The sequence below is a fragment of the Anopheles funestus genome, chromosome 2RL (assembly GCF_943734845.2).
Source record: "Anopheles funestus chromosome 2RL, idAnoFuneDA-416_04, whole genome shotgun sequence".
Classification (NCBI taxonomy): Eukaryota; Metazoa; Arthropoda; class Insecta; order Diptera; family Culicidae; genus Anopheles; species Anopheles funestus.
Genome location: NC_064598.1, coordinates 61,336,129 through 61,582,020, shown reverse-complemented (window position 1 = coordinate 61,582,020; position 245,892 = coordinate 61,336,129). Strand labels below are relative to the sequence as shown.

Below are 245,892 nucleotides of genomic sequence, written 5' to 3'. Positions count from 1 at the left end.
ACATGAGTTCATACAGGACCTCATATAGGTTTCTTGTTTTTTGATTAATGCTTTTTTTGTTTTTGTAGCTGATCTCAACTGCACTGTTCATTTGATCGTTTACTTTTTAATCTGATCACGTGATTTTGTTTACCCGGTTCGCGTTGTAAGGTCTTTATTACTTCGCACGTAACCCTGTCGCTAAACGCTTAGCGATTGTCGCGTTTGCGACCACAATTGAAATACATTTTTTGCGACACGCCTTATAAAAAAATGCGAAATGTGGCCATATCACATTAAGCAGTTTTGAACGAATTTCGGGATAAAATTATTTTGGAGGAAATTTTAAGATTTCATTGATTGTTATCATTGATGGAGATAGAAAAAATGCATTTTAGGTTTAGTTCAGACACAAACCACCTGGTGGCGCTCAGTATTTGTGTTTTGGGCGTTTTTTTACGAGTTTCCTTCAGTTGTTGTTGTTAACGATGCAAATGTAACAATTTGTGAAGTTGTGTAACGTTCCATCTCTTGAAACAAAACAAAAAATAGAATAAAGCATGTTCTTCAATTCATGCGAAACCGCTTTCTTCTCACTTTTTTAATGCTTTACTTTACTCTGAATAAATTCCAGGCCTTTATTGCAAGTTAAACGTTTGTCACTATGAACATGTTGATAGATATCCTTGTACCTAGCTAATTGACGCCATCTTGACACTTCAATGAAAATTCTTAGAATGAGCTGCTTAATTTTTATGCATCTTTATACACATGTAAGAACAGCATTAGGTTTGACAGCCCTGTAAGGCTATCCGTGACAGGAAAAGCAGTATAAAAGGAGCGGCGATTAAAATATAAGTTAGTCGTATTGTGAATTTTGAAACGAAATATTCTTAAACATAAATACTCCATTTCCCCCCTTTTTCATACACGAGAACTAATGCAACATGCATACCATGCCAGAGATGCTTGAGATGGTGGATTACCTTCGATTACCTGTTCGAGATACAAATTACAGCTCATACTTCTATCAGAATCACGTCTGATATGGAACTCCTTCAAATATTATTAAACAAAATAAGCAGAGGAAACCACACTGGAAACTCACATATAATATAAATACAGTACAATTTAAGAAAATATCAAGAATCATACATCAAGGAAACCAGGCATCACCGGGCCCATGCGATAAACGGCGCCAGCCCACACGGGCGGACCAGGTTCAAATCCCATCCGGACCGTCCCCCGGTGCAAGGACTGACTATCCGGCTACGTGGTAAAATAAGTCTAGTAAGCCAGAAATGGCCGGCGTGACCTGCAAGGTCATTAAAGCCAAGAAGAGAGAGAGACATCAAGGAAAGGCGAAGCAAAAGTAAATAAATAAATATTTTCTTATCAAACCGCTGTATCAAAATCAATGGCTTATGGGGACGCCCAGTACTTTACATATGCCCTCTGTTCCCAAAAAATAAAAATAATTTTAAAAAACTATCATAAAAATCACGTTTGCAAACTTTCGTACTATATCTCTTCACCACATGATAACATACAATTACATGTTACTTGGCGAGTGCATTGAAGTTCTCCGCTAGCATAGTCCAGGTCATGCCCTCATATCTGTAAAGGACGTACCGGACGTATCAGTGTGCAATATATCGTCCATTTCGTGTACCTGTTTGTGGAGCATAGTAGGCATGGTTCCATGCAACAATCCATCTCCGGATTTGTTATCCGGAGTCATGATCCAAGATAGCAGAACTCCTCTACCACGTCGAGATCATTGCCGTCAACTGATGCTCTGCTTCCGAGTCGGGCTCTATCACGGTCAGAGACTCCGGCAAGCAGGTATTTTGACTTCGTCGCATTGATCCTGAATCCAATCCTATTGGCCTCGCGTTTCAGTCGGGTGTACGACTCGCACATCGCCGCAGATGTACGTCCGGTGACGTGAAGATTCAACCGGGTTGCTCTGCACCGCGTCCGTAGTGGCCTTCAACGGTCGTACCAGTTTCCCAGGGAATTCGTACTGCTGCATGGTGTTCCATAGTCCGGTCCGATCTATGGTATTGTAGGCCGCCTTGAAATGTCTGGGATCTGGATTAAAATGTGGTGATTTTAAACACTAGATGTTACATTATGTTTACATGCTTTGTACATAAATACAAACATTAGTATATATAATAGTTAAACTCATGTTTGTTATAATACTCGATAATTGCAATCCACTCCCTTCGGTTCTCTTCCGCCGCGTAATCTACACTAAATATAAGCTTTAAATTTAACTAAATATAAATTCAAACATATTGTAGTACAAAAAAAAATCAAACTTATTGATCTAATTGAGAAGTGAACATTTTATAAGGAAAGAAAGACATTTTTTGGGCGTTCTGGTGGTGGAGATGATTGGGCTGGGCCGTTTTCTACGCGCCAGAACTGGGGATCTAATTCCATCTGGAACCAATCCCCGTACGCATGACTGACTATCCTGCTAAGAGTAAATAATGGCAAGAAAAGTTATTAATGGCAGGCCAAAACCTGTTGAGGTTTTTTTTCCAATCGTGTTATTTTGCAATGTTTTAATTATATGTAAACCCACAGTCATGCATTAAAAGTAATAGGATATTTTATAATTTCCGAACGTATTCCATGGTGGACAAAAATCACGTGTGGTTATGGGCATGATACCCTAATCAGGAAGTGTATTCAGCAAAACAAACAATCAACAACTCAATAAAAAAAACTATTTTTAAACTTATCTCATCGCATAATAGCATGGTGTAAAATATGTTACCCTTGTTTGTTCGCGAGATAGAAACACTTATATGCGAATAAGCAAAAACCAACATTTCGGCTACTGTTATGTTGTTTGTTCAGTGGATCTGTAAATCTTTTTCTTTACAACATAAGCAATTAGATAACGTCAACGTTTGTCACGGTGTGCAGAAAGGTTGTAAAGACATTCTGCTACTAAAACGAAAGAAATAACCGCTACCTACATGCTTTTCAACCTGGCTCACGTGCCAAATGTGTGAGGTTCTTGTCATCTGGAAATTTTCATGAGATAAAATTTAAAAAAAATTACTAGACACCGGTTCAAATGAATAGCAATTGACGTCATTAATTTTATGAAAAGATCATCAGGATGTAGATAAAAAGTTTGGAATTGTTATGTAGAATGTACATCATCTGAAAGACAAATGACAATAATTTAAGATAAGATTTATCTGAAAAGATCCCAACATGAAAAGAATAGAGAGACGAATGTAGTCCTAGGGACTCAAACTCTATAATCAAAATAATAATAGTAAAATGAAAAGAATAAATATAAATTTTCCGATTATAACCGTCTTTCCGTTGCGGTAAGTATAAGACATTCATTAAAGAAGGTAATGTGCAGGATTAGCAGCAATGATTATATTTTATATCCATTTCGAGTAGATATCCTAGTAAGAAATAGCGACACAAAAAAAAAAACTGTCACACGCACACAGTACTGTTGAAGGTGATAAGCGCATTTGCTGGATTCAGTTGGAACTAATCCCAGAGCAGTCTTCCCATGAACGAAGACGACGACCACCGTTGGAAATGGCGGAGCTTGAGTCAGCAACGCCGGAGTGATAAGACAGATCAGATGGCAAACATTGCACGGAAACTTCTCAAACGAACGTTTGTCTGCGTGTGTCAACGGTACACAATAGAACTGCTCGGGCGAATCTCAATCTTCTTGCCACATATTCGACCACAGATACAGGGATCTCAGTTGTGACTTGTTTGACGTAGAACAGCGTAGCTTCTGGTCGTTGTCATTTGTGGCAACGGCCGGAAGATGAGCAACTGGCGAGCGCTTTGGATTTGATAGTATTGGATCACGGCTCGACGTAAGGCCAGTATGTATGATTGGAAGATTACCTGGAGCATCGCTTAACTGGAAGGCTGTATGCTTCAAGTATAATCTCAGTCCCCAACGTGGATATTCAGTACGTTCACGGTCGTGATCGCGAGTGGTTCGCTGAGGACGATCAATTTTTAAGGTACGCGTTATACTGTTTTGGTGTAGTGGTGGTTTAGTGGTGTCTACAGGAGTTAGGAAAGAAGTGATCATGTGACTAACTCTACTATTTCTGATTTCTCAAGCATACTAAATCAAATAATAAACATTCGACTTTCTCATTGAACTATGAATCGTTGTTACAAATGTTAACTGTGTTTGCTACAAACGATCAGCCTCTAGTGTATAGTGAATTCATCGATGTAGTTACATTAATGATAGCATGGAATTCAGTACCACACGGCCATGCCTTGCCATTGAAATTTAGTGTCACAAAAACATGCACAACGGCGAATGGGATTTGATTGAAAAATTGCTCTCGTAAGCTTGTTGGTCTGGCATGTAAGAAAGCGCATGTTGAAGGTTTATGTTTCGTTAGTATGAGTGTAGGGCAAACCTGGAAAATCTTGTGTTCCAATAGATTTAGGACGCGAAAAGTTCAAATAACTCCCCACGATCCAATAACCAACGGAGAACTTTCTCTCAAAGATAAACGATAAAAAAAAAAACGGTTGGCCTTACCGACTGGTAAGCGTGTGCAAGGCTAATTGAATTGAGCCATTGAAATTAGGGTTAATATAGCTCCCGAACTTCTCCGCTGCTCGACATTTGCTAGTAACCCATGTTACTCCAGCCAACCGCCAGCCCACATTATGATGCAAATTCAAGAGCATCTAGATGCAAACGTACCACACCGTACCGGCCTAATTATATCCGTCCTTTAAGTCGCTTTTGTGGTCCCGGCTGCCACTCTACGAGCAGCGACGAACGGAGACCTGGTGACGGCGATGATGGTGACGGATACTGTCGCTATCAACTCGTGAAGGTATCGGCCCGACAGTGTGGATGGATTCTGTGGTTAGCCGTAGTAAAGTGATACTAACACACCGCGTTCAATTACCAGAACGTGATGCGCTCGTGGACCCCGGACAGTGCTCGAGATAAGGTGGTGTATGATGGTGTACGTACGAAGTGGTAAATGAGGCGTGCATATCAAACTATCTGCGCGCATAAGACGTTAGCTTCATCGAAGATGGTTGACCATGTGATCAGATCGGATATTATGGATTAAAGAAGCTGATACGCGTGTACGGAACATCAGCTGATCCGTTCAAATTTGATGTTTCTCACTATCGATGTACACGGGATTATGCCGAAACAGAGAAACTACATTTTAATGACAGTTTTTTGTGTTTTCTAGCGACTGTACAGTTTGTGCTATTGTTTATTGCCCGAAATCCATACAGGGTATAGTGTCGAGCGGCCATTTTGTTCAGTGTTCGTCGATTCGAAGCCGCCATAAATGGCAGCCGAAGAGAATGGTACCAATGCCATCAACACCGTTGTCGGGCCGGATGATGATCCGATGCGTGATCCGACGCGCTGGGAGAAGTTCTGCCAGCGTCATGGCATTAACCCGAACCTGATCATGCTGAAGATTACACTGTTTGTCATGTATGGTGGTAAGTTGCTGTTTGATAATATTTTAAAATAAAATGTACAAAATAATAACCAAATAGGGGAAAAGAGTGTTTATCAAATAAGAGCAATTGGTTGCAATTGGGCAATAGTAAACCAAAAATTTCCGATATGACCTTAGAGATCGTTAAACCAAGGTTCAGAAGAAGATTTCTCAATGACGATACGAATGAGTGGTGCGCAGTTGGTGATACGTAGCGCTATGGGCGCAGTTTCCGTCAGGAGTCTCGCCGGCTGGGGATAGCCTGTAGCATACTCCCCAGTTCCGGTCTTCTAAGAGCCTCGCGACAAGAGTAGCGTAAACATTTCCTGGTTAATCCAAAAATGTTCGACGTTGACAACTAAAAAAGCAACAGCATAATCTTAGTGCTACATGTCATACAGTAAACTAACATTTAGCCCCGGGCTTTCAGGGAACTTCATCCGTCAATGATACGTATAACAAGATTTTTTATATAGATGTTTTTCTGGCACAGGTACTCCCTACACAAGATATTCCAGAATTCTAGAACAATTACAATTACGGTTATATGTAAATTAAACGTAAACTGGGGATATTCAGTCTATTTTGTTCAATTATCTCTCTCTTGTTGGCTTTGACGACCTCTAAGGTCACGCCGGCCATTTCTAGCTTATTAGACTTATTTTTACCACGTAGCCGGATAGTCAGTCCTTGCTACGGGGGGACGGTCATAGTGCATCAATTTTATGCTGAAACAAGTCTCGTGTACACTCATGTACAAGTAAGTACTAATCAACAGGATAAGTTCTTATCAGGGTAGCAAGTAAGGGCAGGCATGGTTTGGCACATCGTTGTACAAATTGGTAGGAAATTTGATAAAGCTAATTAACACAAAGTTTTCAAGTTCAAGTTGTAAAATTGGAGCCGTTTCTGGATTCTTGCATAGTTAAACTGTGTGGAGGTGAATGTGGAATTTTCAATGTTTCGCTAAGGGCGTCGAAATAAAAATCGCCCGCAAACATGCGATTGAATTGAATCGAATCGAATAACACTTGTATACATAGAGAGATATACTACTCCAAGTATATTACCTTACTTACTTACGTTGGTCTTGATCTACTACAGAAGTACTTTAAACCGCTTACAGTCGTCATCCAATCCATTATCCCGGCCTTTACGTTGGACTCATCCACGCCATTTCTATGTGGGCTTAACACGCTGCCTCAGTCTATGTGGACGATCTAAAAATATTTTTCAGGCTGGGTCGTTTGAAAGAGATGACTAGCCCACTAGAGCCTTCCGAGTCTGACTCCTTGTACGATAGTGTTTACCTTATTCCGTGTATATTCGGGCGTTTTACGTAATATACTATTAACCAAGAGAAAGATCTTAAATTCGGATGGAGTTTTGTTATTCTGTTAATTTTTGACGAATCATTGCAACTCTCTGCTAAATAACTATTTATATAGACACATTATTGTAAAACATACTAGTAACTAAACTAGTAACTTATCGTAGTTTTTTTACGTTTTCAAAAACATTGAATATAAATTTTAACAATACATAAACTACAATTTGAACTACAACGGCAGAAATGAAATAAACAAAATAAATGCCTCAATAAATAATGCAGAGAAAATATTGTTTTCAATATCCAATAGAACATTCTCACTGTTACCAAGAAAAAGGTAATTTTAAAATCCTCGAATCGGCATTCCGTAACCAAGGCCAACAAAGCGGAAGAGTAAGAGTATGCCAATTTTTCGCTTCAGTTTCACGAGTACTGCAATAATCAACTCGACAGACAAGTTGCAACTGCACCCGGACTTTATGCCATGTTTCGGTCTCAATGTTTTCGGTTGGGTGAAAGTCTCTTCGATTGCTTCAGCTGCCATGTATTGATAGTCAAATTTATCAACCATTTTTTTTCACCCTTTTGCACCCTGGAATTGTACTCTCAACGAGTCTCGTTGAGCCAGCTGACCTCTTGTTTCGCAGCAAAGACACCCCATTGTATCTGGAGGTCCGGTGTGTCAGCATGGTACGTTTGCAATGGGGCGGTTGAAAAATTTGTACACGATGCACCGAAAGTGGAACTTTTGCACGAAAGACGATGACCGGCGGATCGTTATTGGAGCGACCGCTGATATGGATGCAACCAGTCGTCCAGGTTAGAGAACGAACCAACCGGGTCGAAAGTCATCGAATTTACATGATACTCACTGGTACTGTGGTCATGCTTGAAACTTCTTTCCTGGTAAGATCGTACTGACCAGCATGGGGAGAAGAAGAAGCTTGGAAGGAAGTGGGAGTGCAGGAGGGTATAAATACAAAATGATGTTTCAAAAACCTATTTCTATTCATAACGTTTTCGTTTCAATTTCAAACCATACGATAGCAAGCAGCAGGATCAAGGTGGGTCGGTCGGTGTGCATTAGTGGATGTGTGTAAATGTAGAAATGTCACTGTTAAAATGCATCTGCTATTCCTAATGTTGAGTGGGTGCATTCCAGAACGATGACGAATGGACATAGGGAGCACGGTTAGTATCGGGTAGACCAACTCTCAGGAGAGCCATTGAGTGATGCTGGGAATGCTGCGGGCCCTTCAACCCAACTCAACCATCGTGTTGATTGGGTAGCACAGGCTGAATCTAGCGGGTGGAGCCAAACGGAGGTTTGGGCAAAACGTGCCACATGAGGTGGCGTTTGTTACGCGATGACTGGAAGCGTTTGCGGAGAGGAGCGATGAAACAGAAATGAAATTGAATTATGAACTTTGCTGTTTCGCAGTGTGTAGCTACATATGTTCAGTTCGACCAGCACGACTCGGAGTGAACGGAGCCGTAGAGTTGGTACTGGGGAGCGATACTACCAGCGAAGCACATGATATAGAGGGGAAGGAGGTGATCGGTAGATCGGTGCAACGGGTGGTACTGTGTCTCGAATATAACAGCCCCTTCTACAAGCACCACCATTATCGTCATCTGCTGGGAGCTGAAAGTGGAGTCAGTTTCAGAACTAGTTTCATTCATTTTCCTCGTAAGCTTCAGAAAAGCTTACCTAACGGGTGCGACTCTTCAAATAAATGACACACCACTTGCTGAACATAAAAACCGTTTACAAGGGGTTGAGAGTGTCATAAATTAATTTGCTTGACTTATTTTTACATTGTCGCTTTATGGTGCCATCCTTCCTTCCGCCACCGTACTGTTTAGTTGTTGTTTGGTGTTTGATTAGAGCTATCAAAACACTTTGTTCGCACGAGAGAAGGGTTCGCACCAGAAGACAACCGATTTGATAATGCTATGGATTGAGAATGTAATTTCTTTTTTGTTTTAACTTCATAATATTTGTCTTTTAATATTTAGGGGTTTGAAATTATATTTACCAACTTACTTACTAGGTGCTGTAACTATTTAACCGTCTTGATTTGCAGCAACGAAACAACAACGAATGGAATCTTTTTCCATTCTCACGCACTGTTTCGTCCCGTATCCTTCTCAAGAAAGGACCAGTTGGAACTGCAACGCTTAAGCTGCTTGGTTCAAAAGTTCAAACTATGTTCCGATTGTTTTGTTTAAACATTACTACGTTCGTTCTGGAACCCCCATCTATAGCATCATTATTACGATCTTTCAATGTTTTTGTTGCATACTTGTCGAACTAATATATTTTTTAAATATAATTTTCATACTATTCAAATAAAACTAAATACACAAAACTTTTGTAGCGAAACTTCGCATCAATCAACTGACTAACCGTTTTTTGTTGTTGTTTTTTTTCTTGTTTTCAATTCTACAAACTTTACTCCTTTCTCTTAGCCACCTCGTCACTGCTTCCGTATCTGACCATTCACATGCAAAGCACCGGCCTGACGGTTGAGGAAATCGCAATCATCTACTTGGCGCTACCGTTCACAACGTTCCTAAGTCCACCGATCACGGGTAAGCATTTCGTGAAAAGTTCTCGCCGAGCATTCTCATCTGGGCATCTTCAGTGCGTTGTGTTTTCGCCGCGCGCTTGTTGAACTTTCCATTGCCGGCCCAGCATCTTATCAAACGGTTCACGGGTTGATAACGAACAATTGTGCATGCTCTGCTTCAGGCACGGAGGAAGGTTGTAAGTGTGGGTGCTGGAAAACCACCAACCGTTAGAATAAATTTATATTTTACCGATAACACAAATGTGCGCAAAAGGGGAAAAAGGGACCGAAAAGGGTGAGAAGCCACGATTGCAGCTGCTTATATGCCCCCGGGTGAATGAGGTACGATTTTCATATTTTTAACGTTCGTTTCATGATGATCCGTTTGTGTGAAAGTAAAAATTGCGAAAAATTTGTACCGATGAAAAAAGTTTCGTGTTTTCGAACATGATGGAAACAGAAGAACGAATTAATGAAAGACCCAGAAACAGAAGACAGTACACCAGGTCAGGATCGATAAAATAAATTAAATAAAAGGGATAGACACGGAATAGTAAGTGGTATGCATGCAGCGGCGGGCGGTTTGGCAAATCCGTGGCCCAAGACTGTTTGATCTTGAGACAAGCATCTTGCGACTCGACTTGTGTTACAGTGCGTGTGTATGTACATGTATGTGGGTGTGTGTGTGTGTGTATGAATGTGTATAAATTTGGAGAGTACGAGCAGAGCAAAATTTTCATCGGTGCCGAAGTGCTTAAGTGCGTGAAATCAGCCAGAAAGCTTTACAAATTGAAACCTGGCATCATTAGCCTGAACAAGATGGGCGGATGACGATGATACTGGATGATGATGGAAAATGGTAACAAAAACGATGAGTAGATGGGAAGCCCAAATATCGATACCGCTGTTGCCATGCAGAATTTTGTGTAGTAGTTTCACTGGTTTCGCGCTCCACGGTACCATGCTAAAAGTTAAAAGGCTACATGTGGCATGGAAAGGGCGTTAAGGGTGGAAGTAAAATTAATTATGTTTTTGTATAACATAAATTAATCAATCTCACTAACAGCATGTTAATTTAAGCGAATACTAATAGGGGGAAAATAGCAAGGCATACTATTAATTGAAACGTAAGCATCTGCTACTGATAATGCTCCCACCGTACGGGAGACAGAGCGTCCCGTTTTGTGCTCGGCACTGCGGTATTCTGTTTTATATGGTTGATAATTGCATTGTAATTTGGCATCGATTTGCCATCAACCTGAATTGTGTGTAGTATATTTTCGCTATTATATGTGGTAGTGTATACCAAACAAGATCTTTTCCATAAATCCCAATAATGGATATTGTCTAGTGCATAAACAACAACTATCAATATTATGACACTAATTTATGGTTTAGAACCATATAAATGAAAAGAACATCCAAAGCTTTTGTACATGATTTGCATGCCTTTAAGGTGTAATTTATTTGAAGCGTTATTTTATAACTTAAACTTTAGGCTAAAATTGTTTACCTAATCCATTGGTATAACAGGGTACTGATAATAGGGTAAGAACATTTTATTCACACCATATTGTAAAAGTTCAAGCGAATTTGTAGTTTTGATCGGGTGTTTGTTTATTCGGGTTGGTGAACAATTTATTAGTTTGACTGTTAAATGTTATGCTTTACACGAACTGGCAACGATTCGTCGTCTATCACACCCCATCACAAAACGAACATTGCACATCATGTCTAACGGTAACAGTTTTGATTCATGGCAGGATTCCTGGTGGATAAGTTCGGACGGTACAAACCAGTTGTCATCATGAGTTTGCTTTTAAATGCATTATTCCACCATTCGCTGTTGCTGATCCCTCAGCAGGAAATACCTGGCAAGGTACCGGAAGCGTACGTAATGAGACATCCCGGCACGGGAAATGTAGAGGTGAGTGTTACAACACATGCATAATTCAATTACACTGCAGCAGGGTGTTGATTTCGTGAAACTGTCCGGTATGCTAGAGTTCCCCCGGTACCAGTAACGTTTGACGATCGAAACCAGACATGGACGCGGGTTTCTCACCAATCCAAAACATGACTCAATTTTGCCATGGATGAAGTTTTCTAACAACATTTGTAACACCTGCAGCAACGATGCGAAAAAATTGTGACCTGATTTTTAGCTTCATAGAGAGTACCAGACGAAGTTTTTGACCAAATGTGCTGTATTGTAAAAGCTGTTAAAATAATAACCTCTATGTGTGCACGATGTTTCATTTTTAATCTCTATTTTTGTCATTTTAAGCACAATAATACAAAAGAGATTGAAAACTAGATAAATAAATCACAACTTAACTCGTTGATCATTGATTTCTTTAAAATATTTCAAGGTTTGGTGGTCACCATGTCCTAGCCGAGAGTGCCCCGAAGAGGAGGAAATCGATATTGTTGTAGACCAATGTCTGGACCATTGCCTGCTTCAGGAGCAAAACCCGAAGATTGAACTTGCACCGCCACCGACCGATCTGCCACTCGTAGTTACACCGATAGGGGACGAACCGAATGATCCGAAGGATGATCTTGATCTGTACGTGTGGAATAAGGGCAAGGGCAATAAGAACAAAACAGCGGACGTACTTAGCACTAGCAGTAGTTCCAGTACTACCGAGCTGTACCAAGATAGTAGGTTTAATGGCAGGTTTGTATTGTCAGAGTTTTGATATCTGAAGGGCAAGTTTCTCGATTCCCAGAGTCATTACTTAAGGAGCTTCCGGAAGAGTCAGAGGAAAGCGAAGAAGGTTGGGTTGTGGCGGGTAGTGGCGATTCCGCATTCATCGTGCTCGACATGCATCCCGATCTGGGTGAACCAATCGAGCAGCTGGGCATGGAAATCGAACATGATGACAACGCAACGGTGACCGATTTTAAAACCCGTTTCGGTGTAGCACTGCTCTGGAAGCAAGGTGTCAATGTAACTGCGCTCGAGGAGGAGGATCTGCGCTGCGGTGGGCTCGTGATGACGTCCAACATGACCCTCAACAGCAATATCAAACTATCGGAATGGGCAGCTGATTGTATGGTGCAGCGGTGTCGTTTCCGCCGTAACGGGCCAGACATCTGCCCGCCGGACTACAAGGAAAGTGACGACAAGATCTTCTGGATTTACTTCTTGCTCCGATTCCTGGCAACGACGATGCTGTCGGCGGGTGTTACTATCATGGACCCGATCGCACTGACCATGATCGAGAAGTATGGTGGAGACTTTGGACGCGAGCGTTTGTTCTCCAGTATCGGCATGGCTATCTTCTCTCCAATTACCGGCGTGTTGATCGATCTGTTTTCGAAGGATTTGGGCTACACCGATTATTCGGCGGCGTTCTACACGTATGACATTTTGCTGATAATCTCCTCAGTAACGGTATTCCTGATGCCGCTCGGAGAGAAACTGCCGGCCGATAATGTTTTTAAGGATTTGCTGAATCTGCTCAAGCTGAAGCACGTGATCATCTTTATTTGGTTCCTGTTTTTATTGGGCAACTTTTGGGGCTTCATTGAAAGCTTCCTGTTCTTGTACCTTAAGGAGCTTGGAGCTCCTAACTATTTGTTGGGTAAGTTGGTGTATGAGTAGTAGTAATTCAAAATTACTCGGGATCTTCTAACAGTTTCCAATGTTTCTTTATCCCAATAGGTATCACTATTACCGTGGGTACAGTGAGCAGCATTCCCTTCCTTTACGGTGCTGGACGCATTACGAAAATAGTTGGTCACGTGAACTTGATCGTGATAGCTTTCATCGCACATGCTTGCCGTCTAGTGGGCTATTCATTCATTGAGTAAGAATTAGTTTGCGTTGGAATTGCGAGCAAGTAAATAACGGCAATTGGGTGGTATTAACTGTTTGCAGGAATGCTTGGTGGTGTTTTCCGTTCGAAGCGATGGAAGCGCTATCCTGTCACTTGATGTGGGTCGCTGCTGCAACTTACTGCGCTTTGCTAGCTCCCAAGAGTCTGCTGGCCACACTGATCGGTGTGCTGGGAATGGCTCACTTTAGCCTGGGACGTGGCAGTGGGTCTTTCTTCGGCGGTTTTCTGATCAGTGAGGTGGGCACTCGCGAAGCATTCCGCTACATGGGTTTGGTGGCCGTGGCCGGAGGGCTTGCCTACAAGTTTATACATTCCATATGGCTTCGAAAATACGACAATCTCGTGAGTACCAGTGGCTCAATCGCCGACTATCAAGGATATGGCTAATTTCTGTTTATTCTATCGCTTTGGCAGGATGCCGATGAAGAAGCAGCAGAAAAGGGCGAAGCGGAAAAGCTTTACAACGACGGTGGCGACGAGCCGAAGACGAAAGATCAAGGCACCTCGATGTCACAGGAACGGCTATCGCTCATGATAAAGTACAATCAGATAGGCAGCCTCACGTCCTTGCCGCGTGGCTCAAGGGTAAGTAGCGGTATTTGCCAGTAACGTATCTTAATTGGAATTGTTTGGTGACGTGCGCACGGGTAAGTGTTTACGTGCTCGCATACTTACGCGAACCTGATGAACTTGAGCCGAACATAGTTGGTTTTTGGAAAGGACGACACATTCATTCACTGATGTCGTTAGGAAGTACATTACACTTTTTAACCATTCAGACAAAAGAGGCGGCTGTTTCATCAAAAGGGATTTGGCGCTGTGCGATACAGCTTGATTTAGAGAAGGAACGTACAACAGCAGCAGGTGTCTTTGGGCGTGGGAGGTTTGATTTCCCTTGATATGCCCATCGTTTTTTTTCTTGAGGTTCTTTTTGTGTGCTGCGCGGATACCGTAGCGAGGCGTGTTGTATCCGCTGTGGATGAGCAAAACTGAGCGATGCGAGTTATTATTATCAAAACACCTCTTATCGTTGTTTACCTTTGCCGGTACGGAACGATGCTGGCGCGGTTGTATAAGGAACATTAATGTTTCGTGTTATTTTTTTTTATGTGTTTTATCTTTCTGTATACACGTTTCCATCAGTTGGGCATACTGCTTTCCGATGGTACGTTGTCTTTACTCGCCCATGTGACCCATGTCATCTGGCAGATTTTCTGGAGCGTCGTGATGTACGGAAAATAAAAATGCTCGAATATATAACTCACTCACATGGAACACGTTGGGCGTACACTGATAAAGGCCGTTGCTGGTAACATTCGTTTCAGTTCCAGGGGGTGCTCATGTTTGTAAATTATTTTAGCTTTTTTTTAAAGGAAAGATTGCTTGTTTTGCTTTTGGCAGTTGCGGACAGGTTCGTACGTGGCATGTTGTTTCAATGAAGAAGGACACATTTGTTAAGAACAGAACGAAAAACAAACTTTGAGATAACAAGCTGAGTGACAATGATGGCCCGGTTCTTTCTTTTTGAAGATGTCACCCGACGAGTTGGTGAGAAAAGTGATTGTGAAGTTATTTGCTGATTTGCTGATTAAAATTAAGAGTTAAAGATAATGGAGTTCGGCTTATGTTTAATCTATGTGTCTCCAAACGATTCAAACGTATCATGCGAATCACGAAACGTTGCTCGATTGAATGATATGAGATGCTTCATGCAAAGAACCATCGGCATTCCATTTTGTTCGTGCAACAAGGGAAATGTTAAGCGATATACTTACATGCATTATTGCTTAGCGAAACAAACCGTCCTCCTCGGGCAATAAAATAAGCAACGTACATGTAGCGTTTGATTCGATTGTCTGCTCGCAATTCCAGGGTGACGTAAACGATGTCTTTGCCAAGCGTCGCAGCAGCTACAACATTGAGTTCGTGCGCGCCCAAAAGGGTGGAGGCAGCGCTTCGAAGGTTTGTTTCACCGCCATCCCAGAACCGTGGCCAGGATTGTCGTTATCGTAAAAAGCGATTGATAATTGTTATCCGTTTTTTCCATGTACACGTGTGCTACCTTCGCTGCAGGTCGATCTACTGAAGTCGGCGGTCGACATCAACCACAAGGCATCCCATCCACATTTGCGCAAGGAAGGCAAAGCGTCCGATCAGTCACTCAACTCGAAACGTGCCGACAGTGCGCCACGTTTGAATCAATCGAAGAACATTTCCCAACCTACGCTGAGTGCGGTCGTGGATGAGGTAAGTAAAACTGAACTGTGGCTTTAGTTGGTGGAAAACAAAGCCAGAGAAGAAAAAAAAACCTTTAGGAAACTCCCAGACATAATCCATTCCGAATTTGATGGTGAACGTTGCTACTTTACGGAATATTATGAAATTGTCTAAGTGTACGAAACACTAGCAACCCGGTACGGGGAAGGGACGGTGGGCATCAACAATTTGGTCTGTTTCACTGACGATGTACGACTGTGTTAATGGTTTAGGATTTGCCGTCGTCTGTGCTGTCGCGTCACAGGAAGAAACATCATCAGAGCGGCATTTTGGTGGTGAAGGCCTGCAGCCAGGATGGTGATTTGGACCTGCGTAATTATTTGCGGGTAATTCTGTTAACCGTACCAACACGACTGTGGTTTGCATGATGCATGATGTTTGCATGTTGGGCTAGGAAATGTTAGTCGGTTCGTTGGGCATCAAGCTTAATCGAGATTAAATTGCCCAATTCCAACGTAAATCATGCGTGAAAACAAATTCGAAATGTTAGTGCATCATTGGGTGTAGTTTGTTGAATTGTTTACGGTATTATAAATTTTTTTGTATGTAAGGCTCAATTAGTTTACAATGAATGTGATATGTTATTGTATTTATTTAAATATTGCATTTGCATTATTGTATTACTTTGTACTATTATTTTACAACATGAAAAATGTACCAAGAACAGATTCATTAATTTCCATTTACATTGCAGGAAACCGAACAACGTGATTCGATCACTGAGGGCGAGGAAGAGAACTACAAGTTGGAGCTGAGTAAGAAAGCTTCTCGTGGGCATGTGCTCAATGACATTCCTGAGCGAACGGTGGAAGCCACAGATGCTGCCGGAATCGCAGCACCAGTGACCCCAGTCGTGGAGAGCACGGAACCAATCAACGCTGCCACACCAAGCATATCGGAGGATCACACAAAAAACAATGCCTCTTGATAAACAGGATGGATGTAGTAATGAGCTAGTAGTAGACGCATTAGTATTGTACTCTTGTACGAGATACAATACGCTGCAGAGCTGCCTTTCGCTACGATTGCAAAAGATTGCTTTGTTGCATCTTTTGTTGTCCATGTGTCCGCCGTTGATTGCGTTGCAGTGAACATCCCAATTAGTACTGTTTTGCGCGTTTCTCGGCCAGACTATGAAATAATTGGCGCAAATTAGCGCTCGCCGTAAGTACAAGCTGTAAAAGTAAATAAACTGGTTTGATTCCGTATAAAAAGATGTTGATGAATTGTATGTTAAACAATAATCTAAATAAATGTAACGTTAGGTTAATTTGTTCAACAACAAATAACTGCTGTTTTAAGTAAGTTGAAAGGTAAGCTGGTGTTTTATATGAAATGAAATATTGTATTAAATACTACATTGATTTAAATAGCGCATTGTTTATCAAACTGAAAACTAGCAGATTTTTTATAACTATTGTAGTACCCTGATTTTTTCATGGAAAATAGGCAACTATTAAAATTGAACTTGAGTTTTCGTATATTCTGATGAATTTTTGACGAAAGATTAAGAAAAATTAAGACCGCATACAAAGGATGGTACTTGTCGCAACTAATTTCAGTAATTAACAGAAATGGTTTGCATCATTGAATTTTTATGTAAATTTTCCCATGTAAAATCGACATCAAACAACAACCAAAAGCGAAACATGTTATCGAAATGTAACACAACAATAAGGAGTGTCTTAATGACGGATCCAGTATAGATAAATAATAGAAAATTCTGAGCATTTTCTACGTCACATTTTTTTCTTACATAATGCAGGATTCTTGCATTACATAGGATTATTTCTTAATGCCAATTCTATTATCTTAATCTTACACATTAACGTATCTTTATCAAACTACTAAAAGATTGACACGTGTTCTAAGCTTCTCTTTGTTCTATTTTTGTTGAAAAATTTGATATAATGCTTGCATTATTCAAAACATAAGTATCAGGGTGGTTCTGTAAGTAAGTTTTTGAAAAGTGTTGAAAAAGTAATTATCCCATTGAATCATTATCAGCATCACAATTGTAAAATTATTAAAAAAATACAAAAAATGCAATGAAGAATTCAAATTTAATGCTTTTGAAATGAAATTGTTTAGTAAACCTATTTGAAAAGTAGTTATAGGAAAAAAGTTATAGGAAAAATATCATCATAACAGGAGAAACAATAAATCAGGATGTATTTGCTTGTGTTTCTACTCAAGCTTCATGGTTATTTTCATCTTATCGTCGTGATGAAATGGGTATGTATAGCTACAAAAATTCAATGCTTTCAAAAATATTTTCTTTCAGCGATGAGCGAAGCTCAAGCTCAAAGTTTGGATTGAAAAGTGAGTCAAAAATATAAACTTGTGTACTCACCCCATGTTGATGCAAAATTTGTATTACAATTACTACTACAACGTTGCACACGTACACTGGCGGATAAATTTTATAACAATTTTCTTGTTTATTTTGTCACTGTCTTGTGTATTACTCATGCAATTAGAAGGTAAAGGTTGCTGGAGCATCGTCCACCACCCATCGCCTGTCGGTTGGTTGGTTTTATGTACGAATAAAATACTTGTCATGTACCTCTACATTATGCTATCGTCTGGCGCACCTTTGCGCTCATATTTTTTTTTTGCATGCTTTGCGATCTCTAACCTCACCTTAAACAGTTATTGGATGCAGTGTTTTGCACGAAAACGGAACGTAAAACATTATTACAAACAGCATTATGGTCACAGGTTGCAGATTTGGCAAAAAGGACGAGTTTTGATGTGCAACGAACTAGAAGCATATTGTTGAGCTTGATTTTGCTACCTCAATTGCTGTGTCCTGTGTCCATTGCTTCTTGCTCGGCGCGACACCCTGTGCGTGTCTCAAGTACCGAACCATTGAATATTTTATTAGCTAGCTTAAAAACCATCACCCACTCCGTACGGCTTCTGCTTCATCTTTGATTTTAAATCTGTTGCGCTTTTCTTATCGTTTTGCTCTTATCGCTCTGACAGTTTTATCAAGTGTTCTACAGAATAGTGACTGGAAGCTGGAATGGAGCACAAGCGTCCTTTTAAGCAATTAATTTACAATAGGAAAGCTAACAAATTAACAGTACTGCTACCACGTAAACACTTCAGTTCGAAAGAGTAATATTTTCCATTTTATTTAAGGAAAAGGTAGAAATTTAACAAATAAAACACCTGCTGTTTTTGATGCCATCTTAACAACATCATTAGTACTGACTTAATGGAATATAATATATGTAGTAGAATATAACTATCACGCTTATTATCATTTTGGAACGAAATCAAATAATGGAACCAATTTCCATTTCCTTAACTATAAACAAATACTTCCAGCTAATACGTACACTTACACTTTACCCCTCGCGTGTGTTGTTTCAATTGACAGCAGATCGAACTAAGGCTCGATGTACAACGAACACATCCAGCAGCATTGTATCGATTTCAAAACATCAGCTTCGCTCAAATACACTCATGCAGTAGAATGGACATAAAGCTTAATAAAATCAAAAACTTGCTCCAGCGGACGACTGCAATTTATCATTCATGGAGGGATTGTATGTATTTTTTAATACACACACACACACATACGCACACATACATACATACAACAGGTTGACATGGTTGTTGCAGTGTTTGCTTCCCTTGTAAGAAGCGTCGAAAACCAATGAAGCCATTTTGTGTTTGCATACACGTGGTTACTTAAAATGTGTCAATAGTGCATAAACCGCAACACACTTACATTCGAAGCATACACCTTGGCTACATTCAATATAGTCGGATGATATGTATGTATGTGTGGGTGTATGTGAGCATGTTGCTGCTGAGCCGATTCGCGTTAAGCTTTAAGATCCAACGCTTCAACCCAGGGTCAAACCGCGCAAACATACGTGGAGCAGCATTGGTAGGAAGGAGAGTTTCATTTTGTTGTCCATAAATTATTGCACACATGGTGGTACGCGTTTCCTTTCGTATTAGTACATTAGTTTGGCAATTTTGTTCCGTTGGCTTTGCTATGCGTGTGTCCTATGTGTGCGCGTGTTGTCTGTCTATTATCTACGATAAGATGTACATTTGATTAAATCTTCTATGCATGTTAGTCATGGAACGCAATGGATACTTAAAATACTGTTCCCAAACACTAGCATCTCGATGTAGGATACGCTTCTTTTGTTCTGCGAAGAACAACGTCGTTCCGTTTTCTTTTATGTTTTGTTCGCCTACGTTAAAAGCTCTATAAAGGAAGCTATGTTGTGACATGATTGAAGATTCGAAAAGGTTGTAAATTGTTTAGTGTTCTATTTCACTAGCTGGGAGAAAGCACCGGAGAGGACTGGCAAGTAGGGTATATGTTTGTTGCAATACGAGTAGCATTTACCAAAAGCACCTGTAACTGATTCATTACACATGTGGTCTTCTACCAATCATTGTTTGGGTTTTTTTGTTTGTTTGTTTTTCTACAATGCAAAGGAAACAATATCTATAAAGGCAGGTATGAATAGAATCATCGTTTCTTTATGTTCTTTCGCTAAACAATATGACCACCATGTGTTTGTTTTTTTTTTGTTCTACAACAAATCGGCTGCGACATTGTGTTTGTAGTTGATTAACCATCCAAATGAATTAAAGTTCGAATAAATGCACACAAACGTAAAAACGCAAACGCAACCCGGTCTACTGCGCTACTAGTTGCATCTCTATATAAATATGTTTCTGAACCAGCCTCAGCGTACCGTTCCATTGTTGCAGTGGGTTGCCCTCTATTTCTAGGTTGGGGTTCAGTGTTTTTTTTCAGCTTGCTCGCTTGGAAGAGTTCAGTTGTATGGTTTGTTTTGTAATAAAGTTTGAAATTTGTAAGTAATTTTATCATTCTCTTGATGTATGTTATTAGTTCGTGTTTTTTTCACTCATTGTCAAGTAACTGGTATTTTAGCTAAGATTTTGGTAGCTTGAGAAAAAGTCGTATTTATGTTTTTTTTTTTGTTTTGTTTTGCTGTGGTATTAAGATATCAATGAATTTTGCTTAGTTTTTGTTAGCCCTTTTGTCTATGCTTTCTCTTTTTCGAAATTATTACATGCTGGATAAAGTATCTCCATCAGCGTGCATTCTCACATATCGCTCTTGCGCTAAATTAACTTTCTTACTCTAATATATGCATCAAATGTTGCTACTTCGTTCAATGAGATTCAAAATATATTGGCACATTTTGTCCACCACACCACAGGACCGCACATTGCGGCGGTACGGACACATCGACGACGAACGTGTAAAGTAACATTTAGGTAACGATTAAACACAAACATTGCTGACGAACGAACAAATGTTACAATACCTATCGTTCTAAAATCTTTTTAAAACTCACATCTTCTTTGCATTTGCAAAAAAAAAACCATTGCCTGTCCGGTAATTTGTTTTTGCACTTTACCTGATACCTAGATGCATTTGTATCCTGTTTTTGTCCATTACAAAGAAAGATTACGGAAAGAAACGTTCCCGGAACGATCGTTCTGCAAACCTTCCCTTCAGCTTGTATTACGCGCTCTTAAATGCAATGATTTTTTCCCTTTTTTTGTGTCACTTTGCTTTCGAAGAATAGTTCCGTTTCGTGCTTCACTCACTTGTGACCTTTATTTTTGCAAACGCAAGAATGTTATCCTTCTTACCCATCTGCTGTGTTCAGTGCGCATCGATAGAAAAGAGGAAAATCCTCTGCAAAAAGGTTTTCTGCCGAAATACCCATCGCTAAAGAAGGTGCGTGAAAAGGAGGCTTCTTCGCTTGAAAGGATACTTCACCAAAGTCCGAGATGGTCCTCTGTCCTCAACATAAAATGCTAACCGGACCGAACGGATAGCAGCACTGGATGGCCTTTGGAGACACACGAAAGTTATTGGTTCGATGGCAAATCGACTATTCTCAAAGGAAACGGTAGACAAGTGCTGGTGAAATGTAGTTGTTTTACTTTACCCCCGTTCCGTCAAGATCATGTATTCGACAAAGTGACTTTTGCGTCGACCCCGACGTTCGGAGAAATTCCCTCGACTTATTCAGCATCAATTTATGTGCGGATGGTTATCGAAATTTATCTCACCAAATGCACAGTAGCCGTCCTTTTAGCTCTGTTTGCAATTTTTATTCTTATTTAAGCAATAGGTTTTGCGATACGGATCTTTAATTTCCGACCCTTTTGTAGTGATCATTTACGCGATGCAACGCGATAGTACATTAAAATTGCATCGTTCTGTTTCGCCTTTTGGAAGGTCTTACTGAGTAAACGCATAATCGAACATAATCATGAGCTTTCAACACATTTTTGCAGAAGTTTTTGCCGTCTTGCAATGGTATAAGGGAGAAAATTAGCAGCGATCATCACGTAACAAACACCAGCAATACAGTGGGATGGTAACATACAAGTGCCGTTCAAACAATGTAATTTTGCACTCACATATTTTTACGTTCGGGTAGCTATCGTAACACTAGTTCACATACGTTTACATGTCTCGTTGAAAAAGGCTTCCTAACATGCGGGCGGGGATCTTTGGAGGGAGTTTCATCAGTGATTTAATTAATTTTTAATGTTGTTTTTTTTCTTTTGTTCCAACAAACGTACGAGCGACTCACAATCTTATTTTGTCACGCTCACGCTACTAACGGAAACATTGTCATATCATATTGTACTTGAAAAATGCAGAACAAGAAACGGAACAAATAAGGTATCAATTACTTCCCCGTCAACTCGCTATTCATACTTACACAACTTCAATTGGCCATTATGGTGTCGGGTGCGAATGAGATTGTATGAGCAGGATCAAAGTGAATGCCTTTCGCATTCGTTAGTGTTGCTCAGCCAACCATCGTTTTCCCATCTGCAGCATCAGCAGCGGTTGCACCAACTCTCGCACCATATTACAAACCCCTCTATCTGACACGCATACACCTAGCAGGTGAACTCACCCAACACCCTCAACATCCCTCCAGCCGTTGAGAGGGAGGACGACATTTTTCCACCCGTTTCGCTCCTCATCATTACTGTATCAACGGAGCGTTCTGCGAGTCACCAAAGTCCACCGTGTAGTACATATCGTTCTCCAAATTCATCGGCAATGGTTTGTTGATTATCCGCTCCGGCTGGAGACCGGCGTATGAGTTGGGCAGCTGGTGTGCGTAATTGTAGTTCGGGTTTGTGTGGCTCTGGTGGTGGTGCGGTTGCTGCTGATGGCCTTTACCGCTGAGCCAGTGGCGATTGTTGCTGGCAGGCTTCGCACGGCGTCCAAACACGGGAATGAGCTGACGGTGCTTCGAGGCGAAATGTCGGTAGCTCTGGTGCACCTTGCAGTGACATGCGGTTACCTGGTGAGGAATGAAGGGAAAAGGTGTGAACCTGATTATATTTGTTCGCTGATAAGAGCGAGAACCATAAGCGAATGGAATGAATGTACGTTTTATTCTATTTGTGGATTGTTAAGATGTAACGCAAGTACATACTACTTGGTTTTAAAAAGTTGGTACGGAAAGTGGTGGCAATAGAATAAATATTTATGGTTTCAAATTTGAGTGCTAATTTTAATTAGCTTTTTTTAATTAAATCTAGAAAAATATGCAATGCGTTTATTTATTTTGCAAACAACTGATACAATGATTTTACAGTTTTACAACTTCAAATACAAGTTTTACAAGAAAAAACAATTCAATTAGTAATACAATTTAATGTGCGTTTTGCCTTGAATGTTGTAGTAAAAATATATAGCAAACGTCTTTCGCTAAAAATAAACTCCACTTCCTTTTCAAAAAGCCATCTTTCTACGTGTTTGTAACTCGTTAACATTGCGGTCACATTGAGTACCTTCATCAGAAACATCATTTATGATGGATCGAAATTTAAACCTTGCGAAACAAGGAACGTCAAACCTCACCTACAGCACATACTCAACTCAATATCAACGCACTTTGTTACAAACCATCATAATTTTCATTTCCCCCGAGAGAGACCGAAATGGAATTTAGGCCGGGTTGGGAAAACAAGTTTTTTCTCTCTGCTTGTTGCACGACGCTTGTTGTGGGCGGCTGCTTTGTAGCAAAGTTATTGACTTTTATCAGCAATCGATAGCTCGATAACTAATGAGCGATGGTGCTCGCGGAGTTCATGTTTGCGGTGCGCGTTCCAATGAGTAATAAATTGCTGTTTCCCACCACCGTGTGTCTGGTAGCAAATGGCAAAAATGCGATTGATGGAACGTGTCTCGAGGCGTTACGAACTGCCAACATTTGCCTCGCGCAGGAATGGGAACGGAGAATGACAACGAAGCAAAGGAAAACAGACAAAATAAAACCACACTTCCTAACGGAACAAAATAAAACCCGTGAGACAGACCAACCCGTGCTCGATACTTACCACGATGGCCACTATCAAAATGGCGGTAGCCAGCGTCCCGGCCGCAATGTACGCATTGTGTAGCTCGATGGCACTGTTGTGCTTGCCGGTATGTGCTACAACACCGTCGTCCCCGTACATCGTGCTGCCGCTAATGGCACGCAGTCCGTTCTGATTGGCCAGCGTATCGGACAGCATCTCGCTCGAGCTTACCATTGTATCGATGACGAAGTTTTCTGTGCGGAGGTTAAAGCGAACGTAATGATATCATAACACCCGTGAGATTAGGAAAGTTTTCTGCCCGTACGAGGCAAGGATGTGCGGATGCTACGATCCCGAAGAATTGCTACAGCCTTCGGGAAGGATTTGGAAAAAATCGACTCGAGAACTGAACGGGTCACTCGCAGAGCGCTCCGGCATACGAAGTGGCAACTGTTTAATTTCGCTCGGTGAAAGTTTCTTGAAAAATGGTTAACTTGCTTTCGGGGCGTAATCCACCAGGATAGCACTCCAATTTGTACGCTTCCCTATGAGAATTCACCTTCGATCCGGTGTGGGAAATGGGCAGAATATATTGTGAAAATCAATACACTATGGAGCATTGAAGTAACTGGCTACGGGTGCGTGTTTAAGTTGTTGTATTTGTTTTTTCGCTTGTTAAAAGATTATAAAAATGCAAATGCTGTCGAAAAACTGCCACTTGTCTACTTAAGACAATCTAGCAAACTTCATTAAAATGTAAGCACTTCTCATTCAATTGTTCAATTCTCGATCGATTGGCATCGTTTTTTTTAAAAAGGGATAATTTGCATTCACCGTGGAGCGTTGGCTCTTACCTTCACACATTTTGCCGGTAAATCCTGGACGACAGGCACAGTAGAACGATTCTTCCGTTGTCCAGCAGGTGCCACCATTGGCACAAGGGTTCACGTTGCACAGCTGTTGTAGATGGAACGAGTAAAAACGAGTATGTAAAAGGTTCGAAGTCAAATACGTGAGTGTGGCCGTGTGAGTTTTGTATCTCTATGCATACGGTTCAGCGGAATGACAGTGGCTTCCAATCTGGTCCCATATTTAATGGCCTGACAAAGGGTTTCGATCATCTGGTTTGCATTTTCTATGACCCTTCAAAAAGTGTATCCTGTATCCTCCCACCGTTCTGTTGATTGTCGGCAAAAGCCTGGGGGAAAATTCTCGGGTCCACTTAAAGTGGATATATGTTGAACTCATTGGATAGTAGGAAAAGATGGAATCGATAGATATCGTTCTCAAGGGTTTTGCTTGGTTGATTCCGGTTTCTGTTACATCCCTACCGTATGGTACGGTGATCGTTTCTCTGCATTTAACGCACCACTTGGTGCGTAGAGAATGACCATCATTAACTCGGGTGTGTTTTTAATCTGTTTGTGTCACATGTCTTATAGTATACTCAGGATTGTCCAATGTACTGCTTTCAAACTGATAACCCAGCATTGAGATACTATCGTTAATTTATAACATGGAATATGTCGAGAACATAGGGATTTCGTAAACACGTCCTGGTGAATGAAACAAGTATTTAATTATAGAACAAATATGTATATGCATCAATTAGATCATTCCATGTACTAAACCGACTTTACCACCAAAAGACTTGACCCAGAGAAAATGACAGTGTAATCTCCAAATATTTGCTAAAATTTAAGTCCACGGTGAATAGTTTGGATGTGCAAAGTGATATAAATTATCTAGTAAATCGATTCACCATTCAACAACTTTAAAATTAAATTTAGTATTATCAAGCTAATTCAGGAATGAAATGTCAGGGGTAGCAAAGAAATGGCCTGGTGGTTTAGTGGTAATGTCGTCTATTTTCACACGATACGACTGATACTAGAATTGAATCCGAACAGTACCTCTTAGCAAAAGCTATCCATTTACGTGCTAAAAATAAGTGTAATAAGATAGTATTCAGCACCCACGTGGTAATGCGTCGTTAGGCGACGAAGAAGTGAACTGAATTGCGTTATGCGTAGATAATTATTTCGTCTTGGTAACTACATTTTCATATTTTCGATAAATATATGCATTAGGATATCCGATCGTGCTATATTTTTAGTAAATATAAAAGTTATATAATTTATATATTAATGCGTAAAAATGTTATTATTTTTGCAATGCGATGTTATAGAAATATATTTAATATATTTTGAATGGATAAAAAATTAACAGTAGTTTTAGAATTAATTTTTTAAATATTTTTTTACACCAAAATCTATCTATGTTAATTACGTATATTTGAATAGAGAGAAGTTGTAATTTGTTACATTTGTTTGCTCTTTTAATTTAAAGTTATTTTTACCTCTGTCATGATCTCTTGTAAAGCCCATCACGATTTTTTATGCCTGATTCCATTGACTTAAAACCCACAAAACCCGACATAATGAAATGTTGACACACTTCGTTGCTACAGCAAAGCAAAAAAGTACACACATCTGTTGTCGTGGAGCAAAATAAATAAAAAAACAAGAATCCTTTTTAAATCCATGTTCTAACAATAAGAACAAAACCTCCACGCGTTTGATTTGTGTGTGCTCAGCATGTAAAGGGGGAACTTTAAGCTCCCACTGTGTTGCCAGCCGCATCAGTGGGATGAAAAAACTGAAACCGATTGAAAAACCATCAAACTTGAACAGTGCCGCACCGGAACTGGCGGATACATGTAGTCCGGATGCCTGGTGAGAAAGGCTTAAAAGAAAGAAAGAGCGAGATATTAATTGGTTCGACACCGATGGCAAACAATGTGTCAAACCAACTGAAAAAGCTGATTTCAATTCAGAAGAGCTTTAACGGTGATATACTATGGCAAACAGCACTCGGTTCATGTTTTCACAATCGGTTGCACTTTTTTGGTTTATTCATTCTTTTTTTATGTATTTGCGCTTTGAATGATCGGGTTTCACTTTGATCGGGATCGTAGAATGTAAAAGCCATGTTAATATATGTTTTCTCTGCCCGTTTGAATTGTGGGAATTTGCAAAATGAAATGTAGCACGTAATCGATGTAACTGGCAGTGGAGCAGAAGTACAAAGTATTATAATTCCGCAGGTTAGTTAACCTGGCAATACCATTTCCATGAAGATTACATTCGCTGCACGAAATGCGATCGGTGCAATAAATCATTCGTTGATGAAGATGGATTCATCAAATGTTGATTTGTATCACGTATCATGAAGATGAAAAACGTATGTGCTGAATTGTAATGCACAGTTCAAAGAAGCCAATCAAACAAATTGAATGGAACTTTCATGATAGCGTTATTTCCAACTCATTTTATACGGCTTTGGTTTAGCAAAATATGCAACGCAAACAAGATATTGCTCGCGGTGGAAACCAAACCGTGGCAAACTACTGTAACAATTAGTGACGGTCTTTTGCATAAACGATCGAGCACATGCAGTGTTAGGTTATTTTATGTGCTAATGCTTACAACGCACCATTTGTTTTGATTAACATCCCGGCCCATTGGAAGGAAAATCAAATTAGTACCATAATCTTATAATTTGCTTCAATAAAGTACAACACATTGATCCTTTCGAAACTTACTCATCCATACAGTGGAAAGGCCACCGCCACACACTGCCCGGCAAGCGGACGGAAATGGAAACATTCGCGAAAGAGAGAAAAACGATCAACCCCTGTCAGACGCAATCTAAATTCCTTCCAAGATGTTTTCATTCCTGCGTCGTTATATGGAGCGATGGTGAGAAAAAGAAAAAGCGATTGCCCAGATGGAGAAAAATTTCTTTCCATTTGTTTTCTGTTTATGTTATTCATTTTCCCTCCGACTTTGCTGTGTGCTTCTGCTGTGTGGCAGGAAAAAAAATAACCCGATAGGAAAGGAGTAGCTTACAAATAAGTTAAGGAAGCAACGAAAAAAAAACAACGTATTGAACATCTCGTAATTCCTGTTCTTTTTTCTCTATGTGTTAGTTCCAGTTTCCTACGTCGCACGGTGAAAGCGACAACCGGTGGGAGAAAAAAGAAACGGAATTTCACCATCCGGAAGGCCACAACAGCACATAGCATCGACAAGTTTATCGAATCGAAGAAAATACGACATCAAGTCATAGTACCTGACAGGCGTCGCCTAGCACAAAAAAAGCAGATGATACTGATGACGATGTCGAAGTGGATGACGATGATGACGTTGGTGAGCAAAGTGACAGTTCGGGAAGGGTTTTTGGCATGACAATCGACACTGGAATGCTATGCGGTACGGAACACTGGCGAAACGGAACGAAACCGTCCGAGAACGATGAAAGAACGGCGAGACTAAAGCTTTTGCGATGCATACAAATATGAAAGTTATATCTGATTTATTCGATGCCGAAGTATGTTAGCATCGGCAAACTGTGAGTTGTTTATCGTACGAGCAGTACGAGGCTTTCGGGTATGTCGAACATGCTTCGGCCACGAGCGAGAGGCGAATACGGAAAGAGGACACAACGTGGGACACGCTACCACTTTCGCAAGCGCAAAATCAATACAGATTAAATCTCCTCCGGGAGTGCTGAAGCGAAGAAAAATATCGCATCACAGGGTCGTGCAAAGTGGTAAACAGTGCTATGTTGGTTGCCGTGCTGTATGCAAGAATTTGTATTGCAACGATCCTCACGAAGCACGTGGAACGTAGCAACCAAATCCCTTGACAAGGGTATATTACATTTTTATTTTGTCTCCCAGTTTCCTCTGTAGATGTATCGCAGCATACACTCGAATGGCCATCGAACCGATTTGATGGAGATGAAACAAGATTCCACAGTTTCGGCATGCAAATGATGCCGCATAAAAATCGCATGTATGACCGAACACGAGCACACATCTCACCTGCCCTGAGATCAAGAGCATTAGAAGGTGAACTGGAATGTTCAAAAGGTTCTTGTTGAAGGTACAATAGACTCACTCGTAGTGAACTGGTTTCTACAGATCTATCAAATGTTTGTGTTGCATTGAAATGGTTAGCGATTTTTTGTGATATATTTTTCAAGAGAATTGCTCAACTTATGAAATATGAAATAAATTCCACGAGTTATTCTAGAATTACTATAAAGTACTTTATGAGAAAATTCACTGATGCATAGATACAACGAAGATATAACTTATCTACGCCCCTTAAAATCTCAGGCGAATCTGCGCTTGTCTCGCACATAAAATACGGCGTGAATAAAGCTATTTTTCCATCTGTCTGTGAAGTCCATACGAAAAATATATGTTTATGTAGTACGCGCTAAGAATTTCAACTCCCATTACCGCACATACACAGGCAAAAATGCGACTGAGCGAGCATGTAGGAAAATTCATTAAATATTTACATCACTGCTTTGCACGCTTTTCATCTTCAATCTTACAGCACAAAATCCTTGCTTGTGTTACTAAATGTCATTCAATGCCCTCATATGCCTCAAATCGTGTATTCACAGATTATTTAATCAACATATTGTGATGGATATTCACCACAAAGCTCGGTTTACAAAGACTTCAATTTCCAAGGTCTTTCTTGCTAGTGTGCGCGAAGGTGAAAGATGAGCACTGTCACACAATTCAGTAGCTGTATTAACTTTAAAATTAACACCATCATAAATTATTTGTCGTTCATCGTTTTATGAGCAAAACACATTCCTTTCATTGAAACGATTGAAATTCTAGCCATGTCGCTTGATCCAGTCCTACCGTGTGCAAAAGGGCACACTTTTGAAGTGGGTTTTACCAAGGAAAAGGTTGATTTTCCGCCTGTTTCTCTGGGGTTATCAAAAAGCAATAGCGAAACACAGGAGGTGAAACATAGGGTTTTATTTTTCTCTTTCGATCAAAATGATCCCGAAAGCAAGAAAAACATTCACAACCTCAAAGTCCAACCTTTCACAAACGAAGCGGTGTAAGAAAGCGTAGGATCTAGGAAAAAAAGTTGCGTATTCTAGAAGACGAGATGAATTGAAACACACGACAAATGGGAAAGCTTCTGGTCGTTCGGAAGAAAGGTTTTAGCCGTTCCCTGGCTGAGAAGTATACCCGGTACGGGGTGTTGGTGAACGAAAAAAAAACGGTACGGAACAAGCTTCCACAGAAGAATAACAGGCCTCGGAAAATCTTTTTTGTGTGATGCTGGTTTACGACACAAAGAGAACAATATATCTCACGGATAGGCGAAATATTTTCTCCCATTTAGGACGAAAAGTTGAGTCGCCGGGTAATACCGGTGGCCCGGCTGGTTGGGCTAAATGGATGCTGAAAATGGATGGCTGGTAAGTTTCGTTGCGCGACCGAATCGGGACGTGAAGGTGACGGATGAGAAAGTCCAAACAATCGAACCAAACCGGCAGGACAGGACCACCGACCAACTACAACAACACGAAACGGTTTTATCACAAAAAACACGGAAACGCAACGGAGCGCCTGGAGGTGGTGGTCAGAACCAGAACAAGCAAGAGCAGGCAGAAAAACAACGCCGTGTGCAGGAGCAGGAAGAAAAAGCCAGTCAAATAACGAAAATAAGTGATTCCCATTTCCAGGTCCCTGGGTAAGCTGATTTATGTTTTAATCCTTTTTTCCGTTTCTACGCCCCTACAGCCTTGGGTTGGGTTTGGTAGAAGCTTCGGGAAATGAAAATGCCATCGATGGGTTCAGGGCGGCAATAGTGAAGACACGAACAAAAAAAAAGGTGAAAACGAATAACCGAGATGAGGCGCGATGGAAGGCACAAAAAAGCGGACCCGATGAAAATGGCCACAGCGGTTGACTGCCGCACGGATAAGTCATCCGCACTCATTCAATGATTTGATTTGTAGCACGGTCGGTTGACGGCTTGGGTACGCCTGGCCGGTTTGCGGATTGAACCTTTGATTCTCGTCCATTCCATTCTGACCATGAGTCGAACGAGCGGTGAACTAGTGTTTTACTTCGCTGGCAGTTTTCGACTGAATCAATAGAAGCTTTGCGGTTACACCTGCAACCAGAAAGGTTGATGAAAAGAGATTCTAAGCACAGATGCAGCACAGTTTGTTCGAGCATCTGTATACCATATAACGTTCACAAACAAGAAATAAAAACGTTTCCACAGCTACACGTGCACGGATACGCTTGATGCAGCGGATTAAATTAACAACAAAGTCATTTAAGTTTAAATGGAGGCGCCCAGCCGTTCACTCTTTAAAGCTCGGCTGCCCGCGAATCTGTGCGGCGTTGAAGTCATGAATTTTAATTAGTTTTCAGTTGATTTCGTATGAAGATATAGGATCATAATTATGCTACCCACTACTTCTACCGACATACTGCGGAACCCATCAACATTCCCCTCAACCCGGAGAATGTTGTTCCAAGAAATGTAGTGATGCAATCGGCACCGAACCATGAACAGCGGACGCAAAAGTTGGTGCAAAAAGAAAAAAACAGCAAAATGGCGCCACCAGTACGATGTAAATGCAAGCGACTGCAAGCGGTGCACTGTTCCGATCTCGTAATAGCGGATAACACGCCACATAAATCAAACTAAATGACAAGATAATAGAGTGTAGAAGGAAATTTGATGAAAGAGACGAACATAGATGAAACCGGAACATTCGAGCATTACTGGTCCACTATTTGGCTAATGTGAAGCTATAGTAGAAATTTCTGGGAAATTCCCCAAACTTGCTCGAAAGTTTTCTCCATTCAGCGACGGTATCCGGAAACCTATCTTTGCCATAGGATATCCCAAGATGTTGCATCAACAAATGGAATACTTTGCCCGTCGGGAAAAGTTGTTGCATCACATGCGGAGGAACTTTATGGGTTTTTATTTTTCGCATGTTGCATTAAAAAATCGACTCCATTACAGTAGTTGACGATGAAAGCAATTGTTGAAATTGATATGAGTTTAAGGAAAAGAAATCCTAGCGTACATTATTACATTTTTAATACATTCTTTAAATAAGATTTACAATCAACACATTTAAAAGTTTAATAAAAACCGTTTCAACAAATTTTTGAAGATATTTCAAATTTTCAACTGTTACCGACACTCAACTGACGACTAACAAATGTACAGAGAAAAAAATAAAAAAGTATTTCTAACGCGAACCAGATATTCTTTACACAACTTAGTAATATTTGTGTTAAGTTTTAATTTTTAAATAAACTTCTCTTTGTTCAATGGGAAAATAGTGAAAATTGTTCGGAAATCGCTTAAAAAATCAAACGTATACCATTTTGGAAAAAATTAAAATTTTCAAAATCCGCACTTACGAGTACTTATTTATGTATCATCTATAAGAATGATCTCAAATTTTGTAGTTGTTTTGTCACAACAGTCCAATGAAAGTCCAGTAAAAATGTCAATTCTTTGTTTTTTTATATTCTTTTAACTTACTCCGATACGAATAAACATTCAAATGAACACGTTAGGCATTCAATAAATGAACATATTTTTCTTAAAAACCCTGAAAATTCCCTTTTTTAGTTTCTGAGAGTATACATATTCCTCCTGTACCTGTACGTGTGGACCTCTAGGAAATGTTGCAGCCCAATTAGCAGATTTGGAACTTAATTCCACATTCTTGAGTCATGTATGCAATTCCCCAGAAATCTAATATCTCATCTGATGAAATATTTGGTCAAATATTATTACCTCAATGGATTTGAGAAACACATTAAAATCTTACTAATCATCCTACCTGAAAAGCTGACGGAAATGTCGAGCGCTGAACCTTAGCAATAATTCAACATCATTTATACATACCGTTCGTGGAACTTGATTGCAATCCGGACCGTTCCGTCCGCCAGGACATTCGCAGGTGAAATCATCGCCATGGTCGATGCATCGATGGCCATCCGGGCAAGGATCGTTGGCACAAAAATCAACCTGCAAATAATGAGTACATCATTAGTGTTGTAAATCGAACGTGAAGGTTTTACAAAGCATTGGAAAGACATTTCTATCGAGCCCGGTGACAACATTTGTCGATTTCAGGTTGCCCTTGGCAGAGCGAGGAACAATTAAAATCTTCTGCACAATTAATTCTGGCCGTCATCGGTTGGTTGGTATAATTTAAAATAAGTTTCACAGTACGGAGCAGTTGCTTTCCACTTTTATCGCTACCGGAAAACGTGCAACACATGGCAACCCATAACGGTGCACTCGGTAAATGATTGCTGCTCATTTTCATTCCAGCTAAATCTGTGCAGCTCAACACGGCACTCGCTATGTTCCGGTGTGTCGATAGACGGTTAGATTTGTGCAGAACACTACAGTCGACAGCGATCGGTGTCAAGCTTACCTTAATATGACATCGTTTGCCCGTGTAGCCTCGGGTACATTTGCACGAGAATCCACCGATATTGTCGATGCATTGGCCGCCATTGATGCATGGATTGGACTCACATTCGTTGTATTCAAAGTTGCACAGCTCTCCGGAGAATCCTGCCAAGGTGGAAGAAATCGTGTGTCAGCAAGGAAGGTTAACAGTGCATACGGTACAAGCTACGAATGAAAAGGGCTCATAACGTTAATGTGCCATGCAAATGAATAATTGGTACGGCTCCGGGGCTCTGGTGTAGACGAGTTTCTTTGATTGGGTAAGCGAACTTAAGTGTTTTTGAATCGTTCGCCTTCTATTAATGTGAGGTTGTTCATACAGCATCATCGCTCATGGTACATTTCGAACGATGTACGCATTTTTGCAAATTCGATGCTGTATTATTATTAGAAAATTTCTCATTCACAATTCATTAACTAACATGAGTTGAAGTTCGAAATTGATTTTCACAACTTAAAAGCTCTCCTAATTAGAATTCTCAACCATACTCTAACTCCAATCTTCCCGATGAACGTGTTTCCTTGCATAATTGTAAATAATTTACACGCTTTTAGCCGCGAACCTTTAATAATTCACTATACATTTGCTTCAATTATCACTCGTTCATGATTGCACCGTGTGCATTTTTTTAGATGCAGATTACATGCGAAGATCGATTTTCTTATCACGAGATAGAAATTAAATTGCACATACTTATTCGTGTGCACGAGTTCAGGATTTACTTCCACGACACCACCAAGATCGAAGCTTAAAATGATGTTCGAACCGTTGCCGTACCAGATTTCTCGGAGATTGCAGCGCACGGAGCTTATATTGCGAAACGGTGCAGAACCATAATTTCACGTCAATAACATCAATTTATTTTCCATCACAAGCAAATTGAATTATTTTCCCCACAGACTTCCATTTCTGTGGGTAGCCGCGGACAACTATCGGGTGCCGACGTATTTGTGAGTATACGGTGAGCACTATCACCGCCTGCGGCACTTCACTCTGGGACGACTGTTGAGAACGTTGACTTTCCATTTTCCCGGTCCCTTGTGGGCTTTTCCTACGGCGAGTTAGGAAAAACTATGTTTTGATATAATGCCATCCCACCGACGCCGTATGCTTGTGCATCTTTTTTAACCATTATTTTATCCTGCCAAATGTCAGAGTGGTTGGAACGTGGAGTCTTCTATATTTTCGGTAGCCAATCTGTTATATACTCTACGAAAAAATGCATGATGGCATGCTTCTATTACAGAAGCGACCACTACTGGATCTGTTATGCGAAACATTGAAATAATGTTAACGCCAAACCATCCCAAACAGGGACATTGTTTGAGAGTGTTACGTTACACGTAGATAAGCTTACATACCTGGTTGACAGAAGCAACGGAAACCATCCTCCTGATCGACACAGATACCATGCACACAGGGTGACGATTCGCATTCGTTCAAGTTGTGCTGGCACAGAGGCCCTGTATAGCCGGAAGTACAATCACATCTAAGGAAGAGACATGAGCCAACGAATAGCTGATTAGTGTGGTGCACGTTCCTGATATGACGTTATGCTAATTGGGTTGAAGGCTTTCGATGATGTATTTGCACATTGGGACATGGCATACTAACCTGAAATGTGTCGAATTTCCAACACAGGTACCACCGTTCAGGCATTGCGATGGATTGCATGGATCCGACTCGAATTGACAGTTTTTACCTGTGTAGCCTGTAGGAAAGAAACATCGGAAAAGTTAAAAAAGAGGCCATTGAAACACGATTTAAAAACCACAGCCGAACAAAAATGGGTTGGAAATGAAAAACATTTGCAAAACAAGAGAGTGTTTAGAGAGAGAGAGAGAGAGAGAGAGAGATAGAGAGAGAGAGAGAGAGAAAGAGAGAAAGAGCGAGAGATGTTATAAACCTATTCCAGTTATACGAGCTGACCTATTGACTTCTGGACTTCACCTTAACAGGCTGCAAATGTAAATACACACATCAAAATTGGACTGTTCGAATACATCCATCAAACGGTGTATGCAGTTCAGAATGGATGTTGAGGAATTGTGTCTGCTGTCGTATGACGACGTGAAGGACCGTAGCAAACGGAATATAGTATCATGGGTCGTAAAATATTCAAATGGGACCCACATAAAAACCGAAACAATTCTAACAGCCGCAAACCTCAAAAGCAGTCAAAGCACCTCGAAAAAAAAAGCGCGTCCCGGGTTCAATATTTTATCGATACGCGCTGTTCAGGTCAGGTTGACTCTTTCGATTCGGTGATGTATCGTCGTCAGGATTCGGGAAAGAGAACACACAACAACACAACAAAAAACATGAACGAAAGCAATTCGACCCTTTATCACCTCTTCCTCCCCTTTCAAACGTAGTTATTCGTCCACACCAATAGAAAGCAAAGGAAAGTGGGGAAAAATCGCCCCAATGCTGGAAGCAAAGCAAACGCAAATGCAAATAAAACGCGCAGCGATATAAATTTTTATGTGATCCTGATTTTCGTCTCGTTTCTCGCGGCACAGAACGGAAATAAAATAGAAAAAAAATACCAAAACAAAACAAACATAACAAGAAACTCATTGGCAGCAACAACAGCAGCTGAGTTAACGGCACACAGTCTAGGGTGCGATCAGGATTTGTTTGCAATTGCGAAACGCCAAACACCGGCACATAAAGAGCGGGATTAGGCATTAAGCTTGTTTTACTTTTATTTATGCACACATTTGTTTGTTTGTTGTTGCCCTGCGTAGTTGCATTGTTCGTCGCGAGAACACGCGTCGCGTTGCGCCTAAAGGAAGGAGAGCTTTTACGAAATCGTTTTTCGAAAAATAGTGTTCGCCTTTTGATGTACGGATGGTGGCGCGATAATGCTGCACGCTAACCCGATGCAAATTGAGATTGTTATTGTGCGGTGATTGTGGCAATAAATGTTTCGCGCAAGTGTGGTCATGCATCGGTCATGATCGTTTGGCCGAAAGACCACGGGTGAGCAGATCGATTTGGGGATGTTTTATTTGAACAATGGGGCTACCATTTTAGTGGCCCACCAGTCATTCCAAGCTATCGTCGCAAGGATGTACGTGACTTGATGCGCTGTTGTGAATATAGGCACAATCGGTACGATTTGCACACGATGGTGAAATTTTTGTATGCAACAATAGTTGCAGTTAAATATTGTTCATTAGCATAATTTGTTTGTTTTCAATAGAATCAGTTGGTGATATATTTTATTGTTATTTGCTATCTGAGCCCCCAAACCTAGCTTTGCTTCTAAAATTATGTTTTATAACGAAATGTTTAGTCTTCTCTTATTCAATGCTTCCTTAATAACGCTTGACATTTATTGTTGAAAAATTCAGTATGAAAATGCAATAAATTTTGTATAATAGATTATCGAAAAACATTTAATTCACGATCCGTGTCGATAAGAAACCTTCTCAAAGGTTCTAGCTGTAGTAACACTTCATTTGTGGTTTAACACATTAGTGAAAGCGCGGTGAAGTAACTAAGTGGATGTAAACTCCTGCTTTGTTTCTGTTGTTGGTCCGTGCACCAAACTTTAAATCAGCGTTCTTGACTTCCCTTCAATTGTCGGTGGTGGTTTCAGATAGATCACAATTACAGGATACAAGATTTAAGTTCTTTTTCTTTTCTTTAAGCTTAAAAAGGACTGGCATTTCTGGGTTTCCTTTACACGATTAACCCGTAGCAAGATAGTGAGTCCCTGCTCGTGTCCTGTCGTGTGGAACCGGCGTCGTTTATCACATGCAGTCGCTCATTCTCTACAAGTGTGAGTTATTACAAGAATGTTAAATATTAAATTAATGCCAAAATAGTAAAACCATACTATTTAATAGAATAATAAAAGATGAATTTAAAAACATACATCATGTAGCCTCTCTTATAGTAAATGTTATTCATTGGATTGTGGCTTTATTGTTACCAAAAGCTAGCAGAAATACATTTTAAAAAATTCTCAAATAACTGAAACTTCACCACTTACCGTACGGGCAGAGACACTGATAAGCGTTGCCTTCGTGTCCTTGTGACAAATCGACGCAAATTCCGTTGTTCGTGCAGGGTGATGGGCTGCAGGCATCAATCTCCTCACAATGTGTGCCGGCAAATCCGCTGCAGCATTGGCATTCGTATCCCTCCTTCAAGCGCAATAGCAGCAAACAATTGGGGCGGATGAAAAACGACACACACACAGGAGGAAAAAACACAGAGAAAAGTCAAAGTGTGAGAAATCAATAGAAAATGCAACAATGGAACGTTATTTTCCTGTTTCCCGCATCGCCCGAACACTCGAATGGAAAGAATTTTGCAAAACGATGATGCTACAACGGATGAAACCATGCAACGTGCTGACGCCCCCGATCTGCATTATCGCCCTCCGTCAAAGCATTTCCATCAACGGCCACAGCAGCATCAGCAATGGCATTATCATCATCATTACCATGACAAATGCGGTAACATCTCGCTGGCATAGACTTGGGGATAGCGTCCGGCACTCGATGGGCGAGTTGGTAAGGACTCGGTGAACGCGCACAGTGGCTCAGCGACGGGCATAAAATGTGCTTAATGCTTTACCATCCTCCGCATCGGGTACGACAATCCTCCATTAATGAGGTCACTATTTCATTTCGGCCCATCCGGAACGACGTACACAGGCGGTGCTGCGCATTCGGGCGTCATCGGTTTCCGGTCATGGTCAACGGGCATAATAAACGTTGATGAGCTGCTGGATTGATTCGAACTCACGCTAATGCCACATTTGTGTGTTAGTGTGTGTGTGTTTTTTTTGTTACGCGAGAGAATTTGTCGTCGGATGATGGCCAGTATGTGAACCATTTTGGAATGGTATTTTTTCCTTATTTCGCGAAATAATCATTGCAAACTGGAAGATGCTGCCCATTCGAGAATGACAAGTGACATCAGCACATTAACTTACCATGGAATTGTTCGAGTAGCATACACCCTTTCCGGAGCAGTCAGCATTTTCGCCACAATTGTCGGACTTCACGGTCACCTTCAGACGGACACACTGTTGGCCCCACTGCTCGGAGACGACTGAAAAGGAAGAAAGGAACAGCCGTTGTAATGGTCACCGATTGGCGTAGTTTGACAATGCTTTGAACCAAAACCAACTCGACGCAGTTAAAGCTGAAGGGTTCGGTTAGGGTTCACCCCGTGATTATGAGCTCGTCTGAAATGACAATGCCTTTTCATGCTGGCAGAGTTTATCGATTGGAAATATTGTCCGGAAGGAAATATTGAGTTGCAACAAATGCAATGATTATAATTGTAAATTCTAACCATTCCTACCAATAGGCGAATCAGTAAAATTTTCATGTTGTTTACAGATTTTAGGTAGACTATAAATTTGAATATTCATATACTAATATATCCCAGACCCGAAAAAACTTGTAGAGTCGACTTCTTTGCTCGTAATGTGTATAGCTTTTCATGCGAAGAAACTCAAAACAAAATTGTTAAACGCAGTGTTTTCAGTGTATTTTATGCACATTAAATTTTTAATCTAAGCTATTTTTTTCGTAATAATTCCGTTTCTTAAGGACAGTTTTAAATTTTATTTTTTACATCAAATTTGTTTTTAAAGTTCATAAGCACAATAAATATGATAATTAAGAATGTTTCTTCTGTTTTGATTTCCACCTAATGATCCGTAAAACTAGGTTGGAAAGTATCGACAAACAAGGGACAAAAAGTTTTATCTGTTACCGAAGGTCTTACGACGCAGCCCAGTTACTTCTTCACACTACGTAATGATGATTCTATTATCAAATTAACGATATTCATTCGTGTCACGTAAGCTACCTTTGCTGTTGTCGAAGCCCAAAATGTGTTCGAACAAGATAAAAATACCGTTGCTGAGCCCATGCTTCAGGCTAATCGGTTTTTCCCGGCTAACGGACACCGATGTTTCACTGCTTATTTTCTGCTTCCGAAGCAAAATGGCTGTATCGGAACATCTCCAAGTGCCGGATACCGACCAAGTACGCCGACAAGTTTTCGTTACGGAAACGATCCCGGTAACCTTTCGAGACCTTTCCGCTTCTAGCGGACACCCAAGAAAAACCGCCATCATTCTCCGAATCAGACGGGTATGGTGAAGAGAGTGGGAAGACCAAAAAAAAAGGGAACGTAACGACTCCAAATCGTTGAAAGTGAGTCCGGATTGGCCTGCGGTATCGCACCCGCAAAGGGTCCAACTAATGAGACGCACACCCCAAAATCGGCACCCGTTTGCTGGAAGGCGCGAAAGAAACATGAGATAGATCTTACTTACCAATTAGTAGATTAATTCCCTCCGTCAGATCCTTGTCGTAAAGGGTGACCAGCTTCTTGCCGTCGGCCACCAGCGGTGTGATGTCGAGCAGGACGCCTTCGGTAATGTCGCAGTTCTCGTGCCCGAGCCGGGTAACTTGATAAACGGCAGTGGTCGTGTGATGGGCGCTGATTTTAATTAAAAAGGTGGACAGAAACAGTGGCATGAAAAAATGAAAACGGGAAACGGCCAGTGGCGGTACGGTAAGGCAATGATCGTGGTGGGAAAAGGGAAAAGAAAAATGATGATTTATTTCGTGTGCAACGCGCTGGAAAATGGTAAGATGCTACGGCCTTGTACGACGAGTCGTACCGACCGGATACATTACGGGCTTCCGGTGAGGGATGTGAAAATGAGCGTAACCACTTGCAATAAATGACGCTTATAGTTAAAGCGCGGAGGAGACGCAGAGGGAAGTTGGGTATCGGTTTTAAAACTGGTATGGCTATCGGATTACCTCGTGTGCACAATGCTCGGAACACTTAAAACTGGGACCGAAAACCCCTGCAGCTCAGTTACGATGAGCATTTGTTCATCGGTTGCTCACGGTGGATGGATTGCTAGGCCAAACTTATCACGTACGACCACAGTGGCAAAAGCTGACGAGATGAAAGCCATCGAGCTGGTGGCTATATATGCACTCAATTTTTTCGGAACTAATTTCGTCATCCTCCATTTAATATGCGCTCCAAAAAGGTACGTGGTAATGCTTTAGAGGCATTTGCCTGGAAATACGATTGCTGAGCTTAATTTTGATGTGGTGCGTAGTTTTTGCGATGCTTCCAGATAATTAACTCGAGGTATGTAATGAAATCTGGCCGCGTTCACTACTGAAAACAGGTAGTGAAACGCAAGCACCTTGAGAAGCGCTGTGGAGCGATCGTTGTATAAATAGCTACAATTTCGGGCTGCTTCAGCTAGAGTTATTAATGTAATCAACGCAAATCCAGGATCCAGCAGCATAAGGCGTTGGCCGGTGCCATCTAATACCGTTTGCCCAAAACGGATGACCCTGTAAGACTATAATATTTGGCAATAAGTCAACCGTCAAGGCGTGCTTTGGTTGAGTTATTGCCTCCTTGCGATAGCTATTTCCCTTCTTCAGCGTTGGGATAGGACTTAAAGCAAGCTCTCTGTGGAATGGCACGAACATCCGAACGCAGCGCACAAACGAGGAAAATGACAGAACTCACCGAATCGGTTTGATAATTTTAAACAATATTTCCCTTGTGGATGATGTTTGACATTTACGACTAGCAACAAGAAATACATTTTCAGCGTTTACACGCTTCTACGAAGGATGGACGGGAGTTATGGCATTGGGCAAGTGGACGATTCGTGGATAAACTCACCCTTCCGTAGATTTGTTGTAATTCGAGGGAATCAAATGATGATCGTCTATTTCAACGATGAGCACATCGCCCGACTGAATATCGGCTGTTCCCTCCCAGGAGATGGTGGTCGGAGTGCAGCTAGAACCCGCGGAGCAATCTTCAGGTGTCTGGAAATAGGCAGGAGTACAAAGAAGGTAGTTGAGTTAATAGAAACGCCCAGTGCCCGGGATCAAAAGTGCCGTTGGGATGATTTGCTTGTTTTTTATGTTGGCTTTAATGTTATTTCATTTAGCATTATTATACAATCATATCATTAAAAGCACCTGGCTTGTTTCATATCATTTACGTAGGTGCGTTTTGGTGTCTTACGGAGGATCTATTTCATGTTTGTTAAGCAAATTAAACTACGCCAAAAAAAACACAAGAAATCTGATAACTGGTAAACAAGAATATGATCGTTTTTGATGATATTTTTCGACAACAGAGACACGTTGCTGTCCTTACACGACGAAGATATGTTGCTTCGTTATCTGCAAAAGCATAACTTTCTGTCTGCGAACAAATAGCCCACATTCCTTCTCCTTCTTACGCTTTTGGGGGTCCGCTTTGGGTCGGTAGAATATCCCGAACCGTTGGAATGTTGCAGAAGAATGTTGACGGATTTGCTCCACGGAGAAGAATCAAAGAATAAGTTGCAGGAATGGCTTAGCTGTCAGTTTTCTTTTCGATCTATTTATCAATCGTACATCCTTAACAGCAGCCTCACTAATGCTGATGGCTTGGATTTACTTCCAAGAAGGAAATGCGCCATTTCGAGCTATAAAGCCATCATCCACAGGGATGTGCGTAAGCTGGACATTTGCCACCCCGTACATCCCTGCTGGAGAATAAGTTTACCATTGCGCGTGCCAAAACTGACGTACCCTTCCGCCATCGTGGGTATCGCAGACGTCAAAAACATTGCTCTCACGTACGCGCTTACAGGCAGTTCTTACCAAATCTATCAACTTTGTGACAGCTTAATGGATATCGTAGTCCAGTGCGGTGAGCGGCAAACGATCGTCAGAACAATACATATCTCTCCTGGGTTTCACGCGTGGGCTGGGTTTGGTTTTGTTTTCCCTTTTCACAATATAACAGGCTTAACGGTGCTTAAAAATTAACCAAAAGTAACGAACGAAAAGGTTATGTCGGAATGGTACAATTCTCGAAGGGTTTGTAACTCAGCTATGGTAGAGCTTTAATCGCACTTATTAGCGTATCATGTATGACATGCATGATAAATACCGATTGTGCAAGTGCAACACAGGGGACCGTCAACCGGCCGCGTAGCTCATGCATATGCCATATCATTAAAACCGTGTCGATTGGCGACCGGCGGTCGTAATTCTTCCGCGAGCAGGACACATTTGTTCAGCAATATGGGTGGATGAATTGTGGGATTTGGAAGCGATAAATTAACAGCGCAGATTTGCATACAAATTGAAATATTATCACTAGCACAAAATAGGGTTTGACCGTGCGTCGATGGTGGCAAACTCAGCGAACCGTATCGCCCAACGTACGGGACGATAATCGGGCTTGCCTTGGTCGACGGTGGAAACATAGAGATGTGGTGCGGATGTAGGTGCAAGAGAGTTTCATTATGCTGTGACTTCTTGAAACGAGCAGCATACGGTAAACCTCAGCAGATGTACTCCTCGGCGGAAGTGTTTGGGCGAAGATGTGTAGTGCAAGCAACCATAAATTCGTTGCCCTCGGAACATCGATGGCTGTCATTAAGTCAATGATGATGAATGGACTATCATTTAGCATTAGCCGTACTGGTGCATTCCGTCACGCGGACAAGAAAGTGCAGGACAGCGGTGGATCTGCCAGAAATGCCAATCAAAGCCATTGGTGAGGCATAGATACTTCACAAATAGCAATCATATCGAATAGTAGCTCTAATTACCATCATCAAGCACTTTCCGTGCGGTGAGATGATTCAAAGTTTACATTTATCGACGCACGGCTGGGAGAAGTATTGGCAATCAAAAGCAGCAAAAAAATGCATATTCTTTCTGAATTTTTTACGGTAGCTTCGCTTCAAATTTTTCAGAATCTACTTGAAAAGATCAAACATTTAGCATAAAAATAAATTCACCACCGGAAAGAAACTGAATGAATGAATCGGTCAACATAACCAATGAAAAAAATCGGAGAAAGAATAAAACAAAAAAAGACGAAGCATGAACAAAACCCCGGGTAAAACCAAGCGGGTTGAAACAAACTTACGTTCACTTTAATTTATTCCTACCCAAAAACGAAAACTAGCTATCAGAAAATAGAATTGAAAAACTTTCAACCCCTTGCCCTGGTACGGTGCGAAACTGATGCTCCATCTCGAAACGGTTCCCTGGAAAAAAATGGATGTTTTATCTTCTGCTTCTGTGCCTCTCGCATTCAAACGCATCGCAAAAAAGAGATAACTTGGAAGGGTGAAAAAAAGAAGTTTCCAGTGAATAACGCTCGATAAATAGACAGTGCAGTATTGCAGCTGCAGCAATGCAAAAATCGTCAGAATCCTTTGAATGTTCTGGAACGATGACGCGGTAACGTTTCTGCCAACCTTTTACTTCGTACTTGTTAACGCTCCATTCGGTAGGGAAATAAGCTTTCGTACGTTTCGTTTCAAGTGGAGAACATTATAAATAGTATATCTATAGCAATCAACACTAGCAAAATTAATGCCATTTGTTTTAATAGCTTATTTTTTCGTTTTACGATGGTTTTCAAACGACATCAGAACGACGCGAAACAACAAATCATGCATCATGTTGAGAGTTTTGATTAGTTTTTTTTCCAAAAAAAATAAAGAGCCCATAATTTATAATACGATTTTGTACATTTTTTTATCCTCACGATCCAATATTCCAAACATATCAAGGTACCATTATTTATCGTTACAAAAGCCCAGTCGGGCAGCTGCTGTTGTACAGGTCATTTCTCTAATGAAATATGGATAAAGTCATCCCATAGTCCCCTCACAGCGGGCTACTAATAAAACGGGTTAGCAAACAAAGGGGGGAAAAACTGTAGCAACATAAACATCAACTTTCCGACCGATGGGTACTTTCGTATTAATTAATTTATTAGGTAGAAATTTCGACGGTTTCTGCATTTCCTCTACGGGCTCGTTCGATGGGAAGCACGAACGCGGAAAAAAGGATGTACTTTTTAGCGGTTTCCCGATCGTGGTTTCTTGGTGCGCCTTAATTAAACCTTAGTTTGTTCGCGCTTTTCAGGTTTTCTGCACATTTATCGTAAGAAAACAGGCAGAGGTGAAATTCATATTATCTCATTTATAACTACTCAACTGTAGGACGGAAAGGCACAAATATGTGGTTTAATATAAGAAAAAATGAAACTGGTACACCAACACGAAAGAATACACCCCCGGCGTTTTAAGTCAGAAACGATGTTAACATGAGTTTATTCATCAATATTTTTGCTTTAGAGCGTGTTGCATTAAAAGGAATGATGTGGTGATTTTTAAAGTTATGTTATCCGGATCACAAGCGTCATTGTTGCCTGAGCATGACTTACATTGCTTTCGTTTGTTTTTTATATGCGTTGAAGGAGAAGAATGGAAATGAATGGCCTTTTATTTTCATAAGAATTACAAACATGATCTTTGATAATATATTCAATTTCGCGTAGTATTTTTTTGTAAATTGTCAAACGTAAGCAGCTTGTATCAATAATCGAAAAAAGGTCACTGTTTTGAAATAACTAAATTGGATAACTAAATAAAATTGGATATCATGTCATTAAAAAACAATAAACATTCTGTAATATTTCATCAATCTACACGGAACAGATTTTATTTGCATTTTTCGGGAGAAAAGGCGCAATTCAACAGAAAATTTTAAATTTATTGTGTCATGATGACCGCTGTATAATTTAAAGCGTTATACAGTCATTGGGTTGGGTGTTATATAGTATCATTCCATTTCTTTATAATAAACACCCACTTGAAACGCTCATGGTCTAGTTGCGTGGGCAAACTGACCTATGAAATAGTTCACATGATTCAAACAGAAATACCATCGCATAGAAACGAATCGAAAATAGTTCAACATATTAATTTTCACTTGAAAAGCTATACAAATAAAAAAAATGTTGGAATTCGTCGAAACCTCACAAAATTCCGTTCAAATTGCTATGCAAACATACTATTTTTAAGGTCATTAATCAGTCAATAATTGACACCGCAAGAGAAACGATATATTCACAAATTTAAAAGTGTTTACGTTTTACAAATATTTATAGGTACTCCAAATATCTTAAATGTATCTTTTTTTTCTTAAATTTTATATATTTTACTCAACGTAAATACTGAAGTAGTTGAAACAATACAAAACAGCAATAATACTATAACTTCTGCTGAGAAACATTATTTTACCGTACTGTGTGTGATAAATTTATTTCATGCTGTTTGGCTGAATATTTCATCTCATCCTGTGATGGTATGGCAGATGAAACATCACGTTTTTCATGAGTATCCTATTGCTAACCGCAGTGACCTTGTACGGGCCCATCTCGCGCACTGAGATTAACTGCATGATTGCAGCAAGGCAAAAGAGGTAATTACGAAACATTACGCCGGCGGGTAAATGCACAACGAAAGCTGCTACCGTATTCCGCATTCCTTTTTCGCACTTTGTTACACCTGGAGCATGGAAGAACGCATTTAAACGAGGTAAACCCTTTTGACATTAGCTTCTATTTTTCATCCACGGTCGGCAGCAATTTACTTGCCATCTTTCCTTCCTTGCTGTGGCCATGTCGAGAAGGAAAAAGGTTATTTCTCATCGGTTGAGTTAACAACAACAGGAAGGCAACACTGTGTCGTATGTTACATTTCCAGTAGGCTCATTCCGTACGCCTGTGACATACGATTCGCATTGTGAAACAATTGTGATAAGCTGCGTTGTAACAATACCTACAAAGTGTTAAAGTACTTTAGCGAAGTTACGACCATAAAAAGCAGGGAATATTAATATGCAAAAGTAAAATGTTACTATTTTTTTAAATATATACTTTATAAATAAATTTTCAACAGTTTTAATCTACAGAAACGAGATGTTATCGATTGAGACTATTTAAACTGTACCGCATTGTATTCTATACCCAGTGCCACTTTGCCAATTCAATGTGAATGTGACTTTAAAAAATGGTTTCACGGCGCGATTGTTTTTACCTTCGGCCGCCCATAGTGCCGCCGGAACATGTCGCTAGCGCTGCCGCTGGCATGAAAAGACACATCGTAAATGGCGCATTCAAAATGGTGTATTCCGGCTGTTGTTGACAAGTGAACGGAAGATAAAGCAAATGGTGTATGGTACGTTTTTATTATACGCGTGTTGAGAGGCACATTATGCGGTAGGGATAAGATTTCCTCTGTCCCATCTGAGTTCTTTCAGGTCGTTTCATCGGCAGTTGTCGACAGTGGCTTCGCGTCACTTATGTTCAGCATTGTTTTCAGATTTAACATGTCATGGCTTTTATGCTATCGTGTTTGTCAAGACGAAAATTCACGTAGCTAGGTGGGGTATGTATTAATCACATGTACGTTATCGAATATTCACAACCATATGAAAGGAATACAATGAAGGACAATTATATTTTCCTTCAAATAATATTTTACAATTAATATTTAAAAAAAAATTAGTCTATTTTTTAATATTTAGCATATTTTAAAACTCTGAAAGAACTATTAAAAAATCACCAAACGGCATCACGGTGAAAGCGACCTTCTCAATCATACCGCAGCATTGTGTGGCACAGCCACCCAACCATAAAAAATATACCAAATAATCCGTCGATTCGTTCGTCGCATAAAAACTGCACTGTAAAGATAAAGCGAACGAACGCAAGCAAAATGAAACTAAATCAACAAAGCGAAAAACACAACCGCCATAAAGGAAGCGATAACAAAATTAATTCAATTAGTTTTCCTTTTTCCGGTGCCATGGCTGGGTACATGTTGTGAAAGGGTGTGCTTTTTATTCGACTACGATTGGATTCCGGTTGGCTTATTGGGTGAATAAAATTCCTTCGACTGTACGGACTGGACGATGTTTTGGGAAATTCCCCTTCTCCAGTAGAGTAGAGCTTTCTGTCCATGCGAACCAAATGAATCAACTTGAAGAGCCGTGCTTGAATTCGTTCCGGTTGTTGCAAAATTTGACTTTAAATTTCTTCTTTCTGTGCTGTATTGTATGGCAGATAAGTGCCTCTATTTATACACTTTTTTGCAATCTTGTGTCTTTGTTAGATGGTATTAGTAGGATGGTAGATGCATATTATAAGAAACATAATTTTTCTAATCTAGTATTTTCCATAAAAAATAAAAGGTTAAATGATCATTTAGAATGCATTTTAGTACCTTTTAAATTAAACAATATATACCAATATCTAGTGTGCTGTATAGAAATTTTGTTTCATCTGTAATTTAATGTTCAATTGTCGTTGAAATAAACGTTGAACAGTGGAGTGAATTATACCCTGCTAGACAAGCAGCCTGTGTGACAAAACTTTTCAGCAGTAATTAAAAGCATCCATGAACTTAAATTACCCATAAGCTACTCACCATGGCCGGTAGCTGCAGTTCGTGCGTTTCGTTACCACGCCAAACGCTGGAATCGGGTGCGATGCTTTGAATTTCACAATCGAGCGTATTAATTTTCTCGTGCAAACGGGACAGAGCCGCAGATGGCTTCGACATCAGGCGCTCGTTGGTCGCCGCACTCGTCGATGCTTGCACAAGCTCATCGATTCTGCTGGATGCGGCAGACGTCACACTGACACGGTTGGCATCATTACTGCCTGCTTCCGATGTCAAAACTGGAGACGATGTCGCTGTCGCAGTCACCGTGTGCGAGGTTGTCGTAGCAGCGGCAGCTGATGCAACCACTGCCACTGTTGTAGTTGTCGTGCTCGTCGCTGAAGCGCGGTTAGGTTTCGCCAGCTTTGCCGTAGCAGCAATGATCGCCGATGCCGCAGAACCGAGCGACTTTATCTTTCGCTGTTGCGAATCCTCTGTGACACTGGCGGTACTGGATTTGCTGACCTTCGCTCCAATTGGGACCGTTTCCTCGTTAAGCACGAAGTTAGTCTTTAAGGTATGTTGCTTGATATCACCCTTAGCTCCAGTTACATCTGCCCCGGCGGACGTAGCTGGTTGCGCTCTGGACGATTTCCTGGAAGAGGCTGCCAAAATGGCCTGAGCTGGTTTGGACATTGTTTTTGCGGTTATAATATCCTTCTCCGATAGGATGGCCGCCGTTGCTTTGGACTTTGCAACCGTTTGCGTTCTGTTCGGTACCAGCGCCTGATGATGCAGTTCGCTGTACAGTTCCTTGCTGTTGTAGAACTTTGTAGTCGAGAACTCGGGCTTATCCTTTTTGCTTCCGTCGGCAGAATCGGACACACCACCCGGGCCATTGTTGTCCGTGTTAAATTTGGTGGCGGCAAAGTCAATCTTCTTCAACGGAGCATTTTTGCCAAGCTGGGCTAGCTTTGTAGCCGTCGACGGGTCATTCTTTTTGACACGTCGAGGTATGAACAGGTTACCGTAGCCATTTTTGACGATATCACTGCCACTGACAGGGACACCGATCTCTTCGTCGTTTGGTTGCTGCTCGGTACCGGCCACCGTTGACGATGGCACAGATGAAGACGGAGGAGGGGAAGTTTGGGCAGAATCTTGCTGCGAGGACGAAAACGTCACCGATGAGATGGCAATTGTGATTACTTCGTCGTCTTTTCGACCATCCATTGCATCGCGATACTCCTCTTCATCATCGCCGCCCGCGGTACCTTCGAATGCCCGGAAGCCCTTGAAGTTTTCTTCGATACGACTAATCACCTCGTCATTCTCTTCTAGCTTTTCCGTTATATTGTCTATGGTCGGTTTGCTGCTACGCTCGTCGCTTGCCGATGTTTCCGACGTGTCATCGATTAGTTCGATCTCTATCTTCGTGGTAGAAATGTCTGAACCATCCTGACCGGTCGCATTGTTTACTGGGCCGATGCTGCTACTGCTACTGCTGCTGGCGCTTGTCACCGTGCCAACATTGGAAGGCCGTTCCATTCCATCGCCCAAAAGTTGTTCCTGGAATTGTCCAGCTTTCTCATCTCGCTCGGTCGTCGTCAGTACGGGTAACACGTCCGAGGGCTTCATTATGGTTGACTCGAACAACCTTTCGCCATCCTCGTTTCGCAAGATAGATTTCTCCCTCAGCCGTTTTTCCATCTCGGCACCTAACTGCTGGTGCGCCTGCTCCGTTTTAAAGTCCTCCAGTTTCGAAGGGTAAAAATCGTCAATGTTGATCTTGCTTGGATAGACAGATTTATGTAAAGGTAGCTGGCGATTCCCTTGCGAACCCATCGTATCCGTCATTAGCATATTTTCGTTATCGTTTTCGCGCAGACCGTTGTCGAACTCGTCCGTCGTTATTTCGGCTATCTTAATTCGATAAAGGCCGTTTTTCAAGTTCCGTTCAACATGTATCTCATTGGAGAAGGCATCTTCTTGCGCGTCCTCGGGAAACTCGTATGCGCCACCAGCAGCTCCGTTGCTCATCACCTGCGTATTGATCGTAACGGTTGATTGACCGTTTGTTGTAGTGGATATGGCGCTACCATCCACATTTTCCGGACCGTTTACCTTCCTCGAGCCATCGGTAGAAACGGCGCTAGTAGACAAAGAGGCCGATGATACGGTAGTGTCTACCAGATCTGCGCCATCCTCATTAGAAGCAGGGTTTTTGTTAGTAACATTTTCCTGGGCCTGTGTTGCATTAGACAGGTCGGTTTGATCATCACTTGCCCGCTCCGTACCGGTGGCCACCTCTACCGTAAATAATCGAATGCCAAAGCTAATCACCGGCGTCTCGCTCTCTGGTTCGAGGTCAGATGCTTTCTTATCGTCACCATCGCTCTCCGGAGTGCCATCAGAAACCGTACTCGTGATACTCTCTAGCGGCTTTGGTGCATCCGTGAGAACTTCTGTTGTTGCCATTGTTTCCGGCGACAGGGTTCCTGTGGCGCTAACCGAAAGCGAACCCTCGCCAGTGGGTGTTTGACCACTAGAGACAATTGTGCTCGACGCCATTAGTGGCGCTTCCGATGGTGTTGGTGACGGAAATGATGCTGACGGCACCTTTGAGGGCGTCGAAGACGATGCCATAGATTGCGCCGGTTCGTCCACAGGCACGTTTACTGATGCCGGTGACGATAACAGAGTAGCTGACGATGATGAAGATGATGATGACACTTCCGTTTGACTGTCTTCGACAGCAGGCTGCGTGAACGAAGACACGGTTTCGACTAGCGCCATTTCTGTCGGTTCTTCGGAAGAGAGGCCGGAAGAAACGGTAGTCAACAATGCTTCAACATCCTTCCCTGTTGCAGCTTGGTCAGGGGTTGGACCTGCTGTGACACCAAGTGCCAGGAGTGTCAGGCACAGGGCAATTGCACGTTGATTCATCTTGCAGGGCTTCAGATCTGGTGGGACTGCGAAAGTGCTATGTGCCGGTCTGTGTTTGATGCTCCTAACCGGTAATGTTTGTTGGGGTTGATTTTTACCCTTCAGGTGACACTTCAGAGTACTGGTTGAGGATGCACTGAATCATTCGGTGATTTGATAGCTTTCAAACCTCAAGTAAGGCTGAAAAGATAAACAAAGAAAAGAGTTATAGTTTTGTCGTCAAGTTATAATTGCAATATTCAAACATAAGTTGATCGATTTCAAAACAAGTTTCCGTTAAATTTTTACCTATACCCTATTGTGTAAGGAAAATTATAAAATATTTTCATTTAAAAAAATATCAAGATTCATTTTTTGCTGCAGCAAAAAGGAATGTTACATTTTATTGATTGCTAATAAAAAAAAGCTTTATACTTTTGCATTGTTTTGTTAGAGTTATGAAATGATATAATGATTTTACATTTATGTTTTATATCAACCTGAAATAGGTTTACAAAAATACATTCACCAATAAATATTTTTCGATATAAATACACTGTGTACATATCACATAAAAGTTGACGTTTTTAAATGTATGGTTTTCCCTCCATTTAATCCTTTACGTAATATGTGCTGCACAGCTTTGCATCAACCCACTATTGCCTACAGTAAACCATACCACGAGAAGCATTGTTCCCAGCACGACGATTGCTGTGAGAAGAATTTGTGTACATTTGTATTTGTTTCATCCGCTTGTTCACTCTCCTGTAAACATCTGCAGAATCATCTTGTTTCGTACACACAACTGGAAAAGGCAAATGCATGCGTTCCTCGGCTTCGGAATGGCCGATTCTATGAAAGGTTATTTACACAAGAATCGTCCTTCACAGCCAAACTTGTGACTGTTTATATATGAGCTACTGGGCCAGCAGCACAAAATTTGCTTATCGGAAGATGCACAAACATCATTGAAATAAGAACCGAAGGTCTGAAGCAAATATGTCTGCCCGTATCTTTTAGCACCTTATATGCGTAGCAAGCTTAAAACAATAAATAAATTGTTTATTGGACTACAGCATCAATTACTTTGTCAAACATTATTTCAGAAAAAATGTTTTTGAACCATAATATAGGACTGAATAAATCATAAGCAAATAATTAAAGGCGCCAAATAATGGAGGCGCCCAGCACTTTGTAAAGCTTATAATCTTTCGTCTAATTTTAGTAATTTATTGAAACGTTATATTTAACAGTCCCTAAATGCAACCATATTTAAGTTTATAAAGCTCTGTTTCCATAATATTTCGAATGTGGAACGATATCTAAATATAATTTCATACACATTGCTACATATGTTGCACGTATGATGGAGACGCCCAATCCTTCACTTGTGAAGTAAGTTTGTGAAATTTCAAAAAAGTTGAAAATTCGTGCAAAATTTTCGTGTTAGAGATCTAAACAGCTTTAATGTTTTAAACTAGTTTGTTGAACTTTCTAAACTGCAAACGAAATAGCATGCGAGCTAGAGAGTGCTGAGCTAGTCAATGTCAACAATAATTGTTTTGCAATAAAGGAAAACAATATGGTAGGACAAAATGGATAGTTTTGGGAGATCGTGTATGTTTACTGTTTGTGTTTGTCTTCCGTACAGCCCATTTTTCACCATTTGTGAGATTATATGGAACTTTCTCCCTATTTTCAGGAATGGTGCAGGTACTAGAGCTCGAACGATTCTGCTCAAATATTGCCTTTAGAAAACAAACTTTGGTCGATGCGGGTGGGATTAGCTGCTCTTGATAGAATGAGTTCAGACATATAGGTCGAACATAAAAAACAAATCGTATTAAAAACCCGACCAACCAAACCCATTGCAGGAAAATGCTCATATAAATGTTGTCATACTTTTGTTCTGCGCCATATGGCTTTTGTCAATTATACGCTTAGTTACAAATATGCCCATGTGTATTCGTGCATACTCAGCTCAAAGCAAGTTAGCGCTGTGTATATTTATGTATGAAAAAATTCCCATCACTACATTGACAGATGACCTTGTTTCCTGACAGCAATCAAGATTAATGTGATGCTATTACAAAATGCATTTAGCCATATCCGTTTTACTGTCAGATTTGCAGACATACCATACCAAACTAAACGAACCGAATTGAGCGATTATTTACCTGTACGTTGGTGCTTGGAATGTTAATAACTTTTGCCACGTGTGTACGTAAATCGAGTGGTCCACATATGAAACTGTGCAATGATAGCCACAAACATGATGCACGATTCCGCTGGGTTGCTGGGAAAAAAATATGTACTGGCTATGACCGAGTGTTTCGTAATGGTAAAGATTTTTTTTATCTCACGTTACCGTTCGGTTTTATTGCAGTTTTATGGACCATAGTATCGCAATTAATTTAAGCTTCTATTGACCCAATCTAGGAAGCTACCGTGCGGAACAAACATCCGATAGACATGACCACATCTTTCGGTTCACTTTATTTTAGCTTCAAGCACCACACCGAACATAACCTATGCATGGGATGGGGCCAGTAAACCAGGCTTTATGCATTAGTCGGTAAGCCAATATCGACCTCGCGGCTTGGTAACACCTATATCACCAACGATGTAGTGGTTCATGTTCCTCTTAGACAACCGATTGCCAAAAGTGATTCAACGCTACCGGTAGTTAATTATAGTTTACCAATAATGACAGTCATCCACATTATGGTCGCAGATGTGACGGAAAAATCAATTTAAACAATATCAATAGAGCTGGCTGATTCGAACCAGGAGCAAATGGTACTGTGCAGTGAAGTTCACTGCTGCTAAAATGAATGCGCTCTGCAACCATTAACCAGAGAGTCAATCCGAAGAAAGGTGTACCACTAATCTTGTTTGCTTTGGTAACCACAAACCATCCTACGGTTGGTACCATCCCAGCTCTCTTCCTTGGGTCATCTCTTAGATGTTAGATTTAAATTTTCGTAACCTTATTTACCTTTGGTCAATGAAGGAGCGTACATCAGCAACACGCCAGGTTTATAGCAGCAGCACTGCGAAGGTAATTCATCAGACCAACGTTTGCACCACTGTGTTCTTGTCTAGTCATGTTCAACACGGTTTGCCGACCCGAGTGAAGCTTTGCCTAATCGACATATGCTCTAGGAAAGACAGTAATCTATCTAGCATTAAATCTTGCTGCGAGCAATAATGAAAAACGGTATCCAAAAAGATATGGATTACTCTGCAGTGTCTGCTCCTCTATTTCAAAAGATGAGAATGAATTAATGTTAAATTTGTCGGGTAAATACGGGACCATGAAAACAATGCAGACCGTATGTCTTGTGAACTAGTTCGTTACAGTTTAATAATGTTCTGTACTTAGCCATCGATTTATTAAAAATGTCAAAAATTAACAGTTTTTGAATCTGGTTTTCAATACTAGTGAGTTTTAATTCTTATCCATCACAGGTGCTGTACATTTCAATCAACTATCGGATAAACCCGATAAACATTACAATTATTGAGCTTGCAATAAACATTTTCTTTTTTTTTGTTGTGTTACTTCAATCTTCAAGATATAAAATACTATTTCTCATTGACTTTTATTTACATGTCAAGTTAAAAAGTCAGACGGTGGATAGCGATGATAAGCGGCAAAAATGAAAAAAAAAATTATTTGTATGGAAAACTCAATTTGTTCCATAATCCATAGCAATCAAGCAATGCTTGTTCGTTAATTACATAAAACATCTCTGTGCCGCTCTAAAATACAAACAGCACGTCTAGAAATGCTGTAATTACAAACTGCTGATCAACAGTATGCAATGTCTGTGGTAAGAAAAACGTTCCCAGTACTTTATGCGATCGTTTGCTAAGAAAAGTTCTAACCGGAAAGCAATCTGTCGCATAATTTACGCATTTTCCTCCACTTGTTCGCTTGATCGTGGTGAAACCGTTGACCAGCAGCAGGGAAACGTATGTCCTGCAGAAACCAAACGCAAAGCCAGGGGTAAGCGTTCTAGAAACAATCAAAGAAATAATTACGATTACGAAAGTTAGTTTTCCTCCGATCCGCACACACCAGCCGGTATTGGCCCTATCGTTTTGGCCACAGATTGATTCGTTCAAGAGCGAATGTTATTAGGAATGAGATTATGCGATTATGCTGTGCCACGATTCGCGTGCGAACGCGCTCCTGCCAAAAGCAGAACGCTGTGTTAGCAAACGTGAACAGGGACATTTGGTAGGGCGTTGGGAACATGGGCAAGGTTGTGGGGATAGCCGCGAAACAAATTACGAGCTGCACCGTGTGCGTGAGACTCGAGCGTTCGAGACTCAACGTAGGATTAAATTAAGCTTGTCCCTTTTCGCCATAAACATGATTGAGACACGATAGACATAATTTACTGCTAACAAAATAAAACGAATAAATAACAGCAACTGTGTTCGTAATACCAGCACGACTATGCCAACCGGCAGCGTAACTTGCGTTGTTGTGTCTCTTTTCGCACCATTTCTAGTGGGATCAGTACGGTGCTTAAAGTACACTCAAACTAGTGTAGGGGATAAAGCTACTAAAAGCATTATCCCTCACTCCTTTTTCTCCAACCCATCGTCAGTTTACAATCAAAACTTTGATAAAATATGAACGAAACTATCTCTTTTGCGGATCGTACTGCTCGACGCTTACCAACACACCGACACTTGCTGACATCCCGGCACAATAGCGCACAGTGCAAACAGTGCAGAAAATCGACCCCGAATTCCTCTCAAATGCGTTCGGAACCATTTTCTATGTTTTGTTTCCGCCCTAGTTCCGCCCCGGGTTCTCTTCTTAATACGTTTCGCACCATGCATTCACGGAATACAGCAATATGAAGTAATTGTTCGGTAAACACTTTTCCACTAGAATACTCCAACTTTAAAAGCTTTTACCCAGGAAGCACGTTTTACTTCTTCAATTAGAAAGGCTTATGCAGGAAAGCAGAGTGAGCTGGTCGAAAGAAAACTAATAAAATAAAAGATTTTCTTTGCGGCGCCGTTTTGATAAAGTATGGCAAATAGACAAATCAAATAGCATAAATGAAAGACCAATAGGGCTATATGTCTTATGGTTCACCTGTAATTGTTGAAAGGAAAGTCTGTATATTGATGAAAAAGGAAATACATAAACATAAAGCAAAATTTATGTATGAGAAACAATACAGTTTTCTTAGGTGGTAATTATTAGTATGCATGTGACTTGAATAAAAAATAATATTTGTTTATTTGATTATTGATGTTTGTGACAAAAATTTTTCAATTAGGTATTAATGAATGCTTTTCTCTCTTTTCACGTATATCCCGTTGGGGAAAACAATAGTTTTCCCAAATTACCTATTAAAATAGCGGCCAGGGGTTTCGTTTTACATTGTAATAAGAAAAGCTACTAATTTTGTGATTGGAAAGTATTGGTAACATCTTCACAGCAAGCAGAAAGCTATCATTGGCAGAATAATTTGTAAAACGTTTTGCAATTTTATGTAAATCAAACGTTATACGTATATTCCCTCACCAACCGTTTTGCACGCGATCCTTTTTATAAAAATATACAAATCGAACAATAATGTATTTCCTTTCTCCTCGAACCTCCGTTAAGATATAACAGATATAACACAAAAAATAGCATCAGCGGACAAAAACAAACCTTCGACAAAAAATAGCACAATTTTTCCCCTCGAGAAAAGCGTGCAGTTTAGGCTGAAGCAGTTTTCCTTGCCGAGTGAAAATGTGAAAACAAACCTCCGGCACCGTGGAGTCGGTCCCATCTGGGAACCGCTCTGTGACTTGACACTGTCCGGGCAAACGGAAGAAAAGAAGTTAATTGATCTCGCCGCTTGGCGCTGGATTACTTTTTTATCATTCTTTCTTTCTCGTTTTTGGTGTATGTGATTGTGTATCTGGGTAAGGTAAGCATGAGGAAAACCAGCACGAGGGGAGTGACATTTTTTTTCCTCCCCTATTTACATCAGGCTCGTACACTTTACCTCATTTCAAGGCGATTCTGAGATCTCATCAGCAACGATAGCCTTGTCATGGGCTGAATTTTTCCCATTTGCTCGTCGATGAGACTTTCCTCAAGATGCCGGCGAAAGAAAAGAAAGAATGCCCTCAACAGCGAAAGCAGCAGCAACACCAACGATCGAAAGGCGGCCTGCCTGATTGCTTTGGGTTAAGTATGCCCCGGCGAGGTGCGACACAGCACAAAAATGGAAATGAAAGCAACAGCAGAGGGCAAACACTGAAAAGGGACAGCGACAGCGACAGCAAATCGACGCCTTTTATGCTGTATGCATAGGCACAGGCCGCTGTAAGACATCTGTAAGCTCGTCGCAAGCCAGCTAGTGGTAGTGGCGTGTAGTGAGAGAATGTTTTATGAAGATGAAGAGTTTGTTTACACCGTCCTTTTGTCTGATGGAACACGTTTCGGATTTCTAGGGTAGCGGTCCTTCTGTTTCTGCCACGTTTCACTGTTGCACGCGCGTTGGGCGCTTTCGGTGCCAACGGGTGGTGATGCGGTGGCTCCGTTGGGTATGCTCACCTTTCGCCTTACAGTCAGTGGTGTGTGAAATTCTAGCTATTTTCCAGACTTTCTTTTCTTCGTTTGTGTGATACCGGCACATTTTAACTTCCATCAAGTACTCGCTTTACCATGCCGAGGCACATAATGGAGAATTTTTCCTTCTGTCAGTGTCTTCATACCGACCGAGTACAAAGGTCAGGCTGACAAGTGCTGCATTTGTTTCCATTATGAGCACGATTATAAGCACGATCAGGTACCTATTTTCTTGTCCTCTAAATGTTTTTTTTTTGCTATTTTCGAAAATGATAATTCAGGGAAAAAAATCGGCAGATAAAACAATCCGATTTCTGCAGATCTGCACTACCATTAGTGAAATTAACATACCTTGATGAGCTCAGATTGTTATGCTTCACTCTCAATCAATTAAAATCACATAAATCATTTTCTTGCATGCTTGTCACGTGGCATGATATACATGATCATCTACATCAGTGTCTTGGACTGCAATTTGTGTTGCAGCTTATTTTGTATTGATTATGTAGAAACATCTATTCTTATCACGAGTGAAAGTATACTTTTGTTATTATTATTAGGCGCAATATAATATTTATTTTCATTATGCCGCGATTTGCTTCGTGCAAAGAATTTTTTGTTGAACATTAGTGAACAATACTATTCTTTGATATGTATGTTCATTTTAAAATTTGTTAAAAATACGAATAATATTAATAAACCTGGAGTATTTAACAGAATCATAAAATAAATAAGAATAAAAACAATACTCTCCTCGAAAAAATAGTACTCGAAAACCTGACAATTATTATACAAATTGATTTAACAATTTTATTGATTGAATGTTAAAATGAAGTGTGTTCTCTCGAGCATATGATCCTGGTCACGGCACCAAATGTTCGCGCAAGCAGAGTAAAAAATACAGTTTTGGACATATGAAAAAGACATATTTCAGCGCATCATTAAATATTATTTTTAAAGTCTTTAAGACTGCAACATGTAAAGTTTATCTATAATCAATTAGAGCAATTAGATTAGATTCAACAAAAAGGACAAAGATACACAAATAAGGATATTGCATTCATAAAATATTTTAAGATTCATGTTAATATTAAAATGAAAATGATATACGACACCAAATGTATCGTTACTTAAAGCGGTAAGATTCGAGAGAAGGAAACAAAACATATTTTGACTTGTGGATTAAATATTCTCATACTACGCTGGGTAAGCTCATTATAATGTGCATCTACATAACAGCAAACAAATACAAATTGTACATCATTTCGATGCTGCAGTAAAATCATTTTTTTCCCGAGCGAACAATCAACTTGTGTGTTGTGTGTTAGTGTGCTTCCAGAAGATGTCTATTCCCTCCGGCTGAAACAGTGGAAAACAAATCGACATAAAGCACTACTCTTCCTTTCACATCACACGTCTACCGACAGAGAAAGTTGCGTTCTTTTTCAGGGGATGAATGTTTAGCACTTTTTTTCAGAGAGAGAGAGAGAGCTCGAAAATAAATATCACCAAACTCCAAAAATTTACCACCCCTAAAGCTATCTGGAAGCAAACTTGACAAAAAGTTCTATTTTTGTTTTTTGGGACCACCACCACAATCCCGTCGACAAAGTCAACTAGTGGCTTATGCTTCCCCAGCCAGTTCCTTGCGCAACGACTGCAAAATTTAGATCTCAATCTAATGATTATTGTTGAAATTTGTTCCATGTCTGCATCTGAATGTTTTTGCAGAGCGCTGATTGTTTTGCTTTTGTTTCTTTTTGGTTTTCGTTTTGCCTTTTCTATTGGATTTTGTTTTGATGTACAAAATTTAATTAAGCGCTTTGTGTGCACAATGGAAACAAACAACCTACAAACGAGCATATAAAAATGTACACCTACCTTCAATGGATAAACTGCTTCCTTTGTACAAAACAAAACCGTCCAATTGTGCTGTTTTATTAGGTACCGTTGTTTACTCCACAATCAATGGCTATACAGCCAGAAAGCACCGAAAGCTCTGGGCTCCTGGTCGTGTGTATGTATGTGTGTGTGTGTGTTTGTGGTCAATGTTTGAACAGCAATAAATTACAGCAATTATCAATGTTCCTCCATCTATTATTCCGCAACCGGAGAAAGGAATTGAGTTTTTGTTATGCACTTCCACTTTTTTTTACACCTGTTTCATTTTGATTTCAACACAATTTTTGCTTCACCCACACACTTACGATATCACTATCGCTCACACGGGGTGCCGTGCCGATGCACACAGCCACTGAAAGGAAGATATAATTCTTTATTGCTGTTCACAAAACAAAAAACGCCATTTTGCTTTCTGCCTTGCGTAGGTTTAAAGGATTTTTGGGTATTCGCATACATTTTTTCTACGCGACAACTTTTGTCCCGTACAGTTTCTGGCTCTAGTTGAAACCTCGCTTTAGTTAATATCCTTAAGCACAAACCACCTACGAACACATCGTAAAGTACATTCCCACATGCACATAACCCCAACCTACACACACATACACATACAAACGCAATGGCCCTTTTACTTATAGAAATGCGACATAAATCATGCAAAGCGTGTCCGTGTCCTCCGTTTGCCGTCTCAATTCAGTGCGACGTTCAATTGTTTTCCGGCACAGATTTTTATGACCCCCCGAGCTACCAGGATGTGGATACCAGTGCCAGGAAACCCCGTTCAAGATTTCCGCCCAACTAATGCACGTGATGTAATATTTTGTTCCCGTTCTGTGAATACGTACATATATATCGTTTCCTCGACGTCGTTGTAAGCATAAATTGGCAGCAAGAAATTGTGTTCCGCTTCGCTGCGCTACATGGCGCAACGAATAAAAGGTTTCACCTTCGGCCCTTAGTATACATATATCCATCTCAACACTCTACATCCCACATGCTGCTGTGCCAATAGCAGCGATACTAAAGCGCGAGAGGCAACATGCAAATGATAACAATAATAATAAAATGGCCAACGGCAATAAAAACCTGGCAGCCGCAGAAAACGATAGCCATAAATTGTTACACCATACCCACACACACACACGCATAGGGGATGAGGGTGGCACACATATATCCATACGTTGGCCAAGGTGAAGGTGATGCTAGTTCCTCTCACTACGTCTCTCTACTTCACACGGAAGCTTCCGGAAGAAGCCATTCTTCCTCGTTCCACATTTCCCCTTGAACACATTTCCGCCGACTAGCTTTATCGCTGTGCTAAGTGATATCGGCGCACTTTCAAATGCGTGTCATGCCGAAAGGCGATGATGGGTATAATTTAGGGATTTATCTTGTGCCAACCGTATTTTGCGCGGTGTACACGGGGCGCCAGGTACGATGTTTGCCATCCACTTGCTTGCGTGCCTAAGAGCGACCGGCTGTTCTCCACCAATTATGCGCAAGCTTGAAATGAACGGCCAGGAGAAAATTCGATACTATTAAGCATCTACAACCAGCGTTACTGTGCTTTAATTACTGTTTTCAACTAGCGCACGGCACGGGGATGGAAGGCAATTGGAAACAATTCGACAGAAGAAGAAAAAAACAAACGATTCGGGCGAGCGTGTCATAATTATGCTCCCGTACTAATGGCTACACAGATACATGAGACGCTTTTACGGTAATGGCTTCAGATCAAGATACGAAATGCTCATTTAAATATAAAAGCATTTCTATTAAATGGGAGATGGTTTTATCTTCAACCGTAAACTGTTTTCCCACTTGCACCATCCGACCGCCGCATCCAGGCGAATTTTGCTAAATTTTGAAATAAAATTTATTGTCTTCCTTTCATGGTTTTTTGCAAATCCATACCGCAATGGCGTATTCTTTCAAACATCAATAAAGCACGCTTTTTATTACTACAACCCACAATTACTTAGCCGATTTCATAAAAAAGTCGCTGAGAATTTTCATCTCTTTGTTAAACCCAATCCAAATCTTACTATTTAGGTTATGGTCCAGCTTTATAAGGGTTTTGTAGGTTTTGTTGCAAAAATCAATAATTAGATCACACCCAGCAGCGATCGAAAAATGCGTCACTAAATTTCACAATTTTACGCTCATCGCTGATAGTTCATTGGGTTCATTGTTGTGGGTTTTTGTGCGTGGATGCATTTATTTCCAATTTACCACCACAAATGACACCTAACAACAAATCAATGGTAAATCGGAAACCGCAACCCATTAGGTATTGGCGTTAGGCATCATAAAATCAACGAACGATAATCAGCGAACAATATTTAATGTCAGCTATAAATACTCTAAACCATAATCGAGGTAAGTCAATCAGGATTCAGATTTTATGACCCTCCTCTCTCTCCCCTTTCTATTATCATTACAATTCCCAAATGAAAAGGCAATAAAAAAAATCGGATGCCACAACAACGTCGAATCTAATCGCGCCAACAACATAACTGCATATCATTTATTTTCTTTACGTTAAATGTCGTACTTTGGAGGAATGTGATTATTATTTCGCATTTAATATGCGTAGCAATCGTTCTCGGTACACAATAAAGCTCGCGGTTTGCCAAATCGTTGATTTTAAACTCTTGTCAAACCGAATGATTGTTAGACTTCATTGTTGAAGCAATCTTCCTTTCCCCTTATTAGTTTGAAGCGCGCAATATCGCTAAACGGAAAGTTTCGCTCGAAACCAACAAACGTTTCAGCCCAGTTCTGCATAATGTATTCCGAACCATCGGCTTTTCAGCCAGGTGTGGCAGCTTCTTGTTGTGAAATGTTTGGAAGAAAAACTTTGTCTTTGTAGCCACCTTAACGATCGAGCCGTTTTCCCCCTAACGCGATGCCGCAGCTCGCCATGCCGTAGAAAATTACCGGAAAAATCTTGTACCTATGTCGCTCCCACCTTGCAGCACCTTCAACCTGTGACATTTCGCCCGTAAGGCTCTAGCCCCAAATGAGCATTGTGCAAAAAGAGTTTCGGAATTCTTGCCCCAAATATGTACACCCCGGCCCCCAACCCCGGTCGCGTTTGCTGGAGGGATTGAATGCTTTTGGAAAGGCAGTTGAGTAGAACGACCACCGAAAAGCTTAGCAAAAAGGTAAAATCTCAGCCACCGCTCGCGCCAGGATATGGAAAATATCTTTTGGGATTCTTTGACTCCGGCAGAGTATGCTTTGCGGCGGCAACAGCAGCAGCTACGGCAGCCTGTCCTGTACATCCCTTCCATATCAAAGTCTGATCCTTTTGTAGCCATTTTGAGAAAGGTTTCGTTTCCGTTTGGAGCCAGGATACTTTTTTTTGCGGGTGACGCTTGTTTGAAGGGACACTACTAGATTTGCCTGTGGTCGGTTTGTACGTGTACTGGTTTCCGTTGTTGTTTTGTTTTGTTTTTTTTGTGATACCAAAAAAAGTATTGTCCAATCTGGTTGGCTAGCACCCACAGTAAGTTGTATTTCATTTTCCGCTACCGTATCACATCGACTGATTGACCACACAGCCAAACAATAACCATTCAATACAACCCGTTGTTGGTTGGGACCCGAAGGAAGTCGAAGGTTTTTCATAATATCCGTTTGCTAACACGTTCCTTTACACAATACGCACACAACAGTATAGCAACATTCGATAGCTTGTCCACTGCACCTGGGTGTCGGCATTTTTTCCCTTTATCTTCTCATCACATCAGTCAAGGATTCTATGATAACGTGGGTATAAAAAAAACTGCCACTGATACACAGCAACAAACACACGCTGCCAACACAACACACCCATGCATAAGCGTCGAAAGCAGCACACACACTCACACCACCTTCAATCCTGTTCAAACACATGTGACGTTTGCGGAGGAAGGGAGACAATGTTTTCTTGGTTATGTCTTGTACGGTTTTATCTCATTTCCAAACCCCAATTTACATCTGCCCAACCGAATTTCCACTGACGGAGACACTGACACACCATCGGAACAGCATCAATACGAGCACTATTGCACAGTCAAGGCAAGCAAAGGACACCTCCCCAACGCGCGTTGTACGATGGAAATGGATCGATGGAATGAATGTTTTGGGATGGCCGCAAGGATACGGTTCCAGAACTCGCTCACGGTACTCCGTGTTATTTCTTTTCCTGCTGAAGGTCGCTGAAGCGTAAATGATCCACCGAGAAAGGACAACAAAAAAGTAATGGCCAACCTCATCGCTGTGTACCGCACCACATCGATGATTGATTAGCTCCCGGTTTTGGTGCGGGTTATGCCCTTGCAAAGCTTACACCTCACTCGACTAACCGCTTAACTACACAGAATCTTTTTTCTTCTGTTTCCTTAATTTCACCTTTCTTTTTTGTTTTATTTTTATTTTATTCGCCTTTACCTCACACGCCCTTGAGCACACTGTAGCGATGTTGGGTTTTCAAGTCGGAATAGCTTGATGTGTTTTTTTTCTCTTTTAAGAATAGCTTCCTTTCTTTCTAAACGTCAACGCTCTGGCACTCCCGATGAAGCAGTTTTCTCCAACCATCCGTATGGTGTGAAAAGCTGTACCGAACTGAGCGCTGGAATCATTCGTCTCCATCGATGGCTCCAAAAACATCATCCACTGTTCTATCTCGGGGAAGGAAGCTGGTGTCTCTTTTTTCTAGAACATCACCGACACGCCGCTCATACCATCGCTGGCACAGTTTGCTCATACGAGAGGAAAATGGGAGCCCTTAAAACCGAAACAACCGCTCCGGGAGACCATGATGGAATGTTACGGGTTCTTCTCCTGTCGTGGCCTCGACTGCGTAGCATATTTTTTGCTACGAAACAAACAACAAACTCCACTGGCAGCACTGCTCCACAGTTGTGTCACCCCTTTGGCAGCTACTATGGCGACCGTGCTGGAAGTTTAACGCCTACCAAGCCTGCCTGTCTGAGAGTGAGGCATAATGCATGGTTTTAGCGTACATTCGGATCCTGCCGGAGAGAGAGAGAGAGCGAGAGAGACCATCCTCCGTGAAGCTGCGGATGGAAAACACAGCTACCAAGGATGGAGAACATTCTCATTTTCCGAGCACAAATACACATACACACGAGCAACCAAAACCATCTCGCTACACCATTTTCACTCACATTTTAGGGGGGTTGCGTTTTTCTCTTGCTCTACATGCACACACACTGCCAGAGAACTGTCATCTCTGAGCGCTATGGAGCAAAGCATGCGCATCGATGTGCACGCACGCTGTTATTCAAAACGTTATTATCCGAGCAAAGCTCTCCGTCAAGGAGGCGCTGGCGAAATGAAAGTTTTGCAACTTTTGCTTGCTAAATGAACAACGACGCCAGTATCCGGCGATGGAATGGTGTCAAGATGTGTTGCAAACAAAGTTTTCCATCCGGTTACAGTTGCTGCCGTACCCCGTTCACATTTCGCGCTGTCCTCACTACGCCGGATGAGAGACTCTCGAGGGTAAAGGAGTCGTTTTAGTTCATTTGTACGGCTATAACTATCTTAGCACCGTGAACTTTCAATGAATGGGACCATGTCTCGGTTGCTACCACTTTCAACCGTATCCGTGTGAAGACTTTTTTGCGCATCAATTTATGCATGCTATAATTTTCAGATGTTCTACATTTTTGAACAGTTTTGTTTTTACGTTACCAGTTAAAAATTTAGTTTTATTTTAAATTTACTTTACGAACGTTTCGACAGAATTATTGTAGTTGTAAAATATCACAACCCTCATAAATTAACCACCTGATACAGGTAGCTTCCACATCGAACACATGCTTAATTTATTCATTGGTCTACCTCTTACCTAAATCACGCTTTATATCACGCTTATGTTATCGCAGACAGTCGATGACAAAAATAACGGTACAATTGGCTACAAATGTCTCCCGTCTAACATTAACTTTTACGACTGGTACTCCCAATAGTTTTGTGCTAGAGTTACCCAAAAAAAAACACAAAGCATAGCCAATAGACAACAGAGTAAAAAAAAGAGACTCTTTTCCAAAAATACACAAACCAACCTGCTGCTGCACATCGCAACACTAAAACGGAGGCGCAATGCCACAGAGAATCATAAATTACATGTGCAACATTTGTTCCTGACAATTGAAATTAAAACTTTCCAAAAAAACAACAAACCGGCAAAACCATTCATGACTCCCCCCGGTACGATGATCCCCAGAAACCGTAAAGGACATGCCGCAAAAAAGCATACATACCATGCCGGAAATTACTGCTGGCTGGCCAGTCTGAACCTGGGAGATGGGTGAAACTTTTGGTCCTACTTCTACCCCCTCTACCACGCCTCCTCCATTCCGAAATACATCCGTATTGATAATGCGTAGGTACTTCCGTGGGGATACATGTTAACATGTACACTAATATCCACTCCGGACTACCCGTACTAGTGCCGCGTAGCCAGTGGATTTTCAGAGCAGTGATTGTAACATTTTCGCTCCTCTATCAAACGGTGTTGGACCCACATCGTCGGATCGTTTTCATGTCTGTGAGTGTGTGTGTGGTGTGTGTGCGAGCTCACATTCGGTTAAATAGTTTCCGAGTGAGTAGAAATTTAAATTTAATTAAAAAGATATTAACGCTTCCGAACTTTGCGTCCACTTTGCCAACCCCTCAGACACACCGTTCAGACATGGTTGTTGTTCGCACGTGTTATATCCTTGAGAGAGTTTTGAATCGTAGCAAAACCTTTTTAAATCGTCTGATGAGGCTGCATGATGCGGCTGAACGTTCGGAACGAGAGAACTTCTAGCTTCCACGGAGGTACATCTTTCACTCAACTCAACCACAAGTGCCATTTGCATGGAGCAGGGATCTTAAAAGACAATTTAGTTGAGCAGCAGCATGAGTGTACCCGGATAGAGCGGGACCCAGACGAACGAACAGGAGGACTGTGGAAAGGAAAATTACTACGCTAGGTAAACAATATTATGGGATTACGACGTGCTGGATTTAGGTGTTGAGTGGATAGCTGCGAAAGGGAACGGTAATTTGTAGACGATCTGGTCAGGAACGTATGTTAGTTCTATGGACATCGTCTAAGTTCATTACGGATGAAAGCCTTCACGTCTAGTCGTATCTAAGCTCCAACGTATCGATTCGAATTTGTCAGAATCTTGATTGTTTCTACGAACACACCAACTAAGCTATTAAAGTTGATAAAATATGTTCCACTAAAATAGAATTCATTCACTCAACCATAATTGAAATAAATATGTTGAAGGTTTTTGAAGGTTTGTTCTAAAACTATATTTATAACCAGGCATTTAAAAATAAAATAGCTTACGTTATGTTAGTACCGTTTCATCATCTATCATCTCTTTAATAGAAGCTCATTTCTTGTCACATATCAATCTTACTTCGATAAGCTGTCAATATTGAAAATCTGTTTGCCTTGGACTGTAATAGGCGACGGACATATATATATTAAGCCGCTTTGAGCTCTTGTTAGCACTATTGTCTTGGCTCACGAAAGACCACTGGCGCTTTTATTTATTTATCAATCAATCAATAATTGCATGGCCTTCAATGCCATTTCAGTAAATACTTAAAACTATGTATCTATCATAGTTAGCTGTCCGTCTTGTAGCTTAACAAGCTGCCCTATGGGTTGGGTAAGTTCTAACCCAAGAGCCTTCTTGGAGATTTAGTTTTTTTCTGTGAAAGATCGTACGTTTCTTTAGAATTATAGAAAAGCAAATATTTACGCAATCAAGTATTAGTAATTACACAAGACTATTGTAGTAGGTGTGTTAACATTCAGTTTATGTAATACTTCCTTCATGTTCGATTTCGTTGAAGGATAATTTGGCAACGAATACTCAGTTGGAACTGATAGAAGTTTATTCTGGTTTGTCTAACTTATGTATTTACGCAATGAATCTGCAGTACTAAAGATGCTTGCTGAATAAAACCCCCTAAGATAAAAGTAACAGAAGCCGCATTATTCAGTACCTGCTGAGATACATTCCACCGAAAAATGTTGAAGCAATTAATGAACTTGTGAAGTTGGCCATTAGTTTGAGCATTTAAAACAATTGTACCACAGAGCTTCTAAAGGAACACATGCGACAGTGTTAATGTTTTGGAAGCTTGAGCTTGAAAACATTCATTCCGATTCGCTTTATTAACTTTATTAAATAAATTAATTTTAGTGATTTAAGATAGCTTCAAACGAACTCAGTAATTCAGACAAAAGGAGACTCAAACCGACAATTTAATCAATGTTAGTCTCAGTGGGCTTGTACAAAGGAATACCTTGGTCACATTCTAGAAAACATTCCTCATTTTTTCCACGGGTCTCATTGAATCTCGAAGCTGACAATTTTCGTTAATTAATAAATGCAGTTGGCTGCAGAACTCTTTTTCAGTATATTCTTCAAAGCATTCTGGATTACCTAAGCCGTTTGTGTGAGTTCCAGAATTCCTGACGTACTACAGTTCTGTTAGGCTGTTATTTATTCAGCCACTATTCTATTGATGCTATACTTTCATGAATCGTAGTTTTGTTCATTTAACTTCTCTATTTGAAATTTCAGGCGCATTGTACCTGTGCTCATATTCTTTGGTAAAGTATAGTGTGCAGAAATATGTTGTTCATGTACAGGTTGATAAACAAATGATCGTATTTTTCCGTGTATAAGCACCCATAAAATGCACCCTCAATGCTAGGCATTTATTTTAAGAAAAAAAAACTTGTAGTAAAATTCAAGTATAAAGAAAAGTTATTTGTAAGCACAAAAAATAATAAATTTTGACCGGTTCTGCACTGAAAAATTGGTGATATCTGTTTAATAGATGTCCTTCTGATTTTTAATAACCAATCCAATTCCAATTAGGATCTCTTAAGCACGGGGAAACACGATACCTGCACTTTGAATGTGCATTATTTAGGTGTGGAACGAATTATTTAACTTTTTTTTTGCTTGGTTAGAACGACCTGGCCGTATCAAGACTTATTTTACCACGTAGCAGGATAGTCAGTCCATGCTACGAGGGGACGGGCCGGATGGGATTTGCACTCGGTCCTGCCATGTGGACGGGCGCCGTTTATCACATGTACCACCGGGCCGCCAATAATTATTTAACTTCAATGAAATATAAAATCATTTTCATTCTATGAAAAAAAAAACCTAAACCAACGACCAAAAACCTGGAACTGGAAGTCTAGGAATACTTTTAAAAAACCCTAATCTGTAGGCACATATTTCATTTTCTTCGTTCTTTCTGAGAATAAACTTCAAAAAATTCATGATTTGATCTCGTTAAATCATTTTGTTAATGCAGCACAAACAAATATGTGAACTTTTCTTAAAACATGCTAAGTTGTGTAGTATTAACAATCATTTAATGCTATTTTCCTTATCACATATAGAAGGACACCACTAGCTAACAAATTGACGTAAATTTCAAAGGTAAATTAATAAACATTCACAATCACTCCACACACAATTACTTGTTGGTCAACTTACGCTTTAATGGGAAACCGCAACTTTTATTATAATATTTTGTAACGTGGTAATTAATCAAACAGTTTGCATAATCTCTCTTATGGCACACGCTAAACACACAACTAGCACAAGGCAAAGTGGCACTTTCCGTTTGCCGGTCGGTGATCGTATGCGGTGAACTAAAAGTTATCAAATGAGAACAACTCCCCCCACCCATTGGCACGGAAGACCTACAGCAAAAGCAAAATTAACACACCTGAAGCCAGGATCAACCATCGGTACGGGTTTCTCACTAGGACGTGAAATTAATAAATTTAATAAACTTTTCCACAGCTTCGGGCCGTTTCGTGTCCGTGGGCTAGCTACAGCAAAACACACAAGGTGACCAACTGGTCCATTGCACAAGTTTTTTTTTTATTTCCCCGTGTACTTGACCCCGTACGCCGATAGTCCCGTGCTTGGGTTCGTCTCGCCGTCGCAGTACATGCAGCTGGGCAAAGACAGGTAACCCGATATAGTCGAATGGCTTCGAAGACGTGAGTGCTACAAACAATGTTTCGTCCTTTTGGTCCATCCCTGCTTCGCTACATCAACACCAAAACTACACCGACAAGTACGAGGTCATCAGACTCCCAAATCACCCTGTCGCCTAGGAAAAGGTCCCACGAACTTAATAATGATAATTAAAACTGCTTCTCGGATCAAGATAGTGGCCATCGGTGAACAAAGAGAGAGCAAGAGAGAAACAGAGAAAAGAAAAATGCACCTTTTCAAATAACGAAAAATAATCAGATTTCGGTACTTTTTCGTGCGGCACTAAGTGGGCGCTTATTTATAACGCCTGAGAGCCTGAGACCCATTCAACGCGATGGGTGTGAATCTCTTCACTATCTGCTTCATTCCAGTTCGAACAGTTTTTTTTATTCAATGGACCGAGGCGTATAGCTTCTGATGAAGGTGGATAGTTTCGCTGAGATAAAATTTGTTGCCACCGGACGTTATAGAGAAGCCTTAGACCAAGCTCAAAACTAGTAGGTGTAGAAGCATTTCGTTCGATCATTTATGACCAACATTTTATGTTGGTGGTCTATGCATGAACAGTACAGTTCAATAGAAGTTGCTCTTTAACAGATTAAAATAAATTTTTCAGTTCTGATTTCATTATTTATAGCTAGGATCACTTGAAGCATATTTGATAAACAATACTTATACGGTTTCAAATATTTTGTACACATCAGACACCAATTCATAGCATTCGGTCACATTTTTCCCCAAACCTGGTGGTCCGAAGGTGTGATATGAGTAATGTTGCATAATTTATCGAGCATGAATTTTACAACGAGCTCGATTGTTGAGGTCTGGCTCAGTAAAACCACTGCAATATCATTCTCATCAACCATTAGCCCCGAGAAGGTAATTGCATTAAATCGCAGTGTTATTAATTTATTCATGTCATTTATTTCAATCGCTTCGGTCCGGAAAGTGGGCAATAGAATGGGTTCGATGAATATGTTTGCAAAATAAACCGGCAAACCGGAGTAGACCAAACATTTGCATAGTGGATTTTGTTATTTAACTTTCCATGCATTTATTGCTTGTGTCGCAGACAACACATTACGCTGAAGCTTATGGTGGTTGGGAAAGATACAAAAATATGTACAAACAAGTTGGTTCTAGCGTCACTAACATGGTATATCCAGCAGCAAATTACTCGAGTGCCCTAGTCGTAGCGTAAATAAAGTTCACGCTCTGACAAAATTAAGGATCGTAATAGATGCAAATGAAATCAAGCTCGCTGCTTCAACCCCGGTAGCCAGGTTGCGCGGATAAGCAACGCAATAAAAAAAGAGAAATACATATGGCTAGTCGATTAATCAAAATTTAATTTGCAAAACCCCCACAAACAAGCGCAACACATGTACGAAAGTGCATTGCGCCGTTGAACTCGGATGGTTGGAGGGTGCGAAAAAAAAACAGCCCATCTACCGAAAAACAAGGCACGGTTTTGAATAATTGACACATTCTGTCGTGTTCTTGTATGGGAATTTTTCCTCGTTGCAGCTTTCGCACCGTTCGTGAGCATGGTTGATTAAGCATGTGACAGGATATTGCAAGGCATGAGCCGTGCTGAAGAATTGCAGTATCCTCATAACATGGACATAGATAGAATTTAAAGTGCGAAAAATGATATACATGAAAAATGGCAGCCACAAGGTAGTTTTTAGTGTTTTTTTAATTCCACAGTACTGGTATTCAACCAGTGTAGGAAAAAATTCGGTGCAGTCTACAAAAGTGAAAAAAGGCAGATTGAATAAATGTGTTAAAAGAAAAAAAGATAATTGACTGATTTTTGCATGTAAAGCAACAATACAAATCAAACTGTCGGGTGATAAATATTTTTCGTTCTTCACGGAAAGATAACCACTATCGATTCTTTATTTTCGTTCGGATGATGTATTAATTTCCCATTGTATTTAAAGCAAGACATTTTTTTAGCAAACCTTTTTAGGAAGAGTTAACTTTTTTTCTGGAGAATACATTCCATAGAAAATATATCCAAATCTAACATTTCACCAAACTTGTTGTTATCTTGTCAATAATATGCAAAATTATGATAATAATTAAAATTTCCACAACAGATCTGATTTCATGGGGCCCGATGGTGCACGTGATAAACGGCGCCGGCCCAAACGGCAGGACTGGGGTTCAAATCAAATCCGGACCGTGTCCCCATAGCATGGGTTGATTATCCTGCTACGTGTTAAAAAAAGTCTTGATACGACCAGGCCGTTCTAACCGCGCAAGAAAAAGATCTAATTTCATTCAAAACAGATTGATACAGAATTACCAATTACCTTAGATTTCGACATTCTCAAGCGTTAACGTTCGAAAGTGATTTGTTCTTAATTTCACCTTATATTACATACAAATGTACAACTGGTGAATTTTCATTTTGATTTTCGCGTTTTTTTGTTGATGATCATTGCGTACTTCGTCGTTTATACGCCTGTTTATGTCGCTACCTTTTCTTTCTTTGTCTATTTAAATGCATTTAAAACCATATATGTAATATTTGAGTTAATCCTAGTAACATAAAGACTTATACCTAATACTGATCTATATTTTAACTAATATTTTAACAAACAATTGCGAATGCAAATTTATTTTTATTTTTTCCAGATTAGCACCCTAATCAAATGCACGAAGCATTAGGCGTCTCCACGGTAATTAATCTTTTTATTGTAGTTTTTAACCGTACAGTTGTGTAATTTCGCTACTCATTTAGATGCACTTGAGTATGTTTTTCACTGTACCTAACAAATTTCAGCATTTTTTAAATGTGATAGATGTTTTTCACATGACAGTACTAGTACGTAATCCCATCGTGACCGTTCCTCCTGGATGTCTTGTGCTAGGTAAATAAAGTTAAGGGAAGCCAGAAACGGCAGATCAATAACTTGTCAGGTGATAGTGACTGATAATCTATGTAAAAAGTCGCTTTTGAGAACTGCAAAATTGATTAAAATCGCGCTTTAAAATAAAAGTAGAGCTAATACGAAAATTTGAAGGAACTCATGTTTCGCTCGATGCCCAGGATGTCCAGGAAACCGTTTCCAGGAAACTAGGACTAGAGCTGAACTCCTCCATCCACAGCTGCTTCCGATCTCCGACAGATTCGACTTCACCTGATCCAGAAAACGAGCTCGCTGTGCTCCTCTACGCCTCGTGCCGTACGGGTCGAGCATGACGAGCACCTTCATGGTGGTGTATGAGTCTGGCATCCTCATAGTTCGGTCTGATCTATGGTATCGTAGACGGCCTTAGAACCAATGAACAAGTGATACGTAGGGATCTGGTGCTCTCGACTCTTTTGGAGGATCTGCCGTAGAGTAAAGACTTGGTCGGTGGTCGATTTACTTTCAAAAAAATCCAGCTCGGTAGCTTCCGACGAAATCTGTGGCAAGGAGCGCAATTCTGCAGTAGAGTATTCCAGACAGGATCTTAGAGGCAGCATTCAAAACTGTGATGGCTCGGAAGTTGTCATAGTCTAGCCTGTCGTAATTTTTGTACAATGTGTGAATGACACCCAGTTTCCATTCGTCCGGTAGTTTTCCCTGGTCCCAAATCCTTACGATTAGCCGATGCATACTCGCGGCAAGCCTCTCCATGCCCATCTTGAACAGCGCTGCCACCAGACCATCGCTGCCAGATGACTTGTTGCAGTTCAGCTGTTTGATGGCACTGATGACTTCGTCCAAGGATGGCGTGGGAGCTTCGTCATCATCATGCTGGCTGTCGTAGTACTGCTATCGTCTGCTTCCTGCGCTTGGTACGGTATCTCATGCATCTGCTCCATGCAGGTGTAATAGCTTTTCCACCTGTCGATCACCTCTCGCTCGTCCGACAAGATATCTCCCTCCTCGTTGCGCCACACATCGATCATGGGAGTAAAACCGCCTCGTGCCGCATTCAACATCGTTTAGACATATCGTTTAGGCATATGGGTACGCGCTGCGTTCTTCTCGGATGATGCAGTGGCCAATAGTTCGATCAGTCGTGCTGCTGATGGCTTGCTCCATCATACGCCAATGGTCACTGAGGGACATCGCTTCGAAGGGGTTGTTCTCTGGGAATGCTTCTCCAAGCGCGGTCGCGAAGTCCCTGGCCACATCAGCTTGCCTCAATCGATCTATGTCGAGCCTATCTATCGAGCCCTACCATAACCAGGAAATGGTCTGAGTCGACATTTGTTCCCCTATATGTACGAATGTCTATAATATCCAAGAGGTGTCGTACTTCCTTTCCAACTACGTATAGAAGATCTTCTTATCGTCATCGGTGCTTCTAAATTGCGGACTATGCACATTAATAATGCTCAGGATGAAGAACCTTTCACGAACCCTGATTGGCCATCATCCGATCACTTGCTTTCACATCACTTCTATGACCAGGAATGCTGCACCAAGTTCATGCTTTTCTCCACCACTCTGGTAGATTATGCATTCACTACGGTAGGAGCGTCCAGTAACCCATTTCCAACGCATCTTGGCCCGAGTGTCCAATCGTTGTGTTTATTCAGTAGCGTATGTCGGTATCAAGCTCAGATTTTTATAGAGATATGTTACCGTTCTGTACGCCGTTTACGTATTGAGTCAGAGTATGGAGGTATGGAGTGCCTCAATTCTCTCTCAAGAGGCATCGTATCCGTACCCATATCAGTGCGGTATTGCTAGATACACTAACAACAGAACTGAACTGAATGAAACGGATGAAAGACTCTACCGTAAATTAATAAAACATGAAATGAATACAATATTTAATTAAAACAATGAAGAATTCGTAATGCAAAATCTAGTATCTAATCCATGTATTGGAAAATTATTTGCTTAATAGATATTAGAATCATTAAGAGGTGTAATCATAAAAATATTACATACACTGTAGCTTTGTTATTAGTGCTTTCTCACTCGCTCTGACGGTTCTGCTAGGCCATGCAAATGAATCATTAAGATGAACCTTTTACGCTACAGAATGAACTCCAAGTGTCTAGCTGTACGGCATGTTTTACAAAATGGCAATTACATATTATGTTTAGGCAACCATTTAAATGCTACAATGATATTTTTTGTATATGTAGTATTGTAATTAAATCGACGCACAATAATGTCGATGTAAATCATCATCAACAAACTACACTGCTAAAAAGTATTGATTTTGTTACGTTGTTTGATCAGATGACCGAGTATTGCTTTTTAATTCAATTATATCTATTGTTTTTTGTTTAAATTAATAACCAAAATATTTAATCTAACATATTTTATTCGTAATTAGTTGTACCACAAAATATATGTTGAAAATATGATTGTATAAATATAAAAATAAAAACAGGAACAAGAATGATTGATGTACTCTTTACTGTGCGTTTAAAAATCCATTTGATTGTATCCCATGTTTCTAATTTTTTTAATTTTATTATCTTTTTGTGACACTCAACTCAACATTTTCACACCGATTGTTTTTAAAAACGATGAGTTGACTTTCATTTTATTTAACACTCAATTTGTGCTACAATCGATCGCCAAATTTCACACGCGGCACAGCTTTGCAACCATTTTTGACGTCATTACCTTTGCAAATAATCACGATCAAAAGCGCCGATCAGTAGAATAAGCTTGTGCTATCACATCTACTATGATCATGTTTTTACTACAATGATGTACACAACATAAGCAAGTACTGTACTTCGTCTGAAGTTAGAATAGTGAATTTAGCAGATGCATTTTTATAGTTTAATTTGAAATAAATAGAACGATTATCGAACCTACTCATATTGTATCAACAGTGCAAAAATCAATCGATCAGTTTTAGAGAAGAATGATAAATGCCTGCTAACAATATTCACATTATCGACTCTCAATAAAAAAGAATACAATAAAATTTAAAAAAAAAAAACAAATTATTTACTATATTGCCGTACAAATGTTTGATATATTATTTTGTTTGGATTTTACGTTTCAGAAAATAAAATATAATTTAATAAGCATCATAGCAAAACCTGCATAGAATTATTATTCTATATGCGTTGTTTTAAAAGAATATGAATTGATCTTAAAATATGTTTGGAATGCTCCACGGCTTCGAATTTCAATCAAGAATTACAATCGAATTACAATTAGGCAAAGCAGATAACAATTTTTGTTTTATTCGTATGGCGAATGTAGTATTATTGTGTAACAATTATAAATTTCAATAAAGTCATAAGTCTGTAGGACCATTGATAGTAGCAAATAAGGTGTAGAAAAGCTTAGGTACATAGAAAAAAAACTTCTTTTTTCTTCAACATTTCCTCTCTTTTTTCACCTTATTGGTCTGTGCTTTTCCTATTCCATTGCATTCGGTTTGTCATACACTGTAAGGTCTGCTGCTTTGTAGTGGTGAAGCCTTCATACGATCATCGCTTTCGCTTGAACACTTGCGATCGCGCACGTCGACGTATTTCGATTTGAACAAATGACTCAAGGCAAAACTGGCGCTTGGTTTGTTCCGTGAATATCTTTACGCTCGCGCTTGCACGATCTTTGCTGCGGCCTTTGTGCAAACTGGTACAAATTTTCCTCGATAAAAGGTGCATTTAAAGATTGTGTAAATTGTGCGCGATAAATGCGATTTTAAAATTAGTTTTACTGTGTGCTGACGAAAGTTTAAACTATTTTCAACATATTTGTGGGTTGTGCTGTGTACTGTACTTGTGGATCGAATAACGATCGCAAAGAAAGTGTTTTGCAAAATTGCAAGAAAGGCAGTGATATACTATTTTATATTCTTAAGAAGTTTTTTTTTGTGCTAATCGAAAACATTCCTGAGCAGCGCCGAAAATTGCGCTTTGAGCGCATGATGGAAAAATTTCCCAATTTTTCGGAGAAGCGGAAAATCTCGAACACGTCCCATTTACACATACACTGGCTGTGGCTAAATTTAGACGCTCTGTACGAGTTTTCACATAAGTAATACGAATAAGCTGGTCTAGGCATATGATTTTGGTAAACGTGTGACTAGTGCAGGTATAGCGCTCTGTTTACGCATGTATGAAATGTTTAAAATTCGTGTAAAGGGTAATAAAAAAAAACATAATAATTTTTTAACACCTTCAAGTGACTCTTAGTCCAGTGTGAACGATTCGTCATATGGAAGCAGGTTTACAGATCAGAGAAAAAACCCCCGTTGGCACAGCCATGTGTTCAGAAGCGAAACCAAAAACACAAAAACACTTCCACCAATCATCAACAAACAGAGGAAAAAATCGTTCAGCGTATAGTGAATTTGAATTTAATCCCACCAGTACAACATCTGCACCCAGTGGCTCCACAAACATGTGTACACGGTGGAGCAAAATAAAACATCAACAACCGTTATCGTTCCACCAGAAAGTACGGAGCGGTCGTTAGATCTTCTCTTCTCGGTGTGTGTTCGTTCAACTAACTGTTTAGCCCGAGATGCACAACGCAGTGAAATTCTTCCCTAGGCCTTTCTTTGGCCCATCCCGTTCCATCGTTGCAGTATATTTACTTCTTCGGTGTGGCAGAAGACATGCACCATTGTGATGTGGCCTAGAAACGTTTGTACACGCACCGATACCTCACTCCCACACCGATATTTCAACCGTCGATGACGTCGAACTTTGTCAGCTGGTCGATGAGCTAAACACTGTTAATGACCTCGACGTTTTGACTGGTTTTGGAAGACATTGTGCATACCACGAGACGATGCATCCAACGGAATGCATCACGAGCCATTCATTGTGCTTAGTGACACATTTGCAAGTTGCAGTAGCGTTTGTTGCTTAATATGCGTGATAAATTACAATAGTTATGGTATTTTACACGATTCATTAATATTTATTCCTCCTTTGCACACTTACTATTTTGAAAAATTGAGCATATTACCAGGAGTTTAGCGATTGTTTATTTCAGTTTTAGCTGACGAGTATTTTACATTGAATTCATACTACAAACTTACAAACAATCTGTTGCATTTACAATGTTATCCAATTTAAGATGTTAAGAAATGACAATTGTTATCAGTATTTTTTGTTGAATTTACAGTTACATCATTTATAGCAAACATCGTTGAACACTCCCCAAGCGAGTCCAACATCGACGTAAAAGATGGTTTCATTAACAATTGTTATCATACCTGTTCGATATCAGTATCGAACCTACTTATCAATTGGAACTTCTGTGGCACGTTAGGTCTGGTAAAGTTCCCCGTCCATATGCACTCCACTGGGCACAGCAGCGAGAATGCTTAGTAGCAACCGTGCTGTGAAAAAGAAGAAAAAAAAAACATCTTAATTGCACATACACAGGCCGCGTGTGGATGAGCCCGCTGGACACTGTCGGTTGAAGTATTTTTTTTGCACCCTCTTGGTAATTTGCTAATGATCACCGAACGTGACTAGCGTTGAACGGGCCAACCGTGCAAAGGTGCAATGGTAATAATTCCGAAGCTCGATACCCTGGATAGATTCCCCGTTAATCGCTATCGCATCGCGGTTGAGCGTAAAAGAAAACTCAAACAAAACAAACAGAAAAAAACACCGAAAAGACTAAAAACAAACTATTAACGGTTAGTGATTAAATCGCAACGCGAACGCTTTCGTAACCACTTCGTAACACACCTTGCGATCAGTTCGTTCGGAAGTGAGTGTTGCTGGCGAACGGGGATCGCGATGACGTTAGCTTTCATGTGTCCTGGCCGAGCTGGCTGGTCATTGAGAACTTCGAGGCTCACCAACGTGAACCCACCAACCCGCCAACCCCTCCTATCCGTAGTGCTACCCTCAAACAACACGCAAACACAACCCTCAATGACGCGGTGATAAGATAAACGGGGTGCGCTGATAAACGACGATCTTGTGCTGTACGGTGCTACTAAAGCTCGTTCTACCTATTCTCATTTATGCCAGGTTTGTTGCAGTACTGTTGAAAGTGGACGGTGTAGTCGTCATATGCGTTTCTAGTGGCTTGTGTTTCAGGTGCAATCGTACTGTAAAGGTGACCGCGGTTAGGGGTCGACTAGGTGACGAGCCGGTACTGTGTGCTTCATACTCGTGCTTGTCTTTCGTCAGTGTCCAAAACACGACCAGCAAACAACGAATATAGCTCCCAAAAGGAAGTGAAAAATTTGGACACTCCACAAACAAAAAAAAACGTTATGCGCATGACATCATCCGTATCCGCACAGTGTCAGTGAGTTCGAACGTGCGTCTTCCAGAATGACCAATCTTGCCCGGCATCAACCACAGCAGGGTAACGGGTTTGGATCCGGTAGCTCCATCCACGACTATCCAGAGCATCTGAATCCATTCTACGAGGATGAAAATCACAAACGATTACGCTTCTTGGAACGTAAATCCCATCGGCGCGGTAGCCTGTCCAGTTTGCGCGATGGCATCCGCGAGTGGTGGTAAGTGCTGTATGCGGCAGTTCATTGTGGGCGAGTAATGGCGTTGAGTTCCAATGGGACTATTGCCACTGTGGCATCCTCTAATTAGCTTATTTATTGTCGCTCCATGAGAATGGTAATTCGGCGTTGGTTATGGAACAAAACGTTCCAACTTACTAGACGACATTCGCTCGCGTAGAACGAGACGTCACACACCTACGTACCGTATCGTCTCGTCCTCTCGTTCGTTCTGTGTCATTTTTGCCGGTTATCTGAATTACATCACCACGACCTACGAAAAGACACTCGAACGCAAATGGTAAAGTGACAGAAATGTGTGTTTTTGTAACTCTGTCAGCGGATATGGAATCGGTTTGCTTAAAACACTGAATGATCGTTATTTTCCGCCAAACGCTACTATTAGTAGTAGCGCCCTCTAACGGATTCGTACTTTCCACTGATTTTCTTCACAGTCTTCTGGCGCAGTCTTTGATGCATATTGATTTTGACTTCTCTAGCACTGTGAAACATTCGAGATGAGCTCTGCAGATGATAATTGGTGTTGATATGCTTACGTACAAACTTCCGCTAGAGTTGCTAAAACAATCGACACCAGTGTCACCTGAGCAGAAGCTAACATAGGTGTGGTATACATCTTTTGCCTACCAATTTGCACGTCGCTTGTTGTGTTGCGCGAGTCAAGTGTTGGGAATAATCTTTTTTACGAAATATAACCCCAACTATGTGCTAAAATACTGAACCGGCTTCTAAGGGGTAGGGGTTCTCCCGGCATATTAATTAATTTCTAGCCTGTCAGCGTACACCAGAGTTCCACGGAACACAATTGAATCATTATGCATCAATTGAAACGCCTGCACAAGATGAAACTGAGTCGAAAGTACACAATTATGCATAAACAATATAGACCTCACTTTTATGCTTAGGTCTCAGATCTATTCTCAATGATCAACTACCGATCTTATGTAGGTTGTGTAGACATTTACATACAAATAACGCCAACATTGTCTTCCCTCTATGGGTCTATGTAATGGGAGCAGCCTAACCCCACCCATATGCAGTTCTTAAGAGAAGATTGAGATCACCGGGGGAGAGATCACTTCTAAATTTAGCATTTCCTGAACCCGGGCTCATTTTTGCACTCTGTCTCAAGTGGCATCAAAATCTTAACTTTTAAATTATTATTTCGAACGCCTCCATACATATGCACACCACAACATTGTGTTTGTTGAAGTAGGGTATATCAAGAATGTTTGGTATCACCCATTCCGTTTTTCGAAGACAAGAAGTAAAATGTTGAGCAAAGTTTTCTATCTACATAACTGGTAATTTTTTGTCATAATATCCATGCAGCACTGTTGCGGCACAGAACTTTTATTATTTCAATCAGGAATATAATTTAAGTAAATTTCAAATTTCGCTACACTCGAACGTTCACTTTACCAATCGACTTCGATGCAATGAGGACACATAAATCAACATTCGCATTTATGCACTGTACCGTCGGCACTTCCTCGGTCGGGTTTATTAAGTGCCATTGAATGCTACTTTGCATAACCCTTGTCCATGTCCATTGTCGCATGACTTATTGATGATGATCCAACACTTTAGGCCTACTTTCATGTAGAATACAACAAAAGTAGTACACATTTTAAATATATAAACAGAGGAAGAAAATTCCTTACATCGCAGATAATTGTAGGTCACTTTCAAAGTATCCCACATTACTGTTTCATTGTGTGATAATTAAACAAACTTTCGGTTCAGTTAGCCTCTCGATCACTTAGATCCGTAGTGTCGGATCTGTCTCTCCATCCCCCCCCTTCGAACCATTATACCTCTTTCGGCACTGGTATGTGTGGCGTTTTGCACTAATTGAAATGCGACCTCCATTCGGTTAACTTCGTATGACCGCACGTCATGGCGAGACAGAACCGCGTCAAGTTCACTTCATCTTACAATGCGGCATGTAAGAGGTTTGAAGGTCTATAGCGACAGGAACGTAGGGCACACAGAATATAGAAACAAGAGAACATTTTAATTGAACCGCATGCTGGACTGACCGACTAATTGAGATCGTTAGAGCCGTTTCGGTCCGGTGGTTGATGGTTTAAGGTTCAATAAGTAACGTAGACAATCGACCGTTTAACAAAATCTATCAAGACATCATCATTTCGTCCGATAAGAAAGTGTTCCACGTCTACAGCCGTCCCCAATCGATCCTCCTAATGCTTACATGCGATTTTAATCTTCATTTACAGGCAATATTCATCAATTCGTTTCGGAAAGAAACGTTCTTCGACGCTAGGGATTAATAAAACTTCTGAAAGCCCTCCACCATTGAGAAGGGATACGTTCGACGATGACTCCTTCGCCGGTACCAGTGGGTATCGCAACACTGTGAATGCCTCAGGTTATGGAACGGCACGCGAAAGCCAATCCTACACCACGACACCTCTGTTCGTACGGCACACGCGTTACCGCAGCTCTTTACAAGACCATCCAAAGGTACGCGATCACTGTGTATGTAGCTGTAGACATCAACATGCATTTGCTGCATTGTCAGGCACAACGTTCGCTTTGTTGATTTAACAATAATAATACTGATAACTTTAATTTCATCTGACTCTCCGCCACTCGTCCACACAGGACAGCAACAACGATGAAATTGGATTTATGAGGAACGATCGCTACCGCAGTACAATTCAAAATGGGTTCGCTACGTACAACACCGGGATGGTTACGTCTACACCGAGAAAAAAGCAAGCTCCACCCAAACCGTACGGGTAAGAAGCGTTTAGAAATTCGTTTCGCAAATGGAAGAAATATAGGTAAATCATATCTCTACAGCACAACACCACGTGTGCCGCGACAGGAGTACAACAATGTCAATCCTTTCGATGTGGATTTGGAACCGGAAGGGGACACTTTGTCTACGGTAAGCGTGGACAGTAGTTACAGTAGCACCCTACGATCACGCACATCTGGAACAAGAACTCGTACCAAACGACGAGCACCTCCACCTCCACCGGTGGCTGTCGTAAGTATACATATATAACTCCTTATAGTTGAAACAATTTGTCTTAAAAAATGATTTATTTTTGTGTAGGCACCTGCAAACCGTATCGTTTCTACGCCTGAGGAACCATCTGTAGAAGATGTCCAAAACGAAGATCTACGCAATCTTACTGCCGAAATTGAAAGCTTCGTGCGTATTTCATCAGTAAACGGGGATGCTTCTGCTAAGGATACATCTGCTGTGCGACCAGATACAAATGTAGAAACGACAGTGCAACACTCGCATGATGTCAATAATAACAACGCCCAAGCTGAGATTCCTACAACAGTTTCAACAATAGAGCGTGAAATTGTGGCAGAAACCCGTAATACAGGGACTATCACCAAGGAATCAGTGGAGGTTCAGAAGCTAACGAACATAGAACAGGCAACTATACCGAAAGAAAGCAATAATGTAGTGGTTGAAAAAACGAAACCTACAGTAGTACATTCGGATACAATGATTACCGTAGATACTACAATCGTAACTGTTCCTATCGAAACAAGTCCGACACCTTCACCGAGGAAAAAGGTTGAAAAAACGCAACCGGAGGTACGCCAGGAACCTGTTTCTTCCAAAGCTGATGTCGATTTCGAAAATTTGGCTCTACCAGAAACTCCAGTTCCGACACGAAGATCAAATCGTGAAAATCGTGAGAAGTACATTACTCAAGATGTTAGCACTATAAGCAAGTTGACCAACGAAAAGCCAACAGTACCGAAACCGCTTCCAACAGCTACTTCGGAGGCAGATGATGAGGGACCAACAACAACGATTATTGTGGATAATTTGCAGTACAAGCACAAGGTTGCTCCAATCCATACTGAAATTAGCAGCAAAATTGAAACCGCACGTATGAAAATCAGTGAATCGACCGGCAACATAACGACGATTGCGAATGAAAACAATACCAACGAAAGGCGTCGTTCGGTTCGAGATATTATAGAGTCAATCAATAAGAGTCAGAGTATGCTCAAGGTGAACCACGAACAGTCTAGCAATAGTCTCCATGAGACACAATCGACCGACAGCATGGTGCGGAATATACGTGAGCTTAACGAACGCGAAAAGGAGATCCAGAACCTGTTGCAGGATATTGATGCACGCTACGGTCCAAGTAATGTTTCATCCGGTGACGCAACCGCTACAACCAGCGAACATGTAATGCCGGGTGTCCGCGGATCGTACTATGATAACCTAACCGATGACAATATAAACGACAATCTGGACGAAAAAAACAACATGTACGCCGCGTCGGGCTTTAGGATTAAGAAAAGTCCTACCAAAACGGTAATCATTGCGGAAGGTGATGATCCACAGTTTCAGGATTGCATCAATTGGAATCCACTACCAAAACCTAGACGTAGCCATATTTTGGTGGAAAACGGAGCAGATACTGAGCAATCCGTAACGGTTCCTAATGCACCTTCCTAGTGTGCCTAGCTATTTATTATCCGTTTTACCGATGCTTTACTTTAGTGAGGAGAACGCCTGATCGTACCTCAGTGCTTTGCTGATTGTACTTTAGTGACGAAAGTAGAATAAAATTCATGTTGCTTCATTATTTATAAATTATATAAAAACACATAGAGCACATTATTTGCTAACAAACTATGAGAAAAACGGTAATTTTATAATACAAATAGATTCATTTCTTTTAATTTACTTTATCATCAATTAGTGTAACATAGAAACAAATCTACACATGAGTGTACTTAAAAATTTCTTTCTTTACAAAATAGAGAGTTTTTCAAAAATGGACATAAATTTTATTTACGCTACGATATAGTATGCAAATTTGGAAAAAGGACACTTATATTTCGAAAAATAGGACCATTGATTAAATAACTTATAATGCCAATACAATTGTATTTATAAATGGGAGTTGTAAATTGCATTATAGTTCAAATCGAACAACACAAAAAATATGTTGAAAAGTACAACAAGAATTCGTTGCTGATATACTACCAATGTATAGAGTCTAATGATTGCCAGTAATTTATAAATCAACAAAATTATAGGTCCCACAAGAAAAAAAAATGCCAAAAGTCTTCGAACAAAATTACATGTTCAAAGTGTAGTGTTCGTCCGAAGCATATTATGATTCCGTGTTTGGTTTGTAATTTTTCAATTCCGTTTCTAGATATTTACAAAACCGACTCAGATTTGTACGTACCGTAGAAACAGCAGGAAACCGGTCGCCGAGTTGACGCTTGTCTCGCTTCAATTTCTCCCTCATGATGCGATCCAGCTGTTTGCACTTCGCTATCATGCCAAGCCCATGCATTATCGAGTGCCAATCGTTGTCCGCGAAAATGTCCATCATTGAATCGACTGCCTCCGACAATACCCAAACATCCGCTTCGTTGGCGCAAATGTTTAGCACGAAATCGACGATCACCTTCACATGCGACTCCGGTAACAGGCAACCCAAAATGCCCAACATTCGCAGCCAGTTTGCACGTATCTCTATATCTTCACATTCGGTCACCCCGTTCAACATAAGCTGCAAATCATTCTCGGTCATTTGCTGGAACAGTTCCGGGCTCTTACGTAGGTGTTCCAGTGCGGCTCGCATCAAGGATGTCGATGCTTCCAGTAGCTTCCCGTTGCGCTGTCCCTGAAATACTTGCTGGCCTAAATCGATCCAAACATTGTAAACGGCAGCCGGTCCACCGAGATCATCCGTAGAAATGTTGTTGCACAGATTGTGAAGGCACAACATGGCCGAAATCCGCAGTGCATCCAGCTTCTTCAAGGTGCTCGGTTCCGACTCGATCAGCAATTGATACACATTCTCGGCCACCGGTTGCGCTTTCTGCCATAGCTTTTCAACCAACGCAAGTGACTTGATGGCTTCCAAAACTTCCACAGATATTTTGTCGGTATTTTCGATGCTTTCATTCAATCCATTCGTGTCGTAATCGTATACGCTCTCTGCATCAGAGCCATCAGAGTTATCGTGGTCGTTGTTTTCGCTCTGCCAGTCATCTTCCGAAGAACAAATGTTGGTCAATATTTCGGCCACTATTCGTTGCGCTTGCAGCAATCGACCCACGTCGCGTACTTCCAGCTCTCCCTCGGAAGGCAAATCAGCCTTGCGACGCCGCTGATGGGACTGGGCTTCCGTTTCATCGTCGAAAACAACGTCATCGGTTACTTCTAAATCAACCAGATCTTTCTGTTGCTCGAAGGGTAACATGCTAGTCAAATTACCCAGCGCCGAACGATGATTCGTTTCAAGTGTTTTGGAAACACAAATCAAAACTTTACTCGTATGACTGCTCAACAGCACAGGAACATTTCCGATAATGCCGGCAGCCAGGGCACGTAGCATTATTGTTGCATTATCTACTACCTGAATCGTAAGCAGCGATATTAGTTCCGAGCCATGGTTTGCGAGTACACGCCACGATGAGGCATTTTCTTCCGAAACCACCAGTAGACACTGCGCTACTGCAATCGCTATAGAGAATCGAAAAAATCAGTGTAATGAATGAATCTAAAAACGATTGTACTCTGCCATGTAATACTTACCAATCTCTTGCCCATACACGTTATAATCCAGGAAAGTTACAAAGTTTTCCAACAACTGGGATTGATTGAACACATTCAACGCGTCGGAAGTACTTTCACACAAATTCCACAGCAGGTTAACTGCATGCAGAAACGTGTCCGAATGTTCATCCATTTGATTCTGCATATTCTTATCGAATGTGGGAGTCCACTGTCCATTGCTTGGGAAGCGAATAAGCAAGGCCAATAGCGGCGTCAACACATCTTGATCGACCATGAATTCGCATAACTCCACACTGATTACTGACAGATTCCGTAATGCGCCGGCAGTGGCATGGCGCACGCTCTGGTCCGGATCCACCAAAAGAGATGCAGCTATCCGAATCACATTGTACCGTACCAGTTCACCTATGTTGGCCTCTCCCTGGCAGATGGTGGCTAACGATTGAAGACCACAGATTTTTTCCTCGACAACGGCTGATTCCAACTGCTCCACGATGGCTTCTACAGGCGTGCCGGATTTTGCGCTTTCGGCAAGTCCTTGTTCAATCAACTGGTTCACGTTCATTAATCCGGTGGGATTGGTATTATTTCGATGCAATTTCAATTTCTTGGCTTTCCCCATTTTGCACAAACTATGTAGAAACAGGGAATCAAAGGTAAAGTGCCGGACCAACACGCGCAACGAAATCACGAAAACAATCACACGTGCATGCGTCAAATGTCAAACTAGCAGCAGTGTTGCCAGCGGAGGGCCAATATGAAATTCACACTGGTCGCTATAAGCATAATATTTGGACATTTTTTGCCGTACAGTCGACACGTGCTTTTGCACGTTTTGTTTGAAATGGTGTATTTGGCCGCTGGGGCTTTACAGTCATTTTCAGTTAATCTCAATATTGTGCAGAGAAATAATCAAAGATGGAGCCATGAAAGGGAAATCTGAAAACTATATGGTGCGATGCGTATGAAATTTCGAAAGACAGTACGGAACCTATTCATTTATATTTAATTTATAAGAAAAGATATAAAATAGAGGTCAACTTTTTCCTAGAGTCGGCTCTCATTCTGTGCACTAAATAGTAAGTTAGCTGAAACAATTTTTTTAAGCAAGTGTTCAAGACCTTACTAGAGTTTGCTTTACTTTTAAATCTACACATGCGCACTTTTTCCTTTAAGGACAACACGGGATTCTACATTAAATTGATTCATTTTTACAAATTCACACTTTCTTCGACGAACACAAAGAGATTTCTTTCAAGCACAATTTGTTTTCCTGCAAATTATACATATATCTAGAATTGATATTGCTGCTCATATTGATTGCTCAAATTGATTCAATGTGATTTCCCAACTGAGAAATTTTTCACGAAAAGACGAAGAGTTCGAGCTCAAGATCCGATCATACAAGATGTGAAAACTCTCACAACCCATTTATCGCTAAACGTGCGTACAAATGCTGCGTTAACTTACACGGTTCCTGTCTGATCGATCGAATTCAGGAAATTGTTTCATGCGTCGCTATGTCCTGTAGAATGATTATCGCTGAAAACTGAATGCCGGATTGTGTTTCTGCAAAGTACTTCTGTTGTGTGATATGCGTTTATTTGTATTGTGTGTTTCGTCAGTTTCACCACTAGAGAAACAACTCGTAAAAGCTGTACTATTGCATTCACCCTTTTATTAACATTATGATATATTCAACAACATCTCGTGGTAGTGCATGGATTACATGCAACTACATTTAAACCTTTCAATAACAAATAACAGTGTTTACCCTAGCTCGCGCGCATGCAATGAGTCATAATCTTACGATCAGCGATCCATGCATGTATACGAATTTTGCACTTTGATCTTGAGGGAACTACATGTTTTATTATGTTAACTTATCGACTTTCTTGATTGATAGCGCATGATGGACGCCTTATAATAGATATACTTCTCTTGCTGCTGCCATGCAGCTTTTCTAGCTCAAACGCATATTCAACAATACTATAAACGCCAGGTGTTGTTTTGTACATACAGGCTCATTAGGTGCTGGGCAACGAGCGCTGACAAAAAGGTGACAAATTTTTCAAGTGACAAAAACAGCTTGTCAACTGCGAAAAATAGTTTTTGCCGTGGCCGTGCACACATTTGTACACTTTGACAAAACATAGCAACCCATGATCGACAAAATCTACATCATCTTCAACGTACACGAAAATTCAACGCATTGTAAGCAGTTTTACAGTAATTTTGGCTTTAAATTAATTGATTAAGATGGTCTGTGTCCTTGCAGGGATGAAATACAGTTAATTCAACAAAAGAGAACACCGCAATGGTCAGCTATTCACGATATACTATCTTTAAAGCGCGCTTGTTTACGTTTTAAGCGAACGTCAAATTTTTGTCAACTTTTTGTCACCATTCTTGTCAACCTTTTTCGTGGATTTTCTACAAAATAAAATTTTGTCAAAAGCTCAACAAAGTGACAAAAGCTCCGTTTTGACAAATTTTTCACCTTTTTGTCAGCTCTCGTTGCCAGGCACCTATTTAAAAACACACGTTTTCGCTTAGAATTGCAGCACTTCATGCACTTCATACCTTTTTGGGGAAAGCAAAGGGTGTTTTTTTTTGCACAGGTGAAATTATATCCTAAATTTTCTGACGCATATGATTGTAAATAGTAAATTCCTTTATGGCTTTTCAAGCTGTTCATCGTTCCTTTTTCTCTAAATCGTTCATCTTGCGTACAAAAACTCTTCAGCAGATTGATAGTATAGATAATTGATATAAATATTGCTTTTGATTTGCCTCATTCTACGTATTTTTGTTTTTGCAATTTGTTTTATGACAAAAAATAAGATCTCCACGACAAACGATCGTTATCCATTTCACTGGCGAAAAGGTAAGAGACCTAAATCGAGGACTTCCTGTGGCTGCTCTACGTTTATCATTTTGCCCACACTGTTTGCGTCGGGCGAATGAATCTAATTTAAAACATGATTACCATAAGCGAACCTCGAACGGTGCGTTGACGCGCTTCGCACTACTTGGGTCGGTCACAGATCGACCTGGTTCGAATCATTTACACATTTATGCTGATGTTTCGAAGTGTTTCTACGAAATTCAAACATTCACACTGGCCAAATTTGAATCTTTTTTAGTAGCTATCGACCTCACGTAGCTGACGGTTGCCAAGCTCCAGCGGTGGACGGAAATTGTTAATGACCTTGCCGTATTCGAACTGCTTGTTGAGCGTTTCATCACATGGACACTCTTCAGCGGCATCGTAGCAGCGCATTTCGCGGAACAGCTCCAGCTGTTCGTGCGAAACTTCGATCGGTTCCTTAAACAGAATCCAGGTAACGGACTCCGAGCACGGAGGTGTAGTCAGAGATCCCAAGTAGGTCCAGTAGGCTTTGCCCTCCGGTAGCAAACGGGCCGGATCAAGTGGCTTGTTGAGTGTAACCTGAGAGAGATATAAGCAAAATTGTGAAATGTTTCATTATAGTGTTGAAAGGTTTAACATGGATAAAAAAATAAAAAGAAATGACGAATTATTATGCGATTATTTTCAGTATCTTATACAAACTACATTATTGTTGAATATCGATTTTCATACATAAACGGAAATGTCTCAAGTCAAGTGAGCCAAGACAAACGGAAAATAGATTTGTATTATGAAACCATTCTTGTGACAAGACAAGATTCGCCAATTTTTTTCTTTCGTTAAAGCTGTATCAAAGCGAAAATATGAAAAATTATTCATAAATTAATGTTTTTACAAAAACACTTGCGTATTCCAATAGTTTATGCACTAAAATGCAACAAAAATATACCACGTGCTCCGAAATTGGCACATTTCCGTGAACAGATCACAAACTTGACTGTCATAATACAAATCTTCCGTTTTTGACAACTTGTCTTTACAATTTGTGTATGATAATTGAGGCTTATATTTTATTTATAATGTAAAAAATTAAACAGTCACTCTGAAGCTAACCTACACAAATATCAATACATTTTTTCACTAATCCGTCTGGAACATTCCGTGTTCCAACCAGATCCAACCAGACAATACCTTGATCAAGTGATCCCCACCGCCACCAATGATTCATTCAACTTCCCCACACGCTGCAGACGTGTTGACGCTGGAAGATCTCGTCTCATTTAAACTGATCGCGACGAGTTCATGGACAGTCATTCGCGGTGAGCAAATTATGTGAAGCACAAATTGAACTTCAGCTAGCGAGTTGGTGCTATTGTACAGTGCACTTTTTTGCTGCACTAATCCCCGCCTCGGGCAATGGTAGAGATCAGAAACACTCTCGTTTCCCGCCTCAAGGTTACCGACACGGGACAGAATTAATGGAATCACGGCCCTAGATGGAGATATGCATGAAGTTACAGTATGAATCAGAACGGTTGTTAACGTCAATGTCGGACATGTAGCTTCAATGGTGAATTTATAACAGTCAGTCGATTGCATATGATCGCGATATGATCGACTGCATTGAAAAGTTTATTGCATTCAAGCAAAGCTGTTACGATTTGCACGTTTTAATTGACTTATATGGTAGAATAATCTAAATTGTACATTCACGAAATTTCCGTACAATTCAATATTTGTCTCTTCATTATCACTTTAACAGCACTTAATCCGCTTAATTCATAACCATTCATCCGTCACTGGCACATATCCGGATACAGGCAGATGCAACGTTCCTATTTTTCCCTCCCCGATGAACAATACAGTCTTAACCTTGCCCCAATGCAGAAGAACTGTTGATCAACACTTGAACAAACATGGATGAAGTTTACTATCCGTGTTGTAAATAGCTTGATTGTCCTGAGCCACTCTCGAGACGTTGCGCGTCAGTGTACGTAGATTGCTCCACCACTTGACCTATCTTACAAGACACGACTAGACATCCCCCGGCTTGGCACCTGAGTTCGACCAAGATCCCATAAACGATGTATGTGTTGCTCCACATACTCCGCTAGCTTCGACCAGCCGGGCAAACATGCTTGCCCAACGATGACCTATGAAGGAGAAAAGCGGAAAACATAACCTGTCCATCATCCAATAAGCAGCGAGCGAGTACAATCGCTCGTTGTTTACTGAGCTCTTGTCACTTATCGCACGTGAAGCTACTAACACCCTTTCGGGGTGGCTGGTGTAAGAATGCGTGTCAATGTTTGTACGGTGTTGGGTCACTGCACGACGATTAAATGACGAAGTGCATCGTTCTTAGTTTAATTGAACCAGTAGTCCCATTGTCGCAGCGAACGAACGGATACACTTCGCTGTAGATTGTTTCTGTAAACAAACAAGTGGAAACAATTTGACTAAAACATTTCAACCCCAGTGGCCTGGGACCATACGCTCGCGCGAATGGAACGCTAGCCGGATGCAGTCTGATTGCTGCACGGTTGGATTACATTTGCTAGAATTGTATCACGTAACAACACCTTTAATGTAATGTGAATATTTTATCCCCAAAACCCCACCACCCACCAGTGTTGGTCAATGGGTGTGCATTGTGTCTGGCTCTGCACAGGGGCATGTATTGAGATTCTACAAACAGTCGCATATCCGACGTGCGATACTTACGCGATCGCCCTTGTGAGTGATGAACGGAAGCAAACGAGCGATGATATCCAGCTCCGGATGCGGCTTGCCAACCTGTAAATGCATAAAAAGATAGTCTATTAGTTCAATGTTGTGGCATTTGTATTTTTTTTTATTATTTTTGCTTAGCATTTCTGTTCTACACTGTGCTGAATTGCGTTTCATCTTAATTGTAATCTGACGCGTACGGTGACATTCCTTCCTAGGCGTGGCGTGGTTGCAAAATATGAAAGGTAATGCAGATTTTTTAAACTTTTTATAACTTTGAATTTTTTTACTTTCATTATAATGTAAAAAATCAACATATCAAGTTTTGCAAAAATTGTCATGATTGTTATCATATTTAAATTAAACGAAAAAAGAAGCACAGAGCAGAAAAAGAATTAACTGAGTATCAGGTTAAATTAAGTCCATTTTTTTAAATTACAATACATGTCATATAGGCTACATCGTCTAACACAGTAACAATATCGTATATAGTATGATAGTATACAATCGAATAGTGTATGTCAGAGGGATAAGCTTAAAATCTATAAGATATCATATCTTATAAAGTAAAAATTAAATGAAAGCCAAAGTTATTATTGAAATCAAAATTGAAATCATCTTATACTAAAATTAAGCATAATTCTATGAAGGAGCAAGGAGCAAATAGATCAATTCAAATAAGTCAATTAAAATATGAGAACAAATCTTACTAGCTCTTTTGGATTACAAATTTCCTACATAGTTTTTAGATTGATATACTTTCGGTAATATTGCGAAAAAGCTGATAATTTTTGCCGGTCATAAAGTTTTGAATGACAAAACATTGCACACTTTTTTTAATGTATTATATAGCTGTGAATCAAACATGAAGAAGCCACTCTTAACATCATCATCATTTTATCATTGTCAAAGAATTACCGTACAAATGACCCTTATAACATCCCCTGGTCCGCCTATAGTGATCTTCTATGCAAATACTCTGCCGATGTACGTACCAAGATCAGGCAAAGATAACTACGCAAGATAGATCTCGATCGTAGACAAGGTGAGATATAATCACCGTACAAAGTTTCTCTCATTTTCTTGGACACGCAACACAATTTGTGTTAAGGGCACATTACTTGCCACGTCCGAAGGGTTAATTTCAGTCATGCCAATTATTGAATGAATGAAAAGAATGAAAACATTACTAGGCGCCTGGAAAAACTGGTATGCATTAAAAATAGCCGACATCGATGACCTGCAATCCGTACTGGACACAAAGAAAAAGAGATTTGGTGTTCTAAACAAGAACCGCACGAGCAATTTGCATTAAAGAAATCGATACTCAGTTGCTGCATGTAGGTACAATGTTACCTAACTACTGAAACCCACAAGTACAAATTGGATTAGCTCGCTTCGTAACTACACTGAACAGCAATCTTATTCGTTGAGGTAACACAAGCCAACGTAAAGGAATATTTCTTTATTTTATAGCAATAGTAAAGCAATAGGACAAATTTTCAACATACCTTCAAAAAGACTCCCAACACTGCCAAACCATCGGGATGGCCAGCAGCCTCTCCGAAGCTCTTGTACTTGCTCTGGTTCCAATGGACCAGGTGCAGCTCACCGGCAAACGATTCTCCATCAACCGTATGTTCCGATCCGCGCGAGTCTGAACATCCCCAGTGACAATGGAACTGTTCCAGAATGAACTGTTCCTTCTGGAGCGGTCCACCGGTAAGCAGTGAGCCCTTACCGTTCACATCCACACGCCAGCAGTATCCAGGATTGACCAGGCTACGCGTGTTCTCTGGCACATACGTCCATCGCAGCGCATTCTCCTGCAGATCGCCCGAGTTTTGGGTTTTGGAGGTAACGATATCGACCGGTGACTGACGTTGCCCACGGGCCTGCGGGAACATTTCCGGCCATTTCTGTGGTCCTGTGTGGGTTAGGCAAGAGAAGAAGACAAAACGTGTAAACAATTTGTGTAATAACTCTAATGGTGTAGCGTATGCGCAACAGGAGTAAAGTGTTGATTAATTTTGGTTCGTTTATTTATTGACGAAGTCATTCATCATGTTTATGGACGGTTTAATTCCCCAACAATGATGCCCAAGTGTCCAACGAATTGAGTATGCCTTAATAGAAAGCGATAAGAACGAAGCAAACAAAGTACTTGTTGTAATGATAATGCCCACCATTCGTGTGCCTTAATTCGTGTGTGTAATCACAAACGGATGTCTTTTTTTCTGACATCCCGCCCAATCACTTAGTGGCTGCCACATCGTTAAACAATATTGTTTTCAATCTAAATAATTGCTTTTACTACAATCCAATCAGCTGCGCTAATTGCTAGAGCTAAAGTTCTGGTGCAGCAGATATTTGTTTTAACAAAACAATGCTAAGCTAATTAACTTTATTGACTGTAATGCAGCATAAACACTTGAGCACGATTTTGCTTACAATTCCTGGAATAGGATTTTCAAAACTTAGCGCTGAAGGCCTATTTGAATGTCCTGCATAACCCAGCATTTTACCGATAAACAATTAGGTGCAACCGATCACGATGCAACTGGAGAAGCAGAAAATTGCTGACCGACCAACGCACCATTCTCCCTTGCATCGTGACCGATTGCTCACCGAATGTAACGAAAAGAAGAACGGATAAGATGACAACTGAATGGCCGTATGCTTGTGGGGACACTTTATGCCTGTTGTAGCTACTGGAAGCTGTATCTTGGAGGGTTTTTATTTTTCTTCACACTGCTGAAACGACCACTTGATTGGCCTTAATTCGAGCCGGATTTAATGCTCTCGTGCTTTGTTCTACAGAGTGGCAAAATGCCACTTAGCAACGTTCTGCTACTAACGGAAATCTTTACCATACTGACTTTACCATGATTGACGCAATAAAGGATGATAAGAGCATGGAATAATAATTTGCCACTTTTATAGCATGCATTTATTTTCCGCTTTGGTTCACAGTAATGCGCTATGTTAAGTGAAATATGTGCACCAACCCATTTCTGACGATACTTCCTATCTTCATTCTACTGTCACTATGTCTCATTTAATTATTCTATTATTTTTAGGTATTTATTTGCGCAATCATAACGTTCATTCAATAATATTTAACGTTCGCATTTTGTGATGAAAGCTGACGATAACTATGTTTTGATCGTCCGTCACTGAACGATGTGATTAATCTTTCCACACCGTTTGAGACGCGATATTGAGGTTTCCTGTGATCAATGAAGCCAAGAGAGAAAAAAATCGCGATCTGCTCGCTTCGCTAGAAGCTGACGTCAATCAAATATTGTGAAGTCAAACGGTTCATTTGATCTGTGTGAGCCACTTACAACTGCCATACCATTATTGTCGAAGCGATCTCTACTGACTCAAGACAAACATTATTGGACGTACCAAAAAAAAAAAAACAAGACATCACGTTAAGTTAGTTTCGCCATTGCAAGTGTTCGTGACAGTGCAGATTAAATCGAATTTAACCAATTTATTTGACGCGCTGGATAATAACGGAAGACACGCTACCTTTGGCAAAGAGTAGAAAACCAGTACAATATTCTCATTGATAGTTTAATTTAAATTGATGTCTAACTAATTTAGTTTATTTTACTTCTTGTGACAATTACTTATTGATGCCGATAACGAGACTAGTCATACTATTCGAGTTAACATTAACATTATATAAAGTTAAGAAAAAATAATCTTGCTTAAGGTAAGAAAAACAAACAAAAAGTACTACAACATACAAATTAAAAATGATGACATCAACTAATATGGCATCATCCGAGCAGTAAGGCGCCTTCAAGAAATATTAATTGCCAGGTAGCAGTAAAGTTCTCAAGATGTCAGATTAATTGTAATGGGCTAAGACCACTTACAGCAAATGAAGTCGTCTTAGGATAAACAATCTTAAACTTTACAGCATTTTAATTCGCTTTCAATTGCGCTGCATCTTCCATAATCCATATAGTTTTGAAATTATTAATTCGACACTTGAAACGAACACTCTATAGCGTGAGCACACTTTTTTGCAAATCTGCGGCACGCTCCGGACGTTGTATTTCGAGATTTCTCAACAACTTTGAGTTGTCTAGTCTTTTGTTGTTGTTGTAAGCTCCCTCACTCCACATGCTATATAATATTCTTATCACGTGTATTCGCGCAGTGCATTGTAAATGTCACAAGACCGCTTAATCAGTCGCGACAACCCCGTGAGTAATGGCCGTACAATTTTCAACCCGTGGGCGATAGTGTTTGAGGATTGTTAAAACCGTTCCGTTCGGTGCCGAGTCTACCTAATAATTTTCATTTACCAAGCACATCATATATCACACGGAGATGGACACTGTAATTTTGTGGGACAGTCATGGGCACAGGGACGGGTAGGGGAAAAAAGGTTTACAGCACAAGCAAACTACAAATGCGTCACGGGTTTATCATTTGGGAGCTATTTGGATGATTACCATCATTCGCGTCGAGCAATCGAGAAGCATTGTTATGATGTTACAACAACAAAATAACTTGCTTGCACCATTGAGTTAGACGGGAGTAAACACTTTAAATGTGTCGGATAATTTTGAAACAAACACATCGCGATATAATGATTTTGGCGAGGATAATGATTGTGTTTTTACCATTTTATTTTATTTTAAAACAGCGTTTTTTACTGCTAAACTATTAAAAAAAGTTGCACAATGGGAACAAAAACATACGAAGCCTAATTTAATTCGTTTGTCTCATGTGTGATCATTATTTCAAGCTGGAATAGTTCGCTTTATAACTCTATAAAACTTGCCTCACTGAAACAAACCAATGCGTCAACCAATGATAAGGTCTGAAACAGGCATAACGAACTATGTGCAGAAATACATGACCTTTTGCTCTATTGCTAACATTGTACCGACACCGACAAAGCCTAACGCCGCTCGTACGCTACCGCGATCTTTCGATATTAGACGTCGTCGCTGGCCGTCAAAAGTTAGCTTCCCCCAACGACGCAACTAGCCAACAGCACGTGCTGCAAAGTGTGGTACAAACCCGCAACGAGCTGGTGCGTATGGAAGGGGAAAACACACAGATACATTGGGGGATTCGATCGAGAACAGAAAAGCACCGCCCGTCTCTAAATGGCAAGTGCTGTGCCTGGTGGACCATGGAATTTCTTATCACGTGACTAAGCGCGACAAACCGGTCGGTTGGTCGCGCTGCACGATGGAAAGCTGCGAACGTTTGCAGAAATCGGCGATGGGGGCTTTACGGGCGCGGAATTTACGCGAACCGGTTTTAGTCACTTTTTTTGCAGCAGTAACGCTGTCGTTCGTTTCCATGGCAGTGACTTTACAGTATCCCTTGCCCGGTACGAGATCCTACCGAGAAGCGAACTGACATCGATCTTTTTTGTTTATATTTTCTTCAGTCGCTCGTACCGGTTCAGGCAGGGTTGAAGATCGTAAACACACACACACACATCTTCATATCCGGCTAACGGCGGATCTGCAGCATCCCAGCTATAAGGGTGTAAGGATGATCTTATATCGATCCGTTAACACCAACACGACCGAAAGCTGCTAAAGGGAGCTCACCAGAAAATATCCGTTGTGTGGCGTTAATTGAAGCAATTAGAAAGTTTAAAACTGCGCACTGATTGATTGAGTCAGCTGCCGATCGGAGTCTCGAACGCGCCAAGATGAGCATTTGAAGAAAGTTTTCCGCTCGAAGCAGCTACTTAATTGAAGCCCTAAGCTAGGTAAAGATAAGGTTAAGGGAATTCGCAAAAATAAGCACACCGTTCGATAGTCTTTTATTTAAAAAGAAAAGAGTGGTATATTTTTAAAAACAATTTTTAAGCAGTTCACAATTCGAAGTTTTACATCGAAATGCTCAAATTCGATGACATCATCACGACAGCTTAATGCATAACCATAGCTGTAGCGGGTAATTCCTACTACCTGTCCAAAAAACAACGAAGTTGATTCTTCAAACGTAAAGCAGTAAAGGCGAAAGTTTGAAGTAATGCCTGACCAGCTATAATAATAAAGATGTTTCACCATATACACTGTTTATGTTCTCATCATCATGTGCCTGAAAAAAATATTTTAAAGAAACAATAAGGAACAAAGGAACAGTTTTCTTTCCAAATCAGGAGTTTTTAGGGTCCCCAAAAGATGGAAATAGATGTAACTTATTTCAATTTTTATCATAAAAATTATCCTCGCCTTCGGCCTCAATTATGATTCATTAAATCATATAAAAAATGCGTTTATACACAGTTATAATATACAGGACCAGGTGTAAGTTGTAAGAGTATGCAAATTTTACGCATTGTTTTAAAATTGCTTTTGATATGCACTTACTACACGCATCCTCAACCCCATATTAATCGATCGTATCTCAGTGGGAACGATTTATTGCTATTGTTTTCAAAGAACTAAAACACCAACCAACAATAACCTTCAAACCGTTTTAGTCGGACGCTGATGATCGAGAACATTCCGCCCAAATCATCAACGCATCATCGACCGAACCGCGTGATAGCAAAAACCAAAAAAAAGCATCACTCCAATGCTATCACAACACCCAATGTCGAAACGTTCGATTGTCTTCGTTTTCGCAATCGCTACAAAATTCAGCTTCCAAGCGCATGATCACTGAGCAAGGAACGCGTTCGCAACACGCTTGAACCAATTATACCAATCAACATCCGGGCGGTTGAAACGAGTTCTCTGCTAGCCCTGGTTGGGTGGAACGATTGAGAAAGATTTAAATTGTTTGATGTCAAATTGACAGTTTTGTTTGTGTTCAATTGTATGCAGTTTTTAGATTGCGTTATCAATTCAATTATGTCCAGCAGCATTCATTGTCTATATTTTGGATTTTTATTTCCATGTCGTATCGCATTAACATACACACATGTTATCTCTCATTGCACATCCATTTTCAAAATATGACCCAAAAAATCTTCAAATGCATCTTGAAAGTTGACAGTTCAATCGTATTACATTAAATTGAAAAAAATGTTAGTTAGAGGTTCGTATGACTTTAAAAACAAGAGTAAGGTTCCTATTTAAACAAACTATAGGCATTTATTTTAATTAACATTTTACAGCTTGTGTCACTAAAAAATAAAAAATACACTATTTTCTGTGATAGTTATTTTTACTCTACTCGCTATAGTTACTCAGTGCGTCAATGGACGTTTCGAAAAACATAACACAAACCAAGCATTAAAACTTACACTTCAACCGTGTCACACCGAACTCCGAACTTATCAAACGATGTTCGTACATATTTCGGCCAAAAGCCTTGTACACTTCCGCTAGACAAAAACATTACGACCATTGGCGTAAGCCTCGCACGCTTCTTCTTTCCAGAAAATTGGGAAGCATTGTTTATAACGTCGCTGATAACAAATGCGTGATTGATTTAATGACCCTGATGATAACTTGCTTGATAACTGTGCCATCATGCCATCGAGGGAATTTCGCGCGCGATTTCTACTATCGATTTTGGCAATGAGCGACAACGACATTTGATCTCCGATATCGATGCATCGTGCGAGAGCAATAATCGAGTCGATCTATAGATCTATAATCGAGGATGAAAAGCACTGTTGTTCCTTTAAGATCTTCCCCATCATAAATAATTCTTTAATATTTAAATGCAGTTCCTTCACTGACTTGACTTACCATTCATTTGTGTATATCCCCATGTTACGGACATCTTGACAAATTTTTGATCAATTTACCTACTCTTCTATATAAACACCGCGGGAATCGCCACACCGTAACAACAAACTCGTAACAACTACTCTGTGCTTGAACGCTGATAACTAACAAACTCTCTGACTGGCTCTCTTTCGTTTTACGAAACAATTGTGCACACAAACACAATTATGCGTTCCAATAGCACTTCTCCAACAAACTACCTTCTGCTATCCGCTGTTATCAACAATGCTCACAACAGTGTTCAGCACAGTACGCGTACTCGATCGTGCGTATCGACCGCAGAGCCACGCACAGATTTCACTGACTTAACGAAAAACCGGACAACATCAACAAATTCCAGCTGACACGAATACTTTCCGTCCACTGTCAGTAACCAACAAGTGAAACCAACGGGATCGATCGACGACTGTTTATAATGTAACGACGCACCACACAACCTGCTCGTTCAATTGGCACTTGCGGAATGAATTTTTCAATCAACGACCACGACGACGAGAGCCACTATTCATCTGGAGAAGGCGCTCCAGTGCGTCACTCATATATATGCACGGCCAGAAGTAAAGCGAACCGCACCACTACACCGAGCCCTGGAAGACGCACGTTGCATCTCTCGTGTGGTGGGCCACGGCTCATGGCTGCAACGAATGCGGAAAATTAATGAAAACTCACGCAACGAACGTTCCATGGTTCGCTCTCTCCTTCTCTCTGTTCTCCTTCTTCGATCGCTAGCGTTGTTGATCACGTGCGATCACTGGAAGTTTTCTTTTGAGGGTGTTAGTATTTGCATTACTGCAGTTCTTATTTTCACAACCAAATGCAACTGTTGTACAGTGTTCTATTGCCACCTGGTAATTATTGTCACCGTTTGTGCTGACGACTGTGGACGGTAATTGAAAAACACATTTGCCGTAATCTTAGTTGCAACAATGAAGGAATCTTACAAAGCAGCTGAAAACAGTAATTACCTTTCAAATTCTGTACTTTCCTTTCTGTACAACCGATTGCATGAAAATCCAAAAACCCTGGACAATAATCATCCATCGTAGTATGAAACATTACTAAAAACCATGTTATTATATAATGTTTTTATCCGTTTTTTTAAAAGCATAAATCTCCATACTTTTAGTTTTGACGATTAATCTACACTTTACGAGTCGATACATATGTTGAAAGAAATTAACATAATCGTAATCAACACCATTTTTACGCGGTGGCAGATTTTACGACCCATTTGTTTCGCATTCGCCGAACGTAAACATTCAAGTTCAACCTATAAAGAAGACGTTAAATTGGCCATAAAATTAGCCGATTAAGATACTGCCGAAACTCGTCGGGCGATGTTCAAAAAGGAATAAATACGTCAATTAAAACAAGATAACGGATAATTTACAAAAGCCTTTTTGTGATTTTTTTTCATAGTTAAATAAGCATGTGAATCTAACAAATAAAAAATGATTAAAGTTTCTAGAAGTTTCTGTAGAAAAACAAATAGTCATCTGAGCAACGTTCTCAAGAGTAGATCAATGTTCTAGAGCATACTTACAATTAATGTATAAGCACTTTTGCAGTCCATATTTCAATTACAAAACCTTGTAATATAACGTATGGCTATTCGTCCGAAGATAAGCTGCTGATAACGATATCAACGACAACGTGTTGCTGGCGCACGGCCATACATAAATCCCTGTAATCCTTCAATCACTTGAAACAATTCAAAAACAATAATTTCTATTTATCATTGATTGTACAAGACTGTACTGGTCATGTGATAATTTGAAAGTAAACGTTATCTATTTGTTACATTTTCAATCTAGGGTTATTTGTAGCCATGCTGTACTAACACAAAATTTCACAATCTTGACATACGTCCTGACCGTTCTAACGTAAATTGAACAAAAGATTTCACAATGGTTATCAACCCTCTAAAGCTTTTGATTACTATGCGACGATTAATGTCCCATTTCGCTTAATCCACTAACCCACTTTAATCGTTCCAAGTGATTACGATTACGCATAATAATCATAAATTTAATGAAATGGAACTTTTACGCTGTTTTATGGCTCTTTAATCAAATCTTTATCAAGATGTACGCCATTGGAATGGTCTTGATAACATTTTAAGGGTATGCTCGAAGCGACTGCAACACCTGAAATGTTTATTGCAGGAGCTACGATATTGAACAGTTTCTTGCAAAGATAGTCAGACAACGAATTAAGTGTAACGCTAATGATTGTATCTTTCTAAGCTTGATTTTAAATAATTGACATTAATTTGTAATTGATAATATTTCATGGTAACTAACAATGCAAAATACTGCTTCTTTTTATGTTGCACGACAACCTCAAGGCAGGTCTTGGGCTGCCAATTCTTGCTTTCCTTGACTTATTATACCCTCAGCATGATATTCAATGCCGATCCCCTTTCCTGTCCTGTAAAGATTAACGCCATTTGTATTTACACCACCAAGCCGAATATGATTAATACCTTTTATTTCCAAAACTTTACTGCAATTTTATAATATTATAAAATATCCAAACAAATAAAATTTATTCAAAAATGGAAAAGGCATACTAAAACTTTTTCTATTGTTTGCACGTTATCTAGTTCAACCTTATTTTTATCAGCAAGAACTGGCAGTTTATATTTACAACGTTATCTCGGGACGTGTTTATTATTCAGCTCGTCAAACAGTTTCCATCGTTTGACATATTATTTGGTAGAAAACATGTTTGCAACACACTTCAACGATGCTCGAAAGATAATTTGGACCACCCAAGAAAATACATTTATCACTGAGAATATGCATTTGGAAGACAACTTACCTACTCGAACGATAACAGAAATGAAGATATCGCAAAACCAAACATCGTTTCCGATACTTGACGCTTAATGTTAATCAAATGTGTTACCTTTTCTGCTCACTCTCATTGTTATATTTACCGATATGATACTTGTGACTGTTGATAGTAATAATGGACGATTGATTGACTGGCTTCTCATTATCATATGCGTTCTAATTCTTTTTTAACAATTGAATACTGTCTGACACTTTCAATGCTTCTATTTCGAACAAGATGTCATACAAAATAAATACAACAGAATGTAACAATATGGTGATTCGAAGATGATAATGTTGTATTGATTTTTTTATTCTAAAAGTATTAATACAGTCTAGGAAAAGGAATAAAAATACAATTATAACTTTATTTTGGGTAACTAAAATTTCAACTTTTCATAACTCTGCTATGTAAAATATAGTGTAAAATGTTACCTCTCCAGACTCTCCAGAGCGTCCGATCTTATACAACGAAAAACGTAGACTGTATAGAAATCGGATCTATTTCCCACTTTTAATCGGTTAAGGGAAATAAATTAATCAAGTAGACGCAAGAGGTACGATCGCTATAACCTACTCATTGAGTCAAGAAGATGAGATAAAACGTCTTCATTTATCAATGTTTAAGTACCTTAACTTCTACTTCTGGCTATTTGCGATTAGATACTAAATATATGACGTAGAAGGACATCCCTTGCCGCAAGCTAAACAAATAATGACATAAGTCAGGCACGTTTCATCCTATGGCTAAAGGGGGGATTTGAAGGCATTGTTTATAACGTCACTGATAACAGGTGCGTGATTGATTTAATGACCCTTTGCTTGATAACTGTGCCATCATGCCGTCGAGGGCATTTCGCACGCGGTTTCCACTACCGATTCCAGCAACAGCCAGATCTAGCAGATAGTGGTACATCGCACGAGATCTCTAATCGAAAGCGTTTTGCAGTGTCAGAGAAGATTAATCGTCGATTGTAAAAGCGTCCTTCCACTGTGGATCGCCCGGGATCTCCTACGTAAACCCACAGAACTAATCTATTGATCACATACTTATTATTCCATGTCTTCTTAATATCTAATTACAGCTTCCACGACACTTACCATTCGTTTGTGTATATCCCCACGAGACAGACATGTCGACGAGCTTTGATCGGTTTCCTTGAACAACAGCAACAGCAGCAACGCGGGAATCGCCACACCGTAACAACAAACTGCTTTCAACGAAACAACAAACACCTTCTCTGTGCTTGAACGCTGATAACTAACAAACTCTCTTACTGGCTCTCTTTCGTTCGACGAAACAATTGTGCACACAAATACAATTATGCGTTCCAATAGCACTTCTCCAACAAACTACCTTCTGCTATCCGCTGTTATCAACAATGCTCACAACAGTGTTCAGCACAGTACGCGTACTCGATCGTGCGTATCGACCGCAGAGCCACGCACAGATTTCACTGACTTAACGAAAAACCGGACAACATCAACAAATTCCAGCTGACACGAATACTTTCCGTCCACTGTCAGTAACCAACAAGTGAAACCAACGGGTTTGATCGACGACTGTTTATAATGTAACGACGCACCACACAACCTGCTCGTTCAATTGGCACTTGCGGAATGAATTTTTCAATGAACGACCACGACGACGAGAGCCACTATTCATCTGGAGAAGGCGCTCCAGTGCGTCACTCATATATATGCACGGCCAGAAGTAAAGCGAACCGCACCACTACAGCGAGCCCTGGAAGACGCACGTTGCATCTCTCGTGTGGTGGGCCACGGCTCATGGCTGCAACGAATGCGGAAAATTAATGAAAACTCACGCAACGAACGTTCCATGGTTCGCTCTTTCCTTATCTCTGTTCTTCTCCTTTCCTTTACGCTCGTTGCGACTAGCGATCTTTGTTGATCAAGTGCGTTTATTGGAATGTTTCTGTTGAGTGTATTGGTGTAGTAAAACTGCATTTCTTGCTGTCACTACCAAACAGCTTATGTTGTGCAGCGCTCTTTAGTCACCTGGTAGTTATTTCAGATATGAAAGAAACCCAAATCTTTTTAAACTTTCTACCAACTGGATAGTGATCACTTCTGACAATAAAAATTGCTACTCATGTTTCAAAGATATGAGTGAAGCTATTTTTCTGATATTATTAATTTAACGACAATCAAAATATCTATTCATTTTTTTTCTATGCCATAGAAAAAATAAGCTACATTTTTTTCTTCAAAACTGATGCATGGAGATTAGTTTATTATTTTGAATTTGTTGAACTTGTACTTCTTGTGTTAAAAAAAAACTATTAAATAGCATGTTGTTTTGTTCTCATACCTGTAGTTCATTTGCTATGGTTTGGTTGCTAACAAGAGAGAACTAATGGAGAGTAAAACATTTGTTTTAAATAATAAACATTTATAACGTCGTCTCTTAGCGTCAACTCAAACGTTTTATCTTTGACTTAAATCTAAGGTGCTTTTGTCCATATTAACGGTACGATGATTATAACACAAAACAGCCATAAATACATCGCTTCGAAAACATATTTGATTGATTTGATATTGAAAGAATTATTATTTTTATCTACGCTTCAAAGATTGTAGCCCTACAGGGACAAAGATAGAGATGGCAATTAGGCACATTGAATGAGTTATCTGCCAAATGGTTGTTGGTTGTGGGCTACTCTATTTTTCTGAAAACTTATCAGAATACTCATTGAGTGAACAACTTGCTAGAGCAGCACCAACCATAAACAACTATGACGAACAATGTTTGTCTTTCAGTTACGTTTGATCTATCGTCGGCCGTGACTGGTTCGATCTGATTAGTACCTGTAGGCAAAAGAATCCATCCGTATGTTGTTATCATTTACAACTGTACTGTTTCATTCCTAAATTTACACATTCACCAAAACATCAGTAAGATTTGTTTATCATTAGTTTCTAAGTGAATTATCATGTTTTGGGTGCGCTTAAATATCTTAACCAAACACAAATATCACGCTTTCGACTGATTGTAACTTCCTGCGAGGTGTTGTGAAGAAGCTACCTTCTTTGGCTGATTGGAAGGCAATCACGAATTATATAATCTTTGCATACGTAACATTGTAAAACATTTAAATTATATTACTTATAATAGAAGAAAGATGTGCTTTAAAAAATGTTTCAAGAACATTAAATAAAAAATGGGTTGATTCTCAAAAGAAAAAAAAAACATTTTCAGCGGTTTATAGATATTTTTATTTGTAAATGCGTTCGTTTGAAGCGATGAACAATAAAAAAAAAATAGTTTAAATTTCGTTGAACTGTAAGTATGTATATTAGAACAATATTTTAACATGTTTTTACAATTCTATTGCTTTAAAGCTACAATTACAGTCCTTCTTCGGACAGGTTTCCTCGAGTTCTGAAGCTACCTGATAAATCCAAATAATCCTGATCAACCCACTGATCATCATTTGGAAGTTCCTCCGGCTTCAAGTTCCATGTGCCGGTCAACGGTGTAATATTTTTATCCAGAGAAAGATAATTTAATATTGCAATATTAAGGAAATGAGTGTCCAGCGGCAGCGCATTCCCTGCTACTGGTATGTCGTCGGTGATGGTCCAAATAGATATTTTCGATGTTTTGAAGTTCTGAAAGTGTAAAAAAACCAAAAGTAATCAAATCAAATATCTATTGCACATTTTGCAACAACTCACCTCTGGCAAACAGTGATGCTGTTGACAATAATATTTCGTTCCCATTTCCTCATGACACAAGGTTCCATCGGGAAAGTATGAATCTACACCTAAATCATTCAGATCGAATCTTGGCGCATAATATGCGTCGTTGTCGGCCCGCTTGCAGTAAATTGCACAGCTCATCCACAATCGCTTTGAATCGTACGGACCCTGAATCCCACGACCTTCAGGATCCAGTCGAGGAAGCAATTGGCTGAAGTCTCGGCATCGTCGACTGGCATAGAACTGAACCGGTTCGCGGTTCACATGGCAAAGCTTTCCATCGTCACAAATCGTAATATCCAGGGCGACACCTTCGCAACCTTGATCGGTATTGACTGGTGCAGGATTATCACAGCGGCGCGTTCGTCGCTTATATCCCTTCGAATGTTCCAAACAGCCGGAAACACACTCTTCGTCCTTCCATTCGCTCCAACCGCCTGGAACAATGTAGGATGGTTTCTTCTTCTGCTTTATGCATGTGCCTCCTTCACACCACTAACAGGAAGATTATAATAATGAAAATGAAATGGGAAACCATGAGAGGAGTGCTGGAAAATGTTACATTAATTTGTATATTTATCAGAAAAAAATAATTATTTTCATTGTAGGTTTACTTTTTACACCTACAAAACATGCATCTCTCATGGGCTGGCGGTCCAAACGGAAACAAAAAAAATATGCATCTTATAATAAATGTATGTACATTTTACATAGTTGAAGCCAAAATGAGAGTAAATGAGGTAACGAACCCTGCTTCATAAAAATCATCCTAAAAGTATGCAATGTGCCATACATGTGGAATATACAGATCATTTCATTTGTGGGCCAAATGGTTCCCGCTTCAAAAGCTGCGGGGCCACGACAGTTGAGGATTCCCTCAGAACTCAAAACCTCAGGAACTCATGAGTGATTTTGAGGGATTTGCGTTTTGAGGAAAACCTGGCCGATCTACAAAAACCTCAAAACCTTTTTGAGACTTTTTTTGAGGAATCGTTTTGACAGTTCCGATGCCTCAGCTGTTCAGAATGTAAACAAAACATTTTTTTGTTTGCGGTTTTTTCCAATGAAAGTACACTTTTCGTGTGCCATTGTTAATGCAAATACCTACTGAAGAACTAAAATTAACATTCATTATAATTTAACACCGTATTTGTGTTTTTATTTTTTTTTGTTTTTTGCGACGGTAAATTGTTCATTTGTTGCACAGTGTGTGACACAATTTATGTATACGTTTTAATTTAAAAACTAAACTTTTTATGCGAAAGACTACCCTTGAATCTCGTTCTTTTGATTGATAAAATGTTTAAATACTTTCTTTTCCATAAAACAACTTTTTATTGACCATATTTTCCATTGGATTGATCAAAATACACCTTCGAACAAAGATTACAATTACATGAAATACGTAGCATTTGTCAAACACTGTTTGTTGTCGCTGACGAAAAGAGAGGCAGCATGAGTGATTGTTTGTGTGACCAAATTTGAGGAAAACCTCAAACGGCCACGGCAACATTGATTTTGAGACGCTTTTTGAGGGAATTGAGTGACTGAGGAAGTTTGAGGGAAAGTCTCAACTGTCGTGGCCCCGCAGCTAAATAGTTGTATTTCAATCGTTTATGGTATTTAAAAAACTTAATCATAAAAAAATAGAAATATTACCTTATTTTCCCCGCAATCGGTGCCCTCTAGTGCTGGACCAGCAAAATAAAATCCAGTTCGATGAGGAGTGCGACACCGCAGGTTTTGACAAATGGCTGGCAATTCAGAAGACGCAAGAATGGCATCCTTATCGCTAAATAAAACACATCACTGTAAATTCTACGCTATTGCAATGCAACATGAAACTTACGTTAGAAGCACCTCACACTGTTTTTTAGCTGTCCAAGCCTGCCCTGGGTGATCGTAGTACTTCGTGGTATCATACTCTGTGACTGCTTTCGAGTCCGTTTCGAACAGACAAGTAGCCCAACTGGAAACGTAAAACATATTTTTTAAAGTATTTTCAAAGTTCTACTTGTTTGTATTAATGTTTTTTTTGTAATACTTCAGTTGTGAGATCACATCGGCGCTACACGTAGACCACGTGGTTTCTCCTTGTGTTCCTCTTGAGGGAGACATTACAAATCCATCCTTTGGGCATCGATTTCCTACGGAGTCATGATGCATTCCTAAACTAAACGTTAACCGACATGATTATTATTTCTATCACAACTGTACTATCTCGCCTTCTTACTTGTGGCCGATCTCGTGAGCCGCAATAAAAATGGATGTAAAGCCTGATGAAGGATATGGCTTGCCGAACACATTTCTAGCACCGAACTCAGCAATGACGCATGCGTACTCACTTAAACACACTCCACCGACCGTTGCTAGGCCCATGGTTCCTCCATTACGGCGACCGTTTTCAATCGCGTAAAAATCCAACCCCGACAGGTACAAAGCCATATCCCATCGGCCCCGATTTAAGCTGTCCTGATAGGAACAGAAAGAATCTAGCAACAAATTTCGTTCCCCATTGTAGTGCGGCATAGCAGAGGGCTGGGTGCGCATTAGCTCAAGATACACTAACGCAATATCGATCCCTTGTCCAAGGGACGGATGATGGTACAGGGCTTGAATTCCGTTGATGTACGCTAGTAGAAAATCTCGTAACGCTGCATCGTTGTAATTGAAGTAAGGAGCAAATGTTTTATACGCTGCTTCATCAAAAAATACAGCCAGCTCCACCAAAGGTTTGCCACTTCTTGTCGGAGCACTTCGATTGCGACCATCTCTGGCATCCAGTTCTTCCAGCTCGGATGAGGAATAGTTCATTTGTCCAAGTGTGTCACCAAGCAGATGAATTTCGGAGTGTGTACGACGGCGTATGAGCTCATACGATACGTCGGAGGAAGTTGTTGGCAACTGAAGTGCTTTGATCAAATGTGGTTTTTGTAAAGTTGATGACAGTTGCAAGGATAGTAACTGGTGATCCAAAGGAAGAATTTCTAGTGGTCCAGTCGTGTGAAATAGTATACCCGTCTGAAACAAATGTAGTACTTGGAATTACAATTACAACCATAACGAGATATTGATATAGAACAAAAGAAAACTAATTGAACAGAAACATAATTTTGAATTACAAATAGTATTGAATTCCTCATTATCAGTGTAGTCCTAATTTCCACATAATCCACATTTCCACATAACCACAATTTCACATAACGAGCATATGGCAACCCTTTCTTAAATTCGTTGTCATAATAAAAACATTAAACAAACTATGCCTTGATAGGAAACAATGACCTTGTGACTCTGTTCTGTTAATGACCTTGTGATTCTGGCCAATAGTTAACGATTGATTAAATACCAATCCTAACGAAACAGATGGATGTCTCATCTTCTCAAGAATTGATGGAATTACTGATAGCAAGAGAAAAATATTCTTAATTAATCAAAAACGTTTTGAAGGTGTCGAATGCTAGCAAACATCACCTGAACGAGTGAATGACGTATATGAGAAAATTCATTACAGCGATCAAAAATAATTAAACACTACACATACACTCCATAAAACTACATTTGCATAACATTTTCATGAAGTCATATAGATAAACAGGTTATATGAACATCGTATGAGCGTTACTTTTTACTGGAACAGATTTTACTTTCCATACAAAATTGTTTGTAAGAGTACTTCCCGCATGACGAGTGTTTTTTTCAACGTATTCTAAAACAAATATCGTTCTATCGTATATCGGTTGACTGTATATCACAAGCCTATTGTTTTAAAAAAACACTTCTAAAGCGTATTATGCTGTGTACATACAAATCGATCGTCACCACTGGTCGAAAAGGCAGCCGTGAAGTTTTCATCATTATGCACAAAATGCTCGCCGATCTCCGATGCATTCCTGTTCAGCACCTTCGTGACACGTTCCTGTGCCGTTGTGTACACAGTCGTCGGAGTAGTTAGCACGTTGTTCGGTCTTAGGTGTAGCACAATCGGTTCATTCCGAAAGGAGAAACTTAAGTTGAAATCTTTCACTTCCACTACACCATCTGGGCGATGCACCTCAAGATTCACCACTTCATAATAAGGCCAATCACTTTCACTCTCACTGCCAAAATATTTTATTCGTTCCGCGCTTGAAAGTCCATCCTCGAACAGCTGTTTCATTTGTTGATCGAGCGTTTGTGCGGCGATCACGCTTATGATCAGAACGGCAACAATTCCAGTAATCCACTGTGTTCGCAACATGTTGTGCGTGTTTTACCAGCTTACGATCACTTCACAACCACGTCACAGCAAAATACCGAACCGTGTGCTACCGGCACCGAAATCCAACTACAGGAGAAATTCTGTCCTTCCAAAGGTTTTAAATGGATTTCGGGGGGAATTTGGCATTCTGCACGAGTGACGCAGTTATACGACTATCGTTCCAACTCCCGCAGTCAAGATGGCGAATGAGATCAGTGGCACAGATGCACGGTGCGGAATCGGACAGGAACAACAACGCGACAAACCACACGCACTGCTGCTCCGCAACCTGCAGTAAAACGGATGTGGTTCGTGGTAAGAGGACGAAGACGCGGGGAAAGGTGACTGCAATTGCGAGTACCGTGGATGTGGATGTTTGTCGAAGAGGTATTCAAATTCAGCTCGCGATGCGGGTATCAAGCAGCGGGTGCACGTTGGCGTGAGTAGTCGGGAAGTTCTGGAGTCGTTGCGCAGCTTCGATTTATCGTAATTGCATCCATTTGTATGACACGCGCTTTCGTGCGCCGGCTAAAGGTGTGCGGCGTGTCAAGTGCAGTGTGTTTTTGATCCATGGCTTTTTCCGGCGCCTGGATCCTTGACCTGGCAATTATCTAATTAGAAGAAGATAACAGAACTAAAGCGACAGTCGAATTGTCGCGTACCATACTGGTTAAATATGTTTGCATCATTTTGTTACAGTTATTCTTAATTTATGTTGCATTCCATCATGAACGATCATGGTTGATTTTGCTATTTGATCGAAGCCTGTCGAAGGGGACCATATTAATTACATCATTTGTAGAAATTCGTATGATCTACACAGAGGTGCAACCTACATAAAAGTTGGAACCAAAGTGAATAATAAATATAATGGCGATTTTGTTATCATTACATCTAAAGTGAAAAATTAAGCTTGGTTTTAGTTCTTTTTTATGGCCGGATGTTCTGCTGTTTCTGTTCTGTTCAAATAGTTGTTTGTGTATTTCTATTGTAGATTATTCGTCATCGAAGCATATTTGTAGATTGTTTTATACGGATTTTTAAATTTGATAAAAGTCAATTTTGCATAATTTTTTTCATACTCCTGTGATAACTAAACGCATATTTATAACTCATTGGTAGGATCCTTATCGAACACAGGACGAGCTTTTAGCTTTGAATACCGCATCGCAGCAATATTTTTTATATCACAGATCTTAATTTACTTGATACGGCCAGGCCGTTTTTAAGAAGTAAAAAAAAAAATCTTAATTTAGGCAGATTTCAGTATTTCTCATGAACTATGTTTTATCCCATCCTCGGTATCGTGTTCTTTATATACAACATATGATATTTTCGTTTCTCTCAAGATTTCAACCGTAAACATGGAGACCTACAGAACGCTTCCCATTGTAATCAATTACTCTTCAGCGATCTTGAAAGATGAAAGATCTCCGAGATGCGTTGTTAGGGAAAAGGGAAAGTGTTTAGCAAACAGCTCGACAGTAATTAAAACTGAGTAACGGTTTCCCGCGTAATAAAGCGGATCTGATCTTAATCTTTCGTTTCAGTCCTATCGCCTCTTTGTCTGAAGCGTCCACTGAAGGGTACATCGAGTTCGCGAACGAACGATTCGCTCAATAGTTGTATTATTATTTTCTTTCATTTCTTCATCATCCCAAGACAATCCAGTCGCACCCATTTTTTGCATTCGAATGCATTAACTTCTTTGTTTGACGGATATTCGCAACGAATGGATTTCTTTGCCGGAGAATCACCCTCCAGTCCAACAGCAGAACAGCAACAGAACTGACTGTTCTCCCAACCATGCTTCGCACCATGTAGCTTCCTTTACTATGCGTCACGATCATCCCTCTCATATGTTTAATAGAACTGCATCCGGCAGAATGAACAACCGTGCCCTCGCGACATACGATCGCGGCTAGCATATTTTTTGACTTCTGTTTCATTCCAAGACATAAACAAAACTCAACTGCCGCTTAATAGCGCGCTGCGTACACCACTAACACGATCATCATCGACACACCGGAACGTACGTTTTTGTCGGTAGGATTTGGAAACTCCTCCTCACTGGAAGCCGCCCGCTGGCTGTAGAAGATATAAATAAATGTGTGACAAATGTATGTTTATGGTTAATTGAAGCATGCCACTCTGAGGCTCACGGTCTCAGAAGCAGAGAACATAACGACCGTGAGCAGCTATCTCGCATTTCTTCGTCCTTCTTCTGTCTGCTCTCATGTTCTTGCCGCGAAACGAAGAAGATCAGCGCGCCCGACAGATCGAAGCTTCTTAACATCGCGCTCTTTATGACGCTTCTTGTGCTTTATGGTGTACGACTGAACGCCTTGGGTAAACAGTGCCTTTGCTTGTTGCTTAGTTTCAATTCAAATGTGCTTGCGTGCGGTTCAATCACACGATCCTTGTTTACTGGTAGGGATCACATCGTATCAAATCGCGTTTAATAAGTGGTAGAAATCATGGATGACGATTACACGTCCGTTGAAGATTATCTTAGCAATGAAGTGTACTTAACGCATACAAACGATTACGAAGATCACCTGAGCAACAAATCATATTCGGAAGTAATCGGTCAAGATCCTGTCGAGCTGATATTTCTATACGTCTTCAATACAGTGATCGTAGCGTCGGGAATTGTTCTTAATCTCGTGCTCATAAAAGGAATTGTCGGCGCCAAATCTAGTGGTAAGCGCGAGTGATCATGAAGCATAAATAAACAACATATGCTGATTACACAGCTTAATCACCATTACCCGTTCAATGTCTTCATTTAGGGGCGCTCTTGTTTGTACTGCAGATAGCACTTGTCGATGTGTTGACTCTACTCGTAAGCAACTGGGAAATGTACTACAAACTTCGACGGACGTGGATTTTTTCGACCGAACATTGCACACTATATAGTGGCCTCGAATCGTTCACCAGTGTTGCGATCGTTTACTTTATCGTTGGACTTAATTTCCACTCGATCTCTTCGTATAATCTGGCAGTGGACTTGGCGAAAAATGCACTGACCACCCAGGACGCCGAAAGTGCGACCGAATCCCTGACGGAGGAAAACAGTTACGAGGTGGCTACTGACACAATCTCCCAGAAACGATCCTTAACGATCGACTATCGGTACAAGAAACGGCGTATCTGTGTACGGTTTCCGATTCTTCTCGTGTGGTTCATAGCAGCATCCGAATCATTACCACTGTTTCTGTTTGCCGATATCACTGCGATCACACCGACGAGTGGTGCCGGACAGCAGCCCAAGCAGTACTGCACGGAACTGACAAGCAGTATGGTTAATCACAACATCGTTAGCTTCATGGTCATCGTCATTCGCATCATCTTACCGACCGTTGCATTAGTGATAACACTTATTCAAGCGGTGATCAAGTTTTACAGAGGCAAACATTTCACTCAACCAGACGAGATTGAGGAAAATGTGGCATTTTCGCTTAAAGTATCTATCTTTCTTTCTCTTTCCTATGCCATATTTTCTATTCAACGATTGTTCGGATCTGTACTGCAGGAAATGTTGTTGCAGCCTAATATCGTTCCTAAGTATCCGGTTTTTAGTCCATTCGTTGGGATTTCGCTAACAGTTCTTCACTATTCGGCTTCGTTCATTCGACCGTTAGTGATAATAGTAATGTGTAAGCAAAAGAACAATAATGTCGATATCATTTTTACTTGCCATACAAGATCAGGGCAGGATGGAACGGATTAAAAGTGGAATGGGCTTTTCTACACTTTCAGATACAGGTAGATTTCCCGAAGACAATTAAGATAGCCATTTGCTAAGTATAACAGGCTTAGAGGACTTAGATTTAACTATATGGTTTACGAGTTTAAATGATAAACTTGAAGCCATTTGTGGATTGATTTCAAGTTGAATTGGAATGTGTTGATCGACAACTGAACAGGCAAAGTATTGATATCGAATGACGCCTTATGCTTGTGTAATTCATTTCTTTAATCATGCAGTCTACAGTATCTAGTCAAATAGACGTTTAACAAGAAAGACAAATGTAATAACAATAAAAAAAATATAAACATATTGAGAAACAATCGTCGAATTCTTAAATTAGCGATTTGGATTATTTAATAAAAATATCCGAATGTAACGTAGAGTGCAAAATGTTTTGATTTGTTGAGAGTATTATTATTATGGTTGAGAGCAACCATGTCAAAAGATTAAAACCGTTAATGCTTTTAGATTAAAAAAGGTAAAGGAAAAAATCAAAATAAAACGAAAGTTAGTAACGAAACGTATTTCCATTAGAACATGCATTACACTACAAATCATTATCAAAATTATGTTATCTATCTTTCTAGTATTCATCCGCAGATATTTTCAAGAGCTAAGACACAAATCAGTCCAACGAATCAATTTTTAAATTTATTGCAACAAGCATACGCGTAACTCGAATTTTCGCGTAGATCGAATAATGTTTAACTCTTCGTTTATATTTCTTATCAAGGAATCGAGCATTTGTATGCAATTACGAAGCACATACAACATTATTAAATAATGTTTTTGCAGCACAATTTTTCCCAAATTAACATTACCTTAATTCTGCATAAAAATTAAAAAAATATTTTCGAGTTGAACCGGTTTGATTTGTCGCTTGGGTATTCAAAATAACTGCTCGAATCTTTGCCCCGATTGGCGGTTTTTTCTACATTCAGCAGCTGTCATATGCTGGAACTGTCAAAATAGCTCCCATCAAAACGAAAAAAAACAACAATTAGAAAGCTTTCGTAAAATGTACATTTGTTTAAGATATTTTAACTTGAGTTAAACGAAAAACAAGTTAACAAGTGTGTTTGTTCGGTTTCCCAATGCCTTGAGGAAGTGTAAGGAAACACAGTGCAGTGAAGGTGTGTGAAAGTGTTTTGTTTGTGTGACGAAAAATATTTACCGTAGAAGAACTCGCAAGACTACAAAATGAATGAAGAAACTTTAAAAGAGATGGTGAATGCCGAAATTCCCCCATCAAAAGACATTCTGGATTGGTTTCTGCAATATTTTAAGGTAGGTGCCTCATAATTTTCGCTGCTTATTGATAAAATTTGTAAGGAATTCGCGCATAGCTTCTTCTTCTTCTTCTTTTAGCGAGAAAGATTGTATCCTCCTATGTTAATTTAGACTTTTGTCTTAATTCCCATAATCAGAGGCTTACTTTCTCTGTAAAGACGTCGACTAACTAGAGTCATATGTCTTTTACGGTTCGGGTTTGTTCCAATCCGTGTTATGTCGCTTGCTGTACTGTGTGGTACATGTGCACTCGTTTATGATTATTTGTTTATTTCTTGGAACCGATAGGGTTTTTCAGTAAGCTTTCCGAGAAGTCCTGGTTGTTCACTTTCGTTTCCTCGCGGTTTCACCTTTACAATACACCATGATGGTTTGTATAGTCGCAATATGCGCATTTAGCCAAAACGGCCTCTATAAGCTATAGCTGATAGATTTCGGGGAAATCCCCTTTTATGTGTTGTCACTTGGACTAGTCCGCAAGGGATTGGTGGTCGAGCGTGTTACCACTTCAAGAGTAGGAACACAACTGATTCGCGCATAGCAAAAAACGTAAACAAACGATGTTTTGACGTTGGAAAACGCATGCGTTATTTTGTGCCAGAAACATAATATTTTACAGTGTGTGCTGTTAAAACATGTTTGTATGGAAAAGTAAGTATATTTTCGTGCAGACATCCAATATTTGATTGCTTACTTTGAGTCATAAAGACTAATTTTCTCGGAAATATTTGTAATTTAATTTGGAAGGCATATTGCTCTCAAATTTTTCCGATACCTATACCAATTTTAAATATTAATCAAGTTTCATTGCAATGCTTGCTGAACTGAACATTCGGTTGCGGGAAAAAAGTTTCACTGATTTCAATGATTCAATCCAAGTCCAACGCAATAAAAAAATATAGTTTTGTTGAACATGTTCCTTATAAAAGTTTATACTATATACTATCGGTCAAAAAGTTATTTCAAATATTTTATCTAACCTTTGAATAAAAATATATACTGTGCTATTCTTAACTATTGTAAAAATTGAGAGAAAAAACAAAATTTTCCCGAAGAAAATCATCTACAACGTCAAGCCGCTTGCAAGCATGCTTCTACTGCATTCGACGGCTAAAACGTTTTGAGTGCATTTCACCAGACAGCCGCCTAACCGGCGACGAATTATTGTTTTAACATTGTTTGATAGCCACAGCTTGAAAGCGTGAGCGCATTCGTACTCAACAATCCGTACACGGGCGGCTCCGTGTGAGAAAAGTGCCCAAGTTTTCAATGCTCCATCCGGCACTCGTTGCTATGCTCGCGGAAGAGCAGATGCTCCGGATAGCTTTTTTGCTGCGATTCGGCCAAATGCTGGATGGTTGCAACGAAGGAGAAATGATAACCATCAGTGTGCCCGCGTTTCGCCCATGCAGCCATGGCAGTTCCCGGTGCTCTGGAGCGCTTTTGCTTTTATTATGCACACAGCCCGGCGATCGTGTCTGCCGATTGCAAGGACGCATGTGCAATGGCGCGCATGGCCGGCGTTTTGTCTGTCCGCTGTTAGTTGTGTGCAGGCTGCACAGACAAAGCGCGATGGAGATGCAACCGAAAACACCACCAACACCAGCAAATGCTGCACCAGCACAACGAAGCACAGTCTGGGCCGGGCCAGCCAGAATCTCGATACCCAGACGGCGATGGTAACGTTTCCGCACCGACATCGTCATCACCATCATCATCATCATCGTCATCGTGCTCTGGGGGTGCCTCCGCTCGATTTGCAAAACCTCGACCCCACGACGACAACTGGTTCTGGCGAAATGGCACAACGACGAAGGTCGGTAGTGTTTTTTCGCTGCGATGCAGCATCGATGATAGCACCGACGCTGATCATCCCCAAACGATGCAAGATGAAAGCGTTTGGCGGTGCATAAATCCATAGGTGGAGGATTCGCTTTTGCTTATTTTTCGTTCGATGACGGTTTTTCGTACATTTGTTAGTTCACCTGCGGACGATCGGGACGAAGGCAGAATGCAAAACCGATTACCGGTCCACGGATCGATTGGTTGATCCTTTGTCAAATAGACGCATGCATTCTTTCCTTAGTATTCTTGCACCGATATGCATCGGAGGGCATTAAACGGACGGACATCATAATAAAAACGTGCATCTAACGTCGGTGCAGTCCGAACGGTTGTGAGAAATATGAGCAAAAGAAGAAAAAAAACTCCACGAATTTGTCTGCTTCGGCGAGGCGCGGTTTCCGATGTGGCGAATGGCGAGAACCGGAACGATGAAATATCCCGCACGGAACGAGACACACTAGCAGGGTGGTCGCACTGTTCGTTGCTGCCGGGAGACGTGACGTGATGCACATGCATTTTGTATCGTCATCCGTTTGCGCGCGTAGGTACGGGTTCGGCTTTAGCTGCAGACGGTCGACAACGGCTGAAGGCCATCGCTTGTGTGCTGGAAACTGAAACAATCAACAATGTTTATAGGTTAGACTGCACTGGCCCGCTTTGCAAACTTGCAATAGTTGCACCGTGCATCAGTTGAGTAAGACTGAAACGCGTACTGCACTTATTGTGCTTACGGTTTGCAAACGCTTCCGCGGAAATAATCAAATGAACTGTCGCTACTGCAATTGTCCCGTCCCAGTTCTATACATCACTACAGATAATCACATTTTAGGGCACAACTTTGTTCCTGGTGAAACTTCATCATAAAGCATCAATCATCTGAAATGCTATTAGTTTGCTGTACGGAAAGTAACTGGAAAATCCTTGAGACACCCTCGCACTCGCCTACACTGCCGTTTACATGGTAGACGCGCGGGACCTTGAGCCGTACCCGGGAGAAGTGAATTTCACTTTTGCCGATAGGTCTCTCCCTGTACCGTCATGCTCTTTTGCTTCGGCTTTAAATTTCCCCGGTACCGCGACCGTGGGTTCAACATCACAAACCTTCCGGTCAGCAAAATTTTATGTGAGTCACATCGACCGAAGCACCGGAATCGTGGTGAACGCCATCATCATCAGAACGCAATCCAACCATTGACACATACCGGGCAACCGGAAGTGATTTATCGATCATCAGCAAACGTTGTTTGTTTCGGGCGGTTGTAGCGTTCCAGTACCATCGTTCACTCACTGGTATGGGCCAAGCGACACTTGCATTACCCTGCTGCACATTACGCATTATGCATGCAAAAATGCAAAACAATCTTCTTTGCTTCTGTTGCGACGCTAAGAGGGAATTAATACTTTACCGTGGTATTGGCCGCTCGACTCTCGCCGGAAACCGACTGCAACGAGAATGTTGTCTTCCATGAAGGTGATTTCGATTGGTTATGGTCGGCTGAACAAAGTATAGTGCAGACAGGATGGACCGTAGTACACAGCGAATGGGAAGAAGAAATGGGTCGGGAGACACCAGCGGAAGACGACGGGCACTAGCGTTCTTTAGGGCTCGCCGGGGGTTGCCCTGGATGGAAAATTACTATACCATCTCCGATCCCCGATGGCGCTGCTTGGCCGTAAAGCAATAATGCTTTCCATGAAGCAACCGAGTGATGGCCAAAGTCCTTGAAATAAATTAACGTTTCACCAATTCGTTCCGTTGCATCGTGTGCATCGTGCACCGTGCCTACGATGCATCCCAACCGTCCACTGTATTATGGTTTAATGCTTTAGTGCACCTCGCAAATCATGTACAGTGGTATTGATGGGTTACATCAGTTACATGTGATATGTTAAATAGCTCAACAAATCTGTACAAGCCAAAAAGCATGTTCTTTTTTACATTCTCCTCGCTACATAAAAAAATCATACTTGGGGCGGTTGAATGTTCAGCTGTGTTATGGCTGTCGGACAGCTTAATCGTTTTGTTAACGTAAGAGATTGTATAATTTTTTGTAACTATTTGAGGTTTTTTGTTTGTTTGTATTTTCTTCGTCATAATTTCACAATAAAATCTGACTTTTGTTTTGTGTTTTCGCTCCAAAATTGTGTTTAAAAGATCAGCGCTTATATCTAAATGGTGTGGGTTTTTCATTTCGGTAAACAACATCGGGGTGCCATTTTCTATTTCGCTGTTTATTTCGATTGAAATTTCCGATATGAAAATCAAGGCTGCTTTTGGTGTGCTGACGTACGGCAAATCACCGTTTCCCCTTACGTTATGTAGAAAACCAAAAATGAAAAATACCCTCAGTATCATAACTTTGCTGCTAAATATTCTCTGCAGTAATTAACAACCGTTGACGACGATATTGTGACGCAGTTTTCAAACGACGATTCGATCCAACCATTCCAACTCCTGTTTGCTAACTGTTATGTTACAGTCGCAGCAGCTGCGGCACGGTTTGCCTGCGGCTAAATATAAGGATATTCGCGAAAGCCACCCTCGCAAACGTTCCCCACATTTGCTGGATATTGCTATATTTTGTCCACCAAATAGCACTGAACAACCATCAGCCTAATGCTATCTCTCTCTTTCTTTATCTTGTTTTCTCTCTCTCTCTCTCTCTCTCTCTCTCTCTCTCTGTCTGTCTCTCTTTCTCTCTCTCTTCATGCAAGCGTGATATGGTATGCGTTCACTTTCTACCCTTATCGAAATTGCTGTTGCTTAAAACCGTTGTCAAATCATCCGGCCAGGAGCAGGAAAGGAAAGGTTATTCACCTCGTATCCAGGCCCAAAAGTTCTTTCCTCCATCCCTCACCACCTGCACAGAACAGTCGTATTCAGCTCCACCAACCGTGTGGGCACCCCAAAAATTTGGTGTCTGCTTTCGTAGAAGTTTTATCGGAAAATTTCCACCCCATGTTCGCTGACTCAGTGCGTCTGCTTGCTTTTGCCGGGTTTGCTATTAGCTGGCCAAGAAAGCACCCTCGTTCGGTGCTCATACTACCACTGTTTATGGCGCCCATTTTGGACGAGGTTTTCCGAGGGTTTCCACTCAATAAGCCACCCCTAATCGAATGGCGGAGGAGACGACGAACCTTAACAACAGCGGCCACACCACAACTACACTGTTACACGTTTACTAGGCCTAGGCGGTAGTTGAACGCAGGAGGAAAAATTGTACATAAGTGTGTATGTTACGTATACTACTTTGATTTTCCCTACCATGTTGTGTCGTGCCAGTCATTTCCGGCCAGTCAGCGGAAGATCCCAAAAGGGGACGCAACGGAAAGACTAAAACTGTAATATAGGAGGCTTGTTCGGCCAGAAAATCGTAGAACGACGGTACGAGTGCCGGATCGTTTCGCGTTTTGCGTTTGTGCGAGGGCTTTTCTTCTGTCTCACCTTCGTTACGCCATTTTCATTCATCAAAATTTAGAAACGCAAGCGTGCAAACACCCACCACGCATAGGTTAGGTGTCCTTTGCATGTGGTTTCCCCATGAAGCGGAGGAAAAACGTTTTCGCTTCAACTTTTACCCATCAACCCATGTACCGTGCCGGCAAACAGCGATGTTCCTGTACGACACGGTGACACATTGGGCTCCCCAGTTGTTTCGGAAACAGTGCTTATTGCTTTTGCTAAACCTCACGGTATGACTCATTGGAGGCGTACATGATGTCGGTACACAGGACCAAGAGGAGGTACGAGACCGATGGGAAGGGAAAATATATTTCACCATGTTTAGAAGCACTATCCGAGGTTGTTGGGTGGTGGTGGGACCTGGGTATCCGGGTTTGATCCTTTTCCATCCCGACCCGAACGAAATTGTGGTTGTGTGCCTTATTGAAGAATCCTGTGAAATTTGTGTTTTTATTTTCATGAAACCCTGCCATCCATCACGGTTCGTATCGGACGATTTGCCCACCCACTGCTTCATTCGTCCGCAACGGTGTTAATGTATTGCTCTCGTTGTCCGAGGATTAAACTGATGGTGCCAACTAACCGTACCGGGTGAAAATCTGTGAACGGAGGCTTACGGAAATGCTTCAGACAGCCGGATAAATGGGCACAGTATGATTAAAATCAGGCGGCTTTCATCCCACGGTTATTGCTTTTCTGTTGTCTTTCCGTTGTTTTTTTTTTCCTACATATTAATCAATTCTGTATGTGTGGTAACGCTGGATGGAAGGTGACGCACCTGAAATACGAGAGGTTTGTCTTACAGCTGGAGGATATTTTTGGAACGTTTCCATCCGGTACGGTAGAAGTTTGCCTAAAGCCATCGTTTTGGTTTCAAAAATGTAGATGAGTGTTAATGATGTTTGTTTAGTGTATTAAAAGAGCTTTTGCTTACAGTAACAGGATGATGATCATAAAACCAGTGTCAACATGTGCTATCAAGGCATGGTGCTATTATGCTTGAAAGTTTACACATTTTTAAGTTGATGGTGATTTTTACACTATGTCGCCATTAACTCAAGTTCAGTTATTCTGTAAGATAAAGCAATCTCCGTTAATGGAACTATATTTTTTTATTTTACTGTTAAACAAGCAGACCTCATCTTGATTGAAATTGTTACTTCTTACACAAAATAGAAAAAAAAAATTATATATTGTAAAAGATGGGACGATCTGTCACACAACAGTACCACACCGGTACCAAATCCCATTTAGACCGGTCTCCTTTCAGCTACAACAAGCTAAACAAAAGTCAAATTCGACAATTGCACAAATTATTCTTTGAAAAATGTTTGAATAATAATTTTATTTATTGATTTTATCAGCGTCGCTACTGCTGATGGTCATATGATTAATAATTTATAATAATCTTTTTTTTTTCTTCAAATCTGTTAAGAGCAATTTGCATATAATTGTGGTGAAATTTAACAACATGCTTTGTGTGAAAGGTTTAGTTAAGCGTGTAATCCAATTTTTCATTAGTAAATCATGTCTGTTTTGATAACTAGCATCATTCCCTGACTAACAGTACGGGGTGCTGCCATGTTCATGGTGCAAGCAAAACAGCAAACATTTCATCTCCACTGAACTCATTGTCCAAGTTTATCCGTAGATAGGTTCAAAGTACCACTAAACTAAAGGGAACCCATTTCAGTCTCTTGACTGATCCGGGCTGAGGTCACAAGCAAGCCTTGTTTTACGCCGGCCTGAGGTCACGCAATGGTCATTTGAGCTGGGGAGCGGCAACTAACTAATGCGAATGCAAAAGGCGACGTCCATCACCATCAGCTCGCAGACGACGGTACGATCAACCGCACTGCACTGTCTCCGCGACATCAACACCCAACAGCACGCCACCACAAAAAAAACACTGTGCTTGCAAACTGCAGTAAAATCTAAAGCAAACCTCGGAAACATAAAATTGAGCAAGAGTAAATTGGGTGTAGAATCCAGCGGGTGGGTTGAAGTGGGGAAGGAAGGAAGAAGCACAGAACAGTGCCATGCTACTGCTAATCAACGGAAGTGGCCCGTCAGTCGCTTCGTTTCGCGTTATTCTGCGCGGGGTCCCTGACTCGCCGGCAACGCCAAAAGACGCATTTCCAAGAACTGGCAAGATTAATGTGTGCCGCTTACAATTTTTGCCCACAGGATGGCAAACTGGGGAGAAGAAGAAGATGCCGCCGTAACATGTTCACCCCCCCCCCCCTTCCCAGCCGGGGGCTATGCGAAACATGTGGCAGGACGACGAGCTCCGTGCGGCAATGTTGCCCATTTTGCAATATTCTGCAGTGGCGTTACGATCGTTGTTCGTTCGCCCATTCGCATCGTTCGGCTCTTCGACGAAATCGCACATCAAATGTTTCTCGTGCGATGCATGCACCGTTCTGCGCGAAGGAAGTGGAAGTAAACAGTGAGAAACAGCCAGACTACACACAGTCAACGCCGTGTGTAAGTGCAATGTACCCACAGAGGACGGTATGCCGCTTCGATGAAGTGCGACCGATCGAACGACGAACGATCCCGGCTCGCGCTTCTAGATCTGGACTGTTGATGCTGCCCGCTACTACTAGTGGAACACGTTCAAAGCTTAAGAATTATATGTCACATTTTGATTTGGAGTTCTCTTAACGCGTCTCACAATATGAGCGGACTCATACTGACAATGCTTATCATTCGGTCTAATACAAGTTAAGGCGAAACACAAATTTAAGATATGTCAATTATCTTATTTGATGTTGATGGGGAACTTATATCTTTATGGATGTGCTTTGCCTTACAGTATTTCTGTATATGTGGATCTGCTTTTCATGAATATTTTCTGATGAAACAAGCGATTTACTCGTGGTTCTGTCTATGAAGACGTAAGACACCCCTGTCGAGATTTGGACCCAACCTGAGCATGTTTTTAAAACGTCCGCTACCTTTCCTTTTTAGCCTGTTGTAGCCTAGGCTCTGTGGTGTATGTGATAAAAGGCACCGGTTCCACACGACAGGACCGGGTATCAAATCCAATCCAAACCGTCTCCCCGTAGCAAGGACTGACTACCTGGCCACGTGGTAAAAACAAGTCTTGATACGACCTGGCCATACTTAAGAAGGAAAAAGTAAAGAATACTTCAGGTCATATTTAAGCACAATTAAATTGTAAAAAGCGCATTCAAATTCTTCAAATTGAAGTAAGGAATAACGTATAAACATTGATTTTACTACAGTTAGTTTATATGACTAACAACCGAATCCACGTTTTGTGTGTGTTTATCAATCCTAACCCATTCACCATACTCCAACAATTTGCACCAGCTCTGTGACGAAGGATTCCGTTCACGATCAGTCGAAAGACTTAGAAGGGGGGATAAAAGTATTTTGCGATCCTGTTGTGCTGTTGCTACGCGCTCAACATTTCCGATTGCAGCTAAAAAGCATATGAATAACAAAAATAACCACCAGGGTAGCGTTCAGGGCAGCACACATATCGATTCAACTCTTTCCTTTATTTTTGAGTTACATGCTTGTCGGCTGTTGCACGGCGAAAGAAAAACAAAGAAAACGCACGCTAGAACCGGTTTAGCAGACTGTGGTACGCCTGGAATTCCTTCGTTTCCCAAGATGTCTGTGCCTGGGAGGATCGTTTCGCGGCTGCGGTACACACCGATGGAGACGACGGTGGTAAACACGTAAAAGGATAAAATCTCTGTACCATGAATGGAACTCGTGGGAGTGCAATGGCACTTGGTTGAGGCATTGGCCAAGAAACAAAGAACACTAATGATGACAACGACGACAATCCTTGCCGATCGCGATTTTCAAACAGGCTGAATGTAAGCCATCCATGAACATATCGCGAATGTCGTTGTGCTAGTGTAAATCTACCAAGGCTCGAACGTGCATCAGAGGTTCCACTTGGTGTGTGTACGATTTTCTTACGCTTTGCCTCTGGCTCTTTCAAGTTCAAATTGCACTGCGTTTGCTGTGGGCTTTGAACCGACCAATTTCAGAACGAAAGATCCATTGGTGTGCAATCCTGTGCGCTTGACCTTCTACAGGAAAGGATCATCTACCTAAAGTCTTTGTTCGCCTACCTGCAAAAGACAGCCGGTAATCTGTTTCGACATCACCTTTCCTGTTCGATACTGGATGTTCGGAAATATTTAACATATTTCGTATATGATTTTTAAGTACCTGTGATTAGACACTACCGAACTAATCCGCTTGAAATGTGACGAGTTTTTGAGTACAAAGCTATTTGATATCTTACAAAAAATCAAATCTCGAATGCTACATGAAAATAGAACAAAAATTCTTTTAATTTACTTGAATCGCATCGTTATCTGTAGATATACCGATAGGAAATCAATGTTTAAAGGCAGACCTAATTTATCGATAAAGATCGTGTTTTGTGTTCATTTTTCTTACGTCCTCGCTATATGTCAATCTCTAATTGTCTGTCAGTTTGGAGCGATATGAATGTCATAGAGGTATGACATTTTAATGATTTTTAATGTGTTTTTAACTCCCCCTTTTTTGTTTCACATCGACCGTTCCACACGTTTGAACCTATTGACAATGTGTAATATCAGCTGATAAATAGTTCAATGAAATCGATCAATGTTATTTGTAAAACAAAATAATAATAATTTTATGGTCCTTTGAAAATAAAACTATTTTGCTAATCTTTTACTAAACCTTCTGTTTGGTATAATGCATTTTTTGTAACAATTGTGGCATCTCCACAATTTGCACAGAGTAAGGGAACATGATTCTCTACGCTTTATTCGCCATGGTTTATGCATCAGTATTATTTAGTAATCCGTTCCACTTCTCTGAAGTTTGGTTCCGATTTTTAGTAAGACAAGAGCATAGAATCGAAAACCATCCTAGGTTGATGAATTTTCAGAGTCTTCAAGCCATCTTTTACAAGTCATGGAAGAATGTGTTTAACGTTTGGTTTATATTATTTTGTTCTTTCACTTCATCCCTTCGTGGCACGTACATTAATGGGTTGAAGTCCTGTTTGCATGTGTGTGTGTGTGTGCATCTAAATATTTTTAGGCCCTACCTCAAAGAACTTTTAACCCATTCTCATTTACCTGTTTATCGTTTTTATGAGATGCTACCATCATCCAGCCAGCCTTCCGAGAGTACGGTTTTAAATTCTAAATAATACATTTATACGTTCCGCAGCACACTTTTACCTCCCTTAAGCTCTTGTTGAGGAGTATTTTGCGGACACCAGCAGCCAGTAAAACACAGGAAATATGATCCTTTTCATCGGTCGACCGAAGCGGTGAACTGTCAACTCATGGCTTTTTTGGAGAAAATATACGTAAAAAATAAACCCTAACCGGTCGTCGCTCTTTTTGATCACCTTATCGCTTGTTCGTCCTGAAGCGTTAAGCGTGAAACATAGCACAGGACCGGACAACCTCTTGATCCTTCGGCAAAAACTGGAGAATATATGAGTGAGAGAAGAAAAAAATACCATTGGAAAGATATTCCAAAACCCAACGACGTTCTGGGTATTGGTGCAGTTCTCTACCTGTTCCATGTTATACCAATTTCTGGGTGGCCATAAATATCCTGCACCCTAATTAGACCAATAAATCCTTTGCTAGTGACCTGCGGATTGCTAATGTATTGTTCAGTTTTACCGTTTTTGGGTCGTCCAAAACGGTTGACAGGTTTTCCCTACCATTTTTTGAGCTTCAATGATGAAATCTTGTCACGAATTTAAAATGTACCACACAAATGTAAACAGGAGCACACATGGTGCAACTGTATTTACGAATGTCGTCGCCAAAAAAGTTGCTATTAAAATCATCAATTAATAACACAACAATTGCAAGAAACCTGTCTTTTTTTATTTAATCAGTGTGTTATCCCTAAATAGTTAAATATTATTATGTGCTTGTTTGTCTAAAGTTTCATTCAGTTTTCAGCAACTAAAAATTATTGCGATCACTACATATGGAACTCAACGCTGCAGCTCGCTTTACAGATGGTGCCGTTTTGTTCACATTGTTCCATTTCGGTTGATAATTTTGGCCTTCCTTTTTGTACCGCTGCTGTCTGCAACAAAGGATTGTGGATGCATTCTGGGCAAAGCCTTGTTTCGCCTGCATTTGAGGTCGTTAAAATTGTGCTTTTTCCTCTGTTTTTATGCTGGGTTTTTTTGTTTTGTGTTGTGGATTAGTGTGTGCATGACCAAAATTAACCAAATCTCGAAGGCAGTTGAGATCCTTTGGATCTTATGGCGCGGACCGAACACACCATCGATCGATCGCGCCCTGATCGGTACGCGTGGAGGATCTGGAGGCGGCACGAACACACTCCGTCTCGGGCAGCAGATGGTTCGCATTTTGAGATTGGATATTGCGGGCTTGCTGTAGATGGCCCTTCTCAAAAAAATAAATGAACCACTATAACGAGTGGCGATGGTGGTATCATTTAACATTTGCTTTTTATGTATTTCTTTCTTAACTGCATTATTATTTTTGCTGCTCTCTATCATCCACTCGGTTTCGGGACCGCTGGAGTTTGCCCACTTCTTGGAAGTGATATTTGCTCTGGTTCGCTCCTGTCTATCAAAATACCTGCTACAAAACCTTCGAACCAAAAAATAAAAACCCAAAATGTTCATCTCCTCCAGACAAAGGCCGGGCACATTGTTTCGCCTTGCTCGGCTTAGGTTTCAACTTCCAAATCGGTTTTTTGTTGTTTTGTTTTCGGTTTGTCTCGTTCCTCAATCCATCGAAGGATACGGCTTCATTTCGTTCGCTGCACCGATGACGATGGATTGTTCAGCTCTGAAACCAAGTCTCTTTTCCTGTGTTTGTGTGCCGGTGTGTGATTGATACATCCTTTTTTCCTTGCACGCGGGAGAACGTTTTGTTGGCTTTAAGTGTTTCAGCGTTGAAAAATGTACCTGTATCTGCCACCTGATTGAAGTTTGATAAATATCCGCTATAAAGTTTCGCTAAAGGATACTTTCGAACAATACAAAATGTGTCGTATTTCCTTTATCGAAGCACCGTTGTTGTAAGAATCATATTTATGCTATCATACAGCGACAATCTTTCAAATTTAGAATAATTTTTCCATTCCTAACTCAAAGTAACGATCAGAGTATAGATGGGGTAATACACAGCTAAAATCCAAAAATAAAGTACTGTTGGCTGAAATCGCCTTCCAGCTTCCATTGGATGTAATATTCCACCCCTGGAAATATTCCACCCTTGGAAAGAGAGCTGAGTTGAATAAAAGTTCAGGGACATTAAATGTTCGCGCCGTGACTTTACGAATGGCATGGGGTATTGTTCTTTGGATTGTCGGGCGTGCAGGAGGTTTGGGCGTTCTCTGGTTTGGGTTGTGTGTGTGAGTGTTTTTTTTTATCCTCCCATGCGTAGACGCACATAATGGGCGCAGGATCAAAGTTGAATAAAAAGGGTCCTATGTGATCCGTCAACGTCATACGCTAGAACGAGAACTTTCGAATGTGCAATAAAGATAGTATTCAAAGGGGGGAATACTCACAAGTCGGTTTATCTGCTAGTGCCAACCATACCGTGTACGAAACGTTTGATTGATAAGTTTGTAGCATACAATGGTGAGGATCATAGTATATAGAAAGCTTTATCTCCATTTACCAAAGAAAAGGATTAAAGAGCAAAATTATGTGAAACGAAGATAGAAGCCATAGCCAATTTTTAAATGTCATATGTAAATGATCATGTCTTAGTTTGTAAAAGTTATTTAATACATATAGTAATACATATAGTGGGCGGCCCGGTGGTGCATGTGATAAACGGCGCCAGTCCACACGGCCGGACCGGGTTCAAATCCCATCCGGACCGTCCCCCCGTAGCAAGGACTGACTATCCGGCTACATGGTAAAATAAGTCTAGTAAGCCAGAAATGGCCGGCGTGACCTGTAATGTAAGGTCGTTAAGCCAAGAAGAAGAAGAAGAAGTGAAAAATCACAATGCTTAATTATGTTCATTTCACAATTTACGGTAACTATTCGACCAAAAGAAGTTATTTAAAAATATAAGATAATTTGTTTATTTTAACTAATTTAAAAATAAACCTGAACTTGGTAAGTAAAAGTTAAAGTTTTTTACTTTGTAAGAAAAAGATGCAATCCTTCTTTTCCTTTAAAAAATATAGATAACTATTTGTATTGGATTTGCATTTACATTTAGAAATTAATTTAAGTTTCACACTCCTTTTTCTAACTGAGTTTTCAGTGACACAACAATAATTGATTTAATTTAAACTTTTAACGTAAATTCAACATGCTAGCATTTTAGTGACTTATCAATTCGTATCGCTTAACAAACGCACCCCTTTTTGAAAAGAGAGGTGACCGATCATTATGCTGTTTGTGCACCCTCTAGATTCCCTTCCGATTGCGCAAGAACTAGAACGCACATACACGATTGGGACACACTACGCGTACAGGGCCAGTGAAGCCGAGGGGAAAAGCGTTTGTCGCCGCACGCAGCATAAAAGCGAATGCAAACGGCAGATGTGCACTTGAGGCCAGGCAAAACAGGCCGCAAGCATAAAAACCACGATACGATGGCAGCAGCAGCAGTCAGATACACCAGAATGGCACACTCGTTTGCCGTTGTTGATCGGCAATGTTCGAGGTGCACACCCATACATCGATGAATGCGTGGCTCACTGTATTGGCGTTGGGCAGGGTGAACATAGACCGTCGCCAAAAATCCAGCCTCGCGCATCCAGCCTGTTCCCGTTCCTCCCTATCTGAATCACTCTCTTTCGCTCCTGCTTCCATGTTTCCTACTGCTATTATCATGTTTTTTTTTCATTTAATAATTCTGAATGAAGCAGGAGGGTGCCCGGTATAGGGTCATATGTTTCTGCCCCCGGTACAAAGCGGAACGGTCCTGTGGACACACATTTGCGTTAGATTATGCGGTGGCCATCAATCATATGCGTATTTTGCGTTGGGCTGTAAACGCATGCGATAATGTGAAACTTCATGCTGAAATGGAACGCGTTCCTCCCTGCAGTCGACTAATTTTTGGACTCGAGGACAAGCAGCAGCAGGAGAAACACAATTGATATTGGATGTCTACTGGATGGGCGACAGCACTCGACACTGTTGAAGGATTTACGTGTCATTAACGCTTGGCATCAATTGGTGCCATTTTTTTGTGTTCTTCTCATTGGACTGCACGAACCATTTACGCCACTGGCACAGCAGGCAAAAAATGTTGCTTTAGGCAGTGAAGACTTCCCATATGTAAAGCAGCTGATGAAGTTGTACATTTGCATGTATACGCATACAGTATTGTATTGGATCGATCTGCCAATCTGTACTTCGTAAACAATTGTCCCTTTTTTGGTGCTGTTTCTGTTCTATTTAATCATGTATTACCGGCTTTAATGTTTTTTTTCATCCTCTAACACATGTAACTAAAAAATGTAATATTCACTTTTCCATTCGAGACGTGTGCGCCCCTATTAAATGGAGTACAACATAGTATGTGCCATATCGCTACCTAGAGGAATTAATGGGATAATTTAAATTCTAACGAATTGACGTAAAAGCTGTTGCTGACTCGGTTAGACAGCGCACCAACAAGCCGGTAGGGATAATACGCACTACATTCCTGAAAGTTCATTGTCTCTCCAGGTGGTGAACAATTTCGCTTATCCTTCAGGTCGTGATGGTATGGTGGCCAGTCATGTGTTGTTTTCTCATATGTGTGTTGCCTTTTTTTTGTTTTTAGTTTAGCATGTAATTTCGTGTTCGTTTTTTTTTTATTTTTTGGATTTGCTTTTTATTATCCAACGCTCTTGGACGGTCTTTGCACCCGCAAGATGACTAACCAGCAAGTCCATTCTCGCAGTCGCCTGCTCGCACCGTATGTCCAATCGGCGACTGTTGATGCGGACTGCTGTTCTATTGATACACCGAGTTTTGCGGTTCGCTACCGCATTTCCATTCCTTTGCTCAATGGTCTTTCAAGTCTTTCGTGTTTGCCGTACCATGATGGTGGTGTAACTGTTGGTTTCGTTTGCTTCTGCTTTCATTTCTGCTTATCCAGAGCTGTTCGGTTGCTGTTGTTGGTTTTTTTTGTTTCTACCGGTAAAACAAATGTGGATTGAAGAGTCACTGGCATAAGCGCATTAAGTGTTGAAATCATAATTAATTTTGCATTAAAATTTTAACGAGATCAAATCGGTCAATCAATGCATCAATATCTAAGCCGTGGTCTATTATAGATGTTTTTTTTATACCAGTGTTACGGTTGGCATTGAACCCCGAATGCTCACAGCCGTTTGGGCTGGCTTACCCTTTACGTTTACCACCGTATTTCGCTGTTCGTTCATGTATCTTACACATGCTATATTCCGGTGGATTATCAATGCTTAAGAGCCGTGGTGGTGATGATGTTTGAAACCGCGAGAACAACTACCGACCACAAGACAACGCCGCGTTCGGCGAACGAAGATATGAAGCAGAAACAGAACCAAAGCTGTTCGCGCCACCAGCAGCTACGACCAACGACCGCAATGAAGAGCGTAAAATTACGAAGATGTATTGCGGCCAAAAGGCTCAACAGCATCGGTATGGTGCGGGAGTACAAGTGCGCAACCAAGAGCCCCCTTGGTGGAGAAGACTGGCCCTGGAATGGTGGGAGTCTGGCTGCTTTTTTTATTACCTTTGTACAGGAAAAGAAGAGCTGGAAGATCGATGAGCTTTCCCAGGGTCAAGAGTCGATGGTTGGCATGGGCGATGGAATGTTTTCATTGCGTCAAAATGGATTTCGAAAAACACCCAGCATACCCGTGTGCACAAGAGGGGAATTCACTTTGCGGAAGCCATCCGAAGCTTAATCTCTTTTTGCAAATTCCATTATGATGGTTTGGATTCTGTATATTGTCAAAACACAAACAAAACACAACACAACACTGTATATTGACAAAACACGATTTATCTTATCATTTAATTGTCAAAACGTAGCGTTTCTTTCTTCAATCAAAATCACAATTCGTTTTGAATGGAAAATGTTATAAAACTTTTAGAATTCTCTTTTTTTTGTTTTCTTAAAAACTTTTACGCATTAATAATATTTTCTTTCAATTCAAGCCCATTTCAATTTCAAGCCCATTCTTGTACACCAAATGGCATACAAATTATCCAGTCACATTTTAGCAGCAAAATCGTAATGGTTGAAACTATTCTACCAAATGTATCTTTGCGTATTGAAGCTATTATGGTAGTGTGCGGTTTTGCTGTCTGTCCACCGCGCCTGCCTGTTCGTTGTCGTCGTCTGTCTGACTTTTCGCGATACCCCCTTTATGTTGTGCCGGCCGGTATGTGGATTGCTTTTGTTGTCTGTAACGGAAGTAGCGCATGCAGACACAAACAAAAACGCTCCTAAATCTGCGCACATTAAAGCATCGGCATCGCGGTAAAATGAGCAAAACAAAACAGTGAAACATACACAACCTAAATGCCGGTGTCTAATGCCTACGTAAGACATTCTGAAGCGTTATGTTTTATTTAACTAATTGAGACCAAGAAGTCAATGGCGAGATGGTGAGTATGGCACGATCTTTAGCATGGAAACTCATTTTCATTGTATTGCTAATTGGAATCAACAACAAAATATTAAACACTCTCTTTTTCATAAAAATAAACCTAAATGTATGAACCAAAATCAAAAGTCGTGCAAATAATTAACAAATCTCAAATAATTTGGAGAATTTCCATACAAATTTTACAATCACCCGTAATCGTTTGGTGTGATGCAGCCGAGGGCGTGTCTGTGGGTTCGAGTGTCAGCAAACTGCTACCATCTCCTGACAGTGACTCACATCAGTGCAGTGCGAACCCGGTAGATGGATATTTGGGGGACTACAGCATCTCGTCCCGGAAACCGGAGACCATGTGGTCGCCATACCCACGGCATCTGCGACAAAAACACACACACTCACTCACTTACTGTCTCGCGTCGAGCGTAGACGGTTGCGTCGAACAAAGAGCTCGAAACGTTGACGCTCTGCCTCATGCATCTCGGTGTGGATATCTATCTGAATGAACTTTTTTCGTGGGGGGAGATGGGGAGGGAGTGGGAGACAGCAAGCCGATGCTCTGTCCGCCAGGCAACCAGGACTTATTGCAAGCCAGCCAGCCAGACGACGGCTCGATGGATGGATTGTAGCGATCAAATGCACGAAGGTACGACGCGAGAAAGAGAGATGTGTATGGACGAGTTGTATTATTTTGCTGCTGCTGTACCAAAGCCAAAATGGGAATGACCAGAATTTGTTTGTTGTTGCAGACAGAACAGCCAAAACCATGGGCCAGACGATAACAAATGTACGTCCGATCGATCGAACGATGAAAGAGTTATGTTACGCAGTCAATATTTATACAGGAAATAGTGAACATTTGCTCAGCACTTGCTTCATCTTACTGCGGAAATAACACTTTACATGTGCACATAATACGGTTAATACGGTTTTATAACTTTCGTCGACTGCTTTTAAATGGATTTCCTCTCCTAGTCAGCTGGTAGTCTCTTAAAAGACCCTTTATTAGGTGTATGGTTGAGCATTTAAAAACAAAGCTTACGTTTCCATGGAGTAGAATGGCTTGAACCGAACGATTCCTATCCATATGCTATTATGTTAGGGACAATACGAGCGACAATATGTGCATTCATGTTTCCCCCTTGCTGAAAGATCACGCATTTTATACCACTCTCTTTCTTTCTCTCTTGAGCTGTATGCTATTTTTGTTCCGTTTTCCCTCCGCACGCATGTAGATACAAAACAAACCTACAGGAAAACATTTTTCCTTCCTTGGCGACGCCTCGGCATACGACAGTGGCACAGAGTGTGTCTAGAGTTTTCCATTGCTTCTAATTTGTTCCCGGTTGCTGTGTATAACCGCGTGGTCCCAGACCAGACCAGAGCGGGGTACACATAGCTAAGGAAAATTGGAAAACCTTACCGGGAAACCGGGAGCTAACCTTCAATCGGCCGGACGGCCGCTTCTGCAAACCCCGGGTGAAACCAAAACAGGAACAACGCACACATACCACTATCGTGGTGAAATTCATTTTATGGTAGTTTGGATGTGTGCGTTGTGATGTTCGCTCTCCCTTTCGTATAAAGGCGGCATATGTCGGTCTGCCTGCGACCGGGGGATGAAATAAGAGAATTCTTCAATTTTGCTCCTGTGCTGATCAAATTCACCACCATTGAAACGCATTCACACAAACATACAGGACAGGGAGTGTTTCATAAAACGATCCTTGCCACTGTTCACGGACGCTTGTATTGTGAAGCATTAGCACAATGGCAAAACGCAATAGAGTGAAGGAAATAAAACATAGAGCAAAACTTTTACGTGCAACGGAACATGGTAGAAATGAAAACATCGATTAAACAATTATGCATCGTCGCTTGTTTTACCGTAGCAAGAGTTTTTTTTTTATCGAGCGGAAAGTATGCCGGATGCAGTTTGAAAAAAAAAAACGGAACCCATCTTTGCTGACACTGTATCACAGACGGCGAAGTGAACCAAAGGGAAGCGCCCTGAAAATAGTTTAACCACACAGCGAAATAGCAATAGAACATAAACTGGTGTAGGTTCATAGAATGTCTAACTACAAACACATTGAAATGGAAGATTCTTTTCCAAACGAATTTCACAAAACAATTTAAACACACACACACACACCGGCATACGTTTTTACACCCTCGTCCGGCCGTGCTATGGTTTGCTAAAGAAAATTGGAAGCACTGATGAGCACTAGAGAGGAAAAGTAAAGTGGAAGCAAATGAAAACGACAACCAAAATGAAGAACCTGGCCGTAAAAGTGTAGAAGAGTGGAAAGGGAAACGCTAACGCAACTGGAACGATCATAATACACACGGTAACGAGAAAGAATCAAAACACTTAAGAACAGGATGAGAAAATCGAAGAAGACACACCGAAGTAAACAAAGAACGTACAAAACGGCAATGGAGAAAAAGAAAATCCAAAACGTTATAACGTTAGCAGGCAATAGCGAACGAAAGAGAAAGATAAAACATATTTCGTTCGAAGGCGAAAGCAGGCGAAAATGGTGTAAGGAAAAAAAACAGGACTGCGCAAGATGCAGAGCCCGCTGAAGAAGTAATAAAGCAAGCAAGAAATGGTTTGTCGTGCGCAACGCAATAACCTTAGTGCCTCGATTCAGAGCACCACAGGTGTGTACGCAGGCGGGAGGAGAGTTATCCGAGGGAGACAGGTACAGAAGAACGCATTTCCACTGCACGATTCTAGCACTACCACCAGCGCGTGAAGTTCGACAATAACAAGGGAATTCTCTTATGGTACTATGCCTGGTACTATTACTTGGTTGCATGCTGCAGTAATTCTTCGGTGCAGTATGGTTTAGAAGTGCAGGTTCTATTGGCTTGCATCATTGAAATTTGTCCCTTATCACATAGTACATCTTAGCGCGAGCGTTTGTTCTGCCGCAAAGATCGTTTTATTGACACAAGTTGTACCATGCAGAGGGTAACTTTTTCGCATCATTGGGATGCTTAATTTGTCCATAAAAAAAAACAACAAACGAACCAGCTCGCAAACAAACACGCACTCGCCTCTATTCGCTCCATCGCTAAGCCAGCATCAAACAACTTGGAAACACGTTGCAGCATGCAGCATAAGAGGAAAAGACACACGCAAACATAACTTCCTCTACTCGACGGTATTGCTGCTGTGTGTAAAGAAAAGTAGTGCACGGTTTGTTTTTGTTTAGATCTAGAAGTTTCATTTTCTTTGTTTTCATTTTTCATCTGCATGTTGCCCTCCTTTCCGTGGTGTACGTGAGGCACCGTTCCGAGAACAGTGCAATGCACAAGAACAGTTCTATTTTCTACCATCATTCTAGCACTCCCAGGTCCGTACCGAAATGAAGCAATCTCTATAGGGGGTGCGAATTCAAAACGTTACAAATGTGATGAACTTCGAAATCGGAATCATAACATGCGTTAAGAGTAGTGCAATCGTACTCATTAGTTAGATGAACATTATGACCATTCTATATAGATTAGTTTCAGTAATTGCTTAAAAGATAATAACTGATTGCAGATACATTGAATGTTAGTTGACATGTTGAAATAATTTTTAGATATTATTGATAACTTATTTTATTCAGCTGAAATCCACAATAAAACTAATGTTTCATCCAAGAACCAAACACGATAAATAAATTGCTAAAGGTATCATAAAATCATTAAAAACCGATTGGAAGTTATCCACGACTTTTAAACTTTCTAAAATTTAAAAAACAAAGCTTTTTTAGCCTATATGCTTTATTTGTTATATTATTATATAATATTGTTACATAATTACTATTTAATTACCTTATTGTGCTGTCGTAATAGTATAATTTATCTTCTTGCTTTCAAATCGGTATCTACTCAATTTGTGTCTTATTTCTACTGTTCCTTCTTATGAATCTAACACCCAGGTTTCATAGGCCTTCATCTTCACCCTACAATGTATACTTCCTGATACCGTTACAGCTTCCAGGACAGAATGTATTTATAACTCGAGAAAGGACATTTAAATGTGTATCCTAATTTGATTTTCTTACATACACTTGAGCGTCGTGTCGATCCTATAACGGTTGCTTGACGAAAAGGAGCGATATGATCGATGATGTTGCCTGAAAAGGATACGCTAGCAATGCGTCTCTCTCGGGCTTCTTCACTTATTTCTTCCTCTGTTGATTTCCTGTCCCAACGTAACGTTTTTTTCTGTTTTTCGTTTTCATTTACCATCATCAAACACTTGAAACTGTTCGCCCTGGGTGAGTGACGCGGCCGTATCCTTATCGGGTACCTCTTCCTAAAGCGGGTTTTTCCCGTTGCAGAGTCGGTTGTGCTTGCCGTTGAATTCTTCGTATTCGTAATTCACATCCTGGCAGGGGCACTGTCGCAAACACGCACACTAGTGCACAAGTTTCCGGGACGATTTCGGAACGACGGGAGTCCATTTTGCCTGAATCCTTCCTTGTCTGGTGTCAGGTAATGCCGTTTGGTGTGTGTTGTTTTTATTTCTACTTGTCGATTGGTCTATGTTTGTATTGAATGTTTACAGCTCAGCAAAGTATAAGATGGACGATAAATACCGTTCGAATTTGTTTGTTATCCCAACGTCGGCGATGCATAGTTTGAATTTTTTTCTGCCGCATTAATATTTGTGAAATAAGGAGAAATCAATAATGAAAAGCAAAACAGTTTATTAGAATAATTATAATAATTAAAATCTACCAAACTGTTCCTGGAATGAATTATTGCGCAAATACTGGTGTTTAAGAATAAGAATAAAGAAATGTAAATAGTTGCAAATAGCTCATCATTGATATTTCTCATTGATTTTATAGATGTTTATGATAGTAAGCGTATTTTAGAATTATAAAAATATATTATTTCTCCAAGGTATTGTATATAAACATTATATCACTGCATTCTGTGATGATTCATCCAAAGGAGCTTTTACCAATCTTATCCAATGTTTTATCAACATCGTTCGACATGTGAATCGCATTAAAACACGTTAATGTTATTGCCTCTTATCAAGAGATTAATTCTAACCGTATCCAATATGTCACCGTGTCGCTTGATGGTAGAAGCTGTACTAAAAGCTCCCTGCTTTGGACCGACTTCATGTCCGTTGGTGTGCTGTCGGTGCCCAGATATCGTCCCAACGCCAGAAAGATGGCATCCGTACGTGCAACAAACGTGCATCTTGGTGGTGCTAAAGAACAATTCGCTCACTCGTTCGCGAGCTTGAACTCTCTGTCAAGTTCCTTCTGCCCTCAAGGCGAACTGTTCCGGGTGCCGGGTGCCAGGTTGTGGACGATTGAAGTTCACTGAACCCGAGCCCCGGTCCGAAGAAGCAAGCATCCATTCGAAAGGCGACCAGCAACAGCAGCAGCAATTCCCGACCATTCTGTGGAGGGTTTTCCCTGCAACATCACGGCGCAACGGTGTACCACATGATGCTGCGCGCCCCCGGGAAGAATCCAAGGATTGAGGGAGAACAGATGGTATGGGGGTGGTGTGTTTTTGCCATGCGAATTGTTCTTTGTCTGGACGCACTAACACATGCTTCGGTCGGTCTCTCTGTCTCTGGTATTCCTACGGGTCGTTCGGTTCTTCCCCAGATCGTCGTCATCGTCGTCGTCGTCTTTCTCGACTTGTTCGTTGTGGGGTTCGATTCGTTTCATCCCCCATTTATACTGCCATTTTGCTCTACCCAACCATCAGCGCCAGCATCCAGACCGCTTCCTGGAAGCGAACAGAACGCGCGATCCTTGTGGCATGAACGTTTTTAGAAGTCTTACCGAGCTACACCATTCTCGTACCGCTTTACCATGACGGTGGTTCAGTTTGAGAACTGGCAAAAAAAATCCTCCATATCGAGCAAACGTGAGGAAAAATGTACCAAATGAAACCTTCGATGGAGAATTTACGGGGTGAATAAGTGGTGGTTGATGGAGAATATTCTTCGGCGAAAATCGTGATTCGTTCAAATGGAATACTGCTTTGGTTCCAAGAGGAAAGAGCCCGGTCAGAATGATGAAGTCGACTGACGGAGACAGAAAGGCCAGAGGTGGAGGTCCGGCGGCTGTCTGTTGCGTGAAAGGAATGTCTTCCCGGTCCAGACCTCGAAATGTCGATATCAACTGGTTGAAAATGGCCACAGTTGTACCGCATCCTCCACCATGCATTTGAAGGATGTAGAGTACAAGTTGATGGTCAATATAGGGTCGTCTATTTGCCACGGATCCTAAGCTAAATTGAATCCCCAAAAACACACACATAGAACTGAATTGCAATAATATCTAAAAGCTTCTGATGGTGATCATTTTGTCCTTCCTATTTGTAGCAAGGAGAATAATTCCATTTTCCCTCTATTCGTTCTCTCCTCAGCCATCGCTAATCGGTGGAGACAAAGCAAACAGTAAGGTTTGTGGAGTTGCCTCGTCCCTCCACCGGCAGTGACTGGTATAATGTGACACCACATACAAAAGCAGCTTATTTTTCCATTTGTCTTAATGAATTAGCTGAGCTCGTTTGGAGACTTCGGTCATCATTCGTTCCTTGTTGTAGCGATTTCCTTTGCGTAGAGAAATTGTTTTGAAAGAACTCATGGTAATGCTATGGCAGCAGTTCATCATTGACACGTTAGTTGCCGACAAAATGAAGCCACATCATTTTTATTAATTCGGATTTGTTACGAAAAAAATAGCATGCTCAGCAATAATGATATTGCTTGAATAAAATATTAAAATTTCTTCCTTTACGTTCCTTTAGCATTAATGAGAGCATTTAGTGTAATGAACAGTTTCCACTAACTGCTCTGATTAATGCTTAGTTAAAAGAAAAGTATAATTTTAAAATAAAAAAATATATTTCAAAACAAATTGTAAACTAAAATATAATCGAACAATTATTTTAGTATCTAATTAGCGTTTAAAGTTCTCTTAAGATCTAACCACAAATCATCAATGGATGGCAGAACGAGAGTTTTTTTTAATAATCTACAAAACCTTCACTCTCTGTTCCCGCACAATGATTTCATTTTCGAACGTTGATCTGTCGCACAACAGATGTTGCCAATGCTTTTGTGTATCGTTAATGCTGATGGTTAAGCATCGAACTACGCGATGAGAAGCCAGTTTTGAATTGGAACTGTTTTTGGGCTTTTGGTTTTTTTTCTTTATTTGTTCGATTAGCTTGCAGCTACGATCGAACTGGACCCGATGTTTAATATTCCTTTCCACGAACGAACGTACGATGCTGCCACAGGACACGCAGATGGCGGTATGGCGCACATCAACGTTGCTTTGACTTATGAAAGATGTTGCCTTCTCGATGCGACAGCAAATAACAACAGCAGCAGCAGCAGAGGCAGCTGAATTTATATCGACAGCCTCACGGCTGCTTTTGTGGCCAGGCGAGAAAGCGGTGGCAAAAAGGAATGAACGTTTTTAATGATACCATCCCAAAAATACATTCCGTGTCAAACTCACTCACTTAGACTAGCGCGCACACACACGTGCCCACCCCGACACACTCTGCCCAATAATAATAACAACACGTGCCCAAGATGGCACCGACAGATGCTGCGCTCAAGGATGTGGTAGGATCTACGGTTGAACCACCGACCAGAAACACCACAGCAGCGACCAAAACTGACTTCGAGGGCTGCTGGTGATGAAGCTGGATATCATCAAGCGCGAAGAGTATTGATGGCAAGAGATGGTACCACCATTTGCTATCCATTCACTGTATGGTTTGAGAGTAAATTTTATCATAACGATAAAAAACACATATCTGCGTCAAGGCAAGTGCGGAATGTTTTGTACAATTTTTGGCACCTTGATCGAACCGTACGCATCAATGTTGATGCAAGATCACTGTAAGGCCAAACATTAGGCGCTGGATGAAAGTTGTGCTAAGATCCTAGGATGATAGGATATAATGGATGGGTAGTTTTGGAGGCTTGAAATGCTTGTTCTGCCGAAATATAGTTCTGCAAATAACTTGTAATTACATTTCCCCTCTTCCACTCATCCATTATTGAACTGGTACAATTTATAGAATAATCCTGGAAAATGTCTTGATGAAAATAGAAAGTCTGTTTTTGTGATGTAAGAATGCCAAATTCTTACCATAGGTCTGTCTGTGTCTCGTCAAATGCTGGAAGTATCCGTTTTCCGCTGCGAAATGGAAAATAATGCTGAAAATAAACGCGACTAAATGAGTAACTGACGTTTAATTAATGAAATTGAATTGCTTATCTTGTCGCTGTCTGGCATTTCGTAGCTGTCCAGCTGCAAGCAACTGGTTCTATCCCTGGCTGTTGGTGTGCTACCATTTGGAACTCAGTAATGCTGGGAATGTGAATATCGTTTAAAGGCTGTCAAGGTTTTTTAATCATGTAACACGGAATAAATTGAACCAAACAACTCGATTTGCGTTTGCATTTTATTCCTATAACTGTCAGGTACAATTATTTGCGCTAAGTATCTTTGTAGGATCTCGTGACAGTTAAGTGATTTTATTATTGAACGGTTGAGACGTTTAAAACACCCGTCTTGCAGCATATCAGGTGATCTGCTGAGGAGGTTTTTTTTGTTAACATTCGTCCAGTTTTCTTTGTTTTGCAAAATGTATTAAATCAACTTCAATTTCACGTTTGTCTAAATCGGTTGAGAGTTGCTAGAATTGCTGACCACACTTGAATTGGTAGCATGTTACGTTATGTTTCTTACTTGTATGATAACAGAATGAAGAAAAAAATAATAAGGAAATTGATAGCGGAACAAGTCTGCCGATATGCGACGCATTTTGGACGCGTTGATATGCGTTGTTTAGCGACAGTTTCTGTGTGTTTTTGTTGCTAAGATATCGTGACGTATGTTTCGAGCGATGGAAGATTTGAAAGTTTGACTGTTGGTTTCCGAACCCGAAGATGTGTGGGAGTTGACCACAGACCACCCGGTGTATTGGACCCCAGATGATACTAGCCAGTCAACGTAAAATATTTTCCATACATTAGGAGTGGTGTATGGGAGTAAATAGCAAAAGAACGAAAAGAGTCATTCTTTCCTTTGTGTGTGTGTGTGTGTGTTTTTTTTTTTTTTGAATATTTGGAATGGCAGCTGACGGTTTAAGGGGTTGGTTTGTCAGTTGCCTACGTTTTTGTTCGCTCCCTTACTGATGTATCGAAGTTAAAAAATAACTTATGTATGTATAATGTCGTACACATGCACATTCACGCACACATTCAAAGTATGGCGCACATACAATCAAAGATTCACCTTCGAAGGCAGATCTGCTATCGCCATTAGGCTATTGTAAGCGCTCCAGGTTACGGAAGGGTGCAAAAATTCGTCCTGTTCGAAAAACTAGGCACCCTGCCCATGGTAGGGATTTTATAGGGAAAATTGAAGGGGATGTAGCTTGATCCTTCGCCCAAGGGTTGGTTCGTGGTATTGGTGTCGGATCCTGAGCGACACCGGCAGACGAGAGGAGTAGCGCATAATCCATTCGGAATGAATAATGTATTCCCCCAAACCAATAGCGCGACCTGGGGTTTTGAGCATGGTTGACCGTTGTTTTGCTCGTGGTAGTAGTTGTTGCCATGGCGGTTTGGAAAAGTACGCGTGTATTTGTGCGTGGTATGGCTACCAAGATTTTCCCTTTTGCCGGTTTGTTGAATGTTCTTTCTTTTTGCCTTTTTTTCAACTCATTGATCCTTGATTTTCAACACAGCCCCACGCACGGATTCAGGTGAATATTTCTTACGCCGCCTAACGCCACTGTATCAAAGACGTTTCATTGAGTTTCGAATAACGTATCTCGGCAAAAACGGCACAGGAACGAAAGAGATAACAATAAGCGGCTTCGATGCCGAACGAATTGTGTTATGTTTTGTTTTTGTTTTTCTTTTTTGTTTTGTTTATTTGTGGGGGCGAAAAGAATGGAGAAAAAAAGGAGATATGGTTCCCCGGAAGAGAATGAATGAAGAATTATCAAGGGTGGAACGTCAGAATTGTAGGAACATGTTCGGGTGAAGGAAGAGTGAAAAACGGGGCAGTTCATTTTCATTAGTGTTATTAATCGTTAAAAACTATGAATCGAATTAAAATATTGAAATAACAGAATAGGTTCATTGATAGAACACTTCTCAACAATTTATTTTCCATTCGTGGCGTATTTAAATGCTATATTATTAATAAAAACTCTTTTCTAATAATAAGTAACATAAGCGATCTTGAAATGTTTTCAACGTATTCAACACACCCCGCCGGCGTGGGGATGCATCGCGGCGTTGGGATGGTAAGAAAAAGGTTTGAGCGGAGGAAACCAGACGAGCCAGAAGTATTTTATTTCGGAAATTCTTTGTTTAACTGCGTCTGCTGGAAATGTTTTTGAACCCTAGCTATCATACACGAGCATTGGTGTTGGTGATACAAACGTACACGCACACATCCGACTGTTCTGCTCAGTAAACACAGTACGGGCTATAAACAAACAAAATCAGCACAAACACACCAACAGCATCTAGTGCGCATGCCCACGAACGTACGAGCGAACGAACGAACGAACGATGGCGCTAACAAACACAGCTGCCCCCTTCGCGTTGTTCAAGGGATGCCGGCTTGGGATGCGCGTGAACAACGTTGTTGGACGAGTTGGAAGGAGAAAAAAAATCAAAAGAAATTGTTTGTCCTGCATGCATGCTTCATGCGGTTACGATCGAAAAGGTGATAAACGAAAGCATTGCGTAGAATGTTTCTTGCATTACATTTGCATTAAACGTAAAATGAAAAGTTAACAAAAGCCACATTCCAAGAACACGCTGCAACCGCGTTCGGTTTGATGCTAAACCGGACGTATAAACTCACCGAAGCGGCTATTGCGTTTGGTAGTGTTGGAGCCCGTGTGTGCCCGAGCGTACCAGTGTGCGTGAGATGGAAAATGCGTAAAGAATCGTGCTTAAGGCTTATTTACACCTTTCCGATGGCGAAGGGAGAGAAAGAAGCATTTCGTTTTTTTTTTGTTTTTTTTTTTACAAAGGAAAAAATGTCTGCATTGAAACGATTATCGATGCACGATCAAACGCATCATTTTCGTATATCACATTTAGCAAAGCCCGTGTTCACTTATTTGATATATTAAAAATACAAATGATGAAAGCGCACGTTCAACGCAAGTGTAACCGAACCTTCAGCCGTCTGGGAGAGCGACAATGCGAGCGCGTACCACGTTCGGCTGTGTTGGTGATGATCCGAAACCGTCGAAGGTTTGAGCGCGTTTCTCAGAAACTCCGGTTCCAGACGGTTGTCCACATTTCAACACCGTCACTCAGTTTTGAGAGCCCGTCGAGTTAAGAGCAAGAGTGAGTTTTCGCTGCGTGCGTGTGCGGTTCAAGGAAACAAGCCCAGCTAGGAAGCGCTTGCTGAGCATGTTTCTTTCTAATATTTTTTTTGTTGGAGGACTTTACTATTGCAAATAATTTTGGGCCTGCCGCTGCTTATCCTCGATATCGTTTTCCGTGGGCAATATTGTGTTAAATTTGCTGTTGATGACGTTATCGTTCCGGGTTAGAGCGTGTGCAAAAAGGTGTAGTTTAGCAAGAAAAAGTTGCGTATGAACAAGGACGATAGTGTGAATTGGTGAACAAAGTGGAAGGACACAAATGCATGTGTGATAACGTACGCAAGTATTAGTTGCTCCCGGGGAAAGGAGATCGGACCCCAGTGGCCGTCGTGTGAACTTTATCATTTTGTTGAAAAAAAAGCGTGCTAATGCAAAAGACCATAGTGTGGGGACCGTTTATTGTATCGAAACACCACCATCATGCTCCTTGCCCACGGATATTGACGATTGTCGGCGTTTGATTAAAGTGCAGGACACCACATTGGATTTACTTTTCTGCGTGTCTATAATCATTCGTTTCAGACCCAAAAGTGCAAAAGCCTGTGAAGACCTTAAAATCACTACCACAAAGCTATGGTCAAGCCATATGTTTCGAGCACCATTTTTCAATCTGCTTCTGCATGATCGGCAAAACACACACTCTTCTCCATTGCAGTACGTACGCGCTTTGGCGATGAAAACAAAGAGACACTGTTTGCCGCATCGTCCGCTGCTACTCTGAAATATCCTTGAAAAAGAGCGCAACAGGAAGCGAACAGAGTGGGAAATTTGAAGCGCAGCCGCTTGGTTTTTTGTAGCATTTGTTGCTGGAAAAACTGCCAACGCTAGAGAGAGAGAGAGAGAGAAAACGAGAGAAGGAGAGAAAGATGTGTGCCGATATAAATTTCCGCCCTATGATTTGCAGTGCAAGACGCAATTTTCTTGAAGCATTGTGTTCCAGTTTATAAATGGATACGAATATACCCTTGCTCAGAATGTTTTACCTTTGATATCGAAAACGTTCAGTTGTATGCTATTGCACTATAATATAAAATTGTGTTGAGCTTTGATTAAACATTTTAAAAGCATATTCAACGTTAACGTATTATGTGAAAAACATTGTATGTTTATCAGTGTGGAATAAGAAATAAGAAAAATACATCCGTAGTAATTAGTGATTCACAAGCTCCCCACAGTGTTTATTAAGAGACAATTAAAAAGATTTTTCAACTGTTTCAACTTACTCTGAATTGCAAATAAGAAAATTATTCCTCAGGACTTTTTTAAGTGTTACTCGCGATGGATTTTGTGGCGTTAATTGTGAATATTATTGAAAAGAACATTTCATAATTCTGTTCAGTGCGTTTTCACTTTTGTAATTTTGGTTTAACTTGGAAAGTTGTTGTTTTGCTTATTCATTTTTTTTTCATGCAAATGGCAAAATCATCCAAGTAAATTACTAACTATCGTGTTAACGTGTACGATCTTCATTTTTTTAGAGTATTCATAAGAAATAAACGACAAACAAACAGCTATGACTTAATACAATTGCTTTGAATGTGACAAACAAGCAGTGGTAACAGAACGTGCAAGTTATTGTGATAAAGTGCGATAAAAGTAATTGCTTGATTGCTGACCAATTGTGTTTGTGTGTGTGTATCTATGTGTGCGCAAAGCATTAAGAAAAGGAAAAGTTAACGTGACGGCATAATAATTGAAATCCTGTGGCAAAGAAAGTGAGATCCACAGCGAGAAGCAGGAATCATTACGCAGCATCACTTCACGCATCGAATCTCAAATTCAGCACAGGAAAAGGGGAAACAAAAATCGACACACACTTAACTTATACCTTCCTAGAAGCGCCCACCCAAAAAAACCGCAAGCCGAAAACAACTCCCGATCGTTGTCAAGGTGATATGTATGGTGCTGGATGATTTGCTGACGCGTGTTTATGTGCTTGTATGTTGTACGTGCGTGAATCTAAGTGGTGCGTTGGTGTTACGCTGGTTATCTATTCGCAAGGAACAATTTTGTAGATGCTGCAAGAAGCAACAACACTTGTTGGCTTGAATTACCCTTGCTGTTTCCTTTAAAGTGTAGATTGTGTATCTGTGTTTGTGTGCTATTGTGTGTCCTGTGAGTGGAGTTGCGTGTGTGTGCAAATTGCATTTGGAGGCACAAAGGTGGATAAAATTGATAGAGTAAAATCAAACAACGCACAATTTCCGGCATTTTGATGATGGATGTGTAAGTGCGAGAAAGGTAACACTTTCCAGAGAGCGGATACGGTCAGGCGAAAATTTTAGTGCGACAGTGACAAAACCACACGACGTACAAGAAAACTCCCCAAGCAGTGTTAAACCAGTTAACGATAAGCAGTGTGAAGATCTAATGATCGTTGCAAAATGGCCACTTCACCCACACCATCATTAGACTCCTTACCGGGTGCATCAAATTCGATCGGTTCATTTGGCGAACCGGCGGATTATTTGTCCGACTCTCCGCTAACCACGCTGAGTGGTGGCTCGGGAACGACGGGATCCTCCCCACCGGCCAGTGATTCTGCAATCTGTGACGATTTCGCGACCTCGTCCAGCCTTGAGTCCGCCCAATCGAACAACGGTTCGTCTGAGTCGCTGTTTCCGCGCTGCACCGGCTGCAAAAGCAAGCAATCGGATGCGGTGGCCAAATGCATGGACTGCGATAACTTCCTGTGCGCCAACTGCGTCACTGCACATCAGTTCATGCACTGCTTCGACGGTCACTCGGTTTATCGGATTACAGGCGTGGGCAGCGTTGCCGGCGGTGGTGGGAACACGTTCGGTTCGATCGGTTCCCTCGCTAACGGAACAATGGCAGCCAACACGGTTACTACGACTGCCCCAGCCACACCGACGCTGGGCGGTTTGCTCGGTGGTTGCTTTGAATTGCCCAGCCCGCTAACCAGCAGCATTCTGGGCGGTGGATCCGGTGGTGCAGCGAAAATGCTACAGGTCGGAAGCTTCGACACGACTCATCCGCGACTCAGCACGCTCAATCTGACTATCAAGGACGATGCCAGCAGTCTGGTGAAATCAATCATGAACAACGTGATAACACCACCAACATCGAACGGTACCGGTGCGCCATGCAGTGGCAACGGTAACAACAACAACAGCAGCAGTAACAGCAGCACCAGCAGTAGTAGCAGCAGCAGCACAACCAGCAGCAACGGTGGCAATGGCAACAGTCTGCTGAATCAGGTCAACAGTCAGCTGTCGGGCGTAATGCAACAGTCCACCGGGTTGGGATCGGATCTGTTACTATCGAATGGACTCGGTGGTGGTGGTGGTCTTGGTAGTTTGCTAAGCAATGGCAATGTTGGAACCGGCCTAGGAGTGGGCGGAGGTGGGCTGCTGGGTGGAACCAACAAACCGAACTATTTCTGCAAACGGCACCCGAGCGAACTGCTCAAGTTCTTCTGCCGCACGTGCAGCGTACCGGTGTGCAAGGACTGTATGCTGGACCATCCGAATGGTTTGCACGAGTGTGAGCACAACAGTGACACTACGCCGAAGCAGATCGAAAGTTTGCTCCACACCGTATCGGAAGTACGCGCCAAAGCTCAGGACTTACGCTCACTGATCAAGAACGTGGAACACATCAATCAGCGCATCCAGGTGCAGTACCACAAGGCACAGAATGAGATTGAGGACACGCATCAGTTCTACCGCTCGATGGTAGACGAGCGTAAGGCTGAGCTGCAAAAGGAGCTGGAGAACTTTTACAACGCGAAAACTGTTTCGCAGTCGGAGCTGCTGAACCGTAGCCAGGACCATGTCGACAAGATGTTGCAGAGCTGCGAATTCGTCGAACGGCTGACAAAGTGTGCCGGCCCATCGGAAACGATCATGCTGCGCAAGTTTATGGAGAACAAGCTGATGCTCTTTCCGGCCATCACACACGATCTGCAGGCATCGTACGAGCTAGAGTTCGTGTCCAATTACCAGGCGATACAGATTGGGGTCCGCAACACCTACGGCTACATCCGTTCGAATGTGGATCTGAGCGTTGTGACGACAAAGCAACCACCCATAGCGCGCCCCACTTCCACCACGAATGGTGGGTCTCTCCTTGGCGGCACTGGTAATCGCAGTGTCAGCCCGTCAAACAGTAGCACTGGTAGCATGAACTTGTTGTCGCATCACCATATCAGGGGTGGTGACAGTATCATGAATGGTGGTAACGGTGGTGGAGCACCCCATCTGCTTGATCATCACTCGCATCAGCGCCATCAGCAGCATCAGCAGCATCAGCAACAGCATCAGCAGCGCTCGTACGGCAGTTCGTTGGTGAACGGGGGTGGACACGGTGTCAACGGTGGATTATCGACATCACCACTGAGCGGTGCCGGTATGGTTAACGGTTTGTCAACGGCTTTCGACACCGCGAACCTGATCACTAAACGGTTCAACAGCGCCAACAGTCTTGGCCCGTTCGTCGGCGAACCATCAATCGGTCAGCCCATTGGTAATGCTTACGAGAAGTGGAGTAACGGTGGTACGACGGATCTGTTCAACAACCTTGCTGACCAGTACACGATCCCACTGAACCCCATTGGTGGAGGCGGTGGTGGTGGCGGTGGTGGAGGTGGCGGTGGTAACGGTAGCTCTGGTGCTGGTGGACAGGGCGACCCTTCCGCGGCGATGATCGACCTGACGGCGAAGCTGATGTCAAGCTCAATGTTCCCACCGAAGAGTCAAATTAAGCGTCAAAAGATGATCTACCACTGCAAGTTCGGAGAGTTCGGTGTAATGGAGGGCCAGTTCACGGAACCGAGCGGTGTGGCAGTAAACGCACAGAACGACATCATCGTTGCGGACACGAACAATCATCGGATACAGATCTTCGATAAGGAGGGACGCTTCAAGTTCCAGTTCGGCGAATGTGGCAAGCGGGACGGCCAGTTGCTCTATCCGAATCGGGTGGCCGTCGTGCGCAATTCCGGCGACATCATCGTAACCGAACGTTCGCCCACGCACCAAATCCAGATCTATAACCAGTACGGTCAGTTTGTGCGCAAGTTCGGTGCCAACATCCTGCAGCATCCGCGCGGTGTCACTGTGGACAGCAAGGGCCGCATCGTGGTCGTCGAGTGCAAGGTGATGCGCGTGATCATCTTCGACCAGTCCGGCAATGTACTGCAGAAGTTCGGCTGCAGTAAACATCTCGAGTTCCCGAACGGAGTCGTTGTCAACGACAAGCAGGAGATCTTCATTAGCGACAATCGAGCGCACTGCGTCAAGGTGTTCAACTACGAGGGCCAGTTCCTGCGGCAGATCGGTGGCGAGGGCGTTACCAACTACCCGATCGGCGTGGGCATTAATGCCAGTGGTGAAATTCTTATCGCGGACAATCACAACAACTTCAACTTGACCATCTTCACTCAGGATGGGCAGCTGGTATCGGCGATGGAGAGTAAGGTGAAGCACGCGCAGTGTTTCGATGTGGCCCTTATGGACGACGGCAGCGTGGTACTAGCGAGTAAGGACTATCGGCTGTACATCTACCGGTACGTGCAGGTACCACCGATTGGCCTGTAAATGCACTCGCTCCGCACACTTAAAAGCAGACATCTTCCATGACGGCGGCCTGCGCAAGAAATAGCGTACTGCAGAATTCCTGAGGCATTTAATGTGCGGCAAAACATGCGTCAAGGGTGGTGAAACACGAGATGAATGTAACTGTATGTCGCTGTATGTGTTGTTTTGTACTAGCCGTAAGACAAGTATGATATTTAACAAGCAAACACACACACACACACCTGTACCGATTGCCACCCTTACGCTGTTGTGTCCTGATCGGTGAACATCTGTAGCGCGCTGTCCTCTTACTGTACGAACGCGGGCTGATGTATGAATAGTAAATCCATCGACAAGTTTTGTGAATAGTGCTTTAACTTTCCGTAACTATGTTGGGTGCCGTATCGGAATCAGCCACAAAGCGAAACACGGTCATATTTTTACATACACAATGTAAAACAGCAAACTAACAACAACAACAACAACAATAAATCAGTGCATGGTAAAGTGTCCGTCAAAAGAAAAGCGCCCAAAATATCGTCTGCATGGTGCGAAAGTACTGCAAACAATCAAAGGACAAAAGAACAGAGCAAACAGCAATTGTGTAACGCGTTTAACAGCGATCAGAAGTGGTGAAAAAAAATTTGACAAACATTTGCATGCATGTATATGAGTATATATATGCTAGTTTATATATATATGTACGTATGAATGTATGTGAGAAGGTGTGCGCGTGCTTGTGTATTTTAAAGCTATCGAGTTCAACACTATGCTCAGAAGGATATGCATCGAACAATCAGACTTGTACTGAATCAAACAGGTAAGCATACCTACATTTAATATAAGGCAAAAGCTTTACAAAATTGATGCGTTAGAGTTACAAGCTTTGTTAGAATTGATTAAAACTTATGTAAATAAGCAATGAATAGATATGAATGTTTGCAATTTTTTAAATTATTAGATCGATTTGTTATTTTTCGTGTTTGGAAAGTCCTGTGTCTATTGTAAATACATAAACGATGCACGGTTAGATGTTTGCTAGCTAATCGCGCCAATATTTAAAGCCAATGCCGCCAGGAGTTTCGTCGCCATGCAAGAAAATGCAAAGATTAATAAATTTTCCATCATTCTCGTTTTGGTTAAATTTCAGATCTCCAAAAAAAAACAGTCAACTGCAAACGAAAAGATTGTGTTAGTATCGTTAAACTTAAGAATCTTTGTCAAATGTAGAAAAAAAAGTTAGTTGACGGGCGTGGCGCAAGTACATGATGAACGATCATACGAGGACGAACTAGGGAAGGAATACCAGGATGGCAGACAGAAAGAGGCTGCACGTGGGTAATACTGGTCATCATGCGCTTCCTAAAATTGCAAGATTGTTGTTGACATATCGAATTTAGCACAAAACTAGTGTGCCAGCTGTGCTGCTACTATACTACGAAACAACAGCACACGAACACATACAGACACACATACATACCCAACTGCAAGAAGCAAACCGTGACGGCGGTAGGCGTAACACGTTTTGTGCAGCATCAGCGCATACCTACAAGTTCGCGATCCTGAAGAAAACTTCTGCACGGATCTCTTCGCCCGGCATGTGCACCGAACTGCTGATACGATCAACAAATTAAGCTGCTGCGATTGTACGCAGTATCCGTCAAGTAAGATGTTTGTTTGACCTGTTGATAAGATCCCACCCAGGTTGAAGTGTAGTAGATAATGTGTTTTTTTTAATCTGCGCTGTACATCTAAGTTTTTGTTTGTTTTTGTAACTTTTTTTATGTTTATTATTATTGCATAATTATTATGTTAGCTGTGCGACAAACAAAACAACAAAACAAAACAAAAAACGATTTAAACGATACTTGTAAAGTTGTGCGTGAGGTATACAGGTTGCTGGTCGCTTTGCAACGACGTAACGAAGGTAGAACGGAAGCAACTCTGCAACACGTCCGTGGGGTTTGAATTTTTAAAAACTGAAAACATGGCGAACATATTCGCCCAAAAACCGAGATATCGAAATGTGAGACTGACTGGATCAAATTTGTACTAGAGGCAATTTTGATTGCAGTTCCACTAGAGAGGGAGTCGCAACTATAAGCTACTATAAATTTGACTGAATCGCTTTGCGTAGAAAACTATTGTTGAAATGTTTTAGTCCTTGCTTAATATTATAATGGTTAGTCTTTAATTTTACGTGTTCCGTATACGTGTTTTTTTATCTGTAACATTCGTAAAAAAATAATCACAGCTCGAAAGAATATTTGTCAAACTTTGCTTCGTTTTAATCGAGTGGAAAATTCCGACTAGGGAGAGCAAGCCCTCAATGGTGCTGAGAGAAAACATGTTTAAGGAATAGTGCAAATGAAAATATGACCAAACTTGTTTCCCTTGTCTGCCGCAAAACGTAATAAAAAGCATCTTTTCAAGAGTCGAAGATAGGGCGCCGACACAATTAAACTACGACGATAAAACTGAAACTCAGCGTAAACCCTGGAGCAAAATGTAATAGAAAAATAGGATGATTTGTTTCTGCCCGGCAACATGTCCGGTGTAAAGCTGCTCTCTCTCTCGATTTTCTAGAGCAAAACTACTTAAACAAAGACAACAAATTACCAAAATTACTTCTAGAAATTATGATTCCAATCGGGCAGTTCCTAGCGCGTTGTACCTTTCTTACGGTGAGAGGTTCAATTTCGGTCTAGGCCTGGCCCCACAAGCTTTTCTATAACTTAAGTATTGTATTACCCCACCCATCCGACGTATGGGTTACACGGTTCAGTTGAGATTTTAGCCCAAACCGGGCGTACTGTTCAGTCATGCATTACTGTTTATGCTATTTAACATTTTTTACATTTTTGTTGTATGAACTATTTTAGCTCGGTTCTTGAGGTTTTTATTTAATTTCGATACAACTATAAGCATCAACTGTTTCTATTGCTGCTAGTTAGTTGACTGTCGATAACATCAAACAGGTATTTAAAAAAATAGTAATCTCAACAATGAAATTTGTTCTGAAAGGTACTGCGAACTATAAGTCACTTGCTCATCGATGTCCCTTCCCGAAACGAATCACAACTAAACCAATTGGTTGCTTAAATATACTGAAAAAAGAAGGGATAAAACACGGTAAACTAGCTGAAAACGGTGGATCAACATAAAATTCTTAACTAAACGTTAGTAGGTATACTTAAAATGAAATATTTAGATAAATTGTTAAATCAGTGTTTCCTTTCACTAAGCGATCAACGAAACGCTGACATGAAGATTCAGACGGCACAGAATCTTCACTTCTAGAGGTTTCTTGGTTATCTTTTCCTAATTGCAACGTAACGATTACACTAATAGAATGCAATATGATCTTTACCAACAATCGGTTCACTTGTCATCGGGATCAGTTCGTTGGTATTAAAACTCATTTTACGCTATTGACAGTGATCAAAGAATTGTGCCGCGAAACCGTGCATATTCCTATTTGTTTGTAGTTTTCATACTATTAGCTCTATATGTTGCATTGTTTTATCCCATTCTAAGTCTATTATTTATATAATGTTTGCTCTTCATAGCTCTCTTTTTTATGTTTTTTTAAATGTCCCATATGAGTGCGTTTTGTTTCAAGTAATATGTGTGCTCTCTCTCTGTCTCTAAGTTGTGACCCATTTACGCATGATGCAGTTTTAGGAAGAAAAACAAAAATGCTTATTTACGTTCATTGCCAATTGCACAAAGTACGCGCACGTTAGATTGAGTACAGATTCAGTGTTATTACACTGCGGTCATTGTAAGCCATATCAATCAAACACGGAAATGCATTACCTGTTTGTCTGTGTTGGGCTTGCAACGAATAAATCTAATCAGTAGTTTTATGACGGAATTCTATCAGCATTGAACAGCTCTGTTACAATTAGGAAACAATAGTACATACCAAGACATACATGGCGGTCGTAGAAACGAGCGATGGTAAAAAAGGACTAGCCAGATATGGCCGAATTCACACATTTTGTATGAAAAGCTACCCATGGCGAAAAACTAACAATTCAACCGCTCCTCATATACAGTGCAGTATTAAGATATGTTTTATCTTGTCGTTTCATGAGTTTTCGTGTAATCAATTTTCTGTTGTTTTTTGTTTGTGTATTAGGACAAAGAATAGGACCACATACGCTTGTCGATGATCGTTTGTTACATTATTTTTAAAACCATTTTCGTGTGCTTAATGTAAGAGTTCAGTATTTTTTATACACATTACACATCTAGTTATTTAGCGTAAGATGTTCCATATCCATTTCCGTGTTTTATTATTATTATACTTATTATTACATTTAAGTGTCCGCTCAGGTGTGAGCGAAATGTTTTTTTTTTTTGTAATTTGTCTCTGCCGTAGAGCCGTAGAGTATTTGTCCTAGTTTAACTTAGCATTTCAATTGTATTATTTTTTAGCGAACCAGATGTCTACTTACTGCATTTAAAACGGGATGGACGCGATGTACGCATCGAAGCCTTGTCCGTTTTTTTTAAGCTATAGTATTAGTTATATTACCGAAGTTTGTTGGTTATGTTGATCTTTGTGTTGTTAAATTATAATGCTTAAGTTTTTGAGTTTGATGAGTTTGCTTAATTAAATGTGAAAGATCGAGAAGTAAATATTGACATGCAATTGAATATCCACGGCTCGATTATGTGCAACATATGCATTGCAAACAGCAATAGATCACGCTTGCCAGAATAAATAGTTAAAGAGCATCAGCTGAAACAATGTTTTCGTACGCGAAGGCGATCAAAAGCCATCCATCCAGCCGAAGTCCGTTCGTGCCGTATGTGCATAATAATAATGCTGCTAGAACTATTCTCTTCCTGCACTCTTCCGGTGTAATCGACTGAAAATGCTGATAATGAACGGAAAAGGAACTACAGTTTTTATACACACAAAAAAGCGTCCACCAGAAAGGTAAAGGCAAACACTAATGCGCGATTCTTTCGAACTTGTTTCGTTGTGTCGTGCACTACTCGCATCTCGCAATGACGTTCTTCATACACATAGACCGAAAAGCGAAAAGCTACTGTTAGGAAGTTATAATGATTATTATTATTTTTTTAAGCATATCTTTTTTGATGATTTATAAAGATAATTTAAAAAGTAAATAAAAGTGTTGTTTAGTCAAATTTGATCTTTGGTTTTGTTTTATTTATTTATTTTTTTAGCTTATCCACGTTTCTTGTGCATACAACAATTACTAACATTTTCTTTAACCTTCAAACTAACCTTAAATTGACTAACTCATCCTCAAAAACTAATCTGGTTTCATGCAAAGCAGAGGTAATTTTCATTATTGTTTAATTTATTTATGCCTAATACGTGTCACATGAAGATCGATAACTTACCAACGACTGCATTATTATAACACATCATTCACTTTTTTTATTTATTGCTTCTCATTGCAAAAGCTTTTTTTGTGTTTTTAGCTACATGCATGCCTAGTGGTAGTTGGTAATGAATTCTCAGAATGGGGTTGAGCAATGTAACATTAATTTAATTGTCTAACCTGTAAACTACTAATTACTCGCCTGTGTATGCATAAGGAAAAGATGACACTAGAAACCCACAAATGCGTTGTAAAGAGAAGGAAAAAAAACGATAAGTCTGCAAAACGAGGATCGTCGTGGTTAGTAATATCGCTACTATGACACATTACTAAATTAAATAGTATTACTAAATTCTTTGTGGTCATATTTATTCTACCATAATTGTATTGCGCTGTGCTTGCTCTTGTCCATGTTTAAAAAAATTAAAAAAAAAAACAGTAATTTGTTCTATTATGCTATTTTTGCTGAACGTTTAGAAGGAATTCTCTTATTATCTCCTAGAGACATGATCGTACTATACAATATAGAAGCAAATGCTTTCGCGCCAGTATGTTCTAACATAATTTACGCAGAAACGATAGTTTACCTAAGACATTAACAAAAAAAAAATGAAAAAACCAAGGGATGCAAATACTCTACTAAAAGACTGTCATTCTTTGTATGTTTGAAGAATTTAGCATTTAGAATTGTACGAGTTATGAGAACTTACTTATTTTTCGGGTGGGATAAACAGCATACTTGTTCTACGGGAAATGATAAATATCTGCGGGAAGAATCTGATGAATGGAAAGCTGTTCCAAGATGTAATATTTTGGAAGCATATACACTTAATAACATAGCAAAACCAAATGTTAGCACACAAGTCAGATGAATTGCATGTATGGCTATAGCTGAACCGGGTGTGTATTGATCTTGCCAACCTTGGGTTGGAATGAATTTCGCCGACACAGATCGTAGTAATGGAAGAAGGATAACATGTACAGTACAGGGACCGTACACAGAGTGAAACAAAAACAAAAAAACTATAACACAGTTGAGAAGCATCAGGAAACATGCTCGCAGGAAATCCCTTTACCATCGTGAATGATTTCAATGCGCACACAAAACACAACACATGCAATCGAATTTACGCAAAACACGCACATGGGTTCCCAATTGCGTTGTGTTAAGGCAAAGAAAGATAAGGGAATTATTACGAATATGTTTCTAGTGCGCAACGGAGAGGTGTTATGAAACAGTATGATAAGAGTATTGATCGTAGTATCACTGTTTACGGATTCGTTGTAAAGTATCTACGAGCAAGAAGTTCATGGAAAACGGTTACGTTCACCGTAACATTTGGAAAGATCCTAGTTTTAAGGGAACGAGAATGTAAGTTATTTGCAGTGAAGCACATCCTGTTAAACTACTAAAAACAAGGCAGTGATGGTTTCTGACAGCGGTAACATAAATGCAGTATTTCAGCATAATTTGAACTAGCAACAAACAGCGCATAAAAAGAAAAGTTTCGAAAACATTTTACGTCCTTCGTCGGGAAACAACAATATAAAATATTAAAGATGAAAAAAAAACAAACATTCTACAGTCTGATACTGTCGCCATGAACCGGGCACATGACACAGAGAAATTATTTGCAAATATGACAAGAGAAAACAGAAAAAAACTGTACGTTAGAATGCTAAACATGCCAAATATCTGTAACTATTACAATTCTAGTAGTTACTCGTGAACGTTATAAAAGATGAAGAAGCAGAAAACACAAACTAAACATAATCACAATCATAACAATTTTCTCGTTTTTTGGATGAACGGTATTACAATTATTATTATTATTATTATTCCTATTGCTATTATAATTGTACTTATTATTGATAATGAATATTATGAACCGGATATGTAAACCGGCTGAAGTAAATGCAAGGTTTGTTCGTCTTTTTACAAAAAAAAAAATAGAAAACCCACGACACTTGTGTGAGCAGAGGGGTAGAGTTACTGTTAAAAAACCCAAAGTAAACTGATGACACCTTGAAACAAAGAGAAGCAGAAGAAACATTATAAATCAGTAATGTAGAGAAGAAAAAAACAGCAGGCACACGCTACATTAGAAAAGACAGCAAGTAAGACCAACTAGTGGGCTGTTTGTTTGATAATGCATTTAGTAGGAATATTTTCCAGTGTTTACTATTTTACTCGTCAGGGAACAGTGCGCAAAAAAAAGGGAAAAGAGTCTTACCGACTGTTTGCCGGAAGTGTCTACCGTGGGAATAGTTTGTTTCAGAATGTAAAACATTAACCAATCTAGTCTTATCGCCATCCATATGAATATCGCCAATATGGTTTTTAGGAAGTAGTTATCATTATCATAACCATCCTTCATCATCTTGATCATGCTAATCGTCATCATCATCTCATGGTCCCATCTACCCATGTCATTAATAAAATCGCACATTGTCGACATTTAGCAACATGTGTAAACTCGCGTGTTTGCGTCATTGTTAGTCACCTTCATCATCATCATCATCGTCATCATCATCATCATCATCATCACACATAGCACACACCCATCGCCGATTGATTTGTTCTTCCCGTTAAATGCGTATTGTGCATCGAAACGTTTCCAACTTCATACATGCTACTCTGCACTAGCCATCACCATCAAATCATATTTCCGAACACATTAATGTTGCAGTTGTTTTTGAATGAATAATTGTTACGGAAGTTGCTACCTTCTTCCCACTGGGCGATGTCGGAAACACGAAGGATGTTTGTAACCAAAGACTTTCCTGTTAAAATTGCATTAGGGAGACACACTAACGCTGCGTCTTCAACCAGTGGAAAATGGAACATATTCATTCGAACCTAAGTCGTTAGAGTCGGAAATGGAAGTAAACCAAAAAAAAAATTGTTGACGTAGTTAGGTTTCTTTCGAATAATTCTTAAGATGCTGTTTGGATGTTAAATTAACGTAACCACCTGCCCTTGTCTTTCTCTGGTTCTATGATTTTATCATGCAAGAAAGCACAAAAGGAGGCAAAAAACCCCTCCCCAGCACAGTGTTATAATTTCTGCCTTTATTTTTTTTACTGCTGCATTTCACATTGACCTTTTTGCCAGGGACAGTGATATTAAACATTAAGTTTGTTCCGTTCATTGTACTCTTCCGGTTGGGTACATCGAATGAAAATTGTGCAAGCAAAAATGTTGAACCAACTACACCGTGGAAAATGCCAATGATAGAACGGTGAGCCTACTGTTGGTACGCGCATAGTAGTAGTATTTGGACATGCTCTTAAAGCATTTAATTTTGTGAAACGTCTCCATCCAGCCGCCACAAGAAAAGTAATGTTATACGCTTGATAGGGAGGGGTCTATCTTTAGACCGAAATGAACGTTAGCATATTTTGTTGCAGCTATCACACCTTTACCCATATTTGTGGATGCAATAAGCCCCGTGTAGCGTTGTGGAAACGAGCCATTCGTTTTGATCCAACAACCTGTAACATGTTTGTTCAGTAGAAGTAGTGACAAATCGTTGGTAAGCGTAATAAGATGATAAGCACACGAAACAATCACATTATTCAAAAGGAAGTAGTATAGACAGTATATAACCTATCGAAGGAAGGTATAATGAGGAGTGTTTCCCCCCCTCCCCCCATTGTTTTGTTTTGTTTGCGTAAAAGGCTGAACAAATTAAAGGAAAATATTCAATAATACATGTGCAAACAAATACAAGCCAATGTTCGTTGATAGATCGTTTTTTGCGTGAGGTGTTTTTCAGTTGACAAACTGTGGTCTGATTTTATTGGACAGTCTCAGATGTGTACCGAAGTTGAGGAAGCAAAAATCGGCACATTTTGGGGTAAACTCATGGCACAACTATAACTGTTCCTAGGTGGTAGCCATTTGGCGTGATTGTGAGTGAACGCTGTGGGAATGTGAAGAAGAAGAAAAAACAACATTATACTAAAGAAACATACAACATATATAACATTATATGATATATACAACGTACATATATTTTTGTATTCAAGATTTCAAAACATGGAACGAAAACATCGTAGAAAGATAAACTTGTGCGCAAACTAAAACCTCTCTCATCTCTGTCTATTGAATATAAAAGCCAAACAGAATTTCCAAAACAACCGAACAAAACCAAATTCCCACACTGATAACAATAACAAACAGAAGAAGAAAAAGAGAAAAAAAAACTCGCAAACATGGAAACATAAGTTCTTTTTTACAACAGAAGTTTATGCTTGTGGGATTCAAGGAAAAGCGTAGAAATGTGAACAATATTTAAAAACATCGTAAACTGGACATCTGAAGGAAATGTAAAGTTGGAATCAGAAATGTTTGAATGATAATTTTATTGGTTATACAGAAACGTTGATTGTTTTGCACCAATCGTCAAGTGTGCAGATGTTTGAAAAGTGGTGACATAAAAGGACACATTTAGTTATCGATAGTTTTGTTTTAAACTGTTTTAAAAATGAGCATGTAAAAAATTCGATTGAATAGCTTGAAAGGACAATTCAGCCGCACGAGCCCGAATGATACATGCGATTGTATCTTTGGTCTTGGTATTTTTTTTTATTATTTATTTCACCCTCCAGATACACAACGTTTGATTGTGTTATAATCGATCAACTGTAGAACATTGATTGTGAAGGGACAAGGCAAATAAAATGATAGCTCCGATAACTTATTTAGGGAATTTAACTACTTTACTAAGTGCTAAGTGTGAGCGCTCCACCAGTTAAACCAAACATTATACTCTCGACAGTCGAGCGGATGTTAAGTAAGATAGGCAGGGCAGGCAAAACAATCTATCATTCTAGCAAGAACATTAAGAATCAAACACACATACACAATCATATACAAAAATGCACTCACAAACATTCAACTGAGGTGCAACTAACGTTTTTGTGTGGAATAAGTCAGAAATACTGACATCCCCGTAACTGTACGGTTAGTTTCGTGGTTCACCATGAAATGTGAGTACATGCTGCATCCTTCCAACATGCGATTATTTAAGTGCACTTTTTTGCCTCCCCAGCATCTTTGCTGACCCCCATCTCCCTTACCATCCTCTCGCAGACATGCGTGTGTGCGCAAGCTTTCGGTTTCATCTAGCCCGCGTTTTAGCGGCAGACACGCGCAGGCAGCCTGTCAGACCATGGCCCAGACTTGCTCTCGTAACATTATGTAATGCGAATTGCATGAGCCTCCGTTGCTCCAGCATAAGCGAATGAAGCGGCCCCGACCCAGACGAAAGAAAGCACAGACATTTCTTCGATATATGTGTCATGATATCACTTTCCTCTTTCTCAAATTTTCTCGTCTCGCCTTTCTCCCGATTTCCGTGTTCGGCGAACATCGTGGTGGAGAGTATATCGAGCAGAAGAAGAAGACGCAACGTTGAGGGGTTTCCTGCCACTACGCTGATGTATGCGAGGGTTCGTCGCTTGGCGTGCCTATGCGTGGAACGATAAGTTTGTAGTACAAACATTGATGTGGTCGATGTTGGACTAGATTCCTTTATCACCAACCGGCATGAAACGTAAGATGTTTTATTGTTTGCTGTGTTTTCCACAACACAGATAGTTGTAGTGGTGCCATTCGCTACCGATAGGGATAGCTATCTCTCGATGACGTTGCTATCGTAGTATTTTTGTTTGAAGAAGTTAGAATCTCGGTGGGGGGTTAACATTGAGTTTCACTTATCAATCCACTCGCAAACGATGTTCCAATGTGTTTTTATATCTTCTCTTCGATAACTTTTTTCGCTTTCTTTTCAATCATCGCACACGTCGGGGGGGGAGCTCATTGATGTTCGAAGCAGAACGCAAAACTTTTTTCCGCCTCATCATCGTTTTTTGTAAAGTGTGAGAAAGAGAGCGAGATAGAAAGAGGGACATAGAGAAGAAGTTAAGAAAAAACAGATATTGGGGCCATACGAACGGCGGAGGAGCTTCGGTATCTGCAACAAGTTAAACTACTTTTCGTTTCATCACCTTCCCCCTACCCTTCGCCCTCCCTATCATAACCCAACACCCACGGTCAGCTCATCATCATCATCATCCATCCATGTGCAAGTGGGTGAAGGGTTGTGGTTTTGGGGTGGTGGAACTATTCTGTCTGTGGAACGCGGGAGGTTTTCTCCTTCTCCCTTTTGTTGTTCCTTTTCTTCACATAACGATCGCACCGCATCGCGGCACACTGATGTTGACCACATTTCACTTTCTTTCCCGATTGCTTTCTTCGCGTTCGCATCCCTGGCGTAGACTGTAGTTTGTTTACTTTGGTTTTCAATTTTTCCTATCTTTTTGGTTCTGTTCTTCCATGCTCCTAACTTCGGTTGAATTGGTATTTCGATGGACAGAGGAAAGATTGAGTCGTTTTTTTTAAATTCCGCTTCTAGATAGATATTCTCAGCTTACAGCTTTCAGGCTGGTCGATTCTATGGATTTTGGAAATTGAACACCACACTACGTTGGTTTGCGTTTCACACAGAATGCGTTTTAACCGTTCTGGTAAGTTGTTGGGCCAACAGAGTTCAAATTTTATTTATTTATTTATTTTTTCTTTTGTTAATTTATTTCGAATGACGTCTTCGGACGTCCTACACTTCTACCAAAGGGCGTTTAAGTCGAGTTTCGCCCACTAGCAGCAACCACAGTGATTTGCACTACGATAGGTGCAAAATTTCCGCATCAGCAAAAGGGCGCCGTTTGTGTCGCACCCGGTTGGCCTTCTTTTAGCCCTTTGACGTCTGGTCCGTTCGAACACTAACGGGGGTAACGTTTAGACTCCTTTTACATGTGTGTTTGTGCTTCACCATTGCTAGCACTTCTCCCGAACTGGCTCAGTTTGCCAGTTTGTTGATGAAACCGAAATCTGTTACCAAGGCTTGTTAGGCGGCGAATCATTTTCTTTTCGATGTTGAGGCCAGGCTTTTTTTTTGCATGACCAATGCTTCGAGCAAAAAAAACCCTCCCGCGTACGTATTTCGTACATGAGTTGCCAAACAGCAAAGTTGTGCCGGGGTGTACGTGTGACTGTCATACATTTGGATTATTATTTGCACACGAGACACAGCCCATTCCCCGTGCTGTGCGCCACATGGACCAAGCCATGGACCGCGGGGGCGCCTTCAGCTCGGTATGTATGAAGTTGCACTTGGAAGTGCTGCTGCGTGCTTGCATTTGGCATATCAATTGAAAAGAAAAGAAACAACAAATAAATAAACCAAATCGTATTTCATGCAATGGCTTTAGCATATTGCCTCAAATGAAATCAATCGCAAAGGAGAGACAGAGCGAGAAAGAGACTATTCTGTTTTGTAAATGAAACTTCTTAAGTAACCCGCTTTAACTTACATGTTAGCACTTGGACAGTTGTTTTGCGTGATCATGTACGATCGTTTTTTATGTCCTTTTCTCAATGCACGTTTCCGCCCCGCCGAGTAATTTTTTTTTAACGAAACAATCGGTCACGTACTGATACATAAGCTTTATGCTATTTCTTTGGAAACTTAAAATTTCAACTGTGTGACAGTGCGATGGCACTCCCTTCCCCAACCGGGCTAGATATGAATGAAATGTGATCAGTATTGCACATATGAAAATTCTAACAAAGTGTTAGCATAAATATGTAGACATAAACCCGTTCTGGCAACTTTTCATTGATAGAGAGAAAAAAAAGTAAAAACAACAACAAAATGCACGATCAGCTGTGATTTCAGGTTTGGAGCAGCGTTGGGAAAAAGAACTTGTGGAAGATACAAGTAAACCGGTTTTTAAACATGAAACATGTTAATAAAGTTTCTTGTGCGTGTGTGTTTGTTAACGTTTCCGGCAGCACCAGCACCAGATCCGTACGGTTTTTTTTGTATGATTCTTCATATAAATATTCCTTACCAAGCATTCTTATCGAGTTCATGCACGACATTTGCTTTGAGCTTTGGGAAACGCACATGCATTTTAGTGCCGTTCGGACAATCCCCATCCCGATTAGGAAAGAAAGCAAACGTTAACTGTGTCAACAACAGTACGTTACGTGAACTTGAACTACCAGGTTTACGTTCGGTACGTACGTATCATTTGCGCGCGCATTTTGCGCACACCCCAAACCGCAGCCCAACATTTCCGCTTTGCGCGGTTTTTTCGCGCGCTTTTATGTGTACGAAGCAGTTTGTTTTCTTCTCTCTCTCTCTCTCTCTCTCTCTCCCTCTCTCTCTCTCTCTCTCTCTCGCTCCCCATCTGCCAAGTTATGTCGCGCGCTGTATGCGTGTGCTTAGAGCGCACTAACCGCGCCACGCGGTATGCTCGCATTGCTCTATTCACAGCGTGTTTGCGAGTTCACGGGAACACGCTGTCACCATACGCGAGGTGTCCATGTGTGGTGTCGATGTGTGTGGTAGGTCCGATCGTGTTCATGATCGACGAACGCGTACCGTCCGCGTCATCATGGTCACCCGGTTTCGTTTGTTGTTACCTTGTCGTGTACACGCATCTCGTTGAAATGCGATTGACCGGAATTGGCCCCGGTCGGTATGGGGTTTTGTGCTTTTTCTTTCAAACTTGCTACCGGACAGTTGAAGGCAACTTCCAATACTTGTCACCGTCTGCCGGCGGTCTGTCGCTAATTCGCGACGTGTGTCGCGTGAGTTTTTTTTTCTTATATTGTTTGAGAAGTATCAAGAACAGTTGTTTTAGTTTCGTCCAGTGATTCTGTGGTAAACATTCAACGCATAAATTTTAATTGCAACAACACACACACTCACAGAAAGAGATCTGACTAGATGGAATCATTCACCTTCGATTGCTACGCGCGCGTGTCGCTGACCTGCATCAAGTCTGGGGACCACGTCCCGTGTACATAGAGAGCACACTATGCACCCTTTTCTCTCGCGCATCCGCGTCACCGCGTGCGCGAAGTTCATTCTGGTTCGCTGGTTCGCCGGACGGTGGACGGTTTGGGTGATTCTTGGTGATTTTATTATTTCCTCCGTCGCATTCGTCTCATCCGACGCGGAAGAGTGATCACAGTTTAGTTGGCCAGAAACCGGCGGGGTGTTGGTTAGAAGTGTGGGGTTTTAGGGAGCTTGGTGGGGCGAGTGTGGCGAACGATATCTAGCGGGAGTTAAGGCGTCGAGGGGCAAAGGGAAGTTCGTTTAAGAGTACACGTTTGGAATTATTTTCCCATCGCTAGTGGCGAACCGAAGAGAAGCAGAAGAGCGAATGATCGCGGCTTTTAAGATCGCCATGAACTTCTCTCCTTCCATCTCTCTCTGTTTCATACGTTTTTATCTCGTTTTCTTTCGTACGCACTAAGCATGCGGTTCTGCGTACGGCGGATACGTCCAAACTCGGAATGGAAGGCAGAATGGACCAAACCAGAATAATCCATAACAGAGATCATCGCACTGTGTGAAATCGAAATGAAAGGAAGCAGCAGTGTTTTATCCACGCCATTTCCCCCGTTCCACGCATTCTAAGCCTCGGTCGCATATTTTGAACAAACCAAAACACACACACACACGTACGTTGGCATGCTCGATAGTGTGTGCGTCAGTTGGATTACATGTTGCTAGCTCTCTAGCACCATGATCCTCCTCTCCTCCGTCGCATTCGTTCCAGCAACTTGATTTGATTCACCCTTCCTTTCTGAACGGCTCTTCGCAATATTTCCTTTTTATGTGGCTAACGACTTTACCAGCCCATTTGGCCGCGAGCACTACTCTTCCTACTCGGTGCGGTTCCCGGAGAAGTCAGGCGCATGTGAAACGGTGAAGGTGGAAGCCTGGTTGCCGATCGTCGCCCTGGTCCATGTTGTTGTGGGGCGAGAATGATCGAGTGTAAATTTTGATGAAATACATTCCCCGTGGGTTGTTCTCGCTTCCTTACGCGCCCCCTTTTCGTGCGTGGTTCGGTAGGTCCGCTTTCGTTTCAAACCTTCGATCTGAGCATGATCGTGACGAAAGAAATGAAGATGAGTTTTATGGTATGCAGTAAACGAATGACGGAAGGTAAGGAACGTACCGTGTTTGGGATTGATGGTAACGCATCGACTTTACGATGTACGGGAAGCAACATTCTGGATGCGTAGAATATTAATTCATTTTGGAAGATGCGATATTTGGCTAACCTCCATTCTATTCACCTTCGCCTCATGTACTTCAAATTGTAGAACAACATCTGACCAAAGCAAGAATTTGGAAATCAAATTTCGCTTTCGCTGAAACTTTAATCACTGTACTACTTCCTTACTTGCGCTGCAGGAGATCGCATACTGGGGATTTTAGTGTGGGCTGAAACGAAGGTCGAGAGGAAAGCAATACCAAATTCTCATCCCCCAACCCCCAACCCCCAACCACTCCATCGGCATAAGGAACGCAAGAAGCACATAAATCCTGGGGTGGAAAAGGGAAAGAGCATATACAAAAAAAAAACAGTCTAGCATCATGATGTACTTGCCACATGGGATGGAATATTTTCTATTTTTGGCCATATCTCGGTGTTAATGCTGCGCGACACTGCTAGCCGACCGACTCTCGACACACTAAGGGTGAAGAAACATATTCACGCTCTTCTTGTTTGCTCGATGATGATTTGTATAATATTATACTGTTTGATGCTGTTTTATTGCTTTGAGATCAAAGAATGACCCCCTTTGGGGTAGCTTCAACTGTAATGGATGCAATAGATAGCAATTGAAACGGTGTTACAAGTTATCATTCATCAATGAATTTCCTTCAAACACACAAAATCGATATCTGCACAACCTCAGCATTGCACCAGACAGCAAATCAAAACCACACTACATGCGACACTAAATGGAAGAAATCAAACGAAACTCACAACACCAACACCAACCATCGCGCACATCATCTTTCGATGAGTAAAAAAAACAACAAACGGTATGTTTCTCGCGTTGCTTTTATCAGGTGAATCTTATAGGCGTATAGTTGAAAACACATTTTGAAAATATTAAAAAATCTACCAGAAAACAACACCAGTCACGAGGGGTAAGGAGGAATGGCGATTATAGCCGTTTAATTATTAGGGAATCTGGCGTGTCGTTGATGTGCCAGAAACGCGAGGGAGCAAAAATGGGAAAAAAGGAATGCAAAACACTGAAATAAATCAACAATGTAATTCCGATGGTCAATTATATTTACTCTAGTAACGTTTTAAAAATGAAAATAAAAACCGTGCAATCCGTGAGGACATTAAGGAAAGGTGTGTTAGGAAGTCTTTGAAAGCCGACAGGAAAACAATTCAAACTCTCGCGAACTGGACAGTCGCTTGGGTATATTGGGTAGAATTAATCGAAGGGATCTTTAACTATTAGATGCGTTGATCCGTATTCGCGTGGTATACATACATACACACACTCATACAACTCGATTGCCGATGTTCGTTGACAGAATCTTGACTAGCGAGTTCTTCTTTAATGGGAATAGCCTGTAATGTCAACTCTTAATCTAGAAAAAAAAATCCTCATAATACACTGGCTTGGTATAGCACACGTCGTGTGCTCGTGGAGTTCTTCGCTGATGACAAGTGCGTGTAAAACACTTGCTGCTTAACATATTTAGTGTGAAAACAACAAACTGTCATCCAGATTTCAACAAATCACACCCAAACATAAACACACAGTTGAAGTGAAGTTCCGCTTACAATTTTAATCGAAATCTAGTATGAAACGAGGGTAAACATTCGGAACGAACTGTCACATTTGGGACATACATTCTTCATTCTAACATATACAATCAATCAATAATTCTGTGTAAAATAGCATTGTTAAATTTTGAAACAAACCAAAAACAAAAAAAATCGAAAAATATAAGCTGGTAAAATAAAATACATATCTTGTGGATCACTTGTTGAACATTTACATTCATGTTGTTACTAAAAGGAGAAACCAAACAAAAAAAATCACTGAAAACCAATGATGGAAAACAAAAAAAAAACAAATAGTGCAGTACAGTAGTCGAGCAGTCAGTGATGCGGTATCGTAGTGGAACAATTTGAAACCCCAACGCTGGTTAGCTCTTTGCTAGTAACGTGCAAATTATGGCAAAGGAAGCAAGAAAAAAAAAACGAACACGATGTTATGCTTTTGTTTACAAATGCGAACTCACCATCGATTGTTGTTGTTGTTTGAAAGTAATGCATAATACCATTCGTACAGGTCAGATGTAACTTCCTAGTGCAGTTGTAACTGTCACACCTAATCTTATGTTAATCGGGATGAGGGAAAGATTAGAAAGTGTGGTTAAAAAAAACTACAAAATATCCAAAGATCAAAGACGATGGTTTTGTATGATCACTCCATTATTGGCAAAAAATCGGTCCCGGCAATAATTTACGTGTAGGTATATGTAATTTGTTTCCAAAATAATGCTAACCGGGCTACGATTGTCAGTTTAGTGTTTTGGATTAGTTTTACTAAATGAGATTTATTATTTAATTTTGGAATTAAAGGTTGTAAGCAGTTGCGAAACAGAACATGATCACGAGTAAAAATGACAACTTACAGCAAAGGGAAATCTTTCACAACAGAAAACCACCTTTTTAAGATTGAAAACTTACCCCGCCAATGAACGACTTAACGCACATCCTGGGAGAGGAAGCAGTGTATATAGTGAACAGAAACCGAACGATATAAAACATGACGACAAAACAAAAGCTCTCAACCATTATGCAAAATCAGCAAGTTATACACGATGCATTTCAAACGATCCATGTGACTTCCCCCGTTTTCTATTCTTCCACCAAGAGACGATATAATTATCCACACAAACATATTCTCGAAACGTAACGTTGCAAAAATATTCAATATTCGATTCACATATAACGAACGATGCGCAACCATATTGTGCTGAGCAGAACATAAATGATGAAACCCGTGCGCGTGTCAAGTGTGTGCTTACACATGAAATGCAGAAAGTTTGATAAGGAAACTGAAGTCGATATAAGCATTTTATAGCATATTGTGAAAGATTAAACATTCAAACTTTACTCTCGCTAGCAAAGAAAACAAAAACAAAAAAGGAAGAGAAATACACGGCACTAGCAGAAAGGGGGAATGGGTTCTATACGCAACTTTTGCATTTCTAGCGTGATGCGACATCGGTTAGTAAACATCAAAACGCATGTTACATACTGTCATTTAACGGAAATGGGTATTTGAATTGATATTGAATCTGAATGAATTGTTACAAAATGTATTTACCTAATAATATTAAACATTATTGACTAGAATTTCTCGTCTGGGAACAATTTTTTAACAATGGCAACAAAATTAAAAAAAACAGCAACAAGAAAAAAACGAAGAAAAAATGATGAAAGATAGTAAGAAATGAATTGAGTGAACATTCCAAATGCATAATCCAACCAAAAACCAAAAAAAAAATCCCAAACAATGTTATCTGGTACTATTGAGGAATTTAAGACGCCGATCAGTTTTGTGTCACTAAAAACAAACAAACAGCAAAACGAAAAATTGCACAAGTTATGCGGAAAGTGTTACAGTGGCTTTGGATTGTTCCACTATTTTAAGCACTCTTTTCTTCGGTGGTACATTTGCTGCTGCTCAGCAAACTAAACACAAACGATAGGGAATTTTGTAGGTCTTTCCAAAACGAAACAAAAAAACAGAGTTGATCAATGTTTTAGTGAAGGTTAAAAAGAATGAAGGGAGAGTAATAAATAAAAAACTCTTTCGATTTGCTTATTGTGGCAGCTGATAGTAATGAAGTCGTCGCCATCCATTGTAATCACGCAGAAGTACGGAAGCGGAGAAGAGGTGCGGTAGTAAAAACTGTTGTTGAAGAGATGTGAGAGGGCGCATATTTTAAATTCTCGAATAATAAACTCACAGCATAGGCAGTAGTTGATCGATACATACACACCACCAGCTCCAACAACTTTTGCGAATTAGACACTTCTAGTGTAAGATCACATTGTAGCAATAAATGCACAGTTTGCTAGCATATTTACGGCTCTAAATTGTTCTGCTACCATCATCTTGGCGAAGATGGAAGTGAGTGTTGCTAGTTTTGTTTTTATTAAACATAACATACCATGCCGTGTGCTTCGTCCTGTAAAGCATAGTGTAATGTGTGAGTGCCAGGATGCTCACGTTGGTGTGATTTTTGGTACGATTTCGTTCGTCATTGGATGTATCTTTTGGTGCTGGTAAAACGATGAACACTACATGAGTGCCCTCTCACGAATCAAACACAGCATATGATAAAGTGAATAGCAACGTACGGTGAAGCTCTTTTCGTAATTATTCATAAGTGTGTTGCAAAAGATGAGAAGAAAAAAAATACTGTCAATTACTAAACACAATGCTAGACATGTATCGATGTCCAACAGTGGTGTAGGGAATTAAAGTAGGTCCTAATATTTAACATATAACTATATATACAAACACACAGCACACAATATTCAAAACCATTCAATAACCACTTCTACATGCCACGTTATTGTACACGGAATGAACCGATGCCAGGACAAGAGGACAAGACTATTTTTTAAAAATGGCATGGTTTTGAAAAGTTCCAACAAACTTTTCGTGTGTAGAAAAAATGTACGGCGAATCAAAAATCGGCAAATCAAAACCGATTGGTTTAGGCTGCATTTTTTCACCTCGCCAAGATCGCTTCCGATCTTGCAGTTGGGGATCAATCAATCAATCATACCCGTTCAAAATGGGGTTCGTTCTTTGAAAGAATGATTTTTACTTTGTTTGCTCATGCTGCATTGCATGCATGTCTAGTGTGTATAAAAATGTGTTTCTGAAAACTTTACACACTCACAAGCATTTAACGTTCGCCGGACATAGAATGGGACAGGATTGTTGGGCAATTATAACGCGGTTATTGATGTGATGTTTACATGAGCAAAAAGAAAAAAGAAAATGCAAACTTTTCGGTGCAACATGGAAAAACATGGATTTCCAAGCATCATTCACCATTCACTGCATCGTCCTGAAAAACATTTCCGCGCGCTGTTCCCTTTGCTAGGTACGAACATTTTGTACGATACACCTAAGCACAGTGACACGAAAAGAAACAAAAAAAAACCGGACACGATACGTAACGATATTAATACAAATATGATAGCTTGAATTTTTACTGCGCTTACAATTATGCTGCTAACAAACATCAAACATTATTGCTATTTATTAGACGTATAGGTTGCTTGCGAGATTCATAAACTACGCTCATTCATCTCTTTCTCTCAGACGATGAAAACACAAAATGGACCAAACCAATTTTCAATCAATCGGTTCCAACGCACACATGTTATGTGCACGGTATAGTGAGCTGATTTCTTTTGAAATTTATGTTATGAAACTGGAAAAGTAAATAAAAAATAATGGAAGGAAGCAGCAAAAATGCAATTGGCACCAACGGAGGGCTTAACGGAGGTGCCTAGTGTTGAATTGAATTTAAGTAGTGAAATACCGTGTTGTCGTAGAGGATAAAGTGAAGAAGAGTAATAATTTGAAACAGGAACAACCAGCTGGTGACAGCTGGCAGCAGAAGCTTAGCCACACATTATTAGGCTCCCAAAAAAAGGATACGGTTAATGGCACACATTAACACACAATTCAACACACACACACACACTATGCATAGTGCAATGGACAAATACAGATGGAGGCGCCGGGTGGCGCAAATGGTACGGAGAAGCGGAACACTCTTTCAAATCAAGAATAATCATCAACTGCAACAATAATAAGTAAACTATAAAGATTAACTAAATCAATAAAAAAAAACAAAACATCGTTTAAGAAAATCAACACTGTTACTTGATCTTTTTACACCATCTCGGAATGTTTGAAGGTTTTTAGTGGTTAACAAGCTCTTAGTAATCGTAGTGAGAGTACTGTGTGCATAGATGATAAATGTAAGCCAAACTTGATCGCTAATGTGTTATTAACGAAGGGATGTTCACCGGTTTGAGATTGCGAATGATGATGGTTGGTGGAAGATGATGATGATGCAGGTGATGTGGATGATGATAATTATTGTGACGTTTGACGCAAGGTAACGTGTGTGAGTCATAACATTCTAAACAATACCGGTAAGCAAGAATATAAAATGGTGGATAGTGCAAGAACGGCAAGATATGCAAAACTATTTGTGCTGAACCATGGGAATCAATTATTTATCGCACGCTGTAAACTGTAAAGGATCAATCGGGTTGTGGTAGAAGGATCTGGCATGATTATATGTGCATCTGTCAATGACGCGAGAAAACATTCAACTATGAATGCAATTGGAAGCGAAAAGAAAACGGAAAGATAAAGAAAAAAAAAACACAAAAAACATGTTAAAAATCTTTTTATACTGTTGACTATTTTCTGTGAGCTCTCGCAATCGCTATACAATCACCAGCAGTGAAAAGGGGGGGAAAGAGAAAACACATACATCGTAAGGATGAATCCATAGTAAAGTTACTAAACCAGCACACGGAACGGGTGGTGCGAAGATGGAAATGGAAACTACACCGGACGCCAATTGTGATGAAACTTACTGTCAAACGAACACATGCTCCTGGTACCACCCAACGAGCAAATAGCGGTGTGTTTGTTGTGTGTGTTACTAAATATGTCCTGCTTATAGTTTCGTTTTTATTCTTCCTTCCAAATATGTGTTCATTAAACTTGATAACATTTTTCTGAAAAACTTTAAAAAAACACCCGCACATTTGTTAAACACTGTTTCATCACCAGTAGTTTGTGATGCAAAAGGAATGATGTTTTCTGGAATGGCCAAAAAAACAGACGCAAAAGGTGAAAGCTCAAAAATATCAAACTGTTTTTTAGACATTAAACTGTACTTCCCGTCGTACGAATATGGCGGAGGTAGTGCTTTTTATCGTTAACCGTTTTCAATATTTACAGCTATATTAAATGCAGCTAGACGTATTGAATTGGACATATAGAAACACATTCCAGAACATTGCATTTCGATAAGTGGACTGTTTGAATTAATAAAACATGTGCATGTGTTAATCCTGTTAGGTCTACTAGAATTTCGACGAGTTTTTTTCCTCGTTTTTATGAAATTACAATCCTACACAATTTGTTCCACATTCCTACCGAAACTACTAACCCCCTCAAGTGTTATTGGTTGCTGAAAAATTACAATATTATTGTGTGTATGTGTGTTTTATTTGAAACACTTTGCAAGCACTTCTTAATGACACGACTAACGCGGTCTGAACAATGTTACCTTTCGTTCGTTTGTGATTAGAAAGTAGTATCCTAACAGTTGTTTTTTTTTTGTACAATTATAAGCAGATGCAAAATACTGCATTTTAATAGTTTTCTTTAACAATTTTTCCCTCCTTCCCCCCACTTAATAGTGAGAGACTTATTGGTACGGAAATGGTTTCAATCGTCCTTTAGCTAGACTGCTCTCTGTCAGTATGACATCAGTATGGTACTGCAAAGAAAACAAGATAAAACCACACAGAACAGTGAATAAAAACATAATAAGACGATAAGGTTGTGTACTGAATAACAGAAAATGGCCAGATAATTAATTTGTGACTGTACGATTTGCTTAATCGGAAAGGATGAATACGATACGGGCGCATGCACGCGGAGCGGAAACGAATTATTAGCTGGTGTTTAACCACAATGTAGTGTGTACTATCTTTAATGTGTGAATCCGTCTTTTGAGCATTGTTAAAACGAACAGAGGCAAGGTAGACAGTTAAAGAACATCGGTTATAATCTATAAGGCAGCCATTATCGGCTCCATTACGGCGTTAGTGTGTTGGGCATGCTTATCTGCCGAAGGATAACAGTATGTATGCAATGAAGCATTCGCTCTTCCTTTGACCACTGGCGTGTATAATGGCGTAGGTTTAATGTGTGTTCGTGTGTACAGCGAGGAATTCATCTGGGTGTTTATGCCGGTGATGCTTTACCTTTCCGGCGGAGGCCTGATCAAAAAAGATGAATTCCTTTCCCAATTGTTCTTTAATCGTTCGTAAGATTAGTTAAGAGTGACCCCGGCCAGACGTTTCCCATAGTCGGTCGATCTGTTTCAACACTGAAGGATGTAACACAAGGCTTCTATTACTATTTGTGACTGATTATTGAAATATCTTTATAAGATACGTTTTACTACTTACTCATAAATTATGGATAAGCAAAGATTTTGTTTTTCTTTTCACCCTTTCATATGTAAACTGCAAAAGTGTTGCAGTACTTATAAATGTTTTCCTCCATCGTTTGTGTTTGTATGCAACTAGGAATCGATTAGTATTGTCCCGAATTACCGTTTACTACTACGAATCATGGGAAGGAAAAGGTAATAGAGCGCAAAATGGTGTAAAGTTTTAATACTTATATGATGCTAGTTACTACTACACCATTTGCTGTAGCAAACCACCAGATCAGTCTGAAGATCAATCTGTAAACAAAAAGCGATTCATACTTTATGTGAACTAGTCATGTTTTTTTTGAAAAAAAAGGAAAATTTATCGTTTTGTTAAACAGTAGCTCTTAAATAGCAAGTAGCAACTAAAGAATGACGCGTTGAATGACGCGCATGTTTCGAGTAGCAAATATTATCCGCACTCCGCATCAAACGAGAAACGGTAGTTATTGCACCTATTTAATTTTGATTCACTTCTACCTATTATTATGATTGTTATGTTTAAACAGTTTCCCGAAGCAGAAGAATAGTGTTGGCATAGAGAAGAAGAAAACTGAAGAAGTACTGACCGTATGGCAGCAAATGAATCGAGACGAATGTGGAAAGCGTAAGAATGAAGCTTCTTGACCAACGAAAAAAAAAAGATGCACTTACATCCTTCGCAATCAGTAATCTAGGGTTTTTTGCACAGAACTGGCTATGGTCAGTTTAAGTGTGAAAGCATATGAAATGAGCATTAGCTGGGGGGAGGAAGTCGATTCATTTTTGTACTGAAACTATACTCTACCTACTGAATGGGATGAAAGGATTATCCTTTTTTACATAGAAACGTACGCATTATTTGTATTATCCTGTATGACAATTTCACAAATAAATAATTTATTCTTAAAATGTTTGTGTTTTATTCTGTGCACTTAACTAATCACTAAATCCGAAACAGAAGAAATATGCAGCATCGTAAGTAATCATTTAGAATATTATAAAACGATTTATTGTAAGCTTTGTTTGCAAGGTGATATCAAAAGAAGAACCAGCAATGGAGTTAGCGAAACAATATCGTTTTCCTTGTTTAAATATTATATTTTGACCACAGAACTCTCAATATCGTTAAATCTTTCAAAATTCTCAATATCGCATCATAATACACCGTCTCGACGCTATGTTTATTAAAATTGCTCGAGTTATTACCTAGGATTACTAAACAAGATAACAGGATATAAAATCGAATAAAGGAAAATACTAACAAGCAGCTCGAATAATCCGAAATGTTGTTAATTATGTACATTAGTTAATTTCCTCAAGCGATACAATTCCTTATACAGAATTTTCCTAGCAGCAGCAATTTCCTCCGGGGTTGTTCGATGTCATTCTAATGACATGACTAACCCACCGGAACCTGGTTAGTCAGATTCCTAATATAATAATGAGTTTATCTTATCTTACTTAGAGTATGGAAATATTGAGGTGGGTTGTTCTATAGTCTGCCACAGATGCGGGACAACAACTCCTTCAAGACATTTTCTTCTGGAATGGATATTGCAGGTTTTTTCTCAGCTTTGGACAGAGTCCATATCACAGAGGCTGAGAGGACTTGCGGTATAACAGTTTTGCATAATAACCAACTTCGGCCATCGTAAAGAGGAGTTTTGAATGAAGAAGTTTTCTGGGACTGTAGAATGACCGAAATATAGTTCTACAGAGTATGTATACGAGCTCATTTCCCGGTTCCAATGTTTTGGTGATAGCATAGCCCAAAGCAAAACTCTAGTGACCTTTGCGAAAGCATTAAGCTTGTTATTTCGCATTCACCGGAATTAGAGAAATTTCGGGTTGCAGCTTTATCCGTACGTCAGCAAGTTACACTGCAGCGTATGCCGGTGCACCGTTTGCAACGTTACTACCGCGTAAAAGCGTGTAGAAAAGCGAAAGGGAGAACAACACACTGGCACAGAATGGGTGGTAACTGCAATCGAACATTGAAATCGATGGTAAAACAAAACACTGTGATTGTTTGTGTTGTTACTGCCACTGCCTAATGCCGCAGTATGTTGCGTATATGTGCTCCAGCAAAAACCCAATGTCCGTGTGCCCAATGCGTGTATGTGCACGATCGAATGTGGGTGGTTAGCTGGCCGTGTTGGTTGGTTGATTACGCCTTGCATTACGAAATTTGCACCGAAATGGATTACCGGTTTTTTGTTGTTGGTGAAGAGCAAACGAGCGAGCGATACCGTTGAAGGTGGTGAGCTGGAAAAAAGGAGTGACTGCCGTGTGGTTCGCTGTTGTTGGTCATTTGAAACGATTTTCCGATACTACCGTGGTGGCATGCGTGGCGAACTAATCGGGCCGAAAAGTGTGGCCCACTCGGCAACCGATACACACGACACAATAGTGATCGAACTGAAGGTTTCGCTGTGTGGCTGCGTTCGATCGATTGTGGTTTGATCGGTTGGGGAACGAGACGCACGTGATGATCGTGCCGTTAATTCGTACTTTGTGAGGTATTAATTTTTCGGAACACGTTCCCTTCTTTTCGCCTCGATCGGTAGCTTTCCAAAAAGGCTGTGGACCTTGAAGTACGCGCCCGGCGATGGCCGGACAAAACGAATGCGCGCACTGCGGAAGTGTTGAATTTTGGCAGCGCCCTTTTCGATTGAACACGTGTGTGCAATGGAAACTGATCAATCGATCAGAAAAAAAGTATTTTTGCATTATTGTTTCCTATTGTTCAGTAGAAATATGTTACATTTGTGCAACTGACCCACACACACACACAGAATGGCAATGAAATGAATTGTTCATCGTAAATTTATCTCCAAAAATCCATCATGAATGTGTGTTGGGCGTGTTGATTGAATGTATAAATAAAGTATTACATTTTTCGACCGCAATCGGTTATGATTGTTTATTTCGCTAACCGCATGCACGATCCGTACAGCAAGAAAAATGCACCAAAAAGAACGAGGAAGTTTAAAAAATGCACATACATATCTAGGGCAACCGTGGTTCGTACGGCTGATCGTAATTTAGGCGTAGCTTAATAGATAGCCTTATTTTGATTTTGTTTTTCGTTTTTTGCTACATTCTTAAGCCAGTTTTTCGCTACCGAAAGAAGTAGTCGATGTCTCTGTGCTTCGTTAGTTTCTAGCATTGTGTAATGTACCACCGCTTCGGCATTGCCACCCAGCAAAGGCACGGTACTGTCCGGTGGTTTCTTGTTTTGCGCCCTACCAGAGCACTTAAACGCTTGAACATGACCGTCGACGGGGCGGCAACCCGAAGGTGATACTACCGTGTCGTTTGTCGCTTGCAAATGGACACGCAGCGGTGTGTTTTCGTTAACTAAGCAACTAACCGTGGGTGCAATTGTTGTGTATCTGTTTATGGTGCAGCCCGGGCAGCGATAAGAAAACCATTTTTCTTGCGATTTTACATACATCGTCCGTAAGCGGTGTACGGTTGATCGTTGGCTGGCAAATGTTTGTAATAACACCGCAAAAGCTACGTAATGTTGCTCACATCCGTATGAAGCAGTTTTTTTCTGTTGAGGCGATAAGTGTGCTTTGGATCGTGTAATTGGATACATGAATGATTAGCAAGTACTACAAGACACGTCGCATTGATAGTGATCTTGAGCATAATTTCTTAATCGACATGAATAGAACACAGAGAGAGAGAGAGTAATATTGTTTATGCTGAATATTGCATATATTGATGTCTTACCTTCCAGTAATAAATGTACACCTTGTAAAATGTGATTATGAAATAAAAATCACTCATGCGTTATTTCACTTATGTAAAATTGAACTAATAATTCACACCAAAGGGCGAAAACTTCCAGAGACGTAACATCTCAAGATCTTTAGCGAGAGAATCCATCGCGCTGTTTGTGCGTTTCTACGAAACAGCGAAAGTAATTAAATTCCCTTTGTTGCCCCCCGGAAAACCATTTGCTCCACAACGATTACAAGCGACTCTCGTGGAAACGTGCCAAACGAGCTGCGAAGCTTTATGGGAGAATGGAGACGCGAAACAGATTGTACGTAAATGAAACGTAAGTAGAGTGCTGCCGCCACCAGAGACCTTGATCTTCAACCGAGCCGGGCTCTTGACCGTTTAAGCAGCAGGCAAAAAGGCTTTTGCCAAGATTCGCCAGCTCATCTCACGTGGAGGCACCTAAGGGGTAGGCCATTGAACTGTGAAACGTACGAAAGAGACAACGCTGGAACCATGAACAATAACAACAAAAAACAACGTTCTACAACACATCGAACAGAACGTGAAGAAGCGAAATCGGACAAGTATCTTCCAAGCTGAATTCCATGGATTAACATGGATGGGAACTAAACGAGAGCCATGGCGTACTAGTGTGTCCTGGTGTTTGTACGCGTGTATGTGTAGCTGAGCGGAAGTTGTCTGAACAAAACGATCACCGGCACGTACCGCGTTTAAGAATGCGTACAGTGAGAACAAGACGAGTTCGCGATGAACAGAATGGGGGAAAAAACAAGAGAGGTAGCCTAGCAGGTGGTAGCGGTGAGTCACGGATTTCCGTTCCACGAACCGAATAGGGGGCCATCGAACTAGCCGTCCACTATGCGATCATACGAAGGGCCTTAGGAAGGGTCTTAAGATAGGTCTGGAGGATCGAAGATCGTCGAATTTGATTAATTGCGAATATTAACTACAAGATGTGTGTATTGTCCTTAGTAGAATGGTCAGGAAGGAATGGAAATAAAGAGCATTATCACGTAATACTCCAATAGCCAAATGTTCATAGGCTCACAATGCCAATTCGCCCCATCGAGCCATGAGCCGGCTCGCTAGACGAATGATCCAACGATCGCATACCATTAAAACTCGCCTGTAGCTAGGCAGGATATCACCGGCAGGAAACCATATTTAGCCGCCACAAACCGTTCCACAGACAATCGACTTCCTCCGAATGAATTTTTGGAGGTTAATGTCAGTTCAAGGTTTTTTCGATTTTCAGGCACTAGATTCGCATATATCCTCTTTTTGGGGGAACGACCAAGGTAAGATTGGTGGGGGCTTGCCACTAGAAACCACAATTATTAGACGGTAGAGGAGACCCCATCGAATGTAGATGTTTAGTATGCGGCAACCCTATTGCTATGCATGACGCCTGCCTTCCACCTGCACATCGTATTATCATGATCAGAGTATCAACGCTCGCGTGGAAAGGTGTTTGCTTTCGGTTTCATGCTGGTCATGCTACCGTGCCACATTATATGGCAAATGGTGCTCAGGTGATGAGGTGTTGTTGCCCGTCCATTTTAATGTGGTTGAGCCGGTTATGCATGTAGTTGAATATCATAAAGATTCTTGGAAAAATGCTAAATATTTCGTTTTGTAAGCATATTTTTAATTTCTAAACCCCGATCGTAAAACACATCACGGCACGTTATGCACTGGTGCTATTACTTCCTTCTGCAAATAAGTTTCTCATATGTTCATGAAATTCCCAATTCTAATATACAAGGACAGATGTATCGACATTTGGTAACAACTATCGTATACTATTTTGCGAATCGAAGGTTGACGTGTCGTCTGCGCATACGTGTCGACGGCGGATCAAGTTCCGCGATGGACAATTTTTGCAAGACCATCACCCATCCACCGTCAACATCCTGAGAAAGGGAGGTCGTCCGGTTAGTTACCGGCTTTCGGTCAATGGAACTCCACTCGAACGCGAATTCCAACGCACGGCAGTGGCGGCCGATTCTAGGAAAGGGAAGTCCATGAAATTTCAAGTTGAAAGCCAAACACCGTCCCAATACACTTACAGACCGGGAACAAGCCGGAGGAAAAGTAATACAAAGCAAAATTATTGCTAAAACACCTCTCGATCACGAGGGTAGGTGGGTTGGATTGACCATTTGCGCGGTCAGCCAATGTTCGCCAACCAGTGTGTGTTGGGCAATATAACCCAACCCGGGTCCAGTTTCCGTCATCGTCGATCGGCTGATGATGGCTCTCGATGGTTGATCTTGATCTTCAGCTGTATGTCAATGAACGCACCATTCGTGCGAATTCGATGCTGGGCCGAAGGTAATCGTGATCGAAATGAGGTATAAGCCAATAAACCCGCCACCGAGGGTGAGGCAGCAGATTTTTCTGTAAAGCATAGCAACAAAAAAAGCAAGTGCTGGGAAACTTTTGCACACTGTGCTTATGATCTTTTAAACAGCGATGTTTCATGCTCTTCGCAGGCAGTCATTTACATAGTCACTAATGTTCTATTTCCTATCTTTCTTTTCGTTTTGGCTTCTTTGTGTGTGTGTGTGGACGAAATAGAAACATCAAACTCATCATCAACGCTCTCTGGAAGCTTTTGCCAGCTATTTCATCGGCTTCATCCGTGCACAAACTGAAGAGTAAGTATTACGGAGTCATTCGTTTTAAATTTGTTCTTCCACGCCGCATAACATTGGATAATTATTTAGTAATACAGCCTCTAAACACATTGTACTATTTAAACAATTTAAAAATGGACAACGGATCAACAGCAGTGAAATGTATTAAACAGACTTAGCACAATAGAAACGTAATATGTAAATGAGCACTGCTCATTCATGAGTACCCTCACCCGGACAGAGAATGCATCCAGTACCAGTTGAAAAGGGGTGGCATTAAGCACGTATAAAGAGGAAAGTTCTTTGGCCCCTGCTACGTGTGTGCGTTCTCTTTTCTTTACTAAGGCTTACAGTCAATCATTCGTCTCACTCGTGCAGAAGTATCGCGAACTTGAACTTGGCTGATCGTATAGAATTCACAATGAATCGCGAGCCCCCGTCAATAGCCTCACAAAATTCACACTCTTGCCATGGCGAGCTGGGTTGATGGGCTGTTTGAAAGATACTAGCGCACACACATACGCGTCCATAGGTATATAAGTGCAGTAGCAAGAGTCACTTCAGTGGTGCCTGGGCCTAACGTGCCGCTATGCTACAGTGTATCCGACGATAGTTTCAACTGTTAGCTCCCTTCCATTGCGAGCCTTTTCTTTTTTTGACCCTGACCATGATGGGAGGGCAGCATCGGCTATAACGAGAGCGGTCATTCTCCCATCGAAGGTTAGGCGGTTTGCCCGTTACATATTCCACCGAAATGATGCTGTTCAGTATCATTCGTTAACCCGCCTGGTTCATCGGGGCCTGGCTTACAGAACGTTCAACAGAACGTTGACTTTTTAACTGCTGCTAATGTTTCGTCGCGGTCACGGTTCGCGCAGCAAAGTCTTTTGTTCTACATCCCTGCATACACGTGAGAGGTTTTTACACGCTCGGTCCATTCGGATGGTTCTCGATGAGGCTTTAGTTTAGATGTATTTTTGAACTGTTTTTTTTTATTCATTGTTGTATCTCTTTTTGCGCTATATCTACTACAGCTCTGTCCAAAACTATAAATCTATTCATATTTTTAAGTTTTTTTTTCTAAATAATTTGTTAACAATTTTCTTTTGCCTTTAATTTTGGATTGTTTCCATATTTATATATTTGCGTTTCCATATTTTTGACAAATTTTAATAAGTGGGATGAGAAAAATTTCGACTCGCTAACGGCACTAATAAGCTATAGTAATAAGCCATTTGTTTTAACCGTTTATCAAGTTGGTTTAAATAAAATCTTGCTTAATTTCAAGCAAAATTCCCGTAAAAACAATTGATTTCAAAAATCGGTTGCACTTTTGAAAATTACGTTATTTAGTTTTGATTGGACCAGTTAAGCGATAATACAATATTATTAACTAAAACATGTAATTTTTAATTCATCGATCAGATTACAGCAATCTGTATAAAATGAGCGTCTAGTGTGGATCGTAGGAAGATATCAAAGAAGTTTTAGCTTTTAACGATTGATAAGAATATTGTTAACGATTTTTTTTATTCACAAGGAACGGTCTGGACGTATTGCTATATTATTAACGATTGATAACAATAGATAACTTTTCAATCACGTTGTGGATCAAATTATTCATATTCGTATTCGATTTACATATTTTTAAAAGATTCCAGTTATTATTATCCCTATATTAAATAATGATTTTATAGTTTTGAAATGCACTGTAGTTTAACAGCCGGAAGAAGATCTTGTTGCTCATATAAGAAAGGTACACAGTTTATGTTGACCTGATAGCTGAGTAAACTTGTGAACGAAAACATTCATGTTTACTTAAACTTAACCATTGAATTAACCATTTTTGAACTTACAATATTAATTCTTCCTTGTTCTGCGATCGTTCTGCCCTAATCAATTGCAAAGAATTTATAAGCCGAAAGTAACAATTACTCAATACGCCTTCTTCTCCCCTTTTTTGCGCGAAAAATACCTACATTACAGCAGGAAACAATGTTTTCCGCGTGTGGTTTGAACGTTCGTTTTCATTTGCTAAATTGATATCCGGCTTCACAATGAGAAAGCCTGCCGCACCATGGCAACAGCCAGAACAAAAGCATACACACTCGAACACAAACATCCCGTCACGATCAATCGATAACGAGGAGTAAAAAAGCTGATCTTTGGTTATAAAGCGGACCAACGCTCTTGGCATCCGTCGTTCAACGACTTCAGCGATGTGCGCGAATCGGTGAGTCTGCGTTTTGGTGGGAAGGTTACGAGGGGGTAAGAGGGTCTCGCAGAAGAAGAAGGTGTGAGAAAAAGCTACGGCGAACGAACGAGCACAAGAACAACGATAATGAAGGCAACGCCGATGGGAATGCGTGTCCCGATCGTAGGACCAAACGGAAAGTAGCGGCGGATTGCGGAAGTTGACAAAGAGTAGCGAATGTGTTGTGTGTTGGTGGCCGTGATGGGCAGGCGGCAAACGAACGGGGCCACCCTGTCATATGCTGAAGAGCTTTTTGCTCGACCTTGAACTTTCTTGAGCGCACTGGTGCGCGAACCATTTCTATTTTAAGCTGCATGATTAACCGAAGAAGACTAAGAAGCGTATCGTTTTCTTCGAACAAATAGAAAGAAGCGTACGCACCAACACATAGCAAAACATCAATAACTTTTTCACCTGTGCCGCCGACAGCACACCCGACGATGATGTGTGTGGGGTGCGTTGATCGATTGCGGAAGTCTCTTTACCTAGCGAGAGTGCCTAGCGGGCGTCGAGTTTAATTGCACAATAGGCCAGCGCCATTGCTTGATGTCATTATCTTTGACCTAATCTTAATGAGTTCGTTATGTTGCTTGTTTCTGCTTTAAATTTTATTCTTTGTTGTATGCTGTATGTGCCGGTTTGTCGTGAGAATGAACGCATTAATCAGCATACTTTATGATGCGCTACGAATGATATTTAAATTCTTATGTGATCCACTGTAAACCACTGCCCAGGCGGTCGTTATAAAATGGTGTGATAAATTTGTGTATTCAGCAAAGCAAATGTAAAAAAACATTTCAAGCAAAAATGAATAATGAAAGAGAACACATTATTTAATAAATGCATCGAATTCATATTTATTAAGCTATTGAACTAACTATATATTCAATTTTCTTTTTATTTATGTGATGCATTCTGTTGATATATTTCTACAAAATCTTATCGTTTGTTAAATAAAGCTATATTAAAGAAAAGAAAACGCACACGATTGTAAAATTTGATTTGCGAAAAAAAATAAATAAAATGAAATTTATCCAAGACACCAGAAGACATTAGTAAAATATATCTCTTGAAATCGTATTTTAAGCCAATAAAAACAAATTATAAACCAGATTTAACATAGTGTGCGAAAAAATCAATTGTTTTACTAAATTTGTTTTCTACACAAAATTTTTGTTTCGCTTTACATTGTGCTTTTATGACCCTCTGCATGTGCTCTACATCTTATTCCAGCTCATCAAAAATAGCCCCACCAAGATGTGACACACCAAGAAAGGTATCGGTCGGTAACGTGCTCCAGTCTAATCCGTCCGCCCAGCTGCGGAAACTGTCAATCAGTGACGGCTCTTGTTACCCAACGTCCGGTATCCCAGGCGCAGCAACACCGCTGTCCACCGAAGGTCACTCGATAAATAGAGCCAGCGAACTTGACACCACCGGAACACCGGTACATTTGATAGCACGGCAGCTCTTCGACCAGCACGGTGGTCTATCGGGTGTGTGTGAGTCGGATAGAAAACCCGCACCCGAATTTCGTACATTGGAATATTGTGCACCAGACGATAGTGAACTAAAAGGAGCAACCGGTTATTCCACACCGAAACGGTTCCCACCACAATCTGGTACAGCAGACGGGCAATATACACCGAGCAATAACGAAAATCAAGCCTTATCACGCTGCAGAAACACCAATGAAGCTGTTTTCGCAACACCTCCCCGTAGCAATAATGTTTCACGAAGCAGTGCGGGTAATATGCTTCTGTCCTTTACTAGCACGCCGATCGCCAGCAATCGTGGGAAGACAACGCCACAGCACGGATCATCACGCAACGGAAGTCTGGAGGTCTCATGTCCATCACCCAACACGTTCGGTAACGGATCACAACGTCAAGACGCTAGCGGATTAAGCGATGGTGGTGCGACCGGCCGGCGTAGCAAAACAAGCTTACCTTGCCTCGGCGATTATATCGTAGCGCAGACGACGAAACCTCACCGAAATCGTCGCTCCCCATTTGCCGGCAATAACAGCGGCAGTAATAATGAACCCAGTGGCCTAAATTCGTCGGGTATACCCAACAGTCCCATGTTTCAGGATGATGACTTTCCGCAGCTAAACGTGACTCCGAACAAGGACCCCCAAATACCCGTTGTCGATGATGGACTAAATGTGAGGAAGCGAGTTTCGCTGAACACTAAAACGTCCTTCAATGAATCGCAGGACGGTGCGCTACAAGGTGCGGGGAGTAGTGGGAAAAAGTCCACTAATCCAAGAAGACGTATTGCTCCGACGACCGTCAGTAGGACAGTGTCGGAACGCCATGACTTTAACTCATCATCATTTCGCTCGGAAAACAATCTCATATCAATCGAGTGTCATGAGGACGCTAGCCACGATCCTCGCGGAATGTTGCGTCATTTGAAGGATGAGATTCGAAGTGATTTCCTCCAGGCAGAACAAGCAGACCTGCAAAGAAACATACGCGCGAAACAATCTCTGCACAGTTCTTTTAATCATGCTGAAAATGCGACTCCTCCTTCTTCGGACCCTGCCACGAATAATATCGATGAACTCGTGCCAATAGATAGTAGTAGAAAAGAAGGAACGGATCCACCACTAGTGGTACTGGTAATCGAATTCGATAAAATTACTCAAAAACTAATCATCGATCGGCTCGTGACTATCTATGCGCTACTGATGGATCTCAACCTGGTGCCAAATATGTTGAACGAACTAGCCTATCTTATCAATTTAGTTAGTACGGAACGATACATCGCACCACAAAGAAACCTCGAAACCACATCCCCTGTTACCGACAATACCACAGCGGAGCTCGGCAACGTTCTGCGTAGCCCACATAACTGTGTCTACTTTGCAACAGCAATGCTTTACCAACAACGGACACTGCTGGCACTGCTTGATAGCACCTCGCTCCGAGTTGTAGTAGAGAACGAGCAGCTGGCGGTATTGCATCCGACGTTGAACGGTTTCCTGCGAGACATGCTGGCGCAAAAGATGAAACTTGAGAACCCTTTCATTCATCAGGGCTCTAGTGGTGGTGATCTGATGCTAAACAATAGCATCACAAACGTGTTCTACCAGCAAGAGAACGACACGAAGGATCACTTTCCTTCGTCGAAAGAATTTAGTGCATTTAACAAGCAGCGAGATTTGTTTTATGCTGCCCTAAGGTACGTTACGTTACGTTGATGGATGTATGATTTTTAATATTTAAAGAATTTAGGACAAGTTGATTTTTATATCACCTTTCACCAAGTTGCACTTTATATCACCAGGAGATTAGATTACACCAGCAAAGATATTTAAACGAAAAGTTCTTAATCGGGTTCTGGCTACAAAATCCACAAATATACATACACTACAGTGCAAAAAGCATTAAAATTTCGAATTTGTCATACATATCTACCAAAAAATAATATTTATTTCAGGCCAAATTAAGTGTAAACATAAGTCGATTAACCATTTGATAAATATTTAATTATCGTTCATTTATTCCTTTTATTTTCGTTTGTAACTTAGCGCAAACAAAAAGTTTTTTTTAATCATCTTACTCATTTCTTCAGAGTCTGGGAAAGCGAACATCTGAATCCGGCATGGGAATTTGAGACGAAGCTCGGTTCGAAAGTGCGAGCAATGCTGGACATTTTAAACCATCCCATCAATATGTCCCACTTGGCTAAACTGTTTAGTGCTCAGCTGATAATATCGTTTAATTTTGATGTAAGTGTAGAGCAGTGGCCCTTTACGTTCTCAAATACTTAAAGATAAACGCCAACATTAAAACAACTCTTGCTCCTATTTCTTCCACTTTCAGAACTCTGCTAGCGAGCTTCAAATGGCGCTACCAAACATCGACTTGACGAAGCTATCAAAGTTGCGCCAACGGTTGGTAGGGCCCAGCATTTTTTCCACACAGTATCTTTTCCCTGGCAGTCAGATGTTTTTTCGGGATTTTATTGTGGCTAGCGAAAACCATCAGATATTCATTGAGCAGCTAAAAGCGGTCCTCATTCATGAGCTGCTGCAGATGAATGGGTCAACGTACGAAGTATTCAGCATATGCGGTGTGGCAAATACGACCCGTTCGGAATACGTGGTAAGCCGTCGAGGATGGGAAAATGGGTCTAAAAGGTGGAAATGTCATAAAAAAAAAACCGTATGCGGCAGTACGATAAACTGGAGGGACGAATTCATTTTTGCCACAAGGCAGTTTCTGGGGTGGAACTTACGGTGCTCTCTGTGTGAAGCGAGGGAGTTTTTGGTAAATATTGATAAAACTTTGTTATCACCCCGTTGATGGGCTAGTGTGCTACCAGGGTATTCGAGTAAATGACTACTACGGACGTAAAATCTGAACGATTTGAAAAAATTTTTCATGTTAAAGCAAAGCATGAATTGTAAATAGACGAACAATATATTGTTTACAATATTAATAATTTGTAGCGCTTGTGGAAGAGAAACAAATTTGCACAAACTTACAATTTTGAAAAGATGATACATATTGGATGAGGTACAATAATTCAGAAATAAAATACCCATAACCCATGTGCGAGATTTGTAATTAGTTTGAAATCTGCTCATTCACTTGCTGTAAAGCATTGCCTTCGTAAGCATTTTAAATCACCATCGTATTTGCTATCAAGCTGTACACCGCACATTCGTAGACCGCTTGAGCAGAGAGCTTACCCATTTACTAACAAACGGTGAGCAATATTATCAAATCATGGAAAACCAGCCCCTCGAACGGTGGTGGTGAATTAATATATATGTGTTTGTGTGCATGCGTGTGTATCAGTACGTCGCATCAAAAACGGATCGATAACCATCCGCCTGTTGGTTCTCGCACTCAACCCGATTCAGCACAGTCGAGACACATCGGTAGTTAGCGCGTACTTGCTGAACACCCGCATTGGAAAGGCGGAAATAGAACGCCCGGATTTTACCAGCACTCCCTGTTTGTCGGCAGTCATGATAGAGTTCCATGTGTCTGTCTCCGATTACAGCTTCACTTTTTCCCTCTAGGAGGAAACGTGGTACCGGCCAGAGAAGTTCAGTGAACTCTGACTGTGCCTAGGGTTTTATGGTGGCTTATAATGGGGATGCTTTTATGTATATTTCGCATATATTTGTATGAAATTCTAACTTCTACTTCCCTTCTATCCGTTCTAAGTACATTGCGCAAAGCATCGGTGATTGTTGGGTCGGTAAACTGTGCTGCAAACATAACACAAAAGACCATGCGTCTCCATCAGATGGTAGCTAAAGTTTTAATTACTTTATAACTGCATTACTTCCTCAATATTTATCATAACTTAAACATTCATCGGCAAGCACTAAGCTTGATTTCTCCGTACTCTATATACTGCAAAACTTTGTCTACTAATTGTAGGTAAACATGTATTTCTTTTCCTTCGTTTTTTACAGGTTCGCCCAGAAACAATCGCCACGATGCGCTTGCTGGCCAAATTTATCGGGTTCATCATCGCGCGCCCATTCCAGTACGAAGGAGGCCGAAACACGATAGTGGAAAATCGTCAAATCGAGCTGCGTAATATGGTGAGCATTTTGTTGGTTCAATTATTTATGGCCAGTGCCACCGTGGGAAGCCTAATGTGCTGGATTATTAGTGTTCGGCCACATGCCCACAACCACAGGTGGCACCAATTCTTCTGGGGGGAAGTTGAAGGGGATGGGTGATGTACCCAATAGCAGCGATGGGTCTTTGATTCGAGCTGCTCCGTTCGCTCCATTCATGGATTTGGTGCGATAAAATCCATCGCCAAACGACTGCCTGCTGGCTGGTTGATGCTTTATGGTCCATCCGTGCTCTAACCCATACCCACACAAAATCGCACACACACACACAGGCACGCATTAGCACCGGCATCGGTCGTGCCACTCATCGCACGCAAAACATCGTTGGTTGGAGTGGTGATGTGCTTAGTTTGCACCGCAGGATTCACTGCCGGATTCGGCTACCATGGGGTGACGTGGTATTCTGTCTGGTACAGTCTGGTAATGGAATTTTCTCAATTTCCTCCCTTTGTCGGTACAGAATACAGCAAACTCATCGGGATGGTGCACTAGACAAGGGGGGAAAATGTAAGGAAAGGTAGCGTGAAAGAGACGCACCAGTGTGGGAGGTCTACCAGAGGTGATAGTGATTGCGGCCTTGCGAGATCCGGGCGTGTGGGAAAACAAAGAAAATGCGTATCAAGCTACCATGCGCAGAAAGCACCATCCGAGATTGTCCTGGTGTATAAGTGTCTGTGTGGCGCTGTATCCTGCCACGGATACTCTGTTGTTCTTAGACGGCAAATCGAGGTACGAGAAAACCATTTCTACACCGCAGTATCGACACACTCTCGATAGCGATTTCTCTCCTGAATGCTCTTCTCCTTTTCCGGGTATGCTGTTGTTTAGCCCGATAGTGCAAAAAAAAAACAAGGCTCGAATACAGTGGTACTCCCTTGTCTCCGGGAGCCAACTCTTGCAACGCTAGTACATGCCGGGACGCTATTGCTGCTGCTTGTTGCGCATAATCGCGTGGTGCTGTAGGTTTCGTGCGGAACCATCATCCTCTTCATCCTGCCACTGCTGTTCCTGTTTCGGTTACTGCTTTGGTTTGTTTTGAACGCGCCCTTTTTGAAGTTCCTAGGCAAGCGGGCATGTTGCGTGTTGTTATTATCAAATCTTCCACTTCGTTCGTATTGGTAATGCCGGCATACAGTATGGCCGCTCCCATGCCACCGCACAAGGAGCAGTGCGAGGATGATTTCTCTTCGCCGGTTTAATTTCGCCGCACGCGGTTAAACACAGCGCCTTTGCAACGGCGCTGCGGTGCTCTTTGTTTGCTCTGAAACAAATGAAGTGGATTATGATACACGCACAATTTTTTTTTGCAGCTTGGTATTTCACTAACGATTGTTTAACTCTTCTGGTGTAAAAGCATTTTTTGACATTTTTTTAAAAACGCTTTTAACACAATTTTATTAAACACGGAACAAATATGAAATATAATATGAACAATGAAATCACCAGTTCAGATATCCAAGCGGGTATCCAAGCGAGTTTATCCATCCTTTTATAAGATAATTTCTAAAAACAGTTCAAAGACATTATGCTCTCTGTAGACCTTTATGCGGTTAGCAGCAGTGGTTTTACCTTCCATTTTACAAAGGGTTGACTTTCCTTTGAAAGATCACTTACACGTGTCAAAAACCCTTGAATGGCTGTGCCAGTGTGCGTTTGCCACCTTTTCAATTTAACTTTTAATCCAAACCACCCCGTACACAGGGCTCTAGGGCCGTCTTGAATGTTTGTGAGCCTGTTGTTGATCTTTTGTGGTTTAGCAACACAACAGACCCCGCCTGGAAACATGCAATCAAAAAAAAATAAATAAATGTTGGAAAGTGAGAAGCGCTCACGCAGCTATGTTGTCTTGCTGAAAATTGGTCCATCTAAACTTTATAGTCTGATGTATGAAAATGTTATTATTTCAATAGCTTATTGTTCAATTTTCTTCCATTGTTGTAAAATGACGCATTGTTGCTGTGTACCAACTTATTCCTTATATACGGTTTTTATGTCTTTTCTAAATCCCTTCACGTATTTGCCACTGATCCCTTTTTGAAAATTGAAATCGAAAGACTATTGCTTTTAAAATCCTCACATCATTTATATACCACCTTTCACTCTCGAAATGGATGTTATCCCCCATTCAAAATAAGTTCGTCGTATGGAATGTTCTGCGTACGATTTGATTGAACGCGCAATAGCCTATCACTAGTGATAAGAACAACCGAGCGCTGCAAGGCAAATGCCGTAGGCGCAAAAAGGATACAACACACCCGCCAGCAAAACAACAAAAAAAAAACAACAATGAATGTGCTAAACGAAAGACAAAAGCTGGCTTTCTGTGGATGGACAAAGATAGAATAGCAGAACCAGTGTGTTCCTTTTTTGTTCCTCCTTTCTAATTCGTACGTTCTAGGCGCTTCCATCATCTCGAGTGATGGCTAAGGGGGTGGACATGTTTGTGTTTGTTTATCGGCGTCGGTGTGTCAGAGACCGGAAGGAAAACGGGGAGTGGGATTGGCAAGCGGGACCATGAAAGCTGTTGCATGTCTTACGAGGACCATTATCGTAAGAAGATACCATTACGGTAATTTTTCCGGGGACAACGGTATAGGCACCGCCGTTCTCCTGTTGCTTGCTCCAGCCCGGTTCGGAGGATGAAGCAACAGCGGCATCAGCACCCTTTGCCCCAAGGCTTATCATTCTTTGTGTTTGCGGGGAGGCAGGCTCACCGGATGTGCACCCAGAATTCGGATCAAATTTGCGTGCCCTTCTCGGAGATTCGCTGCCGAGAAAGTTCCCCTGCTGCTTGCTTTGTTGATGGTGCTTTTATTATTGGTGCGATTGTTGTTCTAATTTTGATACTTTCTGCTTCCTGTTTACTTCTTGGTTTTCTTGTTTTTTCCCCTGTAACACCAGAGCGGCAGTACCATGATATCGATTAAATGCAAAAGATTTCACCAAAGCGGAGGCAATCATCATCAGCTCGATCGGAGGTGGAATATTTTTTTTAACAGCGCAGCAATTAATCGTAATAATATTTAAAGTGTTTATGTTTCCACATGTTGAGTCATAATTTACAGTGACTTAAAATAATTGCTTTTGGTGAAGCGAACCTCTATGCCGCAAAATATTACAACCGCTTTTACTGTTGGGAGTTTTTCAACTGACAAGTTAATTAGGTCTGAACAAACCGCGAATTCAAGAAGCTCAATATAATAATTTGCATAAACATTACTTCATATTTTCATTTAAATTTCGATAGCAACGTTATTGTTTTTCAGGTTTACAGTTTCTTTGATTTAATATAATCGAACCATTTGTAAATTTCTGAATAATACAAAATAACTAAAACCTAACTGATGCTTTGTAATAATTGTGGAGTTGCACATAAATTCCAAAGTGTTTTATTTATATTTTTCTTGCAATCAATTAATTTTCTTTATTTGTTAAACTTTGCACTGATGTTTTTTCCAATGTATTGTTTTTGTGCTCGCTATGTTATAATATCGGATGGGAAATTCTTATTCATTTGCCAAAATGCTAGCGTTTCAATTTTTTTCCAATCATCTCGGAGCTTTAATATGCTGATGTATTTATCCTAAGCGCTGTCAAGTGGGCCTATTCGTTCATTGACGAATAAATAATAATAATTATTAATTATGTCTACTATTGTCACTGAAATTCTATTACACATGCGACAAACTTGAAATTGAAGGAAAAACAACTAATTTCCGTAAAAACAAAAACAAATATTATAATTATTCGCTCTGAACGCTCTATGGAAATCGAAACATTTACCAAGCTGTGCTCTTGAGGTAGAGATTTGTGTTTCTCGCAAATCAATGTACTTTCATTACTGTATAACAAAAATACTAAACGCTTTATTAACGTAACGTTCAATCATTTCAGTTATTGCCACCGTTCGACGTGCAACCCATCTTGCTAAGATCGATTGCCGAGCGAAAGCTCGTCATTACCGTTCCATGGCTTGTGCAGTATCTGAGCATGTTGGATTTGGTGACACTTCGTTTGCGTTACTACGAAGAACTCTTCCGGATGCTGCACGATATCTACAAATCGTCGTCCGTGTGCGGTTACGCAGCAAATAGCGACTTATTCGTGATTCCCACGTCTAGGTTTATCGTTCGATCCTGTCTGGATTGGCTGTTCGACCAGCCCAACGTTCCGGAGGAGTACTACAACTCATCGGAAATGTTGAGCAGCATTATCAATGATACCGCTACAGATCAGCCAGCCGGCGTTGTGAAACACAGCAAGGACCCCATAGTTTTTAATGCATTGCTGGAAAACATACTCAGTGCCGCTTGTCCATTTTTGGCCGATTTCCGTGTGTCAGTGATGCCGTCCAGAATGGAGAAAACCGTATCTAGGACAGGACGCTATCGGCATATTACCACACGTTATTCGGGAATCGTAACACAACATCAATCAAGCGTCGTAAACGAACTAGCAACTACGCTGGACATTTCTTCGACGAGTGCCGGACATAATCGTTCGAAATCGTCTCACGGAAACGTGCAACAGCGTCTGGTCGAAGGATTTCTGCAGTCGCAAAGCCAATCCTTGCGTCGCACCGTTGAGCTAATCGTGGACCGTTCTACTTCGGCTGTGATAAAGGATTTCCAGATGCGGTTTATTTTGCCAGAGAAAAAGACAGTAAATGATCGTATTGCTGAGGTGAAAGCCGTCGACTTGGAAAATACAAAGCGAACAATCCTAAACATCTGCGATGAAGCACTAGATCTCATTAACAATACCTGGGAGAGCCACGTGCCCAAAATTCTAAACAAACGAATCACGGTAAGTGCTGCTGCCCTTGAAGTAAACTGAAAGTGTGCTTTCGTTTCTCGCTTGTAAGGTTTGAATTGTTCTCTGTTTTTTATTTGTTTCTTACAGGAAGCATTTGATGCATTGCTCCCAGAGGAAACGCTTGATCCGGTACGTAAGCTGTGTAAAAATATTGCGCTAGAAAAGTGCCTTCAAAAATCAGGTGAATGGCGACAGTCATACATGTCTATTACGGGTAAGTGTTGGAATAGAATTGCTTGTAGACATCAGAACAAAAATGATTTTTTTTTTTCATTGTTGTCGTTTTTCTTCAGGTTTGTTCTGTAAAGATGTAGAAAGTGAATCGCAAAGTCTGATACACAAAACTCAGCATCAACAGCAAAAAACACTTTCAACAAATGCCAACCAAACGGAATTCTCCGTCGCGGAAAATTGCGCCATCATGCCCTCTAGCTTCTACGTCAGGCTGCAAATGCTCGTGCACCATGCTGCGTCCAGTCCGGAGCAAATCACCGCAGGCGAATTGAATGAATTTCTCGCACAAACTTATGCTTTCCTCGAACAGCCCGGACTCATCACAACACCGATGATGGATCGCATACTGGCGTTCATGTTGCTTCAATTGATTTTACTAATAAGTAATGTTTCAAAATATCCCACCGCACAACTGAACTGGATTAGATTTTATTTTATTCAATATTGTCAATGTTTCCATCCGCAGTTAAATCGCGCTGTGATTTGAGCGTACCTGATCTTTTCCAACATGCCGTCAAAATTTGGAAGCATAAAAAAATGGCCCGTTTCTGTTTGCCACCACCACCGGAATTGGACGATTCGTCTAGTGTTGAAACCTTAACCTCACATGAGCGGTCCCTTGTGTATCCTGCAGAAATAGAGCAGTTCCGTCGCAAACAGATGCAACGAGGTAGATTCTATTTTGTTTTGCTTTGTATTTTTTGTATTGCTTTTCAATTCTTATTAAATTCTTGTTTTTTTTTTTGCAGACACAAATTACATATTTTCACATTTGGTAAGCAAGCGCTTTATCCGCATGCTTGAGGTTAACGCTACACCTCAACCTCATTATGTACTGTATGCGGAGTTTATCGCAATCCTACTGGAAGCAGATATCATCACAAAGGACTTATTGAATGATCAATTCGTTACTCTATTCCGTGAAGATTGGCCTCAGGTATTTAAAGCTTTCATTTATTTATCCATTTTTTGTTTGAAATGAAGTTGCATATGTGGTTGTGTAAATTAATGTAATTTTATTTTTCCTTTTTTTTATATTACAGTCTACCCTGGATCGTGTTTCGGTTGTAATCAATCAGGTAATGCAGAAGAGCGGCCCATCCGCACGGCACGGTCACAGCATCGACGATTCGCATTCGGAAATGTTCATGGAAATGTTGTCCGATTTTGCAAGAGATATTACAGATCTTTGATATTTAAACCATTGCTTTCTATGTATTTGTTTTAACTTTTTCTACCAGACTACGGTACAGCACCGGTTCACTCAGCTAATACTTAGCTGACATCGGATGTTGATACTCGAATTATGTAATTGTATGTTTTATGTAGCTCGATTTAGGACAATTCATTATGACAAAACAATAAAATATAATCACATTTCACAAGTCAAGTGTGCCTAAAACATTACTTCTGAAAATTTAAATTAAATATATGTTGTCTGTGTGTATATTTATACAATTTAATTATTTAAACTCTCACATATTATTCACTTAAATTTATGCCGCACATCATACTACATGTTTTTTATTTGTTCTTATTGCCTTCATTCATTTCACCTATTTCTAAAGATTGTGCTCTTCAATTAGATACTGTTAGAAGCATTAGCACTGCAGCAAATCCTGTTGGAACCGAAAAGCTAAATAAAATAATATGTCCCGAAACATGTCCATAGTTAGAAATAAATGCTTCGAAAGTAGAGACATAAACCTGTTCGAAACAAATACCATCAAAATGTCACTATAGATGGCGCTACGAAACTGTGCCCAAATGGCTGCAGAGTGATTATTTTATACGATGTTTCAATCGTTTTAAATTTGAATTTATATCATATTCTAGAGGAGACTATTATTACTGAGGTAAAAATATGAATCAGTCAGAAAGTTTGCTGAGACTTAATGTACCTTTTTGAAAATAATTAAGTATCAAGTAACATCGAGAAAAGAACATAATTTAAAGCTTTTCAAAGTGTTCAAAAATGCATTTCCTTGCATATTATAACAATTTAAATGTTGTTTACCTAAACTGTGTTAATACAGTTGTTTATAATAGGTAGAACCATCTCCTGTATGATAGCACAACACACTTCTATTTATTATTTATTTATCCCATCTGCAAAATTTGGGAAACAAGCGCCGCGTTAAAGGTGATACTAGAATTCAGAGCGATCGTCTTGTTGCAGTCATTTATACCGACCGACAGAGGCGCGAAGAAGCAGACACTCAACGGTGTTATGTGATAATGCCGTGTCACTACAATCAAATGGCCAGCAGACACGAACGATTAAAGAACATCAATGAAAGAACAACATGCAGCAAGAAATGCTTCCGTCTCGCATCGGACGTAGTGCGAACGAGTGAGAAGCGATGAACGAAAGAATAACGATCCACCCAGAATAAGATTCTCTCCTCCTCCGGGAACATCGATGAGATGCGAGATACGAAACTAAACGCGTGCCGAACAGCTTCACACTTTGCTCTAGTCTGCCGATTGCGACAGTAACTAAACGTTGTTCACCGGGTCTGGTTCGTTTTATCGCACCAAAACAAAAGTGTTACACTACGTTACCGTGTGTGTTCTAGGTGATCTGGGTGAAAATGAAAGCAATACAGTACGGTCCTATCTCTTTGGCCCTGTGCATCACGCTCGTTACGATTCCGTGGACCGGTGGCTATATTGTCGATCCCGGTCCAGTCGTGAAGGCTACCAAAGGTACAGTGCGTGCATTGTGTATCGCTAGCTGGAAGTGTCCGTCTCATCCTGCTGGATGCCCTTCCGGAAGCCAATGACCTGACCCTAGTGTGGCTTGATCAACTGTAATGATGAATGGCTTTTCTTTACCGCTACGCACTGCGTTTCTCGCACACTGTCGTAACGTTTGTCATTGCAGGAGAAATATGGCCCAAACCGAGGAACCAAACTACGGCTCAACAATTCTACACCATCAAAACGGGGACATTTAGTTTCCAGGTAAATCAACAAGCGTATGTAAATTAGCATAGTGTTTTACAAAAAACAAAACTTCAAAAAAGAAAAAAAGTGAAAAGCTTCTTCACGATCAAGCGGTAACGGTAAATTGCTCGGCAGAGTATTGGAAAATTCATCTTCGAACTAAGCTAATTTATGCACCAAGCGATAAGAATCATTCCGTGTAGCTTAACGTAAATCACAGATTACGATGCTCAAGTGGGTTAGTCGCTTTGTCCATCAAAACAGCCGAACGATCTTGCGTGTGTGTGAAACACTGTATACTTATAAAACGCTGCCAAAAGAGGTGGGATTGACTTTAATTGCGTTTTGTAAATACCATCAGCTTTGCTCGCTGCTAGAATAGACAATGCAACAACAATGCGAATCAGCTTATACCGAGCTGATGAGCAGCACAGTTCTTCCCCGCAGCGTTCATTGGCAGTAATTGAGTCGAGAGTTTATATGATAACATAGTAAACGGTTGTTGATAGATAGTGTTAAAATAGGAATGATCAGGTATTAACTATCAAGTGGTTTCATTTGCTAATTGTTATCTCAATTGAAAAAGGAAATTATTAACACCACATCAGTACATCAGTTACCTTATTCAGGGAGTTAATTCTCACAATAACAGTATGTACTAGCTTTGACTTATTCGAGAAGGTCCTGTAATATTTGTAAGCCCTTACTTTTTTTTTAGTTTTTACCGCAACTTATCCATTTCTAATAATCGTTCTATATCACAATGAATCGGTTATATCCTGCTAAATCGTACATTTTCCTTTTCGGTTCATTATTTTCGTCTGTTTAAAAGTCTGTGAAAAAGATTAATTTATTTAGTCAAAGAATTACCCAATAGTGTCCTTTTCATGACACTTTTTACGCTTGAAGTGTAAAAGAAAAATAGGGTAAAAAAACAACGGGTAATTTTGAATTGTAACGATGCTACTTTCCTGATCTTTCTGTATTTTTTTTTATTGTTTATTGTTTATTTTTTAAATCAAATTTCTTTTATCAAACACGTTCGAAAATGTGTTATACCAGGGCGATAACGCCAAACGCGTTCCCAAAATGTATTCTTAAGTACCGCAAAAAAGTGTTAAATTATCTACTGTTTTGTAAACGTGATTTCAATTAGTTTTAGCTGTAACTCCTTTTATGTTTTCTTCTCATATCTTGTTGCGATGTAAAGACAATTTCCTTGTTTAGTTATTCTTTTCTACAAGAATTCATTTCATTAAATTAATATTCCATTTTGAATTCTGTTTTATCATTTTCATGATCAACCCAAACCACATGATTTATAATCAACTATTGATGTAAAGTACCAGAAGCGATATATTCGATTTCTTGTCAGTCTTCTTTTTTGCTATCAAATGTTTTAGTAATAAAGAACTAATTTATGGGGAGTCCATCTATATACTATGTATGTGATAAAGGGCGTCGGTTCCAAATGACAGGATCGGGTATCAAATCCCAACCGGACCGTCACCCCGTAGCATGGACTGACTATCCGGCTACGTGGTAAAAATAAGTTTTGATACGACCTGGCCGTTCTTAACAGGCAAAACAAAAATCTGATCTGCAGAATGAAAAAAATAATGCTCTCTTTTGCAATATCAATCAGTCCCGTCAGTCTTATTAATTTATTTATTTTTTACAACAATTATCCGTCAATTTTCATGTAAACCATTCTGGCATCATAATATAATGGCCAACGTTATTCACCTTCGTTTTTCTAGTCCATGAATTTCAGCTGCGATTTGTTGAATAAAGCGCTCGATCGTTATCAAAAACTTGTGCTCTCTATCGGCAACACTACCCGACGTGCGATGGTCAACAGAGGATACTCCTACCAAGCGAACAATGCGTTGCGTGTCAACAATGATGGACATCGTTCGTGGCGCTCGGATCCAAACTGGGCTGTAAGTTGGTTAACATTAGTATGTGATGAAAATTAGTAAATCTTTTAACAATACTCTCTCTACCCACAGGGATATCTGGAACAAGTTAAAGTAGATTTAAAGGCTCCCTGTGAAACTTTACCCTACCTTTCGATGGACGAGGAATGTAAGTGAAATGAACTATTCCGGATTGGAGTGTACGATTAAGTTGAAATTTGTTTTACCGTTGCTTTCTTGCAGATACAATCATCATTGATGACTTTCAGGCACTTTTGTCCTCCTTCTCCGTTTGGGGTATGCTGCGAGCATTGGAATCCTTTTCGCAAATGGTTGTCCTTTCGGATGATGGCAGTATGGTATGTGTGTAACTAATCGATAGTAAATAAGAGTTTACTAAATAGTCGAATTGAATCGTATGTTCTAGCTACGAATTAACTCCACAACGATTTACGATGGTCCTCGCTTTTCGCACCGTGGCTTACTGGTGGATACATCGCGCCACTTCGTCGATACCTGCACGCTGATCAAAATACTTGACGGAATGGCGTACAACAAGCTAAATGTGTTTCACTGGCATATCGTCGACGATCATAGCTTCCCGTACGAAAGTCGAACCTTCCCGGAGCTAAGCCAGCGAGGCGCTTATCACCCGACCATGGTGTACACCCAGGCGGATATAGCGCAGATAATCGAGGAAGCTACGCTACGCGGTATACGAGTTATGCCTGAGTTCGATACTCCCGGCCACACCCGTTCGTGGGGCGTTTCGCATCCAGAACTGCTTACCGAATGCTACGATCAGTATCGTGGTAAACTCGGACCGATGGATCCAACGCGAGAATCTACGTACACCTTCCTGTCCAGCCTGTTCCGAGAAGTGATCGAAGTGTTCCCCGATCGGTACGTCCATCTCGGAGGAGATGAAGTTGGGTTCGAGTGTTGGGCTAGCAATCCCAACATACTGGAGTACATGAAACAGAATCGGCTGTACTCGTTCGAGATGCTGGAGGAAAAATTCATCCAACGCATTGTCGATCAAATCGATGTACTTAAACGCAGCTCACTTGTCTGGCAAGAGGTGTACGTGAATGGTGTACGACTCCCGAACGGTACGGTGGTACACGTTTGGACCGGCAATCGACAGGACCTGTTAAACAAGGCAGGTTGAAGACCTCACAGCATGATTATGTGTGCATTGAAGCTAACTTATTGCTTATTGTTCGTTGCAGATCACTCGCGATGGATTACCTGCACTGTTGTCCTCGTGTTGGTATTTGGACCACCTTAGCACCGGTGGTGACTGGCGCAAGTTTTACAACTGTGATCCTCACGATTTTATCGGTACGGGTGAGCAGAAATCGCTCGTTCTTGGTGGTGAAGCGTGCATGTGGTCAGAGGTGGTGAATGGGAACAATATACTGCCGCGCATTTTCCCACGCGTGTCTGCAACTGCGGAAAAGCTTTGGTCACCCGCAAGCGTCAAGAATGCGGACGAGGCGGCTCGCAGATTGGAGGAGCAAACGTGCCGCATGAACCATCGAGGAATACCAGCTCAGCCACCGAACGGTCCTGGATTCTGTATTTAAGGTACCCACAATGAAGCAGGATTGCAGAAATGTTGTATTAAAGGAAATCAATAAACATTGGAACGAATAATATCTTTTTGACACCAGTAAGACAAACAGTAGTACCGATGTATGCATATCTAAGTTCTGTTGAAAATATTGACCTGTAAAACACCATGCTGCGATGTAGCGGCATCTATCGGGAGGTACCGTTACTAATGTGAAATGTCAGATTCTATTTAAAATTAAACGATATTTTTTTACAATCGATATATCGTGAAATATTTCAGAAAATACAGCAATCATCAAAAAATACACCAATGTGTTTGCAGATTCGCCGACGTAATTGATGTTTCGATTTGATTTCTTATTCGTTTGCACGATTCTCTTCAAAATTGTACATATGAGCTTAAAAAGAAGTACTTTGAACGGTTAATAAAACTATTAACGTTCAAAAATTTTGATAGTTTGTTTTGATGTCAATTAAGAAATGAAAGTTTAAAACACTTTTGTAATCGTCCTACATCAGCAATGTATTACGTTCATATTAAAAGTATGCATGTAAATTTTAATTAATTTGTAAATATTAAAGTACATTGGAAAATAATGAAAGTCATAGAAAACTAGTATATGACAAGGATCTCTAGACGAGTCAAAAAAATATTCAAAAAATATTTGTTATGCTCAAAATCCCTTTCAATTACAGATATTTTCAAACATTTTTTAAAGCATTTAAGAATGTAAGTAGAAATATGCAGAAATTGCGAAAACCGGTATTTTTTTTGACAACTCCAGCGTAAATTTCATCTGTCTTTTCAAGTTTATTTTTAAACTAAAAAATAAAGGGATACGTTTTAATAAAAAAAGTCTTAAATATAATGTCTCATATAACTCCCAGCGTGTGTTTGTGTATGTTTTATTTTCCTTCTAAAACATGAAAACTATGCCGATATGAGACAATTCACTCCAGACCGTTCGACCAACCGATGGCTGAAGGGTATGAACAGGAATGTAAGCACAACATAAACAATGACGCAAACAATCGCCAGAGCACGATCGAATAACTTTCCAAACCTCGCCCAAAAGTTGTCTTTCTCCTCTAGTGTCACCTATCGAAATAAATTGTGGAAAGTATTGGAATAAGTACGCACATTCAGAGAAATTCTTCGAGACTCACATCCACTGTGTAGTTTAGTTCCAGATAGTCAGCAGCCAGTAGCAGCTCAGCGACGCGGCTCTGCGAAAATGATCCTGTTATACGATCAATGAAAGATCCCGTCACAGATGCATCGTAGCGCCGCGTACGAATCCAGCAGTTAAGTAAGGTCAAAATCAGCAGGACAACGCTCAGGACAGTAGAACACGTTAAAAAGATCACTAAAGCATATCAAATGAATTGAATAAACCTGCAGAGAAGATATAATATGGATAATAAACGAAGCACACTCACTGCAACTTGGTAAGGTATCGCGGCTGAACGGGAGCGCCCATTCCAGTTGTTTTAGGTAGCTAAAGTGTGAGAACGTAGACAAGGCAAGCAAAACTTTCCTTTCGAAACTGCTGGAACGTAGCCAAACGATGTAGGCATTCAGTATTGCTAACACTGAGAAGAATGTATCAAACAGAATTTAAGTCTAGTTTTCTATCAGGAGCAGAAGAGAATATCTTAAACAACTCACCCAATATTGGTCCAACGATAGCCACGTGCTCGAAACTAGCACGTCTAATTAACAGCACATCTATATTTAGAACAGGATAAATGTATTTATCTGCTTGAAGTGTTGATCGGCCCTTTTCAAGCGAAACTACACCCCATTTAGCACTTTGAAATTCGTAATTTCTGCCTAAACAAACATCCACTGTGTGTATGTCAACTTCGTCCATCGAGTGGGACCACGTCCCGTACCACATGCTGCACCGAACCGTATCGAATGGCCAGCGCGAATAGTCTGCATCACATTTGGCGTTCATGCTACACACGGGCAGACAAATTACCGTACCATTCATCGCAACGGAACATTTCGGGTTGGCACAATCGGGCAACTCCTCTGGATTGTAGTAGCTAGAATATAATTTAAACGAAAAACCGGTTTGTAAGAAGCCATCGACTAACATTTTGTTACTTTCCGGTGGTTAATTTACGCACGACGAATAATGCCGAAAGTCTGGTAACCAGATCTCCTCCGAATTGATCGCTAAACGCTCTATGCCGCTCCATTGCGTGCTGTTCCAGCTTAGAAACTCGTCTGTCCATTGCTGTGGAAGGAAAAATGACCATCGAGTGTTAAATAGCTCCAGTCGATAAATCATCGTTCGGGTAAAACCAGCAAGCTAAATTACAAATACGTGATCTTGAACAGAGCACGATCATAGAATCACACCGTTGCTTACCAAATCCATCCACACGCCCAGCTTCAGCAGGTCATCCGTTTCGTCCTGCAAAAAAAAAATCGAACATGAACCAGCAGGGAACGTTTTGGTGCTGGCGACGAAGCGTTACGTACAAAATCATAAGTTAGCACGTAGTAAGACAAGGTTACGTTCACCGACTGAGTGTTATCCTTTCTTGGACGCGTATGCGTACGGTAGCCATTGCAAAGAAGTGCGCTTTTAAGCCTGTTTTCTACGTTGACCGATTCCTTGCCGCACTCAAACGATGCTTGTGTCCCGTGTCCGAAGGAGGATACCCCAAAAAAAAGAAGAGCAAAACCAAAAAACAACTCACACACTTTCAGCGCTAACAACGGAAGGGATACACTTGCCACAAGTGGAATGTCACGTACGAACACGCCTGGAAAGCACAAGCTACACACATTTCAAAAGGTAACAGTGACATCGTGTAATACCTGCCGGTAGTACGTGATTTAACAGCAATGTGATCCATCCCAGCAGGAACACGATCGAAGATGTGGCGAGACCGTGCCCAAACATCGTTGCGAACGAATGATCGATCGATCGTTCTCGGCCGTCTAGTGCTGCTCTAAATGACGACTGACGCACCCCGTAAGGCAAGCGCATACAACACAACCACTCGGACGCAGTCGGGATCAGCTCGACTGATTAGCCGTTTCGGTAGGCGTTAACCAGCCAAATCCTCCTACCGGATGTGGCGGTTTGTTATCTTTCGGAGTAAACAAAAAAAAAAACACAGCGCATTCGCAAGGCTCAAAATTATCAATGAAAATAAACAACAGTAGTTGACACCGAAAGGCTGTACTGAAGCGTATGTTTCCTTCAGGTACTGTTTTAGGATATAAGTTATATTTCTTTACAGCAGTTCTGATAATAACATTTGTTTTTTTCTCAAAAAATCTACTTTTTTTTACAAATATTTCAGATATTCTTTTTAAAATAGCATAATGTTTAAAAAACTAAAACTATTTTACTTTGTAGATAAGTGGGAATGGGATGGTTTGATATCCTTCCCAATTCATCTGCTCGAAAGTAAACCTAAGCCTCGAATTATAATTTTAGTTTAAAATAGTTTATGATTAAACTTCAGACCCTTTCCCTTTTATATATTTATATGATTATTTAAATCTAGTTTTTTAGATTTAGTGTTGAATGAATTATTTCTGCAAATGGCCTAAGCTTTTTTTAACTTTTATGATCAACGATAAGAAATTTCGGTAGCACGAAATGAAACTATATTTGTTTTCTTTTTTTCTATCTGATGGTTGAGCAGTTGTATTAAAAACGCAGAGGGAGTCCTGTTGTGAACTACTATATCATAAGACAAATACAGCAGCTGCATCAAGGGAACCAAAATCTTTATACAAAACTTCCAATTTTTTCAAAATGAATACTGTTGAGCACAACTGAATAGTTGGAACGAGTAAATCAATCAAAGTACAAATTATTAAGACAGAAATCCCAGGCCTCTTGAAGCTTTAGTGCAACATAGGATAAAAAGAAAAACAAGTGCAATCTTGGATCATATGATGTTGATCAACAAGAAACCAACAGCGACAATCGGAACGAAGTCAAGATCGTCCGGTCATAGTTAGGCACCAACAAGCTTTGAAATTTAAACTAGAATTAGGTAGGATGTCTGTAAATTCAGGAAAACTGTTTCTACTGCCAGAGTCTTTTTACCGCAACAGATCGTGATTTAAATGTTTTGTGATAATGCATTTAAGAAATATTGAATGCTTTTGAATGTAGTTTTTAGTTGATAATAAAATATTTGTTTTGTGATAATTAAATATAGAAAATGTCCGATAGAAAACTTAATTTACAAAATATATTTTTAGAGGGCAAAACTAGGTTTGCCCGGTTCTGTTTCGATACACAAATTCTACCCAATATAGAGTAAGATTGAAAATCAAAAATGATTTCATCAGTAACGTACAACAACTGTAGAACGCATTCCAAAACATTTGGGCCATTTACTTCATGGGATAATGGCACATGAGGTCCAAATCGTTTTCTGTTGATCTAGAAAAAGATGAAAGGAAAAATATTGATGATCCTTATCAACTGTGATCAAATTTTTTTTTTCTTATCAATAATGTCTAGAACTCGTTCGTAGAACTTATTTAAATTAAGCTAATTGCATAGAACTACACATTTATTTCATTACAACGACAAACTCAAACAATGTTATGTTTTTTTCCAATGTCTTTAGTCATAAATCCTTATGATAGCGCTAATTATGCATATTCTCCACGAAAAAAAACATCGCATTAAATGGTTCCAACATTAAAAATGATCTCACAAAGAATTTATTACCTCAACACCAAACTTCACTGAGAAACTTCAACGATACAGTAGACGAAGAAAGTACGAAATTAATTAGTATCATTCCATTGGGTATTTCGAGAAGGATAGATACCCACGAATTAAGGTTTGACAATTAGTGATTCCTAATTAGGAGAACGGAATTGTTCTCTATTCGGAGATTTTGGGAGAGGTGGCTCGGTGGTGTATATGATAAACGCCGCCGGTTTCAGACGACAGGATAGGGTATTAAATCTGATCCGTAGAAATAAGGCTTGATACGGCCTGACCGTTCTTAAGAAGCAAAAAAAGGGATTTATTCTTCAGATTTGATTCGTTTATTTTCTAGATGTGATGCAACTTTAGATCGAAATTAAAACCCAGTACACTGGGTCACAAAAAGATGAAATTTTTGCATGATAGATTTGATGAGTTGCGATCAACTAATTAGCCTTATATAAGCATGTACCAACTTTACCTACCACTTCATTTTAATTACTGCAAAATTATTAATACCTGTTCTGCAACGCCATCTCCAGTGGCCATTTGCCTGCTGTGCATGGAAAGGTTAGGATACTGTTTACAGAGTGCCAAGAATCTAACGAGCGTTTTACTGCCGTACAATAAAACCAGGTACTGCATCGATCGGGCATATTTTTGAAGGGTGGGAAACCCTACATACCGTTCCGTTTGTCGGTGATAGTTGTAAGCGTGGGAATGAATGAAGTTCGGTAAGGATTTTCCCGAACACCCCGCTCGGCTCGGTACTGTGGAGCAAGTTGATTCTCACGTTCCGGTGCATCGGAACGAACAATTTATGCAAAGTAGCTGAAGATGGGATGGGAAATCTGTACTGCAGTGGTGCTGCTGACCCGTACCTGGCCAAGGACTGTTTGGTATGGTTTGAGCGATAATACCTCTTCAAATATGGCGAACACATGGTGTCAACAAGAGCTTGTCTAGGTTTATGCGTCACAAACAAACAGAGAAGTACCGTTCATGTTCTGTTTTATTGTATTGCTGTGAGATTAGTCGATGATTTTTGGCGGACAATCGGTTAAGAAGCTTCACAATGCAGAGCTAAGGTCTACATTTTGCATGCCAATGCGATAAAGCTAGTGTCCATGATTTTGATCACTAGGAATATACATAGCCAACAACATTGAAACGCCCAAAAATATTCTGCCAATAAAAGGTACACGCATTAGGCCAAGCACCCGTGGTGCGAAATGCATGGGAAAACGAAAACCACTTCCATTTCCTTTCGTCCATCGTTGTTTGTCTGTTTTTCTTTCGTCTTGTGCCGTATGCACCGCCCATATTTTACACCGAACGCTGATAGTGTTGCATTTTCACCTGCACCAGTCACTTTTCATGTTGGACCTGTGATCTGCCCGATGGACAATCAGCAAACGCAATTACAGTTGAGCTATTGGTTGGGCAAGGTGCAGAAACGGTGGCAAAGTGTTTGCAGTACTATCCTGGTCTGGTCTACCATCCCGGACAAACAATCTTCCGGACGTGCTTGATCGGAACAAACCGTAGCACAGGTGGTAGTAGCGCTTTCATTACTCATTAGCACCACATCCAGCATCCAGCCGCAAGATGAAAGTCCTACGGAAGCCGTGCGCCGATACCAATCAAAACATACTGGGTAGGTAGCTACAGAAGGTAGCTTAATTTGAACCGATCGCGTCTTGGGCACGTAGCGATCGTTGGTACGTGGGAAGTTTAGCTTGACAGCGAACGGATCGAAGCGGGAGTGAAAGAGAATTTTTAAAAATGATATAAAGATGCGCGGTTTGGAATAGAGAGAAACAAACGTACAGCCAGCGTAGAATGGCGTAGTGTTGTGTAGAAAAGGTGGGAAATACAGCACGGCACGCACAATAGAGCAGGATGGATCGAGCAGTGTGAATTGACTGAAGCACAAGAAAAAAATGGATGCTGCTAGCGGTAACAAAGCAGCTTCACTTTGTGGTAGCTTTGTTCGTTCATCTGATTAGTGTCTGTATCTGGTTGAGAATCATTAGAAAGAGGATCATTTATCTTCCGACGAACAATATCAATCAGAAGTGATAGTGGTAACTCCTTCCCGGTTTGATCGACTTCTACCATTTGTCGCCATCGATCTAATAAACGTTCTATACCACTCCATCAGGTTTGTCCGCCCGTTGTGCCATGAAGGAGAAAAGCAAAAATGCGGCCCGTTCGCGTCGTGAAAAGGAAAATGTGGAATTTTTGGAGCTTGCAAAGCTATTACCATTACCCAGTGCCATCACGTCACAGCTTGACAAAGCGTCAATCATACGGCTGACTACATCCTACCTAAAAATGCGACAAATCTTTCCCGAAGGTAAGCATCCAACTTTGGCGATTTTTCCTTTTCGTTACCAACGTAAAAGTGTCCTTCCGTTCTAGGGCTGGGAACAGCGTGGGGCGCCGAGCGTAACATTCATCCGAGTGGACGAGACACAAACATTAAGGAGCTCGGTTCACATTTGCTCCAGACGCTGGATGGTTTTATCTTCGTGGTTGCACCTGACGGTAAGATCACATACATCTCGGAGACAGCTTCGGTACATCTCGGGCTAAGCCAGGTGGAGCTTACCGGTAACTCGATCTATGAGTACATCCATGCATACGATCAGGAAGAGATGGCGGCCATCTTAGCGTTACAGCAAGCGCATCCCGGGCCGCCATTAAATGTGTCACACAGCGTTCCTGCTGCTACTGCCCTGTACAACAACCATACAACTGGCACACTTGGATCCGTTGGGTTTGAAAACACCTCTCCTGTTTGTAGTGATACTTTATCACTATCATCGACACCGGCAGCATTTGCCAGCACACAACCACAGCAATACCATGCGCATACGGAACCGCGATCACTACCATACGATCCGACTGAACTACCCTCGTCCCAGAACCTTCACCAAGCTAACCATCGACATAGTTTCAGCCAGCAACAGCGATCGTACGTCATCGAAATGGAACGCACGTTCTTTCTCCGGATGCGCTGCGTGCTTGCGAAACGCAATGCAGGACTCACATCGTCTGGATATAAGGTAAATATGTAATAAGAGCTTTATGATTGCAAAAGGATCGCAAATGATTTATTGCGAAGCGATGGAACTGAGCTAAATTTTCCCAAACATCACTTTTTTGGCAGGTAATTCACTGTTCCGGCTATTTAAAGGCACGCGTCTTTCCTCACGAATCACCCAACGCGCCAGGGCACTGTTGCATACAAAATCTTGGCCTAGTTGCCGTTGGTCACTCGCTGTCTCCATCGGCGGCTACCGAAATCAAACTGCATCGCAACATGTTCATGTTCCGATCGAGCTTAGATCTAAAGCTGATCTTTCTTGATGCAAAGTGAGTTACCTGCATAGATAAACAGCCATTTAAAACCAAATGCTAACAGTTTTATTATTCACCAGAGTTTCACAGCTTACTGGATATGAACCGCAGGATTTGATTGAAAATACTCTTTACCGGTACGTGCATGCGGCGGACGTTGGTCATATAAGACAGGCTCATCAGACGCGTAAGTTTTAAAGAACGTTTGCTTGTGGAAATTGGTTCGGTAGCTTTGAAAGCTTTCATAAAATGTATTCGTATATTTGCAGTTTTACAAAAAGGCCAAACAATAACCAAATACTACCGATTCCTAACAAAGGGAGGAGGCTGGAGATGGGTTCAATCATATGCCACGATCGTACATAACGCCCGGTCCTCTCGACCACACTGCGTCGTTAGCGTTAATTATGTTCTTAGGTACAGTTTCGGTGTTGTAGTACGTGAACATTTTCAATCGAATTTAAACAACATCGCTTTTTATTCTTTTCAGTGAGTTTGAAGTGCAAAATCTTCTACTGGATGATAATCAGGAACTAAAATCAATGTTAAGGCCACACTTGGAGCAGGTGAATCTATCGTCGACACCACTGTTCAATGCATCAGCAACTCATGATAATCCCCCAGTAGCGCAAGAAAACGGCTCGGATAAAACATATCATGGAAATCAGCATTTCTCCAACCACAATGAACCGGCTCGAACGATCCAGCAGTCGGAACCATTCGCAACCGGTATCGAACCTAGCAAAGAGTTGGACCATTTTCTTCAGCTCCATCACACTCTCGATTCGAACGAGAGCATGATCGGTGAGCTGAATGGCAGCGCAAATGATGATTCCTTCCTTCCGAACGATCTTTGTTACGATCAGTCATCTCACTTCACAACTCAGACACAGTTAAGCTACCCATTCGACGATACACAGTCCTTACCGGCGTCAGGTGATTTTCTTGATCCATTTTACGAGCAACTCTACTCGACATACGATACGCATCCACCCGATCGAGAATTGATTCTTCGCTCCTGTTCCGTTAGTACGAGCGGGTCAGATACAACTTAGGGTGGAATGTGTTTGTGATCTACTAATGCAACAATTAATCCAGTGATATTCATTCGTCCCCCATGCCAGTGCGATCTTTCTGCAACCTTTACCTATTTTCGGCGTTTGTCAAATAATACTCAATTCATTTTTTTTTTGCAAAGAATATTATTGAAACAGTTTGACACTGATTTACTGCAACTTAAAGTTAAGTTAAAACCAATCACAAGAAGTATTTGGTAAATAAAGCAATATTCAAAAGATAAAAATGCCTACCATAATTTTGAAAATGATATGAATGACCATATAACGTATGTGATAAACGGCGCCGGTTCTACACGACAGGACAAGCATTAGTCTCTGATAAATGCCTTTTTCATCAGTCGCTAGGGCAGAAAGCGAGTTACAGAAGTCTGGAAATGTTAATCAAACAAACCGTCTAGATCACTAGACTTATTATAACCAAGCAGCTGGACAGTCGGTTCTTGCTACGTGGGGACGGCACGGATGGAATTTGATGCCCGGTCCTGTCGTGTGGTTCGTTTATCGCATACACTATCGGGTCGCCCATACACACCCACATACAGTGCTCAATTCCACCGAGTAGTCATAGTTGCACACACAAATTAGACCAAATGCTACGTAGATTTATGTATGTTATTCCTTTATGCATAACAATGTTACCTTTACATTTATATAGAAGAATATTATTTAGGTATGCAATTGTTTCCTCCCTTCTGGTACTGAATTTCGAACAAAAAGTAGAAATTAACGTGTCTGACGATCATACCTGATAATTGATTTTACCGTCCTGTTTCTATCGCGTACCTAATATGCTTGTGTATTTCATTAAATTAAATATGCAGCTCGATTAAATTCGTCCATACTTTTGCGTAAACATGAGTGTATGGGTTTACTCATTTTGAAGCTCGCTGAATTTTGTTACTGAATTTTGTTGTTTTCTTAAATATTTTCTTTACTCGCAATGTACCAAGATTTAAAGCGAGCCTCTGAGGTGTCGTTCTAGCAAACAGCTTGGTAAGCTTAGCCGTTTATTGTCGTTATTTCATTATATATTATTTATATTTAATTTGAACCTACTCTTCGACTGCATTAGATAAGAACTGATAAACCCCAATAATATGTAGAAATCGTTTCGTATCTGTTAAATATAAGACACGAACACACCACACTGTTAGCCGCGAACAACTGCAATCCAACGTATTTCCCTGTACCGGCCGAAGCTATCAATGACGTCTCTTCACATTGAAATATACTTTATAGTTTTACTAAGAATCGTGCTATTATCTCGCATTATCACCATGTGCGTAAATTCAAATAGTTCGCAAGCCCTGTCATGGGTGGGCGTTTGCAAAATTTAATTATAAATATGGGGAAGCTTTTATGTATGTGCATTGTACATAGTGGATTCGTATGGATTGAACTACACGATACTAATCGTACAGGCCGCCATTTACTAACTTATTAATAGTTTTCTGTTGATTAACAATAGGGTGTGGTTAGTAAAACATGTTAAAAGTGATTTTTATTTTTTATATAATTACTTTATTTGTGATTCTGCAAGTGAATAACGTTGGTAAGGTTTTAAGAAATTTCGATCACAATTGCAATGCTTACGCAAGGGCATTTTTTCTATTGTCAGCAACAATCAAATGCGATGGCGAATCTTCCTCCATAGAGGGAAAACTTCTTAAAAAGCTATTATGCTTCGATTATGACAAAACACAACGTCCCGTTAAAAATCATCTAACTGCAGTGAACGTCAGCATGTCCACGTATTTGAAAGAGTACTACGTGGTAGGGCCGGGAAAGTGTTGTCACCAAGCTTATTTGGCGGCAGATTAAGCTCTGTTACGATTAATAATATGTGTTTTTGTTTGTACTCTTTTGAAGGTTGAAAGCGACCCGTCCCTGATTTTGTCCGTTTGGATGACGCTCAGTTGGAAGGACGAGTTTCTCACCTGGAATAGGGCGGACTATGGTATGGAGATGGTAAACATCGACTCTAGTGAATTATGGCGACCAACTATTGAGACATCAAGAAAGTATGTACACAAGAGTAAAGGCGTATTGCAAACTACGAGGGGTGTTGTGGCTCATTTTGTTTTTTTGCTATCACTTTACTATCAGCAAAAAAGCTGGCGCCCTGGATAAATCCTGTAGGGATCATAAATGCGAAGTGAAACATAATGGCGACGTTTCATGCGTTTCTCCATGTACCTATGAGGCTCACTGTTCCAATACGAATGTGGACTGGCCGTTCGATGTGATGGAGTGTTCGATGTATTTCAGTAGCTGGCTGGAATTTACGACACAGCTAAACATCACTGCGGAATCAAACGTATCGAGAGAATTTCTTAAAGAAGATAAACACTGGAAGTTATTGTCCACCGAAATAGTTTCACACATTTTTCAATATGATGAAAGCTTTCCACTTATTGATTTCATAATTACTTTGGAAAGACATGTGGGGTCTTATACTGCCATCATAACACCTGGGTTCAGTAAGTAACGATAGAAGCATTCAACCAGTTGGTGATCTCTTTAAATTTATTTTTATTCATTTCCATTGTGTGCCCAGTGGTGGTGGCAGTTAGTTTGGTCGTGCTTTGGATTGACAGTGCCAGCTCTGACAGACTGCACATTCTTTCCGCAACGTGTTTGGGACACTTTATCTACCTGGAGTACATATACTGGCATATGACGTACAACACCAAAGATGTGCCGAAAATACGTAATCTATTTTATATTTATGACTGCTGTAATACTGCATATATGTTCACAAAACTTTGTGCCTTTTCTTTCAACTTCATCTCTAGTGCTTTTCTTCCGCGATTCACTACTGATCAACGTTGTGATGTTAATTTTCACCATCGTTTTGAGGCATACCGCACCCATGAAGAAGAACAGCTCGGAACGATTGATAGATCGGTTAGCACTCAGGACCGTTTCCACTAGTTGGGGACGCATGTTGTTTCAAGCTGAACCTATAACAGACCTAAAGGGAACACAACCATTAGGAGAAAATCAAACGGAACGGGAAAATAATCGGCACGCGGAAAACGGTACAAATGGTGATACAGTCAACCTGGTTGTTGATGGATACGAAGGTAATCATGCATCAAACACTGCAGCACCATTGAGCACTAAGCAACACCGAGCTGATTTGGGGATCATTTTCATTGACCGCATAGTGTTATATTGCTGCATGATTTGTTATATGTTTATGATATTTAATTTGATACCGAAAAAAATGTTGTAGCTAATGGGTGGAACATGTTTATAAATGTTGAAATAATTAGCTTCATATTGATGTTTATATTTAGTATTTTCATCCACATATGTTTTTTTTATTATAAGCTTTATAACCCCTAGTAAGAGATTTGTATGAGAAAGTATGCGAAAAATGATGGCCAAAAAATGTAATCATTTCACAATAATGATATAATTTGTAACGAAATGATCGATTGCCATGATTGTAACACATAGAAATGAGCCTTCACTACTCATTTCAAAAAATTAAAAAAAAACACGGCCTGATCAAAAACAGCAGACTGTTTTTGTGCGATTTCAATTTTGAGAAATTATCAGTGGCACTGGCATGAATTGTGGGCGTACCGTATTTATCATTGCACATGGAAGATCGAATGGACTGAGTGTCTGTTGGAGACATCAGTTGTGTGTTTAGTGCAGAACAGTACACATTTCAGAACACTTTGTCACTAGAGCTAGAGACAAGAAGCAGGGATACCAAGTGGAAAATGTTGGAAGTTAAACAGTGTTCTCTAATATTTATTCTTATTCTATGTGTTAAGTATGGCGGTAAGGAAAACTGTTTGAACATCAAGAAACCCATACAGCACCTTTAGTAACAAGGTTCTAATGTTTTCATCGATAGCCCCAATCGATTGTGATGCTCCTGGCGACCCTTTAAACAAGGAAGGTAAGCTCATGAAGCATCTGTTATGTTCCAATTACGACAAAAGCGAACGACCCGTGAAGGATCATAACACGGCAGTTAATGTGACCGTAATGACGCGTGTTCAGAACTACGATGTGGTATGTTAGTTCTACTTTTCAAATGTAGCCAACCCAGTTCAATTTATCGACCGATCACATTGTTAAAATTCACAAGGATGAAGGAAGATCAACACTGTACCTATATGTATGGATGAGTATCACTTGGAAGGATGAGTTCCTGACCTGGGACCAAACAGAGTACGAAATGAGCAAATTAATCGTCGATTCAAGTAAGATATGGCAACCAACTTTTGTTGCCTTCCACAAGTAAGTGAGCATCGAGATAGAACATGGGTAACTATAATATTCAATATTCAACACTTTCGTTGTTGACCAGCCTGAAAAGTGGCAATGGTGAAAACGCTTGTTCAAATCATAATTGTGAGGTGAAGCCTCCCGGAACGGTGATGTGTGTTCCTCCCTGCCAGTATGAAGCTCTTTGCGTCAGCGACACCGTAAACTGGCCTTTCGACAAGCTCAAATGTACAATGTTCCTGGGCGCTTGGCTTGAAGATGTCAACCAAATCAACATCAGTCGAATGTCGAACATAACGACAATCGACATTGAGACGGGGCATGCTGAATGGAAGATCCGGTCCGCGATTATACTACACATCTTCCTGCCAGACAATACTAGCCACCCATCGTTGGAGTACGTAGTTACGCTGGATCGTCATATTGCCATCTATGGTGTTATTCTAACGCCTGGATTCTGTAAGCTACATGGGGAATTGCACAAACAATTCGCAAAGTTATGTACACGAAATGTTGCAATATGTTCTTTTTTTATAAACACTTTCAGTAATGATCATTATCAACTTAGTAGTGCTATGGATGAACAGCGGCAGCACTGAGCGGCTTTACATCCTTTGTGCAACTTGTATGGGTCACTTTACGTACATGGAGTATTTGTACTGGCGAGTACCGTACCATGGCGAGAACGTCCCCAAACTGCGTAATATTATATGTTGCTCTTTCTGAATAATCTTCATCACACTTATGTATGTACATTGTCTACTTATTCAGTGATATTCTTCCGCGATTCGCTGATCATCAATGTGCTGATGTTGGGCTTTACCATCATATTGAGACACACTGCACCAAAGGATGATAATTCGGAACGGTTTGTCGATAAACTAGCCTCCAGAGTAGCTTCTACGAACGTGGGAAGAGTGTTTCTTCAAACGGAGGATCAGCGTCATAACAAACAAACTGGTACAACCGAAGATGAAAATGGGGACAGGTGTAATACAGTTGATGGCGATACTGTCAATCTAGTTAATGATGCATCAGATATAAATGCGCCAACTACACGTGTCGTTAGTGCCGGACAGCACGGTACTAATGTGGTAAACATTTTCATGGATAGGATTATGTTTATTTCATTTGTTTTATGCTATATATTTATGCTCTGCAGCCTTTTGCCGAAAGAAAATATATAAAATATATTGCAGATGCACACAATCGCAAAATAATCTTCATTCATTACAATTTCTGGTACAAAACAAAAAAAATCGTTAATTCGTGTTGGCTTTTTAAATCATTAGAAAATGCTGAAGATAAACCTCGAAACGGAGCAACTATTAAGATTTATGACAAATTATTTTTTGCACTCTCATTTTTGGGATTCTAAATCCAAAAATAGTGATCTATTTTAAAAGTGATCAAGATTCTAAATCTAGGCGGCACAAAGGATGAGTGCGTTGAAACGCAAAAAAGTAGTTCAACGGATTTATTCAGTAAGTAAGACTGGGTAACAGATCCGAATCCATATAACAACTCTTCTACTCTGTTTCGTCTTTCTGAAAAGAGTGTTTATTATACAGGTCACGCCGGCCATTTCTGGCTTACTAGACTTATTTTACCACGTAGCCGGATAGTCAGTCCTTGCTACGGGGGAACGGTCCGGATGGGATTTGAACCCGGTCCTGCCGTGTGGACGGACGCCGTTTATCACATGCACCACCGGGCCCGCGTACAAAATGTAGATTACAACCGCTTTGCGATCTCGACCTGCTGCAGGAGTCCTCCAAACTGTTCACGGTCGATTGCCGTCGTCATCCAATCCGTTATCTCGGCCTTTCTGATGAACGCATCAAAGCCATCTTTCCATCTCAATTCGCGGCTAGCCGGCCTCCTCTGTCCAAATTTTCCGAGATGGTTCGTCTGGTGCAATTGGACATGGCCAGCCCACGGGAACCAAGCGACCAATGTTGTTGTTGGTGCTGACTTTTGATCCAAGATAGTTGATGTTTTGGACGACGTCAAAATTGCGGTCAACTATCTGTACATCAACCCTGCGTAGGTTAAAATTTGTTATCAGGCCCTTACATCTGTACATCACCTGTGTAGGTCAGCTTGTTTTAGCAGGGCCGCTGGTTGTGCCACCATCAATTTGTTTTTTTCCTGGTTAATCTTCAACTAGATGTTTTTTGTTCACTATTCCTATTCACTATCCCATATCTCGGTGATATTTTTGATTAACTTCTTGTATAAGCTGCTGCACCTCCATTCTTGATCAGTTCGAATACTATTTGGTTGGTGCCGTAATCGTTGAACTGATCATTTATTAATTTATCAAAATACAGAGCCCATCGACAGAGAGGACCTCTGTCTGGTAACTGACCAAATGTCCATGCTTATTTAGCCCCTTTTGGTAATCTTAGTTTTATAGTTGTTTCGATGATCTGCTATCTCTTGGCAAAATTTTCTTCCGGGTCCGTAGTTCGAGCGTGCGGGTTGAAACGCCCTCTGATCCTTGCAATGTTGTCTCTTGGTGCGGTGATTTTTTTCTCTTCGCGTCTGAGTCTTGTCCTCTGCGCATGCCCACGTTCTATGCCGCTATTGCATTATTGCGCGGTTATTCGGTCATTTGTCTACACGCTTCGTCAAACTAGCCAGATCTGGTGTTGTCAACACGTGGTGGGATTACGGTTTTTGCAGAGTTGATGATGTTCGTTTTTAGAGCGTTCCACCTTTAGCTCGTAATAAGGCAGTAACCAATGGCTGCTGGACATGGCTGTCCTTTATGAATTATTGAAATGTAGATCACTGAACAATTTTTTTTGACGACGTGTAACCAAGAATATAATTAAGCTTAATGATTACAATTACAATGAAAAATGAAGTGTTGAGTTCGTTTTGTCGTAGTCGTAACGTTTTATTAGAGTAGGAGGAGAGGGGTTCATCGCATCGTATCACAATTCTGAGATCAATTCACAATTCACTCATGTATATTCACAACTTACATATGGCTTAGTGACTTATCGTCGTAAAGTAAAACAGTTATTTTTGGTCGAACTGGAGCATATTTACACATACACAATTGAAGCCTTTATTATTTGCCATCATCGATTTTGCAGCAGTTGCGGATTTACACTTTTGGGGGCCCTAGCGGTGCTGTAAGCGGAAAAGCAAACGAGGCCCCTCGCATAGTCCGCTTACCGTTAACGAGCGTCGACATTGTAGAACAGTGCAGTTATACGTAACAAAATTTTTATTTTCGTATAACTTGTATGACACAACAAAATTGAAACCCAGAAATTCTGGGTTCGCCATCTGGCGTAACAAAACATATGTTCATATTTTGCGTATTAGAACAGTAGATCAACGAAACGAATCTTTAACCGAAGAAAATCGAATAAACCATTAACTTGAATGGTTTTTACGTCTGTAAATGGTCTGTAAATAGAAAAACGATATTTTATCAATAAATTAAGAACATGTTATGCTAAAGTGAAAAGATTTGCACCCACACTTGTTACGGCACATTCAGTGTTACCAACGGGCAGCTTGATTTATAATAGGTTGCCAGAAATTCGAAATTCTGTTCAAATTCTCCTGGTGCCCGCCACTGTTTTACAGTTGATATACCAAATCGCCTTATGGATCCGTCATTTTCGAACCGCACGAAAAATCCGACAACCAATTAAATGGCACCTGGATTCCGATAATCCGTTCACTATTTTTTTAGCATCGAAATGTGTGGGACCAAAATGTACACTTAAAATGGAGACAATTTTTCCTTTAGACAAAAATAACGTTGTGCTTTCTTGTTGTGTGTACTTTACAATGGAACATGCCAGATCGAGAAAGCATGATGAATATGATCATGAAGTAGTGTAATACGCTCGCTTTATTAAGGCCGTTTTGTCAACAGGGTTATTTATAACAGCATGATGTGTCCTGTAGACGCGGCTTAACCGGTGTGACGAAATGTCTCGTTTTGACAAACACGAATCGCACGAAGCGCCAGATCCGTGTGTGATCATGACCACTGCAGTTCGAATAGCAAGCGCGGGACGCCGCGTTGCATATGAAAAGATTCTCGGACTTTCGATTTGTGTGTTGTTCTCAAATAGCTAAGCACATTCTGCAGATTAATAATAAAGAAAGTGGCTCAAAGTGCATATAATTCAGTGTAAAATGTGGTTAAATAGATTCTGATATGCTTAACAGCTATATGTAATGACGTGTTACAGCGCTGAAGATACCACGATACCAAAAGCAGCTTCTAAATCGTAGGTATATTCTCGATACGCTTGAAAATTTGCTTATACATGAAGAAAGATTTCTTTTTCTTTACGTTCATTTATGTGCGTTTGTTTTTTACATCGCTTAAAACTGAAATGAAATATGCAGTCAGCACATTTCAAGGCGTATCATGCAACCTGAAACTAAATGGCATCCTACAACAGGGCATGACGATGCCCCAATAAATTCCTGCAAAATAGCAATGTGCCTGGAAGCTTTGAAAATGTACGACGATTCAATAACTAGACAAAAGGAGAAGCTCTCAATTCTGTTGCGAAAAGTTGCAGTTATGAACTGCGGTTTCAGGTCAGATGAAGTGGCAGAGTTTTCGGCGCGAAAAGTTAACGCACTACAGCGAAATTTTCGAATTCTCCAAGCCACCATGGGATAGTTAAACCCTGTGAGGCGCCCTGTACTTGCACCGGCAAAACGTTGACCGGTGACAACTTTTGCTTATAACGGATCCTTTGGATTACGTGAATACCATCGATAAAGCGAAACCGAAATAGGAAAAAGGATCGAAGTGAGTAAGTTGACGGCGCAATACATTTCCAATTGGAAGGTTAGTGATAACAAAACTTGTGTAAAAAATTTTAATTTTGTTTTCGTGCATCTGTAGGGCGATGTGAAACAATTTCGTTTAAAAAACTTTACAATCGTTCGAGACCACCACCCGTATGCAACTCAAATTTCGTAATCATTAGTGGACCGCTGTAAAGAATAATTTCCTCCTCTCCTGTGAGATCGAACTGAGTATTTTACTTGTGAGTATTATGTAGTATTATGTAGTGAAGATAGTAGTAATTCTAGAAACGAACGTCGATAATGCTTTCCTAAACTGAAGAGTGACTAAAGTATTTTCTGATCGTGCGATAGATAGTCCAAACATAAAAAATATTCGTGTTTCCTTTTTTTAATATGGATTGGCTGAAAGCAAATCATGAACGGCTTGCGTTTCAGCAGCCAATATTTTATCTGCTCACGTACTGATTGGACACGGGATGACACTTTATGGATGCGTTGGTCGATTTCGATAACGCATAATAACTATTAGGTTGCATCGATCATGCAGCTGAGCCTTAAAACATTGAAGAAAAAAAATGGACCAATCATTTCTAACTGGACACTGGCTATTTAGCTTCATTCATATCCATCTTAGCATTTTTGTTTTCAGCGTTGATGAAATCTGTTTGCACATGGTTCTTGTGATTTGATTTGAAGAATTCAACAAATAAGAAAATTACTGTCAACAAGAACCGTGCTGGCAATGCAGTACGTTCAGGTTACGAATGTCGTGGTTAAAGCAAAAATGCTTGCACAACATAATTCAAAACATGCATTCAGCATATCGCTTGGCTTTGCGTTGCTAACCAGTGAAGCATAAGTGCTATTCGCTGTTTTTTTCCGAGAGGTTTCATATAGACATAATTAAAAAAAATAGCAATTTGTGCATTAACTTATACACTTCACTACAATTTCGCAATTACTACTTATCATGGTTCTGTCGCCTAGACTTTGACTTGATCACAATGACCGAGTTTGGTATTCATGCTGTAGACAATATTATGTGCTCTTAGGTGTAAATCTACGTTATAATTCATTTAATCACTCTTTAACGGACATATCTTTTACAGCGCTCTGAGATACAAACGGAAGACGCATTCATCATATATATTGAAAACTTTCATCGAACGGCAATTAAACTAGCATGAGGGCGAATTAAACGACATTAAACGAATGCGAAATGGATACAGCATTATCGTACTACGGGGTAAAAATAAACCACAATTTAATAAGTGCAACCATACATACAACTGAATGCTTTGCATCGTAGAGCCAGTAACAGCAAAGGTAGTTACAAAAATATAAAGACTACCTATTGAAAAATATTTTACTAACGAAAAGAATTGTTATTCTGCATTAGGGTTTTCCGTTTATCGCAACACACATTCTGCTGCTTGCTGAAACATTTTGAAACTCCACTAATTTGTGGATGGTTTTCGCCAGTTAACATCAACAGTAATCCAATAACAATGGTCCATATGCCAACCGGATGCAGCTACCTACGTCAAAAGGAAATAAATGAGCGAAAAATCTTTTGAAGCAACTGAAATAGGTATGTGGTTATATATAATATATAATTTTATATCTTTGGTTTCAATATTTCCTGTTTGTTGATTTACAGAATAGCCCCGCAAAAGGTTTCCCTGTGATATGTTCAGCTCATTTCAGTGAGCTCCAGTGATTGCATGCATTGTTGTGTTTGTTCGTAAGTCTCACAACGATAAAGAAAAGAAACGAAACAGCAGTAATTGTCACCACGTTTAAGGCAAAGGTGTATTCAAACTTTAAATAATCGAAGGTGAGTGTGTTCATAAAAATGTACGTAAAAGTTAAAGTGGCAGATTTTCTAACCTTTTAGTTTAGTATCTCTTTAGTGCGCCGTAAACAATGGAAACTGTGTAACCAGTCGAGATCAGCTGAACACTTCTCATCGTAACTTTTGACATAGAACCGGACTAAGTATGTTTTTCTGCTAAATATTAATTATTATGTAATATTTTAAATTAATTATCTATTAAGAGTTTAGAACTAATATTGGAAAGGGCTAAAGTAGACTGTGCAAAGTTTGTGACAGATACATTTATTGTGTATGCTGAACGGGGATTCTGCCCCAGAATCTGATTCAATTGAAAGTATTGAATCTTCTGTAATGATAGGGAGCTGGGACACGATTATAACAATTGTTTCTTCTGCAACCATTATCCTCGTGAGGATTTCTAAAATTGTCTCTCTGACTGTACGGTTGTTGCCTCTGTATTTAAAAGACATTTGCGTTTATTGTTTTCATTCCAATTATATATTCGTTTTCGGTTACAATTTAGGATGGTCTTTGGTAAAGAGTTACATTTGCTAAAGGTGATAGTATTTTTGGTGTCTTCAATTCATATAATTTAATTCTATGTGCATTTTTGAAACAAACTCACTTATTTCAATTCTGTACGATGCTGCTACATTCTTATCTCATCAGTTTTCGATGTCTGATAAGAGATACCTAACCAATGAATGGCTACTATTGGGCGGTGGGTAAAAAATTCGACCTCGCGAATGGCCTCTTTGAACTCTAGCCCCAACCTTCAACGGATGCAATTCTAACTCGAACGATGTTGATGTCGCCGTCTCTCTAGTTGAATTGATTAACCTCTCTGTTTTTTACCGTATTGAAAAGTACAATATTGTACCCAGGTTTTTCGGAATTCAAAGGTGCGATAAAAGCTGTTCTCGACTGCTTATGCACTGAACTGAGCGAAGAAGGCTGATCTTGTGAAGGGTGGTCTTGTAGATGGCCATATAATGTGATCGCGTGTACAATTTCCGTTCGTACTCGCGTCACATTTGCCGAATGTGTAAGGTCAGTTATGTTATCGCTGTATCAAAGATTTTTCTATGTTCAGATATGCTACAGTCACTCGATGAACTGAAGCTGCTAACTGTTGTTCTTGTTGATTGTTTTATAAAAGCTTTGAAGCTTTAGGCAGCTACATTCGCTTCTTTAGTGTAGATGGTGGTTGTCTAGTTATTTCTATTTCTTTGTAGAGGTTAGTGATGTGGAGGAATTTGATGAGTTATCTGGCAGTTTGTTCGTTGGGTGATGTATCCGTGACAGTCTGTTAGGATGTAGAAAACTGTGATATCTACGCCGCAGTAGCTGCATAGAGGAGGCAGGGGCGGATCAAGCGGTACGCAAAGTAAGCGGCCGCGGGGGGCCTCGAAGCAGCGATTGTACCTAATATTTTCTTGGAGGGGCTCCGAAAGACGACAGAACACACGTAACGGAGCCTGAGCAGAAGTCCGTTTTCCAAGTAGTGATATGATCCATGATTGTGCTATTACGTTTTTGGTCCAGTTTATGTTGTTGTATTCGGAAGGTCGTGATGGTTGGCTTTTTCGTTGCTTTGGATTTTTTAATGGCGAGGAATCCAACAGAAAGCTATTTCCGGTGTAGTGAGGGGTTGGTCAAGGAGTTGTTTGTGTGGGTCACGTACAACGCCGTGTTCTAACGCGGTAAGAACATTGTAAGAACGCTATCGGCAAAGATGATGTTTGGCTTATCGCAGCGAAGACTTTCTTCGGCCGCGGTAAGTATGACTATTGCTTTTGTAGACAATATGGAAGTGTTGTCTGGTAGTTTTACGGTACTATTGTCAATGCTGGAGTGTATTCCGCATCCGGCGGACTGGTGTAGGATGGAGCCGTCGGTGACGATGCGGTGATGGTTCGGGTATTTGTTCCGGATGTGATGTGTGAAGGTTTGTCTTACTATGTGGCTGCTTTTTGCTGAAGCTGCTAACTGGTCGTTTGTATTCAGGACGAGCTCCTTTTATACCGGAAATGTGGAATTTCCAGATTCCTTTTCGGATCAACCTCGCGTAGTTTTTTATCATCTTTTATTTTTTCTTAACATTTTACACTCTTCGCTAGTTTGTTCTTCGCTTTCGAGAAACTATGTGGCAAGAGGGCGGAGTTGGGTTCGTCCACACTTCGAGCCGTCCCCGGAGAGAATTGCAACCTAAAACTCTCGATTTCTGATTTTTTCTCAAATACTTCCTATTTATTAACGCGATATCGATAAACATAACTCGCGGAACACTGAACTACTTACGATGGTGTCACTAGAACATCCATACCTTGTTGTGAACCGACGGGTTAGCGCTTCCGTGGTGTTGAGAGTATTTGGAAAGCATTATGAAAAGCGGCTAAAAGTGTGTTGTCAAAATGCTGCATTAGTGTTTATTTTGGTCAGTGTCGTTTTTGCGTGCGTTAGTCACGCAACATGGAGGAGACTTCCGTAATGCGAACCTAAGATTACCTTCTTTCACTGCTTAAACGGTGGTTTGTACTTATTTCTGGGCTGTTCTGTTGGGTTAGGTAATGATTCCGCGATCATTTCTCTTTCTATTTCTTCGATAGGAATGTTACGTTTATTTATTTTCATGCAGATCGTTAACTCGACAATAACTCCTACTAAAATTAACACTATGTCAGTTGAAATTGCATTAGCGAAAGCGTGGTGTTCAGGTGGGATTAGCATTTAATCTACTGGCTCCCGGTTTTGATTGTTTTGGAAGAAAAGTTTTATTCTTACTCCCTTTAATGATAGTAGCAGACAAGTCAGAGTCTGCTGTCTGTATACACAATCATTTTCTAAGTTCACGAGGCCAGCAGTGTTAAACAATTTCACTTTTTGTCCTTGCATGTAGGAGTAACCTTGACTAGATTGTCTACATATGTAGTACAAAACTGAGTTGGATTCGAACATGCGTATGAGTTGAGAGTACGGGTTCGATGTCTTCGTAGTCTAACATTTGCCCGTCGACATGAGTTCTACTTGAAAAATTTTCAAGAAACGTATGTCTCCTGACTGTTCAAAACTGGCTGAGAAGCCAGAAAATTATTTTTTTTCTTAATAACTTGAAGAACAAAATGCTGCTTCCATTCACTAGCTCCTATCAACTCGTTTTCTAAAACGGCAATTGTTCTCTCCCGTTAATCCGGTACCTGTTATGCTCGAAATGCTTTATACACTTTTTTTTCGCCAACTAATGATACTATTTTCCTTCTTCCCAATTTCAATTGATACATTTTTTTTAACAATCATAACATCTATAGAGAGTTCCTCATCCACATGGGATTGTGGAAGTTCGCAAGATTATTGGGAGATTGAGGTTAGTTCTTAATAAATCGTATTTTTTATTCATACTCTCAACCAACTGATGAGCCAATAAGGTTTGCTGAATAATACCTATCCTAACATGCGCACGTTTCATCTCGTAATTAGGTGGCGCAGTTTCCTTATCTAGTGTTGCGGTTCCATTGCATCTCCAGCGATCCGAAATCTCCAGCAATTCTAAATGTTTTTTCATATATTGCATCGAAGGCACCAAACAGCTTCTCATTTCTAAGCTCTTCGATGATTTGCATAAGGTGCAATTCATTTTCTACAAGGTCCCCACCGAATATCATTATCTTTATCATACCTGACAACCCGCCACCCCGTATGACTCTACGCGATCCTCTTGCCACGTACTAGATTTCTAGCTGCTGCTATCGTGTGTTATCGTGAAAATTTATCTGGTAATATTTTTTTGTTTAGCTGTCGGAAATCTATTACTGTTGCACACGGAGTATACTCCGTAGCGATTAGAAGCTCGAAAGAAGACTCGAACACGATTGCCGTTGGTGTTTAACACTGATTTTATTAAACTCTAACTTCCGCTTTTATACCTTAATTTATATTTACTTTTAACATTGATTTTGTTCGCTTATAGCAGCGTCTACAGCATGCCGATCGACCATCGATTGCTCACGTGATCGCCACTATGTTTATTATTAATTAAGTGCAGCGCAGCCAAACCGTTTCGATCGCTCGATCGCGCGGATGGCTACGGTAACACCTACTAAACTAGAGACGATTTTGTCTACTGAGACTTTTTTCCGTCAGTGAAAACTACTAAACGCCATTTCTTTGTTCTTCCTGCTGATTTCTTTGCGACTAATAATATTGGTGAGTTGTATGACGAAACAGAATGTTCGATGATATTGTTGTCTAACATTTTCTCTACTTGTGTTTGTATTTCTCCTATCTGTGAATGAATTTGCTTGTAGTTGGGTATATAAGAAGGAATGTTATCTTTCAACGAAATTTCCTGGGTATAAAAATTGTTAGTCGAAACCGGTTCATCTTCTAAGCAAAATATATCCGCGAACTTCGTTATAAGATTTTTAGAGTGAATTTTATTTTGAATTTTCTCTATTCTATCTTTTGATGAATTTGATTTTGATTTTAGCTGCTCATAATCGCTAAGTGGTTCAAAGTTTGGTTTGAAAGATCCTCTGTTAAAAGAAACGTCTTTGTCTGTTGTGTTGATAAATTTAATGTATTGATTTCTTTTCGAAACTATTGCGTTTCCGCAAAATACTCCTGGTTGAATTTCCTGTGATATGATGATTGAATCTTCTGCTATGTTCGGTATTGCAATTTTTCGTACTACTTCACTTCTTTTTGGTAAAATGTAATTTCCATTTACATTGTCTTCTATAGGGTGTGAAATCATTCCATAATCTGTTGAAAAATATATCATCCAATTTACGTAATCAACGATACACCTGTGTTTAAAAAAGTCTTTTCCTAATAATCCGTCAGTATAAATGGTTTGTACGTCATCTATAATGTGAAATTCATGTTTGATCGAATAATCACCAAAGCTAATGGTTGTAATCGCTGTTCCTAAAGTTTCTGATTCATGATCACTAGAACTGACTAAAATCAATCTCCTAGATGTATCGATTTTGCAATCTGGTTTTAATTTGCTAGCTTTCAGTACTGATACTGTAGCTCCTGTATCTATGATTAGTGTATTGCATGTTTCTTTTGTGATTTCTATTTTGACTTTTACGAAAATATCTGTGTCTATGTTCAAAGTTAGTATTGGGATTCTTCTGATTGTCGAGATTGGCCTAAAAAATGGTTCTGCTCTTCAGCTGTTATTGTATTATGAATTGGCGCTCTCGTGTTTCGCCAATTGTTGTTATTCCGCTGGTTGGACTGTACGTTCTGATTTCTGTTTGTGTTATATTGTCTATTTGGTGGTTGGTTCCTATTGTTTCTGAAGTTATTATTACCTCTATCATTATAATTTCCATACCTTACAGGTGGGTTTCTGGGTGGGTTTGGTGTTTGATTGTTACTTCTGTAATGGTTGTAATTATTCCTTCCCTGATAGTTTGTCCTATTCCCGGTATTATTGTGAATTGTGTTTGAGTATAATATCTTGGTTTGATCATTTTTTTCCCTTTTTGATTTATCTTCTAGCTCCAATTTGACTGCCGTTTCTATTGCCTCTTCTAGTGTTTCAAATTTGCATGATCTCATAATAATTTTTGATTCATTATTTTTGATCCCGTAACTCAACGCGCTGATTCCTGAATTTGTTGCTTTCTTTCTGGCTACCTCTGGTGCTATGTTTTCGGCAATGTAGGCTTCTTCTAGTTGCTGTGTTAACGATTCCATTACGTTTCCAAAATCCTCTAATGTTCCTGTTTGCTTGGTGCTATCCATTTTGGACACTATTAATTCTGGAGTTTTCCTTACAGTGCACCTATCCTGTAGTTTTTTTATTATTTCTTCAACTGATGTTGGCCTTTCTCCTACTACTACACGTACTATTCCTATAAGTTTACCTAACACCAGTTCGATTATCGTCTCCCTGTTTTCATCATTTACTGTTTTCTTCAGTACATTTAGGTTTGAAAGGACTACTTTTAATTCTCTCTCATTACCGTCGTATCTTGGTAACAAGGCTGTTACCACCTTAATTAATTCCATTATAGCTGCCATCTTGTCTGTCTTTGTTTCTTCCACTGTAATATTTAACAACTGTTTTTCAGACAACGTTGTATTTAAATAATCTGAATGCTTTTCCGAATGGATTTTAATGTACTTATTTATTTCAAAGTACAAGTTTCTACTTTTCTTTGCTAAGACCGTTAGTATTTCTTCCTTAATCGAAGTCTCGTATCTTACTAAATATTCCTGGATTTCGTCATATAACTCTTTAGCGTTTTCTCTTAATGTCCTAAGAGCGCATAGTCTGAAGCATTTATTTAATTGCTTTACGTGGTCGTAAATTCTTTCTAGCCTTTCTACTTTCTCAAATACCTTTTGCATTATATCTTATTAGAATTCTTGTTTTAGTAGAGTAATTCAGTTAGCATTGTTAGTACTGTTCAATTCAATATAATTCGATTCAATATAGTATTTAGTTCGTCATTAAAGTCGCATTAAAGTCGTTCGTCATTAAAGTCGCGTGTAATGTGGTCTCCTGTCTGTGTGTTTTCTGTTCACCCTAAAATATCAATTTCTTTCTTGTTTGATAGGGTTTTCAGATCCTATTAATTTTTATCAAAAAAAATCCAACTTCTTTTTTTTGTAAGTAATTTCTTTTATTACTTTCGTTTGTATATATCAGTAAGGTCTGGTAAGATGCTTTGTGCAAAAAAATTTCTTTCCTTTGTCATCCAAATATTTATTTATTTATTATTATTATTATTACTTTTTTCAAGGTGGAATTTTTGTTCAAGGCGGCTTTCGGATTTAAGGTCAAAAAAAAATTTTTTTTTAGTTTTTTTTTTATTTTATTCCCACAGGGAAATATACATTTCTATTAACTGAGCGAACGTTTCTTTTTTTGTTAGTTGGAAAAGCTTGTACCTTGATACTATCTTTCCGAAGTTGTCCCATATCGGCTAGAACCTCTCCTTCTCTATTTTCAGCATCTCTTCCGTGATGGTCGTTATCAATTCGTCCACTTCATCGTAGCTGGGGCCGAACCGCTCTCTGACGTATAGGTTCCAACGCTCCTCTTCCTGCTCGGAATCGTTTTCCCGATTATCCTCCTCGTCGTGGTTGTTGATTAGCTCCATCGATGTTTGTTGTTAGGGGTTGATTGATGAAGGTTGGAGTTTTGACTGCCATTTTTATATTGTCAATTTTCACTTTAAAAAAAACTTATTTGCGCTTGCAGCACTATATATTGATTTTTCACTTTTTCTGTTCTTATTGTCTGCTATGAGTTCACCTTTTTTTTGCGTATTTTGTTAATTGCAAGCTAATCACTTTTTTTTTTCACTGTGGAAGGAATGACACCGTCGTGTGTTTCCTCGCTTGTTTCAACATTAACTTGTACAGTGCTGTAACAATTTTTAACACTACCAAAAAGGTCACCATTATGCACAATACATTCAATTTAAATTCCTGCGTCAGATGTTGCTCCGTATGTGTTTCCTGATTTGGGATGATCGTAATATCATGATCTCCATTTACTTTTGCTTCCGGTTTACGCACGGAACCACCCATTTTGCATCACTGATTATTTATTGCAAGAAATGGTTACACTTTTTCGCTGCGTTACACCTCACTGTTTCAGTTACAACTTCGCTGCGTTGCACTTTTCGTTCACCTTAACGTTTTACTACAGCACCTCGTAGCTTGCGCACTGTTTTTATTTTTCATATCACTTTTTCTATTGTTCACTTTACGCACATGCTGTGTTTACTTTTTACCACGATCACGCGATGCGATTTTTTTTCTACCGACGATTGCAGCGTCCTGTCACGGTCGCCATGTAATGTGCTCGCGCGTACAATTGCTACCTTCGCGTTTCCGTACGTACCCGCGTCACATTTATCGATTTGCGCAAGGTTAATCTTATCACGGTATCAACGACTTTTCGTTCGGACGACAAACTTCTTCATTCGGGCGGACTTGATCGTCCATGCGATCATAGAAATCTGGAAGAGATTTCCCTTACTGGATTGATGGAGACATCGAGGCCTTACCTTGGGTAGGGGGACTCTCGAAGCTCTTGAAATAAGAACACAATATAGTTTTGGTTGGTTATAATTTCCAACCTGACGGTTGACACGCCCTTTGGCGGTTCATCTCGGACTCTTCCCGTTCAGGTTGAAACTGGCTTTATTTATATCCATTTTCCAAGCATTTTGTTTGCTTATTTATCTATAGATGTTATAAAAATATTAATAATTAGTTCATATTTTAAGTTATAATTTATAATAATAAATAGCCATTATTTTGGTTTCTGTCGCAAACATTTATCTTCAGGCTATAACGAAATCTGTGGCAAATAACGATGGTGCTATTTGTTATTAATTGTGCTTCCGGTGCCGTTTTTTGCTCTTCATGCAAAAACACTTATTAAGCTATCTTTACCGGGTGACTATGAAATTGGTTCTCGTTGGTAACACTAAGTGTGTAAATTTACGTTGGTCATCGGTTTTTGCCAGTTGCTGCATTTACGTTATCAATTTAATAAAGTGGGTTACTGTATTTTAAATTTGACCTCCTTTTGTTTTAGATTAAGTGGCTTTTTTGGGTAGCGAAATGTGTTGAATTCTGTCACGTAATAAACCTTCTAACTTTATACTGCGTATCATTTAAGTTATAATAAGATGTTTAGTCACTTTGAACTTTAGCCCCAACCGTCAACCGATGGGGAGCAAACTCGAACGCTGTTTATGTTCCCGTCTCCCAAGTCGAAATGACTAACCTCTTCGCTAGTTTGTTCTTCGCGATCGAGAACCTATGCCGCAAGAGGGGGGAGTTGGGTTCATCCACACTTCGAGCCGTCCCGTGATGAATCGAAACCTGAAAGCTTGAAAGCTGAAAGAAAACTCTCGAGTTCTGGTTTGCAATTGATTTATTTCGAGTGCGAGCACTCCTTATATACTCATGAATTAGTTTACAAGCGTTGCTTAACTTATTATTATTTTACTTACTTACTTACTTCCTATTTGTTACTTACTTCCTATAAACGTAACTCGCAGAACCCTGACCTACTTACGACGACGTAACTAGAACGGCCATACCTCGCGTACGCCGACGGCTAGCGCTTGCGCGGTGTAGAATGTTTGGAAAGCGTCAGCGCTTCTGTGGCGTTAAGAATGTTTTATAAGTAACCTACATGAAAAGGTGGCTTACGCCGTTCATGCGCACGTCGTGCGTTACCAAAAATGCTACGTTAATGCTTTTTTGTAACGAACCGTTTATGCGCGCGTTGGGCACGCAACATAACCTTTCATTATGAAGACAAGAACTGAAGGTTCTTGTCGAAAACAATTGTATCCGGTTACACTGCCGCGATTTTTATGTATTTATTTATTTCAAAGTACAAGTTTCTACTTTTCTTTGCTAGGACTGTTAATATTTCTTCCTTAATCGAAGCCTCGTATTTTACTAGAAATTCCTGGATTTCGTCGTATAGTTCTTTAGCGTTATCTCTCAACGTCGTAAGAGCGCATAGTCTGAAGCATTTATTTAATTGCTTTACGTGGTCGTAAATTCTTTCAAGCCTTTCTACTTTCTCAAATACCTTTTGCATTATATCTTATTAGAATTCTTGTTTTAGTAGAGTAATTCAATTATTATTACCATTGTTAGCATTGTTAGTACTGTTCAATTCAATATAATTCGATTCAATATAGTATTTAGTTCGTCATTAAAGTCGCATTAAAGTTGTTCGTCATTAAAGTCGCGTGTAATGTGGTCTCCTGTCTGTGTGTTTTCTGTTCACCCTAAAATATCAATTTCTTTCTTGTTTGATAGGGTTTTCGGATCCTATTAATTTTTATCAAAAAAAAAATCGAACTTTTTTTTTTTTTGTAAGTAATTTCTTTTATTACTTTCGTTTGTATATATAAGTCAGGTCTGGTAAGATGCTTTGTGCAAAAAAATTTCTTTCCTTTGTCATCCAAATATTTATTTATTATTATTATTATTTTTTTTTTTCAAGGTGGAATTTTTGTTCAAGGCGGCTTTCGGATTTAAGGTCAAAAAAAAATTTTTTTTTAGTTTTTTTTTTTTTATTTTATTCCCACAGGGAAATATACATTTCTATTAACTGAGCGAACGTTTCTTTTTTTGTTAGTTGGAAAAGCTGGTACCTTGATACTATCTTTCCGAAGTTGTCCCATATCGGCTAGAACCTCTCCTTCTCTATTTTCAGCATCTCTTCCGTGATGGTCGTTATCAATTCGTCCACTTCATCGTAGCTGGGGCCGAACCGCTCTCTGACGTATAGGTTCCAACGCTCCTCTTCCTGCTCGGAATCGTTTTCCCGATTATCCTCCTCGTCGTGGTTGTTGATTAGCTCCATCGATGTTTGTTGTTAGGGGTTGATTGATGAAGGTTGGAGTTTTGACTGCCATTTTTATATTGTCAATTTTCACTTAAAAAAAACTTATTTGCGCTGCACCACTAAATATTGATTTTTCACTTTTTCTGTTCTGATTGTCTGCTATGAGTTCACTTTTTTGGCGTATTTTGTTAATTGCGAGCTAATCACTTTTTTTTCACTGTGGAAGGAATGACACCGTCGCGTGTTTCCTCGCTTGTTTCAACATTAACTTGTACAGTGGTTTAACAATTTTTAACACTACAAAAAAGGTCACCATTATGCACAATACATTCAATTTAAATTCCTGCGTTAGGTGTTGTTCCGTATGTGTTTCTTGATTTTGGATGATCGTTATATCATGATCTCCATTTACTTTTGCTTCTGGTTTATGCACGGAACCACCCATTTTGCATCACCGATTATTTATTGCAAGAAATGGTTACACTTTTTCGCTGCGTTACACCTCACTGTTTCAGTTACAACTTCGCTGCGTTGCACTTTTCGTTCACCTTAACGTTTTACTACAGCACCTCGTAGCTTGCGCACTGTTTTTATTTTTCATATCACTTTTTCTATTGTTCACTTTACGCACATGCTGTGTTTACTTTTTACCACGATCACGCGATGCGATTTTTTTTCTACCGACGATTGCAGCGTCCTGTCACGGTCGCCATGTAATGTGCTCGCGCGTACAATTGCTACCTTCGCGTTTCCGTACGTACCCGCGTCACATTTATCGATTTGCGCAAGGTTAATCTTATCACGGTATCAACGACTTTTCGTTCGGACGACAAACTTCTTCATTCGGGCGGACTTGATCGTCCAGGCGATCATAGAAATCTGGAAGAGATTTCCCTTACTGGATTGATGGAGACATCGAGGCCTTACCTTGGGTAGGGGGACTCTCGAAGCTCTTGAAATAAGAACACAATATAGTTTTGGTTGGTTATAATTTCCAACCTGACGGTTGACACGCCCTTTGGCGGTTCATCTCGGACTCTTCCCGTTCAGGTTGAAACTGGCTTTATTTATATCCATTTTCCAAGCATTTTGTTTGCTTATTTATCTATAGATGTTATAAAAATATTAATAATTAGTTCATATTTTAAGTTATAATTTATAATAATAAATAGCCATTATTTTGGTTTCTGTCGCAAACATTTATCTTCAGGCTATAACGAAATCTGTGGCAAATAACGATGGTGCTATTTGTTATTAATTGTGCTTCCGGTGCCGTTTTTTGCTCTTCATGCAAAAACACTTATTAAGCTATCTTTACCGGGTGACTATGAAATTGGTTCTCGTTGGTAACACTAAGTGTGTAAATTTACGTTGGTCATCGGTTTTTGCCAGTTGCTGCATTTACGTTATCAATTTAATAAAGTGGGTTACTGTATTTTAAATTTGACCTCCTTTTGTTTTAGATTAAGTGGCTTTTTTGGGTAGCGAAATGTGTTGAATTCTGTCACGTAATAAACCTTCTAACTTTATACTGCGTATCATTTAAGTTATAATAAGATGTTTAGTCACTTTGAACTTTAGCCCCAACCGTCAACCGATGGGGAGCAAACTCGAACGCTGTTTATGTTCCCGTCTCCCAAGTCGAAATGACTAACCTCTCCGCTAGTTTGTTCTTCGCGATCGAGAACCTATGCCGCAAGAGGGGGGAGTTGGGTTCATCCACACTTCGAGCCGTCCCGTGATGAATCGGAACCTGAAAGCTTGAAAGCTGAAAGAAAACTCTCGAGTTCTGGTTTGCAATTGATTTATTTCGAGTGCGAGCACTCCTTATATACTCATGAATTAGTTTACAAGCGTTGCTTAACTTATTATTATTTTACTTACTTACTTACTTCCTATTTGTTACTTACTTCCTATAAACGTAACTCGCAGAACCCTGACCTACTTACGACGACGTAACTAGAACGGCCATACCTCGCGTACGCCGACGGCTAGCGCTTCCGCGGTGTAGAATGTTTGGAAAGCGTCAGCGCTTCTGTGGCGTTAAGAATGTTTTATAAGTAACCTACATGAAAAGGTGGCTTACGCCGTTCATGCGCACGTCGTGCGTTACCAAAAATGCTACGTTAATGCTTTTTTGTAACGAACCGTTTATGCGCGCGTTGGGCACGCAACATAACCTTTCATTATGAAGACAAGAACTGAAGGTTCTTGTCGAAAACAATTGTATCCGGTTACACTGCCGCGATTTTTATGTATTTATTTATTTCAAAGTACAAGTTTCTACTTTTCTTTGCTAGGACTGTTAATATTTCTTCCTTAATCGAAGCCTCGTATTTTACTAGAAATTCCTGGATTTCGTCGTATAGTTCTTTAGCGTTATCTCTCAACGTCGTAAGAGCGCATAGTCTGAAGCACTTATTTAATTGCTTTACGTGGTCGTAAATTCTTTCTAATCTTTCGTAAATTCTTTCTAATCTATCGGCGTTTATGGGCTCGCCTCGACGTTGTTGCAAGTATGTGGCGCTGTCGCCGACATATATACTTATATATTTGTCGTTTGGTTTGGCTTTTTTAAAAAAGGTCAAACACTGGACGAGTCCACTTTATTGAACAACACCGTAAGAAGCGAAACTGTCAACTAACTGCTCGATGTCGCTCAGCACCGCTGGTCCAACGCGTCCAAGAGGCGTCTGTCCAGATGAAATGTGCTGACCTCGCGTGGGAGCCTACTCCAGGGATGGTTCCCGACGTTCATGCGACACCGCGCGTGCATCTGGTGACATCCGATGCCGGTAGGCCGATGCACCAAATAGCTGACACCGCAAATGGAGATGTGGAGCTGTCGATGTTGATGTCGATGATGTATGATGTATGTATGTATGTATGTATGTACATACCATAACTATATATATATATATATATATATATATATATATATATATATATATATATATATATATATATATATATAGTTTTAGTTTTTACAAAAGGTTTTAGTTTTTACAAAAACGTTTATTGTCGCGGAGCTCTCTATCAAGACTGAAATACGGAATTTGCTTTACGCTTTTCTGGTTCGGGCGCGTCGGTTCTGCTGACGCAGACCAGCTGCGCGTGGCCATGCGCTGAATCGGGTTGCGGCTGTGTTAGACGCTGACACGCCGTCTAGACGTGGCGGTGTCCAGTGGCGTACCGTGGATACGTAACCCTCCGGGGGGTTGAGATGAGCGTGTCCTCATGCGTTTTCTGTAAGTTGATGCTTCGTGTTGCTTGGGTTAACGTTTCCTACAGTTGGTCTCAGTGCGTTGGATAGCATGCGAATGGTTCTCTTGTATAAGTAAAAAAAGATAATAGCTATCGTTAAGGTTATAGATGTTGATACGGTTATTCCTCCAAGCAAACCCCAATTCCAATGGAAATTGTTGTACTGTTGTAGACTGATGTGCTGCAATTCTTTGCGATTAAGGAACTGGTCATGATTATTTTCGAGAGTTACCGACTGACGACGATGTATCACAAGATTGTGAGTAGCTCCCCAAAACGGTTCTGCTTCCGCAATAATCGACTTAGATGTGAATGTCTTGTTCTCCATAGCCATGCTGCAGTTCGAGAGCTTGATCAGCATATTCCCATTAATAGTTCTATCATCCGGCCCGCAGTCGGATTTCAGCGATAATGTTTTGGCGTTATTTATGAGTATAATACCTTCAGCGATTTCCTTTATTTCGGTCCCGGTCTCCCTTCTTGTAGAGCAATTACTTGTTGTACCTAAGACGAGATTGGAAATGCATGTATTATAATACTCACTAAGGAATTTCTCCCGTTGTATGTAATCTTCAGGATGGGTTGTAGTGAATAATTTGGAGTTTCTTTTTACCAAATACCGTGAATATTCGGTCAAGGTTGTTTCATTAACGATGAGTGGGTACACCTCCAGAATTGTTGATTCCACTTCCTCCATTTGTGGTATTTTTAAAATGTACAAAAGATTATCTTTGTTTATGGCGATTTTTGGAAGAACAAGATTAAGGGCTTCGCCCGGTATTGTTGTACGTATTCCTTGATCTTCGAGCATTGTTCTGATGGTGTTGATTTCGTGCATGGAGAGTAATTTGTTGTTTGTTATCGAAGCTCGTGTAAAAACTATCGTTTCTTGGATTGCTTCAAGAAAGTGGTTCATTGTATCGACCTTGGTAAGCGTTATGATCGAATTGAAATCGTCTACCTTCGAGTTGCTTTTCGAGACAATTTCGTTGACGACTTCTGTGAGATGCTGCATTCTTTTGTTTACTTGTATTTAATCGTTTCGACGAATTCTTTTAATTTTATTTTTACTTCTTTTAACCTTTCTATTGATTTTTAATGTTTTTTCGTTGCTTTGTAGACAACAAGCTGTGTTGTATCTTGGATCTAATTTTTTCCTAACACCCTTTTTTATAAAAATTTCTTTTCCTTCGGGAATGTTCGGAGGGTTTTCTTTTCTATCATTGTATTTTTTCATTCGGTTCCCTGTTTTTAAAAGGTTCACTGAAACTGTTTTAAACATTCTTTGTTTATTAATATTGGCTTCTTCGGGATTGATTGAATCAGATCTATTGAAAATAATTTCGTTTGGGGTAAATCCTGTGCTTGAGCTTATAGTTTCATTATAAAGTGATATAATGATTGGCATGAGCTGGTTGGTTTTCAATGTTGGAAATTTGTGTTTATTTGTGTTTAGCAATTCTATGATCGTACTATGCACCTTTTCAATTTGCCCATTTGATTCTCATGAAGATGCAAATTCGATTCTTATTCCTTAATTATTTAGGAAGTCTTGTAGTTGAATGCTTCTAAATGAATTTTCAGGATCACAAACAATTAATTTTGGTTTGCAAAAGGTAGAGAAGTACTGGCTTAACGCATTTTGAATGTCAATGGTGTTTCTTGTGTCAATTTTAATTGCCTGCAAGTGTTTGGAAAATGCACAAATTATTGTCAGATAGTTATTTTTACCTATTCCAAAAATGTCAATGTGGATTCTATGAAATGGTACAGTTTCTATTGGTCTTGGAGTTATTTTTATGTTGTACGGTTTCCTTTCGTATTTGTGTTGTAGGTATATTTGACAAGAATTAGTATATTTACGTATTTTTTCACAATATTTGGAAAGAAAAATGATCTTTTGATTTGTTGTTCGTCCTCCTGAATTCCACGATGGGCTCTATCGTGTTCCTGCCTTACGATGTTGTGCTGTCTTTCTTCAGATTGAATGTCCTCTTCTATGTTTTGTGCTATTACAAGATGTGCTGAAGATTGGGAAAAATGATTGCGATAAGCTGTTTGAATCAAATTTAACAAGTTTTCGGGGGCTAGTATAGCTGTTTGTTTTCCACACCAAAATGTTTTTAAAAAGTTCACTATTTTTTCTTCTGTGTAATCGTTGCAAGAAATTGTTGTCCTCTTATATTTTTCAAAAATGTTTTCTGTTGTAATTGAATTCGAACCATCATTTTTAAAAATTATTTGATTGCGATAATTGTTCACTGGTCTTTCTGTAAAATGAATGTAATTTTCGTTTGAGCTTCGTGCGGAATGAACAGTAGAAAGATTAGATGAGCTAGTTTGGCTGTTATTTATCTAAATTTTCCGGCTCAGAGCGTCAGCAACAACGTTTGTTTTTCCAGTGCGATATTGGACCGTGTAGTCGTAGTTTTCTAATTCTAAACGCCATCTAATTAATTTTGTATTTTTATTTGAGTTTTTTAAGAAGACTAATGGTTTGTGGTCTGTGCTCAATGTAAATTTATTTCCAAATAAGTAAGGTTTAAATTTATTTATAGACCAAACAATTGCTAGGGCTTCTTTTTCGGTTGTAGAGTAATTTTCTTCGTGTTTATTGAGGGTTCGCGATGCGAAAGCGATTGGTCGATCTTTTCTATCGTCTAATTGCGATAAAACTGCACCAAGGGCGTAATTGGATGCATCACAATTGTTTACTTCGCGTTTCCGTTTGCGTCACATTTACCGATTTGCGCAAGGTTAGTTATCACACGGTATCAACGACTTTTCGTTCGGACGACACACTTCCTCATTTCGGAGGACTTGATCGTCCAGGCGATCATAGAAATCTGGAAGAGATTTCTCTTACTGGATTGGTGGAGACATCGAGGCCTTACCTTGGCTCGGGGGACTCTCGAAGCTCTTGAAATAAGAACACAATATGGTTTTGGTTGGTTATACTTTCAACCTGACGGTTAACCTGGCGGTCCATCTCGATCTCTCTCGTTCAGGTTGAAACTGGCTTTATTTATATCCAATTTGCAAGCTTTTTGTTTGCTTATTTATCTTGTTATGAAAATATTATAATATATAATAAGTAGTTCATGTTTTGGGTTATAGGTCATAATAATAAATAGCCAATGTTTTGGTCATCGGGTTTTGCAGTTGCTGCATTCTTTTACTTCTCCCCAATAAGGTGGGTTACTGTGTTTTAAATCTGACCTCCTTTTAATTTAGGTTATGTGGCTTTTTGGGTAGTGAAATGTGTTGAATTCTATCATGTGATAAACTTTCCAACTTTATACTGTATCACATTTAAATTATGATATGATGTTTAGCAGATATGCTACACCCATTCGGGTCGCTTATGGATGGCTCGGACCCGGGTCGACTCGCCCATCACTACCGCTTATCCTCCCAGCAGAACGTCGGACTTACGAAAACGAGCATATGTAATCGTGTAACAATTTTAGAACAAACACTAAGACGCGAGACAAATTTTATCTAACGTATGTATACAAAAAAGACGCGTTACAAATAATAATATTAATCATACAAACGACTCAAGCCTGGCAACCATGTAATAAACCGATAATAAAGAACGAAACTTGTTATAGTAATACAAACAGCACACATCGGATATCCCTTTGTATTGAAACGTTTGTATCACATTTATTCAAATCGATCGATCGTACGATCAAATTTTTGCGTATCTGCTTATATGTTATAGAATCGACTTCGTTTTTTAATACGTATTTCAGACGAAAAAGAAACAATCTGCACAAATTTGAACAATTTTGATTAAAAGAAATAAATATTAAAACAACGAACAGTCTGCCGCTGCGATGTAACCCGCTGAATATGAATTGATTTGCTTCAGAGTCTGTTCTAAAAGTGAATTGTTTGTTAATGAGGTAGTAATAAGTAAATCTCTCTACACTCCATCCGATAGCTAATTCCTCTTTTTTGTGTTTGCGGATACTTTTGTTCGGTCGATGTCAAGGCTTTAGGAATACAAGCTATAATTTCAAGACATCCTTCTTCGTTGATTTGAACTAAGACCGCTCTTTATTGGAGAAGCGTCCACGAAAAGCTCCGTAGTATCATTGCGATCGAAGTAACCAAGTTTAATTATCGAATTCAAAGCGTCTTGTTTCAAAAAATCAAATTCCTGCTGTTCCCTGTCTGTCCACTAAAAACTATCTGATTTTGCTAGATTTCTTAACTTTTCTTTTCTATCCGCTCTGTTTAGAATGAATCAGACTAAGGAAACTTTTAACCTCTGTTAGTTATTCCGGTCTACGGAAATTTTGTATTGCTTTTCTTTTATCGCCGTCCACGCTCAAAGTGTCGCTGGAAAGGTTGAATCCAAGGAACTTTACCGTTTGTGCGCCGAAAATGAACTTGTGCGGGTTTAATCGAACGTTATGATTTTGCAGTTTTTGAAGGTTTCTATCTTGTTTCAAACACTGGTTCTTGATTAGTTCTGGTTTGAAAGTTGTTTTATTCATAATTTATCCTAACTTATGTACTATTTTTTGCCTGATCGATCGCAGTCAACAGTTTTACAATTTTGAATTGATCGATAACGGTTAGCATGTTTCATGTTCACTTTTGTTGCTTTTGTTATTTTGTCGCCTAGTTACCAGATCGTGCTGACTTTGCTTATATTTCTTGGTCTGTCGGTCAGTAACCGGGCCATATTGCCCAATTATGCGCTGCTGTCGTCACATCATGACCCCGTAGTTCCTCGTAGAGGGCTTACTACTTTCAGACGGTTTAAACGATGGAGGGCGTAAAGTGTACATTTTAGCTCGTATTCGTTTGATGATTAATGCTATGGTTAATCCTAATATTAAGGTGGCGACGCAGGCTATTGTGCTTGAAGTTTGTATGAGGTAAAACTGATCCGCGTGTGTTTGTTCGTTTTGCTCTGCCCTTGAATTCAATATTGTGGCCAGCGGTTTGAGGTACATTTTCGTTTGTGCTGTTTCTATTTTCATGATTGGCTAAATTTCTATGTTCTTGGTCTGTATCTTACAGTCTTGGTTAAGTTTCATTACTCCTGCTTGATACGCGGGGTGTGTCAGCGTTTTGTTGCATTTGAGGTATATTTCGTTAAGCTGAGACGAATAGTACAGGATTTTGTTCGGCTGGGAGAGTTTTACAAATTTAGTTATTGGAGTTTTCATACCACACAAATGTTTTGTTCTTATATGTCTAAACGATGACGATATACAATCCATATCTCTCCTAACGGTTACATCGGAGGATGTGTGGTGAGTGCTATTGTATCGCGTAATATCTGTCGTAACATGTTTTATAAGTAAGTTTTTTTTTATTTTCATTGAAACTGTTATTTAGACTCTTCACACCTTCATGCATATGATCAAATTTCATATAAAGCTCGCTTCTAAGCCTGTCACCTTGTTTGATTTTATTTGTCATATCTTCTCATATATAATTATGTGGGCGACGCGGGTTCAATATTCAAACTTTTGTAGTATTAAAGACTTTTCATTTTACACTTATAATAAGAACTTCGGACTATTTATGTTTGTTGGACATCTCAAGCCTATGAAGTTCCAATCGATCTCATCGCCCAGTCGATTCTGACTCGTTCACGACTCGTTCGCTTTATTAATTCATATACTTAAATTGCTTAATTTTGTTTGTTTGCAAAGGTTGATTAAACATGTTTCAACCTGTCTGTTCGTGATTCTGCTGATTCTATTTTATAAACTTTGAAACGCAATTGCCCTGGTTATTGAACCGATAAAAATGCTTACAATTGTCATATCAATAAAAACCGTCGTCGCGTAGCGCTGATGCAATAGCTTCAGGTTGCGTTTGTTTTTGCTTCATACAAAACTGCTTACTTAGCTTAACACAACACCCATAAATTCTTTCGTACCGCACATCGCACACGTTTGCGTTGCTACCTACTTGAGCATAATTACGGGTCATTGTGTTTTGATGAACAAAGTTGTTTAGTTTCTGAAGTTGCAATATGGTATATAGCTTAAGCCTTGATGTGGTATAAAACTGTTTATAAATCGAAATTAAGCTGTATAGCAGGTATGCTACACTTTTATTAATAATTCCTCGTTGCACACACTTGAGTTGCTAAATACAAACTAACATGCAGCGTGGCATGTCGGTGTCGGATGGCGAACGGGGTCCGGAACTGCTGAGTTGTCGTCTGGTACGGTCTGGACGACAACCGTGGGAATTGCAAAATTGAATTTGTGGCACTGGTAAATCTAAAATTTCTCCAATGCGCACAACCACAAACTGTTTATATTTTTGTGGGTCGACGTTAATCCATCCATCCAAGACGGTTTTGGAGTCTGTCCAAAAGTAATCCTTCTCTGTTTTGATTCTCATCTCTTCTTTAACAGTTTCGGCGAGCCTAGCTCCGAGAACTGCTTCCTGAAGTTCCAGTTTTGGAATTGAAAGTGGCTTTATTGGTGCCACTCTTGATTTTGCTGCTACTATATTTACGTCTATACCTGTTTTGCTCAGGGTTTGCAAATATACTACCGCTGCGAACGCTTTCTCCGATCCGTCAACGAAGTGTAACAGGTTTCGACCTTACCTGCGTTTGCCACTTATCTTATCATCGGACTGTCTTCCCTGGCGTTCCATCACTTGGTGGAAATTAACGAAGCGCGGATATATCTTACGGACTTGACGAACGTTGGACACATTGAGACGTTACTCAATGGTCTGGAAATAAACGGAAACAGATTGGTTACGTTCTATGCCAAGTCCAGATTAAGTCTGTCTTACTTTGGCCCGGTACTTTATTATATATCATTCTAAAAGTATGCTTAAGTTTGACGTCTCTGTCGTTCTTGGGCGGAGCCTCGCGGGTTGACCTACTTTCTTGCGCTTAAACGCTTCTGTCAGAGCGTGGACATGTGTTGCTTTACTTAACGCCTTGTAAACAATTTTGGGCTTCGCTGCGCGGGTCAGTTTTGATTTTGATTTGGTGTCATAAATAATCATCTGGGTTCTGTTAACGTTTCCAATGGTTGTGGCCAATGCTTATGCAGCACATGTATGTAGCCTACTCGCATTGGACTCATTTCCTAGTTCTTTACTTTATGTGGGTCATTATAAATTTAAGTATTTAAGTACGAGTATGCAACTCCTACTGTCTATTTCTTAAATACCGATCCCAAAGTCTGTTTTCTGTAATAGCTGTTACTTTAATACTATAGCTGTATAGCAGATTAGATATTATCTGTTACAGAAGGTGTGCATTTCAGTTTTTTGAACATCAGTAGCTTCCGAATAACACCTTGGAATTTCTATGCGCTCTAGTTCTTTTATTCTTTCCAACCACTGGAGCCATTGTATCATTATGCTTTCTGGTACCGGGCTGTCCCAATCCAGTTCTGTTTTCCCGATTTCTTGAATAATAACCTTTGCACGGCGTGAATATAATTGCAAACTAAGCATAGAACCCTGGGAACCATACGTACCGCTTACACCACCTTCTTCGTTGAGGGATTCTCTAAGCCACCGAGCTTTAAGTTCAGGAGAAAGCTTCGAGACTAAATCCGTAAGAAGCCTCTGATCCATCAAGTACTCTATTTGGTCTAACATTGTCATGTTCTCTACCATGTTGTTAAGAGCATTACAAAGTTCTATCTCTGAGGTAGGGTTTTCTAAATATGCCCTTTTGACTGCAATGACGTCCTTCAATAGAGCATTAAAAATACTAATTGGATTGCCATATAATCTCCCCAATCTTTCTAAGATGGCATCAACGTTATTTGGGTTCAGCATAAGTTCGCTAACGGATTTCAATGCTTCGCCCTTAAGGTGTGTTTGAAGCCAGGTGAGATTTTCCAAATTCGTCAATTTTTCAGTTCGAGTAGTTTCTTCAAACAGTAGCTTAAAACCGGGTCATGATCGATAGTTTCCATAAAATTCCGGTAGCTTTAGGATTTTGCGCGTGCATAGAATTTCCACCTTCCCTGTTAGTGTCTGTAAGTCGTTACGTAGATGGGTATAGTCGGTTTGGTTATAAATTTTTTCATTTCTTAGGATGCCTTCTAGTCTCTCTATTTCCTTTTCATACCTTTTATTTTTTTCTGTTTTTCTTTTCTCCGCTTCGATTTTTTCTTTTAGGAGCCTTTCTGCTTGCATTAATGCTTCCCTACTCACCTTGCGTTCCTCAGCTATTGTGGAGCATTTTGGACACACGTATTTTTTAATGGGGCCCTCCAGTTTCAGACATTTGAGATGCAACCACACTCAATGCAATTTACTTGTATGTCCCATTCGTCGGGGGACAAGCACAGCTTGCAATTCCCTTTTGGGTTACACTTAAATGTAATGTCCATACTACTCACTTTACGTACTGGTGGATAGGGTGATTTACGCGAATTAACCACCATACTGTAATATTAAAGACTTTTCATATTAACTATGGCATAACTTGCGGACTTCTTCAATAATTTATAACGCCTTTTTAGTTGGGTAAACGACGTCCAACAACGTGGTAAACCGCGGGTGCGACCGACTGCTCCGTATTGGAGCTTGATCTTTATTTATATGCAAATTTTAGGACCACGTGGCGGGTTTCTATTAAATGTCTGGGTTATGTCTTATGTTTCTTCATAAGGTACCAAAGCGTCAAGCTGTACTAAGTGCATGTGCACCGAGCCTATTGCTCATGTTTGCTTGAAAGGTGTAGTTAGCGTTTCTTACGCCAGTGTTGGCATAAAAAAACCTTTATTCACTTTGAACTCCAAACTAAGACTAAAACTAACTTATCGCTAACACCTCAACTAGCGCCTAGCTTGTGGAGTCGGTTGCATCGGCAACACGGTTCCCACGGTTTGGTCACGTTGGCTCTCCACGTGCAGTGGTGTCCTGTTCGTAAGCCATCTGCACGTGGTCGGTGTCGCGTTCGGGTGGCGGTGTGCTAACTCCTCTCCTCTTAATTACTTTGTCCGCAAAGTCTTCTGAATGGTCTGGTAGGTGGCGGAGGTGCTTACGAAGACTGCTGATGGTGGTTGGAGGGTGTCTGTTGATCCGGTTGCCGATGGGACCTGGATTTTGACGCCTGTTTTTCGATTTCTGGAAACACAGAAAAATGCGACTACTACTATGCATATTGCTGCTGACGCAGCTATGAAAATAAAAAATGAAAGCGTAGCACCCGTAAACGACAAATAGAACGGGAACAAAATAGGAAGTAAGTTTAAGGAAACGAAACTTGCAACAAACAAGTACGCGCCCAACCATAAAAGTAGCTTACTAAATAAATAAACAGAACGCCGTCGACGAAACGACTATCTAGTATATAAGTAGCATAATTTGAATAAAGAAATCAGTCTTGAAAGCAACTCGTCCCTGTGTTCTTATTACGAGTCGGAGGCACTTCTCCGATCTTGATTAAGCAACGTCAACCCCAGGTGAGTGGGAAACGATCCAGACTCAGCTAGCTCGGAAGGGATTCCGCCGACACTAGCAGCTGCAACGGGGTAACTCCGTTGGTGGCAACAAATGGTGGCTCCAGAGAGGATCACGGTCCTGAAGAATTGTAAGACACCAAGCTAAAGGGTAAACTGTGAAAAGCGAGGTGCAAAAGATCAGAAGCGGTAATAAACGCGTGTGTAGTGGATGCGTAAGAGTCATAAATAGACCAGCGTCATCAAACATAAGCCCACAGTGAGTCAGTGCAACAGGCAAGCATAAAAGTGTGTAATTTGCTGTATTAACGTATTACTCAGAAGTATTGTTTCTTCTACGTATTTGTTAAATCTGTTTAGTTTGTCTTCGCTGAATTCCCTTTGCAATAGCGTTATGCCTTCGTTTATATGTGATATTTTGTTGCCGATTTGACCCATTATTTTCTTGTGAGCCTTGTTCGTGTCGTCTAAGTTTTCTGAAAGTCGCGCTATTTTTTGATCTTCAGTGGATTTTAGTAGGGATAATTGTTCGTCGAATTCATCACCACCAAACAAAAAATCTTCTAAAAATCCGAGCACTCCTCAGCTTCTTTTAGCTCTGGTTTTTAAGCAATCCCGTATGAGGTTTAAAACGTAGTCGCATTCGTCGTCCAATGCTAATTTTAAACGAATTGTTGTCGGGTCGGTTTCGTTATTCAGTACGTTGTTTAGTTTGTTACGTAGTTGTATAATTATGTTAGAGTCATTTTCTGGGAATACTCGCGTATGAAGTGCGGTAGGCCATGAGCCTCGTTGGATCATTAAAGAACCTAGATGGTCAAAGAATAGACCCGGTTCTAGAATTGGTTGTATTTTTAAGCTGGTCACACAACTGATGATCAGCAGTATTGCTACGATTTTTCCCATTTTTATGATTTAAGCGATTTTCCACACAACTGGTCTAATTTTTTAGCTTGGGTCTTTTATGTGGTACGCCTTTAAGTTCGTTTGCTTTATCCCTTATAAATTCGCTATCGGTGCTTGGCCTTTTTCCCCAGTTGGAGAAATTTCGATTTCTTTTGACTTTTAGTACCGCTAATTTTACCGTAGGCCTAGTAACTTCCGTATTCCCTATCTTTACACACGCCGAGCGTACTTGATTATCTTTGCTGGGGTTTACCTTCGTCACTCTTCCTTTTAACCATTTACCCTTTCTTTGGTCGTCAGGAAACGTGACTACGTCCCCTACTTGTATTTGCTCTGCTTTGTTGAACCACTTTTCCCTTTTGCCTAGTTTTGGCAAATATTCGGTTATCCAGCGATTCCAAGCGACCTAGTAAAAAATGAGCAGGCGTTAACGCTTCTTCGTCTTCTCTGTGCAGTGGAATATGCGTTAAAGGTTGGTTGTTGATCATAAACTCAATTTCTGTTAGAACCGTCCGTAATACTTCTTCTTTATAAGTTTCTTCCATGGGCAGAAGGCTTTTTATTTCCTTTACTACCCTTTCCCAAGCACCACCGAAGTGTGGAGCGCTTGGGGGATTAAAATGCCAATCGATCCCTTCGGTGGCACATCTTTCTTGGAGTCGCGTCATTTCGTTGTTCGCTCCAACAAAATTTGTTCCGTTGTCGCTATATATGTGCGACACCTTGCCTCTTCTGTGCTGCATATTTTTTAAGCAAATTATAAAACTGCTGGCACTTAAATCAGTGGCAAGTTCTATGTGGACGGCGCGAGTTGTGAGGCATGTAAATACTGCACCCCAGCGTTTTTCGGACCTTCTACCAATGGATATATTGAGGGGTCCGAAGTAGTCAACTCCTGTATGTGTGAATGGTTTTTGCCGTAAATGAGGAAAGATTCCTCAGTCAGACACCAATACGACCGGGACCGAGTACTTGTCTCGTCGCGGTTAGGTATCTTCCTCTCTGGAGCCACCAAAATGTGATCGGGGCCGAGTGCTTGCCTCGTCGCGATCGGGTGGAGTGTTCGGATGAGATGTAGGCGGATGGTAATGAGCCGGGACCGAGTTCTAGCCTCGTCGAAACTTTGTTTCAATTGACCATGATTTATTGTAATTAATTCGAGTTTATATACCTAAAAAATGCTTACGACTAATTTTTCCCCCTTTCCTTAGCTTACAGTTGTTTTGCCCCCTTTTCCTAGCTCATACCTGTTTACTGATTGATTTGCAATTTTTGATGATGCGTTGCAATTTTTACTTTTAGTCGGCGTTTATGGGCTCGCCTCGACGTTGTTGCAAGTATGTGGCGCTGTCGCCGACAGGATGAATTAATTGAATCAGCACATGATGGCAAGAAAGTACGCTTAGCATTAATGCAAGCGGAAAAACTACTAAGGGAAAAAATAGAAAATGAAAACAATAGCAAGGAATCACAAAAGCAACAGGAAGAAGAAATCATAAAACTACAAAAGACGCTCGAAGAACAAGAGTCTCATCAACTACCGACAGAACGATCAGAAGATTCCATTGAAGAAAAAGAAGTTCTGTCGCTTACTGAAAATATTAACAGACTACTAAGCGCGTTATCAGATGTTCCATCCTATAGTAAAAAAAACCTTAGTAGAAATACCCGTATTTGATGACAGTTATAAACTATGGCCAAGATTCAAAACGGCATACGAGGAAACTAACAAGAAGGGAAAATTTTCTAAGCTGGAGAATCTGAATAGACTTCAGCGCTATCTAAAGGGTAACGCACTGAAGGCGGTAAGCGGCCTCATGCTTAATCCAGACAACATAGAGAAAATAATTGAACGATTAGAGAAACTCTATGGGAAACCCGACAATGTCTATAAATCTTTATTGAATGATGTGACAGCATTCAAAATTATCACCATCGATAATCCGTCTTCTATTATTGAATTTTCAAACGCCTTAAGTAACCTTGTAGAGAATATGAACCTACTAGGAAAGCAACAATATTTAAATGATCAAGGATTACTAAATGATATCATAGCTAAGTTTTCAAGCGAGCTCAGAAACAAATGGATTACAGACAACTTAAATAAGCAAGAAATCCTCACGCTAAATGACTTAGCGGTATGGCTAAAACCAACCGAAGATTTAGCCACGGTTTTAATAGCCAACGAAGGTAGCTTAAGGATCAAGGCGCAGCGGGTTAACACCCACTTGCAACCAAGGTTCACCTCAAGAAACACATGTCTCTTATGTGATAGGCTACACGATACCGTACAATGCCGAGAATTCAAAGATGGTCCGGTATGGAAACGAAGGAAATTGATTACACAGAAGAGTATTTGCGCGAATTGTTGCAAATATAAAAATCATAGAGCTAGAGATTGTCGGCTACCTCCTCAATGCGAGGTACAAAATTGTTCGCAGAAACATAATACGCTTCTTCATAACTACGATAGGCCAGAACGGAATTCAGAGTCTCCGCGTAGGCTAAATTTCCATGAGCATGAACTGTTGTATCAAATTATCCCCATCACTTTATATAATGAAAATGCGCAAGTTAAAACCTTCGCATTACTAGACCCAGCATCAGCCACGAGTCTTATTCGTGAAGATATAAGAGAGAAATTAAAAGTCACAGGACCAAACATTCTGTAATGTGCTCGCGCGTACAATTGCTTACTTCGCGTTTCCATTCGTACCCGCGTCACATTTATCGATTTGCGCAAGGTTAATCATATCACGGTATCAACGACATTTCGTTCGGACGACAAACTTCTTCATTCGGGCGGACTTGATCGTCCAGGCGATCATAGAAATCTGGAAGAGATTTCCCTTACTGGATTGATGGAGACATCGAGGCCTTACCTTGGGTAGGGGGACTCTCGAAGCTCTTGAAATAAGAACACAATATAGTTTTGGTTGGTTATAATTTACAACCTGACGGTTAACACGCCCTTTGGCGGTTCATCTCAGACTCTTCCCGTTCAGGTTGAAACTGGCTGTTGCGCGGCGGACTACAGGTTCGACCAAGCAAAGGAAATGGCCACTCTGAACCTTAGCCCCAACCGTCAACCGATGGGGAGCGAACTCGAACGCTGTTGATGATCCCGTCTCCCAAGTCGAAATGACAAACCTCTCCGCTAGTTGTTCTTCGCGATCGAGAACCTATGCCGCAAGAGGGGGGAGTTGGGTTGCCAACACTTCGAGCCGTCCCGGGTGAACTGAAACCTGGAAGCTTGAAAGCTGAAGAGAAAGACTCTCTAGTTCTGGTTTGCAATTAATTTATTTCGAGTGCGAGCACTCCTTATATACTCAAGAATTGGTTTACAAGCTTAACTTAACTTATTATTTATTTATTTACTTACTTACTTCCTATTTGTTACTTACTTCCTATTTGTTAACTGAACCTGAACCTGAACGTAGGAACCCTAACCTACTTACGACGACGTAACTAGAACGGCCATGCCTCGCGTACGCCGACGGCTAGCGCTTCCGCGGTGTAGAATGTTTTGGAAAGCGTCAGCGCTTCTGTGGCGTTAGGAATGTTTTGTAAGCAACCTACATGAAAGGTGGCTTACGCCGTTCATGCGCACGTCGTGTGTTACCAAAAAACGCTACGTTTGAGCTTTTTTGCAACGAACCGTTTATGCGCGCGTTGGGCACGCAACATTCTCCCCCTCGTAATTCGATCCTAGGATTACCTTATTTCGCTGCTTAAACGGTGGTTTGAACTTGGGTTTGGGTTGTTCCGTTGGGTTAGGTGATGGTTCCGCGATTACTTCTATTTCTAACTGTTCGATAGGCACGTCTTGTTTGTTTCTTCTCCTGTAGAACGTTACCCCGACGGTAACTCCTACTAAGATCAACAAAACATTAAATGAAATCGCAATAGCGAGAGCGTAGTGTTCAGTTGGAATTAGCGTTTGACCTAATGGCTCTTGGGTTTGATTATTTTGGAAGAAGAGTTTTTTCTTTCTTCCTCTTATAATCGTGGCTCTTACTTCCTTGCTGTCCGTTTTAATCGCACAATCATTTCCTAAGTTCACTATGCCGGCCGTGTTTGATAATTTTACCTTTTGTCCCTTGCATGTTAGAACAACCTTGGTCAGATCGTCTACGTAGTACAACACGGAATTGGATTCGTGCATGCGTATGAGTTCAGAGTAAGGCTTCGATATCTTCGTAGTCTCGCATTTGACCCCATTCGTCATGAAAAGTTTCCCAGATACGCATGTCTCCTGACTGTCCAAAACTGGCTGAGAAGTCAGGAAATGTGTCTAGTTTATTTTCTCAAGAGTTTGAGGAACAAAATGCTGCTTTGATTCACTAGCAGCGATCAAGGCGTTTTCAAAAACGGCAATTGTTCTATCTCTTTCATCCGGCACTGCGTATGCCCGAAATACTTCGTACACTGTTTTTTCGACAACGGTTACTGTGGTGGAAATGATTAAACGATTTTCCATTTCCTCAATTTCGATTGATGTTAAATTTTTGAGAATCATAACATCTGTAGAAAGTTCTTCTTCG

The 245,892-nt window shown here is 40.4% G+C and overlaps 14 protein-coding genes and 1 long non-coding RNA gene across 28 annotated transcripts; 9 read left to right on the top strand and 6 right to left on the bottom strand.

Annotated features, from left to right (window-relative positions):
• Positions 1–3,744: 3,744 nt before the first annotated feature.
• LOC125764620 (uncharacterized) lies at positions 3,745–16,730 on the top strand. 2 transcript variants are annotated; one of them, XM_049429036.1, is made up of 13 exons: positions 3,745–4,010; positions 5,212–5,490; positions 9,292–9,414; positions 11,156–11,319; positions 11,765–12,056; positions 12,110–12,982; positions 13,063–13,207; positions 13,279–13,579; positions 13,652–13,822; positions 15,110–15,199; positions 15,311–15,484; positions 15,727–15,840; positions 16,209–16,730. In XM_049429036.1, the coding sequence occupies exons 2-13, from the start codon at positions 5,331–5,333 to the stop codon at positions 16,440–16,442; spliced, it is 2,841 nt and encodes a 946-aa protein (XP_049284993.1). In that variant the 5' UTR covers positions 3,745–4,010; positions 5,212–5,330; the 3' UTR covers positions 16,443–16,730. The 2 variants fall into 2 exon arrangements, with proteins under 2 accessions (XP_049284993.1, XP_049284994.1); XM_049429037.1 differs by having other exon boundaries at positions 3,751–4,010; positions 12,125–12,982.
• A 1,201-nt stretch (positions 16,731–17,931) lies between these two features.
• On the bottom strand, positions 17,932–64,171 carry LOC125764618 (pneumococcal serine-rich repeat protein-like). Of its 6 annotated transcripts, none has more exons than XM_049429030.1 (14): positions 63,316–64,171; positions 58,900–59,272; positions 47,541–50,621; positions 40,922–41,070; positions 39,531–39,697; positions 38,172–38,290; positions 37,221–37,374; positions 34,832–34,928; positions 34,579–34,706; positions 33,179–33,321; positions 32,641–32,763; positions 24,721–24,823; positions 23,906–24,120; positions 17,932–22,863 (listed from the first exon to the last, which is right to left on the bottom strand). In XM_049429030.1, the coding sequence occupies exons 3-14, from the start codon at positions 50,439–50,441 to the stop codon at positions 22,540–22,542; spliced, it is 4,623 nt and encodes a 1,540-aa protein (XP_049284987.1). In that variant the 5' UTR covers positions 50,442–50,621; positions 58,900–59,272; positions 63,316–64,171; the 3' UTR covers positions 17,932–22,539. The 6 variants fall into 6 exon arrangements, with proteins under 6 accessions (XP_049284987.1, XP_049284986.1, XP_049284988.1 ...); XM_049429029.1 differs by having other exon boundaries at positions 63,355–64,170; XM_049429031.1 differs by lacking the exon at positions 63,316–64,171 and adding an exon at positions 63,175–63,309.
• Positions 64,172–75,442: 11,271 nt separating this feature from the next.
• Positions 75,443–83,048, top strand: LOC125764615 (uncharacterized). Of its 5 annotated transcripts, none has more exons than XM_049429022.1 (7): positions 75,462–75,570; positions 77,048–77,836; positions 77,911–78,410; positions 80,669–80,915; positions 81,057–81,193; positions 81,258–81,447; positions 81,517–83,048. In XM_049429022.1, the coding sequence occupies exons 3-7, from the start codon at positions 78,220–78,222 to the stop codon at positions 82,897–82,899; spliced, it is 2,148 nt and encodes a 715-aa protein (XP_049284979.1). In that variant the 5' UTR covers positions 75,462–75,570; positions 77,048–77,836; positions 77,911–78,219; the 3' UTR covers positions 82,900–83,048. The 5 variants fall into 5 exon arrangements, with proteins under 5 accessions (XP_049284976.1, XP_049284978.1, XP_049284979.1 ...); XM_049429023.1 differs by having other exon boundaries at positions 77,048–77,910; positions 77,965–78,410; XM_049429019.1 differs by lacking the exon at positions 77,048–77,836 and having other exon boundaries at positions 75,443–75,570.
• Positions 83,049–83,226: 178 nt separating this feature from the next.
• Positions 83,227–85,722, bottom strand: LOC125764616 (HEAT repeat-containing protein 3). Its single transcript, XM_049429025.1, has 2 exons — positions 85,003–85,722; positions 83,227–84,930 (listed from the first exon to the last, which is right to left on the bottom strand). Exons 1-2 carry the CDS (start codon positions 85,604–85,606, stop codon positions 83,564–83,566), a joined length of 1,971 nt encoding a protein of 656 aa, XP_049284982.1. The 5' UTR covers positions 85,607–85,722; the 3' UTR covers positions 83,227–83,563.
• Positions 85,723–87,514: 1,792 nt separating this feature from the next.
• Positions 87,515–102,846, bottom strand: LOC125764617 (carbonic anhydrase). Of its 3 annotated transcripts, none has more exons than XM_049429026.1 (5): positions 102,754–102,846; positions 98,284–98,759; positions 92,098–92,513; positions 90,581–90,652; positions 87,515–88,435 (listed from the first exon to the last, which is right to left on the bottom strand). In XM_049429026.1, exons 2-5 carry the CDS (start codon positions 98,315–98,317, stop codon positions 88,127–88,129), a joined length of 831 nt encoding a protein of 276 aa, XP_049284983.1. In that variant the 5' UTR covers positions 98,318–98,759; positions 102,754–102,846; the 3' UTR covers positions 87,515–88,126. The 3 variants fall into 3 exon arrangements, with proteins under 3 accessions (XP_049284983.1, XP_049284984.1, XP_049284985.1); XM_049429027.1 differs by lacking the exon at positions 102,754–102,846 and adding an exon at positions 102,396–102,743 and having other exon boundaries at positions 98,284–98,401; XM_049429028.1 differs by lacking the exons at positions 98,284–98,759; positions 102,754–102,846 and adding an exon at positions 102,261–102,394.
• Positions 102,847–103,959: 1,113 nt separating this feature from the next.
• Positions 103,960–110,002, bottom strand: LOC125764614 (A disintegrin and metalloproteinase with thrombospondin motifs adt-2-like). Its single transcript, XM_049429018.1, has 7 exons — positions 108,691–110,002; positions 107,116–107,903; positions 106,927–107,055; positions 106,732–106,851; positions 106,542–106,674; positions 104,859–105,377; positions 103,960–104,792 (listed from the first exon to the last, which is right to left on the bottom strand). The coding sequence occupies exons 1-7, from the start codon at positions 109,120–109,122 to the stop codon at positions 104,529–104,531; spliced, it is 2,385 nt and encodes a 794-aa protein (XP_049284975.1). The 5' UTR covers positions 109,123–110,002; the 3' UTR covers positions 103,960–104,528.
• A 217-nt stretch (positions 110,003–110,219) lies between these two features.
• On the top strand, positions 110,220–113,597 carry LOC125761078 (uncharacterized). Its single transcript, XM_049421874.1, has 2 exons — positions 110,220–111,825; positions 111,915–113,597. The coding sequence occupies exons 1-2, from the start codon at positions 111,600–111,602 to the stop codon at positions 112,853–112,855; spliced, it is 1,167 nt and encodes a 388-aa protein (XP_049277831.1). The 5' UTR covers positions 110,220–111,599; the 3' UTR covers positions 112,856–113,597.
• A 175-nt stretch (positions 113,598–113,772) lies between these two features.
• LOC125761637 (protein disks lost) lies at positions 113,773–192,301 on the top strand. The gene is made up of 12 exons (XM_049422962.1): positions 113,773–114,163; positions 177,936–178,015; positions 181,482–183,437; positions 183,831–183,987; positions 184,082–184,363; positions 185,692–185,823; positions 189,757–190,668; positions 190,765–190,891; positions 190,971–191,294; positions 191,378–191,581; positions 191,661–191,848; positions 191,955–192,301. The coding sequence occupies exons 1-12, from the start codon at positions 114,077–114,079 to the stop codon at positions 192,102–192,104; spliced, it is 4,599 nt and encodes a 1,532-aa protein (XP_049278919.1). The 5' UTR covers positions 113,773–114,076; the 3' UTR covers positions 192,105–192,301.
• Positions 137,902–148,874, top strand: LOC125761638 (brain tumor protein). Its single transcript, XM_049422964.1, has 2 exons — positions 137,902–142,473; positions 143,993–148,874. The coding sequence occupies exon 2, from the start codon at positions 144,899–144,901 to the stop codon at positions 148,073–148,075; it is 3,177 nt and encodes a 1,058-aa protein (XP_049278921.1). The 5' UTR covers positions 137,902–142,473; positions 143,993–144,898; the 3' UTR covers positions 148,076–148,874.
• Positions 192,302–192,982: 681 nt separating the features above from the next.
• LOC125761641 (beta-hexosaminidase subunit beta-like) lies at positions 192,983–197,662 on the top strand. The gene is made up of 7 exons (XM_049422968.1): positions 192,983–193,620; positions 193,799–193,878; positions 195,621–195,803; positions 195,873–195,948; positions 196,023–196,138; positions 196,207–196,941; positions 197,012–197,662. The coding sequence occupies exons 1-7, from the start codon at positions 193,506–193,508 to the stop codon at positions 197,366–197,368; spliced, it is 1,662 nt and encodes a 553-aa protein (XP_049278925.1). The 5' UTR covers positions 192,983–193,505; the 3' UTR covers positions 197,369–197,662.
• Positions 197,663–198,247: 585 nt separating this feature from the next.
• Positions 198,248–200,356, bottom strand: LOC125761643 (neuronal acetylcholine receptor subunit non-alpha-3-like). 2 transcript variants are annotated; one of them, XM_049422969.1, is made up of 8 exons: positions 200,161–200,356; positions 199,852–200,006; positions 199,739–199,783; positions 199,494–199,603; positions 199,027–199,409; positions 198,798–198,950; positions 198,525–198,724; positions 198,248–198,456 (listed from the first exon to the last, which is right to left on the bottom strand). In XM_049422969.1, exons 1-8 carry the CDS (start codon positions 200,276–200,278, stop codon positions 198,289–198,291), a joined length of 1,332 nt encoding a protein of 443 aa, XP_049278926.1. In that variant the 5' UTR covers positions 200,279–200,356; the 3' UTR covers positions 198,248–198,288. The 2 variants fall into 2 exon arrangements, with proteins under 2 accessions (XP_049278926.1, XP_049278927.1); XM_049422970.1 differs by having other exon boundaries at positions 200,194–200,355.
• Positions 200,357–204,205: 3,849 nt separating this feature from the next.
• LOC125774923 (single-minded homolog 1-like) lies at positions 204,206–207,460 on the top strand (the record flags this gene model as incomplete). Its single annotated transcript, XM_049445294.1, has 6 exons — positions 204,206–204,422; positions 204,488–205,134; positions 205,239–205,444; positions 205,510–205,616; positions 205,699–205,846; positions 205,920–207,460. Coding segments are annotated over 6 exons (1,890 nt in total), but the record flags the coding sequence as incomplete, so codon positions are not given.
• A 423-nt stretch (positions 207,461–207,883) lies between these two features.
• On the top strand, positions 207,884–209,791 carry LOC125761644 (neuronal acetylcholine receptor subunit beta-3-like). The gene is made up of 6 exons (XM_049422971.1): positions 207,884–208,060; positions 208,127–208,281; positions 208,378–208,529; positions 208,615–208,988; positions 209,066–209,218; positions 209,304–209,791. The coding sequence occupies exons 1-6, from the start codon at positions 207,994–207,996 to the stop codon at positions 209,744–209,746; spliced, it is 1,344 nt and encodes a 447-aa protein (XP_049278928.1). The 5' UTR covers positions 207,884–207,993; the 3' UTR covers positions 209,747–209,791.
• Positions 209,792–210,029: 238 nt separating this feature from the next.
• LOC125761645 (neuronal acetylcholine receptor subunit beta-3-like) lies at positions 210,030–211,979 on the top strand. Its single transcript, XM_049422972.1, has 6 exons — positions 210,030–210,306; positions 210,383–210,543; positions 210,620–210,771; positions 210,842–211,218; positions 211,307–211,459; positions 211,531–211,979. Exons 1-6 carry the CDS (start codon positions 210,246–210,248, stop codon positions 211,944–211,946), a joined length of 1,320 nt encoding a protein of 439 aa, XP_049278929.1. The 5' UTR covers positions 210,030–210,245; the 3' UTR covers positions 211,947–211,979.
• A 15,268-nt stretch (positions 211,980–227,247) lies between these two features.
• Positions 227,248–245,466, bottom strand: LOC125761654 (uncharacterized). Its single transcript, XR_007418134.1, has 2 exons — positions 244,303–245,466; positions 227,248–228,749 (listed from the first exon to the last, which is right to left on the bottom strand). It is a non-coding gene; the product is annotated as an uncharacterized LOC125761654 (long non-coding RNA).
• Positions 245,467–245,892: the final 426 nt, after the last annotated feature.

Bases quoted from the DNA above. Each gene is read 5' to 3' on its own strand.
- LOC125764620 (XM_049429036.1), top strand. From the start codon at position 5,331: ATGGCAGCCGAAGAGAATGGTACCAATGCCATCAACACCGTTGTCGGG. The intron at 12,057-12,109 runs GTAGGTTTAATG...CTGAAGGGCAAG, and splicing joins TACCGAGCTGTACCAAGATA to TTTCTCGATTCCCAGAGTCA. The intron at 15,841-16,208 runs GTAATTCTGTTA...TTTACATTGCAG, and splicing joins ACCTGCGTAATTATTTGCGG to GAAACCGAACAACGTGATTC.
- LOC125761644 (XM_049422971.1), top strand. From the start codon at position 207,994: ATGTTAAAAGTGATTTTTATTTTTTATATAATTACTTTATTTGTGATT. The intron at 208,061-208,126 runs GTAAGGTTTTAA...TTCTATTGTCAG, and splicing joins TCTGCAAGTGAATAACGTTG to CAACAATCAAATGCGATGGC. The intron at 208,989-209,065 runs GTAAGTAACGAT...TTGTGTGCCCAG, and splicing joins CATCATAACACCTGGGTTCA to TGGTGGTGGCAGTTAGTTTG.
- LOC125761637 (XM_049422962.1), top strand. From the start codon at position 114,077: ATGAATGAAGAAACTTTAAAAGAGATGGTGAATGCCGAAATTCCCCCA. The intron at 184,364-185,691 runs GTAAGCCGTCGA...CGTTTTTTACAG, and splicing joins CGACCCGTTCGGAATACGTG to GTTCGCCCAGAAACAATCGC. The intron at 191,849-191,954 runs GTATTTAAAGCT...TTTATATTACAG, and splicing joins TCCGTGAAGATTGGCCTCAG to TCTACCCTGGATCGTGTTTC.
- LOC125761638 (XM_049422964.1), top strand. From the start codon at position 144,899: ATGGCCACTTCACCCACACCATCATTAGACTCCTTACCGGGTGCATCA.
- LOC125764615 (XM_049429019.1), top strand. From the start codon at position 78,220: ATGACCAATCTTGCCCGGCATCAACCACAGCAGGGTAACGGGTTTGGA. The intron at 80,916-81,056 runs GTACGCGATCAC...TCGTCCACACAG, and splicing joins CTTTACAAGACCATCCAAAG to GACAGCAACAACGATGAAAT. The intron at 81,448-81,516 runs GTAAGTATACAT...ATTTTTGTGTAG, and splicing joins CACCTCCACCGGTGGCTGTC to GCACCTGCAAACCGTATCGT.
- LOC125761645 (XM_049422972.1), top strand. From the start codon at position 210,246: ATGTTGGAAGTTAAACAGTGTTCTCTAATATTTATTCTTATTCTATGT. The intron at 211,219-211,306 runs GTAAGCTACATG...AAACACTTTCAG, and splicing joins TATTCTAACGCCTGGATTCT to TAATGATCATTATCAACTTA. The intron at 211,460-211,530 runs GTAATATTATAT...CTACTTATTCAG, and splicing joins CGAGAACGTCCCCAAACTGC to TGATATTCTTCCGCGATTCG.
- LOC125764617 (XM_049429026.1), bottom strand. From the start codon at position 98,317: ATGTCCGTAACATGGGGATATACACAAATGAATG. The intron at 90,653-92,097 runs GTATGTTGAAAA...ATGCATTTACAG, and splicing joins TGTTGGGAGTCTTTTTGAAG to GTTGGCAAGCCGCATCCGGA. The intron at 88,436-90,580 runs GTAAGTATCGCA...TATCTCTCTCAG, and splicing joins TCACTCACAAGGGCGATCGC to GTTACACTCAACAAGCCACT.
- LOC125761643 (XM_049422969.1), bottom strand. From the start codon at position 200,278: ATGTTTGGGCACGGTCTCGCCACATCTTCGATCGTGTTCCTGCTGGGA. The intron at 200,007-200,160 runs GTGTGTAGCTTG...ACGGGACACAAG, and splicing joins TCACTGTTACCTTTTGAAAT to CATCGTTTGAGTGCGGCAAG. The intron at 198,725-198,797 runs GTGAGTGTGCTT...GATATGCTTTAG, and splicing joins CGATACCTTACCAAGTTGCA to TGATCTTTTTAACGTGTTCT.
- LOC125761641 (XM_049422968.1), top strand. From the start codon at position 193,506: ATGAAAGCAATACAGTACGGTCCTATCTCTTTGGCCCTGTGCATCACG. The intron at 195,949-196,022 runs GTAAGTGAAATG...GCTTTCTTGCAG, and splicing joins CCTTTCGATGGACGAGGAAT to ATACAATCATCATTGATGAC. The intron at 196,139-196,206 runs GTATGTGTGTAA...CGTATGTTCTAG, and splicing joins TTTCGGATGATGGCAGTATG to CTACGAATTAACTCCACAAC.
- LOC125764618 (XM_049429030.1), bottom strand. From the start codon at position 50,441: ATGAATCAACGTGCAATTGCCCTGTGCCTGACACTCCTGGCACTTGGT. The intron at 34,707-34,831 runs GTTAGTATGCCA...TCTCTTCCTTAG, and splicing joins GGAAATTCGACACATTTCAG to ATGTGATTGTACTTCCGGCT. The intron at 33,322-34,578 runs GTATGTAAGCTT...CCACCTTGGCAG, and splicing joins CCGTTGCTTCTGTCAACCAG to GATTCTCCGGAGAGCTGTGC.
- LOC125764614 (XM_049429018.1), bottom strand. From the start codon at position 109,122: ATGTTGCGAACACAGTGGATTACTGGAATTGTTGCCGTTCTGATCATA. The intron at 107,904-108,690 runs GTATGTACACAG...CATTTGTTTCAG, and splicing joins CCAGTGGTGACGATCGATTT to ACGGGTATACTATTTCACAC. The intron at 106,675-106,731 runs GTAAGTTTCATG...TGTTTTATTTAG, and splicing joins CAGTGTGAGGTGCTTCTAAC to CGATAAGGATGCCATTCTTG.
- LOC125761078 (XM_049421874.1), top strand. From the start codon at position 111,600: ATGGATGACGATTACACGTCCGTTGAAGATTATCTTAGCAATGAAGTG. The intron at 111,826-111,914 runs GTAAGCGCGAGT...GTCTTCATTTAG, and splicing joins TGTCGGCGCCAAATCTAGTG to GGGCGCTCTTGTTTGTACTG.
- LOC125764616 (XM_049429025.1), bottom strand. From the start codon at position 85,606: ATGGGGAAAGCCAAGAAATTGAAATTGCATCGAAATAATACCAATCCC. The intron at 84,931-85,002 runs GTAAGTATTACA...GATTCTCTATAG, and splicing joins CGTGTATGGGCAAGAGATTG to CGATTGCAGTAGCGCAGTGT.